The 208,674-nt window shown below is 36.4% G+C and overlaps 7 protein-coding genes and 2 long non-coding RNA genes across 56 annotated transcripts; 6 read left to right on the top strand and 3 right to left on the bottom strand.

Annotated features, from left to right (window-relative positions):
- Positions 1-2,692: 2,692 nt before the first annotated feature.
- LOC122622873 (protein unc-13 homolog A) lies at positions 2,693-40,281 on the top strand. 15 transcript variants are annotated; one of them, XM_043801507.1, is made up of 24 exons: positions 2,693-2,838; positions 4,118-4,252; positions 4,307-9,184; positions 23,111-23,242; positions 23,512-23,520; positions 25,223-25,297; positions 25,567-25,786; positions 25,848-25,968; positions 26,183-26,289; positions 30,725-30,866; positions 33,803-34,127; positions 34,215-34,487; positions 34,559-34,717; positions 34,774-34,899; positions 36,101-36,268; positions 36,327-36,608; positions 37,214-37,435; positions 37,518-37,684; positions 37,751-38,042; positions 38,104-38,461; positions 39,341-39,439; positions 39,507-39,669; positions 39,738-39,864; positions 39,930-40,281. In XM_043801507.1, exons 2-24 carry the CDS (start codon positions 4,247-4,249, stop codon positions 40,089-40,091), a joined length of 8,613 nt encoding a protein of 2,870 aa, XP_043657442.1. In that variant the 5' UTR covers positions 2,693-2,838; positions 4,118-4,246; the 3' UTR covers positions 40,092-40,281. The 15 variants fall into 15 exon arrangements, 13 of the variants coding, with proteins under 13 accessions (XP_043657442.1, XP_043657448.1, XP_043657447.1 ...); XM_043801513.1 differs by lacking the exons at positions 2,693-2,838; positions 4,118-4,252 and adding an exon at positions 3,001-3,347 and having other exon boundaries at positions 4,307-4,763; positions 5,007-9,184; XM_043801512.1 differs by lacking the exons at positions 2,693-2,838; positions 4,118-4,252 and adding an exon at positions 3,001-3,347 and having other exon boundaries at positions 4,307-5,282; positions 5,343-9,184.
- A 5,632-nt stretch (positions 40,282-45,913) lies between these two features.
- On the top strand, positions 45,914-54,684 carry LOC122622844 (GIGYF family protein Gyf). 2 transcript variants are annotated; one of them, XM_043801416.1, is made up of 9 exons: positions 45,914-45,968; positions 46,654-47,023; positions 47,079-47,252; positions 47,313-47,607; positions 49,248-51,866; positions 52,336-53,253; positions 53,309-53,383; positions 54,236-54,390; positions 54,441-54,684. In XM_043801416.1, the coding sequence occupies exons 2-9, from the start codon at positions 46,688-46,690 to the stop codon at positions 54,564-54,566; spliced, it is 4,698 nt and encodes a 1,565-aa protein (XP_043657351.1). In that variant the 5' UTR covers positions 45,914-45,968; positions 46,654-46,687; the 3' UTR covers positions 54,567-54,684. The 2 variants fall into 2 exon arrangements, with proteins under 2 accessions (XP_043657351.1, XP_043657350.1); XM_043801415.1 differs by lacking the exon at positions 45,914-45,968 and adding an exon at positions 46,067-46,086.
- Positions 54,685-67,243: 12,559 nt separating this feature from the next.
- LOC122622880 (forkhead box protein I1c) lies at positions 67,244-70,482 on the top strand. Its single transcript, XM_043801523.1, has 2 exons — positions 67,244-67,368; positions 68,556-70,482. The coding sequence occupies exon 2, from the start codon at positions 68,619-68,621 to the stop codon at positions 70,413-70,415; it is 1,797 nt and encodes a 598-aa protein (XP_043657458.1). The 5' UTR covers positions 67,244-67,368; positions 68,556-68,618; the 3' UTR covers positions 70,416-70,482.
- Positions 69,956-70,636, bottom strand: LOC122622881. Its single transcript, XR_006326353.1, has 3 exons — positions 70,496-70,636; positions 70,217-70,436; positions 69,956-70,161 (listed from the first exon to the last, which is right to left on the bottom strand). It is a non-coding gene; the product is annotated as an uncharacterized LOC122622881 (long non-coding RNA).
- A 2,949-nt stretch (positions 70,637-73,585) lies between these two features.
- LOC122622913 (transcription factor SOX-5) lies at positions 73,586-110,428 on the top strand. 2 transcript variants are annotated; one of them, XM_043801623.1, is made up of 5 exons: positions 73,586-74,153; positions 79,629-79,708; positions 86,424-86,541; positions 107,170-108,093; positions 108,383-110,428. In XM_043801623.1, the coding sequence occupies exons 3-5, from the start codon at positions 86,443-86,445 to the stop codon at positions 109,214-109,216; spliced, it is 1,857 nt and encodes a 618-aa protein (XP_043657558.1). In that variant the 5' UTR covers positions 73,586-74,153; positions 79,629-79,708; positions 86,424-86,442; the 3' UTR covers positions 109,217-110,428. The 2 variants fall into 2 exon arrangements, with proteins under 2 accessions (XP_043657558.1, XP_043657559.1); XM_043801624.1 differs by lacking the exons at positions 73,586-74,153; positions 79,629-79,708; positions 86,424-86,541 and adding an exon at positions 104,361-104,501 and having other exon boundaries at positions 108,383-110,426.
- A 3,901-nt stretch (positions 110,429-114,329) lies between these two features.
- On the top strand, positions 114,330-125,704 carry LOC122622912 (mediator of RNA polymerase II transcription subunit 26). 4 transcript variants are annotated; one of them, XM_043801621.1, is made up of 6 exons: positions 114,330-114,489; positions 114,737-114,830; positions 114,886-115,720; positions 119,252-119,920; positions 119,975-120,046; positions 122,508-125,704. In XM_043801621.1, the coding sequence occupies exons 2-6, from the start codon at positions 114,765-114,767 to the stop codon at positions 125,327-125,329; spliced, it is 4,464 nt and encodes a 1,487-aa protein (XP_043657556.1). In that variant the 5' UTR covers positions 114,330-114,489; positions 114,737-114,764; the 3' UTR covers positions 125,330-125,704. The 4 variants fall into 4 exon arrangements, with proteins under 4 accessions (XP_043657556.1, XP_043657555.1, XP_043657557.1 ...); XM_043801620.1 differs by having other exon boundaries at positions 114,331-114,489; positions 114,673-114,830; XM_043801619.1 differs by having other exon boundaries at positions 114,332-114,489; positions 114,702-114,830.
- Positions 125,705-129,594: 3,890 nt separating this feature from the next.
- Positions 129,595-181,964, bottom strand: LOC122622914 (twitchin). 28 transcript variants are annotated; one of them, XM_043801639.1, is made up of 47 exons: positions 181,856-181,964; positions 180,001-180,361; positions 179,313-179,334; positions 177,235-177,397; positions 175,459-175,600; positions 174,910-175,051; positions 174,468-174,668; positions 174,095-174,396; positions 172,865-173,088; positions 172,401-172,803; positions 171,641-172,314; positions 171,029-171,169; positions 169,943-169,987; positions 169,533-169,655; positions 169,397-169,456; positions 169,088-169,186; positions 167,386-167,700; positions 167,174-167,299; positions 167,000-167,038; positions 166,672-166,848; positions 166,147-166,374; positions 165,277-165,450; positions 164,222-164,257; positions 163,218-163,250; positions 162,500-162,541; positions 160,781-160,928; positions 159,981-160,354; positions 158,054-158,179; positions 157,273-157,972; positions 156,659-157,012; positions 154,459-156,171; positions 152,407-153,306; positions 151,281-152,044; positions 151,072-151,207; positions 149,977-150,867; positions 147,243-149,909; positions 146,545-146,826; positions 146,183-146,482; positions 136,654-146,124; positions 135,581-136,559; positions 135,180-135,521; positions 133,323-134,365; positions 132,585-132,641; positions 131,593-131,693; positions 131,402-131,540; positions 131,029-131,331; positions 129,595-130,772 (listed from the first exon to the last, which is right to left on the bottom strand). In XM_043801639.1, the coding sequence occupies exons 2-47, from the start codon at positions 180,326-180,328 to the stop codon at positions 130,138-130,140; spliced, it is 26,664 nt and encodes an 8,887-aa protein (XP_043657574.1). In that variant the 5' UTR covers positions 180,329-180,361; positions 181,856-181,964; the 3' UTR covers positions 129,595-130,137. The 28 variants fall into 28 exon arrangements, with proteins under 28 accessions (XP_043657574.1, XP_043657561.1, XP_043657562.1 ...); XM_043801626.1 differs by lacking the exon at positions 171,029-171,169 and adding an exon at positions 170,355-170,702; XM_043801627.1 differs by lacking the exon at positions 171,029-171,169 and adding an exon at positions 170,355-170,702 and having other exon boundaries at positions 166,672-166,845.
- Positions 181,965-182,106: 142 nt separating this feature from the next.
- Positions 182,107-183,210, top strand: LOC122622840. Its single transcript, XR_006326340.1, has 3 exons — positions 182,107-182,137; positions 182,217-182,346; positions 183,054-183,210. It is a non-coding gene; the product is annotated as an uncharacterized LOC122622840 (long non-coding RNA).
- Positions 183,211-185,328: 2,118 nt separating this feature from the next.
- LOC122622839 (paired box protein Pax-6) lies at positions 185,329-204,403 on the bottom strand. 2 transcript variants are annotated; one of them, XM_043801402.1, is made up of 9 exons: positions 204,295-204,403; positions 200,634-200,813; positions 197,282-197,447; positions 196,603-196,783; positions 194,752-195,409; positions 190,637-190,810; positions 190,092-190,367; positions 187,379-187,736; positions 185,329-186,096 (listed from the first exon to the last, which is right to left on the bottom strand). In XM_043801402.1, exons 1-9 carry the CDS (start codon positions 204,401-204,403, stop codon positions 185,496-185,498), a joined length of 2,703 nt encoding a protein of 900 aa, XP_043657337.1. In that variant the 3' UTR covers positions 185,329-185,495. The 2 variants fall into 2 exon arrangements, with proteins under 2 accessions (XP_043657337.1, XP_043657339.1); XM_043801404.1 differs by lacking the exon at positions 200,634-200,813.
- Between the last annotated feature and the right edge of the window lie 4,271 nt (positions 204,404-208,674).

Raw genomic sequence — 208,674 nt, 5'->3', positions numbered from 1 at the left:
GAAACAACGCCAGCGGCGGTTCAAAATCCAGAGCACATGACGACGATAGTTCAGCTGAAGCCTAGGACTATACACCGCCGAAATGAAACTATGTGAATTAGCCATGACAGGAGAATCGCACCAGATGTTGTCCAATTGTGGAGGACAACACGCAGATATGAGCTGCAGAAAGGTTATTATTATTTGTGTTATTGCTAGAAATAAAAGACAGTTAAAAATTGTTCTGACCATAAAAAGTGTATACATTCTTGATCAGGATCACTAGTCAAGTTGATCTGTCCGTATAAACTCTGTGATCTTGGCTTTATAGTTGTTAGAAAATACAGCTGCGAAAAATAAAATAGCACCACTTGCCCAGTAAAACTTTGAAAAAGACTCCTACCTACAACTTAGGGTTTAAAAGGATCTGAAATACCTTTTTTAGAAATGTTAAACAATTCACTTATTAGGAAATGAAAAAGAACTACAATTGTTCTATTTATTCTTATCTTTAATTAGGAACTTTATTAAGAACTATAAATTTTAAACTTGATAGTAACAAATTAACTAATAACAAATTTTTGCTTATTAAAACTACATCCATCCCACTAATTTAATATTTTGTATTGTAAACCTTATTATCAATAACAGGAGCGCAACGTTTTGGCATGGAATCAACTAGGTCCTGGCACCGTTTTAGGGATATGTTGCTCCAGGACTTCTTAATTATAGCCCAAAGTTATTCGTTGTTAGTTGGCTTTGAAGCTACAACTGCCAAGGATTTTTGATGGGATTACGGCCTGGGGACTGTGCAGGCCACTCCAAAATAGGAACAGATTTATTTTGGAAATAATCCTTGGCTTTCCTGCTGGTCTACTTGGGGTCACAGTCTTGTTGATATTCGGGAAAGGGTAACATCACCGTCACCCAAATATTCACAAACACATGTTGATCATGATGGTTTTTATTCAATGTATTGCCCCAACTACATAGTACGAGAAACAAGCCCCTACCATTATACTGTATCCTCCGTGCAGTTAAACATTACTGTGTAATTTTGCTTATATTCGGTGTTCTTAGGACGCCTTACATACGATCATGATCCATTGCCACCAAAAATATAACATAACAACATTGCTCCCATCTGACCATTAAAAGTTCCTCCATTTTTCGCATGGCCAATTTAAATGTTCCTAGGCGAACATAATGTAAAGATCCTTTTTCAGTTCGGTAGCAGCTTTAAATGCATCCTTCTTGCTCTCGCGCACTAGCCTTTGGAAGAGATGGGTGAATTTCGTATCATTTTGTTCGAGAATTGAAGGATTTGACCAATAAGTATGTTTTTCCTTCCGAAATTCGTTTTTTGATCATGTCACGGTTATCTGAAGTGGAATTCTTTCCTCGTCCAATTTTAATAATTTTTTTTAAAAGTACGTTTCAAAAATAATGTTTGTAATAGGACCAAACATTTCAAGTTTTGTAAACATGTGCTTTTCACCAAAACAAACCTCCGACAAGTACTGAATATTTGAAAAAATCCATGGTGGTGCTATTTTTGTTTTCGGGTGGGGAAAATATCTAGCATTATGCGAAAAATCGGTATTTCGTACTAAGTTACGAATAAATTACGTTATGGTGGTGATATTATATTTTCGCAACTGTAAAATACTACGTATGTCAATTGCATTCTTGTTTAAAAAAAAAAGCAACCTCCATTTAAACGTCCGCACCAAATTGTCACGCCCACTCTTTCAAAAATGTTGTTAATTTTTTATGCTAATTTCATTTGACGTAAAATAAGTTTTACTGCACAATTTGGTTTATTCTGTTATTTGGATTATTATTGTTATAATTGTATTACAGATTCTAATTAAGTAGCTTAGCATTGCATTAAAGATATCAATGTTTATAAGTTGACTTCAAAATCTGATCGCCAACAGAGAAGCGGCCAGAAAATGTGCCTTCAGATATTAGAGTTGCCGAATCAGTTTTTCCTTATCTGTACTAGTTAAATATTATCTAATTTTTGTTGTGTTTTTTATAAATAGAAATGGTCGAAAACAGCTGGTCCATTCCGTTTTGTCTTGCTTCTGCTAAATTAAGTACAATTTATAGATAATTTAGTCATATTTCACGTTGTTTATACATAGTTCCCTTAAATATTATGAGTCATCGTCCTAGTTGGACCACCATACCTAAATTAAGTCGCGAGTTTAAGCTAGTTTGCGGAAGAAAAACACACCCTTGATTTTAAAAGTGTCGTTTTATAATTCAGGATAAGGGATCCTGAAAGTATTTGCTATCCCTGGCAGCTATAGGACAATTAATTTCGAAGTAATACTTACATATTTCGATCAAATATCAGAAATAACCTAATCCGTACCGTACAGTTTTACTCGGAAGTGAAATTAATAAAACTTTTGTTTCTTTTATTGGGGATTTGATAACGATTTTTTACGATTCATAAGTGTCGAGTAAAATAATTGCTAACCGTGTTAAAAAGCCACGAGGTTATTGTAGGGTACATATTTTCTAAATTGCTGTCAACTGTTGCGCAATGCTTCTTTGCTTTCGATTATTAATAAATAAAATGTATTGCACGATTTTGATAAACAACTAAGGAGTAAATAAAATTTGTTTTGTCTCACACAGGCCTTACGTGATCTCTAACATGTGAAGTGTAAAAGTGTAAGGCCGCTGCTTTCACTTAATACCGCATAAATGTGTATGTGTTAACTTAATTAGCAAATTGGGGATGCAAAGTCTCGCACAGGCCTTATCTGATGATTGAGAAGCTGTTTTCCCAATAAAAGAACTAAAACTGGAATAATACAGATTTAAGAGAACCTTAAAACAAATGTAAAAAACATATTTTTAAATATTTATTTTATAATACAATAATATTATCTGGTACAATATATTTCACCGCGGGAAAGGGTTCCCTTGTTGTGTTATCCTCTCTTTGATTCGCGCATGCTCAGTAATTTGTATAGAACTGGAATTATACAATACAAAATAACCATTTTTCATTGACTGTGAACTAAATTAGATGCGTTTTAAGTGATTCTAGTAAAAAATCCGAGTAGTTTAAATACTGCGGTTTTACATATGTAACGTAAATTTAGCTTTAATAAAATTTGACATTACAGTGGTGCACCAATGCTCTATTAAATGGAAATCCTGCGAATAAACAAAGCAAACTAAATTGATTACGCACCTATCAACAGCAATTTTTGCTGGTAAAAAAAGTATTATTTTTTCTTCAGCATAAAATTGTGCTACTAAAAATGTTTACAAATTGTGGTTGACTAAAAAAATTAAAAAACCTTATATTTAACGTGTGTAAGGAATACGCAATGACGATAAAGGTGCGTTGAAATCTGTAAAGTGCTTACATATTGTTCCAAGGTCTTTTAAGTATATCGGTCAGCCTAAATAATACATACATAGATATATGTACATATGTATATCTTCACAACAGAGATATCCTTACCACATTGTTTAAATTTTTTGTTTTGACACTGCGGAATTATACCTCATAACAAAAAAAATGAACTACTCTGTCAATAGCAATGTGTGATTTTCTCTTTTTCATAACTTTTGTTGGCTGTATGAAACCTATATATGTACACATATATGTACATTCTGTTTTCAAAGATCTTTAATCAAATGAAAAATCTTCGGTCCGGTCCGCTATTCTAAATATCTGCAATTGCTTTATGGCTTAACTATTGACATAACGAAAAGTTTAAACAAAGCTGGAAAACATCCTTTGTTCTCATCATCAATTTATAATGATTTAGACTTACATTCATTTATGCTATGTTTTTTTTTAGTTCGTTTTAATGCACATATACAAATGTAAGTTAAGAGGTCTTTTGTGTTGATGTAGTTTTTTATTCAATTCGTAGGTTGTACATACGATTCACGGATGTTTTCTAAATAATAACAATTCGTCCTTTGATATTTGATTACTTAGTTTATGTTTCTATGTTTTGTTTAATTTGAAAATGAAAGGAGAAGCCTTTTGCAAAATTAAGATAAAAAGTCCATATGAAATGGAAAATTGAATCTTTAATTTTTAACCTATATGTATTAAGAATGTGATTAATCCATATATTTTAAAATATATTTTAAGCTATTTTTAGCTGTTTTTTGATGTTCGGCCGACGCTACAATGTTACAGCATTACTGCATTACTTTTAAGGACTATCACGTAGACGATAAAATTTACAGATAACAGTGCGGGAAAATTACACCGTAAAACATGACGGTAGATATTTGGTTCGCTAAAAGTTGGTTATAATTAAAATATTTTACTTTGCAGCACTACGCAAGGCATGATTACTTTCATAACACCCAAAACGGTGCCTTATCCTCTGACACCGGCCGAATATCTTACAGTCACATTTCTTACGAAACACAGACTAACAGAGAATATTTCAGTGAGCCATATGCTTTAAGCAATCAAGGACCAGAAGAATACAGTCGTTTATGCCATCTGAACAGTGATACAGTACCTACAACCGTAGACAAAAGCAACAATAGTTATGAGTACGACTATTTAGAGTGTTATGGAGCCGATATCCAGTGTGATCCGGAAGAGGATTCTGTTGACAACTGGAACGAAAACACTTCATTTTTTGCAGATCAATATGGATTTGAACATGAAAATCTAAAATGTACCTCATCGAAATTATTGCCTATGCTGCCAAACAATAAAAATGTAAGCGGGTCATCAAACGCATGTGCCCCCCAAATGGATATAAAGTTTAACAAAGAAGGTATGTGCATGAAAAGAGAACACAGCTATGGTGTCTGCATGGCCAAGGCACACGAGTTCGACGGTCGTCTTTCCCCTAGTGACTACCAGAATATCCTTGGCAATAATCTCAATGGATATGCTGGTTGTACCTACTCGTCAACATTCCTAGACAATGCTTTGTCAGCGGCACCATTGCGGGTTTTACCGCAATCAGCGCGGTCTAGCTTTTATTTAGGTCAAGATATAATTGGATTTAATGCAGACGCGGCTCAACGGGATGGATGCGGCCTCGGTATGGATCAGACTGTTGTGATGGGCTCTGGATGTAGTACATATGAGGTTTACGAAAAAATGCCAAGGCCATACACTTCCATGTTGCCGTTAGATTACAATTATTACCAAGAATGTTGTAACAATACCGACAATCTTTCAACATACAGCGACACTCCGCCGAGCAATAATGCACAACTGAAGCTGCAAAAGCAGAGGAAGATTTCGTTAATGATGGCGATGACTACAGCTTCTGTGATAGCATCTGGTGAGATTAGAGTCCCAGTTCACTCAAAGCAATCTAAGAAATCTACTGAAATCCAAACAGACCCTCTGATAGGAAGCACCATCAGTACCAATGCCGCTGCGAGAGACTTAGACAGATGTTTGGCGGCTGAACCTTGTGGTGTATTTGTCAATACAGGTGACTCTGGTAGCGTCACAAGTTTCCCATCTGCTGCTGTGACCACAATATCAAAGACTAGAAAATTGCCAAAGGTTTTACCAACGCCACTGTACAAATCATCTCGTCATCCAATCACCACCGATGAATTAAGTTCATCATTATATACTTCAGATCCCTTACCAGAGAAAAATCATCGCCCAAAGCAGCTGCCTAAGCTGCCAAAATCATTATCTCAGACTAAAGATCATTCAAGCCTCACTTCGAATTGGACGACCTTTCCTGCCCCAGATGCATTAACATTTGATTCGTTGGACCATAAATCGGCATCTTCTCCAACGCCAACAACCGCAATAAAAAAAGAAATAGAAACCATCTCATATCTGGCAGGAACAGCTTTTATTGGTGCCAGTCATAAAAACCTTCTTTATTCCTATGATAGTAAAGAACCAAGTAAAGTATTCTTGGATAAGGCTGTCGAAGCAGAACCCTTGCCATCGTGGACCCCATCATCGCCAATACAATCAACACCTTTGGAGCTTCCAGGCAATATTATTCAAAAAGAGTCACTTACATGCCACTTACATGAAATCGAGACAGCCCGATCCGATATTGAGCCAACCGTAGATGACTCTGTCATCGCACCGATTCCAGAAAGTGAAAAATCAGCCGACGCATATAGCGGTCCCGAATCAGCCTTATTTAACATATCTGAGTATCTCAAGCCTTATACATTAGATATAATAAATTTTTGCGGAGAAAAAAAAAATCATATCACCAATGCTGCCAGCACGTGCACCACAACTCTTTCCTACAGCGAAAATGGTGAGCAGCTCATGAGTAAATTGGCTAAAATGCCATTAACTAGAACATCAGATGACGAATCCTCTTCATATCCTTACAATTTTCAACCCTTAGGCGTTGAATCGAGTTTAAATATTTCAGTGAAAGCCAATGCTGGCACGTATCAGGCCGAATTATTAATGACACCAATGAAAAGTTCCACTCCTCCTCTTTTCATTTTTTCTAATGACACATCCGATAATGTAATTCCAAAGAAAAGTTCTCCTCCCGACAGTGCGTTCACAGCAACTGTTAACGTCAATAATTCTGAAACGCCGTCAGTCTTAAAGTCACCACCATCAATAGCTACAATTCTATCTTACACGGATTACATGAAACAATTTGAGTTACCAGAATTGCCGCAACCAATTATGGATCTTTCCGAAGATGATCCTGTTACTCAGAGTCTTTCTATTAATGTTATCACTAATAATCTTACCAACGCCGACAATTTAAATTTGTACAACCAGGTGGATGTAACAATTAAAAGTAGTGTACCATTACCTTCTTTTCCAAGTGAATCATTTGATCCATGTAGCCTTTTAATTGAGAATAGAGAATATCAAATTGTCGAAAAACTGGAAAGTCCATTAATTGTTGAAGCTGTAGATTCAGCCCAAATTACTACCTTAGTAAATTCAGTAGACGACCCATTGAATTGCTCAAAATTATTGTCAGGAGCGGAATCAATAGAGAGCAATGCTGTAGCGTTTGATGATACCTTTTACGATAGTTTTAATGTTGACATAAAAGAGCTGACGGCATTTGTTGACCATGTTGCCCAAGAAGATGGTTTATACAATTTTCCAAACGATAAGACTTCAATTGAATTCAGTTTTGATAACACCGTAGATACAATAGACATGAATCAGAATTTGAGCTCAGGACAATGCGGTTATTATAAGCCATCTCTAGCACAACAAAAATCAAGTGTAGTAGCATCTGCAGCAACTAGTGTTCTTGACGGAATTTCAAAGGGCTTAAAAGAAGGGCTGGACGGCGTCTTTAGCGGTGGCAGTTCAACAGTTGAAGTTACTCAAACAAATACCAGTTCCAAAAGAGGACTAAGCTTTAACTTAGCATCAAAGATTGTACCAAGTGTCGGTGAATTGCTTACTAGTTCAAGTTCCACCACTATCAAACAAACAGGAACCGAAACGACTCCTACCTTAATAATGATTTCAGCTGAAAATGTTTCTAATGATTATATACCTACGACATCTCTATCGTGCACTCAAAAAAATGGCGAAGAAAATTTATATGCGGCTACAGTTCCCAACAAGTCAAAGAAGTTGAATTCTTATTATGATGAAGTGGGAGAAATTAGTTCAACCTTAGTAAGAAATGTTTCTGACAATTACGATAATAGCTATGATGAGATGATTTTAACCGATGTAATGATGAATGAAGGGATGCTCAAAAGTGAATCGGATTTTGGCTTGATAGAAAATGCGTATGCGTATCAAGTATCAGGCAAAGAGCAGGTCGACAGTGCTAACACGTATGATAAGACCCAAAATGCACCAAAATGTGGCATAGAACAAGCAAATATAAAAAATAAACCAGTGCATTGCCGTGATCCTACGACGAAGAAAGCAAGTACTACATCTGTTGGCATGTTTGGATCAATTTTAGGAAAAGCTGCTGCAGCAGTGCAATCAGCGACGCAAGCTGTCAATCAAGGCGCATCCTCTGTGGCATCAGTCGTGGCACAAAAGCCAACAATGGTACCGACAATGAAAAAGGATCTTTTGTACGTTGTATCCTCACCTAATGAGATTAAAAGAGATTTAGGTTCAGTTGAATTCGATTCATCGAATAGCGACTGCGGATATCAACGTATTAATGTAGAGTCTCTGTCAAGCAATTACGGAAATACTGGCGATGATTATGATAATAGTAATATGAAAATGCATGAATTCAGTACATATGCAGATGATAGGGCATACGCCGATTACCATTCGAATGGCAATCAAAGCCAGTCTAAAGATGGCACGGTGATATCTGGGCAACCTCAACTAATTGGTACAAAAATACTCCCGACTGTCCCGCTAGCCACCGGCAAAAAACTGCCTACTGTTAATGGTAAATCGGCATTGCTAATTAAGCAGACGCCAACGGAGGTATATGACGATGAATCAGAATTAGATGAATTAGATGTAAGTCCATTACCAGAAAAAGCACCTAGCTATCGCATTTATGGTGAGCAGGAAGATTACTATATGGGTCTTCAGCAAACGACTCCGTCGATGCAGCCAAACGGTTTTTATGAACAGGTCAATAATGGCTATGACTATCGAGAGGATTACTTTAACGAGGAGGATGAATATAAGTATCTTGAGCAGCAGAGGGAGCAAGAGCAACAGAATCTTCCAAAAAACAAGAAATATCTAAAGCAGTCCAAAAGTATGCTATCAAACAGACAACCACCATCATTAGATTTCATTGACGTAGGAGAAGACGATGACCTTATGTACGACAACTATCAAAGCGAAGACGATAGCGGCAATTACATTGAGGAAAGCTCCAGTGGTAGCGTTGGTCCTATCGATGGGTCAAATACAAAGGTGGACTCAAACGGAGAGAATTCGTTTGCTTCAGTCAGCAAGAAGAGTGACTCCTTTACACCGACAAACAATTCCCTTCAAAAGCAGGATACCGTTATTAATGAATCAACAAAAAATCTTACACGCCTTAGTGCAGATAAAATGTGTCCAGACGTAGACGAAGAAGATGAAAACTTAAACGATCACCTTTCTGATCTAACTGACTTAAGTAATATAATCTCGCAAAAAAAAAAACCACTCTTGAGGGGAGAAACTGAAGAAGTCGTGGGTGGACACATGCATGTAATACGTCAACCGGAAATCACAGCTCGGCAACGATGGCATTGGGCATACAACAAAATAATCATGCAGCTCAATGTAAGTTTTTTTATTTATATTTTTAAATTATTTTTAAGCAAAACCTAACTTAACCTTAACCTTAAATAGACAATAAGTTGTAGTCGAGTTTTTCGACTATTCAATACTTGTCACTCAACTAAAATAAGTGCAACGTAAGATATATTGCTTCTAACTTTCGGTGCGATTATTATACCCGTACATTTTTCAAAAGTAGGGAGTCAATTCTGCAACAAGCTTCCCTGACATCATATACCAAGGCAATCTTTAGGTTTTGTAATTTGTGAGCGTTAAAGTCGTTAAAATGTTGTTGAAATTTCAAAAGCGTGACCGTGAGGGGTTTTAAGTTTTGTAAAAAAAATATGAGACAAATTTTAAAAGTGTGCCATGACAGTCTTGAGCGGACGTCTTGTGGACGTTAAAGTGGCCGGATAGTATTATTATTAGATATTAGATATTATTAGATAAAAGGTATTTTTTTTGGAAATTTTTTTGAAAAAGAAAACAGTGCGGCAGAGTAGTGGTAATTGGTATTTATCTAGATACATGTCTGAACTTCAATCTTTCATTTTACACATATAAAAATTGTTAAAAATGGCGGCTGTGGCAGCCATCTTTCAGATGCTTATTGTTCAATTTTCGTTTGCGGTAATCACGCTGCAGTCCAGACCAACTATCTGAAACACATGAAACTTTTTTTTATAGATAAAGGTTGTGTTTCGTGATTAAAACACTCGCAAATGTTAAAATCATTGAAATTTAGTAACAAAAAAAAGTGATCAAATTTTCATTTTTTGTTGTTATTATCGACTGAAAAATTGTTTAAACAATTAGTTTTTACTGATGTTAGAGTTTTAACCACTAGCAGTCACTTTAATCTAAAAAACGAGTCTAAGTTGAGCTTTATTCGTGTAGGAGTTCTTTCGCAATCGTGATTACTGACTGAAAAAATTGGTTTCGAGAAAACACGCTTTCAAGTTTTTGGATTTTGGATTTTTTGAAAGTTATCCGTAGAGTGCCCCCTTAATATCGAAATCTTTTCCTTCTAGCTGTTACAAACTTTTCAACAAATCTCGTATATGGCTTTTGATAACATAGTTCAAATATATTCTTAAAATGTCAGTAATACGGTTTTCTGAGAAATAGGCCACTGACATAAAATAAGGTTTAATTGGTAGGTTGTATAATGTATGTATATATGTATATAATGTATAATACATGTTCCCATGACCGCAGACTTTTGAAAGAGCCGACTTGTGTAATCAGCTATTGTTTGTTTTGGGTGCTAATCTTAATTTAATGTTTAAATGCGGGCAAGAAAATGCGTGAAAGTAGAAACGTAAATGTTTATGCCCGCATTAGTGGAAATATAAGCTATCGTACTTACAGGGTAGAATTGGTATTGTTATACCCGTTACTCGTAGAGTTTCAGGTTATACTAGATTCGTTGAAAATTATGTAACAGGCAGAAGGAAGCGTTTCCGACCATATAAAGTTTATATATTCTTGACCAGGATCAATAGCCGAGTCGATCAGTCCGTCTTTTCGTCCGTCCGTCTGCCTGTCCGTCCATATGAACGTCAAGATCTCAATAACTATAAAAGATAGAAAGTTCAGATTCAGCATGCAGACTTTAGTGACATAGACGCAGCGCAAGTTTGTCGATTCATGTTGCCACGCCCACAAACTGCCCCGCCCACACTTTTGAGCAATGTTTTGATATTTTTCTTAGTCTTCTCAATTTCCAAAAAAATTTTTTCCACGCCCACTCTAACGCCCACAAACCGCCAAAAACTGTCAGTGTGGAAATTTCTCCTTTCATTTTCACTAGCTTATAACGGGTATCAAATAGTCGGGGAACTCGACTATAGCATTCTCTCTTGTTTTTTTAACCTTAAATACCTTACTTTTAACCATCTCTCAGGATGGGTGAAATTCAGCATTTTTAATTCAAGTCGAAATATTGCTTCCTGTTCGAGCAAGATTATTTTCTTCCTTAAAAAAATTTTCGAGTACCAGGTATTTTGGTATTCGACCAATACTTTGAGTCTGCTTAAAATATGCATGTATACCTTAGCGAGGCTCTCGGCGTAGATATATTTCGCTTGTGCTGAGTGACTGTTTAACATTTTGTTTATGTGCAGTTACACAGTAAAGCGCAATCTTTCATGTCCGCCTTATGGAGTCAGGAATACCCACATAAAGTCGAAAAAAGAACTCAATCTATGGCTGAACGTACCCGTAAACTAAGCATTCTTTTAAAGTACCAAACGAAGGCTCTTCACGTAAGTCTGTACTGTAAATTGTTATTGATTTGGGTTTCTGTCGTCTGGACAAAACCATTAGTCGCACAATAGAGAAGAAGGGTGCAAGAAATGTATTTTCTCAAAAAGTATGTTTGCATTCAGGGCTGTAAACGCATATTTTTTTGCCTTTTGTTCATTTCGAGGCTCGAATCATAACGACTGTTCAGGTTCTAGTTTTCGAATCGGCATGTAGGCTTGCTGACAAGGTTTAATTAAAAAACGAGATAATAGCCACTCTCCAAGTTCCTTGACTACCATTTTCTGAAATATCGTTAGAAATTGAAGAAAAAATTTAAATTTTTTAAAAGTATGGGCGTGACAGTTTTGGGCGGTTTATGAGCGTTAGAATGCAACATATTTTTAGTATACCGATAGGAAATGGAAAGACATATAATCAAACGAAAACATTTATAAATTTAATAACCTCGGTATCGAGAAGAACCAATCTTGGTATCGAGAAGAACAGATCTCAGTATCAAGACGAACCGATGTCGCTTTTAAGAATATCCGATCTCAATCCCAATTACCAAACTAAAATAAAAAGGAATTTTATTTACATAAATGTCTCATTTTTTTATATTTTACAACATTTCACGTAAGCTTTATGTATATACAATATTCTTAAAAATAATGAACATATTTAACAAATACCTAATATACTCTGCAAAGAGTATTATTATTACATTATGATAACCTTAAATACTCACACATAATACACTTAAATTATTGTTTATATATACATACATCTACATACATACAATGTAATGTACATTACATCTGAATACATGAATACATTCCCGCAACTGGCAACTGATTCAACAAATTTAGTAATACATACTATCAGGTGGGGAAGGGCTTTTATAAACTTAATTAATAATTATTAAAACTTATAATTATTTGTCGTCTACGCAGTAATTTATACCACTTTAAGCACAAACAAAGTAATATATTAATCGACAAGGGGCGAAGCTAAAATCGTTAGCTCCCCAATAACATCAAGACCGGATTTTGTTCTTATTTTTCACTTTCTCTAATTTTTTCAGTCTTCTCATCACGTCCCCTTTTTAATAATCCTAAAACCTGCTTCCGACTGAAAATATCGACATTAAGATCGTCGAAATCAAGAAGGGATCTTTTCATAAGAATAATTGAACCCACTGAGTTCGCTGAGCCCAGCGGATCTCGGCTTTTGTTGTTTTCAATTTTTCTGGGTGCACAAACCGCCAGAACTCAAAAGGTGTAATTAATTGGAGTTTTATATATATTTGAATATTTTTTTTGTCAATTTCTTTACGAAGAAAATGTTGACCCTTTTTGCTATTACTTTTTTTAGAAACGGGTATCTAATAATCAGGGGAATCGACTATAGCGTTCTCTTTTATTATGTCTCAGTAGTAGGGCCCTTAATGTAAAAATTATTATTTCCCTTTATCCAAGCAAGATATACATATGTACATATATATAATTCATAGCAAAAGTTTCCGAAAAACTGGGTCGCCGTCTGCACCATAAGAATTTAAAGAAAAATCTGAACTCTAAACAAATGAGGATTACATTGGTTTAAAATCACAAGATATTTTCAAAACAAGTATTTTGGTAAACTTTTTTGTGGACTTGTTTACCTGTATGTCAGTCTGCAATATACTGTTATTTTTATTATATCACTTATTGGCAGATTTTGATATTATTTTATATAGTGCACCTATAAGGTCAAGTGCTAAGTTATTTTTTGTGAAAAAGTTTATACCTACATAATTTCATATATCTGCCAAGATAGTAGGCAATTATTGTAACGACCGCAAGCTGGAAACACTCCCTTACATTCTTTTATCTGAGCAACGGGCATGTAATAGTCGAAATAGTCGACTATAGCTTTTCCTGTTTGTCTTAACTAATTTATGGTAGTAATTTTCTTTATGTGGAAGTCCATTTGGATTCGCTCTTGAGACCTATCTGGTGCAACGCAATGCATTGGCCCTTTCAATTGAATCAAGATCGAAAGGGATCTAAAGGTCATATTTTGAATGTTCTTTATCTGACATATTTGTAGGAAACTCTTAACTAAATCGTTCGGTTTTCCAATTCATTTTGTAAACGATTAGTGCGCAGTGTATGAAAATGTACTTACTTGTGACGTTATAAACAACATTTAGTTCAGTTCAAAAACCTTAAGAGCGTTTGACAGAGAATGCTTAGCTTAAGGCATGCGCAATAGGTAAAAACTATTCTCTTAAATTTTTCTTGTTTTACCTACACTTGACTTTTTTCTGTATACATAAGCTTTTTAATGGTGTACTAAAAACTAAAGTTCTAAGTGTGTAACAGTCATCCGCATAAAAGCTTATTTGCTGGTAGCTTCATAAAAACGGAGCTAGGCGCAACAAAGAATTTACCAAGTTGTAGTGTGCATTTCAACGTTTGTTAATTCTCAGCAGAGCACAAATAATTGTTCGTAGTGATTTCAAATAGTCTATGTTAAGAAAGGCAGATAAAATAGTTTAAGAAAAAGACCTTTTTATTTAAAAATTGCGTATACATAATTTTGTGCAAAGAAAGAAAGAAAAACGGTTTTATAGTTATGTTATTATAAAAATGAATCAAATTTGTGGTAGCTGGAATTGCCTTTAAGTGCAGATACCTGATTAATTTATAAGCAAATCCAATTTAAGATCCCCTTAATAAAATACATACAAGCATGATTTGAAAACGAACCAATTGCACGACTCCTTTGGTGCTATTTAATTTATTGTAGCAATTCCTAATTGGTTACACATAAATATAATTGAATGTAATTCACATTCTATCGAAATACCTAATTTTTATAGTTATGTGTATTTACTTTTTTCACCAAACACTAAACGTGGTTTTAGGTACATATGTATATAAAAATTCAGTATTTCAGACGAAATTGACTATTGGAATAAACGTATGTATATACATCGAGAATTAAAACAGATTTAAAAAAAACACAATTATATAGGTAAAAACAATAGCTAGAGATTGATTTGGAAATCGGCACTTATTAACAGTATGATGAACACATCTCAGCTGCAGGCGACCGGAGATACGGAAAAAAAAAGTCAGTTACTTAAAAAGGAACTCAAAATAAACACCCAGGAAAAGCTTATCTTTGCAGAAAATGCTCTCAAAAGCCAGATTAAAATAAAGGAGCAGTTACGGCTTCAACAACAATCAACGATGTATGCGTCGTCACTATTCAACTCTTCTTCTGGCAGATCAGTAAAAGCACCGCTCTTAAACCAGCGGAATCTTAATTCTATCCAGCACCACATGAATTTCGACCTGGCCCAAACGCAAAAACCGCAAATGCAACCACCGATGAGTAAGTCGCCCGTTGGATTGGACTCAACTTATTTCACTTATCCAAGCACAAGTACTAATGGAAGTATGATATCGATTAAAAGTGAACAGCAGTTGTGTCATATCTACAATTCGCAGCAACACTCTGACTACATTATATCCGATTATATGGATAAAATTGCAACAAGGATTAGTTTACTCGAGACAGAGCTAAAGTTTGCTTGGCGTGCCTTGGACTTGCTTTCTACGGAGTACGGAAAGATTTGGACTCGTTTGGAGAAGCTTGAAAACATATCAATAGAACAGCAGTCTGTCGTTGGTAATCTCATGGATCTTATCGGAGCATCAAAACAAGAACTAAATCAAGTCGATATCGAAAAAATGGAAGTACCTTTATATCAGGATGAAGATCAATTACTACCGTTGATAATGGAAGACACATTGGATATAGATATCCAACAATCTGATCGTGACTATGATAAGAAACTTACTTTTGAAAATCATAATAACACCTTTGTAACCGAACTAACGCAAGCTACTGAATCCAATGAGTTTATGAATTCCGCTTGCGCAATAGATTCCCATCCAAATTTTGAAAACGTTGCATTGAATGACAATAGCTTGGAACTTGGGATAATTCAATTTGGTTTTGAAAAAGGTTATGAGCCAAATCAGAAAGGATCGGATTTCGAAGCTTCACAAAAGGAATCAAAAATTAAACTTTACTCAGATTCTGACCTTATGTTATATGAAAGGCAGCAGTTTCTAGCAAATAGCGCCCGTGCCGAATTAATGAAGGAATTTTTAAATGGACGTCGAGTTTTAAATGAAATTTCGGCATCCTCAGGTGCATTGTCTAAAAGTTCTAAAAGGGGTACAGATCTTGTACAGCCAAGAGAACCATTTATTAATGACCACTCGCATTTCGAGACAGATGATAAATACGAGAGACAGACAAGCAATGAACATGACAGTGGTGATACGTTTTTTCGATTAGCAGCCTCTAAAACAGGCGAGGGTGGAATCCAGGTACTACCCATTGAAGACACTGGAGGAACAAAAAGTCCAGCTAATATTAATGAAGTGGACGAATCTTTTTATAAAAAACTAAACGAGGCTTATCGTGACAATGAATTGAGCTCTGAGATATTTAAGGTAGATGCCTTACTACATAAGTCTGGGGCCACACATGACCAAATCTCATCTATCCGTAACCACTCAGCTGATTCCCTTCTTTTAAACAATCAGGGGGTGAAGGATATTACAGATATACAATCTTTGCAGACTGCAAAAACCAGTATCGTAATGCAGTCAAATCCAAATTTGAACAAAGAATCAAGAAAGCATAGAAAAAAAAAACATCATACAAACGAAATGGATATGATTAATAAACTAAAGTGTATCCTAGCACAAGCACAATCAACACAAATTATTGAGGTAGACACGGAAGAATTGGGTTCTACACTTTCAACTCCGGGTGGTAAACCAACTGAAACGGAAGATATTACTATGCAAAATGAATCAGACAAACAGAGTAGTACCAGATACTTAAGAGATGATATACGGAGAATTTTAAATAACGTAATACAGACCTTATTGGAGGAAATAAATAAAATTACAGGCCTACAATCATTGAGTGCAACACAAATAAGTCAGCTACGAAATGCTGTATGGTCAGAAGAAAAGTTTTTTCAAAAAATCTGCCAAGTCGATAAAAAATTGACTTTGCTCTTACTTAATCCGTTAACAGTAACAGAAGAACTACAAAGACTTTGCATTTCAAACACAAATGAAAAGTTTGTGCTGGTGATGAAAAAGTTAAAAAAAAATATTGATACACTAAAAAAGTTAGTTGGCAGCTCATTGGATGATTTGAAAATAGATAATTCACATGCAAATACGACCACATCTCACAGTCTTAATTCATCCCTTAATTCTAATGTTAGTAGTTTTAGTGCACATTTATTAAGAAACAACTCTAATCTGGATGAACAGTTGAAAATTATTGAAACTCAAGAGATTGAAATACACCGGAAAAAGAAAATAGACCAAATTAAGAGCGCACTTTCCGAAGAAGTCGATACTTTAAACCCAGATATTGAATATAAAAGCCATAATAGTTGTACCAACTCAACTGAAAATATTTTAAGCTTTACAAAAAATATTTACAATGAAGATGAATACATAAAGTCTTTAAAAAAGAGTCTGGAACGCCACAATAGCATGATTTTTTTACTCCACTTGCAAAATCCTGAAAAACACAAAGTATTGGCTGATATAAATGATGCACTAGATTCAAACCGATCCAGTCTCAGTCCTCCACCACCAGCTCCAACCGATACAATTAACTTAAATGAGGCCATTAATCAAATTTCATATCAACAACGAAATGCAAAATCAGACTCGGGCCTATCGTCGATGAGCGGCTGGTCACCCAACTCCCAAGTGTCGGTTGGAATTCAAACCTACGATTTTGTCTGTAATAATATTTATGAAAGTTGTAGCGAAAGATTGCCCTTAGCTGAAAATTCAAACCTTCACAGTTTACCAGTCAGTTATGAACAAACTCAAAAAAATATTAAAAATGAGTGTGTAATATTAGAAGAAAATCTAAACTATATTTATGAGCTTTCTAAAAATTTACCTATTTGCTCTGCCTATGAAAATAAGTCTATTTTCGATATGAATAGCGACTCAAATGAAATAAGAAAATTTTCCACTGTTGACGAAATGCTGGAATGGGACCAGCTCAATGAACCGGATAAACAAAACTTTTCTGCGAAACGGGTAAACTCGAACCTTATGCCAGACCTTCTGACTGCGCAAACACAAAAGTCCTCATTAAAGCACAATAAAAAAACAAGTATGAAAATTGAATATGTTGGACAAGAGGAAAATGGAAGCATGACAAGGAGTAGCATCATAGAACCAAATATTTATAACGAAAAATCGCTAAATCAATTTTGCAGACCTTGTTTGACAGATAGACTAGTATTTTATCCCTCATCAAACTCTAATACCGATCACAATAGCAGCCATAATTTAAATTATTTGGGTCAACAGGATCAAACGCAGATTAATAAGGTATTCGGATCTGTACCTTCGAATCAAGTTCCAATGAACTATCCTGGTAGTTATTCTAATGGTCAGCCGGAGGATCTTATTGACGCAACGAACTCAAGTCAACTGGAATTCGAGGTCGAATCGGAGTCACTGTTCAACTCTCCTAATACTTCTTGCTATTTTAAACAACAAAGGTTTGTTCAAGAAACATCTCCTGCAAAGCCTTTGAAGGTATGGAACAGGCTAAATACCATATTAACACAAAATCTAAAGCTTAAGCGGCCATCAAAGTTTAATAGATCACAGTCTTTACCCGGTGATGTGCAAAGCCAAGGCGTCCAGAGACAGCCTCGTGGCCAGGCCGGCTCGTGTCCGTTTCTTTCTCACAAGCGTTTCACTCTAGGCGGAAGCCAGGTTCAGTTATCGAAAAGAATTCAAAAGTTTCCAATGCGTTTTATGCGACGAGCAACAGGAGCCCCATTCGTGCGGCGCTTGTCAAACCCAGACTCCGCTGTTTCATTCGATTCGGCTGCCGATAAACGCTTCTCAAGCGAAAGAAGTTTACAAAAAAAATCACTTTCGTCTAAGATGAATAGTTTAATGCAAAAGGCAAAGAAGTACAAACGGCACAGCTTTGTCCTGCGCCGCGGCTGTAACATGTCGGATTCTAAATGGGAGACGCCAGACTTTGCTTCATCGGATAACGATAAAAGTTCGATATCAGCAAGTGAAATTTTGTTGAATCAATCGGACGAGGTAGAAGACGAACTGGATGAAGATTTTAATGATAAAAATGGGCGTGACTTTGACTATAAAAGTGAATTAGGTGGTTCAATTGAGAAGTTAAATGGCAACCTACCAAAAAATCTATTTGCTATTGTAGGTGACCTAAAAAAGATTCAAAACCCCTTACCACTGGCTGTCTCAACAGAAATTTCTCTTTTTGAACATAAAAATAGTAATAAATATGAAAATCTTAAAAATGCACCCATTGCAATGCCGAAGATTCTCTTAGAGACGACACCACAGGCATGCCATCAAGAACTCAAATCAGCACATTCTGACGATGAAGTCGTTAAGAACTCACTTGGAATCTCGGTCAAAAATAATGTAAATACCCCCACGCTTAGTATATCTCAGACGATTGAAGATGATTTCGTCCCAACGATGACTACATTCCTTAGAACAGCAACGACAACTACAACTACAACTACAACGATAAACAGCAGTCGTAATCTCAATGGCACTAGCGCTTTATGGGTCACGCAGCAGTGCTTAGACCTTCCAAACAATCCCGGGTGTGGGTCGCGAGAAGATGACGATAATCGCAGTCAGCATTCTGCTCGCACTCTCTCTTCTTCTCGTCGACAAAGCACTGAAGATAGCATTGATACAGACGACGAATACTTTTATTATGAGCTTCGCCAGTTAGAGGAGCAGGAAAAGCAACGGGCTCAAATTTCTGCACTTTCATCTTTCAAACGACAAGATGACAATGGGGTATTGTTTTCACAAATTGGACAACTTCTTCAAAACGATGTTAACGGAGAAGACTGTTTTCGCCCTTCTTCTGATGGAACACAAGACTGTTTTCGCTCTTCTGGTGCCTATAAGGATGGAGAAGACGCTATTATTTATTCTCCAAGTGAAAGTGTAAAGTTACGGATGTCTGATGTATTTATTGAACTGAAAAACGTGGTTAGTTTAGTCCCAGGCATATATGATGACAGTGTGGTATACGCAGCGTCTGTCGCGACTATTGAAGGAACTTCTATTGTGAAACCCACATGTGAAAAACTTGCGACAGTTTCCGACATGCACAGTGCTTGGCAGGATGTTGGTGATTTACATATAACAACATCCGATATTGATTCTAATGACGACCTAATTGCAAATAAGGGCAGGGAAACTGTCATTTATTTAAATAACAAACAACGAAAATTGAGACGATTAAAAAAAAAAACACGCGATCGTAAAATAAATACATTAAACAGTGCAGCTAGTTCCAGTTCGTCTTGCCATTCTGAAAATGAATGTGAGCAGTATGAACGTAATACACCACTTGGAAAATGTACTCAGAGATTGGAAGCGGATAAAGCTGAGGATGAAATATCCCATAAATCGGAAGCATCTAGCGAGACATCAGGACCAGATACGCCAGCAGAACTGAGCGATGTTGAGATAAGCGAAACTGAAAACGGTGTGAGGGCTGCCGGACAGAATATAGATGACATGCACGAAAATTCAGAGGCCCTCTTAAAGGCTAATCTGACGTCCCTATTACATGACCACAATTTAAAAAACCAGTCTCTGGAAACATATCACCATAATACGCACATATTAAAGAATATTACAAGTAAATCACTTTCAACGCAGAACCAAATTGACTCAAAAAAGTTAATTAGTCAAGAATTAGATGCTGATGGAACACAAGCTTTAGGCAATGAAACTGGTCTTGGCAGTAGCAAGTGGAAATTGCTAAAAACTTTAAAGGAGCGCAAGATCGAGGAAAAAAATAATCAAGATAAAATTAAGGAAGACGAAATGACAAAGGACAGGGACAAGGTAATTATAAAGAATTAAAATGTATTTTAAGAATACTTTTAACTGTTGTTTTTCTAAATCAATTGCAAATTTTTTACAAAGATGTAGTCAAATAAAAGATACTACGTTTCCTAGATGTTAACAACCAAGGCTGCGAGCCAGTGCCTATTTCTTTTAAAGCCTTTACAACTTTTCGTGGCAATCCTATCGTTATGAAAAAACACTGAAACGCTAGTACTATTTTTTGTTATGCTTACTTGCAGCATTATTTCACATATATTAAAAACAAATAAATAAAATTTGCGAACAAAAGCCGATAGTCGGGCGATTTCCGAAATATCGAGTAAATATTGATATGCAAATCGCTTAAAGAAAATTATCGGTCATTAGAACTATGCTAAATATATTTAAAAACAAGAAAGAACGCTATAGTCGAGTTCCCCGACTATCTGATACCCGTTACTCAGCTAGTAAAAGTGCGAAAGAGTCTTCAGCACTGACAGTTTTTGGCGGTTTATGGGCGCATTTTTCAAAAGTGTGGGCGTGGCAGCTTTGGGCGGTTTGTGGGCGTTAGAGTGGGCGTGGCAAAAAGTTTTTTGGCAAATCGTAAGAAATTTACAAAACTAACACAAAAATGAAAAAATATCAAAACATTTTTCAAAAGTGTGGGCGTGGCAGTTTTGGGCGGTTTGTGGGCGTTAGAGTGGGCGTGGCAACATGAATCGACAAACTTGCGCTGCGTCTATGTCTGTATGCTTAGTCTCAAGTTTCTACCTTTTGTAGTTCATGAGATCTCGACGTTCATACGGACAGACAGACGGACATGGCCAGATCGACTCGGCTATTGATCCTGATCAAGAATATATATACTTTATATGGTCGGAAGTTCTTCCTTCTGCCTGTTACATACTTTTCAATGAATCTAGTATACCCTTTTACTCTACGAGTAACGGGTATAACAAGAGAGAACGCTATCTAATACCCGTTACTTAGATAGTGGAAGTGCAAAGAGAAATTTCAACACTGTTTGGTGGTTTGTGGGCGTTAGATTGGGCGTGGCAAAAAAATTTGTTGCAAATCGAGAGAAATTTACAAGACTAACAAGAATGTGAAAAAATATCAAAACATTTTTCAAAAGTGTGGGCGTACCAGTATTGGGCGGTTTGTGGGCGTTAGGGTGACATGTCTAGATCGATTCGGCTATTGCCCTGATCAAAAATATATATACCTTATAGGGTCGGAAACAGTTCCTTCTACATGTTACATACTTTCAATTGAATATATGCATATGAAGCATACCCTAACTAGTGATGGTCGGATCTTCAACACACATAACTATCAATATCAACTTTTATAACGAATAATAACTGTAAATCAAAAAAAAATTTTAGTAATAACTGATTTTAAGTCGCTGTTTTTATATCCTTCATTAATCATAAAATGTTGCTGTAAAGGTATATAAGTTTCGGCTTGCCGAAACAATTATATCCTATGGCTTCATAATTTTTTAACGAACATGTGACATCTTTACCGTACGTAAACATAAATTATGGATTAATCGTGGATTATAAGGGTATATTAGATTTGTAAAAAGCATTTACCAGGTAGAAGGTCCAATAAAGTATAGATCAGGATCACAAGCAGAGTCGCTCTGGCCATGTCCATCTATCCGTCCGCTTATCTGTCCGCCTCTGATGTAGGGACATATAAAAGCTTAAAATTTTACATTTAGCCGATTCGTAGACAACTTTGGTCTTTAGCTGGTGGAAGTGCAAAGGAGAAATTTCCACACTGACAGTTTTCGGCGGCTTGTGGGCGTTAGAGTGGGCGTGGCAAAAAAATTTGTTGCAAATCGAGAGAAATTTACAAGACTAACAAGAATGTGAAAAAATACCAAAACATTTTTCAAAAGTGTGGGCGTGGCAGCTTTGGGCGGTTGGTGGGCGTTAGAGTGGGCGTGGCAAAAAGTTTTTCTGCAGATCGATAAAAATTTACAATACTAATTAAAAATATCAAAAAAATTTTCAAAAGTGTGGGCGTGGCAGTTTTGGACGGTTTGTGGGCGTAGAGTGGGCGTGGCAACATGGGACAACAAACTTGCGCCGCGTCTATGTCTCTGAAGTCTGCATGCTGAATCTCAACTTTCTAGCTATTAGAGTTCCTGAGATCTGGACGGACAGACGGACATCGCCAGATCGACTGATCACGAATATATATGTATACTTTATATGGTCGGAAACGCTTCCTTCTGCCTTTTACATACTTTTCAACTAATCTAGTATACCCTTTAACTCTACGAGTAACGGGTATAATTAATGTAATCGGCAGTTTTTCCGTATAACTGAAACTCATCACAAAATCATCGGCTACGCCAGCAGGGCTAACTGCTTTGGCAGCGCAGCCGACGCTCTCCTCAAAATTTAAGAGGCATCGTAAGAATCTTTTAATTTAGGGCACGCAAAGATGAATTATGTAGGTATAAGGAGACGATCAATAAGATATTAATAATAAGAGAACAATATAGATTAACGGATTTTTTTCTTAAAGGCGCAGTCCCTTGCGATATGACTTTTTGTAAAAAGCAGACGCGATTTTATAAAGACTTTATCTTTTTACCTAAATTATCTAAATATTTATACATTTTTAACGTTGTGGTACTTAATTACTACCTATCTAAAATTCAACTTCCTGTAACATTTAATACCTTTTTCAGAATGGAGGTGGTACTGGAGAAGTGGGATTACGTACGAATGGTCATCCCGGTGATAATCCATTCTATAGCAACATTGACAGTATGCCGGACATAAGGCCTCGTAGAAAATCTATTCCTCTTGTGTCTGAGCTGGTAAGTTTTTAATAACTTTTCACATTATGTTTCCCTTGATACAAGGATTTAAACAGTTACCACATAAAAATAGGTATTACCAAGACCAATTACTCAGACTTTTTGTTTACCATTTTTTCCCCAAGATTCAGAGAATCAGCCACTGATTTAATTGATGGCTCACTTAAGTGGATGAACAATATATTAATCCTATAATCTATGACTCTGCTTACTCTATCATACTTTTTTTAAAATATCGTTTCTTACGTCGATGATTTGATGGACGGCAGGTTCTCAAGGTATAGACTGAAGATTTTTATTTCAAAAAAAAATGTTATTAAAAAATGTTAACTAGCAATTTTTATACTAAGAAGTATTTTCTATTTACCTCTTAAATTTACTAAACTATGTAAAATTTTATTGTTGATTTATTTTAAATGTAGTTTAGCACTGTAGACTCCATAAAACACAAACTTAAGAATTAAATGAAAAATAGCTATGAGTAGTGCAACATGACGTTTGAATTACAGTCATTAGGCAATGTTGAGCTGAGTAAACTTTTGGGCAGGATCAGTAGCCGAATTCATTTGGACATGTCCACTGTCTGTCCGTCAGTATGAACGCCTATATTTCGCAAACCATAAGAGCAAGGGGGTTAAGACTAAGGTGGTAGATTTAAATGATGCCTGCACTGAGCAAGCTTGTTTTAGAAGAGAAATCGAATGGATTCGATTTTTTTATTAACCTTATTGACATACCCTGAAGCACAAAGGAAATACAGATGAATGCCAAATATAAATGGTTACAAATTACATCTACCATACATTTTAAAAATACAAAAAAAAACAAATAAACAACGTTTTATAATATTTAAATTTTATAAATTTATAATAATTTCATGCATGCGTACAAAAAATACATTGTAGATTATTCACGACTTTTGAGAATAGTCATCATAGCACCATTAAAAATGATAGTATTGTTGTCACATCTTATGTCCCTTTAAATTTTGTTATACCTGTAAAATAACCAAAATGAATTTTAGAACGTCTTACGTCCCTTTAAATTTAGTTTACCTGCAAAATAACAAACATTTATTTCAGAAAACAAACAATTTTATATGAAATTATAAAAGAAATTTGGTTATTTTTTTTCAAAATGTCTTATAGAATTTAATCAAACTCTTTATAATCTTTAGAGAACCGAACTGACAAAATAGTTTTGTATTTGTGAAAAAAGATTAGTGGTCCCGGGCAGCGTAGAAAATAATATTTGATTACTTACATTCTATCTGGAGCGGAAGCTAACAAACTTAATGGCATATACATATACATATGTTATCTGTTATTCCAGAAGTGGAAATTGATCAAGCAAAATCCTTAATTTCTGAATTAATATTCCGTAGTACCTATAATAATAATGTAATTGACAACTTTGTTCAATTTTAAAACAAATAATTGTAAAATGAATCTTAATTAATGCATACGTACCTGATGCCGTGAGTAATTGATAATTTTTGATTTTTTTGGTCAGGCGAATTATCTATATGCCTCCGCAAAAATGGATCAATGTAATCTGCTAAGTTTGCATGAAAATGACAAGACCACGGTTGGTAGATAAAACACGTACACGTAGAAAGACCCATAAAAAATACGAAAATCCTTATATTCGAATAGATAATACAGTCATTTATAATTATTGATAAAGTATATCAATGGTACTCGTACATAAAGATCAGTGCACTTTTAATTGTATCTTATTGTATGGAATTTTATTTGTGTTTGCATTATGCCCGTAACGCTTTTTCTTATTATTCTTTAAAAAAAAAGTTAAATGCGTAACGAAAATTACTTACGTATCTTTGATAGAGTTGCGATGAAGAATCTTAATTTGCCTATTAGTTTGATGCCATCTTTGAATATAGGTCTTTTAAAATAAAAAGATTTACCAAATACTTAAAATGAACTCTTTGAAGTCTAATTCCTCGTTACGTCTCTTTAGACAATGGCCGCTACAAAACGAAATGCTGGACTCACATCTGCTGTTCCGCGTGCAACGCTTAATGACGAAGATCTGGTAAGGCTATTTGGTTATTTTTAACAAAACTACGACTCAAACGAACTTAATAAAATTCCGATAAGTACCATATTCTCTAACATTTTTCAATAAGTAAGCTAGTGAGCAAAATAAAATTATTGTAAATAAATTCAAGACAGTTAATCATATTATATATTTTTTTTTAGTTAAACAGAATGAAACTTAAGCGGTGTAGTAACTAGTTTTGTTAAAAAAAAATTGTTCAAAAATTGTTTTGTAATTTATTGGTATCTGTTTCCAATCTATAGAAAATGCACGTGTACAAAAAAGCTCTACAAGCCCTGATCTACCCTATATCTTCCACAACGCCACACAATTTTTTGTTATGGACTGCTACGTCACCGACGTACTGCTACGAGTGCGAGGGTCTTTTGTGGGGAATAGCACGACAAGGGGTGCGATGCACTGAGTGCGGTGTAAAGTGTCATGAAAAATGTAAGGACCTGCTGAATGCGGACTGCCTACAGCGTAAGTGTATTCACTTTGTGTACTTTTACAAATTTTTATAAGTTGTATACTATAATTAAAGGTGCTGCCGAAAAAAGCTCAAAGCACGGCGCGGAAGACAAGGCTAACTCCATTATTACAGCCATGAAAGATCGAATGAAGCAACGTGAACGAGAGAAGCCTGAAATTTTTGAGTTGATTAGGTAATATTAAATTCCATATAGCGAGTTGACTAGTGCTCTTAATCACAACGATAAAGCCGTTATTTATTTTAATTTCAAAACTATATGTGGGGGTAATAAGTTAATCTAAAGAACTCCCAATCTTACATATTAAAAAAGTCATCTGGTTTGGTAAACGGCCAGAAATAATTAACCACAAATGAATGTTAACTTTGAAATGACATTCATTCACTAGAGCCGTATTCAGCGTTGAGGAGAAGAGTCATACCGGTCATATGAAGGCTGTAAAGCAAAGCGTCCTGGATGGCACAAGCAAGTGGTCGGCAAAAATAGCAATCACAGGTTTGAAACTTTCCTCTAATCGTCGTAGTTTTCTGTTGTCGGTTTAAATTAAGTTGGATGTATGTGAATGTATTTGCAATTCGCATTTGAATGACACGCTGTATTTATTTTTATTATATTGGTATGTATATGAAAAATACAACATAGATCTACAATAATGAATGTGTGATTATATGTAACCGTATTTACTATTTGTATTTTAAAAGTGTGTGATATGCATGTACGCATTACATATGTACATGAATGTGTATTTGGGGAATCAACATATAAAATAAGCTGCGAGTTTATGTATATTAAACATTTTTACAATATTATTTATTTTTCAGCATTTAATAAGCTTATGTAGTACGAAGCAAAATCTTGTAATTTGATACTCAATGGCGCCAGTATTAAATTAGCCTCGCGGCATAATTTTATGTATGTTCTTCGTCCTAACCTGTAAGATTCAAAGTGTTTTCAGCGTACAGATAAACACATAAACAGGGTCAAGAAGAAATAAATTGATCAGCCCCCTTTAGTATTATGTTATAATAAAAAAAAGGTCCAGGGTAAATAAGCCTAGCCAATACATTTACATACTTTTAGATTTTTCATATTTAAGATTTTTTATTGAACGTCAAAAGAAAACGCAAATCACATTTGTATGAAACCAATTTAATTTAAGGATGACATTCGGTGTGGATCCCGATACACACATAGATTCATTAGAGCAGGCTGAGCACGCAACTGTTGAGGGAACATCTAAGTGGTCTTGCAAACTAACAATTACAGGTACACAAACAAAGCCATTTGGTATTGCTTTAACTCTTTTTTTATGTTGTTTTATAATTTTATTCTTTCCTTGCATCCTAAATTGTTTTCAATTTCATTACTTCAAACTAAATTGTAACCAATTACTTAAAAGCAAAGGGCTTTAATTTTGTTTTTCTTTGGTTTGCGATGAAAGTAAATAAATGTACAATTTGTTTTCTAACATTATACAGAGAAATCGAGGGTTTAAATCTAGCTTTATATTAGATTTTGTTTTTGTACTTTTCGAAATAAGACTTATTTAATTTTGTTATTTTTAGAAATTAAGAACGTTATGTTTCAAGTAATCTGTTTGTATAACCATTACTTAACTTTCTAATAAAAATTATGTTGGGTACTTATTTGTATGGTCTTATCCCATATAAAATTGTAAATACACACAATACCATAATTGTATTTCAAGTACATTATTTTTTCGTAGATCAGATGTTAAATTACCTGCACACCCTAATAATATTTACCGTGAATATTTATCTCAGCTACACAGCTGTGCTATATTGCAAATGGGCTACTGATTGAAACACATAGGACAGACTTAAAAAAAGCAACGGTCAAAGTTTTTTTTAACTTGGAAAGCATTATTTAAAAGATGAAAGAATTATATTGTAGGAAAAAAAAGGTTTTTTCATTTCCTCCATGCTTACCACTCTACATTAGCCCTTAAAGAGGGAATAAAAATTTCAGTCAAAAGTCTGCAACGCACTAAGGAAGGAATTTGCACCATATAGAGTATATATATTCTTAGTCAGTATCAACAGCCGAGTCGATATAGCCGATTTCCCTTCTCTCATTTGTAAATCTATTTGCATGAAACTTTCCCAAAAGTCTTCTTTGTATTACAATTATAATATATTTCGGACAATTTGTATGCCAGAACAACTAAATGAATAAAAAGTCAGTTACTAAAAGTCAGAAAGTGTGGGCGTGGCAGTTTTGTCCGCTTTGTGGGCGTGGCAACACTTGGAATCAAACTTGTGATGCTTTAATGTCTCTCAAATCTGTACGCTTAGCCTGAACTTTCAAGCTTGAATAGTTCATGCGAGCGAGGCCTTCAAACGGACAGACTGACGGACATGGTCTGATCGAAAATATATATACTTGATAGGGTCGCAATCGCTTCCTTCTACCTGTTACATACTTTTCAACGAATCTAGTAAACCGTTTTACTAACGGGTATACATATTAATGAGCTTAGGTCAGCAGTTATACCACGCAGATACAGAAGCATATGTAAATGAATTTGTGATAACACACATCCTAGAAAAGCATTGAATAGAAGTTTTGTTGGCTGTTTATACAACATTGTTTCCTGTTTTATTGTTTCCAAGCTAATTCGGCGCATTGCTTGAACAAAATAAAATTGGTAAAGTTGAAATAACATTTTTTTATTTAATTAAAGGTTTCTAAAAAGTGTAATTGGGTCGATGCTTTTTCGTATACATTTTTGTAATTCAATTTTAATTTAATTTATGTACTTTTAATGCTTTTTCGTATACATTTTTGTAATTCAATTTTAATTTAATTAATGTACTTATTCTTTTGAATCTTATTGTATATATATTGGTATTTCTTTTTTAACAATCCACACTTTAGGCATTTAGTCATAATTGCTTTTGTTATCATTCTCTAGACAAACTTTTTAATTTATTTTGTAATATTTTTACTAGTATAGTATCTATGTATTAGAGTATTTACAGTTATAGAAGTTTTCATTCCCGGCTTTACGAGCTAATAAAGAGAAAACGCGGCAGAATATCTATGTTATTTTTTTAGAAGCACTATTTTAAGTATGTGCGGGTCAATCATACATTTATTTACAGATGTTTTAATGTATTACGTTTATGCTATGAGGTTTAATGGTATTTTGAAAGCGAGAAAGAGAACTTGCCTTTGTTTATGCAACATAGTTAAATTTATGCTTTTATTTCGTCTAAGCTGATAGGGATGTCTAATGGTTAAAAACCGAAAGTTATTCGACAAATAAACAAACTCTTAACTCGGCTAATATAAATTTATTATAGCAGGATTTTTAGACAAGAAATGCACAAAAAACAATTTTTTGTTTTATGCTTATATGCCCATGGATTAATACGATTTTGATTAAATTGGGCATTTAAAAACCAAACTGATATACACCGAATAGGAACATTTTATGATAAAAAACAACAAAACTATGATTACTTTTATATTATTCTCGTTTTCGTTTCATTTACAATCCAATGAATTATTTTATTTTAATTTTCGATTATTCTCATTCGGATCTATAAATCATAGTATCAAGAAGTAGCAAGAATTTTGAGAAAAGTTCTTAAAGATAGCTTAATAACTGAGAAACTCGTCCGCGTAGAAATGGACGGATTGACAGACGGACTTAATTATATCAACTCAGTTGTTGAAATTGATGAAGAATATAAATACATACATTACATACATACATTATATACTGAATATGACGCCAATGTCTTATACATATGTATATTCACGAAAAAGAGCTGCTATTCTGCTTTAACACTCTAAGGTTTATTATGTAAACCAGGGGTGCTGTCTTACGGATGCCGGCACCTTAATGAATAGATGTACATATGTACATATGTGCGCCCGATTTGACAAAAGTCCTAATTGCATGGCAATTCTGTGAACACCATTGAATAAAAAAAAAGAATATGCGAATAATTTGTAAAAGAAAAAACCCTCATCAATAGCTTCTTTTGTTATTTTCTCCTTATAAAACAAAAAAAAAAGATTTTAGTTACCATATTTTTGTCTCTGAGGTATAAGCGCTTTACTATCCGATTTCGTAAACATTTATGTATGTTTTTGTTTTTGTGAAAGCATATGTACATATTCCTCTACACTGTTTTAATGCAAGTTGGTGTACTTTTTTTACATATGTTATATACATCGTTTATCTCTTTAACCAATCTATTATTTCCAAACTTATTGCTTTTGACTTTTGTACTCATACCTTTAAAAATATGATTCGTTTTTTTGTATTTGTACAGAACTGAGTGTTTTTGTAATCGACAAGGCACCTTTTACACTTACCTACATAAATAACTTTGTCACTTGCATCTTTCTGACTAGCAATCATGTGTACATAAATGTATATACTTATATTATCTTAGTGATTGTGTATATGTACATACATATGTGTATATATGACAGAGTAATCAAGTCAGCAGCACTGCACGGTTTCTGCTGAGCTGATATTAAAGATCATTACTAAAAAGACTCCGTTTTTTCTCTTCTTCTTTCTCCCTTGAAAATCAATTTCCAACACTGAAAATAAAACCAACAAAATTTTATAATTGTTAAAATGCACATAATAAAACTCAAAAATTCTCAAAACTACTTTCTTCGTTTCAACCCCCCAAAATCGCTTTGAAATTAATATACAAAATTTGAAAATCTGAAATTGTAACTATTTTACAATCAACACAAACAATAAATAAAAATTGGCAACGATTGATATGAAAATGACAAACTCTTACATCTGGAACATGATTTTAATCGGCATGCTACATTCGATTACCACACTCGAAATTGTTGATTTTCGGATTATGGTTTTGGAAACGATGAACTGATGAATTGATGAACCCACTATATTTGACCTGGTTTGATGCAGTGATTTGTGCTCAAGGCCTGATAGCGAAGGATAAAAGCGGTACCAGTGATCCATATGTGACGGTGCAGGTTAGCAAGGTGAAAAAACGAACGCGAACAATGCCGCAGGAACTTAACCCTGTGTGGAACGAGAAGTTTCACTTGTGAGTACTTGTGCCCTTAATCGAATCCCTTACTTCACAATATCAATTGTATATGTATATAAAGAATAATTACACCTAAAATGCACTCCCACTTGTGTATATTAAATATATACAAATTAAGATCATTATTATTTGTAATGATCAATATTGGTGAATATTTGATTTTTGAGAAAATATTCTAGGTGGAAAGTTTACTATTTAATAGTAGGTTAGTGCATATCGTTTGACATTGCTAATGAAAGTGAAAGTATACATAACCATTTCGTATTAAATCATCGTAAAAATACCTTAGAAGGCTCAAAATAAATTATTAATTGAGCAACCACTACAAATACTATATTGTTTCATATTTAGCTGTCTAAATATACATATATGTACATATATACATATTTTTTCTTTTTTATATATTTATAATAATGCTATTATTATTCCCGTTACTGGTAGTTAATGGGTATATTAGATATGTTGAAAAGCTTTTAACAGGTAGATGGAAGCGTTTCCAAAACCACCGGTGAAATAGAAGGGTTACGTAAAGCAATTTTCTAACAATTTTCCTTGCACAGAACTCTAAGAGTTTTTATAAAAATAGATTATACAGGCAAACAAAAATTTCATATTTTTTAATCTTTAACATTATGTTAATAGAATCATTGAAATATACAATTAATTCGTTAAATAAAGGACCTTCCAAAGGATCTTTGTTACTTCCTGTTTGTGATGGTGATTCGTTAACAGTTCGTTGAACAGTATGTAACAGGCAGAAGGAAGCGGTTTCGACCATATAACGTATATATATTCTTGATCAGGATCAATAGCCGAGTTGATCTGGTCCGTCTGTCTCTGAACTCTGCATGCTTTATCTCAACTCTCTAGCTTTTATAGTTCATGAGATCTCTCATACGAACGGAGAGATAGACGGACGGACAGACGGACATGGCCAGATCGACCCGGCTATTGATCCTGATCAAGAATATATGGTCGGAAAGGCTTCCTTCTGCCTGTTACATATTTTTAAACTAATCTAGTATTCCCTTTTACTCTACGAGTAACGTGTATAATTAGTGTTACATAATTTTTAGTTAATCTACTTGGAACCGAAATGTGTAGCTTAATAACCAACTCGGGTATGTGGACTTTACCATTAATAGGATAACATATAAAGGCAGATTTAAGCATCGTTCTATGGTTGGCTAGGGAAGGTAAGTTACGGCTGTAAGACAAACAGTAAAAAGTCCAAGTGAACTCCATATTGCTAACTCCGAACAGGTGATCTATACTCAAAATCGGAGGGACTAGCGAAATGAATAAGTCATATAAAGGTTCTCAAAATTTCTATAAACACCTTTTTAGTAAACTAAGCATACCATACAATATACGAGATATGTGAAAATAGCACCTTAGAGTGCAAGTCGTGTTTATTGTGTTGACAGAAAAAAAGTCTTTACTTTGCATTTAGAGTTAGAGGCATTCACACCATGATGAGACTCGGAGAATACATTGCCATTTAATACATTTACATTCTAACCACTTAAAATCCAATTACAAGCTTAACCGAGAAGTTTCCTTTCCAAAAGTGAATTAATAGTAGAGTCAAACGCCTTACTATAAAGGTGCTGCAAATAAGTAGAATTGACAACATTTTCAAAAGCTTAGGGCCGGCTGACAAATTAGATATACCTCTTTAATTGTTTTCATCCGATTTGTTAATTTTTTTATGGAGAGCGAACACAGCGGACTCCTTCCACATATACGGGAACTTTAAACTTTCCAGAAAAAAGGTAGGCAGTTTCAAAAGAGGCTTGCACAAGGCTTCAGCACAGGACCTAAGTACATAGTCAGGAATTCCGTCGGGACATGACAAATAGATGCTCTTAACACTCTGGCTTAGCAGTAAGCTTTAGTTTTGAGTGGGAAAAAAAATATTAAATGCGACTTGGGGTTGGAAAATCAGGTTAAATGGATCGGATATTGCCTAATCGAATGTTACCGTATATATTCCAAAAATAGCAAGGAAAGGTAAGAAGTGGTTTTGCGCTCAGTATTCGCGAAATTAAAAAATTTTTCGGAACTGCTAACTGGGTCTTAAGCACGGTAAAATTTAACCGAGCACTTAAATATTTAGAAAAGATAAACTGAGAGGCCGATGTAATTAAATGTGGTATAAAGTCTGGACTTTACATTTCTTAAGTGTGTCAACTCTTTAATATACCGACGAGGTTTGTTAAAGATTGACGGATAGTACATTGGAGCACAAGAGTTACAAAATTTTTTAATTGCCGTATACAATATATTTTTGACCCATTAAAGCTTCAAATGACCCAAATTTAGCTTCAGGAAATTTTCCTTGCCCAATAATTTATTTTGGTCGTTTGGTCGATTGTCACCTCAAAAGTAGGATAATATGGATCTTCAGGTTGAGTAAGAGGTGCTGGATAGAAACACACGTTCTGGGCTTGCGACAACGATATGTAGAGCAAGCCGTCACTAAATTGATGTTGTGCAATATTTGATTTTTATATTTGATTTTTCTTCTTTAGCACTAGGTCGGTTAGAACCACCAATTGGTCCCTATGAGACAGCTTATTTGAGACGGCTTGAATTGCGGTCAAATGATTTAAGTAAGAGGGAGTATTATATTCAGAGCTATCGGAATAAGACAGCTTTACGCCTACGAATTCTACGTTACAGAACTTATCGAAAAGTTTTATTCAATATTATTATCCTACGAAAAATGCAATAATACGATAATTTAACGATTATAATCCCAATTCAGTAATCCCAATTCAAGCTAGTCACCGATTATATTAGAACTAAAATTTTAGAAACTACAGTATTTTTCTTGAATTAATATTAATATTTAATATTTATTTTAATTAGGTGTTAACAAATGTAGTATTACTATAATAAATAAATTATTGTTTATTGGCTGAATGTAGCGAATGCCACAACTCTTCTGACCGCATAAAAGTTCGAGTTTGGGACGAAGACAATGACCTGAAGTCGAAGCTGCGTCAGAAATTAACTCGAGAGTCGGACGACTTTTTGGGCCAAACAATTATTGAGGTTCGTACTCTTTCTGGTGAGATGGATGTATGGTACAACCTGGAAAAGCGCACAGATAAATCGGCCGTGTCAGGCGCCATACGGCTTCATATATCTGTTGAAATTAAAGGCGAGGAAAAGGTAGCTCCTTACCATGTACAATATACCTGTCTACACGAGAACCTTTTTCATTATCTTTGTGAAGAAAATACCGGAATGGTAAGTAATAAATTAAGTTATTTATTTATTAACAAGGTTTTTGGTCTCTTCTCATACAAATCATGCAAATTGACATTCATGTTAAAGGTAAAGTTGCCAACTCAAAAAGGGGACGATGCTTGGAAGCTGTATTTTGATGAAATACCCGAGGAAATTGTCGACGAGTTTTCTATGCGATATGGAATTGAGAATATCTATCAAGCAATGACACATTTCCACTGCTTATCTGCTAAATACCTTTGTCCAGGGGTACCAGCTGTAATGAGTACCCTGTTGGCAAACATAAATGCTTATTATGCTCATACGACTGCTTCCTCAGCTGTATCGGCCAGTGATAGATTTGCTGCCAGCAATTTTGGGGTAACCAATGAATTATCATTAGTATTAGAAAACATTTAAATCTGTTTACAACAAAATCTATTGTTTCTTAGAAAGAAAAATTTGTTAAGTTGCTGGACCAATTGCACAACTCACTAAGGATTGATTTGTCAATGTACAGAAATAACTTTCCTGCATCGAGCCCAGAAAAGTTGATGGATCTAAAATCTACAGTCGATTTATTGACCAGCATAACATTTTTCCGCATGAAGGTAATTTAATTATAATAAAAATTGTCTAATAATACATTATATATATACCAACCTAGGTACAAGAGCTATCTAGCCCGCCGAGGGCAAGTACTGTAGTCAAGGATTGTGTTAAAGCATGCCTAAGATCCACATATCAGTTCTTATTTGAGAACTGCTATGAACTCTACAATAGAGAATTTCAGGTAAAAAGTATTGTATATTTTAGGGTATTTATATAATATTAGTATAATAATAGATTATAATTTAAAAATTAAAATAATTTGAAAGATGCACATGTTTTGGCGGTCCATAGTCATGGCAAAAATATACTATATACTAAACATAAAGCATTTTACCGAGACAAGCGGGAATCATTAATAAAGAATTCATATACATATGTACATACGTGTTTACAGGGTCTACAAAAGTTTTTAATACTTGTCGATTAACTTGATGTTAAACAAAAGGCAACGAAAGTTTCTCGCCTATCAGATACTCATTACTTAGTGTGTGGGAGTGCGAACGAGAAATTTAAGCATTTTCTGAAACATCGGTAGAAATGGGGCGCTTTTTGTCGTTAAAATGAACGTGACAACGTTCGGAAATAAATTGCGCAGCATAAGCGTCACTAAAATTTTCAGCCTTAGTTGAAGAGTTCTCAACGTTAAAGTAAAAAGGACTTAAAAACAAAAGGGAATCGACTTCCCCGCTCTCTGATACCCGTTACTCAGTTTGTGCGAAGGAAAAATTTCAACAAAAACAGTTTTTGGCGATATATGGCAGTTAGAGTGCTGGTGAAGAGTGGGGGTGAAAGATTTTTGGCAAATCGAGAGAAAATTTACAAGGCAAACAAAAATGTGAAAAAATATCCAAATATTTTTCAAAAGTGTGAGCGCGGCAGTTTTGGAAATTTTTGGGCGGGGCATAATGTTTTTGGCAAATGGACAGAAATTTACAAGACTTTTAAAAAAAATATCAAAACATTTTTCAAAAGTGTGGACGAGGCAGTTTTGGGCGTTAGAGTGGGGGTGGCAACATTAATCGACAAACTTGCGCTGCGTCTATGGCTCTGGAGTCTGCATGCTGAGTCTCAACTCACTAGCTTTTATAGTTCCTGAGATCTCGACATTCATACGGACGGACATGGCCAGATCGATTCGGCTATTGATCCTGATCAAGAATATATATACTTTATATGGTCGGAAACGGTTCCTTCTGCCTGTTACATACTTTTCAACGAATCTAGTATACCCTTCTACTCTACGAGTTACGGGTAAAATAAACAATCCTGTTCAGCCATGAAATTGGTACTTACTTATAAGCTGAGCAAAGAGCGGTTCAGAATTTTAATAATAGATATAATCCTCCCTTTTTTTTTTACTAACCAACTTTTAACCAACTCAGGTTGATCCCAATGAAGCTAAACGTGCGCCAGACGATCACGAACCAAAGCTTGATAGCGTTGACTTCTGGCACAAGCTTATAGCTTTAATCGTATCTGTAATAGATGAAGACAAAAACAGTTACGGAACCGTTTTAAATCAATTTCCCCAAGAGCTCAATATTGGACAGGTAAACTTTTTGTTGTTGATCTTAAGAATAACAATTTAACTTTGATATACGTGTGCAGTTATCAGCCTCTTCAATGTGGCATCTCTTTGCTGTGGACATGAAGTACGCGCTCGAGGAACACGAGCAGCATCGTCTATGCAAGTCATCCGCTTATATGAACCTTCACTTTCGAGTTAAGTGGCTATACAGTAACTACGTCAAGGAGGTGCCTCCCTACAAGGGAGCGGTTCCCGATTACCCAGCATGGTTCGAGCCTTTTGTGATGCAGTGGCTAAATGAAAATGACGATGTTTCATTGGAATACCTTCATGGTGCATTTAAGAGGGACAAAAAAGACGGGGTAAGAAATATACAAATCTGACCGAAAGTAAAAAAGACCTGCTCGAGAATGTATCGCATAAATATATGTTATATATTTATTATTTAATTTGTATTTCCTGTATCCATTTGGCAGTAGTTGGGTTGTACTCTTGCAGAAGTTATGTTCATTCCCCACCCTGGAAAGAAGCGATTAATTTTTCAGTTTTCTGAGTGCAAGATTTGGTCCCATACGGGTCCAATCTCATATTTCGAACGTACGGAAAAGAAACAAGGAAGAACGCTATAGTCGAGTTCCCCGACTATCCGTTACCCGTTACTCAGCTACTGGAAGTGAGAAGGAGAAATTTTAACACAGACAGTTTTTTGGCGGTTTGTAAATCGAGAGAAATTTTTTTAAAACTACTGGTTCTGAGATCTGCTCTCAAGTCGTTCTTTGCTGATGAAATACATAGACCACAGTAGGCCGTTTTCCTATTTAACACCCTTAAGCGAAGAGAAGATGACCTATATACTTGCTTGATTTTTCCCATCATATTACATTTCGTTTACTTGTGCAGGTCTTTAAATAATATTATTGTTATTATAACCAGTTCTTAAATTAAAACTATTTTCGTTGTGTTGTAGTTTCAAAAGAGCAGCGAGCACGCGCTTTTTTCAAATTCTGTAGTCGACGTTTTTACGCAATTGACGCAATGTTTCGATGTTGTTAGCAAACTCGAGTGTCCTGATCCAGAAATTTGGAAACGTTACATGAGGCGTTTTGCTAAAACAATCGTAAAAGTGCTAATAGCCTATGCGGATATTGTGAAAGTAGAGTTTCCAGAGCATATGAAGGATGAAAGAATCGTGAGTAGAAAAATAAGTCAGGAATTTTATAGATAACATTTAATCTTCCATAATATTCTATATTTTCTCTCTGCTCTAATAGGCTTGCATACTTATGAACAACATTCAACAACTGAGGGTGCAGTTAGAAAAAATGTTTGAGTCTATGGGTGGGGATAAGCTAGAGGAGGATGCCGCGAATATTTTAAAAGAACTTCAGCAAAATCTTAACTCAGCGTTGGACGACTTAGCTTCACAATTCGCAATAAGGTTGGTTTCACTAGACATTAAGTCACAAAAGAGTAAAATATATGTTTTTAAATTAAACATCTTAAGTTTGGAGCCACGAATAACTCAATCAGTGCGAGAACTTGGGGACATGTTGCTTTCTATCAAAGGAGGCAGTGGAACTCTTGCTGTTGGTAATCTTGCAGCCCAAAGGAACGCGGTCGCCGTTGAGGCCGATGAAGTTTTAAGGCCGCTAATGGATTTACTCGATGGATCTTTAACTCTCTATGCGCAATCATGCGAAAAAACTGTATTGAAGAGATTACTAAAGGAGTTATGGAAGATCGTAATGCGAATATTAGAGAAAACAATTGTTTTACCACCTATGACTGATAAAACTGTTCGTAAAATAACGCTATTGAGCTTAGTGTAATGTAATTAATATCTACTTTTTTAAATAGATGATGTTTAAACACCTTACTGACAATGCGAAAAACTTGGCATCCAATGCAAAAATTGAAGACATGGGTCGTTTGTTCAAGTCACATATGGCAGGAAAGCAGGATGTTAAAAGTGCTCTGAGCGGGGTAATGGACATATCAAAAGAAGTGGAAAAAAACTTGTCACCCAAGCAGTGCGCGGTGCTTGACGTTGCCTTAGATACAATAAAACAATATTTTCACGCGGGTGGCAATGGACTGAAGAAGACCTTTCTCGAAAAGTCGTCCGAGCTTCAGAGTTTACGTTACGCACTCAGTTTATATACACAAATGACCGACACATTAATCAAAACCTTTATATCAAGCCAAGTTCACGAGGGTAAGTACACTTTAAAGTGATCCTACATAATGAAAAAGGGCCTCTTTTAAAAATAAAAGTTCAAAATTTAGAGGTGTTTATAAAATATTTTGGGTGGGGTCGCTCACACAAGATACCTTCTTTAAATAATTCCTAGTTATTTTGTTGTTTATAAGTAAAATATATACATTGACGGGTTGAACAGTATATTACACCGCTCCAGACGCTCCCACGCATTTGAAAAATTTTTAATTTGAGAATGTATTTTGTTAGTTTTTATCAGTACACCAAAAAAAGTTTTGCCATTTCCGAATTTAATTAGTTCAATAGTAACTGAAAGCAGACCATTTTTTCTAAAATGTTATATTAGTATTTTTCTATGGTTACATAAATTATGTGCAAAATTTAAAACCAACCAAATAAACTAAAAAATTAAAATCAGATAATGAATGTATATTTTTAGGAAAATATTGATAAAAATGGTTTTATAAAAATATATTTAAAAATGTGTTAAGCTGCTGAAAATTCGACGATTTTGTAAGGTTTTGTCATAGCGATGAATCGCAGGACAATCTACTTAGAAATTTTCTCTAGTTTTCATACAAATGTAGCGGTATTTAGGAACTTGCGATAAAATATGTGGTGAATCATGGCTAAAAAGGCAATGTATAGAACTGCAGGGACTTAAGCGCATTATGCCAGCATATTTCTGGGGGGAGCCAAAAGTCGCACTCCGCCCGCACAAAGGTGTAATGTCGTTACGTACCTTAGCGATTATATTGGTCTATGCACATACTTTTAAAATGTGCTTTAATGATTTAATTTTTTTTTATTCGCAAAGCGCAAAAAATATTTTACGTCCAAAATTTTGGTAATTTTAATTTCATTACATTAATAAAGTCGATCCAGAAAACTCAGAAGAAAGTGTCGGCGAAATATCCGTGCAAATAGACTTATTTTCCCATCCAGGCACCGGTGAACATAAAGTAAACGTGAAAGGTAAGTTCAATATATTGCGTCATATTTATATACATATATATATATATATATACATGTTTGCCTTTAGTTGTTGCTGCTAATGACCTTAAATGGCAAATACCATCGGGTATGTTCAGACCATTTGTTGACATTAATTTAATCGGACCACACCTGCAAGAAAAAAAAAGAAAGTTCGCTACAAAGTCGAAGTCTAATAACTGGTCACCCAAATACAACGAATCATTCAGCTTGTAAGGCCCTTTATTAAATGGTAAAAAGTGTAATAAATAATTTTAAATAATCTATTTGCTTATACTAGCACCATTGGAAATGAGGAGCAGTTAGACTTCTTTGAATTGCACATTTGCGTCAAGGACTATTGTTTTGCTCGTGATGATCGACTTGTAGGCGTAGCCGTAATTCCATTAAAAGATATATCGGAAAAGGTTTGTAGTTCTTATAAAATCTTATAAATTAAATAAACTGAATTTATGTATTTTATGAATAATAGGGATCGGTCGCATGCTGGTTACCCTTAATGAGGCGTATCGAAATGGACGAAACGGGTTGGACCATTTTAAGAATTTTGTCGCAGCGAAATAATGATGAAGTGGCCAAGGAATTTGTCAAACTGAAATCGGAAATACGGCAGGAGCCAACCATGGGCACATAAGTCGGGCATCTCGTACTACCAAGTCCTCAAAACTACTATAATATTAAATACTACATAACATTGTTTAATTTGCCAAAACGACTTTATTTGAATTTATTTTTTAGAGGTGTTTATATTACATAAATTCGTAGGCAAGAATGAAGAAACAATAGTATAATAAAGGAAATCGTGGATAATATATGAATATAAATATATTTCTAAACTTAAAGTATTTAATAAAAGAAATGTTTGGTCACGTATACAAAAATATTACGAATATTACGTTAAAAATGTATGTTTTAAGCTATTTTAAAATACGCACCCGCACACTTACAAAAATTAATCTACTATTTCTGTCTCTTGGCACTCGTATGTACATTTGTACATAATGCAGAGCAGACGCTGAATTATTTATTTTTTAAATCCATTTTCATCTGTATATTCTAAAATCACAATCGCACATTCCTATTTATGTAAATAAGTACCTGTATACAAATTAATTGGTAATTCTTAAAAACATTTGTTAAAGATTCTTCACATACACAATAAGTCCATGTTAGTCTTTATTTTTTTCTATTGCAATAAAAGAAAGTATATTACGTATGTCGTATCAATGTGTTAATATGACCCTTAACTGGACCCCTACAAGTGGATGTACCATCGCAGGTATTTGAATTATGAAATTAATATCTTTAATTCTGTAATATTTAAGCGGTTTCTTTTAATTTGCGAATAGAAATGTTTTCTGATCTCGATCTCAGTAGTGACTAAAAAACTACCTTCAAATATTCCCAATTAGCTCATGTGGCGAGATGGTGATGGATTCAGACATCCATTTTGGTCCAAAAGGACGAGAAAACTCCTAATACCTATGGCGCATTATGATACTTGCAGAGGCCTAGGCCTTACTCCTTTGTGGGGTAAGTGCTAAACCCATATGTTGGACCCTGAATAAATAATAAAAAGTACAGAAACGACCAATAAGACCAACAAGAACAAACAAGAACAATGAAGTAGACGTATTCAGGAAGAGCGGCCTGATGGCAAGAACACCGGACAACAACGCGACGACGATGACCAACCCTAGCCCTAACGATGTGGACAAGGACAAAACAGAGGCTGAAGGTGAAATAACCCCCCACCCGCCGCAACCGACTGCCCTGTTCACACAGACCTCGACGTCATGCTCCCCACGACAGGAGCTTATATATAAGATGCAGGCGTTAGAAGAGAAGGCCTTATCGCAATGCAAAGCCATTCTAAGGAAAATGAAGATAGCAATGCAGAAGCAACGGAACATCAGTATGGACGTCAAGGATGGCACCTCAGAAATGAGTGAGCTCTTTGATATCATAGAAAATTATCGATCGAGCCGGAAAGCTGCTGAACTAGAGCGCTCAAAGGAATCGAGGAAGGCCAAAGAAAATACATCCGGCAATTTATTGAGCGAAACACCAGTTTCGACACTCAAGAAGAGGACGGCCACTAGCCCGGCTGCGCAAGAGCCGAGCAAGAAAGTCCCAAATAAGCAGGCAAATGACGGATTTCAAACGGTCACATATAAGAAGGGGAAACAGGAAAGCAACACTAAAGAAGCGGACGTAAGGCACAGTGAAGCTGAGAAAAGAAAAAACAAGCCTAGCGCAAGAACGCGCACTCGCCCTGAAGCTGTGCTAGTCAGACCAGCAAAGGGAAAGAGCTATGCCGAGGTGTTGTGCAACCTGCGAAAAAACCTGAAACCAGAGGATTCCGACAGTAATATATAGTCGGTTAGAAAAACCAAGTCAGGTGATATGCTTCTGGAACTTTCAAAAGGAAGCGAAACGGACAAACTGTGCGATGTCATTAAGAGTGTGCTACAGTGAAGACCATGTAGCAATTAGTCAAACTGGAAATAAGAGATATCGACAGCATCACACAAGAGGATGAAATAATCTCAGCAATAAGAGAAGGAATAGGCGATACAAGCCAAGAAATTGTAATACACCTGACAGGAGTAAATAGGTCAGAACAAAGGCGAGCCTTTGTTACACTACCTATCAGGGACGCGTCAAAGATATTGGCGGAGCAGAGAATAAAAATAGGATGGACCCGCTGCCGGGTTAAGCGCTGTCTTGACATAAAGAGATGCTTTAAGTGTTTCGGGGTCGGACATTTGCAAAATAACTGCAACGGACCGGATAGGAGAGACCTCTGCATCAGATGTGGTGAAGGCGGACATAAAATGAAGACTTGCACAAAGGCACCAAGATGTTGTATCTGTGCATCGGAGAACAGGAGCGACGTTGGACACCTCCCTGGGACAGCGAACTGCTCAAGCGTAGCCAGAAAAGGAAAGCCATGAAGATTCTTCAAGCTAATATGCATAGAAGCAGAACGGCAAATGACCTGCTGCACCAAATTGTGCTAGAAAACCAAATCGACGTGGTTATCATTTCTGAACAATATAAGGGACGGGAGGAAGGGGTTTGGCTAGAAGACGATACAAAGACGGCGGCAATATGGATGCCTGACCCTACTACGGTTCCACACAGAAACGACAAAAGAGGAAGATGCCATGTCCTAACACAAATCAGAAACTGGACGATAGCTAGCTGCTACTTGACCCCAAGTGACGATATTCAGACTTTCCAGACGAAACTTGAAGGTATTGAAGACAACGCAAGGCAAATAAGAGGCGACCTTATAATAGCAGGTGACTTTAACTCAAGAGCTATAGAATGGGGTATGCCGTCAACCGACTCTCGAGGCCGTAGAGTTCTCAGTATGGCAGCAAGAATCGGAATACTCACTGCAAATGTAGGAGCAACAGCAACATTCAATCGACTAGGGAACGAGGGTACAATCCCTAACAACCAGAACATGGCAACGATCAAACAAGCGTGCGGCGCTGCAATGCCAAAAATGGGCAACCCTCGAAGACAAGGCCAAGAAGTGTACTGGTGGACAGATGAGATAAAATCTCTCAGAGAAGCGTGCATCAAAAACAGACGCCGCCTTACTAGAGCTAGACGGAGAGGATAGTTTACAGAACAGGAAAGTCAGTTTAAAAAATCCAAGAAGTACTTGACCACTGCCATTCGGAAAAGTAAAACGGAGAAATGAAAAAGCCTCTGCAACGACGTCAATACTGACCCATGGGTCATGGGGTATAAAATTGTGATGAAGAAGCTTAGAGCAAGAGAACAACACCGGACCTGCGGTAAAAACGCTAAAAAGGAGGAAGGCCCCAGAACCCGACAATGTCCCAGCAGAGGTCCTAACAGTGATTGCCGAGAACAGACCCCAAATCCTGCTGGATATGTATAACGAGTGCATTACCAGCGGGAAATTTCCAAATACCTGGAAGCTTTCGACCACATTGCATGCTAAACACAACCGGGAAACTACTGGAGAAAATGATTAATCCGCGACTAACAGCAGCAATCGAAAGAGGGGGTGGCCTTTCTCCGAGGCCTTTCTTCTCGACCTGTCAGGTCGACCATTGGAGCAATACAAGAAGTCGTTAGCCAAGCCCTCAGCATCCAACAAGGCAACCACTTCTCCAGACCGGTAGTACTTTTAGCAACTCTCGACGTGAAAAACGCGTTCAATAGTGTTCAATGGGGAAACATAATTGATGCTTTGAAAAGACGATTCCAAATCTCAGCATACCTAATGCGGATAATACAAAACTATCTTGACAACAGACGGCTACTACCAAACAAATGCAGGAGAGAAATGTATAGACATAACTTCAGGAGCAGCTCAAGGATCAATACTTGGACCGAAGCTATGGAACATTAGGTACGACGAAATCTTTCATCTAGAAATGCCGGACGACAGTGGGCTACGCAGACGACATAGTCGCTGTCATTACAGCTCGAAATACCGAGTACGCACAGCGCAAGTTGACACAAGTAATGACGAGAGTAAAAAGGTGGTTGAACTCACACGATCTGAAACTGGCTGACGAAAAAACCGAGCTCCTGCTAGTTACCAGAAAACGGATCCCATTAAAAATAGATGTGAGAGTTGGGGAAAACGTAATAAGGACGCGAAAGGATATAAAGTACTAAGGAGTTAGACTGGACTCAAAACTGACATTTAGCTCACACATACAAGAGACGAGGAAACGTGCAACCGCGACGAATAAGTCGCTTAGCAGACTTATGGCAAACGTAGGCGGCCCTATACAATCAAGGCGGAAACTCTTGATGGAGTTGAGTAAAGCAATCATGCTGTGCTGTGCAAAGAACCATGACTCTACGAATCGCGAGCGCGTATCAAACGGTATCCGGCACCAAAGAGTACAAAAGTAATCGAAGGCACCAAAGAGCCAAAGAGAGAAAACGGATCTATGAGATGAGACAGGCGGGAGAGACGACGAGAGCGTTAATCGCACGAAGCAGAGATGAAACACTTCAACAATGGCAAGAAAAATGGCCAGCTGAAGAAAAAGGAAGATGGACAGCTAGACTGATACCAAACCTGGTAGCATGGACTGCAAGGGAGCACGGAGAAGTGAACTACTACATTACCCAGATGCTAACAGGACACGGTTACTTTGGTGCGTTCCTACCATTCTCAGTGCTAAAAAGCCTGATTTGGACGAAACAACTGGGTAATCTGGACGCAGAAAAAAGATGAGAGCGCATAGCCCTTAACTGGCACCACCTCGAAGTAATGGCGAAAGCTTTTCCGGGGTGGAAAAACGGCCAAAGGCGAGGGGGGGGTTTAGTGGGTGCAATTTATAGGTTAGCAAACGCTTCCTTCTACCAGATATATACTTCTCACCGTATCTATTAACTGGTTTAGATATCAGGATAAATAGTGCAGCTTAAGTAAACTTTATATATTTTGAATTTGTTCACAATAACAACCATACATTAAGAACTTCATAAGTCCCAGAAATTGGACGAAACTCAAATTGTATGTCCACAACATGCTAAAATTTGGGTTTTTTTGGGAAAACACGTTTTATAATATATGTACATACAGGCATGCTCCGGTAATCGATTTCGTAAGAATTTTAAGATTTCCATTTGAAATCGAAAAATTGGTGCTCCGGTTTTCGAAATCGTAAGAATTTCTCGATTTGTAAAACGGGCCGACATGAAAAGTAAATGCCTTTTTTTATATCAAGTCAGATCTTATTTACTAAGGGGAAAAAAATAGTATACTCAGTGGTCTATTGATGTTACTTCCACATCCCCACAAAATCATTCTGCCACTTTGTTATTTTATAAAAAATATATTTCTGACCCCACCTCAGATTTGACAAGCAAAATATTGCCGTCGGCAACAACAATTTACGATTTGGTAAGGGTAAGCTATCGCGAAGATGGCCATACTTGTCGTGGAACCAAACAGGCATAGCGAAACATCGGAATTAAAACTGTGAAAAAGGTGGCAACTCTAGATTTTCTCAAGCCTTCTTGGCTTCAAAAGAAGCAATTGCAAATACAAAAAGCATTATTTCAAGTTGTTTGATTTTGATAAATAAAACAGGTGTTTGCGCAGCATGAACCGATGAGAAACAAAACATTCCGATAGCAAAAATTTTCCAAAAACCAGAGCACCTAAAAACGAAATCGAACGATTTGGTCCAAATCGAATTCGAAAAAAAAATCGAAAAATACGATTATCGGAGCATGCCTGATGTTGCATGCATGTTCTTTTTCAGAAAGTGCTAGTAGTATATATTCCCTTAATTGCGGCTTATTGCTTGATGTTGCAATGTGGAAATAAGGGTGTTGTATTTGTCAAGTAGTGGTAGTAGAGCTAGTGTAGAAGGAATATAAGGGCCAAGAACATCCCTATGCTAAATTTAAAGTTTACTTTAGATTTTGCATGACGGCCACACTGGTTTCGCCCTATCTATTGGTATTGGTATTTTACGATATCTTGGTGGTACGTGTAAGTAGAATATTTTTACGAAATTCAAAAATTTTTTTTGTTGAGTATGTGCTATTGTAGTAGCTGAATTTTATTTAGGCCAGCTAAATTAACTATTCAAGCCTTAAACATATATGCTGTGAGTGCTTCCATTTACAATACATACATATGTATATCACTGTGTATTTATGTTTGCAGATACAAAAGAACTTTTTACTCTGATTATGCTGTTGTTATTTTAATATATTATATGGATATACATAGTTCAAACGTGAAAAAGTAGCTTGAATCAGAAATTTGAATTCTGTGAGCATGTACATATATTGAAAATGTGTAATAAGTGTGCATGTGTATTTGGCGTTCGTGTGTGACTGTCAGTTTAATATTTTAGGTTATGTTTGTGTGTTGCATTATTTTTTTATTCTAATATTTTACTATTATTATGCATTCGGTATAGCACTGACAAATTTATTTATCATAAGACTTAAAAGTATGTTTTACAATAAATACTTGTACTGATTGCTTTTAAAAAAATACTATTGGGAGTTGAGTTTGCTTTATTTATAGAACCTAAACTGTTTAAAAAATAAACAATCCATCCTATACTAAAGCCAAAAAGAGTTTAAGTGGAACTGTGAAAATGTGATTGCAGTGGCGTTCTAAATATATGCAAATAAATCAACTGAAAACATTTTTTTGAACTTAGTGTCAGCATAACGTTAAACAAGAGGCAACTGAAAATGACAGATTCAATGAAATTTGGTCCGGAATGGTTGCGCAATATGTCAGCCGAGTCTTCGGGCTCTCCCAGTACCTACAACGTTGGTGCTGGAGCTCAAAACATCTCGATTGGAGGGCACAACCTGGGAAACAACACGACAGCATCCACTTCGCGTAATCTATTTCCAGAATACCGGTACGGACGCGAGGAAATGCTGTCCTTGTTCGATCGGAATTGCCTACTGCCGCAGATCCTGCCATCGTTCAAAAAGCTCTTCGTGGAGAAGGTCCAGTACCCACTTGCACTGACACCAAGCTCGGAGGAGGAAACCAACCAAAACTCTCTTGGCAATAACGTATGTTAAGTAATTTGACATGATTTAGAGATAATTTCTTTTACTTTGAAAATAGTCTCGTCCTGCCTGGTTGCAGCGCTCGCCCGGAGGATTTGGTAGTGCCTCCCGAGGCTCTGGACGTGGTGGAACAGTCGACCGGGGCCGAATGCGCGGAAAATCTACCTATCATCCAATATACCAACGCCCAAGCGGTCTATATGATGAAGGCTTATCTGTAATATCAATTAAGGTAATTGGAAACACGGACGGAAAATGAAAGTCCGATTCGTTGCTGATATTTTTTTCCCAGGCCGAACGCACATGGAGCGATCGCAACGGAACTGGAGATTCTGCGGCTACCACCACCTCTACTAGTGGCCCTGGTGCTCTAGATTGGAACGGAACGCCAAGCTCAAGTCCTCGAAAAGATTATTCTAGTCATCATCGCAACTTGGAAAACTGGCGACGAACACGTAACGAAGATGGATCAGGAGATGGTCCAGTTACCAGCGGTTCCATCGGTGGACCCGATATTGCTGGTTGGCGGAGCGGTGTTGTCGGTGGAAGTACAAGCACAAGTTTTGGTACCAATAGCCATCGCTGGGGTCAGTCAATTACCACTATATTATTATTTTTCATTTATACTCTTACTCATATGAACACATATGTGTATAAGTATATCTGTCTGGTAAATGGCACTTTCCAGAAAATTCCAGCCTATATAGTTGTCGTTTTCAATCTGTTGTTAAGTTTGTGTTTCTTTAAAACGAATTTTTAAACCCTGTTCATAAATATTTTTTATTTTAGAAAAAATGATTTAGTTAATGAGGTATCTTATAAAATAATCGTTCAACAGAGATGCGATAAGACAAGCATTCATCCAAGACCAGAAATTTTGTCTCTATTGTATGTGTCTATCGCTATGTGTATTTTTTTGTTGTCCAATTTTTATAAAAGATACCGAATTATAAACTTTACAAATAACTACTTTGTTGTCCTCAAAATAGCAGGTAAATTCAGTATGTTTTTGTGTTTTTCCTACAATAGACTTGATTAATCGAAAATCACGAGCCCAAAACTTAACGGCAGTAATACGTCAAGGGTCAAATTATATCGAACCATATCAAATTTTCAAAACATAATTAAGACACTTTTGATAAATTCATATGGTTCGATTTGATTTTACCCTTAACTGCTTTAAGAATCGGTAAAAGAGTAGCTCAGACTGGCAATACGGTGAACAATATTTTATTTTTCTTAACAAGGGTCAAATTATATCGAACCATTTCAAATTTTCAAAACATAATTAAGACACTTTTGATAAATTCATATGGTTCGATTTGATTTTGCCCTTAACGTATGACCCTTAACTGCTTTAAGAATCGGTAAAAGAGTAGCTCAGACTGGCAATACGGTGAACAATATTTTATTTTTCTTAACACTTAACTTTAACATGCAAAGTACAAATTAAAGTTCAGGATAAGAAAATATAGAAAACCACAATTTTTCAGCTTGAAAGACGTAATTAAAAAAAATGTATTTTGTTATTGTCTAAAAAATTTTCATAATACTTATGTTTATATACATTTTAAGATTGCCATAGATAACAGATAAAATGGGTTTTCATGAAGAGAAAGATCTTAGAATATAAGCAAAGAAAAAATAACTTCGTTTTACAATCGCATTATGTCAATCGCGCACCGAAAAGTAGCACAAAAACCACTTACCAAATTGTGTTATTTGCTCCATAATATTCATTTGCGGGCTTTGTAGTGGTGAATAAAACTGATAAAAAGCTTAATACAGCCAATCTGATTGATTGTCCCGCAACGTCGAAGAGTTCAAAATATTAAGTGTACCAGGTCTACAGAAAAGAGCTTATTACAGTTTTAAAGTTTAATATTTTTATGAAAACATTTTTTTTGTTTAGAACTTAATTAACAAAAATGAATTCAAAATGTGTGAAGCCAAAATTCGAGTGTTTTTGATATTTTCGTGAACTTTGAATTCGTATTTTTCATATCGTTATCGTTCGTATTTTTGTAAACTTTTGGGGGGAAGTAAAACATTTAGATACTGATATTAACAGACGATCGACATAGATGTATGCAGATGTAGAATTGCAATGACGGTAGTAACATATTTTCTAAGAAGATAAACAAAACTGTCTCTTAAAAAGTTGGAATTTAAATACTCTGAAGGTTTACACAACATATAAAATAAATTTTTTTTAATATTTTATTAGGAAGATCTACAAGCTGGCGTGATGAAGACCCTAACGTCGACAATACTACTAGTTTACAACGTTCAATTTCATCAGTTGGGACTTTAGGTACAGAACGAGACCGGACTGGAAACAGTAAAGGATCTGGAATGGTAGCTGCAGAGACAGGGGGGAGTACATCGCATCCACGCTTGTCGAACTCAAAAATATGCCAATTATGGACTGTTAATAATGCAGTCGGTGTCGACGAAAATCTTCCCGAATGGGCTATAGAAAATCCATCGGAATTGGGTGGCAGTTTTGATGCTAGTGGTGCCTTTCATGGAGATACCGATATCAAACTTAACAAAAGTTCGCATAATACTTTAAAAACTAAAAGCTTAAACTCTGATAACGATGTGACAATACCGAAAAGTAAAGAACTGTCTGATGCAGACAGTGTTACCGATAAAACTTCAGAAACCTCATTAAAAAAAGTTTCCAATTCAGCAGCTGTGCAAGAAGAAGTTGAAAGTAGTTTATCCCCAATGAGCTCTAAAACGACAAAGAAGGAAGTGATCCATGGAGATATCTCAGATCGTATCAAAGAGGTCGCCGATGAAGTAGAAAAACTTATAATGGATGATGATCATGCAAGCTCGGCAAGTCAAAGCCAACTTCAAAATGAAGGACGGTTTACAGCAGCGCTTCCAAACATGGATAATAACTTTGACCTTGAGATTAGCATCGAACCGAGTGTTACAGGAGTGCAACAGCAAGCGCCTTCCACTATGTCTATACAAATTCCCAACCCAATTACGGATGCCGCTCATCCATCCCATCAGCATCCAGGTGTTCCGTTTTCGGATCATGAGACTTTGCAACACCATAACATGCATCACCTACCACATTTTCCAATGCTTCCTACACCGCATATGATCAATTCAAATCTGAATGAATTGTGGTTTTATCGGGATCCGCAGGCAAATGTACAGGGGCCATTCAGTGCCATTGAGATGACCGAATGGTATCGCGCTGGATACTTTAATGAGAACCTCTTTGTCCGCCGGTACTCTGAGAATAGGTTTAGACCGCTGGGAGAGCTTATAAAATTTTGTCATGGTAACATGCCATTTACGCACAGTCACTTACTTCCTTCGCCGATTGACCTAGAGAACCTTTCTGTTGGTCAAATACCAGCCCCTCTAACAGCGTCTCTCTCAATTACACCCCATAAGCCATCACCAATTCCTATCGCACTGTCTGTTGTTGAACAGCAGTTGCAGCAGCAAAGAGATGAGCAACTGAAGGCAAATGTAACAGCAACCGCTGAATCTCTAAGTGCTGCAATAAAAGGAAATTTTGGCGGAAATAGCATTAGTAATACGTCTCATTTGCTTACAATGCGGTTTCAAATGCTTCAGGATCAGTACTTACAGCACCAGGAATACCAAATACTAGCTGAGCTTTCCAAAAATGAATGTTTTCAACGACTTTCGGCTGCCGAGCAAGAAACAGTTGTTCGTCGAAAAGTTCAATTGCTGGTTCTTCCTGAGTACTTGATCAGTTTAAACGGGTTAAGCAACTCTTTGTCCGTACTGAACCCGGTCGCCGGAAGACAGTTATACAGTACTGTGGTTGAGCAGACCAAGAAGGATCAACAACATATTTTTGCAAACAACAGCGAGCAACAACGTTCAGTGGGCAATTTACTAGACGCTAATAATTTTATTCTAAATGCCCAAATAATGAATCAGCAATCGCAGCAAGAGGTAGATCCCTTAGCAGCATCCGTGGATTGTATTATGCAAGGAGAAACTGCAGCCGACCTAAGTAAGCCTAATGAAATACCAAGAAATGAGTTGGACTTAATTAATGAATACAATTTACGGATGCTTTTGCGGGGCCAACCAACAAGTACTCAACAGCAACCACCTTCGCTGCCAAACTCTGCTACCGCCAATATTTCGGGAGTTGATTTTTTAACTGAAACACAGTTGTTAGAGAGGCAAAACTTGATGATTCCAATCTGGTTACCCCCTAACAAGCAACAACAACCCGTCCAGTGGGCTGGAATGACTAACGCGGAAGCATCATTATGGGAAGTGGGCGACTTAAATAAAGAGCAAAATGAAGATCAGCAACTTTATATACAAAAGTCTTCTGATGTGTGCTTTGCAAATACAGAGAAAGATGTGCAAAATTCGCCATTATTACAAGTTCAATCAGAAAATATTGTTAAACACAGCACTTCAGGAGAATTAGATCAAGCCTCTGAAAATTTAAACAACTCACATCAAAAAATAGTCAAACCACATGATTCCGATATTCAACAGAATCATAAGGAACCAAATTCACACCAGGCAAAGCAGGTTAACAAACAGAATCTGAATACAAAACAGATTGCGGCACAGCCAGCCTTAATAAAGCAAATTAATAAAGATGATCGGAAACGAGAGCAGACAGAAGAAAAACAAAAACAAAAAGAGGAACGCAAGCGCCAGCAATTGGAAGAAGAAAAACGTCGGGCGTTGCATGAATCTGAAGAGCGGACCCGCCAAATGCAAGAGGAAAAGCAAAGACAACAGCAAATACAAGCTCAACGTCGAAAGGCATTATTGGGCAATGATGAATCTCTATCAGTTCAAAGTGGGACGCCAGGTTAGTACTTGCAGTCAAATTATTGTTGTATATATGCAGTTTATTACCAACATTAAATATTTGATAGAATGAACAGAATTTAAACCATTTTTCAACTCAAAAAGCTTTTTAAACTGAAAGTGTATATTTTGGTTTTAATTTAAGAACAGTTATTTTTGCGAAAGAAATTAAAAAGTATTCTATACTTGCATATAAAGGGTTTTGCACTGTAGTAAGCAAATAAACGGAAATCTATAGTTGTCCGTTAGAAACTCGTAACTGCCAATAACAGTTAGTGTTTGATCACACAAAATTCTTTATAAATAGTAAGTTATAGTAAGAATATTCATATATGATAAAACTTTATTAAGAACGTGTTCATACAAAATAAGTAGATTTATAATTTCGTGCTTATGCGAGCGAAAACGCTTGGGATTTGCTAGTAAAACGTAAAATTATAATCTCTTATTGCCACAAAACCGATTTATAGGAACATTTGCGTCTGCACAAGGCAACAAGAACGACGCAGTCAAAACGGCAGAACCGCAAGCCTGCTCGCGCGTACCATCTACATCCGTAGCGCCTTGGTCTCTGCAGTCGCCAAATTCTATGAGCTCGGCGCCTGGTCTGGCAGAGATACAAAAGGCAGAACGTCGAGAGCGTCGCGCAGACCAGCAGCGACATCAAGAGCTATTGGATAAGCAATTGCGTGCTAACGCTGCAGCTGCGGCTGAAGCCAACGATGCTCTGCTTAAATGGCAGTCAACACCAGCGTCGGCCCCCGTAATAAGTCTTGCCGAGATTCAAGCGGAAGAGGCCAGACGGTTGGCCAATGACCTTGTGGATCAGCAACGCCGACGCGAATTGGAACATCACCAGCAAGCTCCTCTATCAACAGCGGTTTTGGTTACGAATGCAACTTCCAACATCTGGGGTACCGCCAATAAGGCATGGAGCTCGTCAATAAAAACCAATTCTGGAACTGGTCTATGGGACGAACCGAATGCATTAGGTTCTAATCAAACGATGTATGGATCGGGAACAAGCGGTTCCAGTTCCGTAACTGCGGCGGCAGTCTCAACCAATAAATGCAATCTACAAGCGCAAAATAAGGCATCGGCTTTACTTGCGTCTCCTCGAAATTTGCGCAAGAGTCAAACATTGCCAGCCCTAAATAACGCAGGAAAGACAAATAAAAATGGACCAGGACAACGTCCAGAGAAACAAAAATTGGCTCAAATTCGTTCAAAAGGTCCACCGGTCTCGGTTGAAGAGAAAGATAAAGAAAGAAAATCGAATATAAAAAGCCATGTGCAGCAAAGCAGCATCGACCAAGCCAATGAGTATGAAAACGAATTCACTAGCTGGTGCATAAAGAGCCTAGATAATATGTCCGCCAAAGTTGATGGTAAACATTTGCATAATTTTTTTTTTAACTCTATTCATTTTGCTTATATTTTTAGTACCCACGTTTGTGGCATTCTTGCAGGACTTGGAAGCGCCATATGAAGTAAAGGACTATGTCCGAATTTATCTTGGTATGTTATAAAAAATACCATAATTTTATTTTTATTGTCAGTAAAGTAAGACTTATTGGGTAAACTTGATTTTTAAAAATGTAAGCAACTGGTATACATGAACCTTGATTAGGAACTAGCCGATTCGATCTAGTCATTCTGTCTGTTTGTACGACGTTCGGAATAAGCAGGAAGATTTCGGTAATTTTATGAGCTTTAACGTTGATTTTAAGCATGCAGATGTTTAAGCTGCGCAAGTTTGTTTCGAACGGTTTCCAAAGCCACTCACGCCGCACATTTTGATTTTTTGTATTACTGTATATTAAGTGTCTCGTCCATGTCGAAATCATTTTTAGCAGCGTCCGAACATAAATATTTGTTCAGTTAACTATCCAAATTACTATAAGTTTAGATGTTATTAAATGACTTTACTGAGTCGATAGCCATAAATGGGAAGCTCCAAATATATTTGTTTATTAACGTATGTAGTATACTCTTTAATTAACAATAACTAACGGATTTAAGATCGAATGGAAATCGAATTTTACGTAGCCGCATTAAGATAAACAGCGGAATTTCATAAACTACATAATAGATTTGAGGCTGAAAAAGTTAATTTTGAATTTTGATTTTTATACATTTTTTTTTGTGAATTGCCGCTAAACGGGTTTAATTTTCGACTAAATCAAAAAGGCCTTTTCAAAAAATATATAGCTATTGTACAACTTGTAGAGAGTACTGAAACTATTACTTTTAATCAGCGGAATTGTTTTGAATTCGCTAATTTCTAAGAAATGGAAACCAAATTTGTAGACAATACAATTTATTGGTTTTTTAAAATTCAATACTTTAACCCAGAGTATAATCTTTTAGGTGATGGAAAGGATTCTTTGGATTTTGCAAAACAGTTTTTGGAGCGGCGTAGCAAATACAAAAGCTTGCAACGTGCCCAAAATGCACACAATGACGACATGTGCAAACCGGCTCCTGCTATTACACCATCGGCGAACGACTATGCCGACAGCAAGGTACTTTGAGAATATTTATTTCACATCGTATTAATTTTACCGTTTTTAAGAACAAGCAAAAAAAGATTAAAAAAAATAAGATGACCAAGATGGACGCCCGCATTCTTGGGTTTTCTGTAACAGCTGCCGAGGGTCGCATAAATGTTGGCATTCGAGACTATGTCGAAGGACCATAACCACTCCGAAAATGCGATAAAAAACTTAAAATTTTCTATAAAACTAGAAATGTTATGAACTGCAGAATTAAAATATACCTTAGGATGAGTGTTAAACCCTGAAATACCTAAATAAATATATATACATATATATACACTAATAAAATAGTTTATACTCAATAATTCTTACGAATATAATATTTGGCAGTCGAAGCAATGCAATGTATGTCTGTCACACTCGACAGGGTTGTATGGGACACCCTCCGGCCAAAAACATAACACAAGGGTGAGTACAGAGAAATACACATTTGTTGCGGCTCCATCCGATGTTGGTTTTATTTCCGCCTTTCCCGGGCTTGTCATAGGTTTCAATATTTGTGCGTTGTTGTATAAAATTTGTGCACTCAAAAATGTATACATTGCGAAATCAAAGAAATTAACGACTTTTGTCTTTTTCCACTTGAGCGCAAAATAATACAAAACAGTAAAGTTGTCCAATTTTGGTATTTTGGAAGGACTCATTGATTTTACACGTTTTTCTTTTATTTATTTTTTTTATTTGTAATTATATAAACATGAAATAATAACAGCTAGTATGTATAGGACATATTACAAAAAGGAATGTAATAGGTAGGAGCGAAACACAAAACGGGTATGTACTAATTGCTGATTTGTTAAAAGTAAAGTTAAGTGAATTGCAGATGATGATGGACTCAGAATTTGATTAAATATTCGTTTTTGCCTTCTATAACACTCACTGAATTTAATTATATTGTAGCTTTCGTATTTACATATAAAGTAAATAGTATCACTAAAGCTGATACTAGAACTTTTGTTCCTAAATTGAAGGTGTGATCGCTACTAGTTATATACCTCGTTAATGCAATTTTTTTTTTGATTATTTAATATTTTGTAATACCAATTAATCAGTACTCCAATTACACTGAAATTTCTCTATTGCAGTTCATTTAAATGTGTAACGGGTATCTGATAGTCGGGGAAATTAAGTAGCATTTGTATTGGAGAAATATCAGTTTAATTGGAATTCTATTGAATGAAATTTGCAAGAATAATAAAATAAAAACCAAGAATGGGGGGCAGCTATGGGAGTCAAAGCTTATATACACTTGCATTTATTATACATTAAAAACAAAACAAGAGAGAACGCTATAGTCGAGTTTCCCGACTATCTGATACCAGTTACTCAGCTAGTGGATGTACGAAGGAGAATTTCCACACTGACAGTTTGTGGGCGTGGCAAAAAGATTTTCTGTAAATCGATAGAAATTTATAGGACTAATAAGAAAATGAAAAATATCATTACATTTGTGGGCGCTCGAGTGGGCGTGGCTACATGGGTCAACAAAGTTGCGCTGCGTCTATGTTTCTGGAGTCTGCTTAATCTCAACGACAGACAGACGGACGGGCATGACCAGATCGCCTCAGCTATTAATCCTGTTCAAGAATATATATACTTTCTATGGTCGGAAACGCTTCCTTCTGCCTTTTACATATTTTTCAACGAATATACTTTACGAGTAACGGGTATAAAACTGAATTCCGAATAAGAACGTCTTATGATAAGAAAATAAAACTTTGAATTTTGTTCTATTATTTTTAATGAACTTTCCGATATAACTGGATCAAATTAAAATGGAAATTATATGTTGTTTAAAACTAAAGTTTGCCGAATATGAACGTTTTATGATTAACGGCATTAACAGCAGCTTTGATATGATATGACATAGTACCATTTTGATCAAATGAAATACGAAATTATATATTTCCGAAAAGCAAATAAATAACGAATAGTTGTTTTTCATCATAGTGTCTTAATTCGGTGTATACTAGTTTTTTGGCAATATAAAATAAACCGACATTTTACTTTGATCAAAATCTGATAACTACAGCATATACATATCTACCATAAAAGCAGTGGGGGAAATTACAAGCTAATAAATCATAGCTTCTTTGTTTTTAATACAAAAGGGCTAAAATCAACTGTTTTTAAACAATATATAACTTCTATTTTAATTTGATAAAATTTTAACATGTATGTATATAAAATAACTGCCATAGAAACAGCCGAGAGCTTATTTTAAAATTCGTTGTTTAAATCATTAAGTGTTCTCATTTGTTTTTTTTTGTCAAATATAAAATTCATGAACACTTTAAATACTACAAGAATGTATTAAAGTATCTTATGGTATAAAAATCTAATAATAATAGTCGAAGTAAATTTGCAGTTTTTACAAACCGTCCCTAAATAGTTCAAAAATGTGCTTATTTTGCTACTTATAACTTCTATTAATTAAATAGTCGTTTACGAGTGGCAAGTAAAATGTTTGCTATCAAGTGCGAAAATTAGGACCGTCAAATACAAATGTCAGAAAACACCACCATTAATATTCTGCGCACCCTCCATGTAACCAGTTTTATCAGATAATAAACAGGTATCTGGTTTCAATTGTGAAGTTCCAACATCTGTCGCAACCGCCCAATTACAACACAAAGTCGAAGCTCATATAACTCAATTAGAGCAGTCTTTTTCTAAACGATGAAATAGAACTATCCGCTTTTCAGTCCGACTTTGATATTTTTTTTTTCTTAAATAAAAATAGCATTCATTGTTATATATTTTGTTTATAGGATTATTTTTGTTTAAAGCAACTTAACAAAAGAGGCATTGGTTATAATAGAGCTATTGACAGTAAAGTGTTATTTCACAAAAGAAAACAGAAAACTAATTTCCAAAAATTTTATTTTGTAAAATTAAACGTGTACAGCATATGTTGTATAACTGACAGTATTAATGAGTAAATTTATAAACACGTTGCTTGTTGACGGCAGTCCACGTAGTGACCAGGAGAGTGGGCTATACAAAGAATGTAAATCTATTGTGCTTGTTCGATTCTAACAAGTCATACACCAGTCGAAAGATACCAGGCTTATGAAGAAGGAGGTGTGAATTGTAGGAATGCGATTTAAAGAAATTGATCCTGATAGGGCTGGTAATGAGTAACACAAAAAAAAAACTACATTTTTGAGAACTCAAGCTGAATTTGTTAGACTTGTAAATTTCTCTTGATTTGCCAAAAATCCTTATCCAAAAGTTTGGGTGTGCTTTGGTCGGTTTGTGGGCGTAATAGTGGGCGTGGCAAAAAGTTTTTTGGCAAATCGATAGAAATTTACAAGACTAATACAAAAATGAAAAAATATCAAAACATTTTTCAAAAGTGTGGGCGTGGCAGTTTTGGGCGTTAGAATGGGCGTGGCAACATGAATCGACAAACTTGCGCTGCTTCTATGTCTCTGGAGTTTGCATGCTAAGTCTCTACTTTCTAGCTTTTATAGTTCTTGAGACCTCGACGTTCATACGGACGGACGGACAGACGGAGCATACAGACTCCAGTGATATAGACTCAGCGCAAGTTTGTCTATTCATATTGCCACGCCCACCCTAACGCCCAAAACTGCCACACCCACACTTTTGTAAAATGTTTTGATATTTTTTCTTTTTCCTATTAGTATTGTAAATTTCTATCGGAATGCAGAAAAACTTTTTTCACGCCCACCCTTTCGCCCACAATCCGATCAAAACTGCCACGCCCACACTTTTGAAAAATGTTTCGATATTTTTTCACATTTTTGTTCTGTAAATTTTTTACTCGATTTTCCAAAAATGTTTTTGCCACGCCCACTCTAACGCCCAAAAAACGGCAAAAACGGTCAGTGTTGAAATTTATCTTCGCACTTCCACTAGCTGAGTAACGGCTTTTAGATAGTCGGGGAACGTGACTATAGCGTTCTCTCTTGTTATTATTTAATATTGAAATATCAAAATTGAGTAAAACCTGGTGCATGGAAGCTTTACTGAATGGCAGCTATACTGAATAAAAACACTAGCTTATTATGGAGTAGAATTTATAGGCGTTCTTCTCAAGGCTTTCATTGGCATAAGAATTTGTTTAACCCAAAGGGAGTTAGAAATTTGGGTCCCTAAGTCCTCCGTCAGTATATGTACATAAATGTAAACGGGGGTGCACTATTGCCCAGCGAGTTTCAATGGCTTCTATTTCCCAATGGAGTTTATTGGTTGTAAACGGATTGTAAGCTCAGAGTACTTCGGAAGATCTTGCCCAGCTCCATTGGCAGACAAATACCCTAGATAAAGATAATTGTTTTGGTAGTCACCAGCCAGCAGCCACCACCCACTGCTTACTTCACTTGTCCACATTTAAAGTCGCCCTGGCCCATCCTCAAATTGTACTCAGCAGCGCCGTTTCATTTATTTCATTAGTGTCCTGTTCCCCTTCTTCACATCGCTGATACGCCTTATTGTTGGTGTTATCCTTGCATGACTGATGTCGCTGTTGCTCCGTTACTGTTGAAATTACACATTTTTGTGGTTGCTTCCTGCTGTGCGTGCGTCTTGGGATTAGCTGGCCTTTGTCATTGTCCCAGACCTGGTTTTGCTAGTTGTTTAAAAACCGTTTAACGATTTCCCGTCGGCGAGCAGTCCCAATCTTGTTTTTGCCTTTCAGCTAATAGCAAATGAGCAAGAAATTTGCACTCATAAAAATGTTCTAGTGCTTAAAAGCGCGATGCTTATATAAATATGTATATAAACATTTCATTGTGGTATCGAACTCCCGGAGGCCATCTATGAATTTGGGTTTTTTAATCTGCTACTGAAAAAGCATAAATGTTTAAATTCGACACATATTTACGTATTATAAATTAAAGTCACTGGGTCTTTCGATCTGTAAACAGCAATGAGTACTACGATAAACGCATAAAAATTACCAGTCAGCGAGCTCTTAAATATTATTAAAACTATAGGACCATATAAATAATTGACACTATTAGTATACTGCCTTTCATTTATGCAACGCTCTTGTTTAAAGCAGTAGCATGCTGTTTTTTTTGCGAGTGTATGTAGCTACCCCTGTGTCTCATTTCGTTGACTGTCACGGTTGTATATATGTATATATATATTCTATTGTTGAATTATACCTAATACGTTAACTCCTTTGGGACTGGTGATTATCAAACAATTTGCACGCATTACGATATAATGTTTGACTAGGGAACGTTCAAATTATGATTTAAAGAAGTTAGTAGCCAGATGAATACGGAAAAGATAATTTGACACCTGATTAAACATAAAACAAGAGAGAATGCTATAGTCGAGTCCACCGACTATCAGATACACGTTACTCAACTAATGAAATTGCAAACGAGAAATTTTAACATTTCCTGGAATATCGGTAGAAATTGGAAAAAAATTAGTAAAATTAAAAAAGTGGTAAAGAGTTTTTTGGCAAATCGATAGAAATTTACAATTTACACAAAAAATGTGTGGTTTTGGACGTGGCTTGTGGACGTGGCACGTCTGTCTCTGGTTAATCAATCTCAACATTCTAGCTTTTATAGTTCCTGAGATCGAAGCGTTCATACAGACAGACATCCGGACGGACAGACTGACATGACCAGTTCGACTCGGGTATTGATCCTGATCAAGAAAAGATATACTTTTTTATTCAACCCCTTGTTTCAATAGAACGTAAAACTCAGTATGCATTTTGGAGTCCCTTTTTTATTGATGTCATTTAAAAAAAGCCTGCGTCTTTCTATATAAAAAAAACGGATATCGAACCCACTTCATTGTAAATCTCGTTCTGAACAAGAACTATAGTGTTGCATAAAGCTATTTTAGTATTGGACATGACTAGTTCGACTCGGGTATTGATCCTGATCAAGAAAAAATATACTTTACAAGGTCGGAAACGCTTCCTTCTGCCTTTTACATACTTTTTAACGAATCTAGTATGCCCTTTTACTCTACGAGTAAAGAGCAAAATACGTTTTTTATTCAACACCTTGATTCAATAGAACGTAAAACTCAGTATGCATTTTGGAGTCCATTTTTTATTGATGTTTTTTAAGAAAAGCCTGCGTCTTACTATATAAAAAAAAACGGATATCGAACCCACTTCATTGTAAATCTCGTTGTGAACAAAAACTATAGTGTTGCATAAAGATATTTTAGTAAATGAAAATGTACCATTATTACCAAATCTTTCTGTATATCAAAGTGAAGATCTAATCTTGATCAGTACTCTACGAGTAACGGGTATAATGAGAACCCATTCTTTTTAAGAAGATTATAATCTTCAATTTCTTTTACATTAACACGGTTCATTTTGCAATGAGATTGTTTGGTGTTAGCTTGTATTCACGAATTTCAGAGGTCATTATTGCAAGTGGCGTCCATAAGGCAATTGATGACTTTGTTTTTTTCTAAAGACTATATAACGACCTTTTGTATCCTTTATAAGAAAACTAAACCCAAATACTTTACAATGAAATATTTGTAGGTTAGTCTTTAATATTTATTACGTGGATAATTCCTGAACGAATCGTTTTATAGATTTCTCAAAATTTTAAAGAGAACAATAAGCAGTTTATGCTACTCCATAATGAATATGAAATTGTAATTTGGCGACATTTGATATACGACGGCCTGGAAAACTAAAAATCTGTTTATCTTTGTTGAGGGTATATTGAATTCAGTCAAAAACAAGAGAGAACGCTATAGTCGAGTTCCCCGACTATGTGATACCCGTTACTCAGCTAGTGGAAGTGCGATGGAGAGTCTTCAACACTGACAATTTTTGGCGGTTTGTGGGCGTTAGAGTGGGCGTTGCAAAAGGTTTTTTGGCAAATCGATAGAAATTTACAAGTCTAATACAAAAATGAAAAAAAATCAAAAGATTTTGCAAAAGTGTGGGCGTGGCAGCATTGGGCGGTTTGTGGGCGTTAGAGTGGGCGTGGCAAAAAGTTGTTTGGCAAATCGATAGAAATTTACAAGACTAAAACAAAAATGAAAAAATATTAAAACATTTTTCAAAAGTGTGGGCGTGGCAGTTTTATGCGGTTTGTGGGCGTTTGAGTGGGCGTGGCAACATGAATCAACAAACTTGCGCTGCGTCTATGTCTCTGGAGTCTGTATGTTTAATCTCAACTTTCTAGCTTTTGTAGTTCCTGAGATCTCTACGTTCATACGGACGGACGGACAGACGGACGGACAGACGGACATGGCCAGATCGACTCGGCTATTGATCCTGATCAAGAATATATATACTTTATATGGTCGGAAACGCTTCCTTCTGCCTGTTACATACTTTTCAACGAATCTAGTATACCCTTTTACTCTACGAGTAAATATATATTCAATGCTTGAGCTTGTCAAAGCTAGCTTACTTTATTATTTATGAATAATTTTACAACTTCGATCACTTTTAAGGAGGGTAATATTTTGCCAATTTCTAAACAAAATACCGGCCTTTATATACCTAAACAAGAAACTAATATCAGCTGTTAAGACTATGGTTTACCAAAGAACAATTTAAAGTGGTTTCCATTAGGTTGGTATTCTAAGAAAATTTAGTTTCATAATAGATGCCATTGAAATCTTCACGATTTTAGAAAAAGAGTGTCGAATACAAATAATAACAATGATTTGAGCAAATTGTTTACTTATAGAGCCGTCAGCCTTTGAAAGGTGATATGTAAGTGTTGAATGACAAAGGGGGATTATTTGGCAAATCTTAATCATATTGCAGGCAATCTTTTAAAGTGGTTGTGCGACCAGCAATCCCAGAAAGGTGACAAGGTTACTAGGAGTCGACAAGATTAGGATTTTAACAATGAGCATACGGGCTTACGGCCCATCAACCAGAGTTAGGTAGATTTAGTATAAAACAACTGTTCAAATACCCGTAAGTCTTTACCTATATACACCGCTTTTGGAGGTACTCCGTGGATATCCGTAGAAAGTTTTAACGTATTCGAAAAAAATACAGTTTTAAATTGTATAAAAATGGGTGGTACGTTTTACCTAATTTTAACACAGCATCCTTTCTTGATACTGATTTTTTTTATGGTGAAGGATTTGTTTTAAATTTAAATTTAGATTGTGTTTAGGCATTTTAAAGTTCAAAGTTCTTATAGCAACATTTTTTATTTATTTAAAATGTGAATGCTTCACATAACCGTTTGATGAAACTTTTTGCAAGAACCATATAGCTTCCCGATATAAAAAAAATTATAAATCTGAAAATGAAGGAGTTTATCTATGAAGAATTTATCTATTTTGCATTTTCACCGAAATTCTACATAACAAAGGATACAGAGGCACAAAATTCCGATTCCAAAAAAGTTTTTACGATTTAAAAAAACCAATGCCCACATAAACAAGATGTAAGATATTACTTAAAAGACTTATTTTCAAAATGAAAGAAAATTGTTATTAACAAGCATTTCTCCCGAACAAATTTTATTTATGGAAAACTGGTTCTGCACTTACACTTGATCTATTTTTGTTCTATTAGCATGTTCTTAAAAACAGTTTCATAAAAAAGTAAATGCGTAAATGAGCAATCTGATAACGCTCTTATTGATTACCTACGATGTAGATTCTGTATACCTCAAATCTATATACATATATACAAAAAATTAAATAAACTTCCTATCATGTATTTCGGGGATCCATGTATACACCGCACTTTCTACAATAAGAATTAAGGGCACAGTACGCTTTTCTCCTATGGAAAATGCGAGTGCTAAAACAAGATGGGTGTAGGTGTAATTGGTCGAGGCCCCTTTTAACTTTTAAGAGGCCCAACAGAGACAGCGCTAATACCATGAATGACGTGAAGAGGACAGGCCAACATCACCGAATATTTGAATCCCACCCTGAGAGCGCTTGATTTTTTCGACCAATGGAAATAGCTAGGGTATGGTAAGGCGTGGCCTAAACCGTGTTTTTGCTACTTGCACCCTAATGGCCAAGCCCTCAGCCATTTTAGCCCGACTCAGACATAGTTTGAGCACCGCGTCGACCGCACGTTCCTGATTTTTACCAAAATTTCGCTTGCTGAAACTATAAAGAAAGTCGCCAACGCTGCGGCTCACATCGAAGTCAGTGTATGTTCGTGTACATTAAATCTGTGCTATTATCGTGTTTTTATGAATAGTTACAGTTTCCCATTTAGTGGCAGTGAAAAGCAGTTATTGTCCAAAGTAATTATTATTAAATATACTAGAAATGGAGTGACTGTTGGAGTCACGCTTTACTTATACAGTTGGATACAGATAAATCGTAAGTTCAGACGGTATATATATATACGTTTATATATATTATAAATTATTATTTATATATACCTAATTTATACCTAAATATTATAAAATACAGAAGTATCAAATATAAAAAACAAATATTTTATTTATAAATATTTATTGTAAAATAACAAGTGTTGTCATCATATCCGGAAGTAATTTACTCGAATCCACTTTTGTTGATTTTAGTAAGTACTCTTCGGTCCTAGAATTCGCTTTCAACGTGATTAAAATAACAAGAGGAAACGCCGTACTCCAGATTCTTGACTGTCATACACCCAATATTTTTCACAAGTGTGGGTACTTTAAAAGTGAAGAAGTACTTTATATAGTTTTTATAGATGTATAAAATATATGTTTTGGCCATTCGAGTGAGTATGACAAAAATATTTTACAACTAAATTGTACAGCTGTAGGCTTAATCGCTTAATTACATATATGTAACTGACTTAACATAGGATGTTCCTGGCAACCTTTAACTTATTTGCTACTCTTAAAAATGTTTCGCGATATTATATGTTCACATACGTATAAAAGAATTTTCGGTTTCTTTTTGGCGAGTTTTTATAAGCATTCTTATGAACATTTATTTTGTAACTTTCTCACGGCTCTCTTTGAGCCGAAGGATATTGGATGCTTGGTAACAATTACACTATTTTGTGGGCCACGCCCAATTATTTATTTTTTTATATTTCGTCTATATTCAAAAAGGATAAGGGTATTATAAAAAGGTGGCCAAGTGAATTAGATGATACTTATTTGACCAAAACCTTATACATTTCGGTAGTCCATCCGATTCTTAGGTTTGGATCACCGGTTTGGAGTTTGCAATATGGAGTTCACTCGGATCGCATAGAATAGGTTCAAAAAAAACCTACCGGTTGCTTCACAGCGCGTATATTGGGATGCAATACCTCTTTATTCCAGTAGCCTATTGTTAATTAACCAAACTCCACTAGCTAACCGTAAAACGATGATTGGAACAGTAGTTTTATGTAATCTTATTCGTGGTGAAGTAGTAAACTTCTCTGTTTCAAGCAGATTCACTAGAAATTACGCAGCCCAATTTTAATCATTGTTGATTTAACTATGAGTGATTATAAAAGTCTATTATCCTATTATGTCTAATCCTGACTCTGCCGTTCTTAAGGCGATCAATACTAACGTTCTTAACACATAATTGGATCCTACTTATATTTACATATTTTTTGTTTTTGACTGTTTCCTATATCGCGTGTATCTTTTCGCGAATCAAGCAGTACGATACAAAGCAGCTCCCTTCGGTCGGTGTGGGGTCGGTGACGCGTGACGCGGGGTTAAAAAACAAAATGATACCAATCTCCGTTAATCTGCGTAAAAAGGAGTACTTATAAACATATTTTAGTCCCATTACTTGATTTTTAATTAATTTATTGTAAACTAATTTATGGTAAAATCATAAACCTCACAGTAAGATAAACAGATAGTCGTAATAAGAGCCTCTTGCATTACCTGAGGAACTGATTTATATGTGGGATATTGAATTAATTACTTCACTACGTATTCACTTCACTATTTACTTCACTACTTCCCATGATTTCACAAAGAGAGACTTCAACACTGACAGTTTTTGGCGGTTTGTGGGCGTTAGAGTGGGCGTGGCAAACAGTTTTTTGGCTAATCGAGCAAAAAATTAACAAGACTAACAAAAATGTAAAAAAAATATCAAAACATTTTCAAAAGTGTGGGCGTGGCAGCTTTGGTCGGTTTGTAGGCGTTAGGGTAGGCGTGGAAAAAAGTTTTTTGGCAAATCTATAGAAATTTACATGATAAATAAAAAACAAGAGAGAACGCTATAGTCGACTTCCCCGACTATCTAAAACCCGTTACTCAGCTATTCGAAGTGCGAAGGAGAGTCTTCAGCACAGTTTTTGGCGGTTTGTGGGCGTTAGAGTGGGCGTGGCAACATGAATCGACAAACTTGCGCTGCGTCTATGTCCCTGGAGTCTGTATGCCTTATCTCAACTTTCTAGCTTTTGTAGTTCCTGAGATCTCGACGTTCATACGGACGGACAGACAGACGGACGGACAGACGGACATGGCCAAATCGACTCGGCTACTGATCCTGATCAAGAATATATATACTTTATATGGTCGGAAACGCTTTCTTCTGCCTGTTACATATGTAGTTTTCAACGAATGTGTATGTGTGGCATAAAGTTTTCTTTTCATATCAAAAGAAATTTACAAGACTAATAAAAACAAGAGAGAACGCTATAGTCGAGTTCCCCGACTATCTGATACCCGTTACTCAGCTAGTGAAAGTGCGAAGGAGTCTTCAGCACTGACAGTTTTTGGCGGTTTGTGGGCGCTAGAGTGGGCGTGGCAAAAAGTTTTTTGGCAAATCGATAGAAATTTAGAAGACTAATACAAAAATAAAAAAATATCAAAACATTTTTCAAAAGTGTGGGCGTAGCAGCTTTGGGCGGTTTGTGGGCGTTAGAGTGGGCGTGGCAAAAAGTTGTTTGGCAAATCGTTAGAAATTTATAAGACTAATACAAAAATGAAAAAATATCAAAACAGTTTTCAAAAGTGTGGGCGTGGCAGTTTTGCGCGGTTTGTGGGCGTTAGAGTGGGCGTGGCAACATGAATCGACAAACTTGCGCTGCGTCTATGTCTCAGGAGTCAGTATGCTTAATCTCAACGTTCTACCTTTTGTAGTTCCTGAGATCTCGACGTTCATACGGACAGACAGACAAACAGACGGACGGACAGACGGACATGGCCAGATCGACTCGGCTATTGATCCTGATCAAGAATATATATACTTTATATGGTCGGAAACGCTTTCTTCTGCCTGTTACATACTTTTCAACGAATCTAGTATACCCTTTTACTCTACGAGTAACGGGTATAAAAATTGTTTGCCACGGCCGCTCTAACGCCCACAAACCGCCAAAAACTGTCAGTGTTGAAATTTCTCCTTTGCACTTCCACTAGCTGAGTAACGGGTATCAGATAGTCGGGGAACTCGACTATTGCGTTCTCTCTTGTTCTTGCAACATTTTTTTAGAAATGCTGAAATTTCCCGATCGCACACCCACAAGCTGACACAACTTAAATGCTCGTTGTACTTTAAAAGAGAATAGAACATGACTAAAAGAATCGAAGCCTATTTATTTATTATTTTCAAAGTTTCTTAAGAAACTTTTTCTACCGGTTTTGAAAATTTGCCATAAACCCAAAAGTATATGGTCACCAAAAACTAATCTTTGTTCCCTGTTACTCGGATGTCCAATGCGATCCATTTTAAGAAAGAACTTTCCGTTTTTAAAAATAATAAACCAGAAATTCTTTAAAAAATCATGTATTGTTTACAGAAGAAGCAAATATGATTAAATACAACGAAGCTGAACAAAATATGACTGAATACATAAATTACATAAATACATAAAGACTTTGTTGTTTTATCTGTTGGTGTTTTTTTTATTTTATTTTCTTTTCATATAATAGTCTCCGCATTGACTGTCGATACCAGTGACACTTATATATTTTTAAATTTTTGTATGGTAGAAAATACTAAAAAAAAAATAATAATAAATAGTTTATTAAACTTACGAAAATTTTCATGAATTATTTGGTCATCATTTGGTCAAAACATGTAAGTAATGGGAGAGTTTAACTATTAGTACTGTCAATATATTTCCGATGCAAGATAGATTTATTTTAAAAGGTCAAGAGAAGTGATCACGGGCCATTTCAATGTAGGCTTGTCCTGCTGGCCATTCAATTTTCTAAACATCGAAATCTTGCGAACTTTAAAAGTGAACAAATTATAGTAAAGCGTGCAGATCATACGCTGTGCAGAACATCGCCACGTCCACTCTAAGAATAAAAATCGCCCTGACAGGGACCCCTTTCGAAAAAGTTAATTTTTTTTAATCTAATCAATTGTTTTGCAATTTTCTATGTCAATAACATTTTTGTCACTAACTTACTTTTCTCTTATTTTTATATAAATAACATGTTAAAAGTTATTGTAGTTGGTTTAAAAAAAAATAATAAAAAGATCGGCAATTTTGGACAAATGTATCGAAAACATTTAACATTAAGATGGTCGGATGGGACTTATTTTTTTTATTTGTTTCCAGTTTAGGTGCCACATTTGAGGCAAGTTTATTGTCAACTTGAAATCGCAAAGTTTCACTTGTTTTAGATTTTTCTGCTTAATAAATAGAAAAGTACTAATCTTAAGGTCGTTCTTCTTATAAAACAACATAACATAATAGTTACGTCTTATGCAATGAAATGTTAAAATAAATATTGGTGAGGCGAAAAGTGAATTAAATTATTTTCCATTGCGTTAGTGGAAGTACGATTTCTGCGATAAGGCAATCGAATGAAAATGATATAATTATTTGGCTTATAATATCAAAATGAAGGGAAATATTTAATGCAAAATCATTTATAACGTCGTTTAGTTGCAAAAGGCTCCCATGCCCACATGACGGGTGTCCGATAGTCGAGGAACTATAGCATACTCTCTTTTATATTTTAACTGGTTGCCTGTTTAAATATAATAAACTTCTTTTAATAGGGAAACTATTTTTGTTTATTTTAAACAGAAAATGATATAATTATTTGGCTTATAATATCAAAATGAAGGGAAATATTTAATGCAAAATCATTTATAACGTCGTTTAGTTGCAAAAGGCTCCCATGCCCACATGACGGGTGTCCGATAGTCGAGGAACTATAGCATACTCTCTTTTATATTTTAACTGGTTGCCTGTTTAAATATAATAAACTTCTTTTAATAGGGAAACTATTTTTGTTTATTTTAAACAGGTCAAATTGGATGATCTTCGATGGTGTCACCAATGTCATTTTAGTGTGAATGTAAAGTAGCAAATGGCGCACTCTGACATATGTGCTTCACAGGCGACCAAGGCCAACCAGGATCAGGGAACGTCTTCAAGCGACAGCAATGTGCCCAAGCAATCCTTGCACACCATCTACCCACTTGGAACGACAAGAACTTCACAAGCTCAATCAACGACGATGACTCTGGAACAATACCGCCTCCAGCTGTATAACTATGCCCTCAATATTGAACGACTACGCTGCCCCCAATATGGTGGGACGGGTGGCAGTGGGGCAAGTGCTCCTTGGTTGCATTTAAGCCCCTACGTACCCCATGGCTCAGGCAATTTAGCATCAGTTAACCGAATGTCCGCTCTTTCAACAATTTCCCTCTTTCCACAAACGCAACGTATTTTTCAACCCGAGGAGCCGAAACCGCAACACAGCTATATTGGTTTGATTGCCATGGCCATATTGAGCTCAACTGATATGAAGTTGGTCCTCTCAGATATTTATCAATATATTTTGGATAATTATCCTTACTTTAGAAGTCGGGGCCCGGGCTGGAGAAACTCCATTAGGCACAATCTCTCGCTAAATGATTGTTTTATTAAATCTGGCCGAAGTGCAAATGGCAAGGGGCACTACTGGGCAATACATCCAGCCAACATGGATGATTTTCGTAAAGGGGATTTTAGACGTCGCAAAGCGCAGCGTAAGGTCCGAAAGCATATGGGTTTATCGGTGGATGATGCCAGCACTGACTCGCCCAGCCCGCCGCCGTTAGATCTTACAACTCCACCTCCACCGAGTTCTCAGTCCGCAATCCAACTACCTGTCCTGAGTTATCCATACCACCAGCATTATCTCGATCAATTCTTTAACCGGAGCTCAGCACCTGGTATGACGCAGTATTCCCCCCCAGATCCATCCTTTTTAATGCAACGAGAACAGGTTAACCACCTTGATCAGACAATCCAATCAGCTCAGCTTCAGCAGCAACATGCCCATCATCAGCACATTGCCTATATCAACTCTACCACGACAACAACAATCGCGAATATGTTTTCGCAGACACGGAAGCGCCAATTTGACGTGGCTTCACTACTGGCACCCGATGTCCAAATCGTTGATATTGTCTCTGAAGACCAGGAGTCCTCAGTTACACCAACCACGTCGGCAAGGACAACGACTCAAACTCATCATACAGTCATTACCAAACAAACTATTCACCGCGAAGTTGTTTTGGAATTAGAAAAACCTGCGCCAGATACAGACATTGATACTGATATTGATGTAGAAGTTAATGTCGACGTGGTAGACGACATTAATCCCAACCCTGATTCTTATGCGGATGCAGAAGAAAGAAGAAAAAAAAGGGGCACTTTGAAGCAAATATTTTCCATTGAGGACAATAACTCGTACCTAATCGATGGCAGGCTATCTTCATTTGATGCCGATCCCGATCATGATCCCGACCACGACCACGAAGAAATGGAACAGCACAACTTTTCAATTTCCAGCTCCGCAGCCAGGTCCTTGGGTAGCAGTAGTAGCCAACACGAGGAGTCTAGCTCACTAGAGGAATGTCCTATAGAAGAGGGCATTGTAGCGCCCCCAGCTGCACTCATATCGTCAATACCTACTGCAAAACCATCAGCCCTGACAGTTCCCATTCCAGATGCATACATTGAACTTAACCATGTTGATCCACACATGCTTAGTAGGTACTACGGGTCGTATATTGCCGCAGCTGCCCGACAAGCGAATATAGATGTGTCAAATACTTCGCAGACTTCCTCTATTACGCCACCTCCAAAAATCGAAATGGTCTCACAAAAATAAAGATATATTCTTTGCACTTGTCTAAAAATATATAACAAACAATATTAAAAAGTGACCACCCACACAAATCTATACCATACCAATTTATTTATTAAATAGTGTTCTTTCAATGTAGATTTATATTTAAACGATCATAAAAAATGTTAAACTATTGTTAAACTTCATGGATTGCCAAATAAATTTAGTGAATTATTACCATTTAAAATACTGTACACTTTAGTTACATTTTTAGTTCTGTTCCAGTTCTAGTCATTCCAAGTCTTTATAAACCAACAAAATCTAAGCCTGATCTGACCAAGAAAAATGAGCAATAAAGACTATGCTTGACCTTTTTTAAATAATATCTTTCAGTTTAATAATAAAAAACAATTCTCAAAAATGGATATGTCCCAGATTTTCTGGGCTTGTGGGCGCTAGTGTGAAATTCGCTTTTGTTTTTTTTCAGGCATGCTCCGCTAATCGTAAGTTTTTTTTGAATTCGATTTGAGCACAATCGTACGATTTCGTTTTAAGGTGCTCTGGTTTTCGTAAAATTTTTGCTGTCGTTTTGCTATCGGAATGTTTCTTTTCTCTTCGCTTCTTGCTGCGCAAACACCTGTTTTATTTTATTTCTCTAAATCAAACAACGTGAAATAATCAGGCATGCTCCGGTAATCGAATTCGTAAGATTTTTACGATTTCGATTTGAAATCGAAAAATTGGTGCTCCGGTTTTCGAAATCGTAGGATTTTTCGATTTGTAAAACGGGCACTTTTGTCTGGCCGAAATTAAAAGTAAATGCCTCTTTTATATCAAATCAGGTCTTATTTACTAAGGGGAAAAAAAACAGTTTGCTCAGTGGTCTATTGATGTTAATTCCACATCCCCACAAAATCATTCTGCCACTTAGTTATTTTATAAAAAATATATTTCTGACCCCACCCCAGATTTGACAAACAAAATGTTGCCGTCGGCAACAACATTTTACTATTTGGTAAATGGTCGATAGGTACGTCACCAAAAGCTATCGCGAAGGTTGTCGTTCGTCGAACGAAACAGGCAGGTAAAAGTACTTAAAAAATATAAAATAATTAATTAATTATTTAAAAGAAGGGCCAAAAGTGTTGTTTGTAATTAATGCTACTTAATTTAAGTACCTAAATGGTCGAAGTGCTATAAAAAAGTAATTGCGAACATCGGAATTAAAACAGTGAAAAGGGTGGCAACTCTAGATTTTCTCATGCCCCCAAATTTCTACCTTCCCCTGGCAACAAATCAAGCAATTGCAAATATAAGAAGCATTATTTCACGTTGTTTGATTTAGAGAAATAAAATAAAACAGGTATTTGCGCAGCAAGAAGCGATGAGAAAAGAAACATTCCGATAGCATAACGATAGCAAAAATTTTGCGAAAACCAGAGCACCTAAAAACGAAATCGTACGATTTGGCCCAAATCGAATTCCTAAAAAAATTACGATTACCGGAGCATGCCTGAATATAACAACTAACAATAACCGGGCAACAAGTGCCATCTATTGGTCATTCCACCCGTTTTGTAATCTGCCACCATGGTTTCTACACATGTCGAGAGTTGCCATTCTCATTTCTAAGTATATGTTTAATCAGAAAACAGGATGGCAGCACTTGACGTCCGTAGATGTTGAGAGGGCAACACCAATCATAATAACAATTCATGTTGGCAGTTGTGGAAATACTGCAAAAAATACCGACGATTACTGGGACAGATTGCAGAAATATACAGTTGGGAAAACATAAAAGCTCAACTAAATAAAGCTTATATTATTACTGCGATGATCGCTGATTCGCGAAAAGCTAATAGGCCTTTTGGGTTCCATATATTAATAAATGTAAATATATATGCAATACATCTGGTGTAAATATACATGACAACGTTTATACAATGGGTGTTGCCTCTGCTACATCATATACCAAATTTCAAGGTACAAATACAACTTAATTTCCAAAGAATACATTTTCAATACGTTATCGGATTTTATAGTTCATGTAAGTATCTAAACTCTTGGGGAATGTTTATACAAAAATAAATTGATACAATTTTTTTTAAAACTTTATTTATGGATTATAAAATAAATTTTGCTTTTCCAATTATACATTTCAAAATTTTTCTTTACTGTATGACAAGCTTGAGCGTTTCATACAAACTGCTAAATTATCGAATTCAGCAAAGTGTTAAACCAACCTAAAATCCAACGAAATAAGCGAGCTCACATAAGCTCAAATGAGTAATCGATTTAAATTGAAATTCATATGTAAAAATCGGGATGGTAACGAAAGTACACTGTTTCCGAAAGAAAAAGATAAGATTAAACATGCAGATTTCTAGCACGTAGACGCAACGTAAGTATTTACCACGCCCACTCTAACGCCTCTAAACCTTCCAAAACTGACACACTTTCACAAGCTATATTAATATTTGTCTATTATATTATTTGTCTTGTCAATTTTGATGCCTAAAAAATGTTGGCCACGTCCGAAATCGCATTATTACAAAATCATGTACAAGCTATAACATGCTTTTTTTTTTAATATTCTGCGTTTCCGCTCGATCGTGGTGTTTCTTTTATAGATATGATTTAAAGTAAATTTGTCGCAAAACTGGACGTGCGCGAGACTGTCAAACTACAGAGCTGCGATTGGGTAACACGATTTAAAAAAAAATTCAAATTCGTTTGTCACGCCCCATTTTTGTTGTTCGCTCTGTTTGCAGAGAACAAAAGAGAACATCTTTAAAACACTAAAAAAAACACGTTTTAAAATCGCTCTTTGATGTTATAATTTAACATACGTTCTCTTAATGTCTAAATTTAACATGTGGCTAACATGCAGTTAACAGATAACAGAATTGGTATGAATCAGTGACAATTGAGCATCGCTACACAGTGGTGGTAACATTCCACGTGCGCGGGTAAACTTATGCCGACTTTGAGTCGAAATCAAAATCAGAATGACTTTTGACTCAAACCTGCAATGTACTGATGGCGAAGTCGTACACAATGGATGCAACTCTTTTGCATGTGAATGCAGTGCACGTGCACCTGGCTTGTACACTGTGTTGTGCATTTGTGTTTAGTGCCAGCTACAAATAATACTCATTTCTCTACAAATGTTCACTGATGATTATGTGTATTCCATATTTTTGTAGATTACCGTCTCATGTAGTTCACATTTTCTTTTACATTAATCCAAGTCAACGCCAAAAAAGGCAATCAAGCTCAAATACGCAGCACAGTGCAAAACGGTTTTTGCTGATCAATAATTACACTTGCAAGCTCAATCTCCGAGCTCCAAAGGAACAAACATAATGCCGCATTGGTAGAGCCGAAGAAATTGGATAAGATACGAAAATGAACTCAAATAGTGTGAATTATGAACTGGCAATGGGTTTGCTAAAAATCCATAGAAAATGGGAAAATGTATATCTTTAACATAATAACGCGAAAGGGGAGCCTGAATAATTGCCATGATCCAAAGTATCAATACGTTTACGTTTCTCGAAGTGTCGTGAGGCAAATAGTCGGAACGCATTTAATGTGACGCAGGAAAATAAAGTGAATTTTCGAAGTGCCATAATATTATATATATAGATATACGCATCATATTTATATATATTTGATCTATAAATATCTTTAACTTGCCCACGGCCGATAATGCAATCCTTGATGCACCTAGTCAAATGAGTACGACTCAAAAATATCTTATCTCAGACGTAAGAAGAGGTGAGTATACTATTTTCCCTCGCAGTGGCACTATTCAAATTTCCTATACGACAGTTGTAAATGATTTCCGTTACCACAAATTTTGCATTGTTTCTCCAATAACTGAGATCATAGGCCCGTGGCTCTGCCAGTTTGCCCGCATCATCATCATCGCAGTTTTTTCTGCCGGTTGCTGCTCTAAACAAGCATTGGTCGCGACAGGTGCATTGCCACGCGAGTATATCTTTCGGGAAGGGGAAGAGGAAGGGGAGGGAGGTCTAAGGCAATGATCGGAACTGGAATCAAAATTCGGGTTGTTCACAGAAGGGTCGGAGAACGGGAGAAATACTTCATGAGTAGCTGGCTCGGAGAAGTTGGAGATCGTATATAAGATGCCTCGGAGTGGACTGGTTTTTGAGATCGCATGTGCATGTGTATTCGTATTCGAATGGGGACATAAACGAAGTCGCAGATATATTAAAGTATTTTATTGCGGACTTACAAATCCTGTACATACAAATAGTTGCATTTATACATTTCTGTTTTTCGAAATATAGGCTCCCGTTTAGTTTTGATTCGCCCGTTAGGTCGAATTTGGCAATAATGATATTGGTGTTGAATATCTTACACAATTGCTCTTGTTGAGCTCGTGTTGCCGCTTTCCGATTGTCTGTTGGAATTGTTTACTCGTTGTCCAGTGGTGTCACTCTGGATCGCCATAAATTCTGGAGCCCATAAGAACAGAAAGCAGCCGTTGCATGCTCAGCGTTTTTAACAGGCTCCTCGGTTACATCAAAGAAACAATCAAATGCAAAACAATGATTAAAACCCCACCACTGAGGTTCAGGCGAATAAGGATAGGCGCAAATTTATCGAAATAAGCGCAATGTTGATTATCGAACCGTGACATCTTTTCCCGAGAGTTCAGATATATGAGTCATGATTTTGGAGCTGGTGAAGTAAATTTCGTGTAAAATTAATTTAGACTGGTGTATAACTTTTCCCCTTTTGTTCCAAAGGCGGTTGAAAAATCACGGCAGTGTGGATTCAATTAGGATTCATAATGTATTACAAATTTTCTTTTTCTTTTATTTCCGATTTCCTTATAAGTGCACTTAGTAGGGAAGAAAAAATCTTAAATGTTAGGGTAGGCCTCGGCATCGAACAGTTCATTCAATTCATTAATGATGTTTGCTTCAGCTTTGTACGGTTTGTAGCTTACACTTCACAGTACTGTATGTTTTTAAGTACTCGTTATCAATTGCACTTCATATATGCAATAGTTTTTTATTCGCAGAAATACTGCATGCACTTTTAAAAGAGCCACAGCGCTTATCCATTTGCACGCACGATCATTAACTTCAACTTGAGGAGTACGTACGGGGGCAACATGACAGGTTGTTTATCCAGTTCTGCCTGAGAGATCTGGCAAAACTGGCCCACAGAAAAATTAGCAACAACGAACTAAACAAGAAAAAAAGCTTTTGGGACCGAAGCTTGAAATACACTTGTAGTACGTTTCGCTCGTATAAGCATCCTCTCATAATAATTAGATCAAATATGTAGATCAAATTTGATCTTGCCATTAAAGACAAAGTCTACTAGGCAGATATTTTATACAGTTGTCTCTGCATAATGCAATTAGCTACAAGTAATAGTTATCAACAATATAAAAGAACAATTTGTCTCTTTTTTAGTTCTTTTTTAAATGTAACTACATATTAAATGAGTTCCAAATTATATGTAGAAGAATAATATTAATATTGTTGTTTCTTAAAAAACATAATATTTGCGTTTCAATAGGATCTAATTTGAAAAGTAGGTTCATAAAAGCTTACAACTAAATTCCATCCTTGCGAACATGCTTTTACGCAAGCGCCTAGATTTTGCAAAACTCTGTCTATTAAGAAAATGCAGGGAAAAACATGTTTTGAGTTATATAGATAAAGCCCGAGTCCACATAGCCATGCCGCAAATAGCGTCGATCCGCCGGGACGACATAAGACGACAGTTGGCGGGAATGCAGCATGAAAACTAGTTGTATAGTTGACGCTAATGCTGTTGCTTTTTTACGTCGATGGTCGAAAAAAACACAACCAAGTCGAAATATCAACAGGTGAATGCGAATCCAAGAAATCAATAAAAATAAAACAGGAAATAAGTGCTAGCCGGATCGATGAGGTGAAGCCAGATTTCTAACTGAACTAACTGAGTATATAAAAAACAACAATCCGGGGTGCTTTAGTTGTTTAGATATCATTGTTATAAAAAGAAAAACAGAAATTCAATATTGATAATCTAATGAAGTATTTGTATCCGATCCATATAGAAGTATATACACCCCTGCAAATTACAATATAACGATTTTAATTTATCTTACTTGAAATATACCCCCATATATATCATATATAAAACAACAACAAGTAATACTACACGTTAATCGTTAAGTAAGAATAAGAAGAAAGCATTTTTGACCAAATAAAAAAAATATATAGATTTATTATATGTCTGTCTGTATAATCGATATGATCCGGAAACTTTAGTGCTAGAGAATCGGGATAAAGTTTAAGCTAACGCAGTGCAATGTTTGTTTTAGATTTTCGTCACGATCACTGTACTTTCAGAATTGCAGCTACAACTACTACAGTAGCTAGTTTATACTATAGGGCTTTTGTGTAAGATATTCCCCGATTAAAAATATTATTGTTTTCTTTTAACTAAAAAAGATTTTAATATATATTTCACATCAGGATTAACCGGGTCATAGTTTTTGGTACGGCTAAAGTTAAGATTAATAGTCAAAGTTCAGCCTGCTGTCTAATATAGCCGTTTTACAACTGCTACCTATTTGGAAATCCTCTTGAATAAGTAATTATTTGGAATTGCAAAGGTTTTGAATAACTCTATTAACAAATATTCGGCTTAAAGTTGTGTCACAGGCAATTTTAATTTTAACAAATTTAAGTCAATTTTCTGGGTATCTGATAGTCAAAAATATCGACGATACATTTTTTGCTTGACCAGATGATGTCAACGGTAAAATCTTTCAGTAAGTACAATCAATCCAATACGACAATGGAATACAAAAGTTGTTTTGTTTGTCCTGTTTGAAATCCTCCACCCACTCTGATTTTAATCAACAGACGATGCGTCTGTTTTCGTATTCTCGAGTGCAATAACAACGGCAGCCAGAGAGCATATCTTAAAAACAATATAATTTGGTTAGAATTTTTAGATTGTCAAATATATAATTAGGAAGTACCGAATTGTTTAAAATCACGAAACGCGGAATGTAAAACACATAAACTTTAGATGGTATTATACCCGTTACTTGTAGAGGATAAGAGTCTATTACATTCGTTGAGAACAGGTAGAAGGAAGCGTTTCGACTTTTTAGGGTAATACTAGCAGAGCCAGTCTAGCCATTTTTTCATTGCCCTCGTTGTGTATGGTATATCGGATAGTCGAGGCACTCCACTTCAGCATGGTCTTTTAATTTTTTTGTATATTCTGCTTTGTTACAAATGTATGTATGTAAAATTTGCTCTTCTTGCATAAGGCCTTAAGAGTAAAATAAACGAAAAATTCAAAATCACCGCGCATTGCAAAGAGAAGATACAAGCAAGAAAATTAAAACAAAGATAACAAGAAACACAGAAACAGTTCAAGTCAACGACTCCGTGCCCATTGCAGATGCGGTGCTGTGACTGCATCTGAGGCTTCGCCCAACGCCAAATGATGTATTGCTGGTATCCCAACGACGCGGTGAAACGGAAGGGACCCAACCAAACCACTGCGCTGCAGTTTCCTTCTTCCTCTCACACGCAGTCTCAATCTAGTTGCCGATCGTCACACGCTTTCTTAAACAGTACAACACGTTTTCGTGCGAGTGTACTCAAATATAAAGCAAACAAGAGAGAATGCAATAGTCGAGTTCCTCGGCTAGATACCCGTTACTCAGCTGTGGGAGTGCATACGAGAAAATTCAACATTCTATAGAAATTGGCAAAAAAAAAAAAGAACAAAAATTTAAAGATGTTTCAAAAGTCTAGGCGTGGAAGTTGGCGAACGTTAGAATGGTCGTGGCAAACAAAATGTTGGCTCGCCGATAGAAATTATCACGACGAATAATAAAATAATACAACTATTTTGGCCACGCCCACTCTAAGGCTCTGAAGCCGCCGTCGCCTTTGATTTTTTTGTATTTATTTTGCCAATGTCGTTCAATATGCCAAAAAATGCATTAACTGAGTAACGGGTAACCGATAGTACTATAGGGTTCTACCTTGTTTATACGTTTTACTCTTAGAGTAGAAAGGTATACGAAAGTATACTTATTTTGCACTCTGAAGGAGAAACTGGCCATCTGACCACACATTTGGATACGTGAATTTAGTCGATTAAAAAATCATGTTTCGTCGTAAAATATGATATTATAACTTTTGTATATTGAATTGTATATTATATTTACATCGTAAATTGGCAATTATCTGATGCTTGAAATGTTCCAATACCTTGCGCCTAATTAATAAATATTTAAAACAATAAAATCTTGTCATACCGTGGATAGATCCCGAGGAAAGATCAATTTCAAAATTATGTATAATTTAATTTATTTTAGTTTTCCTAAAACAATTAATAATTAACATAAAGCGTTCTTTAGCTTGCCACCTCTGACTACCTAAGCTTAAGCTTAAAATTTAAAACTTCAAAAGCCAAAGGATGTGCATCTGAGTGAGAATGAATACGTATTTGTACATACATATGTACATATATGCATACAAAAGGTGAAATGTGCATATGCCGAGCAGATGTGTCTCATATGTTTTTTATAAGCAATATACCTCACTGTCAATCGCTTAAAAATCCGTTGTTTTTGCATTATAGGAAATGTGGGTTCTCATACAATAATTTCCTCAGCACTATTTTTCAAAGTCATTATTTGTATAGTTATGATTTCATACAGGTCCTACTAAAACGGTCAGAGTCTCTTTTCATGCGTTGCAAAGTTCTAACCGCATTACTATCACTTTCATGCAGATTGTATTATTTTTATATTATTTAGTAAGTAAGTAAGTTCCTCAAGATCAAGGACTATCCGATTCCATTCTCATGTAAGCCCAGATGGACTGGCGCACAGCTGGTACTGCCATAGACAATTTAAAATGAAACCATGAATACCAAATCTATTGAATGTCCGAGTGGTCATTCAAGTAATTCAATAGCTATAATATAAGTAGGTCCCAATCTGGCTTTTTTATGGACACACCATATGGAAAAATGGCCGCGTTATTATTTGTATTGTAAGTATTTTCTATTTGAAACTTCATACATTATTAGCAGCGATTGAAACGAAGGCAATCTTTGAAGAACCGAGATAGAGAATATCTTAAACTTTTAATAATTCTATGAATAAACTCCCCACTATTGTGAACTGTAAACCTTAATAAGGACCTTAATAATTTATATTTTTAAGGAAGTTTCATTTTGTTGCAGAGACGATATTGAGACATGGCTCAGTAAGCACGATTTATTTTTAATATTTTGGCAACGATTGGAAACCAATAAAGAGATAGGTAAGTTAAAAAAGTACAACATTAAAAACCTGCCAAGCTTGCTAATTAAAATGTAAATTGTAATTGTTTATACCATAACCTCTGTATGTTGGAGTCACTAGTTAAAACGTTTAAAACAAGCCTAAACACGTAAGCGTTTAATTGTCCTAATTAATGTATAGTATTAGTTTTCCAAGTGGGTGGAGGATATGTTTTTTTTTACAACAAATCTATATTGAAATTCTTCTAAAATCTTTTTGAATATCTGTTGAGCGTAGCATTGCATTTTAGCCAATGAAGGCTAGAATCTACGACAAACTGATTCAAACCAAGTTGAACATTATTTCAGGGTCAAACCGGGATAGACATTTCATGCTTATTACACTTGTCGCACCCCATTGGGTTTAGCCACGGTGTTATTCTCTCACCCGTCATCTGTCCTGTACTTAATATATAAAATCTCCCTTGTCTGCGCGTAGATGCAAAGAAATTTGCCAGCTTATTATTTTGGCTGGCTTGCTAACACACTTTAACAGTAGCGATGAGAACTTTTGAAAGGGGATGAAACTCTTCGTAATACTTTATTGATTTGCAGTCATCTAAACGACGTCCTTAATCTTTTGAGATCTTTCTTTAGTAGTCACAAAACAAAAGCATACTTATTAGAAAAACTAGGTGCGCACCTTGTAGTGGTAAAAGTGTTACATGCCAAACATGCTTAGAAAATTAATATAGAAATGGTGTCGATATACAATTAAACTATAACAGTTATAACTATACAGTTATAACTATAGTAAAAAATACGACATTTAAGTAACAATAATGTGTTTGGTCGAATGGCAATTTGCTGTTTCAATTTGACTGTACAATAAAGGTGGCAATCATGGCCGCCAAAAAAAACAATAATAGATACATTTTTATATCCGTTACTCCGAGTAAAAGGGTATACTAGATTCGTTAAAAAATATGTAACAGGCAGAAGGAAGCGTTTCCGACCATATAAAGTATATACATATATTCTTGATCAGGATCAATAGCCGAGTCGTCAATAGCCGTATGAACGTCGGGATCTCAGGAACTATAAAAGCTGGAAAGTTGAGATTAAGCATGCAGACTCCAGAGACATAGACGCAGCGCAAGTTGGTCGATTCATGTTGCCACGCCCACTACAACGCCAACAAACCGCCTAAAACTGTCACGCCCACACGTTTGAAAAATGTTTTCATATTTTTTCATTTTCTTATTAGTATTGTAAATTTCTATCGATCTGCAGAAAAACTTCTTGCCACGCTCATCCTAACGCCCACAAACCGCCCAAAACTGCCACGCCCACACTTTTGAAAATGTTGTTGATATTTTTTTCCATTTTTGCTAGTCTTGTAAATTTCTCTCGAATCTCACGACCACACCTCCCGGCTTACCGACCGAGGTGCGCTGCCGTACATCGATACCGATATAGGAAACTGTTAAAAAACAAGCAAATATATAAATATAAGTAAGTAGGGGCTATCAACATAGATTACAAAAGATTACATATTACGACTGTTCCAATCATCGTTTTACGATTAGCTAGGGGAGGTAAGTTAATTAATAATAGTCTACTGAAATATGGAGGTAATAAATTCTCTTGACCTCCTTTTTATAAAACCAAGCACACCCCTGGCATAATTGACAAAAGACGAAATATGGTGTACAAATTTAAGTTTAGGGTCCTTTATTTTATTGTATTAAGTTACCAGAGCTTGTATATTAATTCGGATCTCTTTCTAACCATCAAGCATCCGTTACAAACTAAATTCATGAGCATGGGATTCATGCTCAAGAAACCATTTAGCAAAAGCGTGGTTTATGATGAAAAATGTTAAGCTCGAATTTGTGTTAAATTCAATTTCGGAATGTTTCTATGAGATATATAGTTTTTAAATAGTTTCCAAACTGTTTTGTCTTATATGTATGTACTATCTGCAATATATAGACGTTCCACAAAAAAGCGTTAAAATTACGAGGTTTAGATATTTGCGTAGAAGCTTTCGGACCGACAGGCCAATTTGGATTATATAGATCGGGCTTTTATCTATATGTACTATGGACATTCAAAAATATTAATTTTATGAATTTAATAAATTAAAATTTTTTTGAAAACCCACCCACTAATTAAGCAAACACTGATCTGTATACATATGTATATACGAATCCGACTATTTTCAAATCATGCCTAGACACATACAATGACAAGAAGAGTCCTGTCTATACGTAAGTATATAAAGAGAGGAAAATTGCCACTTCTTGTTTCCGAAGGCTGGGACTAGATAGAAATGCACGAACATAAGCCTGCATAAATAATACATAGACCTGTCGGCGGATGGAAGTCTCGACGGCCGGATAAACGGAGCAGAAAATGTAGTCCTTTGTAAGCTATGCGAGGTCCAGTCAGCCTTTTGTTTGCGCCTTTTTGACCAAACAAGTGCACCATCAACAAACAAACAATATACACACAAAGCGCATTCAGTAACATAACAGTCTTAAACACAAAGGCAAACCACTCTTTGAACTGCGATTTGTATAAGCGCCTCGATCCATTCACTGCCCTGAATTAAAAAAAAGGATTTGACAATTCTTCGTGGTTTTCATATGTAAATTTAAAATGGTTACAGAGCACATCATAGTCTTAGAAACGGCAAATAAAGGTAAATATAGATTGTGGGCTATATGCTTTTTTTGACGAACAGACAGACGGGCGACCTGATAAACGGACGGACACGGCGAAATTGAATATAATATATATAAGTTATATAATAAAATATAACTTTTTTGTTTATCTTTTATTTTCCAAATAAAAACTGTATAGCAGTGTATATACAAAAATATTTGAAAACAGCCCGATGAAGAAAATTCGTTTCACGAAATCTACTAGACGTCAACTATACATGGATATACAGGTATTTTTGAAATTCAATGCCCTTCTCCTTAACTTTATCCTAAACTAAAGTTTGAAAACGAATTATTTACGTTAAAAATTAAAACCGGTTGTAGGAAACGTAGCCTATAATGTAATATATTCTTAATCACCATCACTATAACAGTCGATCTAGCTATACGAATGCCCTACAAGTAACAGGAAAATGTGAAATATGAAAAAAATATTAGTAAAAATTTCGGTTTTAAATAACTTTTTGTAGACTTAAGCAGGTCAAGCTTTTTGATGGGATAAAGTTTTTTGTGTTTCTTCAATTTGCAAAGTAGCTAACGGTTCCTTTCAAAATGTCTGCCAGTTTTACCAAAGAACGCTCGTTGACTTTTCCCTTTAGAACCGTATTCATTTTTAATGCCAGCACGTGTTTGAGCAGCCGCATTAGGTCTACTACCAATGCTCGTAAACAATGCTGGCCACAATCAATAGAACAGACCACAAGTCATGGGAAGGTTATGACCTCAATTGAAAATTCATTAATGCACCAAGAGGATTTTTTATGTGCTTAGAATGTTTTTTGCGACGCTTGAAAAAGGGGGAACTAATATTTATTATATGCACCTTAGAGCACACACCAATCAACCACGTGCCTACTTACCGATTTTGGAAACAGTTTGCCCAAAGAAAAGAGTACCAAGCTAAAAAAACCTTTAAAGCGAGTGATGTAAAAACATTTTGGCAATAAGAGAAGCGCACACATTGGCCTATATTTTTCATTCATATTTTTCATTCACCCCTAACAGGGGAATAAAATAACATAACACATATCTCAGTTTTCTAGATTTTATAATTCCCAAGATATCAAACGTCATACGGACATACCCGGACCTACTCGGTTAGTTATTATGATCAATAATATATACATATAATTCTACCGGTTACATACTGTTAACCGAATCTAGCAGACATACAATACTGATTTAATAAATTTGATTGGAATTTTAAAACAGGACTACTATACAATATACATAATAGCAATTAGAATATTACGTGTACATAAAATAATCTTTAAATTTGTTAATTTGATTAAGTTTGTTTTTGTTTATGGGCACTACCCAAATACATACATAATTTTTTAAGTCTTAAAGTATTAGAAAAAATATATTTTAGCATACTAAAGTGTGCTGTGACTTGCAAAGTCTGTACTGTAACAAAGCATTTCCAAAAACTCCCTTAACCCTCTGATTGTAATCTTACTTGCTTGCCGTAACAAATTTGTTATTTATTTTATTTCGGTTTCCATTACTTGCCCTTTGTGTGTCTTCTTAAATATACAGGATGTAATTTTTAACTTACACTCGTCTAAGTGTATGTAGGTGTCTATAAATATTGACAATATAAGAGCAAAAACAGTATGAAAGCAAAAAATCCATTGAAGCAATTTTGCGGAAACGTACAAGTCAATATTTGTGTCTACAACTGTATAAGATTCTACATCCACATAGATGGGCTTATGTGCAACCCTCCATGCGCTTACATAGAGGAATACAGCATAAGCAATATAACTTGTGCGGATGGAGTCGCAATGAGCGGAAGTCATCATTATAAATAAAATGTTTAGTTCAAAGCGAATCGGGCAAACAATCATTTGTTGTTGAATGGCACGATAGGAATATAGTGCATGGGACAGAACTTTGCCTTCCTAATATAAATTATGGGTAAGTATCTTCTCATTTGTAAGAAACAGATTTATTTTCATGTTGATTCTAAATGTTAATAGACATTGGGCAAACAAAAATTGTTTAATTAAAATATTTTTTTTTGGCTTGTGTGCAGTGTTATAGATAAAAATTGTACCTAATACCGAATTTGTCTGCCTTTACTAGTTAGTATATAATTATATTAACAGGGGACTTTTAAGAATGTTATACGAAAACAACAGAGAACGCTATAGTCGAGTTCCCCGACTATCTGATACCCGTTACTCAGTTATTCGAAGTGCGAAGGTGAGTCTTCAGCACATACAGTTTTTGGCGGTTTTGTGGGCGTTAAAGAGGGCGTGGCAAAAAGTTTTTTGGCAAATCGAAATTAGAAATTTACAAGACTAATATAAAAATGAAAAAATATCGAAACATTTTTCAAAAGTGTGGACGTGGCAGTTTTGGGCGGTTTGTGGGCGTTAGAGTGGGCGTGGCAACATGAATCGACAAACTTGCGCTGCGTCAATGTCCCTGGAGTCTTTATGCTTAATCTCAACTTTCTAGCTTTTGTAGTTCCTGAGATCTCGACGTTCATACGGACGGACAGACGGACGGATGGACAGACGGACATGGCCAAATCGACTCGGCTACTGATCCTCATCAAGAATATATACATATACTTTATATGGTCGGAAACGCTTCCTTCTGCCTGTTACATACTTTTCAACGAATCTAGTATACCCTTTTACTCTACGAGTAACGGGTATAATTATGAACGAATGTCACAAAATTTGATTAGCATTTGATTTTACTATTTCTAAAGGATGGTAACGTAGGAAATAATTAAGTTATAATATCCGTTACTCGTGAGTAATCAGGAATACTAGATTCGTTGAAAATTATATAACAGGTAGAAGAAAGCGTTTTCGACCATATGAAGTATATATATTTTTGATCAGGATCAATAGCTTAGTCGATCTGGTCATGTCTGTCTATCCTCAGGATCCCAGGAACTATAAAAGCTAGAAAGTTGAAATTAGGCGTGCAGGTTCCAGTGTCATAGACGGAAGTTTGTTTTTAAATGTTGCCACTCCCATTCTAACGCATACAAACCTCCCAAAACTGCTGCCCTCACTCTTTTAGAAAATGTTTTAATATTTTTTCATTTTCGTATTGTTTATATCTATCGATATGCCAAAAAAAATGCATAAATATGTCGTTTGCACTTCCACTATCTAAATAACGGGTATCTGATATTCGGAGATCTCGACTTTCTCTCTTGTTTCTTATACTTTTGACTCATATTCTCGTAGATACAAAAAAAATATTCTGTCGCATGCCAACAGTCCACACTTCTTCCTAAAAAATGAGTATAGTTTCGGGTGCATGGCTAATGAAATTCAATTGCCAATCCAGAAAGGATGCTTGACAAAATTGGTAATCTTTGACGGATAATTTAGAAATTGGATTGCCACACAACAGGAAATTTCACGTTAGACTTAGACAGGTGCAAGCCCCCAACTGATAATGCGAAACATCAATTTTTTATTTAATCATTATTAATTGACATACACCATGTCTAAGCGTTATAGGTGTTGGCATATCGATATTTAATGGGGAGATAAATCCATTATTATTTAAAACAAAAGAGAACGCTATAGTCGAGTCCACGACTGGTGGAAGTGCGGAGAGACTTAAACACTCACAGTTTTTGGTGGTTTGTGGGTGTTAGCGTGGGCGTGGCAAAAAGTTTTTTTGCAAATCAAGGGGTATTTACAAAACTAGCAACATTTTTTTTTAAATATCAAAACAGTTTTCAAAAGTGTGGACGTGTCTGTTTCGGGCGGTTTGTGGGCGTGACATGAATCGACAAACTTAATCTCAACTTTCTAGCTTTTATAGTTCCTATGATCTCGACGTTCATACGGATGGACATGACCAGATCGACTCGGCTATTGATCCTGATCAAGAATATATGTACTTTTTATGGTCGGAAACGTTTCCTTCTGCCTGTTACATACTTTTCAACGATATTAGTATACCCATTTACTCTACCAGTAACGGGTATAAAAAGGAACTCTTGTAAAGTAAGCATTATAAAATTCTTTTAACCAAAATGTTACAGAGACCGCCGATATGCCGATATGAAGCCTCCTGGAGAAGATCAAACGAATGAGAAGGAACACTCCGACTTAGGGATGATAAATCAACTTCAAATAATACGTAACCGAATACTCAGTCAGGTGCGTCAAAACACATTTTTTAAAAAGTCTATTATTTAGCTGAAAACAATGATTATAAATATTTTCACCGGTTTTTCAACAAAAGGCTTCTACTTATACATTTATATATATCACTAAACTTTAATAATACAACATAAAGAAAAATAGCACTAATTTATCTCAAAACGTAACGCTCATAAAAATAAAAGCTATTGAACAAGTAATTTATCAAAAGTAAATCTTTTAATTGTGTTGTGATTGATTATAGCTCTTTAATATTTTAATATTTAGTTTTTTTTGTAGCCCACAATAAACGAGAGAGAACACTTTAGTCGAGTTCTCCGTCTTTCTGATACCCGTTACTCATCTAGTGGAAGTGCGAAGGAAAAATTTTAACAGTGACAGTTTTTGTCGGTTTGTGGGCGTTAGAATGGACTTGGTAAAAAGATTTTTGGCAAATCATTAGACATTTACAATACTAATAAATAAAAATTTTATAAAATATAAATATGAAAACATTTTTAAAAAATGTGGGCGTGGCAGCTTTGGGCGGTTTGTGAGCGTTAGATTGGGCGTGGCAACATGGGCACATAAACTTGCGCTGCGTCTATGCCTCTGAAGTCTGCATGCTTAATCTCAACGTTCTAGCTTTTTTAGTTTCTGAGATCTTGACGTTCATACGGACATGGCCGTAGGCTATTGATCCTGATCAAGAATATATGTATATACGAATATATATATATACATAATATATGGTCGGAAACGCTTCCTTCTGCATGTTACATACTTAAGAGATTAAGCATACAGACTCCAGGGTCAAAGACGCAGCGCAAGTTTGTCGATTCATGTTGCCACGCCCACTCTAACGCTCACAAACCGCCCAAAACTGCCATGCCCACACTTTTGAAAAAGGTTTTCATATTTTTCAATTTTTGTATTAGACTTGTAAATTTCTATCGATTTGCCAAAAAACTTTTTGCCACGCCCACTCTAACGCCCACAAACCGCCCAAAACTGCCACGCCCACACTTTTGAAAAATGTTTCGATATTTTTTCATTTTTGTATTAGACATAAATTTCTATCGACTTGCCAAAAAACTTTTAGCACGCCTTCTCTAACGCCCACAAGCCGCCAAAAACTGTCAGTTTTGACTCTCCTTCGCACTTCCACTAGCTGAGTAACGGGTGTCAAAAAGTCGGGGAACTCGACTATAGCGTTCTGTCTTGTTTTTTATTTTTTTTATTTAATTATTGTTTCTTCCAATTTCTATCGATATGCCAAGAAATTGTTGCATTTTATTGTTCGCACTCCCATTAGCTGAGAAATGGGTATCTGATAGTCGAGGATAGCCAATTCTTGTTTTTATATTTCATTAAACTTTTATTTGATTTGCCCTGCGCCTGGATAAGCTTTTCCTGCCGTTTTGTGTGTAAGACCTATTGGTCGCTTTCAGTTTCTTTCATCATTTGCACAGGTTTGAATAACCATTGTATTGTTCTGCTTACTCAGAACTCTAACAATAAGCTTTTCTTTTCTGTGTATTGTACTTTCCATTCCATTTGGTGCTTCTTTATGATGTGCTCGCCACGAAACTGTGTCCAAAGCCGTGGTCCCTTTCAGATTGAAGAAAGTACCGCCGTCTATGATTAGTTTATAAATTACATTGAACAGGTGAAAGGGGAACCTATTATATATACAATTTTAAGATTTAAGATAAATTCAAGAGCGACTCCTATATCGATCTACATAAACCTTATGTACCCTTGCAATCAAAATTTAGCCGTGACATCTTTTTGTGGTTTATGGGCGTAGAAAAATTTTTTGTTGGCATATCGATAGAACTTGGGAAGCGAAATAAATAAAAAAAAATGCAAAATGCAAACCATTCTTCAAAAGTGTTGGCTTAGCAATTTTGGGCGGTATGCTACCAACAATCTTGATCAGGATAACTAGATCTACCTATCTATCAGTATGAACGTCAAGATCTCGGGAACAATAAGAACTAGAAAATTGATATTAGGCATGCAGAATGTAGTGTAGATACGCCAAATTCAATTTAGCAAGCTAGTTTCTTTGCCACGCCAAGAAACCGCTCTAAACTGTAACACTCCCACTTTTAAAAAATGTTTGAATTTATACGCCAATTGCTATCGATATGCCTAAAACAATTTTGTATTGTTAAGTTGCTTTTAATGATTAAACCAATTGGTTGAATCAAACCAATCTGTTTTCCATTATGTTAAAAAAATGTACAACAAAAGCCTTCCTGTAAATACAAACTTGTACACCGTTTTACAAGATTGGGTCTTCCATAAATGTTAGTATGTACTTTAAGACCTATGTTAATAAAGTATATATTAATAAAAAAAATATATTGTAAAGAAAATGTGTAGATCCATATCCTTATGAATTTTACCACCACCCAATTTAAAAGTACCTATTATTCACCGGGGAGTTGTTCTGTGCTTAAGTAACAGTGAGGTAGCAAATTTTTAGCTGAAGCCGTCAATGAATAAGCATATCCTATGGAGTTCGAATTCAGACTCCGGCTTAACTAAGCTAATCGGCTTGGAATCACGCTAATGTGATGTTTATCTGTGCAATACTTAGCTGAAAAGGGGGATGATTGACGACGATGATGGGCACTGATTATTATTGTCAATGCGCAAAAGATCTAATGAAATCTGAATGTTCCGGTTCAAGTTTGTTTTTTGGGGTAGTTGTCACCCGTATACATTAAAAAAAGACAATCATAACCGCCGCAAAAATAGTCCCAATACAGATAAAATCTCATACCTTAGAAGTTCAAAAGGTTCCTATTAATAGTATGTTTTCACACATAAAATATGCCATGCTTGGTTTTGCTAAGCATTAAAATTATGTAAATTAACTGGTCACAATCACATTAAAAATAGTAATTGGTAAAATAGTAAAAAACGAGGTATGTCTATATACTTGGAAATACTATGTACAATTTGCAAACTTAATTTATATTGCCTTGCATTTAATTTTTAGTTGTAGAAATATCAAATTAATATATATATATAGTAATATATATCAAATTAAAATAATGGATATTCAACATTTATTCACATTATGGCCCCGCTTACATTAGCAACTGAAAACTGAACTTACTGCTGAGGTGTAGGCTTTCTTATAAATTTAAAATATTTCGTTACGAATTGGATTCAGTACACTAGTTAGTTACAATGTAAATTTAGTTAACTGAATATTTATAATTCAGATATAAATTCCACTTAAGTTACATTAATTAAAATTAAACAAAAGAGAACGCTATAGTCGAGTTCCCCGACTATCGGATACCCGTTACTCACCTAGTGGAAGAGCGAGGGAAAAATTTCTACAGTGACAGCTTTTGGCGGCGGGCGTTAGAATGGGATTATTGGCAAATCAAAAGAAGCAAAAATGTGAAAAAATATCAAAACATTTTTCACAAGCCTAACAAAAAAATAACAAAACATTTTTTCAAAGTGTGGGCGTAGCAGTTTTGGGCGGTTTGTGGGCGTTAGGGTGGGCGTGGCAACATGGGTTCATACGGACAAACGGACATGGCCAGATCGACTTGGCTATTGATCCTGATCAAGAATATATATATACGAATATATGTATATATATGTAAATGGTCGGAAACGCTTGTTACATACTTTTCAACGAATCTAGTACACTCTTTTACTATTCGAGTAACGGGTATAATTAATATATGTACATATGTACATAAATACGTGTAATTTCGTGCATCAATCCTTGCCTGCAGATGTGAATTAAGGACAAATACGTATGCCGAATTTAAATAAAAAGTTCCACATGCTCACATGACTTTAGCGGTCGCAAAATGTAGGGACTAGATCGGAATATGCATATCGTAATTAAACAAGTTGTATGGGTCCCGATAATGAAGATCGCGTTTCATAGCACAGTGTAAATGCTTAACACCAGGATATTTGAATGGTAGAACAGCTTTTCTTATAAGGAATTTTTAAGAGAAACTTACTAACTACAGCATACGGTCTTTCTTTAAAAAATTCAAGAAAGTTAGGAGGCATCCGATACATATGTATACATATTTGTATAATTATATACATATGTATGTATTCGTAGCTGTTCATCGGTCGATAAAATAGGAAAAGCCCACGCAAGCAACTCAAGATATGGGTTAGTCTAAATCATTTCAGTGAAGAAGCACACATTTTACAGCAATATTTATGAATTTTGTGACATTTATGGATGAGTTTAGAATTTTTTTGTTGTCATGTGTATAAAATATTAGATGGCTGATCAATTTATATATGAAATGTTTTTTACTTTTCTTAGCCCACTCTATAAATTGGCTCAAAGATATGGAAAATGGAAATGTATGGTGAAGCAACAGAGGGCCTTTCACGATTTGTTATATATATGTATATAGGTTTGGTCGTTCAATGATTTATGTGTATGCAGCATCGGGACATTATATTGTTTTCCATTTTTGTGAGATTTCTATATTTATATGACTTGATTGCAAGTGCTTGTGCTTATGGCATGTACACCTATGAATCGATTATTTGGTTTCTAAGACTTATCCAAAATATAAGATATCCTAATACATATGGCTAATACATACAGGCAGAAAGTACCAGAAACAATACTATATGTATTTAATATAATATAATATATAATTCAAGTACCCTTCTTTCAGCCAAAAGGTTGCAGTAAGTGGTGTTTTGTCAGAACGATATTTTATTCTTCCTTTTGAAAAAGTTTTCTTAAGATTAAGAAACTGACTACAGTAGTAATAAGGTCGTGACGCAAGAGGAAAATATATTCAAATAAGATTTCGTAAATTTTATGATACTGCCCCCAAATGTGTTCCTTTTTTTTGCCGTATAATTCTGTTTCTGTATTCATTCATAAATTTTGCTTTTAAAAATAGAACTGTCTTTCCTTCCTATTTCTATTCCCTCGTAGTACCGCTCCCCAGTCTTACCAGTGCATACTACTTCATAGACATACATACATATCTACATATTTACAAATCTTTCTTTTTATGCAGCGATGGTGTTGTCATGCCATAATGTTGCAGTCTCTTTGCAAGGTTAGCACTACTTGATAAATGTACAAATATTTTCAGAAATTTTGCAAACATTTTTCCGGTGGGGTTTGGAATTTTGCACCTAGTAAAAAACACTCAATCTATGTATATCAACTGATACACAAAATGCAAAAAGTATTATTGGGTTTTTTCGTAAATTGAACTTCGAAAATAACTAATTCTCCTTTTGAGATGAAACGTACTCGAATTCAAAATAAATAAACTTTTAGGATTGGTGCTATAAAATCGGTTGACTGTTTAGCCTTCAAGGGACTTATAACAATATATTACCTTAGAAGACATTAAATAATATTCTATTTCGAATTATTCATAAGGAAAATATACCTACATATACATTTATAAAAAATTTTTAAAGACACCTTCCATTTTCGAACACTATTCTGAATTAATAAAGTATGGACTTTGAACCATCGGAAGTGGCAGAGCACCGGCAGTCTTGGTTTTAATTCTTCGTGCAAGTATTTTCAGTACTAAAGGGTAAAAATCAAGTGCTTCCCGCGCAGCCACACGATCGTAAACAATGTCAGCAGAGCGCCGGCCAAAAAAATTCCCTGATCCGTCGTCTTTTATAGCTGGAAGGGACAACTTATTTTTTAACAATTATCAAAGAAATTTGTCGTTATTTTTGTACATACAAAATGTATGTTTTAATTATTGTTACCAATATTATTATTCTTATATAGATACATTAAATGGTTTTTTATTCTTTAAGTAAAATGCCTCAGTAGACCATAGGTTGCCTTTGAAATACTCATCATTCATTCATACATTCTCGACATGCCATTTTAGGTATCACACATTCAAATAAGTATGGCTAAAACTCTAATTTTTGTCTATTTAATCTTTAATAATACAATTTTATAATCCACAATCCATTTATCACACCATTCATTTTTCGGCATTTTCCACCTCAGAAACGCAGAGAACTGGACAGAAAATTGCTAAGTTGACAAAACTGACCTAAAATCTGAAAATTGGTCACCGCTACTCTAGATCAGAGGCTTCCGAGCAAGGTTCACAAGTCAGGGTTTTTCTCACTAACCCTAGCGATTTTTTGGTGACATCCCAGATGGAATTTTAGTTAATGTGTTTTTTTTTTAGGATAGCAACCAAAGCCGCATATACTCTGCTTTGAATAAGGCAAATTTCCATCTGGCAACGCTGTCGAAAAGCAACATTTTCCATCTGGCAACGCTGTCGAAAAGCAACATATTACATGTGGAAATATGATTTTATATTTTCCACAAAGTTATGAGGATGCAGCAGTTTAATTTGATCCTATATTATTTCGGGTTATTATTTGCTATAGATTCTGTTTGCACTTCATGTAACTGTTGTACATGATTACAATTTTAAATCTATAAATAAAACGAATAATTTCTCCTTACCTTCATTAGTTAAATCGGACCCCCAATAAGAAATCTGCAGTTATGGGCATATTAAATTTAGCTATTTATAGCTGTTTTCCCGATAAACTAGCGTGTTTTTCGAAAAGTGGTAAAAATTAAAATAAATGAAAATGAGGCGTTATGGTAGTAAAGCATCTGAAGCTCAGGAGACGACCTAAGCCCATAAATTGCCCTTACTCGCAAATTGCTTTTGTATCCTATATAAATAAGTAAACTTTTAGTGGAAAAGTTATAAGAATTTGGATTATTAAAATGTGTATTATTGGAAAAGCCAAGTGGAAACCAAAAACTACAATTAACCACCTACATCTTCCTTCACCAAAAGTTGTTTGCATCATCCCTTTTAAATCCCTTAGAAAGCCCGTTTTCTTCTAATAATGCAAGAGGGTGCTTGAAATAGGGCTGACTTCCCTCCCTTTACGAAGCTAATGACTCCTGAAATAGCAAACAAATCTGTGGCGAAGTGCGTGTTTGTGGTACACAATTAGTTAAAACATGGTGTCCGGTAAGTGTTGTTCGCACGTGTGCAGGACATCGAGAGGCAGGAGTAGTCATATGAAGAAAACTTTTCACCTGGATATATAAGTATCTGTGCAATTATATAATATATGTATATTTATGTGCAAATTAAATTGAGTCTTAATCAGTTTTTAAGCCCCCTTTTAAGGTATGCTTGTATGCTAATACCCGACCTTTATACCCGACCTTATGAAGTATATATATTCTTGATCTGGCTCAATAGCCCATATATCTGTCCGTAACACCTTGATCTAAGGAACTATGTATATAAGCTAGAAAGGTGATATTAAACATGAAGATTTTATAAGCATAGACGCGGCGCATGTTTTGCCATGCTTTGCCAGACGAGCGGACTGATATTGCTATATCAACTCGGATGTTTATTATACCCGTTACTCGTAGAGTAAAAGGGTATACTAGATTCGTTGAAAAGTATGTAACAGGGAGAAGGAAGCGTTTCCGACCATATAAAGTATATATTCTTAATTAGGATCAATAGCCGAGTCAATCTGGCCATGTCCGTCTGTCTGTCCGTATGAACGTCAGGATCTCAGGAGCTAGAAAGTTGAGATTCAGCATGCAAACTCCAGAGACATAGAAGCAGCGCAAGTTTGTCGATTCATGTTGCCACGCCCACTCTAACGCCCACAAACCGCCCAAAACTGCCACGCCCACACTTTTAAAAAATGTTTTGATATTTTTTATTTTTGTATTAGTCTTGTAAATTTCTATCGATATGCCAAAAAACTTTTTGCCACGCCCACTCTAACGCCCACAAACCGCCCAAAGCTGCCACGCCCACACTTTTAAAAAAAGTTTTGATATTTTTTCATTTTTGTATTAGTCTTGTAAAATTCTATCGATTTGCCAAAAACCTTTTTGGCCACGCCCACTCTAACGCCCACGAACAGCCAAAAACTGTCAGTGTTAAAGACTCTCCTTCGCACTTCAAATAGCTGAGTAACGGGTATGAGATAGTCGGGGAACTGCGTTGCAAACATCTGACTGAAATTCATATAGCCTCCGTAAGGAAGGAAGCAGAATCCAAATTTCGTTTGATATAATTATACCCGTTACTCGTAGAGTTTCAGGTTATACTAGATTCGTTTAAAATTATGTAACAGGCAGAAGGAAGCGATTCCGACCATATAAAGTATATATATTCTTGATCAGGATCAATAGCCGAGTCGATCTGGCCATGTCCGTCTGTCCGTCCGTCTGTCTGTCCGTCTGTGTGTCCGTCCGTATGAACGTCGAGATCTCAGAAACTATAAAAGCTAGAAAGTTGAGAATAAGCATACAGACTCCAGAGACATAGACGCAGCGCAAGTTTGTCGATTCATGATCCCACGCCCACTCTAAGTCCTAAAAACCGCCCAAAACTGCCACGCCCACACTTTTAAAAAATTGTTTGATAATTTTTCATTTTCTTATAAGTATTGAAAATTCCTATCGATCTGCAGAACATTTTTTTGCCACGCCCACCCTAACGCCCCCAAACCGCCCAAAACTGCCACGCCCATACTTTTGAAAAATGTTTTGAAATTTGTTCACATTTTTGTTCGTCTTCTAAATTTAACTCTATATACCAAAAATCTTTTTGCCACGCCCACAAACCGCCAAAAACGGTCTGTGTTGTAATTTCTCTTCGCAATTTAACCAGCTGAGTAACGGGTATCAGATAGTCGGGGAACCCGACTATAGCGTTCTATCTTGTTTTATGTTACTTTTTGAGTAGAACCTATAAGATTTGAAATATCAAGTTGTCAAGTCCTGAGAAATGCAATGTTCTCTTGAGATTGGTACTGAAATGGCTATAGCTTAAGCTATTACTATTAAAATTCATTGGCACGCTCCGTGTGTCGTCTGCCAACTAGGCTTAATCTGATAAAAATTGAAGCAACCACAATACCGCAACCACCAGCTGAGACATTCAGCCGCGAAGTTGTCGAATCTGAATTCCCAAGCGGCTGTTCCTGTCGCCGAAAGCTGTAACGAAAACCGTTAATATTCCAATAACACAAGGTATACGAACAGTAGTGACAGTGGACGAATGCTAAGGCATTAGAGCTGCAAATTACACAGATGACACGCTGTGTCATCGCTTCATTGACTGACTCCTTAGTTCTGGGGAATGACTCTGAAAAAAGTTTCTTTTGCGTTGAGCCTTTTCTTATTGAATAATTTCGCATTGTCGTACACATCTTGCGGCATTGTTGTTGATGGAAAGGTTGTACAAGTGCTCTTGGAGGGTTTCTCGAGACAATTCCTTTCTCAGATGGCTCTAACAGAAAATCAATACCGTTCTCTTTTAAAAAGGAACCATCCATTTCCATTGATGGGATAAGATGAAAATAAATATTTAAAAGAAAAACTCACGGGAAAACAAATTAGTCGCAACGGGTGGCTGACTAGCCTTATTTAAAATATTTTAACTTCTTTACAGAATAAATAATAATTGCTCTGGGCTCACAGGCATTAGATGAACTGCGATTCGAGCGATATTAAATATTAAAATGTAATGCAGAAGCAATTATTCTGATTCGGATTATTTTTTTCTTCGCGACCAAAATGCCGTGAAATTCAAATTAAATGCAACTCAATTATCATAATAAACTGATTCTGTTTTATTGCTGTCGTTGATCTACGTTTGTGTTGTTGCTGGTGGTGATAGCAATTGGTACAGGAAGAAGTACCGACTATGTTATACCTCCAGCAAAATATGTATGCCTACTTCGTTACAAAAGAGCTTGAAACTCATATTATCTGAGTAACGGGTATGTGCTAATTGAAAAACTCCCACATCGCCCGGACATCGAGATCTACAAGTGCTAGATAACTTGAGATTTGGTATGCAGACTGTTAAGCGCAAGTTTGCTTTAAACATATCGCCTAAAGTCGCAAAAAACTTGAACAAGAGCGTACATGCATATTTTATTTGTAAGTAGTATTACTTGGTGATACCGAAATCTTTTTAAAATTAATCCGAAAGATTTATAATTAATTAAATATAAATGGCTATTTCTAGTAAGGTAACCATTAAAATCTACTCTTACCATTAAATCTAATACCCTTTAGGTAAAATATAATTTTTCAAAAGTAATTCTAATCTAAATCAAGAGCTCATATTCCTCACATATGTAACAGGCAGAAGGAAGCGTTTCCAAGTAAATATAACATAAATTATATATATTTTGGATCAGGATCAATAGCGGAGTGGAACTGGCCATGTTCGTATGTCCGTCCGTATGAACGTCGAGATCTCAGAACCTAAAAAAGCTTTTACCTTACCTTTGCTGCAGTTCTTTGTTGTTTTTTTGTGAAATACTTTTTTCTTTGTTTAGGTGAACCCCCTTAGGGCTTATCCCACCAGAGCTAGCCATATCACACACACCTGTGAATCTTCCACACTTTCGCCGATAGACTTAAAAAAAAGGCAAGCGAATATAACTTGAACGCTGCTCTTGATGGACCCTTAAAATACCACATAGAAAAGGGAGCGTTCTGTAGGCAGGGTGATGCAACTGCACGTGCGGGTCATTGAATTGTTTGAGAATACAAATAACTGATTTGTATTTTCCTGGGGACGACTATGAGTAGAAGTGGCGAAGGCAGTGTGGTTGCTGCAAAGACCGCCACTCAACTTCTGGTTTTATTCTAATTACGAATACAAGCCGATATAAAAACCACCCTCGGCCCACCCGCGCGGCTAATGTCAAGTGCAAATGTCTTGGTCAAAGCAAAGGTCGCGACATATGAGGAACGAGATGGAGGGGCCGTGGGCCAGGAAATAGCATTCACTTCTTTAATAAAATCGTATTTCATCTTGGACCGCCCATCGTTTGCTGGGTAATTGTTTTTTCTTTCTTCGCACAACGATTTGTAACTTTGTCCCTGCCCTTCGACGTCCTCGTATATTCTGAATCCTGCTTCCTGAGTCGGCGTCAACTCAATTACGAATTATTTAGCGTTCGCACTGCAGTATACGCATGATTCTTCCACATGTCGTCCTCATATCTCGCAGCACTGTAGCTCTTAACCAGGAAATTCAGAAATATTATGGGGAAATTGAAATTTGAATTGAAAATAGTATTTTAAAAAATGTAAGAGCTGAGTTTTATGTGTTTCTCTTAATATTCACCAATATTCAGGCATATTGAGGCCAATATTCAAGGCTAAGTAGTAAAAGCTGTCGACAACGGCATCTCATCTCAATTTTAACAAAGCTATTATGAAATTCACATGTGTAGTTAGCTGCTCCAATCTTCTGACCACCCATAACTCGCCCTTCGCATAAAGCGCTTATGTACACAATGGCAGCTCTAATGATGGAAAATGCCGGGCAGCTACAAACCTGGCTAGGAGGAGATGATTAAATCTCTAACAACAAAAGACAAAATAGCATTCAAATTAGATGCTCATTGTTAATGTTTTGTTGCCAAAGTAGCACCACAGTCAATGTATTGGGATATTCAAGGCCCATTGTTCCTGCCAGACAATGGGGTCACAAATGAAGAGCTTGGGTGTATTCACACAAGCTTTAGCCTTCGGATGTGACGTAGATCCAAAATTCAGGACTTCGACTTTTACCAAGGATATGGGCAATAAAAGTAGCTGAGCAATACGGTATCACGCGGAACAGCTACAAGAAACCCCAGCAACCCCTCCAATAATATGGGTACTAACGATCATCAATCGACGTCATCAATCTTCATCCATTACCAACACACCCACACCCAAAAATGTACGTCAAAAAAGTAAAGCATTGGACATGCTTAAAACGTAAACTCGGCCGTCACAATTGGGACCCATGCATTTAAACATAACTTAATCCTCAAAAAAGGTAGTTTGTACTTAAAATCGTATGCGTCTTTTATATTTTCGTCTCGGGTTTCTGTACATTGCAAGGTGGAATTCAAGGTTTAACGTCGAGATCTCAGGAACTATAAAAGCTAGAACGTTGAAACTAAGCATACAGATTCTAGAGACATAGACCCAGCGCAATTTTGTTAATCCATGTTGCCACGCCCAATCTAACGTCCACAAACCGCACAATACTGCCACGACCACAGTTTTGAAAAATGTTTTGATATTTTTTGACATTTTTGGTACTCTTGCAAATTTTTTCTCGATTTGCCAATAATCTTTTTGCCACGCCGACTCAGACGCCCACAAACCGACAAAAACTGTCTATATCGGATAGTCGGGGAACACGACTATATCGTTCTTTCTTGTTTTTCTAGTGTTTCTATGGGACATATGTAAATATGATATAGTGGCCTTACTTTAACAAATTAAAACCGCAATTAATTTTAAGTTCTATATATATATATATATGTATATATGTACATATATATAAAAATTATATTTTTATTTATATTCGACTTCCCCGAAATAGATATACCATACAATGCAGAGGTATGTGGTCCAGTCAACACCAGTAAGGGTTAAATACGTATTTTTGACACTGGCGTTTTTAAGACCCAAGTTGCGTCAGACAATCCTTTTGTGTTTTTATTATTACAGACGCCTTCCCCAAAATGATGAATAAATAACGAAAATAAAAGAAAAGTACATCCCCGCTAGAATATTGAGGAGAAGATTGCCGCAACTTTGAGATATGTGTAAGGCGAACGCGCCGAATGATATAAGCACATCCAAGCATAAGCAACATTTACACATCCATATGTGAAGTTTATGTTAGTATACATATATGTATGGTGCTTTCGTATGTACATATATTTTTCCAGCGCAAGGGTACACTAAATTTCCTCAAAATTTATGCAGCGAAATGATAAAATTGATCCTGAATAGATGGGACAAATTCCCCTTTTAATGCACGCATAGAAAGTGTTAGAAGGTGAGTTAGAGCTTCGAAAACTGTGTAAAGGACACATTTCCAAACCCATGAGCATATATAATATGTATCTTCATATGGATCAACTGCTGAGTGAACCCAGCCAGTTCGCCCGACAGAACTAGTTCTTCAGGGCTCTACACTTCTTAAAAGTTGAAATCTGTAAAAAATAGTCGAGAAGGACCGAATCAATAAACTAGTACGCCCGCATTAAAACATTTTTGAACTTATTGGTACCAAAAGGAATCCTAAAAGATTTGATAAAAGAAAGTTTTTCGCTTAAAACGTACAAATTAGTTACCAATAAATAATATACGAAGATTTTGACCTTTTAAAATGTATTAATACACCCGTTACTAGTATATTAAAAGTCTGTCCGTCTGCCGAATAGAAGAGCTATAAAGTTCTGATAAAATATGCAGATCCTAAAGACGAATTCTTTAAAAAAATTTTCGCAATCACAAGCCGCCAAAGACTGTCAGGTTCATACGTTCAAATATTCTTTTGATTTTCATAGCCGTTACTCGAAGACTATAAAAAGGGTATGCTAAGTTCGTGGAAAAATACCATCCGTAATATCTAGTACTGTAATATCTAGAATGCTTAGATTAAGCATGAATATTGTTGAAACGCAGTCTCGGTGCAATTTTTGTTGTAGAAGATTACCACGTCCACTTTAACGCCCTCAAAACTGTTAAACCTGTCACACTCACACTTTTCAAAAATTTTAATGTTTTTTTATCTTATCTGTTATTGAATTTTAAAAAATGTGTTGATATTTTTCTTATTTTTAAATTGTTCTAGCTAACTTCTATGTTTATTTAAAAAAAAAATTATTTTTTGTTTTCTTTAAACTCGACTATAGCGATCGCTACTACTTCCTTATGTTTTTTGCAAATCGATAGAAATTTACCAGACTACAAAAAAATGAAAAAATATTAAAGCATTTTTTAAAAGTGTGGGCGTGGCAACATGGGTCAACAAACATTTTTTTTTTGACATACCCAATTTAATGCCCAAAACGGAAAAATGTGTTGAAATTTTTTAATTTTATAATTATCTTTCAAATTGCTATTGACTAATCTAACGCCCACATACCGCACAAAACTACCACCCTCACCCCTTTTAACATTTTTTTCATTTTATTATTTGTCTTGCCAAGTTTTCTCGATAAACTGACTCGCGCTTTCGTGCTGAGTAACAACGGGTATCTGATAGTCGGGAAACTTAACTATAGCGTTCTATCCGGTTTTGTTCCACCATTGGTAATAAAAATTAAAATAAGCCAGTCCAGCTTATAAAACTAATATTCCTAGTCAAGGAAAAGGCGTGTATAACTTCCAACAGAACACAACCATAATCAAAAGTGACTTAAACAATTTGTGTTTGCGATTTCATTTGTCTATCTAGTTAATTTTGGTTATGCCTTCAAGAGCATCTATAAACCAGTCGAAAATTACGCTTCCTAAGGATGGGTTGGTGGGTCGGTGGAAAAAGATCAAAGGACAATTTCCTGATTGTTTTATTCCGTTATTTTATTTTGTTTGCGCTCCGTTTCGTTTTGAGCTGTTGTGTATATGTAGGTACGGTTTTATTGTTGATGTTTGGGCGTATGTTGTCTTTACTTATTTATTCGATTCGTTTACTTTGACATTCAGCGTCACTCTGTTTCAAATACCCTTGGCCAGGCGATGCTTCCCTTATTGACAACCACCCACCACGGTCAGACTTATTTATTTATTTGTTTATTTTCATTATTAAATTGTACTTCATTTGTATATTTCGTTTTGTTTCATCTCATTAATTGTTTGTGTATTACAATAGCTTTGTTGTGCCCCAAAAATTTAGAAATCGAAAAGCTTTTCAACTTTAAAGCCGATAAATTAATTGATGAGTGCAGCAGGTTCTATAATAAAGCCGAATTTCTGTTTTCAATTATCACTTGCAGTTCGGAACATAGGGTGGTTGGTTTTCGCAATTGGGGTTGTCCATACACTAGTTACAAATATAAATAATAAAATAAGAATGAAGCCTTTGCTTTAATTAAAGCGCTTTGGGCTCCCAGGCCCTGTAATCTGCACCAACAATATGAATATGAATACTCTGGCCCCCATTCTAGGAGAAACCGCACACCCAGACTCCGGCACCTCATTAACGCCGCGAAACGAACTCGACACAATGTCAAGCCCTCAAGTATACTCTTCTAGCTCAGCTCATCGGAAGAGCTCCGTGGGTAAATGAGGAGTGGATTTTGGGGATGGAATATGTTGTTAAATTGTTTTACTTACCACCAAACAAAATCTTAAACACAGTACGGAACTTTGTGAAGTCTGTCATAAACAAGAGAGAACGCTATAGTCGAGTTCCCCGACTATCTGATATCCGTTACTCAGCTAGTGAAAGTGCGAAGGAGTCTTCAGCACTGACAGTTTTTGGCGGTTTGTGGGCGCTAGAGTGGGCGTGGCAAAAAGTTTTTTGGCAAATCGATAGAAATTTTGAAGACTAATACAAAAATGAAAAAATATCAAAACATTTTTCAAAAGTGTGGGCGTAGCAGCTTTGGGCGGTTTGTGGTCGTTAGAGTGGGCGTGGCAAAAAGCTGTTTGGCAAATCTTTAGAAATTTATAAGACTAATACAAAAATGAAAAAATATGAAAACTTTTTTCAAAAGTGTGGGCGTGGCAGTTTTGCGCGGTTTGTGGGCGTTAGAGTGGGCGTGGCAACATGAATCGACAAACTTGCGCTGCGTCTATGTCTCAGGAGTTCCTCAGATCTCGACGTTCATACGGACAGACAGACGGACAGACGGACAGACGGACGGACAGACGGACGGACAGACGGACATGGCCAGATCGACTCGGCTATTGATCCTGATCAAGAATATATATACTTTATATGGTCGGAAACGCTTTCTTCTGCCTGTTACATACTTTTCAACGAATCTAGTATACCCTTTTACTCTACGAGTAACGGGTATAAAAAGTATTCATTTAGGAATGTTGAAGGTCAATATTTCATATAGTTCAAGCGGGGCTTCTTTGACTTCTTCCAATGCTGTTCAGTCAGCTTGAAACTGTAAATTACTATCATGTAAAATATTTTGTTATTATATTTATTAATTTTTTATTACCTTGACCTTGTCATTTTATCTCGATTTTTTCTATTTGTCATTGGACATTATTAGACTTATTAAAGCAACAAATTAAATTTTTGCAAATACATGTGTTTCTTTCACACTTTGGTCCATTTTGGAAACTGAGTGTCCGAGTGTATTTATTTAGTTCGTCACAAAATATATTCTCTTGCTAGTGTTTTATCTTATTCATTAAACTTTATTAATTTTAAAAAGTCTATTAAATCTGGCTTTGAAAAAATCTTTTTAACGAAGCATCGAAAATAAATCTTTTAGTTTAAAAAGTTTTGTTCTTTTTGTATTGTTCTTTTTTATGGACAAATGACATGTTTCTAGTCTCAGGTGTTCTGATGTTATAGGCGTATAAGGCTTTTTCTCCAAAGAAATAGATGGTTTTCGAAAAGTGTAGTTCTAAAAATTTCTAAGATGTAGTTGTGTTGCGTTCTCTCTTGCAGTATAGATACAAAACTGTCAGGATAGAACGTAATTTAATACCTTTTCAATATGTTACAAGTATTCCTATTTCCTTATATAATATATCGTATACCTTTTCTATATGCGCTTTAGGCGCATATAACAAAGACACTGGGCTTTAGGCGCATATAACAAAGACACTGGGACATTCATTCACAAGTCGAAAACAATTCTGCAATGGATTAAATCATTTCTTATTTTCTTCCATATATGTACATATGTATGTACATATTTTAGTGTTTTTACATTTTCCAAACTTTGTAGTCTCCATGCTTTGCGCAGAAATTGGCCTTACAGAGCTTCCCGGCTACGCCCATGCGTACATGGTCAAAATTTAAAGGCCAAAGGGCAGATATATAATCACTTACATGTACGTGTTTCAAAGGCAAGCCCACATAGGCATGTGTTTCTTATAAATATACCGGCTTCCCGCTATTCATCCGCCAACCGAAACGCAGTACTGCAGTACAATAGCAAATAATTGACGAGACAATTGGCTGAGACAACCGGAGCAGTAACCACCACTACTAAGGGGCGGAGTTTCGCTGTACATAGGTACGATTATGTTGGACAATGCCCTTCTTGGCTTTCTTTCTATCGATTTTGGAGTCGAGTAGAAACAAAAAGGTTTTTGTTTCTCGGCATTCATGTATTCACTCGGCAGGGACACGCATACTCTCGTACGGGCTAGACAGAGACAGAAACAGTTCTATGGGGAGGGGGGCTGGGGCCGAGTAAGAGAGAGATAGAAAACCGTGGCTTCAAATACAGGGAGCGAAAGAGACAATTCTCGTAATTCGTGCAACAATATGTATGTGCAGAACAATTGAATCCACGCCCACACACATTTACGGCGATCCCCAACCAACCACTCGGCGAGCTCTTTCGTGACCCAAATGGGGGGAGTGTCAGTTCGAAAGCAGAGAGCAGCATACGCAAGGCGAAGAGAGCAAAAAGGTGCACAGTGGGGCGCAACGCCAAACAAACTGAAACTGAGGAAAGTGTCGGATACCGGTCGGATACCAAATTTAGGTAAATTTTATGTTTTTATGTAATAGAGTGCTTATACTTTTGGCGGAACGGTCGAAAAATTTTAGCCCCTAAGTGTAAAAAAAAACCGCAATTGGAAATATGCGAGTCTTGATTTCCTATAATGCACTTTTTCATCAAATTTGTCCACATTTTTTATCAAAAGTGGTTTTCGTATATGTGAAAGCGAGTAACAGTAGTCGTAGTCGTTAAAATGTCTGCACCCACCATGCGCAGCTGCTGCGTTCTAAGCGTCTAGAAGATTCTGCTGTAGTCGGATTTTCCAGCGTCGTCAGTTTCCCGCGATGGCTCGACCGGAGTAGATGCCAAGGCGTCTGCGACGACGAGGGCTACCCTAAGTGCGCAAGGAACGACAAGTGGATTCGGAAGTTAAAGCACCGAGGGTCAGAGCAGAACAGTTACTTGGATACCGTGCCCGATTTCACAGCGTATGTATACCGAACGCTGCCCGGAGAACAGAAAAGGTGGAGGGACAGTGTTGCTATGCAGTGACGTTTACGGGTACTGATACCGATAGTGATACGCGTCACAATCCGATTTGCCATTGTGTCGCATTGCTCTGGCCAATCAGCCGCAGATGTTTCGGGCCATCCTGCCTATTATAATTTTACAACTGCTCGACAGGATTGACTGCTGCAATGGCACAACTCCTGAGGATCCGCGAGGTGAACCACCTGATATACTTACGAACACCCATGGCTAGTGTGAGAGTGCAAAGCAAGGAAAACCTAACATTAAAACATATGTTAATACAAGTAAAACTGAAAGTAGTATAAATGAGTGATACAAAATCATTTATCAAACTAATCATGTTTAAGTGATAAATTCACACGTACGAACGCTAAGAAAACACAAATTTATTTTTAAAAAGGATTCGGTTTACAAGTTCTATAGATCTATTTACTTTTGTATTCAAAGCCACTTTTTTTGAAATAGTTTTAAAAACACAAAAGAACACTGTAGTCGGGTTCCTCAACTATCAGATACTCGATACTTAGCTTGTGGGAGTGCGAACGAGAATTATTGGCAACAAAAATAATAAAATTAAAAAGATATTTTAAGAGTGGCAGCTTTGGCTGGTTTGTGGTCGTTAGAGTGGCAAAAATGTTTTTGCCGTATTGATACAAGTTAAAAAAGACAAATTATACAGTGAAAAAATGAAAACATTTTAGATTGGGCGTGGCACAATTTTTTTTTTTAATTGTCAAAAGACAAAATAATAAAAAATAAAATAAAAAATATTTAAATATGTTTCATAAAAGTAGGCGTCGCAGTTTTGGGCAGTTTCTGTACGTTACAATGCGTGGGGCAACTTTCTGAAACAACCTTGGGCTCTAGAATCTACACGCCTAATCTCAATTTTCTAGCTTTCATTGTTCCCGATATTTCGACGTTCATACGGACGGACAGACAGACGCATAGACTGACAGACGGACATGCCTAATTCGACTCGGCTAGTAATCCTGGTCAATCCTTTTACCTTCTACTTTAGAATACCCATTTACTCCACAAGTCTGCGCAGGTTATAAACATCGGGTTACCTCATACAACGAAGAATTTTATATAAGAAATCCATAAAATTCGTCAAATAAAATAGTTGTACTCGCGTTACTCCCGTCAATAAAGGATAAAAGATACGGAAGTCGGGGCCCTAAGCTAAATGTTTTGTTTTGATTAAAGCTAGCCGGGAATGTGAAAGACAAGTCGTTTCACAAAGGTGGTTTTATAAAGCTTCTAAAAGGAGTCTGAAACGATGCTCTTCCAGATATTCTTGCCAATTCTTTGTGTCAAGGTCCCTATTCTGGAGTTTTATCATGTCTAGTATATGCATATCTATTGGGGGAGGAGGTAACAATGCCTCACAGATTATTGGCCTTGGCTCCTGTTCTGCGCTAAAAAACTTTTTATACCAGATAGTTTAAAACTTATACTGAAAGTTTTTTTTTATATTTTGTATACGTCCGTCAAACAGTCTGTATGAGATCTCAGAAACTATACAAGCTACAAAGATGAGATTAAGCTTAAAGATTCCAGAGACATAGACGCAGCGCAAGTTTCTTTCCACGCCCATTCTAACGCCTACAAACCGCCAAAAACACGCCCACAGTTTAAAACAGGAGAGAACGCTATAGTCGAGTTCCCCGACTATCTGATACTTAGCTAGTAAAAGTGCGAAGAGAAATTTCAACACTGACCGTTTTCGGCGGTTTGTGGGCGTGGCAAATAGATTTTTGGTATATAGAGTTACAAGACGAACAAAAATGTGAAAACAATTTCAAAACATTTTTCAAAAGTATGGGCGTGGCAATTTTGTGCGGTTTGTGGGCGTTAGAGTGGGCGTGGCCTAAAATTTTTTTGCAAAGCGATAGAAATTCACAAGACTAATAATAAAAGGAAAAATATCAAAACATTTCTTAAAAGTGTGGCAGTTTTGGGCGGTTTGTGGGCGTTAGAGTGGGCCTAATGCCACGCCTACTCTAACGCCCACAAGGCGAATCCTTGCAAATACATATTTTTCGTCTAAATTTAAGAATTGCATTATTTTTTCCAATGCAGGTCGAGGTGTCGAATGAGTATCCTAATTGTCGACAACGGGGTCTTGACATACATATATTGGAAACGCATATGTGAGCCATATAAAGAGATCAAGAACACTTGAATCGATTTCCTTCATATAATAGTCGGGAAACCCGACTATAGCATTCTGTCTTGTTTAAGTTGTGGGCGTGATAGTTTTGGTCGGTTTGTAGGCGTTAGAGTCATTACACTGCATGCTTATTGACTGACATGGCTACATATCTATTGGTCCTGATCAATAATATAAATACTTTTTAGAGTCGAAAACGCTTTTTTTTACCTGTTACGTACTTTTCAACGAATCTAGTATACCATTTTAATTTTCGAGTAACAAGCCTAAGAATGTATATACTTTATGGATTGGTAATTGTCTCATTCATTTTTATGCAAAGTACCCTCGTCAAGGGTATAATAAGCCGATTCAATTTTGGTTTTATGTCCGACAATCGTCATTTAAAGATCAAATGCTATTTCCAAACATTGTTGAATATATTTACCTTTAATTTTTGTCTTTTTCAGACCCATTACGATAGCATGACCGACATTGATGCGAGTGCACAACAGCAACAACACCTTCAGAACGTGCAGAGACTGCAGCACGAAAGCTGCCTTCAGGAATTGCACAATCAACTGAGCAGCCAGTTTGGGGCAGGTTGCTTTGCTGCATCGAATCCCCAACACCAACAACAGGCAGGTTCCGTAACTTCCGGAAACTTGATGCCATTCCTTCCGGCCTTCCTACAGCCCCCAATTCCTGCTCATCAGCTCCTGCAGCTAATTCCCGGCCATGCGAGTCCCCAGTCTGCTCCAACCCACCCGCACAGTCACCCACAAAGTGAGCCATCCAGCACCCACAAAATGGCACTAGCTCCTATGTGGTCCACTGCGGCTGTGGCAGCTGCGCACATTCAAGCAGCTCTGGCGGCTGCAGCAGTAGCAGCTGCCAACAATAGCAAAAACAGAAACCGTTTTTCGAACAACACCAATATAGTTGGTTTATCCACCAGTGGTAATGAGCTATCGAACAAAGAATCTATTCCCCAAATGGAAATCGGAGAAATAAGACGGGGCGGTAATGGGGGGATCTGCTTGTCAAGGCCGGAGTCCCCAACATACGAGAACCACCCTTACGCAATCCTCTCCTACAGCCATAACACACCTCCGGAATCGCCACATGGTCGAACAGCTGATTGTTCCAAAAACTTTTCACCATCACCGACAGACAATCACAGCCTTGCGAGCCTCTCTGAAGCCCAAGACTCGGAAATGGATGCTCCACTTAATCTCAGCAAGCCAAAGGGATCACCAGGATCGTCGCCGCACAGCTCTTCTCAAAGGGATCAAAGCGACAGCCTTACTCCCGTTGTGTCCAGTCCTCCCCTCAGTTGGCATCAGGGGCAACCACATTATGTCGAGATAGAGTCGCCCCTTCTAAAAAGTCACGTAAGTACCATTATTTTTTAGATTTTTTTTTAAATCGTTTTTTTTTTTATTTTATTAAAAAGCTCGCTTTTGTCAAGGTTTTGATGCTTACTAAACTAAATCTGAAATTTGTTCTGGCCGTTTAGCTTACTAAACTAAATCTAAACCTATTTCTTGCCATATATATTTAGCATATCTGAATCTCGCTTGCACTTGTATTATCTGAATTGCGGGATGTCGACTGCCAACTATACTATCTATTAACGCTACATTCTATGTTATTAACGAGAGTTTCTTTAATTTGTTCTAGGGGAGAGTGTGGAACTCAGCTGTCGTATGTTCTGGAGGATCACGCGCCACGCGAATGAGTCGTGACTCAGTAAATAGTTGTGGAACGAATTCAGAACGATCAGCTGCGTTGGACCCAGAAAGTTTAAACTCAAGTCAACTAGGCCCTATACCTTCATCGCCATCATCGCAGCCACTAAGAAATGGTCATGGTCATGGACATGGGCACGGAGACAATCACGGCCACGTGCACAGCAAGCCACACATAAAGAGGCCAATGAATGCGTTCATGGTGTGGGCAAAAGATGAGCGAAGAAAGATACTAAAGGCTTGCCCGGACATGCATAACTCAAATATATCCAAAATTCTTGGTGCTCGCTGGAAAGCTATGTCCAATGCCGACAAGCAGCCTTATTACGAAGAACAGTCAAGGCTCTCGAAACTTCACATGGAGCAGCATCCCGACTACCGCTATAGACCTCGGCCCAAGCGCACATGCATCGTGGACGGTAAAAAGATGCGCATTTCCGAATATAAAGTCCTGATGCGAAATCGGAGGGCTGAGATGAGACAGCTATGGTGCCGCACAGGCGGTGTCAGTGGTAGCTCCGGAAGTCTCTGCGCCGATGCCTGTCCAAAGGGATCCGGGGGATCTAATGCTCAGGTCGCGGTTGCAACCGCTGCAGCTGTTTACCACTTGCAGGATGTAGCATCTGCAGCAGTTTCCAACGCTCATGGCCATGACTGTGGACACACGCCCCCCCAGCAGTTCTTCTATCCTCCAGAAAGCTTATCGCCCTCTGGCTTTTCATCCGATGATGTGGAACTTGCATCTCAACGCGAGCTGGACGACTAGACTGGTGGTTACCGGAAACCACAACCGGGATAGTGACAATTCTGGCAAACGGTGCCAATTCTTCGAAATTAAATGGAAAAATACAAATAAAATCAGTTTGTAAATACAAAAGGAATAGGATAGTCATTGTTTAAAGTAATAATTTAAGTTTCAGTTCAAGTGCCATTACACGTACATAAATATACATATATAGATAATTTGTGAAACGATAGTTCACAGGGCAATCGGTCTTGAGAACCTTGCAATTTTTGTGCCATTTACGCACCAATGCTGTAGCCATAACATACCCCTGATTAGGCGAAAACTAATACATAGGTAGTTAGTATCGATTAATATTTGTAAAATATACAAATATGTACATGTCAAATTTGTAAGCGTCCAAATACCCAAACCTAGTTTAAAAGAACACACAAAGCACCATAAGTATACATATTACATATATTTAATTAGTTGTAGATTTTCATAAATACTTTCAATTTTATTATATAGATTGGCTTTTGTGCATACTTAGTAAACACATTACGATGTTGTTATAATAACATAATAGTATTCCTATTCCGGCCGTAAGCCGCTTTTTCATAATCCTGGTATTATAATATGCTGGTAATCTACTTAAAATCAAATTTTAGAAATATAATTCAGATGGATTGTATATGAAAAATATGTCTAAATGTACATTACGTAAGATTATTTTTCACTCTAACCTAATTAATTTTTAACATATACAATACAATTGAATCAAAATGCGCATAATTTAAATTAAACTCAAAAATTATTTCCAACCAATTGTATATTAACAGAGAGAAATAGAATACTAGCATAATGGCTTGGAACCAATTAAACAAGAACACGAAAAATATCTTTTTGAAATTTCAAAGAATGATTTCTTTTTTTGCCATGGATAATAGTTTCATTAAAAATATTATTTCAGCAACGCATCAATATGTCTTTAGAAGTGTATTGAAAAATAAAATTTATTTTTATATTTTCACCGATCACAAGCCCCTCCGAATTTGGTAATTGATTACGAAACACTGAAGTATTCAAATATCTTCTTGGTTAGGATCATTAACCCGGGGCAATCTGGCTATGTCTAACTATACAAGCGAGGAAGTTGAGATTCCCGAGGGCGGGCAACAAGTTTTTTTGCATATCGATAGAAATACACAAGGCTAATAATAAAATTAAAAAATATCAAAACATGTTTCAAAAGTGTCGGCGTGGCAGTTTTGGGCAGTTGGTGGGCGTTAGAGTGGGCGTGGCAACATGAATCGACAAACGTCGAGATCTCAGGAACTATAAAATCTAGGAAGTGTAGATTAAGCATGCAGATTCCAGAGACATAGACACAGCGCAAGTTTGTTGCCACACCCACTCTAACGCCCACACAAAACTGTCACGCCCACACTTTTTAAACATTAAACCGGGTGATGTGTTAGGTTAGGGGCAGCTGGACTAAAATGATGATTGGTTAATGTGGATATGCTCCAGTCCATCCAAAGGGCCCAAAATAAGTTGCAAGATATACATATGTACATACATATGTACATATGTACATTGTATATATACAATGTGGCACTAGTAGTGCCCACAGACGTTTTCAAACAAGCAAAAGGCTTTTGCAACGTTTTCAAATTTTCGTTTTAAATTATCCACAAAGCTCAATTAATGTAAGAAAATATAAATACCAAAAACCATAGGTTAATTTAGGGATTTTTCAGAAAAAAAAAATGTGAAATGGTACAAAAAATTACTGGGTCAAAATAATAATAGTGTATCTTTCAAAAATCGTCACAGTCAAAAAAAAACCTTTAAGGATACAAAATTTATTTACGGTTTATTTTAATATTTTGTTTTATATCCTTGGTTTTTATTAAAGGACGCACAGCTCCTTTACATGAAATCAACTAATTTCTATCATTTTCTCACAGGAATAGTGTTCGAGGACCTTTGTAAATAAGCCAAAAGTTAAAAAATATCACTTGCTTTGATTCCCGAGACTTTTTTCATATATATATATTTTATATATAATATTATTAAAGGTTGGTTCGCTTCGGACAGCTAATGTTTTTCAATCATCGCTAACACTGATGTTAATGTACTTCGGTACATAACATCGATGTTTTTCCGTCTCTACATAGGTTCCACATCAAAGCGGTAAACAAGATTTACTGTTTTACATAGTTCAATATTTTAATTTATTTAAATTAAATCTAGGGTTGGGTGCTGGTGGTGTTGGTTGGCAAGTGCAGAAAATGGACAAAAGGGAAAAAGTAAGATATTAATCGCCTCAATTGTGTTACATATATGTACATACATACAATGTATGCATACTTTGCACACCATTCATTTATGTTGAGGATGAGAGAGCTCACAAGGGAAATGTTTTAAGTTTCACAGCAGATCAAACCTGCGCGACATAGCTTCCAAGCTGGGATTTCAAATTAAATTAAATGTTGCACTGCGTAGTCAATGATTACTAAGGGTCAATAAATGATATATTGTATTACCATTACATGCAATTTTGTGCCCGAAACCTTAAGTTTAGAGTCTGCCATTTTAACGACACAGCAACTTATATATCACACTGCGTCAAATATATATAAAGGCAGTGCTTGAAGATTTCGGAGTTTCAAACAAGGTGGTAAGTGAAATAAACGATAATGACGTAACTATGATTGTTAAACCATGCCGATTGCTTGGGTATAAGCACCTTCGATGTGTAGCACACTCAATAAACCTGATCGTCCGGGATATCTTGATATTGCCTAATATTGACATAATACATACAAAATGTAAGACAACAGTAACATTCTAAAGGAGAAGCCATGACAAAACTATGGAAGCACAGGAAGACTTTGCTGCTGGAAATGCCAACTCGCTGAAAAATGCAACGATACAGCGAATACTAAAAATCAATAAGTTTATAACTCTGGCTTTGGTATCTGGTCACAATGCTCGTTTTCCGGTTTATGCCCTAGAAGTTGATATATAAAAAGATATAGTCGAATTGCTGTCCTCTTTTGAAGATGCTACGCTTTCTGTGAAGGTAAACTTGTCTTAGAGTTTACCCACACTAAACTTAGTGAAAGACTGGCAGCGTATAAAACACGCAAATTACCACATTATTGAATCCGCTTTTAAGAAACGTGGATTTCTTAGTCCATCCGATGCCGGCGAAGACACTAGAGCTGCTTTTCTGCTAATTAAAAATCAAAATAAAGCTAAACTTTTTTTTTGGCAGATGCATTTATATAATATATAAAAAATTACAAGAGAGATCACTATAGACGAGTTCCCTGACTATCTGATACTCGTTACTCAGCATGTGGAAGTGCGAAGGAGAAATTTGAAAACTTTAATTAAAATTAAAGATGCTTTAATTGGTTAAATTTTGCCGCGCAGCCTTGGTAATTACTTTTTATGTTTACTTTGCAGTAAAATTGACATAAATATATCTATATTTGCAGTGTTACTAGAGTTTGCATACAAGGTCAGGTATTTTGGGTGAGCCCATTGTTTCATTGCAATGGAATTATATTTTCCGCTAGCTTAATTTATTTATTTTATCGTTCGTTTAAACTTCAATCAATATGCCAAAAACAGAAACTGACAAAAAACTGCCAAGACTTTCACAAAATTGTTTTCCATTTTAATATTCTTGTTGCCAAAATTATGATGAAATGTCTTGTTCGCACTTCCACAAGTTAGGTAACGGGTATCTGATGACAAGTAACTCAATTAAAGCGTTCTCTTTCGTTATCCTTGGAGTTCTCCCAAGGTGATAGACTTTTACCATGTTGGTCGTATATCTTGCAAATAATGAGTTAGTGCTTGTCTAAAGGAAGGTACTGCACAGATCAGACACTGACGCTATTTTCATATCGTTGAACTTTGCTCATTAGCAAAGATATCCCACAAAGCATTATCAATAAAAGATGTTTAGAATGATTATTAAAACATTATTTCGTTTACAAATGTCAACCAATAGACAATTTGTTTTACCACAGCTTAGTCGCATTTTAAGTAAGAGAAGTGTTTTTTTCTAAATATTTCAGCTACCAGTATGAACGGGTCGCACAAGTATTTTTGCAACACTAATAATTCATAGCAGCGCGTATCCATCTACACTAGGAAAACACTATAATACCACTATATACATGGACACGGCCTAATGTTGTTCCGAGCCAATTTTGTAATCTGGTGGTTAATTAAAATGCTTCTCTTCATTGGAGATGGCGCTAACGCGTTTTTAGACAAAGAAGCCAAATAATTCTCTGTTAAGCCCTAGATTGAGAATAACAAAAATAATAAAGCACACGTAATTATGTTTTGTTATTTTATTAAATTATATATATATTCCGTTCAACTAAATATTTCAAAAATCATTGGAATAAAATAACACGGCCATACATTCGTATACGACCGGTGTTTCGTCGTGGTAAAACTAGGTAGGGTAGGTAATCGCTAAACTCAAAATTCAGGAATTGACAACTGTAAGTCGTTTGTTCTCGAAAAACTTCAGTAAATCTAGTTCACACTGTTATACGGCACCAAATGCAGTTGTTTTTTCACATCCAAGAACTTAAGAGCGATTCACATCTATCTAACTCGTTGTTAAGGGAAAATTCTGTTCGTCATTGTCAGCCCGAACAAAATATATAAGTAAATAATAAAATGAATATAATAATATTCTTAAAAAGTACATAAAGTTTAAAGCGAAGCACACATAACATATCTTTTTAGGGGCCCCTTTAATATATCTTGAACTTGTGCAACAAGAAAATACCCAAAACGCAACCGAAAACCACTTCAGGTCATCGTAGATTCAAAGTTTATTCATATTTAGATTTAGTCATATCTTACATTGTTCGTATCTACATAAATTTCGTATATTTATACATGTGGTAATTTTTACGAATTTTTATCAAAAAATTAACTTCATGAAATCAATTATATTTCCTAAAAGTCTTTCAAATTTGTATACTAATGTGTTACACATTTCTGAATTCTGATGATGCTAGTCTGAGCAGGCCTTTCTGTTAAAAAAAATTCACGTGAAAATATATCGATAAGTACTTATTACTTATCGATTTTCTGCCACCCTTGAAGTACAGCTGTCATTGATAAAAATGGCGAATTGTAATAAAGTCAGGAAGTCGAAAAAAAATTTTTAATTTACTTTAGTTTGTGACAAAGATACAACTTTTCTTATTGAAGGAAGTGGGCTGGGGAAGCACAGACTAAACATTCGAAGTGTGCACCTTTTATTTGTAAGCATAACGATTGAGCAAGATACGTCTTGTATTGGTGTGTGTTTCATAGACAGCACTCGTTCGTACATTACATTTTTTAACCTTCTGGGTCGTCAAACTTTACTTTATACCAATTCTATAAATTATTTTTTTTTAAGAACGTGAAGTTTATACACTATAAATTTTGTTTTTATACCTCAGTACTTTCTTGATTTTTCCATTTTGGACAGTATTAACTTTTCGCTGTCCCTTGAATCTCGATCAGGGCAATATTTGTATACCGAAAGATATAAATGAACCAGATTCAACTACAGGAACTTACTACTCACCTATCCCAGGCACTTGATCAAAACTACGATGTAAGGAAAGCTTATTACCTTTTTAACAAATCAGTTGACAAAAATATTTTTTCAGGTCGTCAATATGGATACAGTGCTCTCTGTTATATGTGCATTGGAGGGCACAACTATCACCAAGGAGCAGCTGGAGGCCACCAGATTGGCTAAGTACATTAATCAGCTTAGAAGAAGGACCAAGAATGAGCACTTGGCTCGACGTGCAAAATCCTTGTTGAAAAAGTGGCGGGAAATGGTGGGAATTCAGCAAAACGCCACTGATCATTTGGCACATCTCAGTCAAACTTCTTTCACACAACCAGCATTAGATTTGGCTAACTCCCCTATCAACAGCTTCATTGGCGAACCCATTGCTCCTTCGCAGGAAATAATTTCCGATATGCATTCAAATATTGATTCTGCGGATCCTCCGCCATTGGGTATATATACCCGGCTTCATCCGAACTTCTCCAATCTTGTAAATGCTACAAATAATAGCGATTGCCAGGAAAACATGGCTGTAACGACATTGCATACACACAAGGAAAAGAGAAATTTACATCCTATCCGAAGTAGCCACGTGGCATCTCCTCTGCCGATCGTCTTAGATCATTCAATAAATTCCGTGTTTAACTTGACCAATGACAGCACCGTAAAGATAAACGAAGCTCCGGTTGTTATTGACATTGCTTCTGATTCCGATGAAACTGATAATCACAGTTCGTTAAATCAAGAAAAATCTAACTCAATGGTTCCTGCGCCAATTCTAATGCCATCTACACCAAGCTTTCGACAACGAAAATTAAAAAAGGAAAAAAAAAGTAAGGATAGAGAAGGACAGGTCGCAACAAATACAAGATTTGGTGCAAAGGTCAGCGACGGGTTCCAGCAAGCAGCTCTGACAGCAGATGCAGGTATGACTCATTTGTATTTGTGTTCGATTGTCTATCATTATACACTTGCAGAGGGTATACGGTTTGCAACGCAGTTGCATTTAGTTATCCGCAACGCTTATCAAAATACTTGTCCACTAGTCCATTTTGTAAGCGGTTAATGGGGTGTAATAAGGTTAAATTGCGAAAAGTGTCTGATTTTTTTTCTTTATAACTTAGAATATAAATGTCTATTTTTCTCCGGATTTCAATTTAATCTGTTGTACTTAGATAAAATTTTGTGAAAAGTATATAAAGCAAAACTTTCTAGTCTCAGGAGTTTAGAAATTATAGGCGTAGGAAATGTAGTTATTGCTGTTTTCCGCTATAACAGGATAAAAATTAATTCAGGACTTAAAAATAACATTTTATTGCAATCAGAAAAACAAACCAAAAAAATTAAAAGTAAAGTAAAAGTTTCTGGTTTTGGGAATATACTTTAAACATTGTTTTTAAATATGGTGATCAAATAATATGATTAAGGATTTTTAAATTTTTACTTGCGGGTGATGTTGCCTCAATCCAGCCCAAAGCACGGATATTCTATCATTCAGTCTCCTGAACCATATTATTTTAATTCCTTGGTATGCAATCTTGCATTGCGTTACCTTCCGATTGGTGAATACCTTGTTATAACCACAGCAGATTATCTGTTCTTCGTGTTCTATATATAGAAGTCCTCTTCGCACACTCTTCTGGTGCGCTTTGTCAATACGTGGACTTCAATCTAAAGTGATGTATATTATTGAGCAGTATCAATAGCCGAGTATAATTAATTGAAAGTAAAAGAAAAGAACTGTTAGTTTTGTTTTTTTGATAATGCTATTCTTTTTCGGTATGCAGCAGTTTTTATACCTATTACTTGTAGAGTAAAAGGGCATATTAATTGAATACTATGTATAAGATAGAAAGAAGCGTTTCCGACCATACAAACTCTGGGATCTCGGTAACTATAGAAGCTAGAGAGTTGAGACTAAGCATACCGATTCTAGTAACTCTTACGCTGTGCAAGTTTATTTCTGAACTTTGCATAGCCTACTGTAAGCCCGCAAACATGTTTCCGTGATCACTATGTTTCCGTGATCACAGCGGTACCGACGGATATATGTAGCTAGATCGACTCGTCTAGGGATCCTGATCAAAAATATATACTTTATGGGAATGTATATATATATTGTATTAACAACACTGTAAGCTGTTGTAGGAATCTAGTCTCTAGAATCTGCATGGTTAATATACATTTTTATGTAATAGTAGGGATGTCGTGATATTAAAAAAATATTGCATCGATGATACTTTTTTTATCAAAACAAAATGATGATTATATTTAAAATATCACAACAAAATATCGATATATTTAATATTTTAAAATTTTTTTTTTTTATAATAAAGTTTTGTTTTCCCACAATAAAAATACAAAGTTTCTTTTTCTTTATTTTTCTTATTTAAATTCATGGATTCTCTATTCTAATACAGATAATAATACGTTGTATTTATATAAATTTCATATATTATTGCTACCAGTACTTAAAATTAAGTGATTTTAGGAAGACTCGTTGTGTTATATGTGTGTCTGTCATTCGGCTTCGTGCGTCACAGACTACACATTTTGCGAAAACAACATAATGCTTATTCTTAAGGTGCGATATCTTGATATAAATATATAATTTAAAAAAAATCGATATAATGATAGTTTGATATATTATCAACAACACTTAGTTATAGTTCCAGAGATCTCGACGTGCATACTAGATTGGAAACTCTTTCTTATATCTTTTAAATAGTTTTTAATGAATCTAGAATATATTTTGCAAGGTGTACTCAAAACAGTCTTTTGAGTCACTGTGGTTGGCAGTAAATATAATGAAAAGGTGATCTAGTAAGACAATAATATTTTACCTAAACAAACATGTTAAAATTACCGGTCGAATGCCAGCTTATTTTGATTAAAAACAAGAGAGAACGCTATTGTCGAGTTCCCCGACTATCTGATACTCGTTCCTCAGCTATTGGAAGTGCGAAGGAGAGACTTCAACACTGACAGTTTTTGGCTGTTTGTGGGCGTTACAGTAGGCGTGGCCAAAGGTTATTCTGCAAATCAATAGAAATTAAAAAGACTAATAATAAAATTCAAAAAAATTAAAAAATTTGTCAAAAGTCTGGGCGTTGCAGTTTGGTGGCTTGTAGTAGTTCCTTAGTCGGAAATGCTTCCCTCTGCTTGTTACATACTTTTCAACGAATCTAGTACACTCCTGCCCAGAATTATACGAAACCCCGAAAATATTAGTTTCGACCCTTGTAAGTCGATGGGGAAACCTAGTACAAAAAAAAACCAAGTATGCTGAATGAAAGCTTTATCAATTCTGCGTAAAATGAGATCTTCTTATCTCTGATTGCATCTTTCCGTTTTAAATCAGGAGTAAAAAAAAGCACAAAAAGTACGACACATTTCGATTGTTGCGGCTAGACAGGAAGATTTGATTTTAAATAATTTTTTTTATATTTCACTTAATTTAATTAATTTGTTATAAAATGCGGCGTGGAAGTTCGTTAGGACTCTTCGTCCGAAGAGGAAAAGGGAAGAATAAATGGGGAAACAAATCATGTTTTTATGCAAGATTATGCATCGATACACCGATGCAAAGAGACCCTGCGCTTCATAAATGACCACGGAATACGTGTTTTCGTAATAATCTAAATGTGTCGTATAATTTTGATACAGTTGCAGGCATGCCGAAAATCGGGCTTTTGTGTTTTTTTTAGTCCTGATTGAAAACGAAAGATGCAATCAGAGATCAGAGATCTCATTTTACGCAGAATTGATAAAGCTTTCATTCAGCATACTTGTTTTTTTTTTGTACTAGGTTTCCCCATCGACTTACAAGGGTCGAAACTAATATTTTCGGGGTGTCGTATAATAATTCTGGGCAGGAGTGTGTATAGAAAAGCTGACGTCTTAAAATATAAATTTTTTTGTGTGTGTCTCAAAAATTTATTTAAGTGTCCCGAATAATTTTATTAGTTAATAGTTCGATATCAAAACCTTAATATCTGCACTAAAAATAAAAAACGATTATTTAGCACGAAAGCATCTTATAAATATATATTTATAAAATATATAACAAATGTATAGTTTTTATTCATTTTATAAAAGTAGCAATTAATGTAAAATATTAATATTGATTAATAACACAAATGTTCCTTTTAATTTGAATTTGTTTCAAAATGTATTCCAGCTCAAATTAATTTCGGAAGAATTCTTAAAATTTATTATTAGACTTCAATTTTATCAACGACACCACTTTGTTTGGTCACAAACATTATGGTGTAGATCTTTAATAGCTTCGGTTCATGGTTTGGTTCAGTCGCAGACTTAAAGCAACAAATTTCTTAAATTCTTTAATACATCAATACAAATCGTAACCCAATTACTATAATCTGAGTAACTTTTAAAGTAATCACTGATTTAAACAAATTTCCATTATTAATATTGAAATGTCATTTTATTTTTAGAAATATTTTCCCTTTCAAACAGCTCTATGAGCTCAATTTTATCTGGAGATGCTACATCGAGTTATTCACAGAATAAATCTCGACTAAACTCAAACGAATTGACCTTCACCGGCAGGTTTAAGTCAGTTAATAATTTGGATCTTTCAAACCATAAAAACACAATCTTTGTGACCGGAGTCAACGAGTCAGAGAAACATAAAATAGATGAATATTCCGCTTACGATTCAAACGCATCATGTAGTCGTTTATCGCCTTTAACTGAATGCGAAGTAAAGAAAGCTGAAAATTTAGTTGATGCTCAGTTAACTAATGCAACCGAGAATCAGATGCCTATCCCTACGGTCAGTATCGGATATGAGTCGAACACTAGACATGAGTATTTGGAAAGCAATTCGCCTTCCCAGATCCCGAAACGACGTGGTAGGAAAAAAGGGTCAAAAGGAGTAGACTCGCTTATTGCAAAGGAATCATCAAGCCTGTCTCAACAAATATTTTTTGGTTGCTCAACTGTTAAAAAGGTTAAGACTACTAAGGAACTTTTTAATGAAATTCAGAGCAGAAAATTGAGTGTTTCTATGCAATCATCTACGAGTAATCTTTCAAGTTCGTCAACAAATCGAGATCTGACTTCGCATAATACATTTCCGAGACCAACTTCCTCGTGCTCAGGTTTGTATTTGTAACTGAAACTTTTACATAAACATTTTATCAAAATCTTTCTAGACACTTCAATGCATTCTCCACATATATTGGAAACGTATTCTGGAAGTGCTATATTTGCAAGTAAAGTAGATGGTAAGAACAATTAACGATTGAATAATTTAAAGTATACGAAAACAAAATATATATATTCTGAGGAGCTCCGTAAATAGTATTGTATAGCATACAACTTTACAGTTTTAAGCAGTTTCACAATCTATTTCGATATTCACTGAATGGTTACCGGATGAAAAAACGCAAGTATTCGATTGGCCAACACTTTATTTATTTAATTTTATGAAATTTTAGGGGTTTGGGGCAATTATTCTTAAAATAAGTGTATTAAATTGAAGCTATTGTTTTATGACAGAAGATTGTTTGTAATAACAGCGCAAAAAAAATAAAGCAACTCTAGGCCCAAAAATTTTATGCGAACAATGTTGCACAATTGCACAATCGCCGCTTTCTGGTTTGGAAGCTAAATTAAGCTATTTGTCCGGAGCACCGCTGAAAAGTTTTCTTCGGGTTTTGAGGTTGAAGCTATTTAGGGAGCACCCGTGATATTTATTTTTTTTTCTATGCTTTCACTCTACTAGTAAGGGTGTGCTAGATTTACTTGTAAAATAGCCTGACCAATTTTTTTTTTTACAAATTTTCTTATACAGTTGCGAAAAAAATAATAGCACCACCATAACGTATTTTGTTGTCGATCAAATAAATTAAGGTTGAGGTACCCGTGATATTTATTTTTTTTCTATGCTTTCACTCTACTAGTAAGGGTGTGCTAGATTTACTTGTAAAATAGCCTGACCAATTTTTTTTTTTTTACAAATTTTCTTATACAGTTGCGAAAAAAATAATAGCACCACCATAACGTATTTTGTTGTCGATCAAATAAATTAAGGTTGATAGTACCAAATACTAATTTAATGCTAAATATTTTTCCTATCCAAAAATGAAAAAAAAAATTTGAATTGTCCATACCTTGATTTTTTATAATTTTTTTTGGGCGGCAAGGTCTAAAATGAGGCGAAAACAAAAATAGCACCACTATCGATTTTTTCAAATATTCAATACTTGTCGGCGGTTTGTTTTGGTGAAAAGCACATGGTTATAAAACTTGACATTTCTATTACTATTTCCAACATTCTTTTTGAAACATACCTTATAAAAAATTATTAAAATGGGACGAGGAAAGCATTGCTCTTCAGATAAGCGTGGCATGGTCAAAAAACCAATTTCTGAAGGAAAATCACACAGAAATATTGGTCTAATCCTTCAATTCTAAAACAAAATGATAGGAAATGCAATTACCTACAACAAGAATCCCGAAAAACGTGGGCGAAAACAATCATTGGGCACCCATCTCTTCAAAAGGCTAGTGCCCGAGGGCAAGAAGGATCCATTTAAAGCTGCTACCGAACTGAAAAAGGATCTCAACATATCCGCAACAGTGCAAACAGTTCACACATGTCTCAGGGAACATGGATTAAAAGTCTGTAGTCCCAGGAAGGTCCCTCTTTTAAATGGGAGACACATACCCAAGCGCATTAAGTTCGTCAAGGAACATTTAAATTGGTCTTGCAAAAAATGGAGAAACTTCTTATGGTCAGATGAGAGCAAGGTTGTTTTTTTTGGTGGTAATGGATCTTAATCGTATGTAAGACGACCTAAGAACACCGAATATAAGCCAAATTACACAGTAGAAGCAATTAAACACGGAGGATCCAGTATAATGGTATGGGCTTGTTTCTCGTACTATGTAGTCGGGGCTATACCATAATATACCATGGTCAAAAACCATCTGGGATCAACATGTGTTTGTGGATATTTTGGTGACGATGATGCTACCCTTTGCCGAATACAATTAAAAGACTGTGATCCCAAGTAGACCCGCAGGAAAGCCAAGGATTCGTTCCAAAATAAATCTGTTCCTGTTTTGGATTGGCCTGTACAGTCCCCAGGCCGTAATCCCATCAAAAATTCTTGGTCAGATATGAGAAAAGCAGTTGTAGCTTCAAAGCCAACTAACAACGAATAACTTTGGGTATAATTAAACAGTCCTGGAGCAAAATATCCCTAAAACGGTGCCAGGACCTGGTTGACTCCATGCCAAAACGTTGCGCAGCTGTTATTGCTAATAAAGGATACACTACCAAATATTAAATTAATGGGATGGGCGTAGTTTTAATATACAATCACTTGTTATTAATGAATTTCTTACTGTTAAGTTTATATTTTATGTTTAAAGCATTTTTTATGAAGTGGTGCTATTATTTTTTTTGCCTTATTTTGTCACTTTTCATAAAGTTCCTTAAATAAGTTAAGAATTCATAGAACAATTGTGATTTTTTTTTTATTTTCTAAAAAGTGAATTGTTTAACCTTTCTAAAAAGGTATTTCAGCTCCTTTTAAACCCTAAATTGTAGGTTGGAGACTTATTCAAAGTTTTACTGGGCCAGTGGTGCTATTTTTTTTTTCGCAGTATATAAGTTTGAAAATGTTCACTTCAGACTAAACTAAACTTGTTTTAAACTAATAATTTCTCTTCTTACAGATCTGGCAAATACGGATAGTGATACGGTCACTTCAGATCCATCACACGATAGTAATAAATCACAAGAGATAAAGGAATGTACTTCGTTGGATAGCAATAGCAATTCTATTCAGAGCTTACCGTTAGCAAAGAAAAGGGAAAACTTGATTCCCAACAATGTTAATAATATCACCACTCAACTAATGCATTTAATTCACAGCTTGAGCAGCCCCCTCAGTGAAATCGAAACTGAGAAAGTCTATCAAGATCAAATAATACCCTGTACTTGCATAGTTATCGAAGAAGTTCAAGCTACATCAGGAGAATGCAATAATTCCACTTCAGATATTATGTCGTGTAATGCAAAAAAAAGTTTAAATTCTAAAGACAAAATTTCTTGCCACAACAATCAAGATAATTTTCCGATATCACAGCGTTCTGTTAATGGTGAAGTAAGTGACACTCAGCCGAAATTAGTAAAGTCCATATTTGATCTAGATTTTGATGATAACGACGATCCTTTATATTTTATTAGGGATGAAATTCAAAAGCCTCTTGCTAGAGCTGAAGAGTCGAAAAATAATAAATCAGATAATAAAAACATATCTCTTGAGGTATCTCCACAAAATGTTTCGTTAAATATCATTAATTTTAGCGCCGATGCTCAACTAGACAATTCTAATCAAGAAAGAGAAACAATTGAAACACAAAATGCAATGCTTCCTGTTTTTACGGTTCACGAAGATCCTGATTGCGTTGCGAGGCAAAGGTTTTATATACAAACCAACAAAGTGACCAGCTTTCACATTAATGCGTTGCATAATTATTATATACCAAACATAAATGGTAATTGGAATAGTGTGGAATCATTTACAAGTTTTCAGTCTAAGCACAAATTTATGGATACCATGGAATCGTACACAGTGACTAATGGAGCTGATGTTGTTCCTAAATATGGACTTCTTACATTAGATCGAATAAGAAAAGATCTAAGTTCATTAAAAAGTATTAAACCTTATAGGGCGAAAAATTTGAAATCTTTAATTTCACCGTTTCTTGGTGTTGCTAAGTGTTTACCAACGTGTCGTCGCGCTAGACGAAGGTTCAGAAAATGTGTTACCTCGTCAACTGCGAATAATATAATTTCAAACAATTTCGAAAGCCCTGAAAATATAAAATCTTCCTTCAAGAACTGCAACCCGCTAAAAGTTACTATTGATGGTTCAACTTCTGTTATGTACAGCCATAATGAAAACCACGTGCCAATGCATGTCAATACCAACGTCGAAAAATTACCGCCGTCGCATTCGTTCTACATTGATGCTATCAGTTGTAATTTACTGAAGCTGGCCGATGATAAAGTGCGTGATGACGGCATCAGCGATAAAAGCAGTAATCACGGTTGCCAAGGTAACAGTCCCTATAGCAGTTCTAGCAGTAGTGGCTACTCCGGTAGAAAGGAAGATCAAAACTGTTTAAATAAAAATCTTCAAAATAAAAGCACTGAATTAAACAGCAAAAAATCAGATATGAAGCGGAGAAAAAAAATAATATATTTGGAGGATGGCACAAAAAAGAAGAAACAGAAGCGAATGAGGACTACTTCCAACGGAACTTGTTCAAATCTGCCTAGTGATTTTAACAGCAGTGACAGCGAAAATGGAACGGAAAATGATTATAAAAATGAGTACGAGAACAGTAATAATGAAGAATATGCAATTGTTCAACGTCCCGTAGGTGATGGGGAAAGTTGCAGCAATCACATTGTATTGACAATAAAAAAAACTCCAAGTAAAATTAATTCTCCAGCAAACTCTATCACTGCATTTTCTCCTCCTTCTACAGCAGATACAGCAAATTTAAAAAAATCGATTTTAGACTTGTGTCTGGAAGATACAAATATATCACAAAGTATAACAGAAATTCCAGTAACAAAGAAAAAAATGGATTTGTCTAAAACGAACAGGACAGGCGCTCATTTTGCCTATCGGCGTACAGTCCGAAAACCTGGCAAAAGTCAAAGTAAAATGATTGATCTAGAATTAAAACATTTGTTTCATTCGAAAGCAAAGACACCATATATCTCTTCAAATGTTAAGCTACACAACAAACTATTTTTCCCTCACGAATTGTCCAGGGACAATGCTTCAGGCATAAAAGAAAGAATATTAAATTATAGCAGTAGCAGCAGCTCAAGTTATGATGATGATAGCGAAGTTGAAAATACTTCTTTCGTGAAGAAAGCTAATGTAAAAAAATGTTTAACTTACAATAACCATAATTTTGAACCCGGGATTGAGGTCAAATTCCAAGACGATGAAGATTCACTGTTAACTTCATTAGGCGATAGTGATAGTGATTTTCAAGATGGAATCCAAGTAATAAATGACACGATTGATAATTGCAATGATTTTCAAAACAACAAAATGCTGGAATCTTTTAATTCAATATTTGCCGATGGTATACTGACGAACCAGAAAAATGCACCCTATGACAATATGAAACCATCTCCGCATATTACAGCGCTCGAATCACTTAAAAATGAGAATTCTGATACTATTACTAGATATTGTAACAATAACAACTTAGATGTAAATTTATCCAATGAGCTCAGTAACATCCGTGAGAAACCCATGAAATCCTTAGAATCAACGATAGAGCTGCAATCAATTGGCGTTGAGTACTGTACAGGGGTTCGAACATCTTCAGACTTAGCCTCTACCAGTATCTCTGATAAAAACATAACTAGGATTCAAGAATTCAAAGAATGGCATCAGGTTCTTCAGTTAAAATCGTACAACAATGAGCCCTTAATCGTTTTGCCTTACGTCTTGCTTGAATAAATTTAACGTTTCTTTTACGCTGTGTGATAACATTTCCCAAACAAAATGAAGAACATGTAAAGGCGTGTAGCGAAATAAAATACTTTAAGAAAATATTTATAACTTAAATTTAATCTCCTGTTGTGTACACTAAGTACGTTTTAATCAGATCACAGCAGGGTTTGGTGATTCTATATTAACAGGATTAAAAAGAGAAAAAAAACAACGGGGTTCGCAATAAGAATTTTTGTTACTTTATACTGTTAAACTTTTTTTGTTTCACTTTTAGAAATTTCAGTAAATTTAAAGAGATAAGTAACTCCACGTAATGTATAATTGTAAATAAACTAGCCCTACATTTATTTAGTTTCCCAATAAATTTTATTAAAAAAAATAGTCTTTATTCTATTATATAGTGGGGTCGGGTGTGTTTTTATACCCGTTACTCGTATAGTAAAAGGCATTCGTAGCGAATCGTTAAAAAGTATTTAATAGGCAGATGGAAGCGTTTTCGACAGTATAAAATATATTTATTTTTGATCAGGATCAGTAGCCGAGTGGAACTGGCCATGTCCGTCCGTATGAACGTTGAGATCTCAGGAACTAAAAAAGCTAGGAGTTGAGATTAGGCATGCAGATTCCAGAGACATAGACGCAAGTTTGTTAACCGATGTTGCCACGCCCACACACTTGAAAAATGTTTTGATATTTTGTTCTTAGTCTTGTAAATTTGCCAAAATACCTCCTTCCACGTAAAAATTTTTTAATTTTATTATTTTTTTCAAATCTAAACCGATATTCCACTTCCTTAGTGAAGGGTATCTGATAGAATTCTCTCTGGTTTTTTAATTCGTTTATTTGAATATGTTAATTTGAATATACATATACATCGAAACTAAGAAATATAAAGGTAAATTTCCATGTCCCTTTTCGTGAGCGACTTATTTTACTTATTTTTGAAAAATGGACCGACAGCGATCTGTTAAATTCCGTTGCTTTGTTTCTCGCGGAATGTCGTTGACACCCAAGTAATATATTGCCAGAGAGGAGACCACCGAAGTTCTACCGATTTCAAGTTTGACCGTTTTCTTAATCTTCCTGGAGTTTAAGCCCAATTGTTGACCAGCAAGGCCACGTCGTCTTAAAAGCCACGAGCACCTCGTCCGCTATGGGTAATTTGAACTGTTTTGTTGGTATAAATGTGTTTTTAAGAATATTGCAATTAAGAATCGATCAAAGATTTATTTGTGTAACGCAAATGTAAAATTAACAGTCCTATGTTAAAAAATAACAGCTGTAAAATCAGCTGTTACAAACATATAGCACGTGCCATCGGTGAGCTTCTTTTTTAGTGCTTACTAAAATTCATATCTCCTCAACCACAAGTCCTAAACCCATTAAATTTAAAATGAATACTCATTTATGAGGTGTGCGTGTAAACCTAACAATTTGTGTATTAAGCAAGTGATGTCCTCGTCCAACTTTGAAAATTAAATGTCAACTTTGAATAGAGTTTTAAACAATTGTTGAAATTTGTTGTGTACGTGTGTTAGTCCATGTTGTAGAGTGATTTATTTCCTATTTATAGTTTTAATTTGCGACTTTTCGCGAAAATAAATTTTTAGGTAGCAACCTCTCAATTAGCAATGTGTTACTTACAAAGATACTTATGTCAATTTGGTGCATAAATGAAAAATATGCAATAGAAAGCTGAATAATACCCGGCATGGATGGAAGGCAATCTTAGCTTTAACTTACTTGGAAATTTAAGCAAAGTACACATAACATTTGGGTAGAAGGAAGCAAGGGGCAGAGAAAGTAAGCAGCCGACCTTCCAAGACTCCAGAAACGTATTGTTGCAAGGGTTGAGTATAGGGCTGTGTTCATTGAAATAGCAGTGCATATATAAGGGTATTTTTACAAGTCCCTTTTCGTGAGCTACTTTTTATACCCGTTACTCGTAGAGTAAATGGGGATACTAGATTCGTTGAAAAGTATGTAACAGGCAGAAAGAATCGTTTCCGACCATATAATGTATATACATACATATATATACTTGATTAGGATCAATAGCCGAGTCGATATGACAATGTCCGTCTGTCCGTCCGTCCGTCTGTCTGTCCGTCCGTATGAACGCTGAGATCTCAGGAACTACAAAAGCTAGAAAGTTGAAACTAAGCATACAGACTCCAGAGACATAGACGCAGCGCAAGTTTGTCGATTCACTGCCACGCCCACACTTTTGAAAAATGTTTTGATATTTTTTCATTTTTGTATTAGTCTTGTAAATTTCTATCGATTTGCCAAAAAACTTTTTGCCACGCCCACTCTAACGCCCACAAACCGCCCAAAACTGCCACGCCCACACTTTTGAAAAATGTTTTGATTTTTTTTTAATTTTTGTATTAGTCTTGTAAATTTCTATCGATTTGCCAAACAACTTTTTGCCACGCCCACTCGTACGCCCACAAACCGCCCAAAGCTGCTACGCCCACAGTTTTGAAAAATGTTTTGATAATTTTTGTATTAGTCTTGTAAATTTCTATCGATTTGCCAAAAAACTTTCTACCACGCCAACTCTAACGCCTACAAACCGCCAAAAACTGTCAGTGTTTAAGACTCTCCTTCTCCCTTCCCTAGTGGATATAGATATATTTATGTAAATTTTACTGCAAAGTAAACATAAAAAGTAATTACCAACGCTGCGCGGCAAAATTTAACCAATCTAATTTTAATTAAAGTTTTCAAATTTCTCCTTCGCACTTCCACATGCTGAGTAACGGGTATCAGATAGTCGGGGAACTCGACTTTCGACTGTTCGTTAGAATAGGCTTTGTCCAACGAAAAGTCCCGAAATGATCAATATTTTGTAAAAAGTGAGTTTACTTAAGTTGATTAGTATATTTGACAGGATAAATAAAAACAAAAATAAAAATAAATTGGTTCACTGGGTAAAACCGATCGAAAACCTGTGAGGCGACATTAAACATTATGTGTCGAAGAACTCCCCAATTTCTAAAGCTCAGCTTTGGCAAGTTGTGCAGGATGCATGGGCGCAGATTCCCCGCAAGCGTTGCCAGGACTTGGTGAACTCAATGCCGCGCAGATGTAAGACACTGATGAGCAACAAAGTTTTAGATCCCAAATTAAAATATTAGTAAAAAAAATAGTTATTTTTAAGTCAGGTTGAATTGTGGTGGTATTTTGTGGTGTGTTCGGGGGCGGCGACACGCCCACTTTCTCATAATTCTCTTCCCATAATTGTAATTATTATTTATTTTTATTTATTGTGCTTTATATTCCCTTAAAATTTATTTTAGTCACTAAAGTCACTTATGATAAATATTATGATTTTTCAGAGTCTAGCATTTATGCGCTTTTCAACTGAATTTATTTTTTTTTAACAATTTTTGTCCTGGAATTTTTTACATTTAAATCTCATAATTGTAATGGTGTGTATAAGACTACCCAAAAAAAATCGTATCTTAAATAGTTCTCGAGATATTAATTTATGCCAACAAAACAGGTCAAATTCCCAATAGTGCCGTCGTACATGGCGTTCCACAGTAGCGACCCAAGAACCGAACAGCATAAACACTCCTTCGGACGACTCGCAGAGCAGGTCACGTTCAAAGAAGTACCTCCGCACCTTTAACCTGTTTGGGAAGACGCCTTCATTAGGACACTTAGTGGAAAATGTTTGGCTGTAGAGAGGGAGCGACCCAAAGTGCTCTTTTGGGTATGCCGTCAGGGTCATGGGCTTTGCCATCCTTAAGGGTCTTCAACAGCTCTAGGGTCATTGCTGACCGCAGTGAGGCCGTTAGGGTGGGCGTGGCAACATGAATAAACAAACTTGCGCTGTGTCTATGTCTCTGGAATCCGCATGCTTAATTTATGTTATAGTACCAGAGATATTGACGTTCATACGGACGGACATGGCTCATCGACTCGACTATTGATCCTAATTAGGATACTTTACATCGCCGGAAACGCTTCCTTCTACCTGTTACACACATTTCAATGAATCTAGTATACCCTTTTGCTATACGAGTAACGGGTATAAATATATAGTTTATCATATACTAAGTTGTCAAAGGTTTTAGAATTACCAGTTCATTTTTATAACAACCAGTCGTTTTTATAACATGCCAAAAAAAACCATTCGAAATTCATAAAAAATACGTTTATAAAATTGTTTAACCCTTTGCAACGCGTTCAATATAGTGTAAATTAAATGAAACCCAACTGAAAAAAATGTTAACACCAATAAATATTATATTTTAAAATTAGTATAATAAAAGTTTTACATTTATTTTTATGTCAAGTAGAGCCCGCGTGCCACATATTTGTCTTTATGTTTCGTAAGTTATACAGAATTCTGTTCGAGAAGTAGAAGTTTCAACTACTTGAATGGCTAATGCGGTTTGGATCTTATTGTTGAGGATGCCAGTAGTCACTCAAGTAGCGAAGCCCTCGTTATTTTCGATTGGTTCCTGTGAGTTCATCGTCATTTGTACAAATGAAGGTTTTCAATTACAATACATATTTTCTTAAATATTATTTTTTGATTAATAGTATTTCTACGTATTATGCGTGAAAAATGGCTTGCAAGTAAAAATCTAATATTCCAAAATTATGGACGATTTGGTTGAAATGCATAAACTTTACATATACTTATATACATAAACGCCTATGTATAGTATATTTGTTTGATGATGAATGCGACTTTTGATGAGCAGTCAAATTTTGGCATATGCTTAATATATGTGTATACAATATATGTGGTTCTATCTTTTGTTTAATAATGTAATTTGTCTATCCGAAGCAGCTTAGGACTCGGCTGTGTGAACGTTCATTGAAAACGCACATATACTTTCGCCCTTCCTGGATACCGCCTTAGCTTGGTATTGACCAACATCGTCCATATTACACTTAGCCACTGCAAATAAGTATCGGAGGTTATCTTTCGTAAAAGAGAAACGTGGAAGAGTTTCGTCAATGGGTTTGCCATCTTTCAGCCAAACCAAATTTAGGAGCTCAGAATCTATTTCGCATTCAAATGTGGTACTCTCTCCCTCAAGTACTGAAACTGACGTGGGAAACTTTACAAAGGCCGGATGCGTAGAATCGTCTCCTGGCACTGTTACATTTATTGTGCAGGTACTGAAGGATTCGCCTACATCATTGAAGGCCTCGCAAGTGTAGGTACCGCCATCTTCCGGAAATATCTCTGCAATTTGTAATCTATATATGTTGGCCTCGTTGGTGTATTGGAAATCCTTGCTCGGCTTTATCTCTTTGTTATTGTGTAGCCATACGACATCAAAATGTTGAGCTCCAATTATACGGCAAGCCAAAGTAACCGCATCGCCATCCCTAACAAACCTCGACTCCAAGTGACTAACTATTTTCGGCGCTTTGTCGCCGGCATTCACTTTTCGCTTGCTTAGGTTCTTATCCAGTGCTTAAAAAGAAAATTGATTTTTATTTATATGTTTAGAAAACAGAAAAATTAAGTAAAATAAACTTTTAGATAAAGATTACGAAATGTTACAAATTTAGGAATATCAACTTTACTGGCTTAAGCAAAATTGATATAAAACAAAAGTATTTATTTAATTAATTATTATAATACAAATACAAACGTTTAACTGTTTATTAACGCAGTTGCTTTAAACGGTAAGGACAAATAATATTTATAATCAGGAAAATCTACTTACGCTGTATTGTTAGTTTGCATTTAGTTTCGACGGCTCGAATAGAATTTGTGGCCGTACAAGTGATCACACCCTCGTCTTCAGGAAACACCTCATTGATAGTTAAAGTTGCAATGCCATTTTTATACCTCAAATCCATAATATCAGAAGATGATAGTGACTTTCCATTTTTCGCCCAAGAGATTTGAGGCTCTGGATCACCTTTTACATGGCAAGTTAGTATCAACTGTTCTCCATCACGAATTGTTAAATCGTGAAGGGGCTTCGTAAATTCCGGTTTGCACATTAATGAATCATCTGGGGGAACTAAGATGGCATATATATGAAAAAGAATTTTCGTATGGAGCATATGGATATATATTTAATAAATACGTACGTATAAGCTCTTTGGTAGCACTTCGTGACCTTGACGGGCTTCCGGGGGCCTGTAAAGTATTTGATGCATACTTCTTCTTGTTTATAATGCTATTCTGCGAGCTTGAAGAGTTTGAGTTGGACACAATTGCTTTGTCAGCCTATAACAAAATAATAAATATAAAAAGATCAAAAGATTCTTTTATTACTTACCTGCGACTCAGATGTGCTATTGACTGAAGATGATGTGAATTGCCGTGATGTTACTATTGGGAGGGGAGCTGGCTTAATTGGCTGCTCTATGTATTTCCTATCTGTTTAGTTAGACAATGCATTCCAAAATAAAAATGTTTAATAAAATTTACTGTAACTGCAGTTCGTATGGTTTTAAAAAACTGGGTGTTAATATTTTGTTTTAAATCGAGCTCACTTATATAGTTTCATATAACGCCTACTCCTTACTACGACAATTTACAATCGATTTACTACGATTTTAACAAAAGTCTAAATAATATTGACCCTAATAGAATATATGAGTACCTATGATAAATGTATAATATAAATTTATTACAAAAATAGCAGCAAGTCCCAATTTAAAATCGTGGTCAAAGTAAAGAACTCGTTTGCGTGTCGTTTAATGAAATAGGTATTTTATCTGTCTTTATGAATATCATGCTCTATTCATTAGTACCAATACTTCATTTATCTGATTAAAATGTGTTACAAAATGAGACCTTTTTTAAATTATATTGATGGGACAAAAAATATGCTTTATTATTATGCATTATTGGCCAAAAATAAGTATAAGTGGGCATATGTGACATTTCAAAACTCAAATATGCATACAAAGTCTTACGCACGAAACTGTATGTACATATGTATATATGTTATGTTATTATACATTTGAAAGCTTAAATTTGTAAACGTATTTGGATTTAGTGCATCGTAATAAATGACATTTTTTTTGGAAACCACCAATGCTACTCTTCTATATTTCACAGTATAATTAAGCTATAATAGGTGTAGCTGTAAAAATCTGCGCAAAAAAAGGACAATTATAACGGTTAAACATTTTTGCCGTCGAATCTATTAAACCTTCTCGTTCTTTTTAACGTTTAATGGAGTAAAATTTTAAGTAGGTATACGAGCATGCTGACGGTAAATATGTATTTCTAGTTTGGATTTATTTTATTATTATCATTTACCTCCTGAGTAAAGAAAATTGTGGGCGAGTTGAGCCTGCTCAGGCGTAACCCATTCTCCTGGGAAAAATTTAATTTAAAAATGTATTATAGCAAAGAGTAAGAACACATATATGTAGATTACTTAAACGTTCTCAGTACATTAAAGATTACACATCTGTCTATAATATAGAATTTAATATTAATCTTAAATTTAAATCTTAAGTTAATTTCAGTTTTTTATCAAAATGTATTATGATCTTATATTCCTAATTAATATTTAATCCTAAAACGTAAGGCACCACTCAACAATTTTTCTTTCTAAATTCAAACGATTGATAAAAATATCTCATTCAGCTAGGCATTATACAAAAGTGTATTTAATGTCATTTCTTTGTATGTCGGAAAAAAAATGGAAATTGGGCCTCTCTACCAGAAAAGTATTATAAGAAAAAATTCTGAAGATAAGTAATTTACTAACTACTAAAATTTCGTCTAGTAGGCATTATACAAAAGAGTCATTAATGCCATTTGGTTATATATCGGAAAAAAGAAATAAAAATTAAGCCCCTCTGCCAGTAAAGCATTGTAAGAAAAACTCTGAAGACATGTAATTTACTAAATACTATGATATAAATAATTTCCATAACAATAAATTAATAATTTATTTAAATATTTAAAAAAAAAAATGTAGATCCTTTTACTTAGCCTATGTTTTCCTGCATTGTTTTACAACTTACAAAATAAACGTTTTTAGTTTACCTTCAACAATCACAACACAATCTGTTTCGTCTGTTCCGTGACAGTTTGTTGCCTTACAACTGTATTTTCCTGAATCGGATGGCTTGCAGTCAATTATTTCCATGGTGACCACTCCATCAGAGTGAGTCATAGCATACTCGTATTTGCTAAGCTCTCGGCCGTCCTTGTACCACTTTACATTAGGTACTGGCTTGCCACTTAAGCAACACAGAAGTTTGCATGTATCGCGAGCCTGCATGACGCGGGGCCGCAAAAGGAATGTGAAACTGGGTGCCGTCTCGGACTGTTCCTGCCAGAAAGTGTACGGCAAGGGTTCACGTCTGCGCACCGGAGTTGATTCCGTTCGGTACCTTGGCTGTTCTTTTGGTAAGGGTTGAACATTTAGGAAGACGACTTCTTCTCTGGAGCCATAGTGATTTTCTGCTCGAATAATATATTCTCCTCGATCGTCCAACTTAACTCGGTTAATGATGAAGTAGTAATCATCTCCAACGTATCGTTTCATAAACTTGACACTCTGTCGCAACTCAATATTATTATGTGACCAAGTGAGGGTAGGGGTAGCTATTGCAATGCATCTGCAGTAGAACTTTACGCTTTGTCCCTCATAGCAAAATTGTGAAGATGGTCGAATTACAAAACGTGGCGCTGCTTGACGCCGATCAAAAACAGCATCATGAATCTTGTATTTCTCCATTAGCAACTTTCTTAGAGATGAGTATTCAGACAGACGGCCAATCGGCAACAGGTACCTCTCAAAGTCTTCATATTTCCTTCTTAGTTTTTCTCGATACGCCAGATAACGATCACGATTGATTATCTGTTTCATAGCACAATGTTCTCCCGTCAGCCAAGGATGCAGAAGACATTCGTGAGCAGTCATACGCTTTTCCTTGTTTCTAACAAGCAATTTTTTAATAAAGTCCTTAGCTTCTTCAGATATGTACTTAAAGGATTCGAAATCGAAATCCCAATCGCAGGCCTTTACGTTCTTGAGAGTTTGAACATCATTATCACCAGCAAAGGGTGATAATCCGCTTAACCTAAAACAACAGAGACATTATTATATTTTACTAATCTTGGTCGAGCCTGCGAAGGGTAAAAATAACTATGGATCTAAGACTGGTTAAAGCTAACTCAGCTTTTTATAGATTTCTAATAGTTCAAGCTACACAGCTTTTAGCGTTATGATCCTAGTGGGCTGTGAAACCAACTTGCGCTGCGTAGGCGTCACTAGTATGTTCTAGGTCTTATAGTTCACGAAGTCTCGGCGTTCATACGTGCTGAGAGACAGACGGACATGACCCAAGCGACTCTTTCTTTTACCTGTTAGGAATTTTTAAACGAATCTGGAATTCTCTTTACTTTACGAGGGACAACTATTGCAAATAGCTTAAAAAATGAGAGAGTGGATTGCGTAAAAATGCGTAAAATTGGGTAATACTAATCAAGAATATATATTTTATATGGTCGCAAATGTCTGAAACTTCTGACTGAAACCTATATACTTTTTGGCGGGTATTTACATTGTACCAAGATTAAGATTAAACAAGCAACTTTTCCTTGGACGGCAAGCAACTTGGACGGCAATGTCTATATCGGTTTGGGTAACACTAATAAAGAATACATATTTTATATAGTCGCAAATGTCTCCATTAGTGCTTTAGATTTCTGGCTAAAATCTATATATCTTCTGCCGAATAAATACTATATGTACTTAGATTAAATTTAAATAACAAACTTTTAGATAATTCCAATAGCTTACTGTTTTGGGCACACCTGTCAGGACATATAAGCTTTGAGTGTATTGTTTTATGTAAAAAAATTGAAAAAATTACAAAAGATATAGAACCTTACAGAACATAGGATAGTACTCCAGCAGCCCACATATCAGTGTAGAAGCCGACTGGCTCCCTGTTAACGATCTCCGGTGCTGCGAACTCAGCCGTTCCTGTTGTAATTTTAACAACTTCATTTGGATCAAGGCGCGTTGCTAGTCCAAAGTCGATAAGTTTAACATTTGTGCTTGAACGAGTTTGGCACATTATATTCTCTGGTTTTATGTCCAAGTGGATAATATTTTGTTCGTGCATATGTCTAATGCCCTCGCAAATTTGCCTCATATAGTTTATAACTTCAGCTTCCGTCATTACATAACCTTCAGCAGTAATGCGTTCAAATAATTCTCCTCCGGATAAGCTAAAATAAGATAATAATAATAATAATAATAATATAAGTATATTTTGGGTGTTTCTTACAATTCCAGTATTAGGATCATTTCATCATCGTCTTCGAAAGCATCGTGCAAGTTGATAAGCTTCTGATGGTGCAATTGATTCATTATATCTATTTCTCGACGTATCAAGTCTTTCTCAACTGAATGCGATACTGGAATAAACTTGGCAGCAAAAATATTTCCAGTGCTTCTCTCGCGACAGCGATGTACTACTCCAAATGCACCTGTTCCGATTTCCTCAAGGATATCATACCTATCATATACACTTTGCTGAGATATTTCCACGGGTTGCGGAACGAACTTGGAATAAATGTCAAACACATATGAATCGTAATCTTTAACTGGTCCATCTGCTTTTCCACGTAGTTTCCGCCCATTTGCATCAATTTCCCACTTACGTTCAATCGGTTTCTTTCTAATAGACTCCTTAGTCTTGATCAGAGTGCTAGTATCGGAAGAGTCAGACCGCCCATATACATTATCAGCAAATATGCGGAAATCGTACTCTTTTCCTGGAGTCAAGCCGCTGACTGCCATAGACGTAAACCTCGTATTTCCGACGCGTATCCACGAAGATAATGGGTGCTCCCGACGCTCTACGTAGTAATTCGTTATGTCGCTGCCACCGTCCCATATAGGAGATTTCCAACTAAGAGACAACGAATCTGTGCCAATACTTTCAATTAAGGGGAATCGTGGAGGATCTGGACGATCACTAATTTGCACTTGTATTATAGCTGTATCCGAACCAAGTTCGTTTTCTGCTGTAATCCTATAAGGTCCCGAGTCCAAGTGCGATCCATCGCGAATGATAAGAACAGCATGTCGTTCCTTAACTTCCACAGTGTAGTGACCACCGGATTCAATATTTTCACCGTCCCTAACCCAATGTATACGTGGTTTTGGGAAACCAGTGAAGGGAATTTTGATTACAACATTTTCACCCTTATCGAAGTAAGCAGTATCTCTAAATCTTGGTGGGACGTTTAATTTTGGAGCAGCTAAAAAGTTTAAAAATATTCAAAAGATTTTGTATACCAAAAACGCACATATAAATATATATGTATATATATTTATATATATATATATACTTACTCATAATAGCCAATGCGGCGCGTGTTGATTTTGCTCCAGCCTTGTTTACAGCGCGACAAACATATTCATCAGCGTCTTCGCCAAATATGTCGTTGATATTTAGGAAATGATTGTCACCTTCTGAGTACATGTGATATCGTGCCCCATTACTGATTTCGCGAGCTCCTTTATACCAAGTTATGGTTGGTTTAGGAACGCCACTTATTGTGCATGTGAATTGGGCGTTGTGATTTTGAATGCAATTGGCATCGCGTAGCGGTTTCACAATCAATGGAGGAGAAGCCGCCTGTGGATCTATTATCTTGACTGCTTGGGAAGCGGTTGATTCTTTCGAGAGACCTGCTACATTTTGAGCAAAGATACGGAACTCGTACTGCCGACCTTCAATCAGATTGAGACAGTTTATTTGATTGGCAGCACAGATAGTAGTGTTTACACGCTGCCAGGTGTTGCTGCCTACTTCACGCTTATCGATCCAATAGCCTTGAATGTGAGCACCGCCATCCGATTCCGGCTTACTCCATTCCAAATGCACAAAGTCGCCTCCGATTTCAGTAATTTGAGGAATGCCAGGCGGCGATGGTGGGTCAATTGGGTCTTTGGCTCGAAGTGGATTTAACCCCTCTAGTGGTGGACCCATTCCGTTCTCATTTACAGCCATCACTCGGAAAATGTATTCTTGGTTCTCAATAAGCCCTTGTACATTGAAGGCTGTATCTTTGCAGGTACTAGAAACAGTTATCCAGTGAGGTGATGACACATCTTTCCTCTCGACCACGTAGTGAGTAACTTTAAGACCACCATCGTAGGAAGGCGGACGCCAGCTTAATGTACAGGAGTTTTTGTTAATGTAAGAGGTACCCAAGGGTCCGGTTGGAGCTGAAGGCATGCCGGTGATGTGTACATTAAACTGCCCTGTGGCACTACCAGAATCATTGGTGAATTCAATTTGATATGTGCCAGCATCGCTTTTTACAATGTTACGAATGCAAATCGCTACGTAATCGTCAAATATGTTTACCTTAACATGCGTATCATCATTAATATCAGATATGACTTCATTGTTTTTCTTTAATATCACAGTTAGTGGCTGGTCGCCAGAGTAGAAAATCTTGATCTTTGAATTGTCTCCTTCGGGTAAGTTAAGTTCATGGGGGCATCTGTTAATGATAGGTGGTGAGCCAATTTTTAGATAACCTGATGTGTTAACGAATCCGAGAGAATTCATTGCCTCACATGTGTAGTCACCATCGTCTCCAGTTTGAACATTAGATATATGCAGTCGGAAGAGCCCATCCTTACTGTCGCATGTAATTCTGCCCCCCCCCAATTGAATTTCTTTTCCATTGCGAAGCCACCTTGCGGTTGGACTTGGTTTACCTGAGGCAGCGCATTGTAAAGTATAATCTTTGCCAAAGGGTGCTACCCTGTCTTGTAGTCGCGTAATCCAATCAGGTTTCTCACCACCAAGTACCTCGCAAACCTTGATTGGCATGGTACATAAACTAGGTTCTGAGCGTCCAGCGGAATTGACAGCATATATGCGGAATTCGTAATCACCCATCTCGATGAGGTTCATAACCGTGTATTCTGTATCCAAAACATTGTAATCATTACACTTTACCCATACGGCTCCACCGATGTCTCTTCGTTCAATAATGTAGCCAGTAATGCGAGATCCACCATCTGTTGAAGGTTTCTCCCACTTTAAGTCGATATAGTTTTTGCCAACCTTGGTTACTTGTGGGGCTCCAGGAGGTGAGGGTACACTGAATTTTCCTTTCAGCTTAAATCTAAGTGATGGTGAAGATGGTTTACTTACGCCTGCAGCGTTCTTAGCCTTTATACGGAATTCGTATTCACTGCCATTGATTAAGTTGTAAAGTTGATACTTAGTGTCCTTTATAAGGTAGTCATACGCATTCCAAGTCGAATCGTTTAAAATATCCCGATATTCAATTTGATAGCCTTGTATGCGGGACCCTCCATCACTTACTGGTCGAGTCCAAGACAAAGTGACATTTCCAGAGTCCCAGTCAATAACCTTTGGCTGACCAGGCTCATCCGGGACTGTAAATTGATGTTTGGCAACAATGGGTTCGATTATATCCAATGGATCAGATAAACCGTATTGGTTTTCTGCTCTTACACGGAAGTTATATTTGCATTGAGGTTCCAAGCCCATGACATCGTAGTGAGTGTTACGAACAAAACTGCAGATCTTAACCCATGAACCACTATTGTCCAATTTTTCAACGACATAATTTGTAATAGGTGAACCACCATCATCCAATGGAGTCTTCCAGGCCAGGGTGCAAGTGTCGGGGGTAATGTCGTATGCATTCAATGGACCCTGAGGTGGTAATGGCCTATCTACCACTGTGACGTGACATGATGCAGTATCTGAACCCTTGTTATTGGTAAGTGTTATGGTGTACGATCCAGTCTCACCTCGTTTAGCTGATTTATTGTAATAAACTGAATTATAATCATTAGAATCAAATTTAATACGCTCATCGGGAATTACTTCTACACCATTTACAGTCCATAAGGAAGTTGGCCGAGGATTGGCGTGATAAGGTACTGTTATACGGAATTCATCTCCTGCAATAACTGTCATATCCCGAATGGACAAATCTGAAGTAATCTTTGGCGCATGTGGTTGTCGGCGACAGAAGATGAAGTCGCTGGAACCGCTATAGGCCGATTGTCCGGCTGCATTTACTGCGGCTACCCTAAACTCGTATTCAGCATTTTCAATAAGATTTGGAATTTTACAAGATAGGTCTGGACAAACAGCATGAACTGCCTTGGTCCATTTGTCATCACTCAATAAGCGTTTTTCAATAATATAGCCGGTTATGGGAGAACCACCATCGTGTTTCGGTTTCGTCCACGCTATAGTTATACTATCTTCTGTAGAGTCTATACCATGAGGAATACCGGGAGTATTGGGGACATTGAAGGGATGTCTTGCAACTATAGGCTCAGATGTATTGGCCGGGTCGGATTGACCATATTTATTTTCCGCTATCACGCGGAAATCATATTCTTTATTTATCGCAAGGTTTCGAATTCTAACAAACGGAACTGTGCAATAGCTGCTGACCTTAGACCATGAGGACGAACGAGCTTCTTTCTTTTCAATAATATAATTTTGTATAGCAGAGCCACCGTCATCGTTTGGTGGATTCCAATACAATGTTAGAGAATCTCCAGAAAACTCATCAGCACGTATGCGTGTTGGTGGAGATGGTCTATCCAAAACTCTAACATTAATGGTAGCCGTATCGAATCCTGATGAATTCTTTAATTGGAGCCGATATTGACCTGAATCGTCGCGTTTCGAGTTTTTCACCACAACAGATGCTGCATCATCAGTCAAATGTTGGTGCACACGATTATTGTCATCCAGCATATTGTCATTGGAATACCAAAATGCGTTGGGCTTGGGGAAAGCTAGGAAGGGTACGTGAATGCTAAAATCATCACCAGCTCTACACACAATATCTCGGACCTTTCCGAGTTCCATGCAAGGCTTGTTCGGTTGCTCCTCAATTGTGATGGGTTGCGATGGCTTAGATGGCTCTGATCGACCAACTTCATTTTCAGCGATAACACGGAATGAATACTCTTCTCCTTCCTTAAGGCTTGGCACTGTGTATACATTGGAATTAATAGGTATGTCGTTAACAATGGTCCAATTCTTCTCGTTTTTGGGACGCATTTCGATATAATACCCTTTTATTCTGGATTTACCATCGGTGCGAGGGGGGCGCCAAGATAATGTAACACTATTCCTGGAAATACGATCTGGTTTTGGTGGCTCCGGCGGATCTGGACGATAGCGCTGATGCTCAGCAGTCATTGGATCGGAGGGCTTTGACGGGTGACCAGGCCCGGCCTCATTTACTGCGAGCACTCGGAACTCATAACGAGCTCCGTCCCGAAGATTGGGTACTGTATAGGATGTATTAGGTGTAGGGTAATTGTTGCACTTAATCCACTCACCCCCGCGTTCGCGTCGTTCTATAATGTACCCCGTAATAGGCTTACCACCGCAATCGTCTGGTGGATGCCACTCCAAACTTGCTGAGTTTGGTGTATATGTAGTAATGGCTGGCTGAGATGGTGCTCCGGGTGGGTCGAAAGGCGACTTAGCCAACACCGGCTTACCTTCGAGAGCTTCGGAAGCTCCGTAGATATTTTCAGCCCTTACACGGAAAACATATTTCTTGCCCTCTACTAGACCCTTCACTGTAAAATTGGTCTTGGGGCAAGTGCCTGGCACTGACCTCCAATCATCTACACCAAACTCAGTGAACTCAATTATGTATCCCGTTATGTCGCTGCCACCATCGTCCTTGGGCGAATACCAATGCAACGAAATGTGATCTGGGGCTATCTCCGTATAACTCAAAGGTCCTTCAGGGGGTGATGGCTTGTCTACAACAATAACTTCAATGTCAGCTGTATCATTACCAAACTCATTAGCAGCGGTAACAATGTATTTTCCAGAATCCCGTCTGCTTGAATCATCAATTCGAAATAGAGTACGTTCCGAGTTAGTCTCGTAAGATACGCGTTTACCTTCTTGTAGCTTGAGATCACCTCGCTTCCATTCAATAGTCGGAGTAGGTGCCCCAGATATGGGGATATTCACTTTAACCGGCTCACCTGCACGTACTTTAACACGTTTTCCTATCAACCCATCAAAATAAAATCTTGGCTTTTCACGCAATGGTCGAGCATCGAAAGTGGCCGAAGGTTCGGAAGTTTTACCATTACCCGCAGCGTTAACCGCCGATATTCTGTATTGATATTGATGGTTCGGTGTTACTCTATCATCTTGATATTCAGTAGTAGGTACTGGTTGTCCATTTATTTTTATCCATCGGCCAGTATTGACGTCGCGACGTTCAACGTCGTAACCGATAATTGGGGATCCTCCATTACTAATTGGTTGCTTCCATTTAATTGAAATATGATTCTTATCGCTGTCAATTAGTTCTGGCTTTCCAGGAGCTCCCGGCACTGTGTATTGATTTTTGGCAATCACCGGTTGGTCGGTAGTAAGTGGATCGGAACGTCCTTGAAGGTTTTCGGCCATAACTCTAAACTCGTACATGGTTCCTTCCAGAAGTCTGGGCACCAGGGCATGGTTGTATTTTGCACTAACATAATTTACTGCTGGAACCCACCCACCGCCATGGGAAAGATCACGTTTTTCTATAATATAAGATGATATTTCAGATCCTCCATTATCTTTTGGTGGTTTCCATGATATAGTCACAGAGTTCGCAGTAATTTCTTCATATTCCATTGGACCTTCTGGCGGCCCCGGCCGGTCAAGTACTACAAGTTCGAAGCTGCCTTCATCGATTCCAGAACTATTACGCAGTAATAGGTGGTAGACTCCGGAGTCAGACCTTTTACAGTTAACAGTATGTACTACGGTGTGGTGACCAATTGATGTAATTGTCGATCGGTCATTCGACATTAGGGGATTGTTATTAAGTGTCCATGTCGCTTCTGGTGCTGGCTCACCAATAAAATGTATATCTGTGTGAAATATGAGCCCACATTTAATACGAATTTCGTTGAGTGGAGTTATTATTTTTGGTGGAAGGTAGCGCGGCTTTGCCATAATCATGTCAGATGGCTCTGAAGGTTCAGATTGACCTGCTTGATTAACAGCAATAACTCTAAATTCATACTCTTGACCCTCGGTTAAGTCTGGAACTGTGGCTATGTTCTTATTTGATGGAACATGTAGTACATTAGTCCAGTAAGGACTACCCTTTTCCTTTTTCTGTATGATGTATTCACTAATCGGAGCTCCACCGTCGCTTTTTGGGACAGCCCATTGCAAGTCTATATGGTCACGATCCCAATCAGTAATATTTGGTTTTCCAGGCGCATCAGGCTCGTCAAACTCGTTTTTAGCAATTATACTATTTGCTGCTTCTAAGGGATCGGATTCCCCAATTGCATTGACTGCTTTAACACGGAACATATACTCCTTGCGGTGGACAAGGCGAGTGATATCATGAACTATATGTGTGCTCATACCAGCATCGGACCAAGTGCTTCGAGATAAGTCCATTTTCTCTATAATATAATGCAATATAGGCGAACCACCGTCATCATCCGGAACATTCCAGGCTAAGTGGCATCCATCTCTTGTTATCTTTGTTATATCCAGAGGTCCTTGTGGAGGCGATGGTCGATCCAATACCGTTGCATGTGCTGATGCATCAAATGATCCATGCTCATTCTTCAATATTAAAGTATAACGACCTTCGTCGCTTCTAAGTGAGGATAAAATTTCAAAGGTTAATTCGTTTTGGAAAAGACCACACTCGCCTCGTGAATTTGAACCTATTTCTTTTCCATTATATAGCCATGTTATGGATGGTTTCGGAGACGCTTCAATTGGTAATGTCCAACCTAAACGCTTTCCAGCATGGACTGTTATATCGTTTAACAGTGACTTGTCAAAGAATGGAGCAAGGAAACGTGGCTTGCATATAATGGTGCTAGACGGATCAGATGGATCGCTAGGACCTCCTCGGTTAACGGCAATGACCCGGAACTCGTATTCTCCACCATATGTAAGTTCCGGTACATGGGCCTTGCAATCATCACCTGGCACAACAGCAGCCCGTTCCCATTGACCAAACTTTGGTCTTTTTTCTATAATATATGAAGAAATGGGTGCTCCGCCATCTTTCTTTGGAGCGGCCCACTCCAAATCTACAAAATTTGTACCCCAATCTGTAGCTTGCGGTTGTCCAGGTTTATCTGGGTGTGAATAGGGATCTTTTGCTGTTATAGGCTGAGAAGTTGTGAGCGGTTGTGATTGTCCTTGCTTATTGACAGCTCTTACCCTAAAACTGTAATCATGGTTTTCAATTAGATTATCCGCTCTGATTTCGGTATCAGTACAATCACCAACGGGCACCCAGCGCATGGCTTCATTATCCATTTTTTCCACAACATAATGAGTAATCTCTGAGCCACCATCATCCTTGGGAGGCCGCCATCGAAGTACTATAACGTTTTTGCTAACATCACCATTACGTAATGGGCCTTCTGGCACACTGGGAGCATCCAGGACTGTAACTTTTACAGTGTGCCTATCTGTACCGTTTACGTTACGGGCTGTTAAAGTATAGTCGCCTGTGTCGGATCGCTTCGAATCAAGTATTCTTATTTTAGAGCGGTCATAGAAATTTGAAATTTTTACTCGATCGGTGTTTATGATCATATTGCATTCGTGAGTCCAATCTTTGCTTGGTAAAGGCTCCCCAGTTACTGGTACATCAAATTCAAATACATTTCCAGCTTTAATTTTTATATCTGTCATGTAGTTTCGATCTATTTTTGGAGGTGTGTTCTTGGGACGAGCTATATGTGTTTCAGTTGCATCACTGGGTAAGCCTGGACCAGCTTTATTTACTGCTCTGACGCGGAATTCATATTTAAAGCCTTCAACCAAGTCAGGAACGTGAGCATTGGTGATGTCATCACTGATCTCAACGCATTTTTCCCAATCAGGGGAGAATTTGTCGCGTTTCTCAACTATATACCCCGTTATGGGAGATCCACCATCAGCCTCTGGTCTGGTCCATTCAAGATCAACAAATTCTTTGTCAAAGTCTTTTATGGTTGGAGTACCCGGCTTTGTAGGTTCATTGAATGGATTTTTGGCCATGATGGCTTGTGATGTTGTAAGTGGTTCTGATGTTCCCTGACGATTTTTGGCACGTACTCGGAATTTGTACTTATGACCAGGGGTAAGGCCCTTTACCTTAAGTGCGGTGGCTGGCCCGTCAGTCTCCCCAGCAGGTATCCAACGTCCTGTTGTTTCATCTAATTTTTCAACGACATAGTTATCTATTGGTTGTCCCCCATCGTCGTCTGGGGGATTCCAGTTCAAAGTACAAGATTCGGCATTTATTTCATCAACCTTAAGCGGCCCGTTTGGCGGTGCAGGTTTGTCAATGACAGTTACCTTAACATCTGCACTGTCTTCTCCGTTTACGTTTTCTGCAAACACTGTATATATACCGGTGTCAGATCTGGTTGCACCATTTACTTTTAGTTTAGTATTGTAGTCAACATTAGTTACCTTAACGTTGTCCTTTGAATAAACTTCTTTTTTCTTGAGCAGCCATTTCGTCTTAGGCGCTGGCTCCCCAGATACCTTGCAATCGAATGTAAAAGACTGTCCAGCTTTAATACGCACTTCTATCAGGTTAGATCTATCTATAACAGGTGGTTTGTTGCGAGCCTTGGCAATTATAGGTGGAGTAGCATCAGATGGCTCTCCAGTCCCAGCTGCGTTGACCGCGGAAACTCGGAACTCGTAGGCTTGGCCCTCGACAAGATCTGGAACGGTCGCTTTGCAATGATCTGCAGGAACGTCAATGGTCCGCTCCCACTTTCCATATTTATCCCTTTTTTCAATAATATAGCCAGAAATTGGTGATCCGCCATCAGTTAGGGGGGGGGTCCACGCTAAGTCCACATGGTCCTTATCCCAATCAGTTGCTTTAAGGTTCTCGGGCTTACCAGGTTCATCGAATGGATTTTTTGCAACTATAGATTCATCACCTATCAAGGGCTGTGATTCACCTTCAGCATTTACAGCAGATACTCGGAACCTATATTCATTTCCAGGAGTAAGACCTGTAATATCCACTTGGGGTTCGGTTGATCGACAAGATGGAATCCAGCACCCAGTTTCAGGGTCTAATTTGTCAATTTGGAAATACTCAATTGGCGTTCCTCCATCATCACTTGGACGCTTCCATTTAAGGTGGCAACCCTCCTTGTGCACATCGGATATTTGAAGTGGTCCGTTAGGAGGTGAGGGCTTATCTGTGATAACCACGTTTACAAGCACGCTGTCTTTTCCAGAACTGTTAGTAGCTGAGACCAAATATTCTCCAGAATCATTTCGCTGCGTAGGTCTAATAACTAATTTTGTATAGTAGTCAGGAGTTTCGATTGTAACATTTTTTCCTGATTGCAGATGGTAATTGGAATATTTCCACTCTACTTTTGGAGCTGGCTCGCCTGTTATATTTGCATCTAATTTAAGAGCGGTTCCGGACGACAGAGTAATATCACGAAGATTTCTACGGTCTATCTTGGGGGCAAGATAACGCGGCTTAGCTGTAAAGATTTTGCTTGGATCCGAAGGCTCCGATTGGCCACCCTTATTCAAGGCAACTACTCGGAACTGGTATTCATTTCCTTCGATAAGGCCTGGAACCGTTGCAATTGGAGTTGGAGAATTGGTTTCCAAAGCCTTTTCCCAAAGAGGGCTATATTTGTCTTTTACCTCAACTATATAGCCTTGTATCGGCGATCCACCATCACTTGCTGGTTCTGGCCAAGCAAGTTCTACCTTATTTGCAGTCCAATCGGTAGGTTCTGGAATGCCAGGCTTCGATGGAACGGCTAAGCAAATGTAATGATATCTTATAAAGTTTTATATTTCTATAATTTTTTAACTTACTAAATGGATCCTTGGCAATTATTGAACCCAAAGTTTCCAGTGGTTCCGATTCCCCTTCCTTGTTTACAGCTTTTACCCGGAACTTGTAATCATGACCTGGGACCAAGCCATCTACGTTGTACTCAGGTACGTCGGACCTGCCAACAGGCAACCAAATACCCGTATCTGGGTCGAATTTCTCAACCAAATAGCAGTCAATTGGTTCACCTCCATCGTCCTTGGGTTTTTTCCATTTCAGCTTACAACCATCCTTGTGTACTTCTGATACTTCTAATGGACCTTCAGGTCTGCAGGGTTTCGCTAATTAATAAAAGGGAAAAGTTAACTTGTTTTCCTAGATAATAATTTAATTGTTAACTTACTTATAATATTTATTTGAAACTCGACTTGATCCTGGCCGTAAAAGTTATGCGCTGAGATTTTGTAGAGTCCAGTATCTTTCCGTTCGGGGTTGTTATTTATGTATTTAGTGTTATACGGAATATTCTCTATATGACTAAATGATGTTGCTTGAACAGACTTGTTGTTTTGATACCAAGTAACATCTGGTGGGGGCTCTCCACTGATATTGATGTCTAAGAATATTAGCTCTCCAGACTTAAAGTTATAGGTACGAATATTTTTTCGGTCAATTTTGGGGGCCACTGTATTATTATAAAATTATGAATTAAAAAAATTAATAACATTAAATGACTTATATATATTATATATATTATATATTATATATATATTATATATATATATTATATATTATATATATTATATATATCATTATATGTATATGTGTCTATATTTTATTTATTCCACATGCAATGTATTTTTGCATTTTAGCCATTTATGAGTTTACCGATTTTTATAAGTTTAATTAAATCTTAAAAGTATCAAAAATGTTCCCAAGCTAAAATATTACATGTAATTTTATTTCTATGATAGCTGGGGATATAGTCGATCTGATTTATACTGACATATGTATGTACAATTGGGAAAACAAAATAACGTTGCATGCAGATAGTCTTAAAATTAACATGGTTACAATTTAAATCGCTATATATTGACTTACATTTTCTTGGCTTTGTAATGATGGGTTTAGTTGCGTCAGATGGTTCACCGGGCCCAGCAGCATTAATAGCTTTGACTCGGAATTCGTATTCACACTTTTCATTAAGATTGGGAACAGTAGCCTTGCACTCCTCGCCAAGAGCCGGGACTTCTGTTCCTTTTATCCACTTGTCAGTACCTTTCTCGCGTTTTTCGACTACATAGCCAGTGATAGGCGATCCACCATCGTTAATTGGTGGCCTCCAAACCAAATCGACATGATCCTTATCCCAGTCCACTGCTTCCGGCGTACCTGGCTTTCCAGGCTCATCAAAAGGATTTTTGGCTATAACAGACTGTTCTCCAGTTAATGGTTCAGATTCACCTTCTGTATTTACGGCAAGCACTCGGAATTTGTATTCATGACTTGGCTCTAAATTATTCAACTCAGCAAAAGGATCCTTAAACCGTCCAGATGGCAACCAACGACCACTCTCAACGTCCATTTTCTCAATAATATAATGGTCTATTGGCACACCTCCATCGTCCAAGGGAGCGTTCCATTTAAGCTTGCACCCTTCTTTGTGCGCATCACTAACTCTTAAAGGACCTTCTGGGGGGCCCGGTTTGTCTAATACTATGACTTCAAATGAGGCCTCATCCCTTCCAGATTCATTCTCTGCCTTAAGAGTATATTTTCCTGAATGCAATCGCTTTGAAATTGGAACGGCCAGTTTTGTGCGATATGATTCCATATCAATATTGTAGCTACTATCGTCATTTTCGAGTCGGGCTTTATTGTGAAGCCAAACTTTTGTAGCCGGAGGCTCTCCAGAGACCTTGATGTCGAATCGAATGTGTTGTCCAGCCTTGATGGTAATGTCCTTAATGTTTGTTCTATCAATTTTGGGTGGGGCAAATCGGTCCTTTGCGGTCATCTGGTCGGACGGCTCGGATGGTTTGCTTTTACCTGCCATGTTAACAGCCTTTATTCTAAACTGATATTTGTTACCTGCGATTAAATCATTTACACGTGCCTTACAGTCAGGCGTATTTGTTTCAAGTGCTTTCTGCCACTTTCCTGTATTTGGTTCCTTCCTTTCCACAATATAACCGGTGATGGGAGCCCCGCCATCGTCTTCGGGAGCCCTCCACTTGAGATCACAGTGGTTAGCAGACCAATCAATAATTTGCGGCTTTCCTGGGGTGTCGGCCGCATCGAAGGGATTCTTGGCCTTTGTTGGAATATCGGTCACCAATGGCTCCGATTCGCCTTCGGAATTGACAGCTTTTACTCTAAAAAGATATTCCTTTCCTTCCGTAAGACCTGTAACATCAGCATCAGGTGTTTTAGTTGTAAGCACAGGTACCCATCGACCTGTTTCCATATCCATGCGTTCGACCAAATATTGTTCGATAGGGTCACCACCATCATCTTCTGGCTTTTCCCATTTAAGGTGTACACTTTCGGCCGTTACATTGGAAACAGCTAGAGGGCCTTTGGGTTTACTTGGTTTGCACAGTACTTCCAGCTCAACTTCTACAGTGTCGGAACCTGAGTCATTTTTGGCAGTGACGATGTAAGTGCCTCGATCAGCGCGTTTTACCTTTGTCATAATGAATGTCGTTTTATAGTCCTCATTTTCAATTTTTATGTGGTCAGAAGTTTTGATTTCTGTTTCGTTGTAAGTCCATAATATTTTAGCTGGAGGTTCCGCTTTTATTAAAGCGTCCATATGAAGCATTTGTCCGCTTCGCATAATTTTTTTTTGTAGGTTCTTGCGGTCAATGTGAGGTTTAAGAAAACGAGGTTTTGCCACCACTGATTTTGAAACATCGCTGGGGTCACTAGGTCCCGCCTTGTTAACAGCAACAATACGAAACTCGTATTCATGACCCTCTTCTACGCCGGTGACGGTACCATTACACTTATCCCCTGGCACGGTTGCAGAGTCTACCCATGCGCGTCCGGACTTATCTCGCATTTGAATAATATATTTTTGAATTGGTGCACCACCATCGTTTTTCGGCGGATTCCAGGCTAAGTCAACGAAATCTTTATCCCAATTAGTAGGTTCGGGTCTGCCTGGTTTATCTGGTTCATCAAATGGATTTTTCGCTATAATTGATTTTTCGGTTTCCAAGTCCGCAGATTCTCCCTCCTTGTTTACAGCTCTCACACGGAATTTATATGCCTTGCCTTCATGAAGACCAATTACCTTGGCCTCCGGCTCGGAACTCTTTCCACATGGTAACCATTGACCCGTGTGAGGATCAAGTTTTTCAATTTCGTAGTAGTCGATAGGCGAACCACCATCATCATCTGGTTTTTCCCACTTAAGCTTGCAACTGTGTTTTGTAATATCATTGACTTGCAGTGGACCTTTTGGCTTTCCCGGCTTGCCCAAAACTGTGACTTCCAATTCTGCTTCGTCTTCACCAACTTCGTTTGTTGCTTTGATTATGTATTTCCCACTTTGAGATCTCTGTGCACGCATAACAAAGAATTTTGTATTGTAATCAACATTATCAATTTTTACACTCTGTTCGTCGCTCGTTAGAGATAAGTTATTGAAGAACCATTCAACATTCGGAGCTGGCTCTCCTCTTATATTAATATCCAAGCTAATTGATAAACCAGTTTTTACAATCACGGGTTTCAAATTGCTTCGATCAATATAAGGTTTCACTAAAATAAGAAAAGATTAAATTAAAGAATTAGTTCAAAATTAACTAAGTTTTTGTAGGAAACTTACGGAATCGAGGTTTGGCCACATGCCAATTCGTTTGCTCGGATGGGTCCGACGGACCAGCCTTGTTTACGGCACGAACTCTAAATTTGTATTGCTGTCCTTCTTCAAGTTTCTTTACGACGCCTTTACAAACTGGACTATCAGTTTCAACTGCTTTCACAAACTCCCCTGAATCTTTATCCATTACTTCGATTATATAATTGATAATAGCAGAGCCCCCATCCCGAATTGGTGGTTCCCATTTTAGTTTGACATGATGCTCATCCCAATCTTCAAGCTCCGGGAGACCAGGGGGAGCAGACACGTCGAATGGATTTTTGGCAGTAATAGCCGATTCAGTTTCAAGAGGTTCTGATTCACCCTCCTCGTTGACAGCCTTGACTCTAAATTGATAGCGATGATTTGGATCCAATCCCTTTATTTCAATATCATTCTTTTCTGGATCTACCGATCCAGCAGGAACCCATTTACCTGTGGCGGTGTCCATTTTTTCTATTACATAGCCAGTAATAGGTATACCTCCATCATCTTTAGGCTTTCTCCATTTAAGCTTGCACCCTTCTTTATGAATGTCAGAGATTTCAAGCGGTCCTTCAGGTTTTGAAGGCTTATCTAATATAATGACTTCAACAACAGCTTCGTCAACGCCATTTATATTTTCAGCACGTAACTTATACAGGCCACTTTGCTTGCGATCCGTGTCAAGCAATGTAAGTTTGGTATTGTAATCTATGTTTTCTAGACGTACTTGACCCGTAGACGTTAGCTCGTTTTCTTTTATGAACCATGTTAAAGTAGGCGCCGGTTCTCCCTTAACGTCGACATCGAACTTAACCGTTTGACCAGCGCGAACCTTAATAGGCTTCATTTTTTCTCTGTTTATAGATGGCTTGACTAAAACGGAAAAAATCAATAATGGAATTTAATACTTTGAAACTTAAGGATAGATTGAATAAGTCGCTTGATATAATATTATATATTATATATAATATATTGATGTTTTGCTTTGGCTTAACATTAAAATGAAGGCGGTAATCATATATTACCACTATGTCATTATGTTATTTATTAATGAGTACAAAATATACACTGCCTTACGATTTCTTGGCTTGGCCAAATGGGGCTCTGTTGCATCACTTGGATCGCTGAGACCGGCCTTATTAACTGCCCGAACGCGGAACTGGTAGATATTGCCTTCAACAAGACCTTCAACGGTTGCTTCCGGAACGGATGTCTTTAAAATACATTTTTTTGTAATGAAATTTTTGTAATGAAAATAAAAGCGCAACTAAGTTCGCTGTACTTACATTGGTGCTGAGGATTTCATCCCAAATAGGAGAGAACTTATCTTTTTTTTCAATGACGTAACCTAAAATTGGGGCTCCTCCGTCAGACCTTGGTGCTTCCCACTTCAACTTTACCATATGCTCATTATAATCATCAATTTTAGGTACACCTGGCTTACTAGCAGTATCATAGGGATTTTTAGCTATGATACTACCATCGGATTCCAGGGGATCGGATTCCCCCTCTTCATTAATTGCCTTGACGCGAAACTGATACTCATGGCCTTCCTGAAGGCCCTTGACATCAAATTCGGTATCATTGGCAGACGTTCGACCAACAGGGACCCAACGACCTTGTTTTTTATCAAACTTTTCAACCTGATATGCTGAAATGGGGTTTCCTCCATCATCTTCAGGTTTTTTCCATTTGAGCTTACAGCTGTCTTTTGTAACATCGTTAACATTCAAGGGACCCCTTGGTTTGCTTGGAGGAGCTAGAATATTAACCTCAACTGTGGCTTCATCCTGTCCGTGTTCATTAACAGCAGTTATCTTGTATATGCCAGTATGGTTACGAACGGTTTCAATAATTGAAATCTTTGTATTATATGGGATGTTCTTGATTTCACTACTGCTAGGAAGTTCTTCTGCCTTAAGCTCTTTATCATTTTGATACCATCTTATTAAGGGTGCAGGCTCTCCACGAACATTCACATCGTACTTTATTGGCTTGCCGGCTCGAATAAGCAACGGCTTTAAGTTGGTTCGGTCAATACGGGGTTTCACTGTAAAACAGAAACAAAAGCAATATAGAGCGCTATAGTCCAGTGCCGCTACTTGCTAAAGGCACCTAGTAGTTCAATATAATGTGCCTAATAAATGTCGCCTAATTAATTTCTTTTATAACTAAGAATCTAAACTATTGGTGTGAAGAATAAGAAAAAATAATAATAATTATAAAAGCAGTTTTCAAAAACGTGGGCGTGAACGCCCACTGGGCGCTAGAGTGTGTATGGAGGATTTTTTTTAACGCTTTATAAGTTAATTGTCAGGTCAAACAATAAAATAAAAAAAATAGCTCTATAACTCTTCCTTCTACATGTTACATTCTTTTTAACAAATTTAGAAAACGAATAATGGGACTCACATTTTTTGTACTTGACAATTTGGGGAGTACTAGCATCTGATGGAGGCGAAAGTCCGGCTTTGTTTACTGCTATTATTCGGAATTGATATTCTCCATATTCCTGAAGTCCGGCAACTGTGGCTTCCAGTTGGTCTCCAGGTATTTCTAAAGCTTTTTCCCATTCGGCCTTATTTTTATCTTTTTTTTCTATTATATACTTTTGAATAGGGGCTCCTCCGTCATTATTAGGTGCAGCCCATTTTAAGGTTACACTTTGATTATCATAATCAGTAACTTCCGGAGTTCCAGGTTTGTTAGGCTCATCAAATGGATCTTTAGCCACGACCCCTACTAAAGTAGTAAGTGGATCTGACTCTCCTTCCTCGTTAACAGCAGAAACACGGAACATATACTCGGATCCCGGATTTAAGCCAGTAACGTCAAAGCTTGGTGGCTCTTTCTCACCAGGAGATCTTCCAACTCGGACCCATTTTCCAGTTGCGCTGTCCATTTTTTCAACTACATATTCCTTAATTGGCACTCCGCCATCATCTTCAGGCCTCTTCCATTGAAGTTTGCATCCAGTTGCAGTTACATCGCTTACAGCAAGGGGTCCTTTTGGCGAGCTTGGCTTTCCTAGAACAACTAATTCTACGGTCTCGCGGTCCATGCCATTGCGGTTCTCAGCTTTTAGGGTATAAAAGCCGCTATCCTTACGCAAAACATTAGTAATGCTGAAATCAGTGTGATAGTTGACATTTTCTATCTTAATTCGGTCTCCGTTGGTTAATGGGATATCATCCCTCCAGCTCCAGTGTATCTCTGGAATTGGTTCCCCAATGACATCAACTGACCATTTGTGAGTTCGGCCGCTCTTTATTGTTACTCGTTTAAAAGTAGACCGATCGATTTGCGGCTTAACTAAAAGTTGAATAAACATAAATTAGAACATTTAATTTTTGTTCTATGGGGATCGAAGTGTCTTGCAGTACATACACAGTAAATGCGTTGGAAGTTAAGCAGATGCGAGTTTTTCTAAGCAATTTCCAACTGTCAGCGCTGATGTAAATCAAAATGATTCATGCATAAGATTAAATTATAATTATACTATATACAATAGTTTTATTATACTATATATATTTTTCACTACGAATAGGAAAATTGTGTACCGTTAAATGGAACATAACGTCGTCGCTCAGAAAAGCAAAAGGAATAAATACATTGAAAATACCAATACCAATTGAGAAAAATCAAGAGAGAATGCTATAGTCGAGTGCCCCGACTATCTGACTTGGCGGCTTGTGGGCGTTAGTGCTTGGGCGTGGAAAAAAAGATTATGGTCAAATCAAGCAAAATTTACAAGATTAACAAAAATGTGAAAAAATATCACAAATTGTGGGCGTGGCAGTTTTGTGGGCGTTAGGGTGGGCGTGGCAACATGGGTCAACAACATGCGTCTATATCTCTGTAAACTGTATGCTTAATCTTAACTCTCTAGCTTCTATAGTTCCTGAGATCTCGACGTTTATACAGACAAATAGACGAACATGGCCAGATCGACTCGGCTATTTATCCTGATCAAAAATAGATCTACTTTATATGGTCGGAAACGCTTCCTACTGCCTGTTACAAACTTTTCCACGACTCTAGTACATATACACGTTTACTCTACGAGTAACGGGTATAATCAGAATATAGCGAAAACACCCACAGTCACATAAAATATACAATTACTTTATTTATGTGCTAGATAGAAAAGTCTATTTACTCCATTAAACTATTTACGATAAAATAAATCTGTTTCCTATATTTGAGGACCTAAGATATATATAGAAAAATATGGAAAATACATTTCGCGAATTGTGAGGACTACTGGTTTTCTACGACAAACGAAACAAGAATGGATGGTCCGACATGTGAATTGTTTTATGTGTGAAAAGTTATGTAGATACATATTTATATATCTGAAAGCAATATTAGTTAATTAATCTTCTAATTAATATTGTTTGCTAAATGTGTTTAAATGTTAAGCCAAAGCAGGTTTATAACTGAACTGAGAATGTGAATACTTACGATTTTTGTGTTTGCATAAGTGGTTGTCGGTGGGTTGGGAAGGCTCGGAGGGGCCTGCTTTGTTCACGGCTCGAACTCGGAATTGGTACACCATATTTTCCTTAAGACCCTCTACGTTGCACTCTGGGTTGGGATCATTAGTTTTTGTCACCTCACTCCAGGTAGGTGCGAATTTGTCTTTTATTTCAACGATATAATGGGTGATTGGGCGTCCGCCATCTGACGGAGGTCGCTTCCATTTTAAAAGAACACTCTTGTTATCGTAATCATCGATGACTGGTTGGCTGGGTGGACTTGGGGGATCATATGGATTCTTTGCCAGGATTGCGTCGGATGTCTCAAGTGGCTCTGACTCGCCCTCTTTATTAATGGCCTTGACGCGAAACTTGTATTTCTTATTTGGCGTCAGTCCCTTAAAATCGAATGTCGTCTCATTAGGACCCACTTCTCCAGCTGGAATCCAGCGTCCCGTCTCTTCGTCCATGCGCTCTAAAGCATATCCAGTAATTTCACAACCACCGTCATCCTCTGGAAGTTTCCATTTCATTTTTATATGGCTGGCACGAATCTCTTCCGGCTCGAATGGTCCTCCAGGAGCAAGTGGCCTGTCAAGAACCACAACTTGAGCTTCAGACTCAATCGTCCCTGAGCTGTTCGACAGTACTAATTTGTATTTGCCTGTGTCCTTTCGCACTGATTTTTTAATAGTAATGGATGAGTTTCTTTCCAACTGGTCTAAGCAAATGCGATGGTTGTCAAACTTTAAATTATCTGTCCCCTTTACCCATTGTGCTGCTGGTTCCGGCTCACCGTCATATTTAATGTCGAACCGAATAGTTTGCCCCTTTTTAACGGTTATATTTTTAAGACCTTCTCCAACAATGAAGGGCTTAACGAAGCGGCATTTTGCAATAATGGATTTAGTCTTATCGCTAGGTTCACCTGGGCCTGCTTTATTAACAGCACGGACTCGGAATTCATACTGTTGCCCTTCCTTTAGACTGTCAACAGTAGCAGTTCTAGCAGCGCCGTCAACCTCCTTGCCGGCAACCCAGTCGTTAGAGAACTTTTCTTTGTATTCTACAACATATGCAGTTATAGGATCCCCGCCATCACTATCGGGGGCTTCCCACTTAAGATCTGCGTGGTCTTTATCCCAGTCGGTAAGATCAACTGCCTTGGGCTTTCCAGGTTCATCCCATGGGTCTTTCGCAAGAATCGTATTTTTAAATGTGGCTGGATCTGATTGGCCAATTGCGTTGACAGCACGAATACGGAATCTGTACTGCTTTTTTGGGATCAAGTCGTCAATTTTTTTTTGACATGGTTCACTAGGTATAACCTCGGCGACAGACTCCCAACCTTGCTTTTTGCTCAAGTCCTGCCGTTCGATCACATATTTGGTTATAGGAGTACCACCATCGTCAGTCGGGGGCTTGAAGTTTATTACACAGGACGTTTGATAGACGTCTGTAATGTCCAGATCCTGGGGGGACTGTGGAACATCTTGACAAATAATCTGTACGTCTTTGGTATCTTCACCTTGTCCATTGGATATTTTTATTTGATATGGCCCAGATAATTCTCTTGACGGCTTTTTTATTTTAAATATGACCTTTTCATCGCTAACTGCCACCTCCACATCCTTCACCGGCAATGGCTTGCCGTCCTTGAATAGTTTAGCCTCTACTGGTGTTTGCTTTGTACCGGAAACTAAATAAACAACGTTTTAATTGAATTGTTGCGCATTGAAAATAAACATTGAAAATGAGATTTTTTTGTGTATGATTTAACGAAGGCCACCACTTGGCATTTCCAAGAATATATAAATGGTTGGGAAGAACCGGCACAGTTTGACAGGTTAGAAGCCATGATAGTTTGATATTAACTAAATTACTTTTGATGCGTACCGATCGATTTCGAAATACCTCCATTATAAACTAATAAGATGTGATATGGTAAAACAAAAAATTACAGATATTATTGAATTACAATTAATTCTGATCCATTTCAATTGATTTATCTTTTATACTCCGATTTTATGTAATATATACTTTTTAAATGCAATTAAATAGACTACGGAAAAAATGTTTTTTTTAAAATACTGCCCTAGATCAATAGACATACTTTTCTGTAGAATGCTCGGTTTATGATGTGACTTTGCTTATAGAGATTAAAGTCAATTTTTGTTTTTTTTTACCTTTGAAAGGCACTTCTAGAAGCACAGGGGCACTGATAGGGCCAGCAAACTGATCAGGACAGTCTATGTTTGGTCTACTTTCTCCCTTGCGAATAGAAAGCTTGCAATGCGAACTTAGCTGGCCAGACTCGCAAGTTATTTCGCCCTCATTAGACATATCCAGACTGTTGAATATAAGTTGATGCTTGCCGCCACCCAGGTTTTTAATTTGAATAATTTCACTCGGTACTATGGATTCTCCATTAAATTTCCAGTCGCATGGTGCCGTTTGATCCTGAAGCTCGATGTCCAGGACCAATTTTTCTCTCTCAACAGCTTCAGTATCCTTGAGTTTTTTGTTAAAGCGGTTTTGATCTATAAAATAAATATTAAAAATGAGAATACCACGACAATATATTAAGTAGTTTAGTTTAATTAAAGTAATCATTGCAAACCGGTCCATTTCGTTTTTTTATGGCATAAAATCAAACCACATATAAAAATCTATTATAAATGAATTTATATAACTGTAAATATGGTATATACTAAACAAATTCATCTCTCCTGCTTGAATATTTTATTTTATGCTGGCATAGTGTTCGTTGCATTGATTACGTAAAAAGAGACAAACTCACAGTTAATTATTATTTCCGACTCTGTGGTGTCGGCATTGGTTGTACATTTGAATTGGCCGGCATCGGTAACCTTACAGTCTTTAATGACTAACTTTCGCTTTCGACCATCTTTTAAAACTTGAATGCGTTTATCGGGTTTGATTTCTTCGCCGTTACGGAACCACTGCACTTCCCCCATAGCATCATCGATTTCGCATGCGAGCGTCACTGTGTCTTTCTCAATACACTGTTGAGATTTTAGAACCTTGACAAACTTGTACGGGTACTCCGTGACCTTAAGGTTACACTCAGTTTTATCAGGTTGCTTATCCAGTTGACATCTGTAGAGCCCCGCATCCTCAAGCACAGAATCCTTGATGATCAGTTTGAGGTTACCGTTTATGTCTTTGGAAATAAGGTAGCGAGGATCATCGGACTCCAACTTTGTGTTATCCTTAAACCAGTGCACATTAGCCATACTACTGCTAACGGAGCACTCAAGAGTGGTCTCATGTTGAGTAAATCCCTCAAGTTTCTTTTTAAGAGGTTTAGTAAAAGTGTACGTGGGATCGGCTTCTTCGACATTCAAGAATGCTGTACTTGAAACTCCCCCGATTTCAATGGTGTACTTGCCGGTGTCCTCGACTTTTGGTGTCGAAATAATCAACTGATAAGTGTCATTTTCTTGTTTAAATTTAAATTTACTGCCGGTAAACACCTCCTATAATTAATTAAGTATTAGAAATGGGAAAAATTCTACTTTAAAAGCTCTTAGTAAATTGAGCTATTTTAGTCAACTTACGTCCTTTCGAAACAGCCACTTGGGCTTGCAATTGGGTTTGCTGAATCTGGCTTCAAACACAACCTTTTTGTCCTTTCCTTCTTTTGCAAATTGATCGATAAGTGGGCTGAGGAACGACTCAACCTTCTGTGCTCACATATTATAAGTTGATACGTTGTCAAAAATGGGTAAAGGTGTGTAAATTTGATATACGATTACTAAATGGCCTTTTTATTATTTTAAATATAATCTTCTCAAAATAGTTCTCACATATATATGGATGTAATACTTTATAATGTACATTATAAAATTATTTATATGTGTGACGTATTTTGAAAGGATGGGTTACTTTCGTTATATTCTTAATTATTATAGATGCGAGCCCAAAAAACAAAAGATTATTTCGCTTTTTCCGCTACGTATTAATATTTAAACGAAATATACATACATACATATTATATGTACAAATAACCTTTTAGCATAAGTCAAATGAATTTTATTAGTTTTAATAACTTTTCTGTATTAAGAAATAAATACCAATCGATGTTCATTGGCATATGCCATTTTTAAGCGCGACAGTCTTTTTTTAGCGTCTGGCTTATAAACTTACAACGAAGGTCACCTAGCGTAGGCGCATTGCAGCGTTCGGACAGACGATCGATTTCTTCTATTTTTTCGGTATATAAAAGTATTAAAAAAAAACATTGAAAGTTTATCATAGATGTATTGCTGCATCTGCCGAGAACTCCCTTTAACTGAGTTATGTAGCTTTCTCTTTTGTTTTATATTTTATATTTTAGCAATATAAAAGATTTTAATGAACTCTCAATACAAATTTCTGCGATACTAGTAAAAACTAAACAGTGCAGGTTTATTTTAAAAGTTGACCACTCAAATGTTTTTAGGAATTGCAGATAGTGTTATATTATAATATCGCAACTTTGTATTCATTTATGTAATATATTTTGAAACAAAATCCAGCCAATTCTAATGGTCGAGGCTGTAGATTGTATATTCTTTCTTTATATCATTTTCTATCGTATATCGAATTTAAACTAGAAGCTCACTTCAAACATTTTATTTTTAATATATTTAAGTTATGTAAAATTTTGTTACTTGCGCAAAAGAAACTCAATAGGGCTTATTTTGTCGGTATTTTTATGTCAAGCTTTTTTGCATAAACTTCGCTTATAATTTATGCAGTTAAAAACATTAGGCCGTACAAATGCGATGTTTTGAAGTGGAAAACTCTTCGTGGAATGACACATAGCTTAAGAAACAGATAACAAAATTCAAATAATATCGATTTACTTTAAAGCAAACGCATAGCTTTATTTAATGACATTTAGAAAACCTTGTTGCGAGTTAATTCGAGACCATGAGCAAAAAACAAGGCATTAAATAAATTGATATCCGGACCCGTAGCTATACAAAATTACCAAAAATCAATAGTCGCTTATACCACTGAAAAGTATAGGTAATAACATCTGAGTATTAATTCGGTAATAAATTATATATATGTAAAGAGAGGGGGAGCGCACCTCCTCACGCCGAAACGGATGTAATGTCGGCCAATCGGGAATCAGCTCTGCTAAAGATGGTCTACGCGATCCTGGACCCTAAATTTCAGTTTTATTAATCGAAAATGTTTATTGGGAAATTGCCTAAAGTTCGTTAAAAGAAATATATTTGTACCAATGCTGATGCGATTTAAAAAGTTCGATTTATTAGAAATATACAAATGAAACTTAAGCCGAGGCAAACACTGGTATGCCTTATGGATTGATTCAGTTTATTTAGTTTTAAAATATGTGAAGTGCTAAGCTTAGGAACGTAATTCACGAAATTAATAAGAATGTAGTCAAGCTGAATCAAAGTGCCAACAAATTATAGAGAATTCCACCCTATCATCAGCATGTCTGATAAAAGCGAATAACTTGGTTCTTACCCTTTCAACTTTTTTAAGGGCCGGCAACGGTTTTTCAGTTTCTTTAAGGTCGCCCCAATTGGGGTCCTGTTCGTCTTTGTCCCATTTTTGATAACGACGTTTTTTGAGCATGGCACGAAAGTCCATGCCACTTGAATCAGATACGTAGAGTTGCATTTCGGCTGAGTCCTCACCGTGAATGTTCGAAACAACTATTTTGTACTTGCTCTCATCATTGGGCTTGCACTTACGCATACACAAGGTAATTGTGTTTGTTTGCCCATCTGTGAGGAACTTAAACCGACCGCCCTCAAGAATCTCGCTAACTCCCTTGTAGAACTTGAACGTAGGTGCTGGACTACCTTCGACTCCGACAGTAAGGTAAGCAGTCGAGTCTAAAAAACAAGTACAAAGCATGCACGTGTAAACAATTACAATTTTGTTAGTCAGATTCAGAAGTTTAGAGTTACGATAAATGATATAACATACATATATGAGAATAGAAAGCAAAGAAATGTCAGTACGCCTATTTTTCATTCGGATAAATTATTCAAAATTAACACTTCGTTCAGACATCTCCATGGTACATCTTGTAAACAATTATGGACATTTCTGACAACAATTTCTTAGAAAATTCGAAATTTTATGATATAGGTTTTCCATATGTATCACTTGATCTCGATCGAAGAGAAGTCAAGTAATTATGGTTAGAATAACAGATTTGGGTTTTACAATGGGATTATTTATGATACCTGGTACATACCTGGAATATGTGTGTTATTTCGTATTTAAAAAATTATTTCTTTTACACATATACATACCTTCCACAACAGAGTAAGACTCTTGGACATCAACGATAGAAGGAGGACCGCCATCGCCGACATCGCGTAAAGGTGTGGATGGCTTATTAATAAGATCTTCAAGATCTTGCACGCTTGGGCGGCGTACATCAATCGACGGTCTACGCCGCTATAGACCACAAACGTATAAATTGACATAGATGGCGATAGAAACAAGAAAAAATATAAACAGATAAACAAATATTAAGCATAATAATTAAAGAAATTAGATTCTTTGCAACGCCTAAAAAACATTCAAGATTTATTACTTTGATATTTATGAGGCTTACAAAATAAACAGGCATGTTCCGAGGAAAATGAAGAGAGAACGCTTCAGTCGACTTCCTTGACCAAACGATACCCGTTACTCAGATATAAGAAATTTAAAAATTGTTCGAAAATTGCAAAAGTATACAAATAGAAAAATAAAACACATTTTTTCAAAATTGTAGTCGTGACAACTTTGTTTCGTTGGCGTTAGAGTGGGCGTAAGAATCTGCATTTTTAATCTTGCCGCTCTACGGACAGTCGGACAGGCATGAGCAGATAAATTCCTACGAGTAACAGGTATAATAATGTAACACCAGCTAATAGGTGTATTTTTATGGATCGGAAAAGGCCTGAATAACAAGTATATATCCGTTAATATTCAAGAGGTAAGGACAAAATAATTGTTTAAATTGAAAACTAAAAGGCATTCCGCTAATAATGTAAAATAAACTTTCAAAGTAACGTTTTAATGAATACTACAAACAAATTCTATGTGTTGAAGGTTAGACATATGTATGAATGAATTTTGTTAATAGAAGTAAATTACTGGAACATCACAGTCCTAAAAATCATACTATTTTATTATTATACTATTATATTTATATCCGCTTGTACATAAGTTTATATCAAACTAATTTCTAATAATATGGAAAGTTCAAGTAATACCGATAATGCTGTTGTACATATTACAAACTGGCCTACAAAAATAATAAAACAATTTTATTGATTAGGAAGAACAACATCCTAAATCAAAATATGAAACGTAAGATTCTTGAAGGCGTAAAACACTACCATTAAAAATGTCTATTATTACGAACATTTTTTTTATCTCGTTATTATTACCTTTTCTACCCAGAACTCTAAGCATTTAATTTAATATATCTTACAGCCGAACAACAATTTTTTACTCTAATTGGTAAATTATATCCTTATAAAATCATTTTAAAGTGATATACCCCAGTGTATAGAGCTAAAATTATAATTGTTACTATGACACATAAATGTTATAGTCGTATGAGCATGGAAAGAACAGCAATAGATTCAGATTTTTTAAGATTTGTCGTCTTATTATTCGTCTGCGTCTTATTTAAGGCGCAAAAGTTTTTTAGAAAATGTAAGCGGTTTTACACTTATTATATATACGGGAAGACTCGTTCGAACCTATGACAGAATCAAATAGTGAAGCAAAGCTATCAAAACCTTGTTGCTTGACAGCTGGGAACATATTTAATATAACAGTCAGCATTACGCAATTTCTATATGTTAAATTTATTAAAATATCAGCTTTGATATTTGTACATAGTTTTTAAACGTGATTTGATTAAACATAGGGGTATGTACATAGTTCAATCATTTTAAATACAATAAATAGCAAGCGAACACTAAGTAATAGCAGAAATGAACGAAAAATTCGACCACAATTTCAAAGACCTGTTTCGTGTCTCCCATTTCTCCGGGTCGATGTTGCTTTTGCTAACGTATTCAAAAAAATAAAAAGTGAAAAAACAGTTAGCTCCTTTAACTTTCCCACGGTCTTTATTTTGTTGTAATAAAAAGAGTGAGGTTCTATTCCCGATAAAATTATACACTGCCAGAACGACCTAATTTCTTCCGAGAGTATTAGTTAGTGGATTACTTTTATTTTCAAGTTCTGAAATCTTAAAAGATGATGCCAAGTAAATAGAAAATTGAATTCAGAAATTAGGTCGCGAAATGGAGAAAAACTGTTGTATTTCGTTTTTAGTGCTTATTCTTATGAAAAATTGAATGTGTACATGCATGGCTTAGTACTACAGCAATCAAGAATAAGCCAAGTTCATAAATTTGAAACAAGTATGTATGTATAAGTGCAGTAAAAGATGTTGGATGCCAAGAGGTTAGTGAATGCCTATAAAAAATTTTTATTATTCTTCTTTAAGTTGCGGTAGTTAAAATTCTAAAACCCATTGCACTTTTACAGGTATATGGGAGAGTGTTCGGCATTATATATGAATCGTGTAGTTTGGAATGTGTTTCAAATCAAAGAGCTGGTTTCTCAGGTGTTTGGCTCTTTGCTCTCTTGTATTGAGATGGAATGCAAATCACCAAAGGTAAAGAAAAGTTCTACTACAAACGTATTATGTAATAATCATGTGCAGCTAACTCTCACCTGTCCTTCACCGACCTCGCCTGGCCTCAATAACTGTAATATTATTGAATCGTATTATAATGCTGAACAATGTGTTTAACACTAGCATAGCATACGTGATAAAATTAAAACGACTGGTAAGTGGGTAATTCGTTGATCAGTCAGTGTAGGTATTGGCTTGGTTTTGTTTGGTATTTGAAAGCTTTTGCGGGAGAGTATAATTTGAGCAGATTGTGTGCTCCTACTTGATGTACTCTAGGTTGGAGTATTTATTTATTTTTTAATTCACATACTAACTAAAAAAGTTTTAAAATAAATACTTATCGTTACATTATACCGAATCGATTGCTCATGTTAAGCCAACTCTGTGTTTATGACGTATAAAATTAGGTGTTGCCTGCTCACTGGCAATTATTTATTTGAGCAATAAGATATTTCTGCTGAAATAACCGATTCGAATCGAAACTATGTTTTCTAGAGGTCACCCAATATTGAAATAGAATCAAAACATAATTACGAAATATTTCGCAAATGTATGCATTCTTTTATGTATATCACAACACATGTGAATTTCCGTAGCACGAAGGCCACGATTAAGATATGTACTCTTTGGCAGTCATGGTTAGATACCATAAAGAAATCAACTGTATCTGAGAAGCAAGAATGTATTTTTAAGCCTAGCAAAATGTTCAGCTGCAATTTGTTCGGTATATTTTTACGTTTCGTTTGTCAAAAAAAAACTAATAATAGTTTCACGTATATCTGGGCTCATGCAGATTATTTTTAGGCCACCAACATTTTGGTTGATTTTTTGTAATTTTAAGATATTTTTTATATATACATATACAACCCGCGGTTCTTCTAGACCCAACTGTATACAAGATTTCGTAATTGTTTATCCCAACACTTGGACGGCTTTCACTCAATTGCGTTCGCAATTTAACTGTTGTGCTCTAAAATAAATTCTGCTTACGGATATTCTTAGTAGACTGCGAAGCTTCAATTGTAGATATGAGATTTCTTACCCGCGTGTCCATTACTTCGCCAGGACGGAGTTTCTTCTGTTTTTCGTTGTTGATTGATGGAGGATTTGCGGAGTGGGTGTACAAATGGTGTTGTTGAATGCAAAGGGTGTGTTGGAGTATTTAATGTTTTGTTGTTGAGATTTTAAGAACATTTTTTGTAGGTTTGTTATAAAATGCAGTAGTATTGACAGATTGTTTGTTGGCAGGTTGGTTGTTGTTTAGTTTGAAGGGCGTTTTGCATATATGGTAGGTACATAAAAGGGAACATAGTAGATACGTATATAGATTAGGTACATTGCAGTAATTTCCTTTTTCTTATAAAGCAACACTTAATGAGAGATTATCACAGGTAATTGACAAAAAAGCAATAACATTAAATACATTTCCTACCCGTATAATATCTAAACTACTTCAAATAGTTAAGGGTACCCATTAAGTGTAAAAAAAGTTTACGATTGATTTTTTTTATAAATAATAAATAAATTCCGTTCATTTTCAAATGGACAGCCTCTCGATAATTTTACTGAAGCATCATGATAAAAGGACACAAAATATATAATATTGATATAAATATTCACGGTAAACGCATGCATATATGTATATATAAAATAAAACAAAAAAAGTAGTTGTCCCCCAATCAAATATATTATAATGGTGAATTATATTATGCTTATTTTTGAATACATGACGGGCGACATTTTAATCATTTTAAACGAACCATTTGTCACCCTTAGTTTGTACACTCCGAAAAACACTACTAACAAACTACAAATTTTAAAAATGTTCGAATAAATAAAATTCATATCAAGTTTACAGGGAAATTATGTTAGAAATAACATTATTTCTTAAAGATAAAAAAAAGGATTTGCTTTAAATATTATAGATAAAATATTGTTTTTTAAAACTGAAAGGTAAGGAATACAATTTTCCTTGCAATTATAGCTATTATGAACCTTCCGAAATTCTTATTGTCTTTATGACGAATCTTGGTTTTAGGGCTAGTTTTTTATGAGTGCCACATCTATTATAATCCCAAACTTGTCTCCACTACTTACCTCGTCATTGATGATCAGAGATGGTCGTCGTCCAGTATCTGCTGGGGGTATAAGAGATCCGCGGCGACTTGGGGGCTCTGGTGCCAGTGATGGTCGCTTCTCCCGAATCACTTCGATCTTGGGTGGGTCACCTGGAGCAGGTGGTTGCATTCTTTGGACCTTTGGCTTTTCCTCCTATTAAAAGAAATATTCGAATTATTAGTTCAGAGTATAAATGGAAAACAGCTCCTTTTATTTTTATAAGCTGTCAGCTGGACAACGCTCTAGTCATTGAAAAAGTTCTTATTTTTATGTATATTGTATTTTTACGATATTGTTACCGTGTTGTTGGTTAATTAGCTGCGAATTTAATAAAATACCCACCGTTATTGTAAAATTAAAGGCTGACATTTTAATCACAAAACTGAGGAAATGCTTTGAACGAGAAGTCGAAAGAAGGCAGTGCAAGAATGCTGGTAGTTTATATTAAATTATTTTTAAAAATTAAAAATAAATGAACTATAATAATAATAATAATTTTTGCCGTGAAAACGGAGCGACAAAATCAGACAGACATTAAATGGATTATGAGCAACAGTTGCATATTTATGACGAGAAATATTTCAACACAATAAATAAAAACATTTATTTATACATACAATTTTTAAGCTATTTATATACATAAAAAGTATATGTTTGTATTTATGTATATAAATAACCTACTAAATGTGTTGAAACATGTACTTTCTAACTAATGTGTTTTGGTATTTGTTTTATACACTATACACACTATAGTCAGAAGCATTCACATGTCTACAAAAATTCTTATAGACGGATATGTAATTAAACATTAAGTTAACAAAATGTAAACATATAAACATAAGTGCTTACCTTAGTTTCTTCTACAAGCAACTTTACGTCAGGACCTTTAGTGTTTGGTGTGATAATGGATGGTGTGAGTTTTTCTGATTTGGTCTTATCAATGCTAAAAGGATCATATTTTTCTAAACCAGGCCGCTCATAGTTGTCCTCAAAAGTCGCAAGAGCTTCAGGCTTCTTCAAGTCAGACACTTGCGCCTTGACTGCCTTAGTGGGAGAGAACTGCTCCGTTGCATTTGCCTTCGGTGGATGGATTTTATAGGTGTTAGGATGATTGAATACAAAAATTGTAGTAGGACAAAATAGACAGTCATGGGCAGAGATAAAGATAGGGAAAGAAAAAGAGAGGTAGAAATTGAAAAGGAAAGAGACAGACTAAAGGAAAGAGCGAGCCAATATTTATAACATTTTCAGTGAAAAACCGGGCATAGATTTACCCACAGATTAAAAGTTTCGACAACTAGAAAATATTGTAGTCCATAAAATAGAGACATTACAGCAGAGCATTGCTTGCACGGAAGTTTTCAAAGCTGTTACCTTTGCTAATTGCATAGCTTGCTGAGGAGCAGCTTGCTCTTTTACATCCTTTATCACGGGCTTTAAAACTACCCCAAGGAATGATTCATTTTGAATTGGTTCCTTAGTCATCAGATTTCTGATAGAGGATCGACGTCGCTGCTTTATAATGTCTAGTACAGATGATTTGTCGGCCTGCTAGATGCATTTTTCAAGGTATTTTTTTCAATTAGTATGGATAAGGGAACTATGATACGCAAAATGGAAACATTTTTTCACAATATAGTTTCCGAAAAACATTATGCACATGTCCTTTTGTTGGCTCATTCTGTTTCATTACTTTACTTACCCCACTATGTTTTTTATTTCCGAAATCCGACTTTTCATTCTGAAAATTAATTAAAAAAATATTTGGTTTGGTGTGGAGAAAATATTTGAAAAATAATATATAATTCGTAAGGTTTTGTGTTTTAAACACATTCTAGCGTATGTTCTTAAAGATGTGACATATGCATCTAATTACCTCGGGCTCAATGATGACTGGTTTAAGCACGGCGCCATCTCGACCGTCATCTTCATCAGGAAGTTTACCTTTGCCGACTTTCAATCCCTTAGGTTCCTCTGCGTACTTTTCAATAATGTCGGTCTTCTGTATACACAGTTACCAGTTAATGGGTTATTTAGCCAGTTAATAGGTTATTCATACTAAACATTAAAACAAAAAACAAAACATACTTTAGCAATTCCATTTTTCTGCACAAGGGCCTCAGGTTCTTTCTTTCCGCTGTCCAATATGGGTTTTTCCATCTTGTTTGGTATTTCCAGATCACGAGCAAAGTCGGATGGTGTAAAATCGGATTTTTCATACTTTTCAAGTTCTGGACGTTCATAGTCAGGAATTTCTGGTAGCTCTTCGTATTTCGGTTTTGCTTTTGCTTTTGCCTTTGTCTTAGGTTTGGGCGTGTCAGGCTTTGCTTCCTCTTTAACTTGGGCGTTCGATGTCTTACGCAGCTTTGGCAGTTCTTCGGCAGGTTTTTGCTCCTCTATGACCTATATCACACATTAAATAGATAGACACAATAACAAATAAACAAGTGATAGAAACAGACATGTAAACACATACAGGAAGGAGACGTACACACTTGCATACATAAAACAAGTGAGAACCCTACAGTCGAGCATTGACTATCTGAACAGGTTACTCAGAAACTTTTAAAGTCCTTTAAAATTATCGATAGAATGTTATAAGAAAAATAAGAAAATAAAAAATAGTTTAGGCAAATCGGTAGAAATTTGTTGAAAAGGTGTGGGTGGAACAGTTTCAGCCCTATGATCGCGATAACATTCTAAAACTAACTACCACAGCATAGGCGTCTCTAAAAACTGCATGCTGAGTCTTAACTTTTAAGGGGGAACTACCTTTAGACCGTTATTTTAATCGATAGGTATGTTTCTTCAGAATGGCGTGTAAATGTTTTTAAAAGCTTATTCTCGAAATTGTGGAAGATATGCCTAACGGAAGCGACTGGCGCCGAGCGAGTATTTCTTTTGACCGCAAACTTGAAAAAACTTGCGAACCGTCTAGCATCTACTTTAAAGAGCATATAAACTGTTTTAAATATATTGAAGATAAACATTTTTATACATTTTTTGAATGCAAAGCAACGAAAATTATTTTAATTTTCGAGTTTTGCCAACATGTTAGTTTATCGACGAAAAAAACCTGTCGAGGAACAAAAACTTTTGATTGTTTACTTCAGACTGAAATTGTAGCCAGCTTCACTTACACATTCTACAATGTGAGTGCATGTGTATGAATAAATAAAACAAAAAAACCTGAAAATTTGTTAAATTTTAGTTTAAAGAACTGTCATTACTGATTGAAATGTCCATTTGTAGAGACACCTAAAAACATTCCTTCCCCTAAAAGTAGTTCTCCCTTAAGTTTTTCGAGTTTCCTAGATCTACACGTTTATAAGGACGGACAGATTGGCTATGCAGGTTCCAAAGACGAAGTTTAAAGAACTGTCATTACTGATTGAAATGTCCATTTGTAGAGACACCTAAAAACAATCCTTCCCCTAAAAGTAGTTCTCCCTTAAGTTTTTCGAGTTTCCTAGATCAACACGTTTATAAGGACGGACAGATTGGCTATGCAGGTTCCAAAGACGAAGTCTTAGTGCAAGTTTGTTTACTTGTGTTTCCACGCCCACTCTTACGTTCACACTTTTGGAAAATGTTTTTATTTTTCTCTTGTTTTTCAATTAGCATTTCCGCTATAGGTTTATTTTTAAATGGAAATGCCCGTGTATAGAAAAGTAAATATTAGTTTCAAGAATTTGTTAAAGATAAAACAATTTTTAATTATTCTCACATAATATAACACATAACAAAACGAAATAGAAAGATTAAGCTGGTTCTCGTTTAAGCCTCTTACCTTTGAAGTTCGTCGTTTTTCAGCAGGTTTTAGCTTGGGAATCTCTTCTTTTAATGGTTGTGGATTTTTGTTAGCGTCAATTGTTTTACTATCAACCTGCTACAGGGGAAATTGTTTCTTATAGGTGTATGTATTGGGATTTTAGGGGAGTTAATATATAATGACCCCAAAACACTTATTATAATATCAATATATATATATAATATAATATCAAGTTCCGGTTCGCAATTTTTGAGTATACCTCTCCTCCATAACACTTGTTAAATAGTATACATATATATTTAATATATATATTTTCTGACTACTCACCTCGAATGGTTTTTTGTCTATGATAGATGACCTTCGGGATTCTGTATTAGATTCCTCGACCTTTTGGTTAAGTACAAAATTGATATATTGCACGGTTAATGGTACACGGAACAATAAATGACATGATATGACTTACAGCCAAAGATGACCTTCTTGATGATATCTTCTTATCATCGATAATGACTTCCTCTTTAGCCTTAATTGTTGATTTGCGGCGCACATCAGACGAGACCTCCTCTTTGACAGACACAATACTTGCCTAGCCCAACAACAAAAAATACACAACTATAAACTTCAAATAAAAAAACGTTCATACAAGCTTTGAGGAATACATATATAAGATATAAATATCCATTTGCTCAAAAGGGCTAACGATGAATGAGAAACCAAAGGAGTCAAGACAGTAATGGTAGTCCTGAATGGTAATTTTCGTTTGATCTGTAATGTGTTGTGTATTGTGTAAATGTACTTATACAATATAATTTACGACATTATTATTTTGTCTTTTTTTAATATGTATGTACATCTCTTAAATGGTTTTCTTACCTTTCGATCAACTTTTTTGAGGTCAATTTGATCCGTTGCTTGTTGCTGTGAATACAGTTTAAAAATATGTTCAAATATGTGTTTTTTAATTCTATTTTGTACACATAAAATATTACAAATTAAATCAGTAAGAATATAAGGGTGTTCCAGATTTCTAAAGATGTACAATATATTGTACTCTAAATCGCTAATTTAGGCCATAAAATATAGCAAATACAATTTCCAAGTGAAATTCAGGATATAAAGGATATCATACATGCACCAAAAAACAGAGTATACGATTTTAAAAGTGGACCACCCTCGGAACATGCTGTGGATTTTAGAGTGCTAGTTTAATTATGAGGCTAGTTTGTTGGCAAAAATATAAGCGGATGTTTGGCGGCAGCTTAGCTAAAAGGCCTTTCAATTTTACCTCTCCGGAGTCTAAATTCTTGGTTTTGGTGGGTTCTGAAGTAGATATGTTTTTATTAGTCTTAGAATCTGGTTGATCTAGATTGTCCTTTTTGCCTGAGTTCTTTTGGTTTGAGAGGTCAGGCTTTGCGTCAGATTTAGCTTTCTTAGGCTCTGGAACTTCATAGTCCCCACTACCTTGCAGTTTAATTGAACTTTCTTTTACTTCCGGCAAGTTTTTATTATCCAAGATTTCATCCTTTCTGGTGAGTTGTTCTTTTGGGTCGCCCTTATTTATCTGCTCTTTATTAATTCGCTCATCCGTTTGTGTAATAGGTTGACCGGATTGATTTTCATCTTCTTCGATCTCCTTTATGTGATGAGTGTTTTGTTTTGCAGTGTATTGATGTGTATTGTTATTAACAAAAACGAAAGTTTTGTAGATATTAAGAAGATAAGAAAACGGATTATAACATAGAAGAATAGAATTATTAAAAGACTCAACGACTATTCGTAAACATTTTGTATTAAACTCTAAAACGACTAGAAATGTATTAAAAAAAACTGCAGAGCTTAAAAATATAAAAGTGTCGTCCAAGTAGAAAAGTTTAGCGAAAAGACTTGTTGGAGAAATTCAATGGAAAGTTATACAATAAAATTAATCTTCTAACCGTTGAAATTTATTTAAGTGCAAACCTCTTCACAATGAAATTGACCAATAGGCTTTAATGTAACACCAAATAAGTCCTTAGATGAATTTGACTGTGAAATATCCAGGGAAGTATTCGTTGCATTTCTCCTTTTAAGTTTCGGTAATTGATATGTAGTTACTCGAGGCTGTATGGTAAAAAATGACTTGTATTGATAAATTAAATCAAAAATTTTAAAAAATATTGAACTGCACGTAATAATATAATGCGATCAATTGAACGTTGGTTCTTGTAAGACTGATCAATATAAAAAAATGTTACAGCATTAGTAAAATAATACTTTGACAATTTTTCATTGCCGATTTAAACCATCATTTTGATTTGCTAATTGCGTGCCACATACTAACCAATATCTTTAAAATTAAAGTTGAACGGGTCATATTCTGCGAAAATTCCTCATGAACCTCTGGGCCTAATGATTTATCGCTAATTGTGACACTTAGGGTGCTTTGTTTTTCCATTTCTTGGTCAACGGAAATCTGCTTCGCATTAATGTCTGGTCTTCATTAATCTGTCTTTTCTGTGCTGCTACAGACTCTAACTTTTGCTGTGGGTTGTCTACACTTTCTGATATTACTAATTTTTGTTTTTCATTTACCTTTTGCTCCTCTTCTTTTTCAGTCTTGGTCTTTTCCTTTTCTTTCGGTCTCTCTTCTTTCTTCTTGGTACCTTTTTCCACCGTTATTTTGCACGATGATTCGTCCTTGCCGGCTTCATTGGTCACAATTACTTTATAGTTTGATGTGTGCTCTGTCCTTGCTGAGCTAAAAGTTAGTCGTGCTGTTGTCCCGTCGAACGTGGTGGTTATGTCCTTGGTTTCACGTATAACGGTGCTTCCCTTATACCACTCAACCTTGCACTTGCGGTCTGACTGGGACAGGCTGACTAAAAGCTCAAAGGTCTTCGACTCAGCGACCTTCTGATCAACGAGCTTTCTCGAGATTTCCGGCTTGCAGGGCTTTCGCTCTTCCTCGGGGATGTCAACGAGGTTGACAATTTGGGAAACTGCCTCTCCTTTTTCGTTACTGGCCACCAGCTTGTAGGCGCCCTTGTCACTCTCTTCAACATCGTTGATTTCCAGTTTTACGGCGAACTCGCCATCCTTTGTTTGCTCTACCAGATAAACGTGTCGCTTGCTCTCTTTTACAGTGTTGGCTTCCTTGTACCACGTGCACTTGGGCTCGAACTTCGATGCTACAGTGCACTCGATGACTACAGTACGTTTTTTTATAATCTTAATAATTTTGGGTTTATCCTTAATAACAGGAACGACTGGTGGAGAAAAGAGGTATTTAAAAACATATAAATTATTATCACTTGCATAAGATCGTGTTTGTTTTGGCTAGACATATACGCACTCTCTATATTCAGGGTAAGGTTTGCATTAAGCTCCCCCAGCGTGTTCTTAATGTTACACTTGTAAAGGCCGGAGTCCTCTAGTTGCGGATCTAATAGCTCCAGCTTAATGTAGTATTGATCGCCACGCTGTTCAATAAGCGTCATAATTTTTTTGCTTTCCTTGATGACTTCTCCGTTGCGAAACCAAATGACATCTGGTTTCGGATCTGCCCTGACCTTGCACTCCATTATAACCAATTTTCCGTTGTTCTCAGAAACAATACGCGGCTTTTCTATGAAAGTTGGTCCCTCTCCTTCGGGCTCTGGCTCCGCTTCAATGTTAAGGTTAAGATTTGCATTTGATTCGCCGTATTCGTTTTTCACATTACATCTGTAGGTCCCACCATCGGTTGCTCCAGGATCCTAAAAGTGATAGATAAATTTAATTATCTTTTGCTGTTATACTATGCCCAATGAACTTAACCTTAATTTCCAGCGTCAGCTCATACGTGTCTTCTGCAATAACTGTTGTGTTAATTTTTATTTTCTTACTCTTCTCCACCATGTCCTGACCCCTGTACCATGTTACTGTAGGTTCAGGCTTGGCCTTGCACTTGCACTTCATGGTGATCAATGTGCCTGACTCATTAGGGATGATTTTCGGTTTTTCAATAAAAGATGGCGCAAACCCGTTGGCATCGCTCGCACCTTAATGACAAAAAACAGAAAAAATAAGTAATATGCAGTGAAAGCAATAAAAGTGCAGATACTAACTTTTTGATTTCAAAAAGTTTTTTTATATCGAGCAGACATATAGGTGACGGAATAATTGCATGCTTACTATTAAGGAAAGGTCTACTCATGAAATTGTTGCTGTAAAATTAAAGCGTAAAGCAAGAGACTATATACGAATAGCTATTTGAAGACTAGAATTCCGATGAATTCACTTGAAAGCATAGGATCAAGTTTGGTGAATATTTTTTTCAAATAATTAACTCGCAAAGGCTATACCGAGGTATACATATGCTTACTATTAAGGAAAGGTCTACTCATGAAATTGTTGCTGTAAAATTTAAGCGTAAAGCAAGAGACTATATACGAAAAGCTATTTGAAGACTAGAATTCCGATGAATTCACTTGAAAGCATAGGATCAAGTTTGGTGAATATTTTTTTCAAATAATTAACTCGCAAAGGCTATACCGAGGTATACATATGTAGCTGATATTTGTTAGAGTAATCTTTTGAACTTTAAAGAAACATTTGGAATCAGAAGAGCCAATTGAGTACTAGATCATTTTCTTATAAATATTGAAACAAGTGCACAGCAAAATAATATGTATATTAATTATATATGTATATTAATATATATATTATATTAAATTAACCAATTTATATCCCATATCTTAAATCACAGTGTACCCGAATAAAATGATCGACATTTAAAGGTTTTATAATAAACGCTTAATTAAACAAGTATGTTATACCAAATTGGAAGATATATAATTAATAAGGGTTGATTCAATTAATGGTTTTACACTATTCAAAGAAGTTTCAAGCCTACATAGAAGTCTTTGTGGACCCATCAATAAGAGTGCACCGTCCTAGATTGCCCTTCTCAAACTCCCCTTTGATAAAAACAGAATCTGCCTTCAGGTTTAATTTATATAATACAATTATATAAATCACTACATAAAAAATGAAAAAATATAGTACCTTGAAAGTTTAGCGCAATGTTTGCATTACTTTCGCCATACATATTTATTGCGTTACAGCGATAGTTTCCGCCATCTTCTTTGGTGGGATTTTGGATTTCCAGAGTCAGAATGTAGCTGTCTTTAGTTATTGCCTTGCGAGTCATTTTCGTTCTTTGGTTATTTAAGATTTCCTTATCTGAGCAATACCAGACTATATCCGGAATCGGATGCGCTTCCAAGACGCATTCCATGATGAGTAAGTCTTCTTCTTGGCGGATCGTTGGTTTTTTTGGAAATCGCGGCGATTTTCCATCCGGAATTCTGTATTGAGGTGGAAGAGGTATAACTTTCGATATTGTTTATTATCTTTAAATGCGTGTTTGCTGCCTTACTTTTTCGAGCCACTTTCGAAATTAAGATTAATGGTTGCGACTCCAGAACCGTGCTTGTTTTTCGCTTGCGCGCGATATTCACCCTGGTCAGAAGAGACCACACTGCTAATCTCAAGACACGCAATGTGATAAAGTTTTTGATCCATAGTCAAAGACATTTTGTAGCGATTGGATTCGTTTAGTACAGTCTCGCCATGAGACCTTTGTGCACATGAAGAAAAGTATTTGTAGAAACGTGAAGTGAAGTAAATTAAGATTTAGTCGAATCCGTTTATTTCTTGATTTACAACAAGGTGTCATGCTGCTTTTTTGCTATCAATATATCCAAATATATTTAAGTCTCTCTGTTTGATTTGTTTTTTTTTAATTAACTTTAGTTATCATTGAGAATTTTCATATGGTGAATATATATATACATATATCGATAAAGTTATTTTCGTACCATGTGACCGTTGGCGTGGGATCTCCAACGCATCTACACTCGAACGTTACATTTCCACCTTCTTCGCTTTGTCGAATTACCGGTCGTTCAGTAAAAGTTGGCTTAATGCCTTCTGCGCTTTCCGGCACGGGGGCTTCGTCGCCTATATAGAGTTGAAATATCCATATAGCGCAATTTGAAAATGACACAGTCTGTTCCAATAACAAGGTCTGTACGTTAAAAATGTTAAATTACCTTTACTATGCCTATTTAAATTTATCAATAACAGGTTCTAATTACCAAATCTGTGTTGTGATTTCCACTTAATAACTTAAACAATCTACCGATACATACTTGTATTTCAGTTAAAAACGTAAAAAATAAAATACAGATTATCATAAAGATACCCCATAAATTGATCTCAAAGTGTTTTACATTTTAAGCATAGTTGATTAAACATGATTAAGTTATTTCTGCGGCTTCTTGCAAAACAATAAATTTTAATATTGATTGTTAATAAAAATGAAATGCAAAATTAATATTCATATCATGCGCTTTATTAGGACTTACTGTCGAAATTTAGGCTTATTGTAGCGTTGCTCTCGCCCAATTCGTTCTTTGCATTCACTTTGTATTTTCCAGCATCCTCAACTGTTACATTTAGTATTTCAAGTGTTGCAAAATATGAATGAACGTCTTTGTCCACAGTAAGCTGTAAAAATGCCAATACAGTTAAAAGTTTTGTTTATTCTACACGAAGTCCCGGTTAACAAAAAAAGATAATTTCGACGAGACGAAGCTTATATATATATATATAGATAGATAGATATATATATATATATATATATATATATATATATATATATATATATATATATATATATATATATATATATATTTAATTTTGAAGAATATCTATAGACTCCTCAAAATTTTTTTTTTGTATTCATTTTAAAACTGATCTAACTTTTTCTATCCGTAAAGTAAGAGTGCATACTAGATTAATTGAAACTATGCAACAGGAAGAGTTTTCAACCTTATAAAGTTTATATATTTATACCCGTTACTCGTAGAGTAAAAGGGTATACTAGATTCGTTGAAAAGTATGTAACAGGCAGAAGGAAGCGTTTCCGACCATATAAAGTATATATATTCTTGATCAGGATCAATAGCCGAGTCGGTCTGGCCATGTCCGTCTGTCCGTCCGTCTGTCCGTCTGTCTGTCCGTCCGTATGAACGTCGAGATCTCAGGAACTACAAAAGGTAGAAAGTTGAGACTAAGCATACAGACTCCAGAGACATAGACGCAGCGCAAGTTTGTCGATTCATGTTGCCACGCTCACTCTAACGCCCACAAACAGCATAAAGCTGCCACGCCCACACTTTTGAAAAATGTTTTGATATTTTTTCATTTTTGTATTAGTCTTCTAAATTTCTATCGATTTGCTAAAAAACTTTTTGCCACGCCCACTCTAACGCCCACAAACCGCCAAAAACTGTCAGTGCTGAAGACTCTCCTTTGCACTTCCACTAGCTGAGTAACGGGTATCAGATAGTCGGGGAACTCGACTATAGCGTTCTCTCTTGTTATACCCGTTACTCGTAGAGTAAAAGGGTATACTAGATTCGTTGAAAAGTATGTAACAGGCAGAAGGAAGCGTTTCCGACCATATAAAGTATATATATTCTTGATCAGGATCAATAGCCGAATCGATTTGGCCATGTCCGTCTGTCCGTCCGTATGAACGTCGAGATCTCAGGAACTACAAAAGCTAGAAAGTTGAGATTAAGCATACAGACTCCAGAGGCATAGACGCAGCGCAAGTTTGTCTATTCATGTTGCGACGCCCACTCTAACGCCCACAAACCGCCCAAAACTGCCACGTCCACACTTTTGAAGAATGTTTCGATATTTTTTCATTTATTAATTAGTCTTGAAAATTTCTATTGATTTGCCAAAAAACTTTTTGCCACGCCCACTCTAACGCCCACAAACCGCCAACAACTGTCAGTGCTGAAATTTCTCCTTCGCACTTCCACTAGCTGAGTAACGGGTATCAGATAGTCGGGGAACTCGACTATAGCGTTCTCTCTTGTTTTGATTAAGATTGATCAGTCTAGTCGACCATTTCCGTCTATACGTCCGTTTAAACTTCGAAATCTCGGTTTAGAAAGTGAAGCTTAATCATGTCATGTCATTGTGGCTGTTTAATGCATGAATGCTGTTTTGCTTGATTAACAAGATATCAAAAAAATGCTCTAGTTTTTCATTTTATCTCTAACCAAAACTAAAGCATTAATATGTGGAGCGTTCATTTGTATATTTTTATATTTAATTATATATACCTTATGGCGTGATGATTCTTTAACAGCAGCTCCATCATGGAACCAAATAATGGTGGGTATTGGATCAGCGTTAACGCGACACTCGAATAATAATCGTTTTCCATCTTCTTCCTGTCGTATGGCAGGTTTTTTCGCGAATGTCGGCGCGAATCCGTCGATTTGTCTGCAACGTACGCATATATCATGTAGCGACTTTTTTTTATCAGATTAGCTTATTACATTAAACATATCGTAAGAAGACAAGCAAAAGGTTAAAAATTTTAATATATGTATACGGTGTTATTAGCTGTGTAACCAGAAATAAAATTAAAAGTTAAATAAAAAAAATAAAAAATGTTTTAAAATTGGTAACAATTACACCATTACTTTAATAAAAGTTTTACCATACATGTCCGTCGTTTACACTTTTGAAAAATGTTTTGATATTTTTTCATTTTCTGATTAGTATTGTAAATTTCTATCGATCTGCAGAAAAACTTTTTGCCACGCCCACCCTAACGCCCACAAACCGCCCAATACTGCCACGCCCATACTTTTGAAAAATGTTGTGAAATTTTTCCACATTTTCGTTCGTCTTGTAAATTTAACTCTATGTACCAACAATTTTTTTGCCACGCCCACTCTAACGCCCAAAAACGGTCAGTGTTGGAATTTCTCTTCGCACTTTCACCAGCTGAGTTACGGGTATCAGATAGTCGGGGAACCCGACTATAGCGTTCTATCTTGTTCGTTACTAGATTCTTTAAAAGTATGTAACAGGCAGAAACAAGCGTTTTCGACTATATATAGTATATCAGGGTTAAAAGCTGTATCGAACTGGCCATGTTCGTCTGTCTGTCTGTCCGTATAAACGCCTCGGTCTCTGGAACTATGAAAACTAGAAAACTGAGATTAGGCATGCGGATTCCAGAGACATAGACGCAGTGCAGGTTTGTTTATTCATTTTGCTACGATCACTGTAATGCCCACAATTGGCAACAACTTTCGAAAAATTTTTTAATTTATTATTTTTCCCCCAATTTTTACCGATCAACATTCGAGTATATCATTTGCTCTCGGTTTTTTGTACAAATCTGATTATTATACCCGTTACTCGTAGAGTAAAAGGGTATACTAGATTCGTTGAAAAGTATGTAACAGGCAGAAGGAAGCGTTTCCGACCATATAAAGTATATATATTCTTGATCAGGATCAGTAGCCGAGTCGATTTGGCCATGTCCGTCTGTCCGTCCGTATGAACGTCGAGATCTCAGGAACTACAAAAGCTAGAAAGTTGAGATTAAGCATACAGACTCCAGAGGCATAGACGCAGCGCAAGTTTGTCGATTCATGTTGCCACGCCCACTCTAACGCCCACAAACCGCCCAAAACTGCCACGTCCACACTTTTGAAAAATGTTTTGATATTTTTTCATTTTTGTATTAGTCTTGTAAATTTCTATCGATTTGCCAAAAAACTTTTTGCCACGCCCACTCTAACGCCCACAAAACCGCCAAAAACTGTATGTGCTGAAGACTCTGCTTCGCATCTTCGAATAGCTGAGTAACGGGTATCAGATAGTCGGGGAACTCGACTATAGCGTTCTCTCTTGTTTTGTATAACAATATTATTATATTGCCGTTAAATTTCTAAAAAGATTATCAAACTTTCACTTTACACTAACCTTGTTTCCCGAATATGCACTTAATAAACATTAGAAGTCCCACTCTTTTATTGACATTTATTTAGTTTTAATCTGAACTATATGTATTTTACTAATCACATTAAATACCATAATTATTTATATCGTTTTACTTACCCTTCCTTTTCCAGAAATGAAAACTTACCATCTGTATTGAATTCAAAACCCCCATTAGTAAAGAAAGTACTTTTTAAAGAAAAATAATAGCAATTCTAAATATATAATGCCGATATTATCATGCAGTTCTGCTCAAAATGCAAAGAATAATTTAAGCGTTATCTAACCAAATATCGTTATTTTGGGCATTTATTATATAATAGAAGATCAATTAAAAAAAGCATTGTTAAGGTTCATGTTTTCTTAAAAATAAAGCAGTGGAGCAATAAAAATGGCTTACTTTTCTTTTGGTTCGTCAGCAGCTAGAGAATTTTTTACAACGGTAGAGTAAAATTTTGTAATTATTTTAATATTCTCGTAGACGTAAAAATAATGATTATTATTTTTTTAAAGAAAATATCCTTTAATCTCTGTTTTTTTATTTAATTCATTAACCATCAAAATTATAAAATAGAAAGCTTTGTTCGACAAGCCGAAGTTCTTATACCCTTGCAGTAATTGCACATTAAAAAAAATTCAATAAACGGAAGAATTACTCTTTGGAGGAGGTATATTGATTTCAGTCAGAAGTTCGCAACAAAGTGAATGAGACATTAGCAACCATATGTATATAGTTTTTACCAATGTTAACAACCAAGGCGATATAGCCATGTCCGTCTGTCTTTTTGTCTGTTTATTTGTTACAACAAAAATTATTCTATCAGATTTAAAGCTCTGTATGAAATTATCCCAAAAGTCTGCCTTCTATCGCAGGAAGCATATACATTTGTCGAAACGGGCTGGATTGGAGCATCATATATTTAGCTTCTTGCTGAAATTAATATATCCCATGTAAAAAAAACTCTATGTAAGCCAAACGTTTCTTTATAGAGCGTAAATGAATTCTTCACTATGTATACATTTTTTCCTATAAAACACTAATTCATTTGCAAGGGTATGTATTTTTTTTTTTAAACTGGTCGACTTACGTGTGAAATTTAAATTAATAGACGCAGAGACTTCGCCCGACTTGTTTTTAGCTTTGACTTTATAAAGTCCGGCATCCGTTTCAACTACATCGTCAAGCTCCAATACAACCGTATATTTATTCTCTCCAACGGGTTGAATTTTGAATTTGGTTCGAGCATCTTCTACTACTTTATTGTCACTTCGAAACCATTCAATTTCCGGTTTCGGGGATGACAATAACTGGCACTCAAATATCAATCGATTGCCATCATCTTCTTGATGCAGTTGTGGCTTTTTAACAAAGCTGGGAGCGAAATCTTCAGCCACCCCCATGCTGAGGGTTTTCATTAAGCTTCGTCTTCAACGGCTGTGACTCTATAACTGTTTAAAACAAACAAATATATTTTTAGGACACTAAAATAACGTTTTGGGACATATAGACAAACAGAAACCAGTTTTATTTCGAAAAGTCTTATTCTTGGAAATATCTTTTAAACGGAGTATAGGTTTTTATCAAATGAATTGTAATTTAATGTGCATTTTTTGGAAAGATAAAATATTTCTTTGAATTTTACTCCCCAATGGCCGCCTTAGCTCTTTATAGATTTATTACATTTGTACTTTTACACTGTCGCCGCTCATTATATGCGGATCATTTCCGTTTTTTTTTAAGTCTTGGCGTGCAATCCCTTTAGATTTTCAGCTAGCTTTTAGTGGGCCCAATGACTTAATCGGTAGATTGCTTTTCTTGTGTTCGTTTCCAGCTATGCTTATGGCATACATATATATATATATATCATATCATATATGATATATATCATATATATATATATATATCAAGTTTTATTTAAAAACAAAAAGACATTTTGCTAACGTTTGTCGCCATATATTAAATTTAAATAGTTTATGGTCGGCTTTTTTAAGTTACCTAACAATGTAACTGTAAACTAAACCGAATCACAATAAACCTGAACGGTTCACACGTATTTATGTATTTTGAGTTGCACACGACCCACAAAGTTTTGGAATTCGGAAATTCGATCGCCTATCTCTCATTCAGCATAGATATTGTTAATGGAAAACATTTTACTGAATAAACGAAAATTCATGTATTGCATGCTTATTTTTAGCCGTTCGCAGTCACCGGCTGAGAAATAAACCTGAATATTCGAATACGAAACTCACACAAATATGTTTTTATTTGTAGAAAGATTCGTAGCTATATATAAATATCCGGATACAACATAGAATATTTATACAAAATGAAACGGTATAAGGGAAAATCAGAAAAAGAGGAGATCTAAAGCGTGGTTGCCCTATATTAATAAAAATATAACATTTTAAGAGAGCTAAGTTAGAAGTTTTTTAAACAAACCCATTCACACTTGCTGAGCCATGTACTATTTCGAATTTTTCATAACAGGTTTTGGGCTTTTTCAAAGTCTATTTTTATCAACAACAACGTGTTACACAACGCCATCCAAGATATCTGTGTAGAATAACACGCACTCAATTTTTTTACAATATATTAAAATTATAAAACACTTGCATATCTTTTTGTTTGCTTATGGAAAGGCAAAAATTCTTAAATAATTATTATTTCATGTTTATCATCACTTCACTTTACAAATAAAAAGTTGAAACTTAAAAACTTAAATTTTTCGGTGCCGTATATATATATATATATGTATATATATAGTGTACATATACATATGGTGAGCAATCGGCCTTAAAATAACACAGTGGTGTACAGTAGGGAATTTATATAAAAAGTAACACAATTTTAGGTGCCGTTAAATATGAGCATATATTCATAAATTAAACATTAATTTGAGTAGGTCTGTTTAAAAAATTTTCTTTTCACTTGGTACGTACAACTAGGTTTCAAGTAAAATAGATCGAGCACAACACGAATTTAATTCTTTTGCGAAAACGAAGCGTACTCCACGAGCTTTTGTCTATTACTGGCAGGTCTAAAGAATTTGGTGCTCTTGATCAGCAAAGCATATGCGCTGTTTTTGTAGTAGTCTATAAGACAGCGCAGGCGCGATTTGTTTTAGACAACAACGCGTAATTTCTATAGTCTATATACAGAAGAATTATTTATGTGCCCACTATTAGTGAGGTTTTGGGAGCATACCAGTACCAACAATTTAAGTAAGCACATCAACCGTGCCCTGCATTTTTAAATTGATTCTCACGTCCACTGTTATGTTTTTAAATTACACAATTTTAGAACCAACAGCTGACTGTCATTAAAAACAAGATAGTACGCTATAGTCAATCTACTCGAAAATCAGATACCAATTACTCTGCCAGGACGTGCGAACGAAAGTACATTTGATTTTTTTTTGGCAAATCAGTGGGTAAGAAAAATATTAAATTTTACAAACAAACAAAATTGTAAAGTGTGGGCGGATTTTTGGTGTTATAGTAGGCGTGACCAAAATGTTTTTGATGTATCGATAAAAATGGGAAAGACAAGTAGTGTAATGAAGAAAACTTACGCTGGAAGCTTAATATCAACCCTTTAGCCCTTATATTAACCGCTATCTTGATGTTCTTACGAAACTAGTTAATTTTATTATTTGTCTTGCGACTTATACATATATGTATCTATCGCTATGCTAAAAACGTTTTGGCCACGACCATTCTAACGCACACAGTCTGCTAGATCATGCCGACAATATGGACATTTTTTTTTACTATTCATTTTTTCTATTTTAATCCAATAACAATCAGTTAAAATCTCCCTAGCACTCCCAATTGACGAGTAACAGGAGACTGATTGTCGATGAAAGCGACTATCGAGGATTCTCTAGTTTTTATAATAGAAAAGAAGAAGCATAGAATTTATGGTCGGCCTTGCAACTTTAATAAAGCATATTTACTTACTTACATCGCCAATAGCTTAATTTATTTGTACATTTAATTGAAACCAATTTGATAAGTATAGCACCAAAGGGATCAGGACTAGCATGCATTGTAGCGTAATAATCCTTAGTCAATAAGCTAATTGGGGTAAGATATAAAGCTTATAAAATTTATATTTATGAACGATATTAACTTGCAGGGAACTATGTACACTCAATGACCCAAACTCACCCGAAACAAGAGAGGAAGATGGTTTTGGCAAGCCGAATCTTATATACCCTTGCAGTAGTACAATTTTAATCAAATTAAAACCAATGTTATATATTTAAATTAATAATGTGATGTGTGCGGAATTATAAAACTATATGATTAACCACTTTTCCTTTCTATTATTGTATTTGTACATTTGTTAAAGAGTATGTATAGCCGAGTAGATCTGGCCATGTCCGTCTGTTCGCCTCGATCTCAGGAACTATTTAAGCTAAGAAGTTAAGACTGAGCCTTTAAAAAAAGTTTTGATATTTGTTCATTTTTTTAAGTCTTGTAAATTTATGTAGATTTGCCAAAAATCCTTTTGCCTCGCCCACTCGAAAGTCCACGAGCCGCCAGAAAAATGGCAATGCTGAAATTTCTACTTCGCACTTCCAGTAGCTGAGTAACGGGTATTTGATAGTAGGGTAACCCTACAATAATATACTCTCTTGTTTTTAATTACTTTTACGACTATTATGACTATATTTTCGTCGTCCGAAAAAACTACTACGAGTGAAGGGTATAAATTAATATTATTAATCGTCACAGACGCATATACATATCTTGTTTTCATGAATCTAATGTAGAATGTAGAAACGTCTTAATATTTGTAAAGTAAATTACATTTCAAAACGGTTGATCTTATTCAGCAGGTTTGGCATTATGCAGGTGAGGGTTTATATCGCTGCAATCACCCTATGTTAGGATGTATTTGGAGTTAACGAAGAGAAAAAAAAAACAAATTGGCTGCCTTATAAATAAGTAATTATTATAGGATTATTATCGGATTCATACGTTAAGTATACAGGAAGTATCCTATATAATATACATTAATACACACAAAGATTATTCCTGTATAAAGTTATATTTTACACAAAAACCTCCTTTGACGACGTAACGATCGCACCGTAAACATACAAAAGTTCTGATATTACAACATGACGGAAGTAAATTCGTATATGTATATAAAATTTACTTGTTCGACAAGCTTTATACAAATATTGACTTTCTCATCTGACAATTTGTATAAACCTTATTTTTCGGTTAGTGTATCACTTGTTAGGTTCAGACCAGACCACAGCAGATTTTCATTTCCATATATATAATACTCTCCATTTTGCACACTCTCCTGGTGCGCACGTAGACGATGATAATATTGTATATAGTAAGCAGTGTGGAATGGTTGTGAAGCTAAGTATCAATATGAGCAGCTTTAATAAATTATTTAAGTCCAATATTTCACTGGTTCATGTCCGAATAAATAATAACTGTCATTGTACTTAAGTAATATTGCATAATGTTGTCTTGTTTGTGTGTATTTCATGTGTGGGAAGTTTTCGTGGACGTTGCATACATATGTCCAAGTCCATTATTCAATAGTTTAATTTTGGACGGCGTGTATGTATACATCACAAATCTATTGAGATGTTTTGTTTTCAGGTCATTGAAGAGACCTTTCTTTTTAAAGGCTTTGCACTTATATGTGGTTTAAGAAAAGATTAACCATTTTTACCCCGTAAGGAATGTAGGCTTTACGCCGTTCCAGTCGAGTTTGATTGGCGCGAGCATATGTAGCGTTTGCACTTCCACTAGCTGAGTAACGGGTCTGATGGGGAACTCGACTAAATCTTTCTCACATGTCTTTTTATTCGTTTTGATAGCACACTCCGTCTGACTTTCTGTAAGGATAGATATTCTTGAAAAATTCGCATATTTATTACAAAGTCAATGGCTTAGAATGGGTATCGATGCTTTTTTGTACAGTTATGACACATAATGCAGAACAAGCGTATACAAAAGTGTACAAATTGCTATAAAAAAATGTGACTTGCGTAGGTGCAAAGCGGCAGTGGCTAAGCACTGACTTTTTTACACTAATACCTTAATACTCTAATACTAAGTCTTTGCCTTTTATTAACATACTTTTACTCATAAACCGATTTGTCTTTATGGTAATTGTGTTGTTTGATTTGAATTTAAATGATGTCGTGAATGGTTGTTTGTAAAATTTTGAATATTTAAAGCTGCAGATAATTTATCTATGTGGTTTTTTTTTAAATTTCTAAAATTTTTAGAAAATATGTTTTAACAGATCAAGCTTTTGCAAATTGATGTCTCCAAAAGAAATACTAAAGAATTATAAGGAAACAACATTTTTTTCATTTTATTTGTCAAAATTATATTATTTAATTTACACCAATTTTTATACACTATAGATCGGATTTAATGGGCGGAACTATATAATTTATACATACATATGCATTTTTCTACAACCTCCATTATTTTTCAAGAGATATGTAAATTCGATTTCGGTCATTTCTTTAAGAAAGAGCTGAACTATGTAAATAGTTCCTTTTACAGTGCTTCTCACTGAATCTCCAGACTGTTTTTAGACCCACGGTGAGTAAAAACAGGAGGCAAAGAACTGTTGTTTTCCTGGGGCCACGTGCGCTGCTGTACCCCCGGTGGAGGAGGGTGTCATGTTGTTGCTGGACGACGCGTAATTGTAGCTCATATGTGCATACGAAGATACAGCCGGTGAAATCAGGTCGGACGCGAACCCAGAACTGTGGGCAACTCCCAAGTGACTCGCGCTAGAACAAGGGGAGGGGCATGGTTCCTGGGACGCAGTGTGATGAGGGGTCCCATTGGCGCTGGTACTGGAGGCGGCTGAGAAGTTTGAAGCAGCAGCAGAGCTCGACGGCATAGGGGGCGGCGGCAATGCGTAGGCGGATAACACTTCGTATCCCGGTCCGCTGCAGTTTGCTCCCGAATTCCCAGATTGGGCACTGCCTAGGCTGCTGCCAGCAGGGCTGCTTCCGTCACCCGTAACGATGTGTTGGTGAGCGGGAGCCATAGGAGGCGGTCGTACTGCCATGTGGCACGGATATAACGAGGGAGGCGTTAGATTGCCCTGTTGCGGTATTGGCGATGGCGGAGCCAGCGGACCGACGGATGAATGGTTAAAGCTTGGAATTGGCGTAACCGCACTGAAAAAAAAAAAATGTAAGCATTGATTTTCGAAATATTATAGACTTATTAAAAACATGTTACCACTGCATATCTTACATGCTAGCAAACTTAACAGTTTAAACAAGATAGAATGCTATCGAGTTTCCAGACTATCTAATACCCGTTACTGAGCTAGGAGAAATTTCAAAACTGACAGATTTTGGAGGTTTGGGGCGATAGGGTAGGCGTGGCAAAAAGTGGTTTGGCAAATCGATAGAAATTTACAATTACAGTTACTGAGATCTCGACGTTCATGGGGACGGACATTACATATACATAATATACATACATATACAAACATATACATACTTTATATGGTAGGAAACGCTTCCTTTTGCCTGTTACATACTTTTCAACAAATCTAGTATACCCTTTCAGTTTACGAGTAATAGTTTCTTTATAAAATTACCCGATTACAAATAAAGAATTAATCAAGAGAGAACGCTATAGTCGAATTGCTCGTCTATCAATAATAGTTACTCAGCTAGTAGTAGTACGAACGAGAACTTTCTTTTTGGCAAAGTACTAGAAATCGGAAAAAAGTAATATGATTAAAAGCTAGAGAGAATGCTATAGTCAAGTTCCCCGTACCCACGGGTACGAGTACCCGTTACTCAGGTAAAGGAAGTGAGAATGAAAAATTTCAATTTTTTCTGGAATATCGGTAAAAATTGGGGAACAAAAATATTAAAATTAAACAAAATTTAAAATTTGTTCAAAAGTGTGATGGAGACAGCTTTTTTGGGCGTTAGAGTGGGCGATGTAATAAGATTTTGGCAAATCGGTAGAAATTTACAAGCGCAAATTAAAAAATATCCAAATATTTTTCAAAAGTGTGGGCGCTGCAGTTTTGGGGAGTTTGTGGGCGTTAGGGTTGGCGTGTCAGCATGGAGCAACATACTTGTGCTGCGTCTTTGTCTTTCTAGTTCCTGAGATATCGACTTTCTTACGGACAGACGAACGGACATGGCCAGATCGACTCCGTTACCCTGATCAAGAATATATATATATATATATATATATATATATATACAGTATATAGTCGGAAACGCTTAATTTTTTATTCCTAATATATAATGATCCTGCATTAGTACCGATAAATGTATCAATTGAAAATCGTTAAAGAAGTGTGTCAGTGGCAGATCTTTTCTACTGTTTAACTATATCTCCAGCAATAGCCTCAACGAGTTTTTTACAGTATTAGACAAGCTAATCTTCAGACTGAATAATTTGTAAACTTTGGTTGCTGAATATGCTTACCCATAGGAATCGCTCATAGATAACGCCGTATGATGAATGTTGGAGTACATCGCCCCGAAGCCAGCACTATTAAAATTAAGTCGTGGCGAAATAGTAGGAACAAGTGTATGTGCTTGAATGTGACCAGTGCTCTGAATATGATGGGTATTTTGATGGCCGCCAATGCCAAGCGGGCATGGAGAACCAACTCTTCTGCAATCTTCACTGTGACGAACACTGGCAGTGTCAGAGGTGCAGCCGGACCGAATGTGCGGGACTAATGTAGGACTTCCAGAGCCATCAATCCCAGCACCAAGCGTGGAAGCATTAATATTAGTAGACAAGGTGTTGTTTGGAGACGATAAACCATTAATGGTACCTAAATATGAAAGAAAAAGGAAAATCAGTTATTTATTTGCATTGTGCGATCATTCCTAACTTTGGGTAACACATTTAAAATCACTTGTCATACTTGGTCACAAAGTTTAATACCTTTATAGCTTTATAAAATACATTGTCGAGCGTTCGAGAAGCAGAGAGCTTGGGTTTTAATCGATCTGCCGAATAATTTATGACATAAAAAGCTATCTAAGATTAAAAATAAACAAAAATAAACAACAAAAAATAACAAATAATTATAATTATAATTATAATCATAAGACCATGTGCTTAGTTATGAATAAATAGACTTTAGTTCAAGATTGCAAAATTTAAAAACCAATTGGGCGACAAACGCCCCCCTGTGGCCTGTTATCCCCGATATAAGAAATTCCAGCAAGTGCATCGGCATCTTACCGCACCTCACCTACAAGAGACGGCACTATATGGTACAAATATGGACCAGCAGTTGACAGGCGTTGGAATAGGCGCGTTCTGAAACAAACTTGCACAGCTTTGGCGTTACTGGAATATGCTTAATACTACTAAGACAAATAAACAAATATATTGAGCATTTAATTAGAAAAGCAAGTCTTCTTCGGGAAATCGCATGCAATTAGATTATTAAGGCAAGATATAATGCAGGCCAAAGCACAACAAATTCCAAACAGCTTTAGAACCCTTTTAAGTCAAATCCTTACAGGGTGATCATAAAATGATAACTACATTTTGGAGACCACATTCATGTATCATTCCAGAACACCTAAATATTGCATGTCATGAGGAACGTCAAGCCAAATAATTCTTCTTTTAATAGTACTGCTCGAAAGTCAATCGCATCACCTTCAAAATTAAAACTGTCTTTAAACATAGGGAGCATTGTACTGTAATATTTCTATGCTAGATGTGGCTGAGGCGTTCGACAGAGTATAGCTTGAAGCCATAATCTATAAGTTTAAGGTACTTTCGCAAAACATACTAGTGCATCAACCATTAGACCGAGTTATCATGGTTCCTTGTAATTGTCTATACCCCCTATAACGGCAGATACGCGCTGGCAGCAGCGACTAAGGACATCTATGTTCGTTTATGACGCAGCAATCTTTAGTCGAAAGTATACGTCTCACAAGATGTCTGATTGGGAAGCAAAGCAGCAACAAATAAAAAAAAAGAACCGAATACTGCATTTTTTTTTATTAATATTATATTTCGTCTCCCAGTTACGGTTCGAATTTTTAAATTTTTTCTCGACAACGAAGTCATAGAGCCTGTTTGAAAATATGACTTTTAAATATATACTTTTAAATATTTCTGATTCAAAGAGCAAAGTCAAAAGTGCTTAAATCTATAACTGCAGCACTCTGGTGCAGAGAACATATAAAAAGATATTATAACATTTTAGTCCATTTGAAAAATATAAGCTTTCTAGATTACGGGCATAATTATGATGTCTTTCTTACCCCGAACAAATGTATAAAATTATAAATAAAAAGGGTTGAAATATCTGTCCAAAACTGCGGACTTAAAATATAATACCCTATGCAAGGGTATTAAATTAAAAACAAGAGAGAACGCTCGAGTCGAGTTCCCCCGTTACTCAGCTATTTGAAGTGCGAAGGACAAAAAAAAAACTGACAGTTTTTTGGCGGTTTGTGGACTTTAGAGTGGGCGTGGCAAAAAGGTTTTTGGCAAATCGATAGAAATTTACAAGACTAATACAAAAATTAAAAAATATTAAAACTTTTTTCAAAAGTGTGGGCGTGGCAGCTTTGGGCGGCTTGTGGGAGTGGCAAAAAGCTTTTGCGAATCGATAGAACTTTACAAGACTAATACAAAAATGGAAAAATATCAAAACAATATTGGGCGGTTTGTGGGCGTTAGAGTGGGCGTGGCAACATTAATCGACAAACTTGCGCTGCTTCTATGTCTCTGGAGTTTGCGTGCTGAATCTCACTTTCTAGCTTTTATAGTTTCTGAGATCTCGCCGTTCATACGGACGGACAGACGGACGGACAGACGGACATGGCCAGATCGACTCGGCTATTGATCCTGATCAGGAATGTATATACTTTATATGGTCGGAAACGATTCCTTCTCCCATTTACATACTTTTTAACGAATCTAGTATACCCTTTTACTCTACGAGTAACGGGTATAAAAATATATCCGAGAAAACAGTTCGCAAACCGTTTTAAAAAATTTAAAATAAATTAATTATTAATTATGGACGTTAGTCCATAACAACAATTAACAACCTTTTGTTTTTTTTATAAAATCTTCTTTGTTAGTTGACTCTAGTTGACTTTTTTCTGTTGCGCGACAAGTTCTTTTAGTTTTTAAAATTATTTATACTTACTGACTGAGGGACCCACAGCTGATCCGGACAGCAAAGAGGAACCAGCACTTAGGCTGTTAGGGCTGTCAGTCAAAGATGCAGATGCCGATGTTGAGGACGAAGTTCCACTAGCTCCTGTGGAATTTGGTGTCCTTCGCTGGTTTCGGAGCTTCTCCTCACGGCGCCATTTTGCCCGACGGTTTGAGAACCAAACCTGAATTCTTGCCTCTGGCAAACCAATCTTACCAGCCAAACGTTCGCGCGCAAAAACATCTGGATAGTGTGTTCGTTCAAACTCTAAAATCAATATTTTAATCATTTTGTTAGATATGCTTAGAATAAAATGATGGCATTCGTAATAATAATAAGATAGAAAATAAAATAGAAAATAAAATAAAAATAATTTTGATACGCGCACAAATAACTAAACTTCCCTAATATTAGAAATCGTTGTTTTGAATATACAAGCTAGTGGTTTTTAAAGCAATGTAAAATGTTGTATTTTAATGTTGTATGTTAAGCCAAAAATTAAAATATTAAAAATTTATTTTGCAAAATGTTATTACCTTTTTCAAGACTATCTATCTGGTCGTTCGTGAAAGATGTTCGATTGCGTTGCAACTTTCTTTTAAGTATGAGGCGAGCTTGATCATCCTCATTATTTCCTATATTTGAAGCGCCCCCATTGGAGTTTTCACCTTCACCGGAGCCCGTTTCATCTGACTGATGGCCATCAAGTTCTGGTAAAATACAGTTATAAATTACATACATTATAAGACGATTTGGTTAGAAATTCAATTATAAATTAATACAAGAATAGAAGCTAGCTTAAGCATGCCGAATATAATATACCTTGCAGTTTTTGTACATCTTAAAGTATTCAATGCATAGAGATCAAATAACGAACATCGTTTTCTTAATCTCAAACATTTAATAATAGTGTGTAATAATTTAATATATTTTGCAGTAATTAATAATAAATATTATTATACCCGTTACTCGTAGAGTAAAAGGGTATACTAGATTCGTTGAAAAGTATGTAACAGGCAGAAGGAAGCGTTTCCGACCATATAAAGTATATATATTCTTGATCAGGATCAGTAGCCGAGTCGATTTGGCCATGTCCGTCCGTCTGTCCGTCCGTCTGTCCGTCCGTATGAACGTCGAGATCTCAGGAACTACAAAAGCTAGAAAGTTTAGATGAAGCATACAGACTCCAGGGACATAGACGCAGCGCAAGTTTGTCGATTCATGTTGCCACGCCCACTCTAACGCTCACAAACCGCCCAAAACTGCCACGTCCATACTTTTGAAAAATGTTTCGATATTTTTTCATTTTTGTATTAGTCTTGTAAATTTCTAACGATTTTCCAAAAAACTTTTTGCCACGCCCTCTCTAACGCCCACAAACCGCCAAAAGCTGCCACGCCCACACTTTTGAAAAATGTTTTGATATTTTTTCATTTTTGTATTAGTCTTGTAAATTTCTATCGATTTGCCAAAAAACTTTTTGCCACGCCCACTCTAACGCCCACAAAACCGCCAAAAACTGTACGTGCTGAAAACTCTCCTTCGCACTTCGAATATCTGAGTAACGGGTATCAGATAGTCGGGGAACTTGACTATAGCGTTCTCTCTTGTTACACTTCAAATTCTAATTGATAATTTGTTTGTTAAAGTATTTGGTACCAAAATTGTTCTGCTAGAGTTGAGATAATAGCAGCTGGACGATCTGCATCAGCGGCCACATAAAAGAAAAATGCTTATTATTTGTATGTCAGCTGAGGTCAGCTTGGACCGGTAGACGAAAGCCTTGCCACATTGTGAAAATGACGTTGATTGTTAGTGAATGTGACAAAGCAAATAGATGATGATAGCCCAGAGATATGCCGCGGGATAGACCCCGTCCAGTGTCTTCGAAGCACATGTCACTAGCTGGCGAATCGCAAGGTTCTGACAGCGACAACAGCGTTACAATGACAGACGGCGTCAGATGCCCAGCGACCAAATTGACGATATCTGTAAGCGAAGAGTAGGTCTGCTGAGACCGTGAGTTGGAGGTGGAATCGAATACGGAGATCAAACCCGAGCAAAGGGACGCGCTTCGACACTGTCACATATTAATGCGCTAAGACAAATCCTGATAAGGCCAGAGCTCTAGCATGGGGATTTGAAAAATAATTTTATAAATATGTATTTCTGTAATCTATTTATGCACCCCTAAGCCTCCCAGCATCCAATCCAAAATCAACCATTCTAGGTCGTCCGTGAACCCATCTCTAACCACAACCACCCTCACGGTTTGTCGTTTAATGAAGTGTCATCGCCTGTAAAATGAGTCTGTAAATCGCATTAAAGCAAACTACACGGTTAAGGGTAAACCTGTCAACCACGGCGGCGTTAATGGCAGTGGTTGCCCCCATAGCTATACTCGATCAAAAGTGGAAACTTTGGGGTGTGGTTGGGAGAGCTTGAACACTGACTGTTTTGACACACATGCTCTTGGGCAAGCTTTGGGCTAGAATTTTATAATGTTATGGAAATACCATAATACCACATACACAAAAACTTTGATTTGATGATATAAATATTTTTAAATTTATATAGTTTTAAATTAATTTAATTTTTTTAGGCAATGAATGCATTCTTATTTAAGACACAACAGGGGCGAACTAGCACTCAAACAAAATAACCTCCTTGCAAATGTTTAAATCTATTGTCGATAGCATCTTAAACATAAAAACTTTTGATAGAATCTTGTTTGTCGAAAAGAGGATATTGCATTTGAAAAAATGAATACGCTATCTAAAACATACTCATGTATATTAAATAGCACAAGTCTCTTACTTCAGGGGATCGGAAGCTTTGAGCGAATGAAATGATGGATCAACCAGACTTTTATTTTCATCTTTCATGGCGCATTTTTATGATTCCACGAAGTCCAACTAAATAAACAAATATGTAAGTAGATTTATTGTAACGGGTATATAAAGTATGTACCATATAAAAGGATGCGTTTTCTAGCCAATAAAATATATGTATTCTATTCGCATGGACGTCGCCGATAAAAGCAAGAAAAGACTACGAAATCAGACTCTACGGACTATTAAAGCTAGAAATCTTAAACTCAGCATGTAGACTCTAATGACGCCTGATCACCGCAATTTTGTTTCAAAACGTAACCACGCCAAATAAAACTCGAATGTAGGTAAAGTCTGTATTGAGGCTATGCGCTTTTCTCATAGTAATCGTCAATGTCTAAAAAGTATTTTGTTTGCCTATTGGAATTGGTTTAAATCTGACTATTAAAAAACTTATGAAAGCTAAATAAAAGTTTTCCTTACTACATGTTAAGGCATTTCATTTCTGCTTTATACAGCACTCGCTCCATCTCTCTCTCTCTCACTGAGCGCAGTAACGGGTGTCTAATAGTCGCAGCACTCAGCTATAGCGTTCTCTTATGTTATTTTGTAAAATCCTTACAACCCATGCTGCGTTGACAAAATCAGAAACAAGTGTATTGCACGTTGGTCACGTGTCTGTCGCATTTACGCACGACGCGACAAGCTTTTGGTGTAGCTTTAGACTTTTATAGCTGAAAATTAAAAAAAATAAAACGGCATATCAGCAAACGAAAATTTGCAAATGCCAAGTTCGCTCGTGCGTATTTTGAGAAAAATTAAATGTCGTAAGATCTGTGCTGATTGTAATCTTGGAAAACGAGAGCTATGGCTGTAAAAATATTGTTTACGGTTTTCTGATTTTCTTATTTTTATTTCAACTGATTTTTGTTTTGAATTTCGTTTTTTTTTGAAATTTCAGACTTAACGTTTGGCATTATACTTAAAAAGTACATATTTTTAAAATAGGTAAGGTTAGATTCATTGAAAAGTATGTAACAGGCAGAAAAGACGTTTTCGTCCATATAATGTATTTATATTCTTGATCAGGATCAATAGCCTAGTCGATCTGGCCATGTCCATTTGTCCGTCTGTCTGTCTGTCCGTATGAACGTCGAGATCTCAGGAACAATAAAAGCTAGGAAGTTTAGATTCAGCATGCAGAGTCCAGAGACAAAGACGCAGCGCATGTTTGTCGATTCATGTTGCCTATTCTAACGCCCACAAACCGCCAAAAACAGTGTTGAAATTTCAACTTCACACTTCCACTAGCTGAGTAACGTGTGTCAGATAAAATGGGAACTATACTATAGCATTATTTCTTATTATTTGTTTGAGTTGCGGAGTTCAAATAGTTTTTAATATTTAATATTAATATAATTTTTATATTATTTAATAATAATATTTATTATTCGATACAGTTATTTACTTAAAAAAACAGTTATTTACTTTAAAAAAGAAACACTCAAAGGGAATTGCTGTATTAAATCGACTTGGGGTGCTAATCGAGGATACATGTACCTTCTTATTGAATTAACAATACCCTTCAAACATTTTATTGATCGGAGACATGTTTAGGCTAATTTCATAATCCCTTCGTTCATCTTTCTAACGGTTGCCATAACTGGTTCGGAATCGAATATGTATGTATGTATATTTTCTGTAAATATATGAATCCGCCTTTTGGGACAAATATGTATGTGTGTAACAGTAGCGTTAAGGCACACAAAATTTTAGAATTCGTTTTCCGGTTACGGTGCACAATTAGCTTTAGAGCTTACCTTTTTTTAGATGCAAGTCCTCCGTGGCAAGGGAGCAGTTCCTCTGGTGATCGATACTGGCCAGGCTTTCGATGTCGTTCTGTGGACTCAGTGATTGAGTGAGCGAAGGTCCTGATGCATACGACGCAACAGATGCGATATTGGGTGCCGAGGAGATTGGTATTTCGTTCAGAGAGGTGGGATACCAAGATCCGGAATAGTGACGGGGCGGCCAGCTCTGTTGTTGCTGATGCTGGAGTGCCTGATGGTTACCGTGTACCAGCTGGGTAAGAGGGTGGCTGGAGTGGGTTACTAGGTGATTGGGTGCTTGACCCAAGGGCACTGCTAGGGCGGGTTCTAGTGATCCTGGTCCTGCAGCGTGCTGGGTATTTAGGAGCCGGAGCTTTTCATAAATGGCCTCCTGATCACTCCCCTCCCCGGAGTTGCTTGCGCCACCGCTTTCCGAAGAGTTAAGTGGTGTGGCTGTCTGCATAAGATCGGTGGACGAGGTTAACGTGCCTCTCGATCCGCTTGCACCGTTGCTCACGTTTCCCCCGCTGCTGACGCCCACTTTTACACTAATCGAGTTGCCGGCGCCTGTGCTGGAGCTTCCGGAACCCGTGCTCTGCTGCTCCTTTTGCGCAGCCAAGTTTCTCAATACACGGTTTATTGAGGACACCTAGAATGTAAGGTTGTGTTGATCTAGTTAGTGCTGTAGTTATACAAACGGCATTGTGTTTCGCCATGAGTTCCAAATCGTCACAGGCAAGTAAAATCCAATATTAAAAATCCAAAAGAGAATTTGTTGCTACTTCTGTTACCACTCAGAAACAAGGCACGTTTGCTTGCTTTGGATTGCAATTTATTCAGTTTCTTATTGTATTAATGCTATATGCCTGCGCTTGACAACGCTTTTAAAACAAATTCAAAGGGAAAAAAGGAGAAGAAAACGAAAACGAAAATGAAAAAGAATAATCGAGCAAACATATAAATGAGCTAGTGAGAGAGGAAGAACAACAGAGAAAAGTGCAGTTGAGTGGAAAAATTAGGCGGAATGTCCTTCGCCAGGGGGTTTAAGAGCCACATAGAAAATCATTTCTTCTAAAATAAGCCCATCCTGTTCCTAACTAGTGTGGAGGCACACTGGACCAATCCGGAAACTGAGCCCGCTTTACTGGAGAGCATTCGCTTCCTTTGGGGACAAGTGCATGCGCAAGCTTCAAGCCAAAGGAAACCTTTACTTTGTGCACTAATCGAAAGTATCGCAAGCTTAGTCGCATGTAAGAGGTCAGTGCATAGATATTTTCCGCATTGTACCCGACCCGACGGCCAGCGTGTGGACTTGAACCCGAATGCTCGATTCTCACCCTTAGTTTGGGAACGACCCGAATACGATTCCAGATGTAAACGTGATTCAGCAGTTCCCCCTCGCACTGGCGCGTGAATTTCAACGCTTAACGGTTTGTGGTGGCGACGGGCCGTATTTATTTAATATTGTATTTTTTCATACATTTTTCTAGCACTGATTTCCCTTTTAGTCGTTTAATGTGCATAAAAGATTTTCCCTTCCATTTGAACGAGCACATTTTCCACACAACTGTCAATAGGAGTAGAACAAGGCGAGCAGGCAGCACATTGGCCATGGGGCGGCCATTGGCATGAGCATCGCTGTCACAATTCATTTGGCTGGCATCTTTTTTGGCATACTTAATAAATAATATGATAAAAAAAATCAGGAAAGGAAAATGTTGATGAGCGGCAAAGAAAATGGCTGCGTCGAAAAAAGTCAAGATTTTGCACGCAATTATTTGTTTTGAGCCGCGTAACTAAGTATTTAAAGAATGAATGCTTATTCAGGAATGAGTGACTTACACTTGGAATATTATCGTTAGTACAAACGTTCTCCTGAAGTAATCTATCCCGAATTTCCCAAGCAAATATGCTAGGACACTCGCGCTTGTATTGCGAAATTTTGCTAACAACTTCGGCTGTGGCCACGCGTGGCTTGGATCCTCCGATAGCACGTGGTCGTATGCTTCCTGTTTCATAGTACCTGGAATAAATGCAAAATTATAATTTAAATCTTGAAATAAACTGATATATAGTGAAATATTTAGTTTCCTCACAATTTAAAAAATACTTCATATACTTCTTAAGAAATACCTACACTTGTCAGCCAGGTTAGAAACAGATCCTACTGAAACAACTGAGATCAGGAGGATAAATCACCACTAGCCGACATATAATAGGAATAAACATAGGATTAGATTTTAATTCTAGGTTTGTTTTAATAAGTGATTTGGTTTTTTGTAGTTCTAACGAATAATTAAATGTATAAGGTATTTCGCTTTTTTCTCCGCGAGCGTATAATCAGTATACTAGGGTTGTTGTACTTCTTATTAGAATGTCTACTGGAGAATTTGTAGATAAGTGGTGGAAAATACAAACTTTTACTTTTTTATTAACAATATAAATCGCTACACCTTTACACACTGTTTTGATCATTCGGTCGGGTTGACCAAAATTAAGTGATATACGGAAATTATCCTACCTTCCGAGAATTTTGCTCACACATCCATTTGAAACTTGTAGAATTCGGGAAATATCACAGGGTCGAGCTCCAGAATGTGCCAGCTCGACAATTTTTTGCCGTGTTGAATCTGGCAAAGGCCTTCCTCCAACAAAAACGCCGCCCAACTGATTTACTCCACTGTGACCTGCAATAATACATTAACAAGAATAGAAAGAAATGCACTATGTTTTACTATAGGTGGTATATCTAATTTGAATAGTTGTTCCTAAGTAACATTTTTCATCATACATTTTAATTTATCTGCTGATACCCACACAGATGCATGGCTATGTGTATACACTTCCATACATACACATAAGCTTGTGCCAATGAGGCGGTTAATTCAATTTGTCACGCTTTAAAAGACGTCAAAATAAATTCGTCGACCCAAATTCGAGATGGATATTCTGAAGGGGAGAACAACTTCGTTGTTATCTGTCTCTGAGCCTTTGACTCGGGACTTAGCATCTCAATTTTGTATACAATGACCGTTCCTGGTTAGTCTCAACAATTTAGTAATAATAAGCACACACCCTTGCACCCATTATACACCTAAAAAAACGGACTGCAGCTTAAAAATTACTAAAAATAAAAGTCACGGTAATTTTTCTAGCATTTATTTTACTTTGGATAATAGTCATAACCCCAACATGGATTTCTTGAGCTTTTATTGGAAATATCGGTCATGTTAGTCACCTAATTTAAAAGCCGTGTACTACCAACTTATTTTTCAGAAAAGTTCAAACAATTGTTTTAAATTTAAAGATAGTAAACGTATTTAATGTGTATTTATCAAATGTACAAAGAAGAGCACAAAAAGAAAAAGCTAAAATGCCAAATGGGCACACTCGTCTCTCAGGTCAAGCATGAAAATGAAAGGGTTTTATACAAATTTCCGAGTATTTGGACTTATTGAAATAAAATCCTAAAGTCTTCGTATCAGTTTACCGCTTTATTGGTAAAGAAATCAACGAAGCAGCAGCAAAACCTAGATACATGTACATACTTATATGTATGTTTATACCCGTTACTCGTAGAATAAAAGATAGACCCTTTTCGTTGAAAAGAATGTAACACGTCGAAGGACGCGTTTCCGACCCTATAAATGAACGCCTCGATCTCAGGAACTATAAAAGCTAGAAGTTTGAGATAAAGCATAGAGATTCAAGAGAAGTAGACGCAGCGTTTCAGAACGTTGCCACGACCTCTCTAACTCCCACAAACCGTTTAAAATTGACACGCTTTTAAAAATTGTGCAAATTTTATCGGTATACAAAAAACATTTTGGCCACGCCCTACAAATTTTTGTATTTTATTATTTTTCTTGCCATTTTCTATCGATCTGCCAAACAAAATTTGAAAATTTCTTGTTCACTGAAGCAGCAGAGTAACGGGTATCTAATAGTCGAGAAACTCAACAATAGTGTTCTCTCATGTTTTTATCTGTACATACATACATATAAGCCATCTTCTGACATAGTTCTATCCGAATAATCTTTCTGTATTCAGAATCGGAGCGAAAGACCTCTGATGATGGATTGCTAGGACGAGCATCGACTTTCTTAACACTTTTACGTTGATCTCCAAACAAATTAAAATGCCTTCGCAGATAGCTCCCCTCCAGAAACTGTGTTTTGGATGCAGTTGAGCGTAACAGTACGACCACTTTACCGTGAGATCGCCCTGCCACGTTCATATTCTCCAGGAAAGTGGGTAGAGGGTACTTGCGGTATTAGTGCAGGGACTGCGAAATTGGATTGTTTTCCGAAAATGTGATTTGCTGTGTGACAGGACACTACATTTCCGAAAACATCTTGCCAGTGGGATTAATAATGTAATTGCAGCACAAATCCGATGGGAAGAAAAACAAAGGCCTGGCAACAGGAACTGTTGATAGACCCTCTAGGGGACTGGTCCGTCCATTCAGGGGCAGGGACTGATTTTCCTTGCCTGCGAAAATGGACAGAACTGCGGGGTGAGTCTACAAAGACCACGGATACAATGCCAATACGCGTCGGTTCCCGGCAGCCGCTAAAGAGGCTCATTTGGCATTTTTGAGTGCATTGTGTGTGTTTGTATTTTATTTACTCGACTTCGGCTTCCAGAGCCATTAATTGTTTCCATTTGTAGCAACTTTACACGAAACGGTCGTCGACAACGAACACACACTTCAGGATCATTAAAGGTGGAAAATTATTGTATTGATTCACGTGCACTACAATAGAGTGACCTGGCAGAGAGTACTTAACTGTTCGAAGAGCCAGGGATGAGGTTGCGTTTGGAAAAGGGATTTGAGGGATGCCTATAATCTACTCCGCAATTCGTAAATTATTGTTTGACTCATCACAGTCTTGAAAGTCTTTGCCGAGCCCAATTGTCCCCGATGATCACCTCTTCCCATTGTGCGACTATAATTGGCAGCATGTGCAAGATTTGGAGTCAGCTACTGAACAATGCCATTCCATTGATCTGTATGCTTTGGGCTTACCCAGATATTGAGCTGTTTTCACACTAATAACAAATCTTCATGACACATGTTTAGCAATACAAAAAAATTAGCGCGACGTCTTGATACAACTATTTTTTAATGTTTTCTTAGATCTTACCTGGTCGAGCCTTGAAATATTTAAAATAGGCATACAGTGATTTTGCAGGGGAACTAGTCAATCTCGATTGTAATAAACTCTACTGATTCAATTCATTTTATATCAGCAATAGAGGTGTTCTTTAAGACATACTATGACTGGAAAAAACGTTTAGCATTTATAGTTCCTGAAGTAACAGCGTTTATACGGACAGACAGACTGCTAGTGATCCTTATAAAGAATATATATACTTTATTGGGTCGAATACTCTTCTTTCTCCATGTTACATAATTTTGCTCTATGAGTACCGGTTTAATAATATTATGCTAAATACATATGTACAAATTCTGTTTTCTCATAGGGTAAAACAATTTATGGTGCGTTTATTAAAATGTCAGTTACTTAATTTGAGTGCTTCAAAAACCTTTAATATTATGTAAGTAACGGACATCAATCTCTTCATTAATTTTTAGTGCGGTATCTTAAAAGATGGAAAAAATATCTGTTATCTTTTTTCCCGTTATTTAGGGTAGGAAACTCCAATTAATATATATCATATATTTATATCGGTTAACCGCACTAAAATCGCTTATGTAAAGAAGGTCCGTTGTTTTAGTTATTTTATTTTTCAAAATGCGTTTGTATGAATTTAAATCTTTTGGGGTAAATACGTAAATGTACTGTAATAGTATTACAACGAGTAAAAGTGGGAGGTGTTTTTCTATGCGTTAGTTATAAAAACGTACATTCATCATCAGTTAAATGGTAGTAAGTTGTGGCGAAGTACGAGGATGTCGAATGGGGCTGTGACGCTGTGCTGGCTTCCACGGCTTCCATAGTAGGGGAAGGTTTCCCAGCAATACCGCCTAGTCCGCTACCACCAGCGGTACCCAAACATGGTAAATTTCTCATTGCAATCACATTGTCTATAAAAAAGAAGTTCAAAAGGGTAAAATTCTTATCATGAAGTCAGTTTGTGCTTATAAATCATTTATAATGACAGTAAAATATATCTTTGAAATCGAACCAAGTTGCGAGATAAAATGCTTCTGAGTGTATATAGAAATTTCACTGATTTAAAAAGAGCAGAATTTCTATCGCAAGCTTAATCCTAAGCTATTTATTTATTTATATGATTAATATTAGAAATCAATCGTAAAGTTCCCGAGCAACCTGGAGGTTATAGGATAACTAGATTTTTTGAAAAGTATTCAACGAAAGCATTTTCTATCCTATAAAGAATATACATTCTTGACGTCTAAACGCTGAGATCTCGGGAACTAAAAACACTAGAAATTTTAAATAAAGCATGCAGATTTATGTGATGCCTGTGCAAGCTTGTTGCAGTGCCGTTGCAGTGCCTAATCTAACAACCACTTTTGAAAAATGTTTTAGTTTTTTCTTTATTTTATAGCCATTATTAATATGTCGAACATATTTTTTGCCACACAAATCGCACAAGCCATTTTTTAATCTTTCAATTTTATTACGGTTTTTTTTGACAATTTCTTTCGATATGCTTAAAAATTGTTGAAATTTCTTGTTGCCACTACCACTAGCAGAGTAACGGGTATCTGACTATAACATTCTCTCTTATTTAAGTTATGAAAATGACCGCATTGAATTTATTAATACTTCATAGGTTCGGTAGCTGTTACAGTATGTAACATAGTTAATTATATCATTTTATTTTATTAATTTTCAGCTTCTTATATCAAGCGTTCAATTGGCGTTTCGGTACGCTAACACAAAAATAATTGTTTAATTTGGGTAAGCTATCCCGAATTAGTAATAACAGCTGTTTTTGTTGCTAAACAAATATTTTAAGGGAAGTTATTAATCAAAGGAAAGGAAACTTTAAGGACATTCTGTTATTAAGAAAGTTAAACAGAAATCAGGCAAACTGTAAAAAAAAGAATTAAAATGTGAATGTTATACACGCCCCATTTTTTTTTGTTTTTTAATTTTTTCCCCAATTTCTACAACTATTCCAGAAAATGTTAAAATTTCTGAGTAACGGGTATCTGATAGTCGGTTAAACCGACTATAACATTCTCTATTGTTATTTTTTTAATATATTATTACTGCAATCGATATAACACCTTCTAAATTCAAAATATTTATTTAAAAAAAAAGAAGTTGATTGAATATAATGTAAAGTCCAATCATACAATAAAATAAATAAATAATTCAACTAAATAAGCATTTTTGACTTTACCAAATATCAAAGATAAAAATCGAAGTATGAGCAAATATATTGCATAGACTAAGGTATGCGGAATGAAATGCGAACAAAATAAAACATGTTCGCAAGAATTTCCAAGAATTAACGGAGAAGTTCAGAACACATGACAATTAACGGTACTATTCCAGCTTGCAACGCAATAAATATTAGCTTTCAAGAAAATCAGTAGTCGTGGTAATGTCTCTGATCACAGCAGAGCGTCGAAATTTGATTTGCACATAGCAACTCAGCCAAAAAAAAATGCAATTTTACATTACTTTTCGGCTATGGGCTTCAAAAAAACTTTTATTTATAAAGTTATTTCGGATATTTCAGAGTGGAAAAAAATGGATAGAGCCCCTGGGTCCGAAAAAAAGTGTCCATTACATCAGTCTCATGTTAGAGCTAAAATTGTGGGTCGCACAGCAAAATCGTATTGTGCGCTTGCAAAAAAATACAATGTTAGCGACAAAACAATAAAAAAGTACATTCAAGAATTGGGAGTGATGAAATGTTCTAAAAAAAAACTGTTCCTAAAGTCTCAGATGCCCAGAAAGATACTATTAAACTTCGGCTGCGTGCGCTTTCTAGAAATTTGTTTGTAGTTCAAAGGTTTGCATAATGGATGATGAGACATATTTCACAATGGAGGACCGTGAATGGACTCCAAAATAGTACTTTATGCTCCCTAATACTCATCCACCAGAAAGTGTTACTCAAATTATTATTATTATATTAAAAATCAAAAGAGAGCTTGCTAAAATGGATACAAAGGGAATTCAGGAGGCTGTGCGAAAGGTATCCGAAAATCTAAGGAAAGCTGCTCGCTACGGTCATGAATATTTTTTGTAATATAGCTTAAAGTCTAATAAAAAACATATACAACATTTAAGTTGCTCTGACTTGAAATAAATTTGCTATTTGAATTACAACTCGTGTTCGTATTTCATTCCGCATACCTTAAGCCACAGAAATTTGAAGGAATCATTTGATATAATATTATTTAGTTAGCATGAGACGCAATGGCAAAAATGGTGTTTATAAATTTGAAATTTTTTTATAAAACGAAGGAGTGTATTTAGTATGAAATAGCCAATACTCAGCTAATAAGCGAGCAAAGTAGCAAGAGATAGGTCCATAGGACAGCGACTCAGGTGGCATTGTCCATTAGACGCCTTTAAGTTATAATTTATTTACAACTTTTTTTCGTTGAAAATTACGAAAAAAAAATTGGACGAAAATTACTCGTAGAGTAAAAGGGTATACTAGATTCGTTGAAAAGTATGTAGAAGAAAGCGTATATATGAATATTCTTGATCAGGATCAATAGCCGAGTCGATCTGGCCATGTCCGTCTGTCCGTCCGTATGAACGTCAAGATCTCAGGAACTATAAAAGCTAGAAAGATTCAGCCTGCAGACTCCAGAGACATAGAAGCAGCGCAAGTTTGTCAATTCATGTTGCCACACCCACTCTAACGACCACAAACCGCCCAAAGCTGCCACGCCCACACTTTTGAAAAATGTTTTGATATGTTTTCATTTTTGTATTAGTCTTGTAAAGTTCTATCGATTTGCCACGCCCACAAACCGCCAAAAACTGTTAGTGTTGACTCTCCTTCGCACTTCCACTAGCTGAGTAACGGGTATCAGATAGTCGGGGAACTCGACTATAGCGTTTTTCTTGTTTACTTTGTGGACGTTAGAAAAGGCGTGGAAATTCACTTAAAATTAAGCTGCGTTAGAGTTACTGCAATTAGCATACTTCCCACCTTTTCTAGTTTCCAAGATCTCGACTTCAATACGGACAGACAAGCATGCCGACGGACATCGATAAATCGACTCGTCTAGTAATCCAATCTAGAATATATGGTTCACTTTATGGGGTCGGAAACTCTTCCTTCCACCTGCTATTTTATAACAAATGTGGGATACCATTTTACTTTATGAGTAATGGGTATAAATATGCGGGACTTTGAGTTTGAGAGAACAGTTTACGAATGATTTTGTTCAGAAGCTTTTAATCTATTTTGGTAAAATGCGTAAACAAATCAATCAACCGCTAAGTTACAAATAACTGCCCATTGGCAGCATTTACTTACGTGTTGGGCTAAGACTCATATTTAGAAAAGAGGGTCGGATAGAGACATTTATGCAAAACAGGCATTTTAAATAATTCGCTTACCCTTATGAGACATGTCTTCTAAAGACGGCAAACGCTCTATTAATGTTCCAGCTGACCATGGAGGAACCACGTTGCCTATAGCAGTAGGAGTCGGTTGCAATGTAAACATAGTTTAATCGTGGATCTCAGTTTGTATTACGTGCACTGCTAATCGCAAACAATTTTTGCTTTGCTCATGAAAGCTTTATCCAAAAACTGCTGTGTTCAGTCGAACGCACGCCGCGCGAACTCTTGCAGAACGAGCCCAGAGTTAAAAGCAAATTTGCGCAGATGGTGACGTTGGGAATGACGTCCTGCAGTGATCAAAAACCTATTGTTGATCGCGCCATGGGGACCTAAGAGTCAAGAATTCGAGAACACAAATAAAACTGAGCAGCCGCTTTTGTTTTAGTTCACTTGTTCATTTTTCGAACGCCACTTTTGATTGCACTAATATTAAAATCAAATTTTTATCGCATGTAACACTTATTATTTCTGGGTGTAACGATTGCCAACGTCGACGGCAAATTTTATTTGATATAAATTTTAATATGCACGGCTGAAAGTGACTCGAACAACCTTTCTTAAACTTCCCGACACGGCGGCGGAACAGTAGTTACCTATGAAGCGCAAAACGAAATAATAATGTCACGACCTGCCTGTCCGGATCCGTTCCAGAAACCGACTAGGCCGACACTCGACTGGCCAGCACCCCCCTGCGTTCAAGGCTGGATTTGCGGCAGCGAAACCGCCTGCGATTGGCGTGGCATGGCATGGCTGGTCCACTCACCACCATTTGCGATAGGCTAGCCCTATGATTGGTCGATGTCTAAAGCATACCAGTTGTCCCACTCGCACTCGTGTAAGGGTAGTTGGCGGAAGATGAAAGCGATTTGCGGCGCAGTGCAGTTTTGCAGCTGCGTTGTAATGCAAAGCATATCGCGGCAACGGAATTTAAAAATAATGAAAGGCCCAACTGTAGACGCACCAGCAGCACATATTGGTATGGTTCCGTCCTGAACTGTCTACATGGTACTCCTGTTCTGGAATTGAATGTTGTTCCTTCCAGTAAGATGCTGTTTGTAAACGGTGCAGCGGTTGCCCCGCTCACCGCCTCCCCAGAAGGCGCTCGGCCTCACACCCCTACAGCAATTACACACATGTTGCATTCCATTTGAATTCAAGCTGGCCAAACAAGTTGCTGGTAGCACACTCGTCCAATAGAATTGTTTCATTCCGATACAATAAGCGATTCACATTTCCGTTAACTACCCGCACGTTTCCGCTTCGGCAGGGCGAGCCTACACACACAGCCATATCGCGGGTGACGGGGTGTAGGCGTACGGTTGTTTAGCAAAATGTCGACAAGCCTAAGCACGGTCACACCCACCATCTTATCAACTGGCGTCACATGTGGAGGCTGGGTCCCAAAGAGGCAAATCCTGTCCTGCTTCTGCACCGCAAAGCGAGAGTATCTGTTGCCAAAGGCCAGAAAGGGACGGCCAGTGTTATGGCTATAGACGGGAGTTTGTTTGTTTCAAAATGCTCGAAAGGAATATTAAAAAACTAACGCACACCTACACGACTGAATGTGATAATGTCGATTTAAGTGCAATACGCAAAATTCATCAGCAATATTTCGGTAAATTTTTTTCCGTTTTCAATACAGTTGAGTTATTTTCCAATGCGAAAGAAGAAGAAAGGAAAATAAATGCATACAAGCTTTTAATCCAAACTCGAATAATAATACCGCTATTGGCAAGAGGCTATGTATTTAAGATTCAAGTTCTATTCAACCAAGGCTTAATTACAGCATATTTAATATTTATACCTGTTACTTGTAGATTAAAAGGGTATACTAGATTCGTTGAAAATTATGTAAGAGGCAGAAGCAAGTGTTTTCCATATTATTGATCAGGATTAATAGCCGAGTCGATCTGGCCATGTCCGTCCGTATGAACGTCGATATCTCAGAAACTATAAAAGCTAAGGTCGAGTAATAACGCACGCATATTCCAGCGACATAGACGTTAACTTATGTTGCACGCCCATTTTAACGCCCACAAAACGTCAAATACAATACTATTTTTTTTTAAATAATTTTAATTTAATTTTTTGTTATGTTTTTTATTTATTTTCCCAATCTCTACCGATATTACAGAAAATGTGGAAATTTCTCGTTTGCACCTTCACAAGCTGAGAAACAGGTATCTTATAGGTGGGGAACTCCACTATAGCATTCTCTCCTGTTCAATCTCAATCTTATTCTATTTTGTTTGGTAGTCATTTTAAGCAACTCTGAAAAAATTAATATTTAAATATTTTACATAATTTTAAAACATTTGTAAGCTGGCACGACGAAAACGAAACGTTTCGTTTTCTTTACTTAGAAAAAATCGTGTACTTTTTGGTATATAATAGCTCGCACGATCGATCGTAAGAGTCTTAAATGTGCCATAGTTCTAAATACTTACCATACTGAAAATGGTTTGCTTTTAATTGATTACAAAATGTTGGAATTAAATTTACTTAATTTTGCACATGTACGATTCATTATTGCAGGTAAGACAAAATCATTTTCATTTGAACCGATCCCTTTATTATTCCCAAGATTTAATATGCACAGATTACATCATAAAACGCCTGGAGGTGGAGGAAACAAATGTTTTTATTAGGATACATGGTAGCACATGAAAGCTTGTCCCCCGCAGGAAGCTGAATCAGCCTTGCAATCATCATATTATCTTCGCACTGGTACTGCGCATGGAACGCGGCTCAAGCAATCGCCACGTGGCACGTGCCAACGACACGGCACATGCTCGAGCAGCGAAAGTTTTTCCGTTTCGGCTTAGTCTGCTTCAGCTGCAGACCGCCTTCGAGGGTTCCAACACACATATATTAATAATAGATAGAATCCCCTAAACATTATAGTAAATAGTTACATAAGGAGTAAATTGTGTAATCGAGTGCCTTCACAGTAAGATGTTCGTTCCGAGATAGGCTGGATCGATTCGGCTCGGCTTCTGATCGAGCACGGGAAAACTTGCGTTAGACGGGTAAACACGCTCTTTATATCTGTTTTGTCAGTACCGGGATACAACATATGCGTACAAACAGACGAAAGGCTGGGTAGGCGGACACCGCTGTTAGTGCTGATCAATAATATATTTTTGGGCCGAAATGTCTCCAAAAGTATATGAAAGTGCAAATTTGTATCTATCATTTAAAACAAAATATGTGATATCATCTTCATAGCACTCTCATAAGCTTAGTAACGGGAATCTAATAGTCGAGGAGCTCGATAGGCTTTTTTGGCCAAGCAAACATTTACCTAAATTTACCAAATCAGAAAATACATGAAAAACTGCGTGTTTTTAGCTATAAGCTGAATGTTTTAATGCTTACGCTCTCTATAACAAGCTTTCGTATTTGATTTAAACAATGGCTAATACCTTCCCACTCATCAAAAAAAATGACCTTCTACCTCTTTCATTTACCCCACCGCTCCCACCATAAATTTGGATTCAAGATGCAGAACAAATTTCCAATTCCAAATGGCAATTACATGCAGCCAGCGTGTGTGCGGCAACAGTTGCTTTTGTGCTGACATAAAAAAGCGTCGTTCTTCTTATCGTCTGTCCGCAAGACTTCACACGGCCACGCAATGGTATTTAGGGGTGGAGAACAAGAAAAGGGGCGTCTAGCTGATATATCGCTAAAGTGCTTTGAAAATTCAATAAGGACCGCCGCAAGTTTGTCCAGAATCTGTCATAAGATTCAGTTTCTTGAAAAGAGTTTTAATTTAAACAGAAGAAAGTTAGCGTTGGCTAACCTCGTCTTAAAGCCCTTGTAAATAAAGTCATGTCTTGCTTTGATAAAGTCAAGCGATGCATTTAGCATAAAGACTTGAAGAATCTACGTAAGATAATATTTAACGCGTGAATTGTGAGTATTGGAAATAAAAATGAAGGACTTTTATTTAGTTTTCCGGTTCGGGAAATGAACAAGATAGAATGCTATAGAGTTCCCCGACTATTAGAAACCCGTTACTCAGCTGGTGGAAATACGAAGGAGAAATTTTCAAAAATGTTTGGCATATTGATAGAAGTAAGAATTAAGTGAAAAAAAAAAAAAATTTAAATGTGTGGGCGTGGCAGTTTTGGCCGGCTTGTGAGTGTTACAGTGGGCTTGGAAAAAAGTTTTATGGCAAATCAATAGAAATTTACAAGGCTAAAAACAAAATGAAAAAATGTATACACATTTTTTAAAACTGTGGGCGTGACAGTTTTGCCTGGTTTGTGGGCGTGGCAAACAAATTTTTTGCATACCGATAGAATTTTACAAGAAAATACAAAACTAAAAAAGTATCGAAACATTATTCAAAAGTGTGGGCGTGGTAGC

Source organism: Drosophila teissieri, chromosome 4, assembly GCF_016746235.2.
Source record: "Drosophila teissieri strain GT53w chromosome 4, Prin_Dtei_1.1, whole genome shotgun sequence".
In the NCBI taxonomy this organism is placed as follows: Eukaryota; Metazoa; Arthropoda; class Insecta; order Diptera; family Drosophilidae; genus Drosophila; species Drosophila teissieri.
Note: the sequence above shows the minus strand (reverse complement) of the source record. Positions and strands in the feature narration are given on the sequence as shown.

What these genes read in the sequence shown, in the direction of transcription:
- LOC122622873 (XM_043801502.1), top strand. Translation starts at nt 14,500, where the DNA reads ATGATGAACACATCTCAGCTGCAGGCGACCGGAGATACGGAAAAAAAA. An exon ending in TAACATTTTTCCGCATGAAG is followed by an intron (nt 34,718 to 34,773) that starts GTAATTTAATTA and finishes ATACCAACCTAG; the next exon opens with GTACAAGAGCTATCTAGCCC. An exon ending in TAAAAGATATATCGGAAAAG is followed by an intron (nt 39,865 to 39,929) that starts GTTTGTAGTTCT and finishes TATGAATAATAG; the next exon opens with GGATCGGTCGCATGCTGGTT.
- LOC122622844 (XM_043801415.1), top strand. An exon ending in AAAACTCTCTTGGCAATAAC is followed by an intron (nt 47,024 to 47,078) that starts GTATGTTAAGTA and finishes CTTTGAAAATAG; the next exon opens with TCTCGTCCTGCCTGGTTGCA. An exon ending in TACCAATAGCCATCGCTGGG is followed by an intron (nt 47,608 to 49,247) that starts GTCAGTCAATTA and finishes ATATTTTATTAG; the next exon opens with GAAGATCTACAAGCTGGCGT.
- LOC122622880 (XM_043801523.1), top strand. Translation starts at nt 68,619, where the DNA reads ATGGCGCACTCTGACATATGTGCTTCACAGGCGACCAAGGCCAACCAG.
- LOC122622913 (XM_043801623.1), top strand. Translation starts at nt 86,443, where the DNA reads ATGAAGCCTCCTGGAGAAGATCAAACGAATGAGAAGGAACACTCCGAC. An exon ending in GTAACCGAATACTCAGTCAG is followed by an intron (nt 86,542 to 107,169) that starts GTGCGTCAAAAC and finishes TGTCTTTTTCAG; the next exon opens with ACCCATTACGATAGCATGAC. An exon ending in CGCCCCTTCTAAAAAGTCAC is followed by an intron (nt 108,094 to 108,382) that starts GTAAGTACCATT and finishes AATTTGTTCTAG; the next exon opens with GGGAGAGTGTGGAACTCAGC.
- LOC122622912 (XM_043801621.1), top strand. Translation starts at nt 114,765, where the DNA reads ATGAACCAGATTCAACTACAGGAACTTACTACTCACCTATCCCAGGCA. An exon ending in AGCTCTGACAGCAGATGCAG is followed by an intron (nt 115,721 to 119,251) that starts GTATGACTCATT and finishes TTTTATTTTTAG; the next exon opens with AAATATTTTCCCTTTCAAAC. An exon ending in ACCAACTTCCTCGTGCTCAG is followed by an intron (nt 119,921 to 119,974) that starts GTTTGTATTTGT and finishes AAATCTTTCTAG; the next exon opens with ACACTTCAATGCATTCTCCA.
- LOC122622914 (XM_043801626.1), bottom strand. Translation starts at nt 180,328, where the DNA reads ATGAAAACCCTCAGCATGGGGGTGGCTGAAGATTTCGCTCCCAGCTTT. An exon ending in AGTGGCTGTTTCGAAAGGAC is followed by an intron (nt 157,973 to 158,053) that starts GTAAGTTGACTA and finishes AATTAATTATAG; the next exon opens with GAGGTGTTTACCGGCAGTAA. An exon ending in TTTGGCCAAGCCAAGAAATC is followed by an intron (nt 150,868 to 151,071) that starts GTAAGGCAGTGT and finishes TTTCCGTTTTAG; the next exon opens with TCAAGCCATCTATAAACAGA.
- LOC122622839 (XM_043801402.1), bottom strand. Translation starts at nt 204,403, where the DNA reads ATGTTTACATTGCAACCGACTCCTACTGCTATAGGCAACGTGGTTCCT. An exon ending in CTAACGATAATATTCCAAGT is followed by an intron (nt 195,410 to 196,602) that starts GTAAGTCACTCA and finishes CTTACATTCTAG; the next exon opens with GTGTCCTCAATAAACCGTGT. An exon ending in TCTATGAGCGATTCCTATGG is followed by an intron (nt 186,097 to 187,378) that starts GTAAGCATATTC and finishes TTTTTTTTTCAG; the next exon opens with TGCGGTTACGCCAATTCCAA.